Source organism: Strix aluco, chromosome 9 (assembly GCF_031877795.1).
Source record: "Strix aluco isolate bStrAlu1 chromosome 9, bStrAlu1.hap1, whole genome shotgun sequence".
Classification (NCBI taxonomy): Eukaryota; Metazoa; Chordata; class Aves; order Strigiformes; family Strigidae; genus Strix; species Strix aluco.
In genome coordinates, this window is record NC_133939.1 from 11,910,959 (window position 1) to 12,199,316 (window position 288,358).

A 288,358-nucleotide genomic window follows, 5' to 3' on the forward strand; every position below is an offset into this window, starting at 1 on the left:
AAACCCCACGTTTCTGTTACAAACTGTGGAAGAAAATACTGTGCACAAACCCAAGTGAAAGTTAAAAGGTTGTGCCAGTACCATCACAGTACATAAACACCTACCAAAAGGTTAGGGGTGACCTGATCTTGGCGTATAAAGCTCCCACGTGGGAAAGTGGTTTTTGAGAGTACTGCCATCTAAATCAAGTAGGAAAAGAAAGCTTGACAAAATGGTTGGAAAGTGAAGCAAGATTAAAAACAATGCAACAGTGAAGGTAATTATTCCTTAAAATTATTTACCTACAGATGTGACAGATCCTTCATTATTCAACCTGTCAAATGAAGCTCGGTAACTTCCTAAATACCGAGTCAGAGTCCAAACAGGGCAAGTTTTGTCAGGACTAGCTAATACCACTTTCTTCAAAAACAGAAGCTCTGGATTTACTGAGGCACTCACTTCAGTAGTAATTCCATCAAAAGCTCTCGGCACCATATAGAGATGGGGTGGGTAATATAGCTATTCGGCAGATTCACCCACTGCTTTGCTGTGCACACACAATACTGGTGGAGAATGTGTGCTCTGAGATGGTTGACAAATTTTTATTCTTATGAGATCTAGTTTCTTAGTACAAATTCAGTTTCCTTGAGACCAGAGGAAGTTGCTTTGAAAGTTGAGGGGGAAACACGTTTCACAGTTTTCACAGTTACCTCACCAGAGATTACTTTATTTGTGCTGTTACTGACTTTCACGCCTCAGCTATTTTGACGTTTCCTGTTAGCTAAGTGACACAGAACTGGTCGCCTAGCATGCTTAAAATGCCTGTACATTTGTGGCCTTTTCACATTCAGGTAAAAACTCTAGGTTTCCCACATGGGAATTTCCTCCTTTTAAAATATATGCATTGTTTTAAAAGTTACTTTTGCACAGAAGTCTCTAGTCAGCTGTAGTTTGCATACTTTCCAGGTCCTTTACACTGCCATAGAAAGGCTTGGGCAGCAAAGTGACTAATCTTCAGTCTCAGGTCAGGTATTTACTGGAGAAGCAGCTGTGCCAGTTTAAGATGTGACCTGACGTCCAGGTGTTTGTCATCACGGCGCAGCAGCTGTAAAGTCAGCCCTATTGCATAGCGTAAAAGACTGTATAAAAAAAATGGTGTTTAAATTCCAGCAGAAAGTCAGGTGGGTAAACTTACATCACTCCTACCAGCATTTACTAACCTGCTGCCTTTGCACTGAAACACGAGGAGTGCCCAGATGATTTATTCTGACATCTGAGCTGTACCAGGAAGAGGGTAATTTCCAGTTTACTGGTGGGAATGGATGTCTTCAAGTGCCACAAAGCCATTTCTACAATGACTGTGTGACTGTAGCCTCAGAAAACAGTCATTATTTTAGAGGCTGACGGTAAACATCCTCTTCCAGACCTGGCTGTGCAAGCTAAAGATCCCAGGCATCTGGAATGGGCATTCCCAGAAATCAGGGCTCTTCCTGTAGCTCCATAAAGTGGAATTGTGCTGCTGTTTTCCTAATCTGCCCAAGACAAAGCATGCTGGTTAGTGCAAGCCTGCCTTTGTCAGCTGTTTGAACTAACCCAGCAGAACTTGCCTGAAGCAGAGTATCATACATTTGTTCCCCTGCATACACCTTTTTGGCAGAGTTATATCGGTGGTTACTCCTGGATATGGTGAAAATGCAAAACTTGAGGTACAGGGAGCAAGATTTTCAGCAGTGAAAGGTGTTTGCAAAATAGTAATGACACATGACCACCAAGTAGTTAACCACGTTGCTTATTACAACTGTCCATTTTCTTAGTTCTGCCTAATAACTGTGAAACATCCATGCAAAACACAACTGTCCTTCAGGTGTTAAACAGCTCTCAACTCACAAGGTTGAGTTCAAAGCAAAAAGTGATCTTTTAACAGATTTTATACCATCACAATAAATTCAGACAAGATGCCTCTTTAAACCATAAGATTATTGCTACTATCTCTACTATGCTGTTATCTAAGGGCCAACAAACAGTCCTCATATCCGGCACTAGACAAGCACAAGAAAAATAGTCTTCTACAAAAAAGCTTGCAAATGATATAGATAAGGCAGGTTATGAGGAAGGTGTGGCAGGAAGGAAAGTGTGTTTTCAGGAATGGGATTATGGTTCTTGGACTTTCAGTCTGAAAGGAGGCCTAAAGAAAATGCAAAAAAACCCCCCTCACATACTAGATATCTTGAACCTGCTGTGAACATGCATGATGCCTGGTAGCCAGGCCTCTGACCTGAGCATTTTTGAGCATGTCCAGACCCAGATCCAGGCACCAAGTTCTTTCCAGGTATACACAGGTACTGAGCAGGGTTTCCTTTTTTTTTTCTCCTTTCATTTTCTAGAACATAATCTTTGGTCTAGGCACCCAGAGTTGCCCCCAAAAGGCCAGTGTCCTTTTGTGACCTTGCCATCAATCCAACTGCCTTTAAGAAGGCTCTTAATTAACTTGCAAGGGTTTGGGTTCACCTTAGATAAAGACCTTCAAAAATTCTCTTCTTCAAATATTTCCAGTTTTATTTTATTTTAAATCAAGTAGGCATCATAGCAGAACAAGAATTTAACAAATATGTGCATTAACAAAAAACACGTGGGACAAATGTTAACTGCAAACCTTGTCTCTAGTACTGGATTGTTCAGGAAAATAAACGCAAGTAAATTCTAGGATGGTCCTGAAGTGTTTTAGAAATAACAGGAGCAACACTTGCGCTACTTTAGCCATTTCATTGTTGAAATGCTATCACAGTTTAGCAACTCCTAGACATCAGGAAACAGTTCAGCAAGCCTCACTTTGCAGATTTCTTAAAACCAAGAATGCCAAAGACTTTTTCTCTGCCAAATTAGGTGAAGTCAGCCAAATGCAAAGGTGTAAATCCTGTCCTCTTGTGTACTCAGTGCCTCTAGCCGTTCTCAGGACCTGGCAGAGATTGAAGTTGCCTGCTATTAGCAACTAGAAGAAGCACGAGGCAGAATGCCAGCTTCTAAATTAATCAAACAAAAATCCTTTTCTAGTTAAGTTTTAAAGACGTATATTTCTTTCACACCTAGCGCTCAATACATAGGCAAGTTTAAGTGAGCGGTTGGAAAAGTACCAAAGACTTATATATACTTACATTGCTAAAAGAAAGACTGCATTTTTGAACTCATCCCAAAGATCTATGAAGATGTCCCTCGCTCCATCTCTGGGCCAGCTGGACTATTAGCAGTTGGGAAGATTTTTTGATCAGAGTAGAAAGTCCTAGAGATCATTTCACAAGCCCCATCAATCAGCCTAATGCTGGCCCAGTTGCTGTAGGAGAAACATGTCCAAAGAATTTTGCAATTAGTTAAAAGGGTGATTCATTTCATTGTAGATTTTCACTCAGGGAGAGTGGCATGGGGTTTTGTTTGTTTGTTTGTTTGTTTTATTTAATGCTGCTTTCACATTTCAGAACTGCCCTGACTCCAAGGACTTATCCCAATGAACAGTCAGATATCCAAAAAAGCCCTTATTCAAATACATCCATTACCTTAATGAAACATTCCAAACGCTCCTTCACCATGGGTAAGAAAACAACACATATATAAACACATTTCTGAAAGGGAGAGAAATGCTTAAAAGTGACTTGTTTATTGAAGTTTTGTGTAATGTATAGCCAGTACACCATACACAGGAACTGTGGTGTTACTTACCACATACACTAAGGTCCCAGTAAATACGCTACTGGACTGTTTAAAGAGTGACATATGGTGCTTACTAACAAGAAAACATGTATAGATGCCTATGAGAAGAAATGCTATGATATTCCAGAGTTGCTTTTTAGTATTTGTAGGAAAGCATCCAGAAAGAAGAGAGGAGCATCAACGTCCAGCTCTGCATACCTTCTGCCAAACTCCTAAAAAACTTGCTAGGAAACCAGTATGTTCTGAAGAGGGCTAAATAGGTGAAAAAAACGTGATGAAACATATGCAATTCTTTCCATAGGGAAAATTAATTTTCTAGTCATATCTGCCCAGAGCCCAAACCATTCACTCTCTCTTCACGTCCTCTTCCGCTTCTCCTCTTCCCTAGATACTCACCACCAAAAAAAAAAAAATAATCCAAGCCAGCCTTCCCTGCATAGAAATCTACACCAACTAATCCTTTACATAACTCTGCCAAGCTCTTTCCATGCATGTCAGCATTAGCTTATGACATTATTTTTAAGATTTTCCCTTCTGATCGAAACTCTTTGCACCAATGCTCGTTACTTCCTCCTCCTGTGCGCAGCTGCCCCAGCCAGCAAGGTCTTTGAAACCGCCAGTGCTGAACACAAACCGGAGCAAGGCAGGATGCTGTCATTGCTGCAAAGGCATTACTTGTGCCAGATGTCTTGCTTTAAAAATATACTATTATATATATATGCACACACATACATACACGTGTTTATATATTTTTTTATTCTCAGAAGATAGTTCTAGTTTGCATACCAACAATATGTAGCTTAAGACTTACCTTCTCATTCATAGTAACATACGTATTACTGACAGATATCTTAAGGAGGCCTTCTAAATGTGAAATGTAAACATTTATTTAAAAATTAATATGCCTTTCAGGCCTACTTGCACATGAAATCCATTGGAGCCCAGCTGCTGCATGTGGCAAGGCAGTTCCAAGCCGGCTGTTGGATGCACACAGTGCTTGATCAGACTCATTGCTGACAGGAGCTTCATCCAAGGTCTCATTTCTGCAGCCATAAGGAAAAAAGACATCTACTTTAGGTTAGCAGGAATTTAACCACTAGAGCAGGATTTTTAGTCACAGTGTTTTCTCCTTGGTATTATGCGATGGGTAGAATGCAGAGGATTTTGCTCTGTGTTTTAATGAAGACCTGTGGCAATGGCAGAAATTGTCATTCAAGGATTTCCCAGGCCTGTGAGAATGACTTGGCTTGAAGGATTGTGCGTCCAAACACACAGATTACCCAATAAAATCTATTACTTTCCTGGTGCTCATCAGTCCTAGTCCTATGAATCAAGAGCTCTGTTGGGTAATCCTGCATTTTAATTATATTTTGGTGACATGCATGGATTTGAAATGTTCTTCAGGATTACTTTGACCACAAAGCGCTCTGATGCTGGATGGCTGTTCAAACAGCTCTGCTTCATTTTCCCTTTGCTCAAGCATTGTGCAAGGAAATATTTGCAATGCACAAGAAGATGCAGAGGTCATAGAAATAATCCTGAACGTGGGACAGATTTTCAGACAGTGATGCCATAAGCAGTACTTGTCAGAAGAGCCCAAAGCCCAGGCAGCCTGCATGACAGCAGCAACCTTGCTGCTCAGGGCCAGGTGCTGTTTTGGCATCAGAATGTTCTATTGCTATTCCCATCTCTTATCCCCAAAGCATGGGAACCGAGGCATATAGCTGAGGATGTTAGCCTATATTAGCAAAACAGCCTCAAAAGGTAGTCTAATATTTCTTACTCAATTAACAATTCTCTTACTTTAGGTGTGGAAGCAGGCAATAATATCATCTCTTTAATACCCATACTTACAGGTGAGGTAAGAGAAGATGTGTTGCCCTAGAAGCCCCAGCAAGTTCCATACATAACTTGTATTACAGTTTCCAACTGCATTACAATTTTTGGTAGCTGGATGTTGCCACAGGGCAAAATGAGGAATGAAGCTGTTGGCCTAGGGGCAGCAGACAGAAGTCTGGTAAGCAGTGGAAGCCAATGTAACTTAAAGTCTGCCATCTCAATGGCCAATCCTTTGAAAGGCTTGTTGCTATAGACCTGGGCTGGCTTTACCTGTGATATTCCTTCCTGCATCTCCGCTTTCAGCTGTAGTTAAGATTATAGTAACTAGCCTATACACGTTACTGGACAGCAGGATTACTGTTGTTTTTAATGTATTACACCATCAGGCAAGCTGTTGGGACAGAACAGCTGGACAAGTTGGAGCTAGCCTTCTCCCAATTAGCTGCTTGGTGGTTATGCTTCTCAGTTAGAAACTCACATGTCTCCAGTTTTACATTAGTACTTGCTTATTTCAGCTAACAGAAGAAGGTCCAGAGGACAGATCTGATGGCCAGCAGGTCTGGAGTTATATGCTGGATCATCTGCCCTATACCCCATTGCACATTCTGTTTTCCCTTAGGAAAATGTGGATGCCACCATTCACCTGCATTACAAGTATCACTTGTATGAGGCTTTGAAGAGGTGGTACAGCATACTCTGGTAACTGATGTTTACTTTTATACAGCGTACAGGCCCATCAAGCAAAACTAAGTTAACATTTTAAAAGTAATTCACAGGTTAGTTTTAATCTATTTCTCACAAACACTGCTACTGGCAAAGGACTGTGAGGATGCCTGGTCCTTCAGGCTCCTCAGCAGCCTGGGAGTCTTTTCCAGCAGCTTGCACATACTGCACGCTGTGATGGCTATGCTGTGTGGCACAGATTTTCCCAGTCAAGGTTCATTGGGAGCTGGTTTGTTTGCATTGCAGTGCTTCAGAAATATTCAGCTTTCCCTTTCCCAGAAGGCTATTCTGTCAGAGTAGGAAAAAGAAGGGAGAAAAGAAAGGGGGAAACTAGCCAAGCAGCAACAAAGGAGGCGAGCAAAGCCACAGCATGCTCCTTGAGGGGCTGCAGGCACTGCTGTGCATGTAGCAGAGAGAACAAATTACTCCGACAGCAGTGTGATCCTGAACACTTTGAAACAGTTATGTGCACACAAACAAATTACAGCATGCTTGCTGGTCACACAAAATACAGTGTGTTTGCTATCTCCATATTATTCCATGGAGCCAAAGTTAGCATCGCACCTCTGAGCTGTCAGTCATATTACAGTACAGCTCCTGTTTTACATGTGCATATACACATCATCCCCTCTTCACTAATTCTAAGCCATGTCCCCCAGTCCATAAAAGACCAGGACTTGGATTTCCCTTGCTTTCAGCAGTGAGTGCAGCAGTCCTGGTCAGGAAAAAAAGGAGCAAAGCTGGCACACACACAGAAGTAAGTGGTTAGCTGCAGTTGCAAACAATTTTTTAAAAGGCTGATGACATGTCCAGATTTGGGCAGCTTTCTGCTACGTCCATCACGAGGACAGTGCCAGTTTCCAAGTGCATGACAAATCTACACTGGAGCATGCAACACATGCATGCTAACTGGCCAGTTCTGATCTTACTGGTGGCCTAAAGCTGAGCTCAAGCTGTTTGTCCCACTTCTTCAACAACTTTTATAGTCTTTGTCATGTTCTTTGTAGCTACAACTAAACTGCTTCATCCAGCTGGAGCAGAACTAGTTCAAGCAAACTAGAGACAGGCACAGATACACGTTCTTATTCTAAACAAAATAATTAATCTTAAAATAAGAGAGACATGTTTATTCCCTAGCATCACTCAAAGACACACTATATAGAACCATTTCTGATGAAACCAAGATGGTCCAAGTCAAGAATGGAAAACACTGGTTTTCGCAAAACAAATTAGCAGAGGAAAAATCAGTCTCAAGGGGACTTGCTGAAGATCTCAAATATATGTAATTCCACATTTAATATTAAAAACCTTAAATCTCGGTTGTATTATATCTAATATTCGTATCTGCACAAAACCAAGCACAAATCCAAAACCAGAACAAAGACTGCTATTGTCCCCAAATTAACCTGTAAGAGCTATTGGATAGCCACAGTACATTATAAACAGACCAAAAAGATGCAGTGCATTTTCAGTAGCTAGCCTGAGCTAGTAAGACTTTTTTTTTTTTTTTTTACTATTGCTAGTTTCCAGAAAGGTACTTTCTGTTCCTGAGGATTAGTGTATCAGCCACAGCAGAAGTCAGACCAACAATTTAAACTTTGGAGTGAATCTTTTTAAACATCTAATGCTAGCTGTTTTGGCTATATTGTTCTGATTTGTGGGGGAAGGACCTTCCTGCATTACAATATAAATTAATTGTACAGAGATACACAGGGAAGGCAGAATACACAATAAACATTAGAAAGTTCATCAGAGGGATCATTCCTCAGGTTTTCTTGGTAGTGCAGAGTTTAGCTCTTCTCCACTCTGCACATCATCTCAACAGACTGTGCCTTTCAAGTTTGTTCATCATTGATTGGATGAAGGGGGTGGTTTAAGGCTGAAAGGAAAATTATGGAGATTTTTGGATAATCCTTCAAAGGGATTTGCCAGGGTGACAGCCACTCCCCCATCACACGATGAGCTGCCCTCGTCCCTACCCAGCCCTCCAAGGACAAATGGCTGGCAAGTCAGGTGCTGGTTAGATCATCACCAACACCTACAGTTTCGAAAGGAGAGATCAAAAAGGAGATTACAGTTGTAGGTGGAGATGCAGAAAACACAAGGCTGCCTTCATCTACCTCTTACTATCAGCTAGTCTGTATCTGAGTTTCTGATCCCACCAACTCACCCTACCACAGGCAGCTGGGTCACTTTAATTTTCCAGTTAAGCCCTTTCCCCTTGTAGAGCCCATTAAAAAAAATAAAGCTGCTCTAACAACCAACCAGCACCCATCACCTTCCTCACTCCTGATCACCGCATTTCTCCCTGTGCAGGAGGAATAGGTGCCTTCATCCCACTGTGCCTTTAAAGACCCATGGACACACTGGGCACAAGGCATACACTTCATTCTTTCAGTCTTCCTCTTCCTTCCACTTCACTAGAATCTAAATTTCTTCCTTAAAACTTACATTTTTTTAACTTGTTAGCCATCCCTGCTTGAACATTTAAAAACTCAGGCTTAATAGCCCTTCTACTTGACAAATCTACAGAGTTTCCCTAGAGCTCCTTAGCCACCCCTCTCAGCCTTTTGGACCTCTCTTGTATCACCATCACAGATTTCTACCTGGATTTTCTAGGAGAGTTTACTACTCCCTATTTATCACTCCCTAATTACTTACAAACTTTGCTTCTCTTGCTTAAGCAAGGGAAATTTTTTGTATACCTCCTCCTTTTCCCAAACTGCATCGCTGTCAAAGCTCAGGTCCAATTCTTCTCGGGGTTTATGGGGATTATGGGAGCTGTAGTCCTCTGAAAATTGAGACAGTGCTGGGCTTGTGCCCCTCATAAAACTGTAGAGCAGTTTGTCCCTATCGAGAAAAGAAGGATGTTAAGCTTCACCTTTGCACAGAATGGATCCAGGTATTTTTCAGTCAAAGATACCACATGGGATATAGCTCCTAGATTCAGTTCAAACAAGGAAAGCTAGAGTAAACATGTATTTGTTAATAATGTTACGAGAAATCTAAGCACACTGTATAATTAACACTATTGCAAAATCTTACTTGGAGGTGTAGAAGCAGCAAGGAAGCTGAATGTTACATCTAAAGCACCAAGAGAGCATCTGTGGTAGGTGGTTTTGTGGGAAAGGGTAGCCAAAGAGAAAGCTCACTAGAAGAAAGAGCTGTTTGATTTGAACAAGGCTGGATGTGATGGAGTCTGGCGCAGAACTCAGACAAGAAGAAAGTTAAACCATTAGCATATTCAATAAAATCCACAATTTAACAGTTACGGGTCTGATTGAGACCTGTAGCCACAGGAAACCTGAGTCCACCTCTTAAGAACAAACCCCAGTTGTTTAATATGCCACAATAGATGATAGATAGATTATCATTTCCAAAAGTAAAGCAGCAATTTCTCACAATATTAAAGACGAATAAAGCTAGTGCCAGCATTTACCAGTTATTGGTTTGACGTTATTGGGGATGTGCTGCTAAATTTCTTTGGATTCTTGAACTGGGCCCTTGGAGTTTTCTGAGTTATGTAGCAGATGATAGGTGACATGAATAGCACCTGAAAGACCCTCTTTTGAACGCACAGGGAAGGGATGCTGGTGGGATGGAAGAGAAATATGCCACAGACCCCTCAGATGCAACCTTGTTTAACAGCACAGCCTGCACAGGCTGATATTACACTGCTTCTTCGTTTGACACAAGCACCTTAAAGTTTGTAGTTAATTTTCCAAAGGAACAAGAGCCCAGAAAGCGACCAAACAGCTCCATATGCTAATATGTTTGAGCTACATGGCTCGGAATACAATACAGATGTAATAGCACAGAACCAAAGATTGATGAGCCTTGGCTTTTACTCATTTTTGCATTATTCTCGACTGCATTCTTCTAGTCTCCTGGATAACTGCACCGTCTGTGAGCTCCTGCAGAAGCAAGCCTGACCCAGGCAGTTGAGACAAATGATTCTTTGTAGCTCGTTGCAGTGATGTTAAAGCTGGAACAAATTTCATTAACTAGCAATCAGAGGCAAAAATCCAAGTAATGAGCTCTTTTCTATTTAGAAAAAAAAGATATTGGATGCTAGCTCTTGAATGTAAGTAGTGATACAAGAGGCAAGCTAAAGAGACTACCCAGAGGAACACGCACAAGGACTTTAAGCAGAAAGTTTTATGCGCAAATGTACCCAGAGGGCCTGTTTCTCCTTTACATGACACATATTTTCACGGATGCAGCCCTGGCTTCCCCAGCTCAGAGGAGATGAGTGCCTGGGAAGGGCTGGGATGGGTCATGCACCGCAAGAGAGCAGCCCCACGGCAGCACACGTGTGAAGCCGGGGGAGAGGGAACGATGCCAAAGTCCATCCAGCTCTTGGAGCAAATCATTCATTTCTTCAATTCCCTCCTCGTCAGTGTGGTAAAGGGCACCTGTGAATAGGTTTTGGACCTGAGCCGGTAACTTTTCCCAACAAAGCTGATTTAAATACTATTGACCCAGTCTCCCATCTCCAGCTCAGCTTAACAGATAACCAGAGAAGTCGGGGTTTTGAAAGCTTTCTTGAGGGTAAAGCCTACACTAGTACAGTTTCACTGCTGTTGAGTTAGTCTACATTAACGACATTTAAATTTTGCCCAGGGTCTTTAATAAGAATTCAAATATAACTGCTGGGGTTTTTAAATATATGTTTCAAAAATTGGAGCCATCCAAACTATGCAGGGCAGCACATCTTCTGTGTTTATTTTTATTCCTAATCTAGACTTTACATCAGCTGTCCTCATGGTTTGGTACCGTGAAGTACTGGAAGCCTACCAATACGTATATAAAACTTCCTTTTCGGTTCCTGTTGGTAGAAGGGCAGATTCTTTTTCTCTTCGAGTCACTAAAAAGTCACTGCACAGGCTAATTCAAGACAAATGTGAACACATGAGATCTGAACAATGGATGTGAGGCTGCGTTTGCAGGAAGTATGCTGAAAAGGACTGCGTCCTAGGGGTCTTCAGTAGGAGAGAGTGCTGGCAACCACTTGGAGAAAGGATTCTGTTACTGCTGTGGTATTTTGGGCTCCAGACTGCAATGTTTAGAATGTGCTCTGCTCAGACGGTTATGGGAGCAGCCCCTCCACCATGGCAACTAACATATGGCTTTGCATTGTTGCTAATAATCACACAACGGAAAGAAAAAGAAGTAAAAAGGAGGACATCCTTGCATACACAGACTATGAAAGTCTATGACTGCATTCTCCAAGGCTGTAACCAGAAGTTATAAATTGCTATACTGCATATTTTCACTTCTCATCTAATTGAAAAAACAGCGTATACAGTTTTTGCAGATAGCCCATTTATTTTGCTGAACTACCTAGAGCTCAAGGATGCCGTTTAGTACTAGCTGGGTATAAGCACAACAAAAGGCCAGGGGAAATTGGCTTGATATAATTATTTTAGTCAGGTATGGATGAGTAAGTATATTTTTTGCAAGGCCACAGCACCCCCTTTCCAAATTAATGGATCTTTTGCCACAAAGGCAGAAGAAATATAAGACACACTTGCTCACAAACTGCCAGGAAGGTTGCAGCGTTTTACAGGGTTAGCAGCACAGTCCTTAGGCTGCTCTTTGGCTTTCAGACACATCACTTTTAGCAATTTGTAAGGGATCGATGCACTTGATCAGTAGTTGACCCCCGTCTCAGCACTGGACACAAAGCTGCTTATGGGAGGAAGCATAGGCTGTGCACAGGTGAAGCCCATGGAGGACTTTGCAGACATACTTCATCTGAAGGTATCCTGTGCCCTCGCAATGAGGCTCGGGATAGAGACCCAGAGAATACCAGTGCACAGCTCTGTCTGAACTTACCACCATCCACCCTATGTGTTCTGGGAAGCAAGAAGCCCTCTAAAACTAAAGACATCCTGCTCCTTTACAACCCAAATACACCTGCTCTGCTGCTCCTGCAGCAGAGTGGCAATTCGTGTCAATGCCAGACCACCACAATGGGGTCCAGTATAGACTGAGAGACCTAATCACCGACACCCGAGCACAGCGACAGATTGGGAAGGGGAGTATTATTGTCTTCATTTTACACAGAGTGGGCTGAGATACAGAAACATGCAGGGTGTTCTGTCTTTGGTTAAAGACTGGTGGTTATACATGGAAATAGATGCTGATCTCGAAATTCTAGAAAGCACTGATTACATTGTGCCAAAGGGAATAAGAAATTTTAAAAAGAGTCACACTAAAAATGTGTTATACATTTTTCTCTCTTGCTTTCTTTTATCTTACCTGGGAGGCTTCTGTTATCCAGCTAGAGATGACAGAGGTGGCCAAGGGCACATCATGGGCCATGGACAGTGAAGGGTGAGCAGCCCAATGACCTGCATGCAGACAATCCTGGCTTGAAGATTCTTTATCCGATTCTCTCATAACAACAAACAAACCTGAAAAAATAGTAGGATCAATTCACTAACCAAAGAGGAGCTAAAGTAATAATGATAAATTCAATTCCAGCATGAATTACCTCGTGCAATATAGATTTAGTATGCAGGTGTTAATGTGAATTTTGGATAGCCTATTTGAATTGCATCACCAAATCTTTTTGGTAGTTGCTAATCTTTGTTACTAAAAATCATTGGATTGCTTATTTAAGTGTCACGCATACAATAAGAGAAGATACTAAAGTACTAGAAGAGAATATACTAAAGTACTTTATTTGCAAATCCCTCCAGTGATTCAGGTTTTGTAAACCTGAAAATTAGTTTTATTTGTGTATAACAGAAATTAATTTATAAATTGAAGGCAATAAGCAAACCCATACAATTCTTAGGTGATGCGGGAGTTTATTCCTCTCCCATTTCCCTTAGCTTTACCTTCCTGATTTGTCATTTCTAGTGTCAAATTATTTGCATTCATATCAACAGCAGATTTACGCGGGTAAAATTTGCACACAAAAAATCAGTCACCTCACAGTGAGTTACATTTGTACTGATGGCACTGACAGTCACGAACTCTACATCCGATTATTTTTAGTGACTTTGCAGGCTGCGATAAAGCAGCGAGCCCGGCTGCGCAACCGGCACGCTATTTTTAAGGTGACTAAAATAAGGGTGTCTTCACCCTTTTGGGGGCAGCCGTTCATCTCCACGGAAAGCGGCTCTGCCGGTAACGGCGGGGCGAGAGCGGGGCGGCCGCGGCGGGGCCCCGGCTCCGGCGGGGAGAGGCCCCCCCCTAGGGGCCGCCGGGGGGGCTGCAGCACTGGGGCGGCGGGGCTGGGGGGGCTGCAGGGTGGCAGGGCTGGGGGCTGAGGGGCTGCGGGGTGGCAGGGCTGGGGGCTGCGGGGCTGGGGCTTGCTCGGCAGCGGGCACGGGTGCTCCTCACAACCGCACTATGGACGGCAACCGAGCGGCAGCTCCTCTGTTGCGCTGGGTAACGCTAGCGCCGGCAGATCATGCTGAAATAAATACTTGCTGCTGTCCAGGAGGTCCGGAGGGGTTTGGCATACGTGTCTATGCTAAGCTGGCCCTCTACCGCAGCCGCGGCAGCGCAGCCGGTGCTCGGCCTTTCGTCAGTTCTCTTCTCCTGAGCCTGGCTCTGACCAGCGCTTGGCTGAGAAGCCAGCTTTTGGGAAGAAACCTGGTTTATTGATCAGTGAGGTCACGGGAGAGTCACCGATGTCTGCGGGATAGAAAGGGTGAGGGGAGTACAGAGGAGGCTGTGGAGGGACAGGGACAGCACAGGGCTGGCGGGAGGGCTGTGATCGTTCGAAAAGCAGCACCTGTACCCAGTGTTAGGGTGGGGCTGCCACCCAGGTTTCAGTGTGCCCGGCGAACACATACGGCACCTGTGAAGAGGATTGAGCGATCAGAGACGGGGCAACGAGCACAGCGTCTGGGAATCGCCACAGCACGAGCAAAACCCCCGCTGCCAGAGAGGCACAGAGCGCTGGCTCAGCACGGGGTCCCCTGCGGTGTCCCACGGCCCCTGCACCAAACAGCGGCACCGAGGAGGGTGAGACGGGGCTTCCACCACGCCAGGGCTGCCTGTGCGGGTTTGGCCGACAGACGATAGAAACTCATCTTTATCGGGGGAGAGCGCTTTTCCCCAGTTTCCCATCATGTCCTCTCAGGATGCACTCTCAAAAGCGACCTACAAATAATTCTTCCAAAAATAAACCTAGGCAATGAGATAACTCTGCCACGCACTAACCCCCATGAATTCATTGCGTCTAAAGCCGATCGCTGTACTCCTGCGAACATCCCTACCGCTGTCCCTTCCCCTCAGACGGCCTGCACGATGCAGGGCGCAAGCGGCTTCATCTCCCGCTTCTCGTCAGGCCCGGGGCCGCGCCGCCCGGCTCCGCCGCGGCCACCCGCCGGCCGAGAGAAGCGGCTTCTCCCGCCAAACCTCGGGCGAGTGCGCGCACTGACCCCGCCGCTACTGCTCCTGCTCCGGCCAAGAGCAGTTGTAGGAAAGCCTCGGCAAGAGACGCCCTCCCCTCCGGTCGCCCCCCGGGCTGCTCGCCCCAGCGGGGCTGCGGGAGGTCGGACCCGGCGAGCCCAACCGCCGCACGTCCCGCCTAGCTCCAGCGGCGGGGAACCGGCATCGGGAAACTGCCGGGCCCGGCGGTGGTGCCGGTGATGCCGTTTCACCGAGAGGCTCTTCGGCATCGCTCGGAACTCCTGCGGCACCGGCAGCTGCAGAAAACGCGCGTTTTCTGCCGGAGCCCAGCGAGGCCGGGCGGGCCGGCGAGGGAAGCCCGGCCCCGCGCCGTGCGGGGCAGCTCCCGGGGCTCCGGCAGCGCGTCTCTGCCGGCGGCCACCGGCTGCGCGGCGCTGGCAGCCGCGGGCGAGCGCCGCGGGGCCGGGCCCGGCCGGGCCACCGCCCCCGGGCCGGCAGCGGGGGGGCGCGGCGGGAGCCGGCGGCAGCGGCGGCGGCAGGATGGTGAGCGGCCGCGGGGCTCGGGGGGGCTCGGGGGGCTCCCCGAGGCCGGGCGGCGGGGACTCGGGGGATCAGGCGGGCAGTTTGGACCCTCCTCCGGCCCCGGGCGAGGCAGCGGGGGGTGAGTCGGGACAGACGGCTCCTGTCGGGGCCAGGCAGCCGGTCGGACAGCTCCTGCCGGGCAGCGCTGGCCCGGGGGAGCCGCCGGCCGAGAGCCCCCGCCTGCCGCGTCAGGGGCACGGCGCGAACCCGCCTTGCTTTGGGGGGCTCGGGCCACACCGTCCTTAGGCTGTTGCTGCTGTGACAGTGCTACTTCTTGTTATTTTTTTGACTCCCCCCCCCCCATCTCCAGTGTACGGTTTGTCAGTACTAACGCCAAAAATAACAGTGACGGCAAAGCCAGGCTTACCTCGCGGTGCTGCAGCCGTGCGGGGCTGCGGTCCCAGGCTGCGGGCATGGCCCAGCCGATCCCGACCTGCCGTCTCTGGGCCCTCAGCTGCAAAACAGGGTTGGATATGTTTGCTCTGTTTTGCTGAATGCTGAGGTAAAGGCTTTGCTGTTTACGGAACGACATAATGGCTGTCCAACATCATTACTTTCTCTTTTGCAATGCAAAATTGGCAGTGGGATCTTAAATACGAAAAAGGTGTCATGTTTGGGCTGCATTTTGAAAATCAGTATGCCTTTTCCATGTTCATATATTTGCTTTTGCAGTATGGATTTATAAATACATGCCTGAAGTCTTTGGTGGTTGAAAAGTATGGTGAAGAAACATGGGAAAAATTAAGGTAATGTGTACCCAAGAAATGCAGTGTATTGAAAGAAAATGCTCAGGAATTTTGCAGCAGAGGATTCTAATTTCTCACTGGCAGCTGATGTGCATCTCAAGTAATTATTCAAAGTAACTAGCAGAGCAAAACCAAGAGTTTCTTACCTTGTAACACTTCATACTCTGATGCTAATTTGTCCCAATTAATCTGTTATGTCAGATAATTAAGGATGACATTTAGCCATATAGACAGTTGTGAAATAGACTTGCTGGCTCACTGTGACAATATCGAGAAGTAATTACACTGAAAAGATGTCATCCTTGATACGAAGCCAGTTTAATTCCAGTACTTTCAGAAAAGCAGCTAAATATATCACTTCTCTGGTTTTATCTTTACTTTATGAGCTATAGGGTATTTTCCAAGGTATAAAGATACATAAGTGATACTTAGATGTATACATATAATAGCCATTGAAGTCGATATAAAACATCTGCAAGTTTTTGGTCAAGTCTGTGGAGTCCTGAGAGCTTGATGTTGTGGCCACGTTAAACGACAAGCCAGTAGACCAGAAGACAAACCAGCTCCCCCCGGTATGATGCCCTAATCCTTGGAAGAGCTTACCATAATACCGTAACGTGAAATAGCAGAAGTGGAGAGATGGACACCACCATTCAGCCATGTTAAAGCAACACTTAAAACCATTAGGGGAAGTAGCGTGTTCCAGTATAATGCTTGAAGGAGGTTAAGGAGTGGGTTAACAGCAAACAGTGCTTACCGAATGCCAGTTGGGTCACTCAACCATGTTTTACCTGCAGCGCTGCTGAGACAAGAATATTGTCTTCTCTGTTGCAGACTACAGGCCGGTGTCCAGGATTCTTTCCTCACTTTTGAGGTTTACAAAGATGAGATCACAATGCAGCTCATCGACAAAGCCTGCAAAATATTAGGTATGTGTCACTGTGCCTCAGAAATGAACCATCCCAGATCAAGCCTGAGACTGCACCCAGGTTTTAGTCTCCTGTACTCTTTGGAATGCCCTCCCTATGTTGCAAATTTTTGCATTCACTCTTAATCCGCCTGATGGCATTTCAAGAACTTCTCAAGCTTTTCTTATTCATTGAGGTATCTTTATTTTGCCAGGTGTTCCTGCTGACATGGTTCTGAGAGAGTTTGGAGGGTATTTCTTTGAATTCTGTAAACGCTCAGGCTATGACCACATGCTGAGGACACTGGGTGGAAATCTCTATGAGTTCATAGAGAACCTGGATGCATTGCACAGCTACTTGTCCCTTTCTTACCAGGCAAGTTTGAGTAGTAATTACTGAGCAGGTATGGGTGGACTTTGCCAGAGTTCACAACACAAGCAGCAGCATCTCATAGGTGTGAGTGAATAATGGAAAAAGATGCTAGAACGTCCTCTCTTACGTTATGAAACTGATTACTCCAAAATGTTAGGACAATTTTTTAAAATAATTTGTTCCGAGTAGTCTGCAACATTGGATATTATTTAGTGCATTGACTCTAATGCATAGTAGATTTTCCTTCACAGGTGAGCATATTTAATTTTCTGTTCTTCAGCTTATTCACATTATTTCTTATTTTATTAAGACATGGGATGCTTTTGTACAAGTGGAATTCACCAGTATTCTTTATCAGAAAAAGATACTGAGGCTTTGTTTTTGTTTGTTTCTCCTCAGGAGATGAATGCACCATCTTTTAGAGTAGAAAAGAATGAAGATGGGTCAATGCATTTACATTACTATTCAGACAGAAGAGGTCTGTGCCATATTGTGCCAGGTAATCAGATAGAATGCAGAGTACAGATCTGCTGGTAATGCAATATATACACAGAGTAATCATATATTTGCAGTTATACTTTGCTCAGATTTCAGAATCTTTCTGATTGATGACTGGCCATGGAATTGAAGTCTGGTAGGGTTTAGTCACCAGACATCTGACCTCAGTATTTCCGTACTGCCCGATCACTCCTAGCTCCCAGTAGCTTCCATCAAGATTTACGATATGACAACCCTGACCATAAGTGTTCATTCCTGCTATAGAACTCCTATAGAATTCCCTTCCTGGCAGAAAAAAAAAAGTTCATGGTGTGTATTGTGTCTAACTGTTGATTAGTTCTCAGTGACTCACGCTCCTTAAATTACAGTGAAGTAGAAATTATAGTTGATTTGAAGACATCCATCCATCCATCCATCCATCCATCCATCCATCCATCCATCCATCCATCCAGTGATAAATACTCCTGCAGTACATGCAATCTGTAAAACTACTACTGAATCCTGCTCAAAACTGAATCTTTTACTGGCATTTATAGGAATCTCCACAGTGGTACTTGTGCAAAGGTTAAACAGTTGTAAGTCTGTAAGAGATGATCATATTCCTTTCTTTCATAGATGCTGCTGAATTTAGAAGTTTATCAAAACTTCCCCCTTTGTCAAAACTCATTTCATATTCCTATTGAAGCACAAAACTATTTGGAATTTCAGAGCTTTTCATGTCATTGTCCAGTATTTCGTCTAATAGCTAAGCAGAAATTGTGCATTTTCATGAAAGATATTTCCTTCCTTTCAAAAGAAAATATCCTGCAATGACTGAAATAGCTTGTTACAGCAGAATCTCTTCAGACCCCCTGCATTTTTTGTGTTAATGGGAATTCATATTATTGCTATGTATGACTGTTTGGACACTCCTCAGATAACCTGCTGAGCTGCTTCTAGTGAAAATAAGCATTTGTCATCAGACAAGACAAAAAATCCAGTAACTTTAAAGCTTATCTCCTACGTGCATATTCTTATCATGGCAATGGTAGTAGGAATGACACAGGTTGCTTTCTTCTTCCAGAGTCCTTTGGAAAAGTGATTTCTGAAACAGTGAAATTCCACTGTGGGCCCTCTAAGAGGGAAGGTGGAAAGGGTTTTTTCTTGGCAATACTTTGTCTTTTGTTTCCCCTTCAGGAATCATCGGTGCAGCAGCTCTGGATTTTTTTAACATTGAGATTTCAATGGAAATAATCAATCAAACAGAAGAAGAAGAAAGAACTGGGAAAAAAGAACATATTGTTTTTCTTGTCACTCAAAACCCTGTATTTTCATACAAGGAAAGAAATAAATTTTCTTCCTCACAGGATCTTTCTGACTCTGAAAAACAAATTGAGAACCAACTGAATAAAGAGGTATTTTAATATTCATTATCACTATATTATTAAAATATGATTAAAATAAAAACACCCTTGATTTTCCCTTTGGATTTATTTCAACAGGACTTTGAAAAAGCCAAGAATACAGTTAGAGACAAAGGAAGTTCTGTTTGTCCTGTCAAAAAAAGTCACTGGAAAACAATAAGAGGAATAATTACATTAGGAAAAGGTGAGAGATCATTCAGAGGGAACTTGTCATCATTTCTGAGTCTCTTCAGTAAGAAAGTCAGTAAGCCTCCCTATCTCCACCCACCCATCCATTTTGAAGTTACCATTCATATTTCCTCTGTGTCTTTTCAAAATGTTTCTGGTTAAGTTTCTTTTGGTTAGACATTTGTAATCAAAGAAAAATTGCAGATAATAAGCATGCTTAGTAATGACAGATACTTAAATGAAATACAACCTGTCACTTCTTCTGGAAAGTATTCTTCTATAAAATGTCATTGTGTGGTACGTTTATTTGATACTTCCTTCTCATGTCACCTGGTCTAAGATGATGAATTTAAAAGGGTGTTTAACTTGGTAGCTGCTACTCCTTTCCAAAGGTATCAACAGTAGCAAGTTCTGAAAGCCAAATTACACTCTCTGCTACCAAAAATCTACTGCTAATCTAGTAATCTCTGTTTATACCTTCATATATTACATGTTTATATATGTTTATAAAATGGAAGGATTTTTTCAGTTAGGATCTTTTGATTTCCCAAGAGGAATGAGAATCCAGCTCAGTATCGCCAAGCTGTCTGGATTCTGTCAGGAATGAAAAATTGAAACTGATATCATCAGGTGCAATGACACATGCATAACAAGAGCAGATACATTGAGTAAGAAATTAGTATATATTCAAAATAAATTTTTAGAGTAGCATTATTACTTAAAAAGAATAAAGTAATTTAACAATAAATGCAAGAATTATCAAGAGGCAGACTTTGAAATTGAAAAACCCACACTGACTTCCCCTGAAGCAGTAAGAGGTCTAAAAATTGGGTCCTAAATTTGTAATTTTTTTCACCAGTTTTCTAAGTGACTTGAGAATTTGTTAGCAAGCAGAATTTACTAGAGTAACTGTCATAGCCATATTCTGGAGGAAAGAGATCACTTGAAATAATCAAGTGGATTACCGGAGAATCCAAGTTTATACTGTAAAGATCAAAGGCTTTGGGTGCTTCAGTCAGATGAGCCCTTTTGACTATTTTACCCATTTTATTCATTTTACAAAAATATCTATTTGCTAGCAAGAACAACCTGCTCTGTAGATTTGTAACCATTTTGAAAAAAACTCAGGGTAAGTAAAATAGAAACCAACAGTAATTTGGTCTTTGTGCTATGGACTAGCGTTCGTTGTAGAGGAGACTGAAACCCAGATCATGATGGGTTTTTTCTCTGTAAGTGTTCCTTACTAGCTAGCAAAATATATTAAATTAACTTCTGTGTACATTTTTGTGTGTTATATTGCTATGACATCTGCGAATTCATAGAGCAGCAACATCTATGGCTGTTCATCTATTCTTATTGTTTCCACATAATTTCATGCATCTAATGCTCTGTGCTTTTTGTGTGGTTAAGTTTTAAACTCTCAGCCAACTCAGATTAGTTGCTAATCAGCTGTGTATTTAACTGCAGAGCATTTAGCACAGATGGATGCACAGTTCTGGACCCACACACTGTTTACTTTGTCTTCACTCATCATGATGCAGGGTCCTGTCTCACTGAGTTCTAAAAAGTAATGCTGACTGGGTTTATGAGGTGCAGCCTGTTTAAAAACTACACATTTATCTTGCCACAGGTAAACTCCTGAGAGGATTTGATCCTGTTTATCCCAAGAGCCTCTGGATTGACACAAAAACATTTTGCAATGGACTCCCTTTTCATTTGGTTTTTGACAAAGAGGTAGGACAAGCATGTGGTAAGGGCCTTTAGTTTGCGTAAACCATATAGTAATTTTCTTCTGCTTTGACTGTCCTACAGTTCTGCATGTGCTCTGTATACAGCGCACACCCATTTGTAGGATTTGCAGAAGTGCTCTGTACAGAGACATGCAATAAAAATCACTCATAACAACTGAATCTGGGTCATTTCAGATAGGAATCTCCTGTGAATTTATTGAGATTACCGTGTCTGAAAGAGCTGCAGCTATGCCGACAAAGTTTATTGCAGCAGTCTATCTGTTACCAAACACGGAACAGGATTTTCTGAAGTTTCTGGCCACTTTCCTGTCCTCGGATGTGCCAGAGACATGACCCATCCTTTAAACTGGCTTTATACTTACAGCTAGTCACCCTCTCCTCCCAGTTGCTAATCTATCCAAAGACTTTTCTAAGGCTTTGCTGGCAGCTGAGGCTTTACATGCTTCCTGAGTCTACTCCTGCATGCTTCTGCTGGGAAAACCCAGCTACCTACTAAATCAGGCAGCATGCAACTCTATCTAGTAGGAACTGGACCCCAAAATCTCTTTATCTTCTGGGGGAGGACTGAGTCTCCTCCCTTGTGCACACATAGTCTGCAGTGATGGAAATGCCCTTCCCTTGGCAAGGACTGCCCCGTGGCTGGTTTCCAACTAGCCTGGGTTCCCACCAAGCTACAGTTCCTCTTGCTCCCAACTCTGTACAGAGAATATTAGCTTAAGACAGGAGCAAATAAAGGAGAAGATGAGAACAGGACAGCAGAAGAAAGCTGAATACAGCCACTCAGAGAACATATTTTGGCATCACGATGGTAGAGACTCCAGAGCACACAGTCTGCTATATGCCACTGTCCACGTTAGCTGAAGTTCAGAGTTTTAAACCCTTCAAGACATCCAGTCTGCATAATTTGATAAAATTACTATTGTGGAAAAAGGGCAAGTTCTTCACCCATTATTGGTGCTAGGTCAGAGCTTCAATAACTGATGGCAAGCAGGGAAGGCAGGGTGGACATTTTTGCGGGAGTTAAGAGCTCATGAATGGTCAGCAGGCTAAAAGAGAATGACTAAATACATCATTACTGTGTAGTGCTTTACACAGCAATGGATAAGAGAAGGTAGCCCATGGTGTCCATTAGAAAATTAATATTTGCCAAGATGTTTTATGCCATAGTTATTTTCTTTTTGGAATGCAGGACATGCTCTGGTATCTCTAATGTTCTCTTGCAGCTACCTGTAAGGCTATTTGTTAGGCCTACACAAATGCAAGTGAGGATAATAGCAGATAGTTCTGTTTTGTTTTGTTTTTAACAATTGATAGGGAAGAACATTTGGGTAATAACATTCGTTTCTGGGGGCTTCGTCTTGCTATGAAGGACACTCATTCAGAGCTTTGTGGTAATACACTAATAAAGTAGAAACTTTGCTCAGAAATAAGCCATGTAGTATAGCCAGGCTAAGTGTGTGTACATGTATAAACAGTGATAGCTATAGCTTGGCCTGAACCCAAACAGGATATGAATGATAACACATTGTCCATATTTTCTTTTTAAGCTCAGAGTGAAGCAAGCTGGGGTGAGCATTCAGAAGATTGTACCTGGCCTTCAGACCATGGGCATCTGCTTGGATCACTATTTCAGTATTGTTCACCCAGAAGTACCCTTCAGCATCTCTAGCATTCAGAAATTCATCAACAGCCAATTTGTTTTCCAGACTAGAAGAGAGATGATGCCAGAGTCATGGAAGCAACGGCCAATGCTAGAACTGAGAGGTACTTCACTGTTTTCGATAGCATAAGCGTTCATATTAAATCAGGAATTATGCTAGAGTTGAACTAATGGCTTCACATAAGTCCTATGAATGGCCTTGTCTTTGTGCAGTGAGGAGAGGATTAGATGGTTCTGTTTTGAGAAACAGTACTTTAAGATGCTTGTAGACAAATTCTGCTATTACCTCACCAATTTTGAAGGCTTTCAGTCAGAAATAACAACTGTGCTCCCATTGGAAAGGCTTAGAAAGACAGTGTTTTTCTAATGCTGCAAAACCCCACATCTTTGCAGATTTCCTGAGTAACAGGGGCAAGGCCAAGGGAGGATTAGATTGTTTTCTGAACCACCTCTAGTCTCAGTTATTCACAGGGTCACAGAATTGACTCAACTCCAGTTGAGTTTGGAAGGGAGGTCTGGAGATTGTCTAGTCCATCCCTGCTCAAAGCAGGGTCAACTACAGCATGTTACTCAGGACCATGTCTAGCTGCCCTCCCTGGGCAACCCATTCCAGTGTTTAACCACCCTTACAGCTTTTTTCTTATGTTTAAATGGAATTCATGCATTTCAGTTAGTGTCCATTGTCTCTTGTCCTTTCATTGGATACAACTGAGAAAAGTATTTTTTATTACCTCCTATCAGGTATTTATACATATTGATAAGCTCCCTGTGAGGCTTGTCTTCTCTAGGCTGAACAACCCCAACTCTCTCAGCTTCTCCTTACATGACAGCTGTTCCAAGCCTTTCCAGTCCCTCCATCCTTGAAAATAGGAGTGATATTTACTTTCTTCCAGTCCTCAGAAACCTCCCCCAGTCACCATGACTTTCAAAACTAATTGAGAGTGGCCTTGCAATGATGCTGGCCAGCTCCCTCACCACTCCTCAGTGCATCACATCAGGTCTCATGGACTTCTGTATATCCAATTTGTTTAAATGTTTACTAACCTGAACCTCCTGTGCCGATGGTAGGTCTTCATCGCTCCAGACTTTCCCACTGGTCTCAGGGCCCTGAGATTCCTGAAGGGTGTTTCTTATCAGCAAAGACCAAAGCAAAGAAGGCACTGGGTACCTTGGACTTTTCCATATCCTTTCTCAGCAGATCCCTTGCCCCATTCAGCAGCAGGCCCACATTTTCACTAGTCTTCCTTTTGCTGCTCATATACCTGTAGAAGCCCATCTTGTTCCTCAACAGATGCAACTCCAAACGAGTTTTGGCTTTTTCACCACTGTCTCTTCTTCTGGGGTGACCTAACCCAGCTTCCACCTCTTGTATTCTTTCTTTTTTCATGTTTGAGTTTAGTCAGGAGCAACTTGTTCATCCATGCAGGCCCCTGATATGTTTGCTTGACTTACTGCACATTGGGATAGACCATTCCTGAACTTGGAAGAGGAGATCCTTGAAAATCAACCAGCTCTTCTGGACTCTTCTTTCCAAGACTGTATCCCATGGGATTATTCCAAGCAGGTCCCTGAATGGGACAAAGTCCAGTCTCCCAAAGTCCAGGATTGCAATCTTGCTCACTCTTGTTCACTCCTCTCAGGTTCCTGCACTCCACCATCACACAGTCATGGCACCCAGGCCTGCACCCAGCTTTCACATCCATAGTTCTTCACTGTTTGTAAATACCAGGTCTAGCAGGGCACCTCCCTTCATCAGATTATTGGTCACGTGTCAGAAAGCTCACCAGTGTCAGTGCCTCACTGCACTCCAGAAACCTCCTGAATTGCTTGTGCCTTGCTGTGTGGTCTGTCCAGCAGATATCAAAGTAGATAAAGTCCACTACGAGACTTCCTCCACTTGTTTAAAGAAGGTCTCATCTACTTTTTCTTTCTGAGCAGTGCATCTGTAGCAGATACCCATCACAACATCACCCACACTGATCTGCCCTCTAATCCTTATTTAGAAGCTCTCAGCTGGCTCATCACCCAGCCCTAGGCAGAGCTCCATGCATTTCCCTTGCTCTCACGTAAAAGGCAGCTCCCCCTCCTTGCCTGCCTGTCCTTTCTAAAGACTCTGTGTTCATCCTTTGCAGTACTCCAGGTCTGTGAGCTACCCACCAAGCCTTTATGATCCCAGTGACGTGGTAGCCCTGGAACGGAACACAGAGCTCTCGTTCCTCCTATTTTTTCCCCATGCTGGGCACATTTGTGTACAGACACCTCAGAGAGCTGCCCAGCCATACCCCTTTCCCAGAAGATGTATGATAATGCTGCCCTGTGTGTTTTTCTTTGCAGAGATTAGAACCAAATATATAATATAAGGCATTACAGGGGTGATCCCTGCAACATGGTTGTATTGTCACTCTTGGTTTTGGTTGGGATTCAATGCCAGGTGCCCTGTGAATCTCCCCAACCCTCAGCTATGGCATTCTACTTCACTGGGGACCTGTGCCAGCCCTCAGAGCCAGCTTCTGCTCACAGAGCCACCAGGCTCAGCATAGAGATACACTGAGCTGTGTAAAATTAACTGTCCAGGTCTCACCTCCCCATAGCTCTACACATCAGCCTATGCACCCAACACAGAATCGTTTTGCACTGCTAAGAATTTTCTTTGCTAAAGAAATGACTACTTTGTACATGGAACAACATTTTAAGCCCAGCCACCCAGCACAGGCTATGCCAGTTCACAGATCTTGGATTGCATCTTTGGCGCGTACAGACAATAATGAAAGGCAGGGTGAGCATTCCCACAGCAATACACTGCAAGCATCTCTCCTGCCAGCGTCTGGCTGCTGTCTGCTGGGTGAGGGTTGGGAAGGGGCAGGGGAGAAGGGAAGTGCTTAGAGACAGAGTCCTGATAGCACTGCTACAGCTGGAAGAAAGAAATGGCTTCCCCTGCGCCTCCATGCATTTTGATTCCTAAAATGTGAATACATGATTCATTCTTAATTTATGCCTTTGAGGGGAGTTATTTGCTACTGGCTGGGTTTCAAATGTGGATAAAAATAGATTAGTTAGCTGTGCTTTTATTTTTTGTAGCCACATTTTCAGATTCTGAGTTCTGTCTTCACCCCCCAAATGTTGCATAAGAACTTAGCAGTTAAAATTATTTTAGAAAAAAAGATATCTTATTTGCTTTATTTTTACTGAGAGGAATAAGTATGGAATGATTCTCTGCTTTGTGTAATTAACTATAATGACATTTAGTTTAAGTGTTCTGTGACCTCAATTTTGCTTCTCTGAACTATATAATATGACCTAATTTTACCTTCTCTCCTTTCACCTTTACATAATGAGTGTCAAATCTGGTATTCCTGAGACTCAGAAAAAATTAAGAGCTTAGGGAGACCTTGAAAAAAGTGATATTACCGAAACAAGGAACTTCTAACTAGTCACAGGTGCAATTTTACTTCCTCTTATGCTGTCACATGGTATCTCTGATGTTCCAATCCTGTTAGTTTTCAAGCTGTTCATCCAGTTGCTCTGGGGTTGGGGTGAGAGAGAGAAAGAAGAGGAATTCCTAGTTTGCTGTTCAGAAACCAAGTACCTGCTTATTTAGATGATCATAGTGACTGAAAGCTCCAGCTTCCAGAAAGGAAGGCTCTGTTGACTTTGCTGGGGGCACATATTGCCCACTATGAAATCAAACTTTAAATGTTTCACTTAATCATTGTGAGTCTCAGTTGCCCTGTGCATGACGCTGACTGACTGGCTTCAGGAAAAGCTCGAGAACTAGCAGGAGAGGAGAGATATTGCAAGCACTGGGGTTCCTCATGAAGAGGAGGGACCTGAAGCGTGGTTGGGCTCTGCTTAGCAGTTGCAATGAGTGAGCGAGTGACTGCTTTCTGGGTCCTGACATTTTTTTATTTGCATAGTGTACCTCCTCCAAACAAGTCCACCTCTAATTCCAGGAAACAGTGATTCCTGTCATGACCCAGACCCTATAAAGAACCACTGTCCTTGGAACTCATCCCCTAAAATTAACATGAGTAATACTGAGCATCATGTGAAAGTCCAAGCTGCTGAAAATTCTTACTGACACTTGTTTCAAACAGGCCAGATGATCTGGATGGAGTCCCTGCAGTGCATGCTCTATCTCTGCTCACCTTTGCTTCGCACTTTGCATGAACTGGAGGAGCGACAGATGCATATTGCAGACATTGCACCTCATGACGTGACCAGGGATTTGATTCTTCTCAATCAGCAGCGACTGGCAGAGATGGAGCTCTCTAACCAGCTGGAGAGGAAGAAGGAAGAACTGCGGATACTGTCGAAGCACCTGGAGGAAGAGAAGAAAAAGACTGAAGCTTTGCTCTATGCCATGCTTCCTCAGCACGTGGCCAACCAGCTGAAAGAGGGGAAGCGAGTTGAGGCAGGTGAATGAACAGGATGCATTCGTGATTCCTGCACCAGGTGATAGTGATAGAGAGAATGGGGTGCTGGCACAGCCTCATTGCCACTATTGGGGAGTACATTCTGTACTTGGTGACATTCATGGGTAGGAGGAGGACCACAGACCCTTAATCTCACTGATGATAAAGATTTGACTATTCTTTCAAACAAAGCTTTGGAAGCTATTTGCCAAAATTGTTCCTTAGGAGGTGAAAGGTGGTAGCAGCTGCCCATTCAGGGAACAAAATTCCATGTTTCGACAGTAAACTGAGCTTTTGTTTTTAACCTGAGTATACAGGGAAATGAGAGCTCAAAAATTAAAGGAATAAAGAAATTAGTCTTTCCTAGAAAATTCTCTTAGTTCCTCTATGCTATCTGTAAACCTAGAATCATCATTATTCCTGTTGTTGCTAAGGATAGTAAGTTAGAATATGCTTAAATTCGCTTTAGTAAGCACATATATGAAGTTAGGGGTAGGGAGCTAAGTATATCCTGAATATGGATGGACAAAGGGATATATGCAGATATCTGGATGGTTTGAGATGTGCAATGATTCTTATATTCAATATACTCTTATACTGATATCGCTCTTTCATATCAGCACCCATATATGAGTGTTACAACTGATAGGTCATATGTCCTAAAAGAACGATGAGAAAGTAATCTTTGCAAACAGGTCTTGAACAGATGTCATGATTGTCCAGCCATTACAAGTACTTATTACTGGTCTTTCTGCTCACAGGAGAGTTCAAGGAGTGCACTATATTGTTCAGCGATGTTGTGACCTTTACCAACATTTGTGCCCAGTGTGAGCCTATTCAGATAGTTCTCATGTTAAATTCAATGTACCTGCTATTTGACAGACTGACCACGGTGCATGATGTGTACAAGGTATGTACTGATCGATAAAGGCTGTAGAAATAGTCTGGAAAAAAATTTTGTTCTTGTTTTGTTTTTTTTTTGTTTTTAAATGCATTTAAATCCTCTTCCCCCCAGCATGATTTTTGATAAACCGTAAATTATTGTATATTTGTAGTGGCCACACAGAGAAACTAAAAACCGCGCAGAGGTGTAATTAAATATGTTTAAAATTTTTGAAGAGGAATGTAATATCTATCATGGGCTACAGTCTCTTTCCACAACACTAACACCAGAACGGCTGTTCCGTCATACATCTCTGTCTCTCTCCTCTCTCAAATGCCTACCCAACATGACAGGATATCCGAGTTTATGGACCAATTTGAACTATTTTCCTAGTTCTTTTATTCCAACCTGTTGTAGGTAGGTCACGATGTCATTAAGTGTCTCCTTTGGTGGGAAATAACATTATAAACAACACCCAGATAATACCTAGACTTTGTTTTGCTTCATGGAGATCTTAGGCAATGGTATAGATCTTCTGCTGACCCCAAAGAACATTGATTAGAACTATGTATGTGTTGTCTCCAAACCGTGCTGAAAGGATCAGAGCCCTGGTTGACATATAATAATAGTGTTATTAACATCTCCAGAGCTACCCAGATTTGACAAGCTGAAGAGCAAGTCCTAAGTTTCTGTCTGTCCCCAGCACATTAAATATTTAGGAAGGCAGAAATAGTAAAGGGTGAAATCTAAATCTCATTCATTCCTTGCTCAAGCAAGGCATGCAGTTCATCCCGCAATAAATTGTACTGGGAAATCAGAAGCATTTCTGCCTTGGCAAGGAAACTGTATTCAATAATTGAAGCATCCAGGATATGGCCCACAGATTATAGAATAAATTAGCATCATATTCTATTTAAATCATCCATCATGAGTAAATGATCTGTCACTGTAATAATCTCCTTTTGATGCCTGTATATAACTCCTATTAATATTGAAGGTTACTAGGTGGGCTACAGAGAGGGAGAATGAGATTACAATTTCAGGGAATTGAGAAAGAAATGAAATATTGAAATTGATCAAAGAAACTCAGCCCAAGCTTATAAACATCTGAAGTTATGAATAAATCTTGCTAAATTAAATCTCCTACCACGGCTGAAAAATAATTAAGGTATCTATTTGCATTAGTAGCTTTTTACAGTTGTTTTTAATTTGTTACAGAGAATTACTGTCATTACTATGGGGTAGGCTATCTGATAGAAGGCATGTACAGGAACACAGTTTTCAAGACTAATGTGCTGAACAGTTTTAAGTCATTATGTTAATGAACAAACCCAAAGATGAAACTATGTTCCTTTTTAAGAAATCCAGTTAATCTAATTTAAACTGATCTCTTATTTACTGATGGTAAATGTAACAATGAAGTCTCATAAGAGTAGTTTAGAAAATTTCTTTACCGTGTAACGGTCTTTTACAGTGAATTTTAAACATTTGAGAATTCTGTTTCAAACAAGCCTATTTCATTCCCAGTGAAATCTCTGGTACAGGGACAAACCCCAGAGTATTTCTCAGGTGCCTTGTCTTGCACTTCAAGGAGACTGGATGCTTGAAGGAGGATGAACCCTTCAGCATTTCTCTCACAGGCTGCAACATACTGTGGGAAAACAGCTGGTTGTAAGGAAGGATGCTCCCAAACTGCTTAGTTCACACTTTGCATTCTCTGACATCCTGAAGATTGGAGGTTTCTTAATTTCATGTGAACCCCTTAATAATAATAATCACCAGTGAATAGACTCCCTTGCTTTATTGTGACTTTTAAAAAAGAAATCTCTTTTAAAAAAGGAATACACTTTTAACACCAATTGTGAATTAGATCTAATTAATAGCATTCAGCTCTCAGATAATCTCCTGGCTCAGGAGTCTGTGCCTGGGGATAGCTCTGCATATCGGTCTGACCTGGGTAAGAGGAAGGTGAGAAGTCTGACACTTACAGAGCATCCCTTATGCCTTAGGGCCTCTCACACTGATATCTAAAATGGGTCAAGTAAGCAGGGACAGAATACGTTGAAATTTTTAGTGTGGAGTCAAGGAAAGCATCCGCATCTCAAGGAAGCTCACATGTGCTAGCTTTTTTAGTGATTGGAATCATCTTTTAGAAGAAGGGGGGAGTTGGTGCAGGTAAGAAGAGCCCCAAACAGCAAAGCACTAACCTGAGCAAGATATATATGGCATGCTGATATGCTTGTCCCTCTCAATTAAAGGTGGAGACAATTGGAGATGCCTATATGGTAGTAGGTGGGGTCCCTGTGCCTGTACCCACTCATGCTGAGCGAGTTGCTAACTTTGCCTTGGGGATGATAATAGCAGCTAAAGGAGTACAGAACCCAGTTTCTGGAAATCCTATCCAAGTAAGTTGTTAACACAAAGATGCATGTGTGTCTGTCTGCTGCTTGGGTTGGGCTTCTGGTTAATGTATTGCAGTAGGACATCAAATAAATTCCTCTGACTCCTCTGTGACTTTGGGCAAGGCCCACGTGGGTACATTTTTCATGAAGAGCCTCTCCCTGTGGATATTTGATATTTTACTAGTGTCCAGTGTTGTGTTAGGATGAACTTTTAGGTGGCTGGATAGCATTAAGAAAGATGTTAAATAACAAGTGACATTTCTGGGGGGTGTTTTATGTCTTTGTAAAGATTAGAGTTGGGATCCATACAGGTCCTGTCTTGGCTGGAGTTGTTGGAGAAAAGATGCCTCGTTATTGCTTGTTTGGAGACACAGTGAATATAGCTTCCCGGATGGAGAGTCATGGTGTCCCGAGTAAAATTCATCTAAGTTCCAGTGCCTATCAGTGAGTAACTATGATGGAAACTTTACCCGTTAAAAGCTGTACAAAAAACTACTGCCTTGACAGCTGCACCTTTCAATATAGATGGTGCTGTCTTTAGTCACTTATTTATGCAGCTTACTTATAAAGAAAAATCACTGCTTGCAAAGAGTTTTATGGGTTCTGATTATTTCAAATGCACTTGTATATGGAGACAGAGGTTTGAGAGTCTCGATCCTAGAGAGAAAAATATGGGAAAAAAACTGATTGTGATAGCTTATTTGGAAGTACCAACAGAGTGATGCGGATGCCAGAAAGACGGTCAGAACATTTAATTTGACATCCTGCATTACAAAAGCTTTAAAATCTCTGAATGAGCACAATCTGTGGCATAACAGTTTTATTTGCACTTACTAAGGATAAACCACTATCCTATTAATGCAGTAATTTACTTTCCTAAAACTCGTGTCACTAAAAATTAAATACTACATTTTCAAGAATTTTATGTACACATAAAATACATACATGAGAGGTGAAAGTGAAGACAACCTACAAAGGAGGAATACAAAACCATTGTCTGGGTACATAGGAATGAGATTAGGAAAGCCAGAGCTCATCTAGCATTGAAATGGGTAAGGAAGGTTCAAAGGCAGTAAGAGGAGATTCTGCTATGTTAGCAGAAAAGTATAAATGGAAATGTGGACCTGCTGTGGCAGATGATTTAGTGATAGTGCCCTGAATAAAGGCTGAGTTACTCAAGGCCTCTCTTGCCTCAGTTTTCACTGATGAGGTCTTTGAGGTCCCTGAACCTAGAGTCAGGGTTCAAAGAGTAGGTAAATTACCAGCATTGGAAGAGGATCAGATCAGGGGTCTTTTGAGGAATTTCAATCTATAGCAGTGTATGGGAGCAGATGGGATGTCTCTAAAGGTAATGAGAGAGCTGGGTGATGGCATTACAGTGTTGCTGACTGTCATCTTTGGAAGGTCATGAAGATCAGCACTGTAGCAACTGAAGAAAGCCAGATGTTACACCTATATTGAAAAATGGCAGGGAGGATAGGCTGGGGAACCATAGGCTGGTCAGCCTCATGTCAGTGTCAGTGAAAATCAAGTCCTCTTGGAAGCCATTTTTTGACACATGAAGAAGGCAATTGGGAATAGCCAGTCTGGATTTACCAGGAGTAAATCATGCTTGACAAACCTGATTGCTGCCTTTGATGAAATGACTGGAGATAGTTCTGTCTAACTGATATTGGCTGCCTCAGTTATTAAATTTCTATTTACTGGTCGATAAGAACCCTCCACCATGCTGAAGTATTTGACTATGTGATCCATTGATTTTTGATCAGACTGTATGTGTAAAACTATAAAAGCACAGCAGGCTTGAATAAACACTTGAAATAAACCCTCAGCTGCTCACAGATCAATACTGTTTTTCCTGGACTGTTGTGATTTGATTACTTAGATTACAATAGCTCTTCTAAAACATCAGTGTAATTCTTGCTAATCTTGAATTTTCATGTGTCATTTTGCTTCTGATATTTTAGATGCCTAAAATACAAGAATTTTGAGATGACTGAAAGAGGAGAAATAGAAGTAAAAGGCAAAGGGAAAATGCACACATACTTCCTCATTAGAAATAAAACTGCAAGTGAGAATGAGATTATGGGAAGGCCAATGAAAGACTCAGATTCTGGCCATGAATCTGTTCAGTCCTTTCAAGAAGGCAGGACTGAAACAATACCAAGTTGTCATCAGCCAGGTAGCGTCAACTCGACATATCTTTCCCTCCTTGAACAAATGAATGTTAACACAACTCAATTAAATATCCTTTTCTGTTCTTTCAGTTACTCAGATTCAGCCAGAGAAGGACCAGACCCCAGCCATTGCAATGAAGTATATTGATGGTCCTACAGATGCACAAAACAGCCTCAGAAGAAATCAAGCAAAAATTGCAGATTTAACAGGTAGTCATTTAGTTGCCATCTAGCAAAGACAACAGAACTAGGAAACAACTGAGGCTTAATCTTGCAGCTTTGTTATATTCCTCTTCTGAATAACCATTGTTTTACTCAAGCCAGAAATTCATTCCAACATATCCATGTTGGTGAAACTAACCATTCTGCACGCTGTTTAGGACCAAAAAATTCACCTTCAGAGCAATCCCGTGTTAACTGTGCGTTAGGGAGAAAGAAGCTGAGATAGATGTCAAACCTCAGAGTCTTTCTGGCAGTCCAAACAGAACAGATAAATGTTAGACAGCTCTTCACATGGACAGACCCAATTATTCATGTACACATCTTTTCTAGGAAAAGCTGTTATTATTTGTAGTTATGGGGAAGCCCTTATCGACTCAAGCCTGAGAAAGAGAAACCTCACTGGCTATGCAGCCTGGCAGTCCTCAAGCCAATCTCCTGCAGGAGCCAGAAGGTTTTATTGCCATGCTCATGTTCTGCGACCAAAGTTCATTCTCCTTTGAAGTAGCTGATACTGAAAGAGAGATAATGGATTTGATGCCATAACAGTCTAATCTAATGCAGCAAGTCTTGTAATTCTATTTATATGTTTTATAAATATGTTGTCACTGATTACTAGAAAATAATTTACTCCCTTCCCTCCCACCTGCTTAGACATGGTAGTTAATCTGGTATATGGCGTGCTGACAAACAGAAACCTCTACAGTCATTAAAAACTCACACTGAAGGAGTGTTTCCTTTCAGGCAAAACTTATGACTCCAAAAGCGATAGGAGTCTCCATGGCAACCGGCATGCAGATGATGGTGCTCGTCCTCTAAACCAGGAAAGAGTCAAACCTGCTACTGAAGAGCCACAGATTAGAAACATTCGCTCTAATTTTTGCACTTTACTCTAAGTTTTTTACTTTTTACATTAAACAGAGCAATTTTATCGTGATTTATTGCATTTTGCTGTTGTGAGACTGATTTTGTATATCAAGTATGGCATGAGTTTGTAAAAAAAAAAAACCTAAGGAAAAAAAGACATTTCATCAGTTTTCAGCAAAAAGAAAACAGTGGAGGATATTTTTTTTAATCAATCTACATGTGCCATATAATAGTCCCACTGGAGAAGGAAACCACTGCAAGATGCTTTGAAGATGTATTTTTCAGCCTCTGCCATGTCTTTGAATATCCCTATGTAAAAATCACTTTAGTATCTCATGCAGCAACTGAGAAAGAGGTGACTCATCCAGCTAGAAATATTCCTACTCAAATGAGCACTTGCCATAAAAGAAACATTCCCTGAAGTGACCATATGTCTTGACTTCAGCACAGCCAACAACTTCCCCATGTAAGGTTAGCAGAGTTTGATCTACATTTAACTGTGATGACAGTTTAATCTCTTAACAAGTCTTTTGTTGGGTAAAGGCATTATGCAGTAGAAGTGCAGAACAGATCTAATACAACCTGTATTTTTCCATCCTGAAGAGAAAATATTGTGTACTTTATAGCACCCAACAGTAAAAAAAATCATCTGTGACCTCTGAACCAGCTGTCCGTGCTGTACTTAGATGATTGTAGGACATGCATATAGTGCAGTTACGTAGCACTGAATTCATCACAACACTGAAGGACTGTTCAAGGCCTACGAACTCTCTGAGACCTTCAAACAAGTTGCAAGTTTATTTCTCATTTTCTCGCCCCAGCTAAACAAAAATAAAGTTTCAGGGCTACAGAGGGAGCCTGTCAAGGCTGAATTAATGTTGTTAATGTCATTGAAAATAACAGTGTTAAAGATCAGCATCACTTACCTGTTGTCAGAGGCATCTCAGCTGAATTACTTCCATGCTGATATATTCTTAGATTACGCCTGATCAGAAACGTCAGAGAAAAATTGAAGTTCATCTGTCAGGGATTTAAGATGTAGGAGCAAAAATACAATGGATATAAAGGTTGTGAACAACTCGGCACGTCATAAATTGTGCTCTCCTACAAACGGAGCTTGGAGTAGGTGGAATGTGCTTGTACTGGGTGACTTTGACAGGAGGTGCACCCCGCACACCGATTTATTACCTTTGGGCGTGGATTCATTGTCTAAGGATGCAACCATTTGAACTTTGAGGAAGACCTCACTGGAGAAGATGGTAATGTTACTCCTCTGTTATAGTCTGGAGCATCACATTTCCACCTCAGTGTCTGCAGTGAGAGTGAGGCTCTTTAAACACCAGACAGAGAGGTAAGACTGATGAAAGGCATCTCCTCCTCTCTATAGTATAACAATATGAAGTTTCACCTGGTTAGATTTTATTTTTAAATCTCTGAGACAATAGCTCCCATGCCTGGGTGCTCCACAGCTCTGTCTACGTAGCAAGTAGTGCAGACCAGCAGAGGAGGACACGTAGAGCAAAACCACCAATGCTGTTCACACTACAGGTATTTCAGAGGGCTTGCTAGTGTGGTCCCATGCACTGAATACCTGCTAGCTTTTGGAGCACCTTATAAGCACATCCCCTGACTTAGTTTCATCCAGAAGAGATCCATTCCTGTGCTTTGAAACCACTCTACAATGTGAAACAAAGTAAGGTAAGTGGCTTTGACCAGGAAATTAACTCAGGAGGGTACTCCTGACTCTGTCTGAAACGTTGATGTAGACACACCCTTTAGCATTAGCACTTTCCAGGGTACAGCTGAGCAGCACCATTCTGGGAGAGTGCAGTTTTATGAACAGCAGGCTTTATCTATTTATTTATTTATTTATTTTGCTATCTAGGCATTTTTCAATATTTTGGCGAGGGTGAGATCTACTGTAGGTGAAGATGCATCTAAGGATTATTATTGTTAAGTTGGGTATCAAGATTTTAAATATTTGACTGTGTGCTACCCTCAGACACACAACGTCTAAATTTCACCTTCACTCTTAGTAACTCCTCCCCACTGGTCCAGTGCTGATGGCGTTGCATTTCTGTATTATGACCATAGCTTTAAAAAGACTTTCATAAAGAAAGGTAATACTCAATTTCTCTCTCACTTACAGCAATGTAAATGTGAAGTAACAGTTAAATTGGCACTGTTCCACTGATGTAGGTTGAGAATCAACTCTGACAAGACTTTTTTGTCTCCAGCCTAGAGCTACATTTCCCTACTCTTGGCTAGTTGTGATGGTGGAACGGAGAACCTGTCATTTAACAAATGGCAGTGGTGGACTGTCTTTATCGGCATTTTCTGTGGAGATATAAAGCCACTTAGCCCCAAGCACAAGTGTGACGCAGGAGTGCATGTCTCTCAGTGATCAGTGCCAATGCAGGAGGGAACCTCTTGCTGTCTCAGCTGCTCTTGAAGTCCTGTACCTGTGCGGCTGAAGACCACTGACCACCTCTCTGAAAGGAAGAATTTCCTGTTGGAAATTGTCCAACAAACCTGGCCATCAGTGAATAGAGTTTAGTATATATTCCAGGGTTTACTATAGATATATTCCAGAGAGTTTTTAGGTAGAAGTCCAAAGCTCCTCTGAACTTGTATGGATCCTCTTGGGAAGAAGAAAGGAAAGGACCATGGCTTAATTGCTGCCTGCAGCTCACTGTCCAGATTTTAACACTCGCTTTGCTTATACCTGCCCTTTTTGCACTGAACAATCTATGAATGTTTAATATTGGAATGTTTTAATTGGCAGTAAGTGCTCGATGGTAAGTCACTTCATGCTGTACTATGGTAAAACAGTGCTTAGTGGTTTCTCTGTGACCTCTGCTACAATCTGGTTCTCTTGGGGATGCAGAGCTAGGTCAAATCTGCAACAACTGCTTTTAAATATTAATGTGCCTGTGCATCATCATGTGTTCTTAAATCTGTGGGCACTGCTAAAGACTGCAAAAATATAATTAAAAAATAAATATTTCCATTAACATACTGACTTCTATTTGTCAATGACTACTTTGTTTCCTTTCCCTCTTTTTGCTTCCACCTTTTCTGTTCTTTTTCCCTGTAAGTATACTAAAAGGTTTAAGACCATTATATCTCTAATAAATGTCTGGTGAGTCTAATTTCTTGACCATACAAAAAGGTATATGTATTTGTGTGACATCAAAATGATCAGTCCACTACAATTGACACTGGCATATGCTTACTAATAACACAGTCTTACTGTCAGCGACATATCTACATTGAATTGACACAAAAAAGGTGGGAGAAGAGAATTCCTACTGCTGCTTCATGGAAGCTGAGGCTTAGAAAACTTAAAAGTTGAGACTTCTGATATCTATCTAAGGCACATGGATTCCCAAATCCCATTAAATCTGGTGTTCAAACATGCATTGCCAAAAGCTTGGGCACCTTAAAGGTCTAAGGGCCAGATTTTCAAAGAAAGATGTTTGTCGTTACTTTGCTAAATGAAATCAACTGGATTTAGGTACTTAACTGAACACATATGCAGTGTCTAGTTTTTGACAATGAAGCTTTCTATAAAACATTTAAAAAGCACTTCCCTTTCTAAAATGGGCTGTTCAGTAAACTTTCCAAACTGTAACCTCATTTGCTGGAGGTCATTGATTCATTACTTCTGACATTACAATGCAACTCTGTATGGACCCAGGCTGAACATAAATATCCATATATAAAATAGCAGTGAAATTAAAATTACTTCATTGGTAAGAATATATTAAAAATATTCTTGAATATACAAACCATGGTGAATTCCAAAATGAAAAAAGGAGCACAGATTTTTATACAACATCACAGAAAATCCAGAAGGGATTTTTTTTTTCACCAGATTTCTGCTTTTGCAAGTTCAAGAGTTTAAGAGTAGACAATGAGATTAAAATCTTCCATAAAGTTATTAGTACAAACATCTACTGTTCATGCATTCTCTGTACAATATTCAATCAGTGCTGCCTGTACATAAAGAAATAGCAATGTGCAGTATTCTGGTTCCATAAATATTTGCAATCAAAATAAACATGTGGGACACTATATTTACTCATAAGACTAGAACTAACAAGCACTTCTCATTTTTTACAAGCTGTCTGTAGTTCTCTCTCATTGATTTTGCACCTGTTTGCTGAATTTCTGCTAATGATTTTTGATCTGATCCATGCTGAGAAGCCATTCCTGAAAAATTCTGATATTCACAGTTTTAACTTGGTGTACAGTCTTTAGTCTCTGGCTGGATGAACACACCAAGTCAGAAACAGGTTTGTAGTCACATTTTCATACTGATTAGTACTTAGTCTCCCCTGAGCTCCCTTAGAGGTGAACCCCGAATGGACATAAACAGTCATTGCCAAGCTTTGCAGAAATTCAGGGTAATGTTAACTGACTCTATAATGCCTTCTTAATTTTGCTGTATCAGTATCATAAAGTTTTATATACAGAGAAACTTCACAGGCTCTTTAATAGCTCGTTTTGTCTTTTGCATCAAATACCTTTCTGGCAAGGGAATCAGCAAACACAAGCGGTGACATAGTTTCCGCTTTTTGTGACAAATATATCGAAACCAGCTTCAACACCCTGTTTACAGCAGTCCTAAGGTAAGAGATCCTTGAGACATGTTGCGCAGAAGCTACTTTGTGGAGGTACCTTTGTTATCGTGTGTCTTCATCACGGTGTACGGGCTTCCAGCCGGCTTTGTTGGGGCTTCCATTTCCATGCTAAACATCGGGGCAGTGACCCGAAACACAGGCTGGGTGATTCTCTGTGCAGGCATCCTGCCAAAGTGTTTTGCAGGAAAGGAACCTGACACACAGCTATCATTTAAGGCCAATTTATCTCAAGAATCAATGGGCCTTTAAAAATTCACCAGCTCACATATCCTTTTCAGCGATGGTGGTTAACTGTTTTGTGCTCTGATTTTGTGGGCTTGTGAGGGAACCTTGCTTTTCAGTATATGATGGCATATTCATTGGTAAGAGGAAACTAACGGCCTTTACTTTACCCCTGGAGAAAAATGAGAAAGCATTATGAGGATTACAAATGCATAAAACGTGGAAAGAAAGTAAAAAAACCCAACAACCAGCGAGCAAAAGGTAAATGCTTTCAGCACTTGCATGCCACGTGGAGGCAGGATTTCATGCCCCGCTGGGATGGGGTTCACACAGTCTTCCCAAGGGAGGAAGCACAGTGTTGTCTGCCTGTCTGTCCATCTGCTGGAAGCATCTGCCTTTTGCCATGGAGCCTCACATCTCTTGATTGGCGCCCTATGCATATGTACAAAACTACGCACGTACAGAACCCTTAGGGTGCACGTGCACCCACATGGACCCTGGGGGTCCTTCCGTGGCTTCGTGTTTATATGCATCAGTACCCAGCTACTGCAAGTGGGTGTGAGAGCAGTGGTTTCCAAGCAGTGAGTGTGCGTGTGGTAAATTACACCGGCTGTGAAAGCAGAGGGAGAAGCATGCTCCTTTATTTGTCCCAAAACTGGTTGGTTTGGCAAGTAAATGGTTTGGGTTTTGCAGAGCTTTGGTTTTCGTTCTGACTGCCCTCTGTGATTGCTGTCAGCTCACTCAGGCCCTTGAGGAGTACAAGACAGGAAAATCACAAAACTATGCAAGTATTTATTGATGCTTACTGCGGGGGGTGTCCTGCAGGGCAGAGGACCTCTGCGATTTCCTTGTCCCTTCTCACCTGCTAATTAGACCTGTCCCATGGGAAGGTGAAACCATCAAGCCTGAACCCCCCAATGGTGACATTTGTACCAAACAGGCCTTGTACCTTTTGTAATTTTACTATAATAGCCCTGAAGACAGTTCCCAGCCTCTCTTATCCTCCCTAACATATTCAAATATTTAGTCTTTTTTTTTATTTACTAAAAAAAGTGGAAATCACATGGTGTAAATAATGCTTTAGCATGTATGAATGAAAATGTTGTAGACATGCAAATTAGTGATGATTTATTAGCAGTGCTGTTATTTTATTACTTGGATGCAACTGCACTCTAGATAAATCCAAGGTGATACTTCTACAGAGTTAATTTTAAAGCAAAAATATTCAGCATCACATATAGGATTATAGCTTTGGAGCAAAATGTGACAAATCTACAATAAACAAAGAATAGGAAAAGCTGTCATGGACCAGCATGCTGGGAAGAAAAAAAATGTCATCACTGTAAAAAATTAAGCTCAATTAGCTTGCTGAATTCATTGCCACAAATTACCCTACTAGTTAAAAGCTTTCTAAGCTTGTTGTATGTGTTAGACCTTTGTGTATATAATGGAAACATTCACCATTATGACCAGAAAATATATTAAACTTTTTTTTGGTATAAGAAACACAAAGCTTCATGCTTCAGGATATCACCGAGTGATACCCAACCCCTGCTGAGGAGGGTTAGGTAAAAAGCTCTTTTCCATAGCCATTTCTTCTCCTAAAGCAGCCAACAGTGAGTGGACATGAGTCATGGTGCCACACTTGCTGTTGTTCACAGCTGACACGACAGCTCTAAAGATAGCGATAAAATAATCAGCACTGTTCCTTTGGCCACTGGGTAACCGGTGCTTTTAAACCTGTAGGTCCCAAGGCATTAGTTGTAATAGATCTACGCTGCTATTTTGATTGCTTTGAAATCTCTCTTTCCCCTTATGAGAAAGCAGCAGCATTTGCCATTGCTGTTCCTGCTCCTGCGTTCTGACCCTGTGTTCCCTAACACACGCTTTCCACGCGAGCTGGCTGCAGGGCAAACCTCTCAGAAGTGTTTATGTGCACTGAGAGTCTTAAGTTTCCCCGAACCCAGTGGAGCGTATGCTGAAATCCAGAGCTACAGGTCACGATATGAGTTCCCTGCCAGCGACTAAATTTAAGTACTTAAATGCTGTAAAACATCTGACCCTCAAATGTCCTTACAAGAGAACCCAGGTGCCTATGAAAACTTGACCTTGTTGTCCCCTCCAGCCTCCCAGTGAGGAGCTGGGCTCCTAACTGGGTTTGCATGGGGAGCGTGAGGTGCCATGCACTGGTCTGCTCTGAGGATGCGCTGCTGTGTGAGGGTGGCACATTATTCGGATAAAAGCTGACACGATGTACCACATGTGTGGGTACGTCAATGCAGGCGACACAACCCGCTACAGCTGTGCAGCCCCCAAGCTGAGGCTGCTGGAGCCCTCCCTGGGACATGTGTGGGCTGGCAGGCCCACAGAATTCTCCCTGTTCGAACGCATACGCTTTGAGGCCTTTTGGACTCTTTTTCTTTCGAGCATGGCATGATCAGCGCTAAAACCATCAATCTACCTGGATTCCCAGGGTGTATAGATCAGCACTACAAGGCGAGCGGGGCTACTGTGTATCACAGCCTCATTACTGGTGCTTCTACCATTGATTGTTGCCCTATGTTGGAAAGCTGCTCATCAGTGAGCAGAGACACTCAGGGCTTGTCCAGCAGCCATTTCACTTAATTTAGAAGCTGTCCTGAGAGCATTTTTCTCAAGGCTGAAAGCATTAACTTGTAATGCTTCGATTACAAGGAAAATATGATACAGTACATCTAAATCCACGAGCCACGTTAATCACGCTTTCAAAAGCATAGTTCAGAGTTCCTTGATATCTCCATGCTTTTCGTTCAAAGTTTAAAAATTCCTTTCAAGCTTAGCTTGTCAGAACAACACATCAATCTGCAAAATTCTGCCTGACTTTAAAGGAGAGATTTCAACCCCATTCCCTCTCCCCTCAGCCTCTGCTTTCTATAGTAAATTTAAACCGCTAACACCAGCAATCTTCATGCATCGCAAGGAGGAGCAGGACAACTTACTCAAAAGAGGTCCCCTGTCTGCTCAAAGCCCATATACATTCGAACAAAAATTTTGCTGGTAGCTACCTAAAACCCAAAGCAATGTCCAGATATGCTATTAAGTGAAACCTGCAACCAGCCCAGGCAGGCAATGCTGTGAAGGAAAACTGAACCTACCTACACTTATAGACATGCTCCTGAAACAGCTTCGTTTTGCTGGAATGACTGTAGGAGAGACAGTTTTCTGGGGTTTTTTCAAGCCCTTTCTCCTCTCCACTGGTGAGCTGTGCTGTGACAGGAGGGGCTGCTGGCTGGGCAGTGCCCGGCGTGCCCGGGAGCCCATTGCTCAGAGGCCTCTTGGCAGCCCGATGAGACCTCGTGCTGGAAGGAGAAGGCGCTGGCACAGCGGTGGAGTAGCGCCGCACGGTCATGGTGGTATCTGAGTAGCAGAGACAAAAGCAGAGCTAGGAGCAATAATAATATTGAGAATTCAGATATTCTTAATGTATTTTTAATCATTTTCTTTTGGCTCAAAAATGTTTTGTACATAGGGAGGCAGAAAGGCAGAGGAGGCCAAACAGCCCCTTTGGATCTCACCCTTTCCCCTAGAAGGCAGCTGGAGAGGAAAAGCCACAAGGTTGGAAAGTGCTTTGCACATCTTTCACACTCACTGAAAGACCAGTCAGCTATTCCCAAGTTGACAACATCCATAGCCACCAGCAGCCCCAGTTTAAGAGGCCCTCAGGTTAGCAACCTGACCACTGGGCTCAGTGGGCTTGGTGGTAGGCATTACTCAATTGCAGCACTCATCTAGCTTCACATAAATCCACTAGTACTCTTCAGCATCTCATCTCATTCATTTTCATAGACTTGCCTCTGTCAAAACTTGTGGGGGCATTTCTCCACAGCCCGGCCCTTTCCAGAAGTCTGGTTGAGATGTCAGCCACCAGACCTATGGAGCACGTGGACTGTAACGGCAGCTGCAACTCATAACACACACCATACTAATGCCAAAAAGTTGTGTTAGTGAAGCAGTTTTCCAGTGGACTGGATGTGACAGACACCAGACAAGGAGGCGACAGGCCTCAAGCATGTACAATGCCTAACAGCCTGACCCTGCCAATAACTGCATCCAATTCTAGATAACTACTTCTCACCAAACAACATTTTGCTCTAATTCCTGCTTTGTTAAATCCTCCAGAAGTCCCAAACAGACTTCTATAACTGAGGAAAATTTCCATTTTTCCCCTCTGATAAAACTGTGAAGAGTATATTCCTATATATCGGCTCCTCTCTCCCTCAGCCAAAACTAACTGCATTATCTGCAAAGAGAAACTGCACATCTGGTGTGATGTACGCAACCCATCACTATTTGTTACTTTCTGTAGAGTTTTTCTCATCTTTTACCAAGGCAAGAGAGTTTACAGCACTATTACAACCGTTGGTCCTTTTCTGTCTGGAAAAGACAGGGGACAGGCATGGGCAAGATAGTCCATGCCCACAAAAAGTCAAAGCACTAAATCAAATTCTGCTTAAAAAAGACAAACTGAACTCTTTGAGGTGATCTCTGCTTGAGTAGCAGCAAAATCCTCCACTGAGCTCAGCTTGGGGGATGCAGGTTCCCCCCCTAGATAGCTCACAGAGTGAGACACGGCTTAGGGTGGGTTTGGGTGTGGGCACCGAAGGAGGCCAGAGCACTTCCATCAAGTTAACTAGACAGACAGCTAGTGCCTCATCTCCCATTCCATGCAGACATGTAACAGCTGGGCTGGGAGATCCTGCATGGGCAGCACACATGGGAGCCATGGACAGCCCGGGCTCTTCGGTACCTGTCTGCTCCTTTGGTGCTGGAGCAGGACCAGCCACGATGCTTCTGTGCAGGAATGCTGGAGAGCCAGCTGGTCCTTCCCCATCACTGGTGAGGCTCCTCACGCCACCGTTCACACCTCCTCTTGCTGCCTCTCTCTCTGGTGGCACAGCTCTCTGCCCGCAGACCTGCAGCTCTCCTCTCAGGACCCTGTTTTCCCTCTCCAGCTGGTTGATTTGGGAACGCATCTTGCGGATGACCTGGAGGAGGTGCGTGTTTCCCTCCATGGTCCCACGCTGCTCAGCAAGGCTCCCCGCTCCACCACCAAAGCACTTGCCCAGCAGAGAAGCTCCTAAGCCGGCGGCGGGCTGACCCTGCCCTTAAAAATCCTCTGGACAATAGGAGTCCCTCCCCGCATGCAGAGCTCGGGCCAGCTCCCACCACCCAGAGGGCTGGGCTGAGTTGTCAAGTTACTAAGAGAGGGCCCATGATTTATTCATTCAGGGGCTCGTTTTTCAGAGCAGAGCTGGCCTCTTACACACTGCACAAATCACTGTCAACACCATATCGCTGTATCATTGGAAAACCCTCCTGCCCCCTCGCTTGCCTCGAGCCTTGTTTTTCTCCAAAAGGACCAAGGACGACAGAACCCATTTCCTTTGGCTTACCCAAAAAGGCTAGCAATTGCCTCCGTGGCACAGAGGGAGGGGTCGTCCTTTGCTGGACAGCAGTTCATCTCTCCCTTAACGCTGGGTGAATTACTCATTTTCGTTCTGTGCATCTGGAAAAGAATTAGCAATTTCTCAAAGGAAAATTAAATTTCCAAATGAAAGCTGATATGGTGTGACCCCCGCTATTAACGAAGTATGCCAACAGCTGTGATGGATGAGCAGGTAAAATAAAGCTCTCCTGAAAGGCCACAGCAGAGCCCGCTGCCCCTTGCCGGGCACCTGGGGAGGCTTGCTGGAGTGGACCGCCTGCACCAGCACCCCGGGAGCGTAAGGAGAGACAGATCAGGCATGAATCTTGTATTAGGAAGGGAAACATAATCCTCCATGCTGCTCTCATCACCTAGTCCCTAAAGCGATCTTTCTGCTGGCAGTAAAATGCAAAAACCTGCAGGAACATCCTTCCACCCCCCCCTCAACTTACTTTAAAATACAAAACTCGGAATGCCAGAAAACCAGCAGGAAAATAATTTAACACACCTTTTGCTTTGAGACCATTCACTTTCCAGTAGCTCAACAGTGACTCAGGGATATCTGAGAAAAAAGACCTTTTGGCTGTGTGCACTTCACTGCTTTGCTGCTGGAGGCTGGGGGAAGAAAGGAAAGCTGGCGTGAAATGCTCAAAACAAGAGATGACTTGGTTTTATTTTTTCCAGGAGGTGTCAGAGGAGGGCTATTGTCACAAAGCCATCAGGTCTGCAGGGAGGTGCTGCTGCCCAGCAGCTACTGGGCAGTTGGGCAGAAACTGCTGGAATGAAGAGAAAAACAGGGATAAAGGCAAGGACCGTGCCTAGCAAGGGCAGGTACGACTTGCTGTCAAACCTGCAGGAATGCACAGCTATGCTGATTGTTCCAGTGACACAGGCACAAGGCTGGGGACAGGGGCCGTGGGAGTCACAGAATCACAGAATCGTCTAGGTTGGAAAAGACCTCGAAGATCATCCAGTCCAACCATTACAGGCAACCCTGCTGTTACCTCCCAGGAACCTCTCCAGAAGCCTCTACACAATTCAGGCTGTGTGCAGAGAAGTGAAATGAATCTGAGTTTTCAGGCTGCAAACAAAGCCCATGGCATCCATCATCTCTCCTGAAATCACAGTGCATGGGGAAGAGCACGTCAGGCCCTGCTGTGTTTCCCCTGCCTGCTGCGGGGCTGGTGGCAGTCTGGGCTTGATACATTGGCATTAATCTTGGAAAATCTCCTGGCAGGTCGTGGCTGTCCTCTCTCCAGCCCACCCAGATTGCATCAAGAGCAAGCATCAGCTTATGCTGAGTTTTTTCCTCCCCTCCAGAAAGGAGCCTGTTGCTGAAAGCATAATAACATGCAAATGAGAAGGAGTGGGCAAAGCTGGGCTCAGAAATGGACTTGGACCAAGGTTTAAATAACAGTGCAGGTGCCCCTGTGCTGGGGACGCTGTGTGGTAAACAAAACTGCTGGAACAGAAATACAAATCCTCTCCATTTTGGAGTCATCCAAGGACTTAAAACATAGCAGCAATCCTTCAGTGTTGGTTTCAAATTTATGTTTATGTTTCTCCAGCAAGTGGATCAGGTACTGGAGCAAGCGACAGCACTCATGTGTAATTATACTATCGCTGCTGATCCTGCAGCTGGCAGGTTCGAATGGGCAGGGGATGCTTGCCAGCTCCACAATTAGCTTACCCCGGCTGCAACTGAAGACATCTGCTCCGCTGATCCCATGCCTGCTGCTCCACTGGAACCAGACCGGAGCAGGCACAGACCTTTTGTTGTACCAGAGACTTCTGAGGAAACGATGTTTGTCTTGTAGCCTTGTAGTGCTGCTCCTGCTTCAATTCCTGCCCAGGGATTGATAGGCAGGGTGGCAGACGAGTCAGGAGTTTTGGATGATGAAAACCTGGCAAAGCTAGATTTGCCACCAGGCTGGTCAGTGTGTTCCCCATAAGCAGATGGAGCTCCATGCATACAACCTTGCATTTGTAAATTCTGTGGGGTCCAAGATGTGCGTCTGTGCTGCCGGACCTGTGGGGCCACCAGCCCGTGGCAGGGCAGGGGAGCTCCAGGGTGCTGCTTCTCCACCTACCACGGGTTAGAAACGGGTGCCACTTCACCGTGGCGCACTCATAGGCTGCAGCTTTTGACTGGCTGTATATTGAGTGTACCTCCCTGCACCTACTACAGTCACCTATAGCTGTTTGGTTTTTGCTGTGAAACACTTCAACTTAAAGTAGTTTAATAGGACAGTCTCTCACACATTAGTGCTTTGCAAGTTGTGCTTGGTAGGACATAGACCTGGGTGAAATTTTATTTACCTTCAGTCATATCCAAACCTCTCTACTAGGAAGAATAGCCAAACACAGAGGTGGAGCTCCTGGCAGCTGCTGGGCTCAAGCAGCCCCACAGCAATATGCGTGTGTGACTGCTGGAGCACGTTCTGTGTTTCAGTGGACTGTATGAACTGCATACCAAGTAGTGTTGCAACAGAAAACCTGTGAACAAAATGCAGAAGCCTTGCGGAGTAGCTTCATCCAAAACCAGGAGGAGCTTAGCTCTTTATTCTGCCACTACTTGATATTCTGCAGCTCCCTGCCTGGCACGGTGACATGAGATACTGTGCGTGTACGCGGCTGCTGCAGGGGGTCCCTGGGGAAGGGGCTATGCTGCCAGAAGAAAAGGTGTGTTGTGAAACCTGCCATCAGCAGAATAAGGCACCTGCACAGCTACTGCTGTTGCTGAACAGTTTTTCTAGCCATCTTTCTTGCCAAATATGCTCTCTTGCTCCCCTGAAGGTTAGAGAGATAAAACCAAAAAGGACTCATTGATACTGCACTAAAAGGAAATATATTTTTTTGTAAATCACAACATTTTGCCCTTGAAAATCCATCAGCAGTAAGCACGTGGATATCTTCTGTGACACGCTGCAGCTGGAGGCATCAAGCCTCCCAGTGGCACAGGACCCCCTGTGCAAAAAGATAGAGTCTCCCCTCTCTGGGGGTAACCCAACCAGCAAAGCACAAGTACCAGGCTTCAGCTTGCCATAAACATCCGCAAAAGCAGCACTGCAACATCCACACCCTGCACTAGCACGGCAGGGACTGCTGCCCCAAGCTAAGGCTTCCCCTTCCCACCACCCATGTTGGTCAGAGCACAGCTGGGCTGCCACAGGTTTTGGTTTTTAGGAGGAGGGGATTGAGGCAGAGGACCAAGACTGAAAGCGGCTGGAGGGAAAGTCTCTTTCTATTACTACTCAGCAATAAACAAACATCCTTTCTTTTTGCCTGGTACCATATTCCTCCTAACCCATAGACTTCCATCCTTATGACACTCATCTCCCCCTCTGATGCATCTGCTAGCTGCCGCACCTTCACCCCTGCCTGCCACGAGGCATCCCATTGCACCTGGGCTGAGGACCAGCAACACTGCATCGCCTCTCCAGCCTCGCTGGGACAGGCTGGAGAAGCAGCGCAGCAGCCTGCCCGCCCCGATATGCAACTCACAGGAAAACCTGGGGAAGAACGCAGCTCACAGCTCCATCATCCCTACACCGAGCCTGAAGCCCAGATCTCCACCAGAGCAGGAGTCTCCAGGGGAGGTTTGCTGTTAGCAGCCACGAACGTCAACAACGCTGGATTTATTCATCCTGTAAAAAATGACCAAGCAAAAGAGTAACGGCAGCACTACTCAGGGTCAATGCCAAATTCTTTCTATCGCCACTGTGCAAGAACATTGCTGTTCCCCAAGTCCTTGCTTGTTTTCTGACTTTGAGTTATGTTTTGTGCTTCATTATAGTGCAAAAGAGACTAATTCTCTTCTGAATGTGTCTGTACAATGTAAGGAGGTAGAAAAAGAATATTTCAGTGGATTTAAAAATTAATAAAAAGTATGTATTTTAGTGTGTTGATTCTGTTTTGCTGACACACAATTTTGAGCATTTGCTCCTGTACATCTGAAGTGACTGAATACGTTTAATGTCAAAATTTGATCCCATATTGACCTTTTCCTTGTTTAATTCTCAGCTGCCCCATTTTAATCGAGGTAAATTTATATTTTTCCCTGATTTTTGATATTATTTCTCCACTTCCACTCTTCTCAAAGTTTAGACATTTATACCTTTAGACATCTAAATTATCCCTATGATTTACTTGGCCGGTCCTATTGCTTGAGGCTCAGCAGAAGGTTTGAGATTGATGCTCTACTTGAATGCATTTTCTTCCAAGCACTTGAATAACAGCTTGGACGTGGTGGGACATGCAACATGACCTACAGGGCCCTTGCTTACCTGAGCCTGGTGTGCCAGCAGCCACCGTGGCTGGCATCAGTGTCCCCATAGGTGCTGCTCTGCCAGGCCAGAGTGCATCTTGCTTTGAATGAATTTCATCTGGCTCAGCCATGCAAAGAAATGCATCCTTCTTGTAATGGAAGGATTCAACAGAGAAGATTTTGCATCTCAAATTTAAAATGTTCTAATAATTGGATGAAACAGCGCAGCCTCTAAAGTTTGCTGATCGTGTCTATGTTTAATACAATCTCCTAACGTGCCCTGGCCATGCACTCCCCGAGGAGAGCACCGCTCTTGGCTCATCTTCCCAGCCTGTGTACCCCCACCGAGAGGTATGTCCCCGTAGGGCCACTGCTCCTTCCTCGGGCCAGCCTGGGCTCCTCGCCAGAGCTGAGCTGCCACAGTGAAGGCAGGTACAGGAGCTCATACCAATTTCTACAGCAGTGCCTCAGGCCTTCACCGCAGCAATCAGCTAATTATTCACTGTCTAAATTCATTGCAGGGTTGTTTGCAGTGCCCCCAGTTTTAGCCATGGGAATACCTCCCCCTCCTCCGAGCTGGCATCGCTCTGCAGCTGAACAGAGGAACCCAGAGGCCCATTTTGGTACATTGCCACAACTGCAAATGTTGAAAAATGTCCATACTTAGTCTGAAAAGCATGAATTTTGGCTCCAAGCTATTGCAGTTACAATCTGCTATTCCTAAGCCCCTTCTGAAGGGCAAAGGAAGGTATGCTGGTGCTGGGAAGGTATGCTGAGCGGGGTGCCAGTGCTAGCATGCCAGCAAGGCAGGTGGCTGCCCTCCCTGGTTCGGGATGTCCCCCAGAACTGGAGCCCGCCCAGGCTGTGAAGGAAACCTCTTTTTCACCTGTGCAAGAGGGCCAAGACAGTGTCCTTGGACGCACAGCTCTGCGGGGGCACAGCAGCAGCCCCCACAAAGCTGCTCCAGCCAAGGGCAAGGTGCTCCTGCACCTACAGGCACATGTGCTGCCTGGGCTGCAGCCAGCCCCACCACCCCGCACCCGAGCCGCCGTCTCGGCCACCTGCACCTCACCAGACCATGAACAGCAGCTGACACGTGTCACTTCTGTACAGAGTTGTTTTTCTGAGTGTGCTTGGGCAGCCATTTCCCAGCAGAATGAAAATTACCCAGTGGATTGGCAGGACGAGCCTGAGAAGGTGATTGCAAGTCTGCATCAGTGCTCTCCCCTTGACATCGAAGTGGAGAGAAGTGCGGCAGCGAACCAAGTGGGAGGGGGACACGGGGACACAGGCTGCCTTTGGGGCACAGGCTCGACCAGCAGTGCTTGGAGAAGAAGCAGGGAGCAGCAAGGGCAGAGCCCGTGGAAGCGTTCACCAGTCTCACGTGTAGCCAGGCGTGAGAGAGTATAAAGCTGGCTGCTTTTTATGCCTGAACGAAATCTTGCCTTATGCTCATGACTAATTAAATGCTCCTTTTTAACCATGTCTGAGCAGTGACTTTTGCTCATGCTGGGTGCAGTGAGGCAGTTGTGGGGAGCAAGCTGCACAACCTCCCAGAAAGAAAACAAGACAGCAAAAATCAATTAATGTTTAAAGCATTCTCAGGTTTCATCATCTAGTTAGATAACAATGGCAAAAATAAAGTTGATTAGTCTATTTAACAGGTAATTGTTTAACTTGTTAATGTCCATTAAGCACCCTTTTTCTTTTGCACAGACCATTTGCCTGAATGTGCCTTAACCCCCACATCTATGCAGAAAATTGCACACAAGCCTTATTAAAAGAAACGCCCACAAGCACCGCGCTCGCTTCATGGCTGCAGGGAGCCAAGTACCTGTGCAACATGCTGAACCTCTATCTTGGTGTACACAGCCCAATAATCTTTTCAGTGTTGCTTTGATTTTGAGTATTTGAGGTTTCTGAAAGGGGTCTGATTTCCAGCAGGGGATGCTCAATACTTTCGAAAAACCAGGCTTAACCTGAACATGGGAAATAGTGGGAAATAGAAATCCGAGATACATGAGTCACGTCCGAAAACCTTGGCTGCGGTTTTGGACTGGCAGTGAAGCAATGCTATAGAAACGTTTCAAATTTTTCAGAGAGCACTTCAGGCCTCCATGTTGCATTTCCAAGCTTCTGGGTATCTCTCCCTTTAAATGGATCCCCAAGTTAGTCTGGAATAATCAGAATTAATCTGTTTCACGCCAGCTCCCTGCAAGCACAGCATATGCTACAGAGTACAAAACCATGCCTCATGCAAGAAAATCTATATGCTCAGCTGGAGATTTCTGTAACTAGGAGCATGCAACTGGGCCCATAGTCACCCGCACAGAGCTTGCAATAGCTTTCAAATTAAAACAAGCCATCACTCATGGGAGATAGTCTTATGATTATGGAGCAGCTCCAAGCAGAAAATTCATCACAAAAGTCAAAATAATAATTATTTCTTACTCAGTTTTCTTTTCTCAAACAAAACAGACCATCTAAAATGTATGTGAGGATATTTGTATCTATGTAGCTATAAGATATCACACCATATGCAATCTGTGCAAATACATCTAAAACGTGACTCAGAACTACAGGGAACACTACGTAGCCTTTGTAGGTCACAAAAACATATCACGGGGCAAGTAACACCCTCACAGCCTTTCTCTGACAAAAATGAATGATTATAACTAACTGAAACAGCATATGGGAGCACAGCTTAAAAAGCACAGAGAAGATGCATCTTCTATAAAGCTGGAAGTAATTAGTTGGAAGAAATGGAAACATGCATTTCTTTACTACTGTTTGGGGGAGATGTTCATACTAAGAAATTCAAGATACTTGCTTTAGTGAGTAGTTAAGAACCACATGAAGAACCTCATCAACCTGGACAGGAAAGTCAGTGATTATGGTTGCAGTTTTGCATTACTGAGAATTTTCCAAAAATACCTGTACATTGTCAACTTAATGAAGCTTTACAAGCAACATACATGTATCCCATGCAGACTGTGACTCCTGGCCTGAAGGACACTTGTTACTCTTGCTCCTACCTCACTGGGCCTCAGGGATGCTCCCGAGGGAATGGGATATGGGTGGCTGCCCAGGATTGATCCCAAACCTGTCAGGCACAATTTACCCGTAAGCAGCAGCACCTCCTCCTGCAGTGTTATAAGCCAGAACTGCTGGGGTGCCAATGTTTTTGAATCCTGAGGCTATACGTGTAAAAGAGACATATGGCCTACTAACTAGGAGGCTTTCCCAAATGAGCTTTTTATCATTCTGCCTTAAAACCACTCATATCCTTTTGGCCTGATAATCTAGACACTGCAAAAACCTTCCCCTAACCCTGCTGATTTCACTGTACTTTTTACTTTTTCCCATTGCCAAATACTCCAACACGTGCCTGGGAGGTAGGAAAGTTACTTGATATTTTCCATAGCTAATATTTCACCAAGGAACCGTGCTGGACCTCTCTTGAAAAGAATAATAATGTTCTCATTTCCTCCCTGAGCTGCCCTGCAAGCTGATGGCTGCCCAGAGCCGCTCTCTGCAGCCTGAAAACAAAGAAAGGGTGGAAGGTCGCTGTGTGGGGGAGAGTTGTGGGCACCTGAGCTGGGGTCTGTGTGCTCTGCCGCCCGCTGCAAGCCCACCCTGCCACGGCGGCTGCCTGGATCACACCCCCGTCACAGCCCCAGCTCCAATAATGGTTTCAAGTGTCTGTTTTCCTTCTGGTGTACACACTGCTGCATGCACAGGGAACAGGAGGGTTGGGCTGGCAGCACTCCTCGCTGGGGTGAGCATCGCTATCAGGCAGGTGCTGGCGTGCCCAGGCCCATGGCCAGAAGGACCAGCTTCATTCAGAGCAAACTCCAGCACGTCCCTGATTTCAGTCATTTTGAAAGCATTGATTTGGTCTTTCTCAAAGTTTGCCCCACTTTTCCCAACTGAAATTATTTATTCTGTTCTGTTTGAATTAGCAAATAATTTCAGTTGTGCTTTCCAGGGAGAAGGATTATACATTTGAAGTAGGGGAGACATTTGACCCAGCCCCGAAGGAGGCAGTGGGAGCAGAGTGGTGTGAACTGCCACTACAGGGGGTTCGTAAGGAGGCAGGAGCTAATGACCTCATGGCCTTGCAATCTGACTGTCCTGGCCTGGGCAGGTGCTGAGCTTGGAAACTGGACTGCTCCAGCGCATCAGACCTCTGGGGAGCGCTAACCCACTGTCCTTAACTTTGGGCATCTTTGCATTTAAGCTTTGATCCCTCTCCTGACCCATGTTCTGTCCTGTGCAGGCAGACCTGCTTGCTGTTCCCACCAGAGAACTCACCTGGGAGCAGAAGCCAGGCGGGTGCTCTGCAGAGGAGTTGACCCACAGCAATCTTAGAGTCTGAAAGACTCGCAAGCAGGTTTTCTCTCTGCAGTTGCACAGCATGTGCTCACCAGAGCTGGAGCCATGCCCTTTCTTGTCAGGATGCATGGACTTGGGGCCACCACAAAAGGAAAAATAACCCAAACTAACAAAACCAAAATAACAGCCAAGAACATCAGATTTCCAATTACTCTGTTTTGCCTCAGTTGGCTCTTCGGTGTGGATATAGCTTGCTGGCTCTTGCTGTCCTTTTCAATCTCACAGCAGTGATGTTTCATCAGCAAAGCTCCGGGATTTTATTGTAGGTTCAGCTGGGAGATTTTTTTTCAGTGGCTCCAGCTACTGCCCTCTCAGCTCTGCAGGCAGCCCTGAGAGCCCTGAGCTTCAATAGCTTCTGGTGCTTTCATGCCTTCTGTTTGCTCCTTAGTTTCTGCTGCAATGATGAGCGCTTTGTTTCATTATTATTGTCAGCAGCATTGCCAGCTCCCACCTCAAAATGGGTTTGAGGAAATAATGCGTAGAAACAGACAACTCACCCAGACTGCTAATCCTTACAACTGCAGGTAGTGCTCTGCAGCCCAGCAGCCCTCTGTGCTTCCACAGTGATGCCCTGAGTGTGACTGACGCCCAGTAAGAACAGCCCCCCAGTTAACTGCCCACTGCACACCCTGCCTGTGCGGAAACCGCCCCAGGAGAGCCAGCAGCTCATCTGCCTTCTGGTATGTCCCAGCTGTGGCCGCGTCGGGTCCTTTGGCAGTCCCTTACTGGAAGGAGAGGAGCTGGAGGAGAAACTGCTGGCTCTGCGCTGCAGCCTCCAGAAAGCAAAGCAAGGACAAGTGGAGCAGGAAACCTCAACGGGTCTGTGCCAAGCGGTTCTTGCTCGAGCAGCTTGTGCCAAAGCAGAGGGGATACAGCGATGGTGAAGCCGAAGGTCCTTCCTGGTCATGATCGTAGTTCTCTACGGACTTGGCTATTCTTTGTCTTGTGGATTAATTTTATTTATCTCAGTGCAGTTGTCTTAAATGACAAACACATCCTAGGTTTTTTGGTTTGTTTTTGTCCGTCCGTTCCCCCCCACCTTTCTTTTTCTACAGCTTTGGATGCTTTTCTCAAAATCCCATTTTTCTGTTCTCATTCAATAGTTGATTTTAACATCCTTTGATTTTAACTGCCTGGGTTCAAAATTCACTTCATGGCTTTAATTTGCTTGTTGTGAATGCATAACACTGATTATTTTTGCAGTAATCTAAACATTATGAGAAAAATCTTTTGGATGCATACCAAACTTGTTAAAAATCGGTAAATACGTTCAAATCCATAGTAGATACTTTTAAGATATCCTTGATAGATCATCTGTCTTGAAGACTCATCCTCCCATATTACTTACAGCTGAAATACTGAGTAGTCAGTTACCAGTTTTAAAAATGTTCCAAACTGAAGTGAAAGGTACCCGTAGTCTGATGCTTCTCAGCACAAGTGGGACAACTTTTTTCACACTGAGATCCAAAAATCCATGCTCAAAGCTACACACTAATGTAATTTCACTTTTTACCAGATCCAGGCCTGTGGCTGGGCAGCACAGGGGCGGCGAGTCTGGAGCACGAACAGTACAGATCATCCTCCTGTTTCTCATTTGGATATTATCCAAAAAAAAAAAAAAAAATCATCCCTGTTCAGCTCAATGTTACGTTGCCAACGTAACATTTCTCTAGTGAATGTTAAGATATAATTACCCTGTAAGGAATGATTCCTATTAAACATTTAATACATCTCCCTCTAATTGAAATTTAAGCCTTTGGTTGTGGTTGGGTGTCACTAAAGATGTGATTAAACATAAAATATGTATAACACTTAACTCCTTTTGGGGTGTTGGGATAGCTTCCACTAAGTAAAAACCATGAATAATTTCTTTTGCACTCTAAAAAGTTTTTAAAGTAGCTTGATTTGAGGCTGGTGCAGGAAGATCTCCTTCCTCAGATGAAAGGGAATCTCTCACCAGCTTCGCCTACAGCAGCAGGGGGATGAGAGCCTCCTTGAGTTCAGCTTCACCCACTGCCTTTCTGCCTCTTGTATCCTGCTCCCTCGCAGGGCTGTGCGCTGCCCCAAACCAACCCCCCCGCCACCTGTCTCTCCCCTGGCTCCGGCTGCCTCACAGTGTTCCTCAGCCTGTGCTTAAGTGTCTTCTTACGCAGAATTATTTGCTATGAAGGTATAACAGAGAAAAATGTAGATTTTCCTCTTACGCAAGTAATCTGAATGTGCGAGCACTGAACATACTGAGCATCAGCAAAGATACTAACAACAGTCCTAAATCAAACACTTGCACATACGCATTATTTTTTTGCCTGTTATTAATAATCTTGCTTATAGCCTAAAAATCAGTCCTTGTCCGTTCCATCTGTAAACACCTGTGTAATTCCACATTTATCAAGAACTTAGGGAAAGACTTGAAGAAGTACCAGCAGCTGCTTTCCCTGTCTTTATTTCCTTTCTTCAAGCAGCACAATTAACAATATTTTGACTGCAGCATTTCTCACTGCCACCTTTGCCTGGTCCCCTGGGATATCTGTGCTCGGGCCACTGAGACCCTGCCCATCCTGCAGTAAAAATAAAACCTATGCATGTCAAGCAGTGGGAAAGTGCATCTGCTCTTGTACTTGTCTCCCTCCCTGAACTGCTCTTCTCTGTATGTTTTACCTGCCTTGAGCTGATTATTTGTGCGTAAAAGAAAACAAGTGAGGGAAGTTTGCTGTGTGGTTATTTTATAATTGTCCCAATATTTGAAATAAAACAAGTCAGTTTCAAAAGTGACTGAAAAATAAACCCAGCTGTAAGAATACACTGTGGAATAATTTAGTGGAGAAAACTTCAGCTCTGAGAACAGCCGACGACCATGTTCTTGTGGTTGCCTTAGACAAAAGGAGTCTCAGAGTGAAGCTTCTGGCAGAAAAATACTGGTGTAGATATCATGTAATCCTGAGTTTGAAAAGCAGCGGTTGTATGAGAAGAGCCCTTTCTTACAGCACCTGCTCTGTGGCCTGCAATGCCCATCAGGCATGAGTATTTATAACACTGCTTAGTTCTGTGAGGGTTTCATAGCCCACAGATGGGGGTGGATGTAGGATTCGGTGTGGACCCATCTAACTTCTGCAGTTTTGCTCACTGAATTTTATGGCAGTGAAGGGCGAAACCCCATCTTTTTAATAATCCTACAGCCTCACATGCCTTCTGCATCTCTCTAATTTGCTTCCCTCAAACACTGGGACAATCCATGGTTTAATGCTTTGTCTTCTCTCACTGTTGTGGCCCTGGTTCAAAAGCTAATGTTTGCTAATTGCCTTCACTCGACTAAGTTGAAAGTGCCTGAACACGGCAGGAGAGGAAGAGCCATCTACAGCAAGGACCCAGCTACACTCAAGCCTGAGCATCTCTAACACTGGCAATAAGGTAACAGGCAGAATATGGGTTGGATTTTCAAACCCCCAGAGAAGGCTGCAGAGCTGGTAGCTTAAAACAAGCCAAATCCCACAACCCTTAGACTTACACACGAAACACATTTTGTGTGCAAGCTATCAAGAGAACAATCCAGAGATCTCCTTACCTCTGGTTTACAGACCACAGCTTGGCTTCAGACCAGCTTGGTGTCAGCTCGCAACATTCCCTCAGTGCAAACCATGCTTTTGCAATCTAGTTATTCCCAAAGATGACCAACAGATTTAGTTGCTCAATTCTTGTGAACATTAATTAGAAACAGTCTGCCTCCAGATCACCTTGAAGTGCCCACCCATAAACACCAATCACAGTAAACACAAAATGAGTCCAGTGAGACCAACAAACCAAGGGGCAAGAGGGCTTGATGCTCAGACTTACCTCCTCTGTACTGCAGATTCCTGCTGCCTCCACTGATGACTGGTTCCTCCCATATATATGAATGAGCAAGTAACTTCGTCTACTACTACATACACAGTATAAAGCAGCTTAAAATTTGGGCCAGAAATCATTCGTTACAGCAGACTACTGGTTTTGAAGAGCAGAGCTGGGCTTTTCAAGGCGAGGATGAGGAAGGCGCCTGGCTCTCCATCCAGCCGCGCGGTCGACGCTGATGTGCAGCGCACAGGTGAGAGCTCGGGCTGTGACCAAGTCACAGGTGTGGGCTTACACTGCTGCTGCACTAACGCTGGAGCGGGGCCCAGCCCAACCGCTCCCCTCCTTCCCCCACCAGGAAAGGGCACCGTGTGGGCTTCAACCGTTAGTGATTTCTTCTGAAAAAATCCCAGACCTGCCGATAGTGAGACACAGCAGCAAGCGCTGGCAGCACATGCAACACTGGCAGGGAGGCAGAGACTGGATGATGGCACTTTTCCTTTGCACGTATAGTTGGGGTGAATTTAGAGGCCACCTGTAGCTCTTGCCGGCAGGGCCAGGCTACAGCTTGAGTTGCGATTCACCAGTCGTGAACGGGGGGTGTCTTGGGAAGAGATAGGAGACAGTAGGGCAGAAAGGGGCAGCACGCTGCAAAAACCCTCCTGGTATCCCCATGGAGCAAGACATAGCGCTGGCCTCTGACCTGAACGAACACTTGAGAACCTGTGGAGGCCTCGGGAATCACCAGGGTTTCTCCAGAGAAAATGAGCCACAGCTTAACAGAATTGTGGGGACTGCATGCATAGAAGAGAGGGATCTTACCTAACATACATGCACATCGAGCAGGGACCCATGAAAGCAGGGATTTTCTGTGGGCAAAGGAATGAACGTGAAGCAGTGTGGGAGTGCAAGGCTAAAGGGAACTCACAAGAGCTGGCAGAGTCGCTCCACCTCATCCCAACATGATGCAGAAACCAAAACAAACATCTCACTAGAGGCACATGGTTTCCCAACAGGCCCCGAGAAAAATCTGGGACTACGAACTTCAAAGGAAGAGCAGAGCTTCCTTGGCCTCAAGCAGGAGGACTACACTGAGCCTGTTTCCCAGGGTGGCCTCAATCTGGGGCCACGAAGAGAATCTGAAGCCACATTCTGCAGATGGTTGTAAGTGTTTCTATCAGCAACCACAACGCAACAGACAGCTGGGATACAGGAGGCATCCTGATCTCCACCACTCTGGAAATTGCTGACATGGGAACGAACCAAGGCACAGACCTTCAAAGAGAAAATTTTATGGAGGCTTTTATACACATACACAAATATTTTAATATAATGGTAACTGAAATGTTATCCATATTCTTAGTACTGTCATAATTAACTAAAAAGATATTTTTTAAATTTTGTAAAAATGACATATTTTACACATCTTCTATTTACAATTGCAATATACTTAAATGTTATAAAACATCCACTCTGACCTTTAAAATATATGTATACTAGGACTTAGTATTAGATATATTATAATTTATAGCAAACTTAGGGTTTGCTGTGTACCTATCTGTTCAATGGGAATTTCATAATCAGCCTGTCTTAATAAAGGCTGCTCAAAATCAAAAATCGACAACAAAAATAGATAGGGAATGTGCAAATATTGGGGCCGACAAAAAAATTAAAAAAATATCAAGCTTGCAGTTTTAAAAAATAACACCATGAAGACTTCCAATAAATTAAAATCATAGCCCACAAATCCTTTTCCTGGCATTGTCCGTGATCAAATTAATTTTCAGTACTATTAATCTAAAAGGAAAAAAACCCCCGAAGACCAAACCGCCCCCCCCAGCCACGCCAGGTCTTCCCAAGGCCATGTGTTCCCCACGCCGCAGTCAAGCATCAGGGTTTGCCAGGGTGGTTGCTGCTGGCACAGACGAGCTGGCTCTATTGATGACTCGTGAATAAGTGCGCTCCATTCCTTGCTGTTTTGCCGAGTCCTCCTTGTATGCAATCTTTCCATAAAAAAGAAAAAACAAAAAGCAACAGTGAGATCCGAGTAGTTTGGTGTCTGAAGTGTTCATTATCTAACCAAGGATTTCCCGTTTTTTATTTATTACACAATGATGCTAAGGATCTGACAGAAGAAAAGGACCTTTGCCTGGAGACCCAGAAGTGACCAGAGGCTGCAGTGAGAGGGCAGACACCCTCTGAGCCAGGAGGATAAATGAGGCTGGGGTCACCAACTTCTGCCAAGTAGTGCTTCATGGGGTTCCCTGAACTACGTTTCTCTAACAACTCTCACACAAACACAACTGAGAAGTCACCTATGTTTTACAAACCCAGCAGACACCTGCACTGGCACCTACTGACTGTGGTACAGATTAGCCCCAGCTCTGCCCATGTAGCCATTTGGGGCACGCAGCATCCCCACTGAGCTTCACACACATGGCAGCTGACAAAACATGTCCATTAGCAGGGTCTGGACCAAATGCCTGCTTGAGGCTGTAGGCAGAGCTGCGCTTTTGGGGAGGAGCAGTGGCAAGAGCTTGCTCTGCCCTGTCCTACATATAGGCTTTAGCAAGAAGGAAGATTTTTTTCTGAAGAAGTTCTTTTTAGCCTTGGTAATAGCTTTTTTTCCTACTTACTTCTATAAATACAGACCTAAAACCTGCCTTCTTCCATAGGGCACTATGTTGAAGCATCCACAGCAGAGACACAGGCCATCCCCGCTGACCACCCACTCGTCAGCAGTGGAAGAGAAATCCTCCCCTCCAGGCGTAATCTTATGCCATCAAGCCCCAGTTATACCTGGTCAGGGTTGCAACCACACCATGTTTGTTACTCAGACATGACCACTCTGACTCCATGTACAGCTTTAGCGTCAGAGCTGGCAACTCGGGCAGCCCTGGGAAGGAGCTGCTCCCACGCCGCGGGCTGGAGGAAGAGCGCCAGGACGCAGCACTCCCTGGCAGTGCCCAGCAAAGCCAGGGAAGCTGTGAGGAGAGCAGGGCAGCACGGCGGAGCACAGGCAGGCTGCGGCACACACTGGCTGCCCAGACTGCTGACTTCACCCCGCCGCCATGACTCAAATCCAACGCCCTCCCCAGGGGCGTCAGAAGAAGAGCTTGGGGCGGGTGCTGCTGCACCGGGCCGTACCAGTCCTTCTGAACTGCACACATCAGGCTGGCACACGCCCCACTGCACCCCAGCGTGGCCCCAGCCTACGGCCCAGTGTACGGTGGCCACGAGCAGCGTGGTGGGCAGGGCTGTGAGAACGGGACCACACTCATGGGGCCAGGGGGCTTGGCCTAATCGGTACCTTTCTAGGCCATTTGTCCCTGGCCCTTCCACCTGGCCACTTTTGCTACTGCTGCCCCACCGACTTGCCCAAGTTCATGGCTAGGATCCTAAAGAACACGTGTCTCAATGCTGCTCATGGGCAATACATCAATACATCACACACATACTTTGTCTTTTTTTTTTTTTTTTTTAAACTCCCTGAGCAAGGGAGTCATTGGACATGAAACTAAATGAACATACCAAGTAGAGAAACCAGCAAGTGAGGAAAGTACATGACATTAAAAGAAAAAAATAGATGTAAGAAAAATGAACATACCACTTTTGGCTATAGTATTGAGGGAAATGTTAGACAGGGAAGAAGAGAAGCTGTATAAGCAAGGACCATGACAGAGCTGTCAGAAAAGAAAAACAAAACAAAACAAAAGAAAAACATATAGTGATGAAAGAGTCATTGTCAGTGGGTGAGCAAACAAAACCCTCTTGAATATAACAATGGGAACGATGGCAAATCTTACTGGTGTAAAGCACACAGCACAGCTACATGAGAGCCTCAAGCTTTCCAACTGCGAGATAAATATTTCAGCCACAGTTTACAGCATGTGATTTCTCTGAGGCAACACTCTGCTCAGAAGCAGGGAGTTCATGCATTCACTGCAAGAAGAGTAGAGTTTTCCTAAAAAGCCACACTGCCTGGAAAACTAGGCTGACACTTGTAAGGCTGCCCCACAGGGCTGCAAGTGGGAGACTGGTTTTCAGTGTGAACTTTCAGATGATTTTGGTTAAACAGATGATGATTTTGACCTTTGCTGGATGAACTCTTAACTTTACATATTAGCATTGTTACGTACAAGTAATTTTGTATTATTTCGTCTTTTCATTTACATGGAGAAAACTCAGAGCTCACTGATATAAATACAGGTGTCAGTATTTAATAGAACTCACCAAATATTTTATGACTGCTGAAACTCATGGGCTCCTCGTGCTTCATTTAAGTTGACCATACATTTTCCATTCTTGTGGGGAACAGTAGTTCACACAAGACAAATGGTACTGCCTATGCACATTGACTGCATGGCCAAAATAACTTCCACGGGAGAGGCATGAACATTCAGTAACAAATGATACCCTTAATACTTACATACTTAATATAACAAACAGTGATAAATATTAGTTATGATAAAATTACTGGAATGCTTGAGGTTCACAAACCTTTATACACCTAAACAGGAAGGGAGCACAACTGACAGCACAGCAACCACCACTGAGCTTGACCCCCACTTGGCACATACTGAGCCTTCAAAGCAATTTCACAGCTTTACACCCTGTGAAAAACTAGCTCAATTCCACAGTAAGTATAACAATGGGTCAGAAATTCTGGTAAATCCTTATTCTCCTCACATGTGAAGATGAATAATACAATATGGTCTAATGGGGTCCCAGTTAAACACTCTGTGAGATGCCATCACTGATACCAATGGTTTAACAAAGTAACTCTGTACACAAACACTGCTTCTGTGTGCTGTAGGCACCTGGAAATGCAGGGCAACTGCTGGAGAATAAGTATTTCTCAGATACAATTTCAGGTGGCTGACACACAAGCATGCAGGGAAATAATTAAGCATGATTGAATTTGCACTTTAGTATGCAGAATCACTCAATGTTTAAATTAAAACAGAAAACATAATAAAAAATATCTGCATAGACACAGCAATAGAATAGCTGCAAGTGTGCACTGATATCCAGTTCAGTATTTTGGGATGCATTTCATATAATGTAGCCATGCACGCTCCTCCTTCTGAAGCTGCTAATAACTGAAATACATGGCATGTATTTTGACAGTGTACTTAAGTATAAAAAAATAAAAAATAAATAACTCTTGCTCTGAAAGCTGAATACAAATAGAAACTATAAAGATACCTCCTCCAGTTATAAGCTAGGTCTTAAAAGCAATTTACTGTTTTAATTAAATACATCACAGCTGTAGGGTAAAGCAAGCAAAGCATAAAACACTAGTTTAACTGATTATCTGTCTACGCCTCTAGGCCTCAGTCTGCATTTAGCCTCATGAACATTCAACTTTTCAGTATGTAGCAAGACAAGTAGAAGACAAATCTTTGTTGATCAGTCAGATTCATCATATATAATACAGCTGGATTTAAAGAAAGAGGGGCAGGGGGGAAGGAGTAAACGATGTTTTCTCAGTGACTTGCACTGCCAGGTTTTACTTCTAGTATTTTGCTCTACAGCTTCGTTTGTCATGAAGACACAATTAGCCACCCTCATTCACCCCAACCAGCACCAAAATAGATGATCTAACCTGTTCATTCATAACTGCAGAGAGCTCGCTGAGCATATCCTTATAATGAGACTTCATCTCTCCCTGATATTCAAATTGGTCCTCCTTAATAAGGCGTTCGTTGACATCAAGAGCATGTCCACATGCTTCTGCAAATTGCCTACAAGCACAAAACCACAAAGAACAACATACAAATTTTGTAGTAATAAAAAAACCCTGTCTCTGTATATATACACACACATTACTGTGCCTCTTCTCCCCCTTGCAAATTACACCTGTTAGAAGTGAATTTCAGAACTCATCCTCAGATCAAGAGGAATGTAGGCTACTAGGATAGCCCAAAACTTCTGTAAATGTTTTCTTGGGAATGACTTGTAAGATAGGGTAAATCCAGATGTAAATTAGCCTGGTTCAATTCAGCCTAATTTCATGTCACACCTACTCATGTTACTCATACTGTGCACAGGGTGGAAAGTCTAAACTTAACGTTTACCTGAAGATTTCCTTCAGAAGCTTAACTTGATTATCAGGATATCTCTTAGCATTTGTCTCTTCAAGAAAAGCTCGAGCATAGGCCATTGGTCCAGCATTTACCTGGGGGAAAAATATGCAGTTTAGGTGTAGAGAACAAGCAGTTTATTGTCATTTTCTCTTGTGTTCCAAGGCTTGGGGACTGGCCTTAGGCAAGCAAGCCTGTGTGAAGAACATCACATCACTCTTGTCACCTGGATGAAACCTGAAGAGTTTTTTTACTGAAGAAAAGGGAGCTGGTCAGCCTCACACGAACTGCAGATCTCTGCTGGCCTTTGAAAGTCCTCAGCTAGTTAACTATCTTGAAAGCTGTAAGTCTGAAGACATTTTAATGAGGGCACCAGAAATACATGCACCTCTCAACAGTCCCAACTTTTCTAAATAGGAAATGACAAAACGAATCCTAACAAAACTCTCTTTAAAGTATCTGCATGCTTGGCTGTATCAGGGGCTGTATTCTCAAGAGACACGTGATGGTCGTGCTAGAAAGGTTTTAACATTTTTTTAGAGAAGATTTGACCAAAATAGTTATATTTGCACATAAATACAGCAGTCATACACATCAGTGGAAAACCTTCCACTCCCTTACATTTTTAAGGCAGGCTCCAACAGCACTGGAATACAAGATGTGACCAGAAATGTAAAATAGATAAAACATGTTTGAAATGGTGAAAGTCAGAATAAAAACTTAGGTACATGCGTTAAAAAAAAAAAAAAAAAAAAGGCAAATTGTCATTACCTTGACACTGACACTTCCTTGGAGTTTGAGCTGCAATCGGATCATGTCCACTTCTTCCATTGTACAAAGCTGATTGAGCTCTGAGACTTTTTTGGACATCTCATCAATTGCTACTTCAATAGGGTTCAGCTCTGTGCTGGTTTGGCTTATGACTTGAATACGCTTCTTCACGTAGGGAAACAAGTGACTAGCTACTCGAAAGCAAGAAATATGTCAGAGAAACTCACCCAACAAGAGAGTATTTAAGAAAGCAAAACAATTAAGTCAAAGTATTAACTTTTGACTTTGTCAATGTCTTTATCAATCCATACAAATTAAGTTTTAATCACCAAATGAGTGAAAGTGACACAGCAGGTCCAAATTGAATTTTGATGTACCTGGCGCTGGAAGAGCATTTCCTTTTGAATTCACCACTGTTTGCTACGGAGCTCTGTCACATCCAGGTGACAGGCAAAAAGTTCTCACTGCTCAGATTTCAGAATCCACAAATTTCTTCTTCCGAGTTAAAGCACTGATAAGCCCGTACTGAACTTCAAACGGCTCAAAACATGTTTCAAGTTAGAGGCAGGAGCCTCTAGTTTAGCTGAATTGGTTATCGCTCACCCACAGATGAACTACTATTAAAACATCACCCTTAAAGAAGTAAGGAGTTACTTTTAGTATTCAACCTAAATACTGCTATGGGAGCTGACAGAGGAATTATTCATCCTTAAAACCCCTTCCTTCCAGTCAAGGTCTTTTCAGGAATCTCAAGAAGTCTGGCAAAGGTACCGTTATGGCACATTAAGTCTGATCTAAGTTAACATTCTTTTCCAGATTGCTCTACACACTTTGGAAGGCCTCCTAAACTCTGTGTATGCCCTCCTGAGGTGAGCATCTGCTGCCAGTCAGCTCAGACCTAAATGAGCTCCAGCTTACAGGGTGGCTGTCTCCTGGGAGAACAGGAAACCCAGGACTTCCAGAGCTGGAAGCACGAGTCACAACCAGGCACAGGAGAGAGCCAGCGATCTGCAGACCACCACCAGACTGCGCTTGTCCTCTGCACGATGCAGGCAGCAGGCTCTGGGTATGCTGAGCAGGTATTGTGCCAGCCACCCAGAACCTCTGCACAAGCACTATAAACTTCCACTGCTCCTCCAGTCATACCGGTAAGCCTTGCTTTCTTCTCAAAATAAAAGCCTTTCTTTTTCCGTAGGAAGCAAATGAAAATATATATGACTTGATCAAAGAGGGGAGGGGGGGTGTGGGGAAGACAGATGTTTTCTTTAGAGAAAAGCACTGAGGTGAGGCAGGTGCCAGAGAGAAAAGCAGGGGAGAAGAGAAGGTCATCAAATTCCCACCTAACGCTGAAGGCAAAGCCAGGCTGAGAGTGGTGGGAGCTGATGACAGCATGTAATAACCCAGGGAAAATATTCTGCTGGAAGAACAACCCTCTCTGTTTTTGCCAGACATACCATAACAGCTGCACTTTAAAGTCAGTGAAACTACCTGCTTTAATACAGATCTCAAAACACCTACTGCTGCTCAAGCACTTATAAAAACCACATACAAGCTACTCCTTTCTTCTTACAAGCAAAGCTGTGTCATGTAACAAGATGCCCTCAGACATCAGTGCCTCTTTCCTGACTTGCCAGAACAAAACTTTTAGGTGACTACGCCTGTACTGTAAGCAGCTTTCTTCACTTTGCCCTTTGGGGGAAGCAGATGCACTGAAGCTGGTGAGGAACTGGATTTTCTGTCACTCGGGAGCCTTTGCTGGGAACATCAGCCTCCACTCACAGCTGCCTATGAGAACTACACCTCCAACTCAGACAGCTTCTCATACTCCCAGGCAAAATTCAGACAGGTCAAGTTTCAGTAGTAGTTTCACAAAGGATGCCTCTTTAGAGATTTCAATCATGATAAGGAACTAAACATTTTCTGTTTAATATGACTCAGTAAGAACAGATGTATCTAGTGCTCCTGACATTCCTGTCTTAAAACACTGATTGTGCCCAGTGAGATGAAATCTTACATTATATAGAATTTTTTTAAGTGAGAGGTATTTTACTCCCATTTTGAACAAAAATTTGTATCTGTTAAGTTTTACTCTTCTTAGCAGAATAGGCACCCTACTTTGCTTTTTCTTTGACTTGTTTGTTATTAAAAGAACAATGGTTCTGAGTGCTAAGCTGCCTCCAGCAGAACCACTCCCAAATTACATCACTGCAAGAACAGTTAAGATGTCAATAATAAGGAAAAATAAGACAGCTGATGACTCCACAAATGAAAATAACTTTCCTTAGGATGGTCAGCAGGACTGTAAGAAAGCACATACTTTGCCAATGGACACACTGAAAAGATTACTTATTCTGCACAATATGCTGTGCCACTGACTGCAGAAAACCTGGCACATGAAATGCACTGCTGGGCTTAACTGGCAAAGGTGGGATGGGAGGGGGAAGCATCCTGAGCACACGTACTAGTCAGGATTGTGCGCCTCTTGCACTGCTCTTCTACACCTCCGTGCTTTTTTCCTGAGAGTGTGAAAGGTGTTTCAAACACAAAACGGTTGATGTTATGATGCATTTCGAAGTCGGTCTTTCGATCTTCAGCTTCCTTCTCTTCAAAGAAAGGCGTGACATACGTCACCTGGATATATGCATACTTTGGATCCAGGTCTTTAGGGTTGACCTGTGTAACAGTGGCAAATGTAATAGAATTCTGTTAAGTGTGATGAGCTTCCAAGGCATCCATTATATTTCTGCTGCTTTTATCTATCATAGCAATACCAATTAAAACTGAGACTTCCAAATCTAATATTCAGACCCCAGATTAATAGAAAGATATTTAACCAAGAGGCCTCTAAGAACAGTGGGACTTCTGAATATAGCCATTGGCTAAAGCAGATGAAGGCTAAATGAGAGAGAAAATAACCTGCTTCCACATTGCAGTAAACATCTGCATGCTCTCTGCAGGCATATGCTGGAATATGCTCTCCTCCCACTGACTGTGATGCCCTGCTACAACCATACAGCACCTGCCACACTATAAGGTAAGGGTCTTTTTTTGGTTGTAAAACTAGGTCATAGTAGTTTACACATACACTCAGTTCACATTCATTCAAAACACGCTCTCAAAACATGAATCGTGTACAGTTCTCCCCCTCATGCATAAACTGCAGGTCTTTTATACCTTGTTGGAATCCTGAATGATCTTCACGTTATCTATTCCAAACTTGTCTGCATAAAGTTTCATCAGCCTTTGAGAGATCTCAGACAAGCCGGTTAATTTGGGTTCTTTATAGATATACTCTTTACCTTCCTCCTCTTCAAAAAAACCCTGTTTGGAAAGAAATGGAAGGATACAGTGAACACAACAGACAGGGCAAAGCCTAAACCAGCTTCTTTACATCAGGAATCAAGGTTGCCTGCACCCACCAGAGCATCCAGTATGCCATTTCCAGCACCCAAGTTAAAAGCTTACGTCTCTCCACTCCTAGCAGACACAGACTTAGAGGTCTGCATTTGTACTGGTCTGGTATCTCCAAAGTTACCCAGGAAATAACATACACATTATTCATGCAAGAGAGCCAGCTGTTTAAAGTGTTAAAGTGCTTTCTTGAGAACGCTGATGTATGCATGATGAAAAAACCCTAATGAATTAAAAATTGGACATTAAAAATTCTTTAAATTTTAATCATTTGGTTAAATTAACTATTTTGGAAGCACTATGCTAACAGAACATGAGCCTAACAGCTGTTTGCTGGATGCCTAGTCCAGCTAGGAGCGTACAGCATGCCACCTCCAGCACATCCTATCTGGGAGACACATGTGCAGGCAAAGGCCAGGCACTGCACAGGGCACTGCTGCCCACTGCAACGTGCAGGGCACTCCTGCCCACAGCAATGCACAGGGCCATGGCATGGGGAGCACCTGGGAACTGGTCTGCAGCTGTTCAGGGCAGCTGAAGAGGAACTCTGGTGGCATCTTGGAAGGCCATATGGAATTGCAGCATTTTCAGAGACAATTAGTAAGTTATTTACATTTGACAAGGAAAAAAAAAAAAAAGACACACAGACTGTGCTCCTTTGCAAAAAAGCTCAATCGTGTTAAGGTCATTTACTTATTACACTGGGTGGACTTGGCAGAGCTTTAATAAAAGGCTGCGCTGAAGAGGTGAAGCCTGTCAGGCTTCAGAAAAAATGCCGACCTCAGAAAGTTAACCCAGCATTGCATCACATGCAGGTGAGACACTCGACTGCTACATGATGAACATTACATCAACACTCCAGGAGAAGCTCAGCTCCCAGCTGAGCAGAAAGCAGCAGGTGCCCCATTAACAAGGACTGGATTTATCCTAATGCCATGCTAGGACTTCATATGCTGCTGATGAAATCTGGAAGTGTTAACCACTGCAGCTGCGCCCAAAGCCTCCTCCTCTCACCTTCACACAAACTGAGCCAGAGGAAAATATATGAAGCTGCAGGGATAAAGGGGAAAGGCAGACAGCATTAATGATGTCAGACCCAAGACCCTTTAAATTTAACATGATGTGGCTTGGACAGCTAATTCTACAATATGCCTAGGCAAACTGCCATCTGTTGAAAAACAGAGAAGCACAAAAGAATGAAGTCAAGAGATACCTTCAAAATCTCTTTGGATTGTACTAATGCAAAATCCAGCCTTATCATGTTGCAGTGTATTTCAACTTTGGCCACTAAAATTATTGACTGGGCAAATCTTCACAAAAATATACACAGAATTAAAATAAATTAGCTGTAAATGTCAATGTTTGTTTAGGAAACCCCCCCTAAACTTTATTTTAATAGGGATTAACAAATACATGCATCTCTGGCTTCTCCTTCAGCGAGGACAAGGGGCAATAAAATTGTCTTTTAATTTGGCAAGTGCCAAGAGTTTGTGGGCACTGTGAGGACAGGCTGAGAGAGTTGGGGTTGTTCAGCCTGGAGAAGAGAAGGCTCTGGGGAGACCTTACAGCAGCCTTCCAGTACTTAAAGGGGGCTACAGGAAAGATGGGGAGGGACTCTTTATCAGGGGGTGTAGGGATAGGATGAGGGGTAATGGTTTTAAACTGAAAGAGGGTCGATTCAGATTAGACATAAAGAAGAAATTCTTTATTGTGAGGGTGGTGAGACACTGCAGAGGTTGCCCTGTGGCTGCCCTCTCCCTGGCAGTGTTCAAGGCCAGGTTGGACGGGGCTTTGAGCAACCTGGTCTAGTGGAAGCTGTCCCTGTCCACGGCAGGGGGTTGGAACTAGAGGATCTTTAAGGTCCCTTCCAACCCAAACCATTCTAGGATTCCATGATTACTGGAAACCAAAGATTAACAGCAGCAACAGCAGCTTGTCTGATAGTATCTTAATCAGTCTCCCAGTGACCTTCTAACATTGCACAATTTTTAACAATATTATCAATAAAACTCCATAGACATATGAAGAACTTCACAAGTAATTAGAGAACAAATCTAGAGCTCAAAAGCTGACACGCTATAAACATTTACTGAGCTGGGCAGACAACTGACTTTCATTGATTTCACTGAGAAAAGATCTGCAGGATCATAACCTGATTTCTGATCCTGTTTCCACTGAAGAGCAAAACTGCTTTATGTGGGAAAACTTCATTAGTTTCATGCAACCATACTTAAATATGCTACTACTCAGCATTGCTTCTGTCAAAAACCATCTATTTTCTGTTACTATTCAGTGTTTTCAACAAAAAAACTAATGTTTTCCAAAGTAATCCCACAGCAAGCTAGAATATAGTTTATGCTCTTAAACACTGATTCTGTGTATGCTTGCATGCTGAAACACAGTGTTTATACCAAAAGTGCCAAATCTCTCTGCTGATGCTGCATGGCACACTAAGATGATATCTGTGTTAATGGTTTTGCGTAAAAAAATACCTGAAAACAAACAACGAACAGATTTAGTCTTGTCTCTAATGCAAGAGACATCATTTAAGTACATATTCCCTACAGTATTTCAGCTGACAAGTGACAAGCAGAAGTTAATTGTGAGCTATAAATAACCATTTCTGCCATATGCTGTATGTCTGGCAAAGACTATTGAAAGTAAGATTAAATACTTTTCAGGAGCCAAATATCCTCCAATTTCAGGATTTTCAAATATTAAGCTGCCAAGGTTACGTTATCAATGCATATCCCTAGGTTATTTTCATACTGTCTGGTTTTGCCCTGCAAGGACAACATAGCCTTACAGATGAAAATTATTACATGGAGCAGCTGAACATAATGGAAGGGAGATGACCTCCTGGACAGCAGTTTATTGGTTTCCACTGAGCTCTGATGTGCTGAGAGTCAAGTTGTGACCCAGGACTGTCACTGTGGGAGTGCTGAAAAAGCCTTTCCTCCTCCCTGTATGCCCTCAGACACAGCCCTCGGAGCTCACAGTAAATCAGATTCTTCTCTGCCCTTCACTGGAAGAATACACTGGAAGAATACACACTATCCCTGGAGTCAGTATGTCGAGGTAAAGCCTTCTACTTTACCTGCCAAAAATTAACATCTAATGGATCCTTCCCTGTCTGTATCGAGTGAACACCTCCTCCTATGGTAAGCGAGCATGTTGTACGCTTTGGTAAGGAAGCTACAGATGTTTTATTACATTTGGAAAAGGTGACACGTCTTCTGCTCTTCAGACATAAACCCACAGTCAGCTTACTACTATGAAAATCTTCCCTCCAACTTCTACTGCTTCTTGCACAGACAGGAGAACAAAACCTCAGCCCTAACTTAACACTGCTCTGAAAACAGGTCTTGAATGTCTTTGCTTATCAGCACAATAGGAGTTTTCAGCTAAGTCAACATTATTTAACTGCTTTTTAATTCAAGAAACAAAACATAAAAAACAAAACAAAAAAACATAAAAAACCCACCCCCAAAATCATAAGCACTGGCTAGTGTGGCCACTTGGTGGTGCAATGAGATTCTGTCACCAAAGGTCCTTAACAGAATTTGCAGCCTAAAACAACAGCTGCCATGAGATCCATCTCTCTGAGCTGACAAATAAAGCTCTTGGGCAAAAACAACCAACTACATCCTCCTAAGCACTACGTTCATTCAAACCATCCTTCCAGAGAGTCCCTGCAGCAATGTAGTAACCAAATACTGTCTCCGCCTTTGCATGAAGAACTGTTTTCAGGCGTAGCTGCAGATTTTCTTTTTCCACTAAGAAAGCCCCAAATTCTCCCTGCGAACAGTATTTGCAGTACTCTCTTTTGTCCTTTAATCTGCTTTCTCTGCAGTTTTTGTTTCAGTTAAGGAACAGCAGTGTTTCATTTTTACAAAACATATATATGTATGTATTTATTATTGATAAAATTGATTAAAATGTTTAATGAATAAATGCATATGTGTAATAATAAATTTTTTTATATTTGTGTGCTTACATATGTATCTACCCACAGGTATTTTATAGAACAGTGTATGTGCAAGACTGAAAAGGAATCCCATACCTGCATACCGAGCATCCCATACCTCATACTGAGTTTCCTTGTGTGGCATTTCCTTTGTAGTGATTCATATTGCTTTACATTGGTTTAACTGTGTAATACTAGTAAACCTGCAACCATTAGCTTTTCAAAGGAAGTGTGCAAAGTCTGCCAGAAGCACAAAAAAAGGGAATTGCATAAAGAAAGGGAATTGCTTTTAATATTTTTAAATGAATTGGGCACCGAGACTGCTTTCAGCATGGAGGCCTGCAATACTCTTGGCAACAGAAGGACCAAAAGACCCCATACCTTTTCACTTGCTCAGCCAAAATAGAAGCAAGTGGCACATGAGAAAAAGGGACTGACAGAAATACAGAAAGGAAACCTTCCAAAGTGGAAAAATGTGCAGGTACAACCACCATATGGGAACAGACTTTTCTCTCTGTCTCTCCTTCCAGGTCATGCTTCATCTGTCATTCCCACACCTGCCATGGTGCTTTGTGTACTGATAAGCCCTCCTTAATCCATTCTGCACACCCACTCCTATTTCCCTTGGTAAATGAGGCACAAGTAACAGTGACGGGAATAATCTACCTTTAATTATTTGCACTGTGCCGTATACTTGTGTCACTATGCCTCTGGAAGGAGCAATACAGAGCAGTCCCACTTTCTGCCATGTAACATCTCTCCCGCAAAAGGAAAGGAGGAAGCTGTGCCTCTTTGCATTTAGAGCTCAGTGTCTGGGAGCATCAGGGAACAGACCGAGCAATACGCAGCTATGAAAAAGTCATATGCTTTAGAGCACTAAAGCTGTTTAAATGAAGTTGCCCTTGTGGCACTGGCAGCTGAAAAGTCATTGCACTGTAACAGGGGTTTTAATCCAGTTCAGCAGAACAGCCACAGCTAAATTACCCACTTACAAGTAGGTGTCTCTGGGAGAGCCCTGGCAAGAAGTTGCAAGTAGCAGAGTCCTGTTTCCCCCTCCCCTGCCCCCATTTTGAGGAAGGTTAGGCATAAGGAAAACTCTACCCTTCCTCAAGTGCAGCTCACTTTCTCCTTGCATTTGGTAAATTCAGCTTTGCTAATCTGTATGAAGAGCCAGGACTCACAATTTCCCTTTGACTCCCAATTTGCTTGCTCCTACAAGGGACTACCAGGAACGTGGCTGCACCCTGCCTAGAGCGCTCCAGTTGCCACTGGCAAAGATCACAGAGTGACACAACAGCCTTCCTCTTCGGAGCTGCTGCACAGGCCAGGAAAACATGCATTCAAACAGCATTAATGCTACACCGAGTTTTTCAACACAGGAAGAAGGGGTCCAATCCCACTCCCAGTGAAGCTGAGAGAAAAACTTCCACTGAGATGAGATGACGCAGCATTGGGCCCCATGGTGCACACACAACATGGCAACAGATACAGTTTGGTAATTCAGGTAACTGAACAAACAAAAGTTAGTTTGCAGGATGCAACAATGAAACAACATTATTTCATCTGCCACAAACCAAAGAATCAAGAGCACAGGAAAGTTAATGTTAAGTAACAGTACAGGGAAGGATGGAGGATGTGTGAGGAGAATTAAACAAAACATGCAAAAGAACTAGACTTACCACAGCCTTGAATAAGATCAAAAGGAGAAAAGAGCAAATTTCTGCATTAAAATCTAATTAGCAAACAGAATGATTCACATCAATCTGTTGTTTATACACCTTATTTTAGAGTAAAGAAAATTGTATGCTTTCCAAAACCAGGTCTTAAAGGAACATGCTGAATTGCTACACTGGTTTGTAGTGGAAGAAAGCACAAAATAATGCTTTGAGGATGCTGAAGCACAGCAGAGGGAATAAAACTACTCTACAGTACATTGCACAGAATCAGAGGTGGCTTGAAAGCAGAAGTCAGAGTCAGCGAGAAACACAACAAAACATCTATTGCATACTGCTCTGCTTTAAGCTCTATTAGAGGAGAGTGCCATATATCAGAAATGTCTTATCTGGTTTTATTTAAGTTTTACTCTGAAAAAACCTGCCCTGCTCAGTCTCAGTTTTTCTTGAAGAAGTCAAGAACTAAAGCTGATGTACAAGTCTGTTCTTGATTACACCACTGAATCCATAGCAGCAGTTTATACAGATGCAACTGAATGCTCTCTCTTCTGAGTAAATCCTGCTTGGAATCTGATCCACGAGGCAGTTTCTACCCCATGATTCACTGACAGCATTTCCCTGTTTTAGCTTCCTCGAAATACATCGGGATTAGAAGAACATGTCTGGAATCTGTGAATCTGAGACAAAAGAACACAAGTTGACTTACCTGCCCATAAAATGCAACACGGTAATATCGCCCAAAGAGACGTTTCTCAGAGTTTACTACTTCTGCAACCTTCAGGTATGAGCGGTGGATGTCGTAGTACAAATCAGACAGCCTCTACATTAAGAAACAGGGAGAGGGAAGGGAAGTGAGAGCACGTGAGTGCTTTGGGAAATGACACTACAGCTCTGCACAAGCATGGGTTGCCTTAACTGGATTCCCAAACCTTTGCAAAGATGGCTGTACATGGTAGGGAAATAGTTTAACCTTGTCAGCAGTCACTAAAGATTCATTTCAAGGTTTCTGAGCAGTTTTGTGGCAGTGGGTGCTTTTGTGTACAGGGTCACACAGGAGGACAAGCATCCCACCACCAGACAGTGGTAGGGACCTACTAAGAGGTCAGAGAACCCAAGTGTCCTATGTGCAGGTGAGAACAGGTTGCCAACAACTCCAGTCAGCTCCCAACCCCATAACAAAGATATGCTATCCACAATGACTGCTAAAAAGCGGGTCACTTTCTCGGGATAGTGAACCAAAATTTCAACTAAGTTAAAATCTGAGGACCTGCTTCCTCATCATACAGTTTATTGCTACCTACCTCTTTGCCTTTTTTAAATTTAAAATCAGAAAAATCAGTAAACAAGGTTATCATCTGGTTATCCATTATGTATTGAAATTGCCAAGTAAATCAGAAAAGAAAAAACCCTGGAATTGTGAAGAGATCACACAATTTATTGGCAGTTACTCAACTTAAATACAATGCAAATGTGCTCTTGGTTTAAAAAGCACATGTAAAAATTCACATCCACTGGCTAACACAAGAGTTTGTTTGAAAATTTTTTGTTCATTTACTGTTGCATTGATGCTGAAAAGAAGAAGCTAAGATACCAGAGGTTTTTTTGTTTACTCACAGCACAAAGCATTAAAAGGAGAAACTACAGACAGGAAGAAAAAGACATCCCTTTTGAAGAAAGCACTTTTTTTTCCCCTAAAAACTTTATCTTTACTGTCGTCTTAGGATGAATAAAAAAAAAATAAACCAACTTACTTTAAAGTCCCTCTGCTTCTCAAAAACAGCGATGATTGGCTTGTTAACCTCAGCAATAAGCTCATATCTCTCAGACTTCCACAGGTATTCAACACACAACTCCAGCTGCTCCACAAGAATATTCTGTAATTGCACAAATACAAATAGTTCAGTGACTCAACAGCTAGTGGCATTTAATTAATAGCAATGCAGCAAAAGCACCTACGCCCTATTTAATTTTTATTCTATATCTTCTATATTAAGGTTTATTTCAATGATACAATGTTTAATCAGGTATTGATGACTGAACTCTTCTTTAGAAAAAAACCCTGAGATAACAGTAACATGAAAATACCTGAACACTTCACATCTCATTCAGAAGAATGGGTGTGCTTTGTGGGCTCCCCCCTGCCCTGACTTCCAGCTCTTGCACTGGTTAGCTAAACACGTATCCCTGCTATTTAGTACAAGAGCTATGACCTTTCATTCAAAAGCTGTGCACCTTTTAATACTGTGTGAAGTATACTCTCGCTATAATTTGTTGTAGCGTGCACAGGCATCCATTAGAAACAACACTATCTGTTAATATAGAACAAATATATAAACGTGAATGCTGCTGACCTCATTATAGGGAGTATCTTGCATCCCAGAGTCTTCCTTCATAGCACCTTCTTCTTTAATGTTGGGGGTAATGCTCAGAAAAGCAGGCCATCCCATGGAAAATAAGCCTTGAAGTGCAAGTCATAACAATGTCAATTAATGACTGAATAACCAGATAATTAAAAAAGTTATTGGATGCCATTAAAACAGAGCTGATTTTGACTGGATTAGTTACTCTTTTCACAGCCCAAGTGATGAGAAGCACAAATGGAACTGACTGAATTTATGAGACACTAACACATTTTCTCTATGATATAAATCTACTTGTCCAGGCAAAGGGCAACTATAACATTTTCCTAATGCAATCTTATTCCTCTCTTTGGCATTTTGGTTCCTTAGCTGTACAGTGCTGGCAGTCCTTGCAAAACTACACGTGCAACACTCATCTACACAGGAATTACCATCGCAGGCTGAGGTGAGACAATTTATACTTGTGAAACCAGCGCTGTGACTCCCGGACTGACCTACAGGCACTTAACACTACACGCCGGGACCTGCGCTGTCCCACCCGTCATGCTTCCTAAGCGAGAGGGGCACAGTCACCCTGGGCTCGCCGCAGCCGATGGGGAGGTGGCTGCTCCAGAGCTCACTGTGCCTGTGCCAAGCTCGAGGGACGCTGGCAGCAGCTCTCCTTATCCTGCCCAGGGTCAGCAGGGCAACTGCAGCCCTAACCGAGGAACTCTCTTGTAGAAAGCTCAGGCTGGTGGCAGGAGCTGCCGATGGGAAGGCTCACAAGGATTAAAACTGAGCTAACACCTAGTATTTGCTAAGCTGGGGCCTTAGAGCAATGGTTGCAGAAGGAACAGCTTACACAGGCATTGCACATTACAGATCAGGCAGAGTCTGACCCACAAATATTTTACTATCGCTCTTGAACGGAGAAGGTAAACCTGCCAGTGGAGGCAATGAAGTGATGCAGTTTGTGTTCAATTTAAAAGTAGGAAAATGGTACTAAGGAACAATTAAAAAGCTAACCTTCACATATTGAGAGAAAGGGGGTCCATCCCCTCTGCCAAGTTTAGAAAATCATTTAAACATAGGTTTAAAATGACCCCCAAGTTCTTCACCTACTGTGACTGTTATTCATGCGAAGTATTTTACCACTAGTGAACCACTCCAGAATATTGCTCTTGACACAAAGTTTCCTTCTAAAAGGATGTATTTTTTCATCTCACCCACAGACACTTCTAAGTGTATCGAAGAACTATGGTCTTTCCAAAACTAACAGCCTTCTCTTTCTCAAATATTTGCCCTTGCCCCCAGAAATTTCTCTTTGTGAAAATTGCTAAATAGATCATGCTGAGAATTACTTTGAAATACACATGTCATAAACTAAATAACCACTGGCATAGAAGCATTTGAAAATATAAGCCTGCACTTTATTTCTCTAATAAGCGTCACAGGTTAAAAAAAATCTTTATCTATACTAAGTTACATACAGATAACCAGATATTAATTCCACCCCCCTGCCCTCCCAGCTTTGGATAGTCAAGGAATTGTACATGGATTTGCGTGCTAAACACCAATTGACCTGAGAGGGATTTCTGTTGCCGATGAAGAGCAGACTGCTCTTTTGCTGAAAAAGCCCTTAACCAGACACATTCTGAGCAATTCATCAAACCAGCCAAAGAGCACCAGGAAAGTAATGTATAATGTTTCCAACATTACTTGCTTGCTATTACAGCCGTCAACATGCACTATAAATATTTTTGCTTTGCTAACTATTTTTCCAGATCAATTGGAGAACAGTAATTTGATTCCCTAATTATGTTATTTGACCCATGAACAGGCACGGTTAGAGCACTCACTTCCTCCATTGTGAGTTGTTAGTAACACATTACTATCAGAGACTTGACCATCTTCCAGGAGCATACGTGAGGTACAAATCTTTTCCATTTTCCAGTAACCTATGATAGTGTAAGATGGTATTAGTATACTGCTACTGGTATGTGTTAATACATGCATATTTAATAACGACAGACTAACAAGTGAAGCATTCTCTTTTAGGACTAGCTTACTAAACATTTAATTAACCCTCTTTACACAAAACACACTTTCACTGTTCCAGCGCTAAGACTAGTATTTACTATATATTTTAAAAATAAAGCATTTGGGAAGAATTCAAGCAGCTTTAAGAATACTTTATATACAAGGAAGGAAATCAGGACAGCCAAAAATTATTTTCAACAATAATGTTTATAGATACATAGTTGGTTTTGAATATGTTGGTCTTACCCTTTCTTTTCAGATACTCTGCAATAAGAGCGGCGATATGAATGTAGCACATGGCAGCCTGCAACAAGAGACCAAGATACATGTATACATATATGATTTACAGCATACATGTGATAAGGAACACATACTTTCAGCACTGTCAAGTCATGCTGCAGAAAAGGGAAGACAAAACTAATATAACCATTTCAGAAAATAAAGGATTAAATGATGAAATCCTTCTTGAGCGTTAATTTCACTAGGCGTCTTAGGCAAAAGCGTGGATTTGCTCAAGAAACCATTAAGATTACTTAGTAAATAAGATATTACTGGGTTATGCACTGGAGTTTTGCAACACCCATTAAGTTTTTGATGAAAAGGACAACGCATTATAAACAAAGCTCCTCTCCTATGCTGTAGTGTGGGAGAAGAAAATCCTTTATGTAGGTTACACACTGCTCATAACCTGTTCTACACTCCAGCTGCTGTGCCTGTTAGGGTTAAGCAGCAGAGCTGCTACTGTGATACTGACCACAGCTTTCCTGTCAGACATTTTAAAGTCTTGCTCAAGCACGTATCAGGTAGTTACGATCAGGCGAACAGGGATGATAAGCACATCACATCTCTAGGTGTTTTTCAAACCTATCTTCCTCTAATTTCAAGTATATGAGAGACATTGTATGATTCTCTTAAATCACTATTGTTGTCTTTCAGAGTCGTTTTCATCAGAACATCCCAGCCTAAAGACAAATGGATTTCTTATTCATTTACATTACCTCTGATAAATCTCCATTTCTTGCATGAATCTTGGCCATGCTTTCAAGCCACGTCCTACGTAATTCAGGTGTGCTGGCATATGAATTTGCTAGGCTGTACTGCAGATCCACAAGCATCTCAGGGTCTTTCTCATGCTCCTTCATCTGAGCTGTGGCCATCAAAACGGTTCTGATGCGTTTGGTCAGATCCTTCACCTCTGCTGGGAAATTAACGTTCTTTGGGAAAGATAAGCAATACATCACTAAAACCATCCAAAGAGGCACATGCAGCACCCCAAAAGAGCTAAAGTCCTGCTTAGGGAAGACTTTCTTCCCCTTCTATAATTCAGTGGGCTTCCAAAGCAGAGTCACAGTTCCATAGTACATACACATTGTACACAAATTCTTGACCTTTTTTTACTGAAATGTCGTAGCACCTACTAAATATCCCAGCCAGTCAGCTGTACAACTGTCTATAGGCAACAAATCCAACGAAGTCAGCAAACTGAAACATCTGCTCCCTGGGTCCAGAACTGGATTCTCTTACACTTTCAGCTGATGAACAGCACCATGTGCTATAGATAGTTCTGCTTAACTACACTTACAGCACGTTTCACCACAGCAAATAAAGCACAACAGTCTGGCTCCTGGCCTTCTCACACTGTGCAAGATCAAAACACAGTTCTTCTATTACTCATATCAGCTGTTCTCAACATAGTTAACTCAGGTCTGCAGTTTCTCTTTTTCAGATGGGCAATGAAATACATTTCTGTTTTCAGACTTATTAAATGCTCTCTCCTCTACATCACACAGAGATAAGCATGTTACAGAAACAGCGTGCTGGGAAATCAAAGTTGGACTTTGAAAATAAATACATTTGTAACTGCATCTTATTAAATAAAACACCAAATTACTTATGCTAATTATCTACCAATTTGCTTACACTAACTTTATTATTAACCTCAGTGGAGATACCCTAAAGTCACCTTCAGAGAAGGAAAACCACCTCCAAAGTATAAAATTCAAAATGCATGTTGACAAATGTTTGGACAGGAATTGTAAAAATTAAAAATGGAATCCTTTTCCAACACCTTTAGTACAGACAATGAATCTAATAACAATGGTAACTAATCTAAGAGCTAAGTGCCTTTTTCAGGGGGTTAGCAAGCTGTTACGAAACCCAACTGCTGTGCATGTTTTTGCTACACATTTACTGAACAGACTAAAGGGACAGTTTGTAGACTAAAAATTGTTTGTCAACTGAAATTATGTTTCATTAGTCACAATGCATGATATCTCTGGCATCTGGAACAAAATAAGCAGTGAATAACAAATAATACAGTTTTCAAATAAAAATCTCTCTTGTTTTAAAAATTATTTTCAATTATTAAGCTTTTGAGTCACAAACATTTTCATGAATTTCAGGCTGCCTGAAAAAGGCACAGTATGAATGCATAAATCACTGTCTAATAAAAGCCAGCAATTTTATTCACTGGAACACTTGCTCCTCTGAAATTGTTGACCTTTTGCAAGAGGTAGTGATTGACAAAAAATGTTTCTTACTTTCATCTGCTTGTCTCCATTAGCAAAATTATTTATAATTGCAAGTGAATGTTGAAAACGAGATCCGCCAATCCCTGCATCAGCTATCAGCTGGCTCACTGCTTTGATGAGCTGTATGGGGGGGAGCAAACACAGGGTACAATTACAAAGAAAATCAAAGTTTCTGAATGGTTTTTAATCCCTGTTTTAGTATGACTTGATGTACCAGGCTAGCAGAGATGCACTTTTATACCTGTCTTATGATGATAACATATACAAATATAAGGACTATGAGTAATCTTTCCTCACATTTTGCAGTGTAAGAACTATTGCTACTGGACTACATTTCTGCTACTATACTATCAGATTCTGTTTAGTTCCTTCATCAGATATGTTCTCACTGCTGTAAGCGATGCACGTGAATCAAGAATAGCCATTTATCTGGCTATTTATTGGCTACGTGGCTACATTCACAGCTGCTGTCCCTCCCTGGAACAGAGCCGAGCAGTCCAAGAACAGCAGAGAATCCAGCCCAATGTCTTCAGACTTGGCAGGAAAATCAAGCTGCCACAGAGAATTGCCTGTCTGAGGACTCCAAAAGAATTGTTTTGCTACAGTGCATTAAATAATGATAAAAACCAATGCACATCAGCTAAATACTGATGATCTCACTATTCACTTACCTGTAGATGGGATCTGACTATTGATTTCTGCTTGTTAAATTCAAAGTTCTTTCTCATGAAAAAATAAAGAAGAGCAGATGCCTCTGTCTGAGTTGAACGTGACCTATGGTTACAACACTTCAGGATTTCATAGCAGAGTGAACCGCAGAGATCTGCTTGTCCTTGGAAGAATGCTGATGGGAACTATTGGAAAAAAGTGTGAATATGTTTAGCACTACTCTCAGGCCATGGTACAGTTATTCTGAGTCAGTACATTTTTCTGTTAAGCTTTCAGTAAAAACAACTCACTCTCTTATATTTATTCACACCAGGATTTAGTGAAAAAATTAGCCACTGGCTAAACATAATCCCATGTGTAAATTAATATTAAGTAAAAACTGTACACAGGTTTTCATACAAACGCTGTATGCAATGCAACAATCCAACTGGCTTCCAGGAAGTCCAGACAGCAGCTGGCACACAGCAAGCATAAAAAGCAGAGCAGCCTATCTGCAAGGAATGCAGAATAGCTCACCAGGAAAAGCATGTGGGGGGTTCTGCACTACTGTAAAAGATATTCAGGAGAAAGAAAATACTTTGAGCAGTGAACTTCCAGTGGTCAAGGGTTTGAACAGCAGGAGACAAGAAAGAGCGAAGGATGGCTCTCCAAACCATACCTACTATTTATCAGCAGGGCGAATATAACAAGACCGACCAAGGAGAGGTGGAAGACGTACGTACTGGCTACAGATCTCAAGTACCGCCCAAGAGGTTCTGCTGCATGACTGATCCCTGTTCCCACAGAACTACGAAGAGAGAATTCAATCCCAAGAGCTACAGGATGAACAAAAAGGGCAATCCTGGATATTTATTTGTCCTCCCCATTATACAGAGTTCTTCCATTCCTGACTGTCTGGTATGTAATTTAAAGCTGTCTGTGGATGATTTATTTTATATTTCCCCCATGTCCTCAAGCTACGTTACTGGGAGAAACATGATTTCCTCCTCCTTTCCCCTGAGATAACAACCAGAAGGAGGCCACATGGTTTAAACTGATCTACACTGTTATGTTTCATAGAAACATCTGGGAGATCAGGCCAGCCTCGCTTATTCTCACTTCCCCATAGCAATTGTTATCTGTGTTAGTTTTAAGAGGATCTCATCTAAGTCTGTCACTTGGAAATTGTGCAGCCTTTGCAGTTGGCACAAAGTGTCTAATTGCCCGTGATCATTTACATATGTGCAATGCAAGCAAATAAGCAGTTTGACACATAAGCATGTTTTTGTCCAAAAACTCTTCAATGTTGAAAAGGAGGTATTTGTAAAACTGTATTAGTTTGGATAAACTTTTGGTGAAGAGGTTTCAAGCTTTCTTCCATGGGTGGTAAAAGCATGAAAGCCAATAATGTAGCCAGATACCACAGACCTGGACATTACTTATCTATTTCCTTTAAAAGCTTTGCTTTCTCAGTAAATTTTCATTTTCCAAAATTGAACTATTGTTTCGTATATTGTGAACTTGTCACTTTTAATCAACAATAAATCGGAAGATCTTTGTCAGGAATGAGCATTAGTACAGTGAAGTTCAGAATTCTTTCAAAGTACCCAACTGTCCTCAAGCTGCACTTGCTGTAACATATAGGTCAGACTAACAGAATAAAACCATAGTTACCTTGCCTACAAACAGCCGTAGGGCAGAAAAGACATGCTTGAGAGCTGCTGCTGACTGGTTGATTTGCAAAAAGAGCATGTGTGTGTCAAAGACTTTCTTCATCAATGCATTCTGGCAATCAGATTGCTGGAGCTGCCTCTGAAAAGTTCACAGACAAGACAGGATATTCTGGTTATTAAAGTGAATAAACAGAAGAAGGATCTGCTGGACTTTACATTGGAGTGTTCCTAGGGAGATGCTTTTCTCAATGCAAAATCTCTGCGATGAGGCATTCCCAGCTTGCTGCAGACTTTTTACTTGCAGTTTTTCAAGGACAGCACTTTCCTATGCCTGTACTACTTGTGGATGGTATACACTAGATCTAAGGGCTAGGGTGGCAGAAAGGAGACACTAAATCTAAAAGGAGCTGCCTGCTGTATTGTAGCCGTGAGCCCTTCAGCAAGTCATCTGGGCCAATATTTGCAGAGCAATTTTTAAAGAGGCAGAGGATCCACCTGCTGACTTGAAGAGATACAGATAATCAGCAGTTCTGAAATCTTTTGTCTAAAATCTCTGAGATCTACTGGGATAAGCATGATTCAGATAAGGTGATGTATTAGTAGATGCATGACACTTTCATACAGAGTAGGGCTGTACATAGCCCTGGATATGTAGGATGCTCTTCTCCCACATGCTTCTATTCAGTTTGGGTACTATGAATCAATTCCTTCAAATAATACCTTCATTGAGGACTGGCATAACTTATTTCCCTATCCTGCTGTCTCAGCCATTTCAATTTTTCTGCAGGCCTGCTCCCCCAGGCCTTCCTTCCACTACACATCCCACATAGCACCAGTTCAAGCAGAAAATGAAACAGCAAAACATACCTGGTGATTCAGAGTGTAAAGACACAACAGGTCAAGGATTGTGAGAGAAACTTCTGTAGCAATGTTTGCCTCTGTGTCTACATACTGTACAATGTCTGTTTCATTGGAGCTGCCTGCAACATATAAAAAGCAAGAGAACAATCTTCTGAGTGTAGTTAAAGATGATGTAATTCTGCAATCTGGTCATTAAGTCTCAGCACAGTAGAGATGGGGTCCTAAGTGTACATTTAATCAAAGGGGTATTTTGAAAAAACTGCTCACAGGAGATGAAAGGGGATGGAATTTAAGTCAACTTTTACCAGCTGCACCAGCGATGTGAGTATATTCTTTCTTTGTTTGCGTTCGTCCTCAAAGGAGGAGAGAAATCTAATTGGAAAGTGGGATAGATGACTTAGATCTCATTATTTAAAGAACATTCTGTCATGAAAAGGTCAATTTTATTGCTAGATTTAATAAATGTAATATTTCAGCCAATATACATCTGCTTGTATAGCAAGATACATAACCATAGATGCAAGAGGTGCTGGGAAGGGGGGAATAACTTGTCATTAAGGCTATTTAAATATGTCAGGTTATTGTAATTAATTTTATTTCTAAATGAACTTTAACCAAATTTAAGCTTAGATTTCTTAGTTTCCTGAAAAAGGCAAAGCCAGCAGCTCTATTTATATTTAGGCTCTTCTCTTCAGACTGTCTTTCATCGGCACACATGAAAACAGATTTAATTGTATAGAGGCTGATCCAAACCCCATAGAATTTGAGGGACGTAAGTAATTTTTTGTACTTACTTGTAGTGCTGCTGTCTATCATCTGCAAGAGTTTGGGGTTAGAAAGTGCATTTTTGCCACGGATTATTGGTAATGTTTGAGATCTGTGATGCTTGTGGCCATCATGACTAGAAGTAGAATGCATCCTGAAATTGAAAGGTACCATTAAAAAACAGAAACAAGGAATAAAGTATCATGCCTATACAGAATTTTTTCATGTTGGTTAGAATTGTCTGCAGTACTTCTCAAAGGCTAAGTTAAACAAACTGATGCAAAATTTTTCAGAGAAACAAAAGATAAAGAAGAAAGTCAGTGAGGTGGACAAAACAAACAGATGTGCCGTGATTTCTTGAGATCACAGGAGACAAAACACTCACTGAGCACGGGAAAAAAGCATCAGCTTAAATAGCTGGCTGTTTAGAAAACTGCCTTTGGGTGAAGAGAAACTGAGATGAGTTCTGTTAACTCAGAATACAAGAAAAATATATCCTGCTCATGAAAGAACTAATACAGCTTCTGTGAGGGGAAAAAATGATGATAAACTGACAGTGACAGTAAAAGTATGTGCTTGCATATCTGTGTGTTCTTTTAACCCTCTGATGCTGACAAACACATCATTAATTTATAATAAGAAGCTCAGAACTAAAATACCAATGCTTATCATAATATTTGAAATTATTTTGATTTTGTAACCACTATAGAATTCAGCAAGATTTAACATCTCTCCAAATTCAGGTCACTTATTATAATACACTTTTATTTAATTTCTTTAAAAAATGTAGCTTCCAAAATTTGCTTAATTTAAAAATATTCTAAGGCAGAATTACTTCCTGTACCTAGATAAATCCTCTTTTATGTTGGTTATTTTTACAAAAAAAATTTATAAAATTAGCATTTCAGATATAAAAAAAAGAACAGGTTCCCAACACAGGTATGGAATTGATGGCCAGACTTTTGCCAATCAATGTGATAGTCTGCCATTAATGGTCATAGTGGAAGGACTTGGGTGGACATCCTGGCAAACTAACAGATTTGGAACATGTCAAACTTTGATCTCAAGGGTATTTTTTTGTGGTGTGGGGTTTTTTGGGGGGTGGGGTGGGTGGGGTTGGGAGGGTGTAAAGTCTGGTTATGAACATGTCAGCAAACTGAAATACATAAATGTAAGTGCAAGTTAGAGCTGATCACCAGCAATACTTCAACTCCCAACTCATCAAAAAATGCCGTGTATTACAGCAGGCCAAACCAATAGCCATCTGGACAACAAATGCTGGTATGTGAGGGGCTAAAGTGTGAAGTGTGATGATTAAATCTTAGAATGCTTAGACTAGGAAGATGGAAGAAAAAAAGACTAGGAAAGAAAGATTCTCTAGCTGGAAACACAGACATAACAGTATAGGACTATGCTATACTTAGCAGCATGGAAGTAAAAAGATGGGGGTCAAGCAAACCTACTCTTAAGTTTGTGTTGCTAGATACTTCCCCCTCCACAACCCCACATTAACGGGGAGAAATGAATCCCCCAACACTGTAAGCGCATCCATAGATATTTACCCCTAAAGCAGTAAGATTCCATGAAAGCATAAGGTTGCAGACCTATGAATTCCTTCAGGTTGAGGAAAACTGTGGATTATCTTTCAGATAGGGATCTGAGCTGAAACGAACAGCTACTGTTTCTGCAATACTTAACAATATTTACAGTACCTAAGAATTCTTCTGAACGTAACATTTTATACAACAGTTTATAAGTCAGGTTGAAGTTAAAGGGACTCAATTCTTTCACTGTTGACGGCTTTGGGGGCTCTGACATATATCAACCTCTTGTCAGTCAACACTGTGACAGTGTATGAGGGCTGGAGGATGACAACAAAGATTATGGTTTTATATGAGTAAATAATACATGTCATTACCATTGTGAGAGCAGACCCGATGCCTGGCCAGAGGAGTTCGAACCTTTAAGGGTTCCATTATTCTGGGTGGCCTGAACAAACTTAAAAGCAGCAGCAATTTTCCTGTTAAGAGAAAATAACTGTTAATGTGTTATGGAACGTGACATTGATTTTGCCATGCCTCTGAAGAATAAATACAGGCCTGACAAAACCTGCCATGGAGCATGAACTGGTTCATCTGGTGACCCTTCATTTTTCCACAGTGTGACATATAGACAAGTTCACAGTGGTAACATTAAATTAAAAATGAAACATCAACTGAGACACAGTGTGCATTTCACGTTTCACAGCTGGAACACGATCTCATGCTTTTTCAGAGAGCGGGTAGAGACAGAAAATTTTTTTGTTTCATTGCTGTGGAACATTCATCTATGCCCGTTAAAACTATTCTTTGCATTATATGGATAGAAAAGAGAGTGTTCAAGTTCCTTTGTTTGGCATATGCACAGAAATATAGTTGAGAATGGCCCAGTATTTTGGGTTATAAATGCAATAGTGGTTATCATATCATCACATGCAGTTCATCTTTTACACCAGGTATGTACTCAGATGTCCAGAACATCACAATAACATTGTTTTAATAAAAGAAAAAATGAAGCATACATTGGCTTCAGTATGTCTGACTGATGCTTTCGGGAGAAAACTGATAGATATACTGTCAACCTCATTTAAGCCTAATATAATGCAGTAATGTTTAAATACTATAACATACAGTCTATAACTAGAGAATTACCTCACAATATTGCGTTTTCCTAGATATCTGAAATTTTGCAGACAAACCCTGAAAGACAAAACAGCATTTTATGTCTATTAATGGCTTCCTAATTATGAAAAAATGCTGAATCTTAATGCCTCAGAAGAGACCTGTGGCATATGTACCTCCTAGTAAGCAAACAGAATAGAACGCAGCAGTTCCCAGCCTAGGGATGCACAAGATGTGGCACCACTTTTCACACCCTTGCTCCCTTTCTCCGTGGTTAAAGATTCCTGCTTGGTGAGGAGGCAAAGGCAAAGACTTGGCTGCAAAAGCTTTGCTTCTTCACCAGCTGAAGTTAAATAACTTGCATTTCACTCATGAGACAGCGAGGAAATTCTGAAAACAGCTACCTGCTGCATTCTGCAGACATGCATAGAACGGATTAAGCAAATCACCTTGGAAACATGAAAAGATGTGAAGGTCCTACATTATATGGCTTTTCTTATTGTTTGGAAGTTTTGGGGAGCTAAATACTTTTCTCAAGGGAAGAACAGAATCTCAACTCCAAATGAAAATCTCTTTTAGGAGGAACACCCAAAGCATTATACCCCCTATTCATGGAAATGACCAACATATTGGAGGATATGGATTTTATTAGTAACATCTCATTACAACTTCAGAAGATTATGGCAAAATAATCTAAGATACAAGAGGTCCCTCAGCCTATTTCACTAGGTAGACAAACCCAAAGAGAAATTATTTGCAGCAGTCACTTTAGAACATCATCATTTGACATTAAATCAACCACCCACAAAATGAACTTACTCTAAAATGCTGAAAAAGTCTGTTATTTCTGAGAATGGTGCTCGCAACCAGTAGGAAATCAGTGCGTCTAAAGGGAGATATTAAAACATATTATGTAGCTGTTACAGGGAATTAAACTTGGCCCAAAGCTTGTAAATTACACTGATAATTATTCTAATTTAATGTTTGTTTGGATTCAGCATTCACAATATTTTACAACATACATTAAGTAGTGAGTGCACATTTTCATACCTTCTGAAATGGTTTTCATAATGTGAAGGAAACACATAAGAAGGCTTCTAGTTTCAGCTTGATCCAACTTGTCAAAACGAAGGGTTGATCCAATCAAAGACAAAGGTCTCATGATCTGTTGAATTGGCAGCAAAGGGCCTTGTTAAGTATAGTGATAGGTTTCCACCTCTAATAACTGTTTTCAACATTTGCACATGTACCTTTTCACACGTGTCAGTTCTCTCACTGTTTTTTTCATTGGTACTTGGGTTAGATTCAAGACTTGCTAAGGAAGCTCTGGAGTCAGCATGGTTTGCTGCAGAGATAGCTATTGATGAAAAGGCTGTAAATGAAAGTCATAGCAAACATGCTAAACTAAAACATTTATGGATACAAAAACTAACAAGAAAAATGGAAAACATAAAATGTCACATGCTGGATTGACACCAGTGCTTTGAATTTCCAATAGCAAAGCTATTGATGGGTATGTTTAGTACTGAAAACATGCAACAAGTTGAAATAAAATGATTCAGTTTGCTGTTATTCATGGCATTAAAATGGCTTGTTGCATTCCATAAGGCCTGACCTAAAACCACAAAAGTCAATGGAAAGATGACCATGCATATCCCTGAATTTTGAAATGGGGTTTGGAGAAAGTGAACAAAGTAAGTTGTGTTTCTAGCCTTCCATTAAGCCTGGAAAAACTAAGAATAACTAAGAATACTTTCCTCTGAGAGACTTCAGGAGTTTTCAGGAGAAACCCTGGAACTATTCTTAAGTCAGGCAGAGACTACAAGAATGAACTCAGGCACAGGGATTTGTGAGAGCCTGGATACTGGCATTGTTCCAAAGCAGGCGAGTAAGTGAAGCAGTGGAAGAAGAGCAGCTTCACAAGAGAAATAAAAATCAATTCAAAAACACCCAAAGGGAAGAGAAACATTGTATACCATGTTTCCCTGAATATTGTGTAAGATGGGTTAATGATATCCTCTCCATGAATACAAAGCAGAAAGCACGATGGATAGAGATACACAGAAATCTACCTATGTGAACGTTCAATCTGTCATATATACCTGCTATAGAGTTCAGAACATCTTTGGAAAAAGATGTGTCCACAGAGTTTGCATGTTTCATTGCTGTCTGGCTCTGAAATCCTCCGGCTGTGCTCAAGTCATCCCTAGATCCCTGTATTTTGAAAGAAACAGAACAAACTCCAGTAAATAATATCACTCATAACTTTCATAATGACAGCACACCCGACAGGCTTCTCTTGGATACAGAGCTTGAAAATCTACTTTCAGTAGGCTGTTAGCAATAAGCAGATGAAACAGCCTCGTTTACTGGAAGGACTGAAAGACACAACACCCCTGCAGAAATCTGCTTCTAGTTTTTAAAGCAGGGATATGATTATAACAAGAGATAAACAAACATGCTCCTCCACGTGCGCAGTTTATACAGACGTTTTCTGCGGTGGTGAAGCTGTTTTATGATGTTTCTGTGCCCCTTCTTCAGATACTTGTATGCACTCCCTCTGCCTCCTGGTATAGCTCATGGTCCCTCTGTCGTACGAGTGAAACTGCTTGGGAGGGGTCATGATGTAACCTGGCAAAGAATCTGTGGGCATGGGAGTTTTTCCTTATCACCAGCCACCTGCCAAGGGACCTGCCTGAGGACAGGGTCTTCAGCCGCCTGCCTGTGGCACCAGGGCAGACGTACCAGATGGACTGGATGGGGCTGCAAACCTCTAACTGAGTTTCCAGCCCCAGGACAGCCAGTGTCCTGCATCTGTTCCAGACCCACAGTCTGTATGCTGCCGGTACAGACTCCCAGGGCCCCACAGGTGCTCTGTGAATCGAGACCTTCCAAATTAAAATATTGTGGGTGCAAACAAGTCAGCATTTTCAGAACCGCATTTCATTAGCTAGTTTGTGACCAGCTTAAACTAGGACCTCTTCCCACTGGATTGACAGGGTCAGACCTCAGTTTGATTGTTTCAGTGTTCTGAAAAATCACATGAATTACCTGATTGGAAGTATTGATATTGAAAAGGAACATATCCTTCATGTAAATCCTTGGCATATTGTCCAAAAGCATTCCATAGAGTGGCATGTACAGGTTTGCTATTTGTGCCTGTTTTGCCTAAAAAATAAAAGATACAACATAATCCTGAAGAAACTAATTAATGTATACTAGTGGCTAAGGAAGCTTCATATATGTTTAGCTACTGTATGAACAAGCAAATAAAAAAGAATAAAAAGTTTCTTTACCGGCTCTGCATATCGATCATCAAACGAATGCTTTGCCATTAAGTTTTTAAGCACAGCCAAAGCTAAGTGCCTAATATCCTGGTCTTCTTGCAAGGCAAAACCAACCTCCCGCAGGAGGACTCCAATTAGAAAATGTTTACGGCAAAATTCATTGGTCAATGTGTACTCTGGAATATCTTGGAACAGAACGGACAAGAATGCTTTGAATTAATATATAGGTTGCATACTCTACCCCCCCCCCCCCTTTTTCAAATTTTCAATAACTTTTATTGATTTAATCCCTTGATTTCTTAATCCAACTGCCCCATTCTGCTCCCTCACTTTCTAGAATGAATTATTATTTCTCAAAATCATACAGTTTTTACAATTTAATAATAAAACACAATTTACATACACATTCCCATATGAGAACCGCAAATGTTTTGCACGTAATAAGACTATTCACTTCTTCGAGGCAGAGTCCAAATTGTTCCCATATTCTAGCTAGAAGAGTTCTAAAACAGAGATCCAGACTAATTCCACTTTTGAAAATGATAAATATTTTTTGCCTAAATTTGCCACAGTTCAGTGGCAGCAGTCAAAGTAGATCTTAAAAGCTCTTGATGCACAATTCTGCTTACTTATGCAGTCATTTTGTTCATACCTGATGTTCGATATTCCTGTGTTGACTCTGAGGGCGTCACAGGGTCTTCATTTTTCATAAATATAAAAGAAAAATAGGCAAAAACCATGCACATTTTTTAGTTAAGTGTAAAAAATATATTTGCTTTGTATCTTTTTTTTTTAATTTGACTTAAATTTGAATTAAACGGCTTCTACTGTTAAAGGAAGCTATGAGTGTCAGAACTGAACTCACTTTTTGGTGCGGAAAGCTAAAGCAAAAAGGAGACAAGGGCCCCTAGTTTGAGAGATGCTGCACAGAGAGCTGATTCTGCCTTTCACTGGAAGCAACTTCCACTCTCAGCAACTTAAAGGACCGCATCCCAAGAGAACTCCCCAGAGCATGGGGAAAACTGGCAGAACTGGGAACTGTGCCCAGATCTGAAATCCCCATGCCTTTGAAATGAAAAGGAAAAGCACCCAGTACTGGGTATTGGCCACAAAGTTAGGTTCAAAACAACAGATTTCAATGCATGAGATGGAATGCATGGTGGCCGCTGGCTCTGGGGCATGGGCAGGGTGAATTCACTCCTGTGGCAGAGCACAGGCAAAACCTGTTCATGCCTCTCTGCAAAACATGGGTTACACACAGTATGCCCTGCCTTGAGAAGCAGCTCAGGAGGTATTACTAAGAGATAGGGATTACTTATTACTTAGGGATATGGTGTAGTTGAGAACTGTCAGTGCTAGATTAACGGTTGGACTAGATGATCTTCAAGGTCCTTTCCAACCTAGATGAGTCTGTCATTCTGAGATTCTGAAATGGGCCTCTCTTGCCTCACTGCTCCAGGTAAAACACTGCAGTATGTGGTGACCATGTAATGCATAGGCTTGCCAGAGGCCAAGAAAGTAAATGCGCTTGGGAAAAAACTGCTATTGCATGGGACCTGCCTGCCAGTCCTAGAGATACTCTGGAGGCAAAAGTACCAACGGCCTATTATCTGAGAGATGGGTGTCTCCAAACTCCTGCTGCATGTCCTGTTCAGACCTTCCCCGCAAAGGAGGGGCTGTCACATGGACAAGCCCAACAGCAGCAGGAAAGCCTGTTCCCAAATAACAGAGTTTCACAATGCCCTTATCACTGCCTCAGCTTCTTCCCCTTCCTGCTGTACCTGTTCAACCCCTTCCCTAGCTCACCACCTCCCAAGGCTACTGCAGTTTTAGTAATTAGTCCTCGCAAATAGCCCAGTTCATTCACCTCAAAACTTCCAGCAGAAGAGTCGCCCCCCACCTCCTAACTGGGTTGTCAGGGGTTGTGTTTATTTACAGGCATACTGAAATGATGTTATTTTTATCACGCTGCTTAAACACCACACCTGAAAAGCCATTTGGGGCTTCTGTGCCTGATGTGCAGACATGATACTTCAGAGAGTTAGTTGTTATCTGCTCTTTGAGCCTCCCGATAATTCGCAGTTGTACAGAAACCCTTTCGGGGTGGTGCCTTACCAGGAATGTTTGAAGACCGTATGGGCAGGCACAGAGGGACAAAGTGCTCATGGTGACAGACTTCTTGAAGGAAGTCAAATTTGAACTGATGTAAAGTCTGAAAATCACAACAGGCAATTGCTCAGTTCACATTAAAACAGGGAAAATGGTAAGACAGAGCTGCACCACTATTGATCTCTACCTCAAAATTCAAACTCACAGCCAACAATGAAACCTTACAGCTTGTTATGCCAAGCTACACGAATAATAAGCATTTGGTTTTCGTCTCTGTTATCAAACAAACTTGTCACAGTCAAACAAGCTTTTTAGATTCCTCAGCAATGATTTTTCATTGAAGATGTGCTGATAAATAGAAGCCTGATCCAAGCTAAATATTTAAGGTACATTCAAAGCTACACTGGGTCTTTTGATGGTAGATACTATAGCATATAATCATAGCAAAGTACCATCTCCAGTTCACTAAATTTGGGATTGTCATAAGTATTACGCCTTTTTTTTTTTATTTATTTTTTTTCTTCCTTTTTTTTTGGTCAACCAAATACAAAGTTTCAGCCACACAGGCCAGATCCAAAACTTATTTATAGTGGTGAAAACTTCCTCTATTGATGCCAGTGAGTTCCAGCTCCAAGGGTGTTATATAATTTGGTATTATTTCCTTAGTATCTCCCTCTCAAGAAGCCATCCATGATCTTCTGTGGAGCCTTGCAACTACCTCAGAAATTTATCATTCCCACTATAACGATGTGCCACTGAGATATAAAGATAATACATGACATCCAGTAATAAATTTTTATTTCCATCTTCTCAGCTCACTGTTCTCAGTGGCAGAAAGCAGTCATCCAGGACTACCAATACAACACTGCATTGATCTAGGTCAAACATCCTAATGCTAGAAAGTACTTGTAAAGGTCTTTTATTTGCCCTGTGTTTAATTAAACTGTAGCATTTCTGCTGCCACCGTCAGGCTAGAATACCTGGAATATACACTTTTCAGAGCCTACTGAGGACTGGATGGTGGGGAATTTTTCCCTGAAATGTTTTATTGCACTGTAGTACCTTATCGGGAATACAGCTGGACAACTCAGGGTCTAATGGTAAATAAAGAAATGAAGGACCTGGAATGTGTTTCTCAAAAGGAACTGTGACATTTTGAGGGAATGCAACAATGAACTGAATTCTAATGAGGTATTTCAACTTCTGAATAAGTATTTCTCAAAACAACGTTTAAATGTCAAAATATGGAATACTGTGACATTTCTGTGGAACAGAAATTATGGTGCTTCATTCACAATTGCACATAAATTCAAATTGCAATGTTATAGACTGATATACTCACAAACTATTTATTCAAGCAGTAATATACACTATTAAATTTTCTGAAGAGAGAGGTCAGATTGCAGTATCATCTTTCTGATACATAAACAATCCAGTTAAAGAAGCAAAAGACACACAGAAAGAAATCCTGCAGCACATTTAAATGACCGGCTCTTGCTTAAGTGTCTGACTGAAAATGAAAACAATGCAAGGCCTCTCTCTCCTTGGGGTTAGAAATCTCTGATTTTATTTTGTGGCTATTGTTTTCAAGTGCTGCAAAGCCTGTTCCAGTGGTACATCTGTTTCAGCTCCGCAGCAATTCTGCTTCCAGGCATCCTGGCAGATGGCTCTGGAGGGATGCTGGGTGGCTGGCAGTGTGCACGCACTTACTGCCAAGGAGGTGCCAAGTTCTGCTCTGCACACTGACTAATCTCAGGCTTTTCCACTGGCCATTAATTGGCTTTTTTAATTAAACATCTGTTTCTGTGGTTGAATGTATTTAGAGAAGTTTGAAATGTGGAAACAATTTTCAGATTACATAGAATTATTTACAGAATTATAGACTTCAGGCTATGACATTAATACTGAGAGACTCCATTCTACATCTGTTCAAGAGATTAGGTGAAAGGTCCGAGTGCAGCATGAAGTTGGATTTAGTAAAAAGCAAAACAGACCTGGAGTAATCTCACTCATTACCTACGAATGCCCAGATCACCACTAAAGAATTATAAAAAGTTAATGGACAAAAGTTTTGTAAGCTTTTTTGGAAAAGATGAGTCATTCAAAGTGTATGTCTTGAATACATTCTGTTATCTATCATCTTACATGCTCTGGTATGATAGCTCAGAAACCCAGTCATGGAAGAGAAAAAGCCTGTGACTCATTCTGATGGAAGAGTAAAGGAGTCAAGCTGAATAATTGGGGACCTCTTGCAGTTTGAAATGTATTGCTCGAACTGTATCACTGACTATTATAGGTATTAAAGAAGAAATTCAGGCTGCAGAGAATTTTCCTCATAATGAGCACAAACTAATTTGGGGCAGATTGGCTTTCTTGCATCATCAATGAGGTGAGAGCATAGCATTCATTCAAAGTAACTGAGATGTTACATTCTCACTTGAGTTTACACAATGTTAACTTGTTCATATGCTCTTTAATCTCCTCAAGGAAAATTACTGCCAATTGCTGCTGATAATTATAGACCAAACCACAAGTGTACTCTCCAAAGAAGCACAAAGTAAATTCAGCCTTTTGCATGCTTTGGTCTGAGCAGTCTTTACAGAGTCTGCTCTTGCAGAGCTCAGTGAGTAGTTGTTTGGACACAGCGATTTACTCCCAGAAAAGGGGATAGATGGCTCAAAACCAAAAGGTTTTAAACACATGTTTACAGTAAATGTTTTCACTGACTTGAGTTCTGAGCATGGTGAAGCCACGGAACAGATCAGAAATAGTTTCAATACAAAAATATTCTGCTAGCAAGTCACTTTGGCAAAAACAAAAAACAAAAATCAAAACTATACCTTACTATCTCCTGTTCCAAACATACTTATATAACAGTTGACCATCCTGAACACAAATCCACGATCCATAAATGTAAAACAGCGCTAAGAAAGAGGAAAAAAAAAAATATTATTTTATAGCCAAAAAAGCAGTACATGGCCTCACTTACCTGGCTGTTTGCCTTGCGTCACCTATAAACTTGAATCATTTGTGCAGCTGAAGTCAGTCTTATAGCAGGGCAAGGAAAACCAGGGAACTGGTGAATCTGTCTCGATTTTAAAATTTATTTTCAGTAATAACAAATTGATCAAACCTTTCATTTTCTCTGTGTCTACAGTCTAAAATAATTATCACAGTGTACAGTGCAATAGGAGAAAGCTTATCCAGTGAAAGTCATTCATGTACTGTAACACTCAATCACTAGAGGTGGTATGTGACTGAAGTTGACCTGCATATCTCCTTCAGTGACAGAGCAATGACTCCTGAGGAATAAATCCAGCCACTATACTTGCTGCCTATGAGCTACATTATTCCTCTGGGAGCAAATATGCCACTACATTATGATGAGAACACTGCTCTTGCAGACTGATGGGCTAAACAGCCAGAAGGTGTAAAGGCTTTTAAGGGCCTTGGTGCTACAGTTACTGACATTTTTTTCCTTGAAGAGTTAGCCTACCAGATCAGGAATGTGATGTTGAATTTCCCCCCTTCTCTGGTGTTCCTGAACTCTGCAAAACTAGCGAAGCCCTGAGCCCTCTGCCACACAGCATTCAAACAAGGCTGCTGCAATCCCAGCCTGGAGAAAGCCGTATCATCTCTAACCTATGTAATTCTTTCTGGCAGACCAGATTAGAAAAGAAATTAAAACACATCCACATGCCATGTCATGTAACACAACATTACTGTATTCCCAGTTTAGCTGAGTAACACACAAAAATAGCATTCAAATCTGCAACACCTCCACAGGAGCAACACCACGCAATTACTGACTAAGCACCTCCATCTATGCTCCTGCCTCAAACCAGCATCATCTTCCAACTGATGTAACACTACGATAGATACAGCTTAAGATCAGCAACTAGGGCTTCCATATGGCATCAGCAGCAGAGGACAAACTCAGTGGACAGCAAGTTTATAATTTATTTCACCTATGTATGAAAGGAGGAAAATCCACCTGCAGTTTGTGGTTGTTTTCCTTATAACCTCACAGGAACATTATATTGCTGGAATACTGCTCCTCCCTAAGGCTGTGCTTCAATTTGTCATAAAATATTTGAGTCTGGGTTTCAGTGTGTACTATACACAATGTTCTGTACATCATTAATATACATCATTCCATTAATGGAAAATGTGTGCATGTGTCCAGTTTAAATCTGCACAACTTATTGAATGGCAATTTTCCCATGGTCCAGAGCTAATTCAATGCTGGGAAAATAAAAATGATTGAGAAATATTAGGACAAAAATCATAAAATTCAATCCCTTTTAGTGACGTTTCCAAAGCACGTGTGTATTTTCTTATATCTGGTAAATGAAAGGGCATTACAGAGTTAAAAAGGTAGCTTACCATATTTCACATAATACTTGCAATTTGCTTATTCTGGTTTTCAAAAGCTGCCCACTCTGGTTGTGATTAGGAAATATTAACCCACCCACAGTCATTCAGAGCTATAGTATTTAAAGAAAAAATACCAGCTCAAGTGTAACTACAGTTTTATTCCTTACCAAATTTTTACCCATTTGAATGTAATGTAAGAATTTGCAAAATCTGAAAACTTGGGCTCTTTCAGAGAACAGATATAAATGAATAAGAATTGTTTTAAAGCAGACTTAGATAAAGCTTTTGCATTCTCAAAGACTCAAGGGCATAGAAAAACTGAACTATAGGTCAACGCTAAACTTGGAAATTGAGACATCATTCACTCAGAGTTGTTTTTATTCCCCTTGACTGGACTAGAATAGTCTCAAGTTTGCATTAAGTATGGGGATATAAGTGCATATGCTGTAATGACAGAACATCTCACCTTGAGAAATTTGGCAGCACTGTAGTTTGCATTCCTGGTTTCTTCGAGAGCATCTTTGTACTTCCAAACAACATGGTCTGCTAAGACCATCACAAGTGTATCCAGCTCAGTTTGAAATGATTCTGGAAACCTCTGAGTTCGGGAAACCTAAGCAGGAAATAGATCATCACTTGAGAATGTACAATGTTGCATATTAAACCTGAAAATACATTCAGGCCAAGAATAAACTTGAAGAAAAAAAATATTCCTAGAGTTCCAAGTATCTATTCTGAGTATAAACCCCAAAAGGAAGAATCTGGTCCATAGGAAAGTGGAAGATCTTATCCTCAGATTCCAGCACAAGTATACCAAGAGCATCTTTGATAATCAGGCAGAAAAGAGGTCAAAGCACTGATCTCCAGCTATGTAAGGTTTGCTCAAAGCAAACTAGAGTTTCTAGGTCATTTATTTGCTGTCTGGCATAATCACCTGTTAGGTAACCAGCAGAAATTAGAGAATTTGCATTCCCTTCTAACCCACCCATTACAAAGCTGATGCAACTGTATTTTTGGCCCACCAGAATAGGTTTGAGCCTAGTAGGTAATATAGTGTTTTTGCAGGTAAAACCAATATTATACAAAGCATAACAGCAGTTCTTTTTTTTGAGCAGTCAAAAGAAAAGTCCAAGTATGTGTATTTCCCAGGATTCCACATTTTATATTTTCCCTAAGAGACTGATTGGCTACTTAATTGAGATCACATATACACTAACCTTTGTTTTGTTTGTATCAACCAGGTGCTGCGCCATTGATTTCAAGATAACTGCAAAGAAGAACCAGGAATGCTGTTCAAAAGAAAGAAAAATAGAGATAAGAAAAAATGATTATCTGATAAATACTTTAGGATGCATTACCATTCCTTATAGATGGATTACATTTCTCAGGAATGCACAATGATAAACTCTACGTGACAAATAAATTAAAGAGCCTAAGTGCCATGTATGTGAGTAACATTAGATAATGTTCTTAAGAGAGCTGAAGCCATCTCAGGCACTTTGTCACTGTGGCTCTGTGCAATAAGGAGCCTGCAAACACCACTCCTACAATCCTTCCATTCCTGCTGAGCACTATCTTCATTGTTTGAAGGTAACTGGCAGAAATGCATGACGCAGAGAACCTCAGAGAACCGAAAATCAGAATAAACTGCTTTGTTAGTTCCGGATTGGTAATCTGGCCCAGAATAACGGTACTTGTTTAAAAGAAAAACAGAGTGGTTCTTCAAATACCATTTGTTATAGTGAACAGGTAAGATACCTATTAATATCTGTATCCTCACATATTGCAGGAGATATGTGAAACAAATACACTCAAAAAGCTTACAAATTGCAAAAAAAAAAAATAACCCCACAACAAATCCAACCACAAGTACTTTTGCATGGCCAAGGTTTCTTGCAGGCCAGCTTTTCTGCGTTTTTCAGCCTATTTTTGCTATTTTAGTGGCTCAGCATAGGAAATCAGAACTGGTTCATTCTAAACAGTCGAATATATTTTTGCCACTGGGAACTCCCAAACTGGTCTGGCTAGCTCTTACACCATAACTGACAGGCTCAGCGACGGAGCCTGCACATGTATGAATTTCTTAGACCTGGTTTGATATGAGAAACCTCAGGAAACCTCAATCATTCTCATTTTGGTCACTGTCAATCAAAGGCAGCAGCTAAAATCAGATAGAAATGTTCTACTTACAGATGAATATTCTCCCTGCATCTTCCAAGATAAAAATGAAAACAAAGTATCCTAAATCAAGCTATCATTCACCTTTAAAACCTGTTTCACTGTTACTTGGTCATTTAATTTCAGAAGACCAGTCATATTCTTGGCCAGCTCCTCATGAACAGTCCTTTCTTCAAATGATTTGGTCCTGAACACATACTGAAGAAGAAAGAAAAAATAAAAAATAGCAAAATGTTCATTAAAACAAATATAAAAACCTCAGTAGGAGAAGATAAATTATTTATACACTACTAACAGCTGACAATCTTTGCCACCAAAATATCCTGACTGAACAACACATTTGCATAAAGTTTAATTCCTTTAGCAGTAATGGCACATTTTTAAACACAACTTCCTGTTGATTTCAGCTTAATGTGAACCAAGAGGAATTTCTGCTTAAAATCAGTGCTACGATTTATTTTTTCAGCAAGGCATAGGATCCCGACACCTCTAAACTGCCTTTCAAGCCATTCACCAGGGGAAAAAAAGAATAGGCAGGCAGAGGAAGTACGGAGGGTTTTTCACCCACCTAGTCAAGGCCACCTTTCACTTGCTCCTTTCTTCCCATGGCAACAGCTAGTCAGAGCTGGCAACAACTCTTCATCCTGAAAGGTGTAGAGCACCCACTGGAACTGACAGAAGGGGAAAACTATACCCCTTTTAGAAATCAATCCCTCAAGAAAGGAATTTATCTACCAAGTCACTCAAAATTCATAAATCTAGTGTGAGTTTTATTCCACATTTTAAACTAAGATTTGGTACTGGGATCCATTACTCCTTCCCTAAAGCAAGAGCTCTGCTAGTGCATCAGTTGGGATGAAATTTCTTTTACCTACCTGACTGAATTGAAAAGGTAAGAATATCACTTGAAAATATCTTATTAATAGTCAGCCTTATTTCCAAAGCAGATGCCATAAGCTTCTCCCTACGCAGTTTGACACTTCTGGGTCCAGTTATTCAAGTCGGCGTAATTTCCCATTATTGTTGCATCTGAGTGACTCACAATTCTCAATTTACCTATTCCCAAAACAGCATTTCTAAAGTAGGTATTAATTTCCTTACAGATGGATAAAAGAAATTAACAGTTATTGGCTTTTTGGCTGCTGCTGGAAATGGGAAAACAGGCTAAATGGACTTTTGGCATGGCCTAATCACCTGTTATTTCAAAGATATTTAGCTGCAGTAGGTGTCTATTGCAATTTTGAAAAGTTATTGAGTAGAAGAGGTGTTAATACCCATTTAATTAACTACATTTAAATGTTACATAGGTTATTTATTTTGGAACCTGAACAGTTCTGCTGGACCTCAGCAGAATTCCTCTGTGCTTAAATCAGAGTATCCGAGACTAAAATTTGACTACTAAGATGCTGAGAAGCATCACCTGTAAACAAATACTTTCATGAAGTGTGAAAGTAAATACATACTGCATTTACTTTCCATACACATGGAAATATCAATCAACAGTTGTCAACACTGAAATTAAAACAGTTTGCCCATTTAGTAGTCTAACTCCTATTATATTTTCATTGTTCTACCATGAATATGCTAAAGTTTCAGAGTTCATCAGGAATGTGTTTGTATTCACTTTATTCCTAAAGTTAGTTTTAGAAAACCACAAAAAAACCCCCAAGACCTATGTCACATACATTACTCATAATCTAGAAATGAAATGTACGTTAGGAAAACTACTTGCTGCCCAGTGAATCAGAATATCATTACAGCCAGAAGCCCATACAGATATTTGTCACTCATGGCTTCTTTCCATGACTGTGGGGGATCTCTCACTGCAACCAGAGCAGGCCAAGAGACAAAGTGATGGCAATATCTACTTCAGTTCTTCTAACAACCTGCAATTCTCCTCTATGCTACTATTTGAAATACACAAATAAGTTAATAAACATAAAACTCAAAGATATTACAATTTACTCATTACTGATTCATCTAGTAAGGCTAGAACAAAATTTTCCAGCCCTCTCCTCTGCAATTAAAAGGGAGAGAAAAAAATAAAGGCAAGTGAAGGGGGGGGGGGGGGGGGGGGGGAGGAGAAGTGTAACACCCTTAAATGAGGTTCATTTGTCTATTAATTTTTCTGTCCATGCCAGTAACAGCAGTTAATGTATTCTTCTACTTAAAAACATGTTTCTTTATAAAATTCTCAGTTTATAAAGCTGTTACCCAAATATACTATTGATGAGATACTTGCTGGACAGTAGCATTATTCACACTCATTTAATGGATATTCAATTGATACAGATAACAAGGAGATCATCTTTAAAGAGGCCACTCCTTTGGCTTTTTAAGTAATGCTACAGCTTGCCTGGAACCAAACTCCATACGCAGAACATAACCATATATATTCTATATATTCTTCTTCGAAACAATAATGGATGAAAAAAGCTGAGTAAACACAGAATGGTTACAAGAATCTAAACTTCACAGATGAGAACAGAATTTATGTACAATAGCACATGCAAAGCCACAGGATCTTGAAACTAAAATCATGGCTTAAGAAAATAATCAGAAGCCTAGTTAAAAATCTATAGCTTCCTAAGAAACATGCAGCTATCTTGCAACCATTAAGAGCACCCAGAAGTACCTCTTCCATGAAAGCTACCTGTACATGAATAATACAGATGGCCAGATATTTTAAAGTGATACATCTCAACACAGTCAAGAGGAGTGCTGCAAACTGCAAGCAAATTACATTAAATGTCTCTGGTATCTATCCAGCTGAAGTTTCTTTTTCTTTCACATACTTATCTCCCCATTCCCTCCTCTTAAACTGTGCAAGGTGGGAAATTCTGAGTTTAACACCATTTCACAAAGCCTGATGCTAAGCCCATGCTTCTAGAAGCTCAGTGGAATTCCATTTGTACTAGGGTCTTGCTTCTAAAATGTAAGCTCCAGTTCTCAACTGACTATGGGGAATTGTCTCTCCCACATCCTGGTAGCCTTTAAGAGTGCACTGCAGCTTTCTCCTCCTGTGCTTGCTCAACTTGGCATCCTATGGAAAGGAAGCTGCACCATGCAGAGGAAACATGAGCAGCCCTTCATCCTCCTCAACAGAAGAAGGTTGTGAGCCAGGATGCAGTCGAGTTTAGTGAAGAAGGACACTCCATGGAGTGTCCCTGCTCTACAGTATGCCCTCAAAGTAGAGAGGCAGCGTAATTTGTTCAAGGTGACAAGAAGCTTATGGCAGAGGAGGAGAGTTGACTCAGCCTCTTCCAAATCAAACATTACTTTCCTAACCAGAGTCACTAGTAGCAGAAAGCTATGATGCAAATGCAGACAAACAAGTTCAACTAAGAGCAAACAGGCGAAAACCCCACAAACCCAGCCCCCCTTCCCCTAAAATAGTTAACAACATAACAGCAATCATACCGTCACATAAGAATTGATGCAGTTGTCTAGTTGTTCTTCATGGCACTTAGCAACAATGTTAGTAAGAACCCTGCAAGACAAAAAAAAAGAAAATAAAAATTGAGCTGTTTTTGTCATAAGGCAGAGAAAGTCTACCTAATGCATCACATTGTTCTGTTATTGTAACTTCATTCGAAACAGTCCGTGAGGGATGTGATCCAAATGATGAATAGTGTGTGCAGAAACTGTCCCAGTGGGAAAAAACAGTAACTCCTTGGGCCCTCCACTTGCATGGATTGTTCTGTTATATATGCACTTGTCTAACAAAATGCACCTGTTTTTCATTATTATAACTGTACTGACATTACAGCAAAAGAAAACTATTAACTAACTAAAGCTTATACAGACCTTGGATGATTAGGAATAAGAAAAATTAGAGTATGTTAACGAAACAGAGAGGCAAAAGCCTCTTTCTCTGGGAATGTTATTTGTCAGGTTCGCTCAGGTCTTGGTAATTCTGTAAAGCTCTGATACTTTGCTTATGATGGCACCGTTAATCAAAGACGATCACAAGCCTAGGCTCAAGCACCTCTCCTGCACTGTTTGCCCATAACCTTGGACTCATCCCCAGCCTGAGTGCCCAAGCACTCAGGAACAAAAGGCCAAGCACAGCACTCTCTTGTTACTGTGCACGGGGGAGAGACTGGACACTTGGTGCAACTATAGATGCTCTGAGCTTCTGCAGATCAGCTTGGTGATCAGCAACATGGAAGAAAATTGGCTGGGTCATGCTGGCAACCTCTCACAACCTGAGCTTCTACTAACAGTAGAGATAGCACTGCCTGAGACCAAGTGCTTCAGCAAAATTTTCTCTTTAATTTGTATCTGGGCCATCTTTGTTCGAGATCATCCTATTTCAGAAAACACAAGTCTGAGCAAGAAGTCTTCTTCAACCTAACCATGAGATCTCCTCGGTTATTGGGATCTCATTTTTTCAGGATACTTAATACAGAAAAGACTCTACAATTTTATAATCTTATTTTTATGTTAAAAGAACGAGGAGGAAACAGTTCATGATTCTCAAATGTCAAAAATTACTGAACCGTATCTCAAATTCAGGGGTATGCATAATAACAGTATGACTAAAATGAATTATTAACATGCCTGTGACTGTGGTCCACCTACAAGTAGTCATTTTGACTAGCCTGGTGATTTGAGTGTTTACTGCCAATTCTTATTATTAGATTCAAAAGCTTTGTAATTCTTTTAAGTCAGTATTTTTCATATATCTCATTGCTTGCTGTTAGTAGAAGTAAAACTTGTAGCAAAACACAAAAGCTATGACAAAATTAGTTGTGCCCATTCTGATCCTTCAGCCTTTATTCTGATTTGAAATTGAAATGAGTTCTGACAAAGATGAGAGAAAAATGATGACATGACTGGGCCCCCAGACAAGTAAATAACCATAAGAGAATAAAAGGAATAGTGTTTTCTCCCCAGCACATAAGCCAATCTATGCTCTCATTCTGTTGTTGTTGCTTTTAATATGTTCAACACAAGCTGCTTCAAGCTATTCAGAACAAAATACAATGTGTGTATATACAGGACACATCAATGAATGGCACACACAGCAGACGTGCATATTCCGTTGACATCAACTCTACCAGCACAAAAGCTACCACACACACAGGAAAAACATTGAGAATCCTTCTTTTCTTTTTTTTGGCCAGTTGGGTGTATAGACAAAGTCTGAAGCATATAAAAATTAACACCCTTCCATTTTTCCATATAATTTTTAAAACTATTTTTTAAACAGCTGCTTCTTCTATAGCATTTCTTTTCCACTCAGTTAACTGGCACTGAAATTCTAGCCTGGGAGACAATTCTTCATTCTCTCTATCTAGCCTTAACATCAGTTGATTTGTTGGCCATAAAGGGGTCCTGAACAAAGGTCTGACTGCCTCTCTCCCTTTGAAAACAGTGTGCAGTGATGACATCACAGATGTTTACAAGGAAAGGTTCTTCTAATCCTACTGCCTAGGTGTGGTAAAACTGGACTTTGCCCTGCAAGATGCCATGATCCTTTAATAAAAGGATATTAAAACTCTAGCTTTCCAAGGTTAAGATTAGGAATTCTGCTTCCTCGATCCTTTCAGTTTTCCTAATTAATCTTTCTTCAGGAACTAATTCTGAAGAACAATCTGTGGAAAGAAAGAAAATATACTGACAGCAGATTAGTCTAACACGGTTGCTGAGGACAGTTCTCATTTTTTCCTACTAGTTGTATCGTAGTCCTCATGTATAGCTACTGGCAGAAGTACAACAAAAACAATGACCATGGCCAAAAGAAAATGCAATGCAACTCTCTGCCCTCCTGCAGAGACCAATATTAATCTCTCCAGTATTTTTTTTCCCTGCTGCCCTGATTAACAGCATCAATAAAGACAATTTCATTATGTGAGGGGTGAGAGACTCAGCAAATCATTCCAGCTGTTTGCCTGCTCACTGGAAAATGCTTCCATTGCTCTTCAGTTATTGCTGATATATTCTAATTAAAAAATGCCCCAGAACACTGTGACCTGGTTGTTTGACTCTGCATTGGATGCAGCAAAATGCTAGGCTCTTCCTATGCTGAACTCCGCATCTTCAGACCCAAATATAAACCAAAACTGACATCCAGCTTTGTTAGGAAGCACTTAGCTCCTTAAGAATGAGACCTTCACCCACAATTGCCTCAGGGTACAGAGACAGTCCACCATGGTCAGTGCCTTCCTGGTTGGTATCAAAGTCAGCCACATGATAACACACTCTTCCATGCATTATTTGCAGAGCCCTGTGTTAAGGGGGAAGCAGTCACTAAAGTCTAAAGTCTAAAGTCTAAATGTCGTAGTACTAGTCTAAATGTCAGTCAGCCTTTGTAAGAGCAGCTACATTGGACTAACATCTACACTTGCATTCTAGAGTGAATTCTTTTCCTCATACAGAAAATATTAAGATACCTGGTCACAGCTGTTGTAACTTCATCATCGCTGTTTTGCACCAAAACCCAGAAGAGTTGATTCAGGACTACAGGAAGAAAATTCATAATTACATGGATCTTCTCGATCCTCAGCAAATTCTGTAATGGATATAAGAAAGAAAATGAGAGATTTCCAATACAAGAAATGAAAGCTGATTACCTGCTTTTCTGCTTCAGCAGGCAAAATGTAGTGCAGCTGCTGGTGTAATAGCAGTAGGAAAATAAGAGAACTAAGTAGAGGACTGGTTCCCCATGGAGTTTTTTTTTAAATATGACTAGCAACACAACTGTAGGTATTGTCCACATTTCAGAATTCAAATATTTTCCTCTACCCTGACTTAAGGTACAAAAAAAAAAAAAAGAGAGAAACCAAACACAATTATCATATTTCACTATGGGTATGAATGTAAGAACAGTAAAAGAACTTTATTATTATTTTTGCAAGACATGCAGTTCCTTTTAGGAAAAGTCATTCTTTTTATGCAGAAATGTGTTAAACTGAACTTGTTGTGGCTAAAATAGTAATGTTAAAAGCACATTGGTAAAAAGTAGCATTAACACTCTAACCTGACTGCACAGACATTATATTATCTTCTCTGATCAAGGAGAATATCGAGCTTTTAATTAAAAAACCCCTCCTTTGAATTCCTCCTAGTTTTTTATTTCAGTCATTTCCAAATCATTTCAGAATTTCTTCAAAAGTATTAGTGATTTATAAATAAAAGCAAAATACTCTGGGGAAAATTACTTATTCCCTGGTTATATTGCATAGTTGCTCCTTTGTCACATATAACATTGTCTCTATTTTCTAGTAAAATTACTCAAGATATTTTAGAAGGTAAACTACAAACAGCAAATAAAGAACAGTGCAATTCTGGCAGTTTAAGTAACTGACTGACTGTCTAGAAAGTTGTGAAGCTTTTATGGATTCCTAAATTTTGTCCAGTATGCTCAATGGCTTCCCAAAAATTAATAGTTAAAGACTTCATTCAGTAGATGTATAACCTCTAAATAACAGTGATGCTTTGATTTTTGAAAACATCCCTTAATCATTTATTTAAATCAAGACAGTATTTAAAAAAAAAAGCAACCCCTTTCAGGTCTACCTACATCTATCAAAAAAGTAGTAGCCACCTTTAGGGACTTGCACAGAAAACTGCTGTGATTTATTGGAACTTATTGCTTATTAAAGCAAAAATCTCTTCCCAAGCAGCTTTACAAAATCCTATTAAGGTACACTCAAACAGCACACTCAGAACATTAACAACAAAGGAAAGGAGGACAGCACTTACAATGACAGTAACATCTGGCCCCAAAATATCTAATAGATTTTACAGACCGCTAAAAGGAAAAATAGTAAGTAAAAATAGTATGTATGATGTTTTACAGCTAGGACTGTAGAACAGTGTCTCAGCTACCCTCCAGTCTTCTTGCTTATCTTCCTGGTAGAGTTCAGTAAGCAAACTGAAAAGCAAGAACTCTGAATTTCCCCATTCACTAACAGGTAAAGAATCATGGTCCTACATTTACCTGCTGCTCTTTTAATTTGCTTGATACACTCCTCCCCTCTCACAGCTTTTGACCTCGACTGAATACAGTCACAATTATGCAGTTCTTGCTTATTTGTTCCATCTCTGCAGAAAGGGTATATTCTTTCTGATTTCAGAACTTGACAGGCAACAAGCACCCTTGATTTATCATGCAAAAAACCCTAAGCAGCCCTCTGGATAGCATCCAGGTTTTTAGAGTGAAGTACGAAGGGCCAAGTAGGAGGTAAGCATGCAATGTATCTAAGGCAAGTGAGGACTAGCAGGAATACTGCAGATCTACTGGCTACAGCTCCTTTTCCTGGATGTTCCTAGAGCAACATTACACCATCCTTTCACAGGATTTGAGCTTGGCGTAGGCTGGATTACCAAAGTTGGTGGGGCAGATGCAGCCATGTTCTAAATGAGAAGGGATGAGAGACAGTTCTGTGACCAGTAACACATCTGTCACATCAAGTAAGCCTAACTGGAGTTGTCACGGACCTGCTGCCTCCTGGTAAGTCTATGCCACGTTTAGAATTGTGCAGTGATGGAACAGTTGAGAGAAAGCCCTAAATACAATTTTATAGCACACTTCGTGCTGCAGGTTACTTTACCTTACAAGAATTGATAAAGTTTGAGGTAGGAGGCTGGGATAGATCCTTTTCCCTTTCTTGGCACTGATGGAAAAATTTATTCAGGTGTGGATCCTAAAATGTATATTATAGAAAGGATTAGAACTCAGCTCCATAAATTCAGCAATCACCTGTGATACCAAAGAACAGACTTGGTCCCTACTGCCTTAAGCATAAGACACAGAAAGACAGATCAACTTATTTAGCCCTACCCATTGGCCAGCACAGCTTGCTATATACAACTTATTTCTAGGTGCTTTAACAACTCTTTTTTTCAGTGTTGTGAGCGATTAATTTTTTCCTTACAATCTAAGGGATTTCAATGGCCAGGGTTTTTTTTTTTTTTTTCCTTCCTGGTGCTCACAGTTTATTTTCTTGCTGTTTAAACTGATATTCCACGATCTTTCTGTTGGTATAATCTTAAATAATTTGTATTTTTCCTTGAAGTGTGTATTCCACCATTGTCATCTTGCCCTTCTACATTCAAATAACCTTTAAACGTTAGAGAAACAAATTCATACAAGATTTTAAAACATCTTTCAGACACTCCTTGACATTTTTTGTTTGCAAGCAGGTAACAGAGCTAAGAGGAATTTGGCTTACCTGAGTATTTACTGTCGATACAACAAAAGTAGAGACTTTGAAAAGTGGTTTCCCACTATCTACCCATTTTACATCACAGCCGATCTGCTATTAAAACAAAACAAAATTTCCCACTTATTTCCTACTTACTCAAGTCTGCATCAAATTTTAACTGCATAGCTTTGCACATGCATGAACTGTGCTGGCTACTATGCTTTTACAACTTCAGAACAATTGCAATACAAACCCACTTTTCAACACAACCCCAAGAACGTTATAATTCAAGTGACCAGATCCCTGCCCCACCCTGTCCTCGTGACAATAGTAAAACAAACACAAGGAAGCAGAAATAATCCAAATTGGACAGGATCAGTGAGAAAATATGATATCACACCACAAAACTGGAGAATGAATCATGATCATGGATCCGTCAGCTGGAGAATGGATGTCATGGCCTCAGTGAAAAGAGTTCTTTTTGACCACTATCATTCACATTTTGGAGAAGGTAGGTATAATATTGTAGAACACACAGTTATAAAACACACTTTTTCCATATACACCTGTGACTCAGCAACATATAACTCTCAGCCCAGTGGCGCACATATTAGTTTACATACTCAGTGACATGCACGTGAATATTCTACAACAGATACCCTATTTATTGTTTACACTTCCAGGTAAGCACAAATCTCATCTCACGTAAACCGTCTGTAAATCAATGCTCTGCACTATTTGAATAATATGAAAGTATGAATTAATACCTTTCCACTAGCTGGTTCTTGAAGGCTCAAGTAATTGGGAGGCAGACTGCTTGCCACTGGCACATTGTGTTCTTGGGAAGCTAACTGGGCATCTTTCAACAAAGGAAGCCACGCATATCCCACTGTGTACAAGAACAAATCAGTATGACTCTTCAGAAAAACAAGCTTCTTAAGTTCAAAGGAAGACAATAATATCCAGCCAGAAATTCTGCAATCCTTATTTGAACGTACATCATTTATATTTATAATTGAAAATAATTCTACTACAGGTACCTGGTGTTTCCAGAGCCTCTTTCTTTTTGGCATTAGCTTTTGCATTTATGTCACAGGTGACATGATAAAATGAAAACAGAATGTGGTGTTTCTTATGGAGTTGAGTGGGAAGTTCAATTTTCACCTGAAATGTAAAATGTTACACCTCGCTTTAGTTTAATGATCGATTAAACCAGGCATCAGAGATGGTCTAAATGAGTGACGTCTCTCTCTACACAGAGGTCTAAGCACAGCCTGCCTTTACTGGCTAATGTTTGTCTGCATGGGTAATAGATGTTCTCTTAAGGATATAGTTTAGGATGGTCATCCATCACTTTTACTTAAAACAGCTTTTTTCCTCTCTGTCTTGTGGATGAATATTTGCATTTATGATGAAAGAGCGTAAGATGAAAGAAGACAGAACTAAAGAGTGATGGACCCTGCTTAGAAGTGATCACCTGCACTCTAGCAGCCATAAATAGTCATCACCATTCTCATATTTTCAGGATGACCAAACCAAAAACTAAAATGACATCTTTGCTACTGCTTCATCATCACTTCATGGCAAAGACCAAGTAATAAAGGCTGACATGAAAATAAACTTTTATTTACAATTTCTGCTCAGTCTTAAATCCCATATCATGTCATCCATGAATCCCTACAGAGGGGGTTTGAGGTATTACTAACCTATTGGAATAAAAATACAAAGTAATCAAAACATGTTACCACAGGAACTAATAAGAAAGACCCCTTGCCCTTGTGAGCTATGATAAAGTTTATCCAAGCTGATCCTATGCTTAAAGTAAGGTTTAAAATTGTTGATAAATGCTTCCAGTGTTAAATCAGCTTATGGGTAAGAATCTAATATCATAAACATAGATATGAAATGGAAATTCAGACATGGAGATTAAGACAACTTTCTTGATAACATACTACATTCTTTTAAAGACTGCACTTGCTGTCTAGAAACACTTAGGACAGGTGCACACCTCTTCCAGCCAAATCATCTACTAAGATCTGAATTCAGCTCTTTGTTCAAGTTGAAAGTAATCTGCCCAAACCAGATGGCTCACTACCATCACATGAAGGATATTTTCAGATGTGTTAAAACCCAAAACACTGGTTGCAAAGGAGTAGCGGGAGGTTCAAGATCTCTGAAGATGTAATGCTTTAAGTTCCACCTCTCTTCCTAAACATGACTCTTAAAACTGATACTTCACATGTAGTTGTACATCATCTGCTGGTCTTGCCCCCGCCATTTTAATCAAAATAAATTTAAACTGAAAAAGGAAGTTTTTTCAAGATCAAGCCAACGAGTTTAGAAAACACTGGCTATATACTAACCCTATTTGCTAGGCTTATGACTACACATAAAGCAGTAGTGGAAAATCCTGAACAGACACATGACATTCACAGGCCATCAAACACACTAGTCACTGAAAGGGTGAAATTAAGTTCACCCGCAGAAAGCCTGGGGAATCCATACTTGGTGTTGGTGAAATGTAAAGATGCATGTGCGACTAACATTTGGCAAAGGCCAACGTATGAAGTTTATTCTATAGCTGCAACCTCAAAAGCAGCAGCTAAATGAGTTGCTGCAGCCACTACGCGTCACTGTACATTCTGTTCAGACCACTGGATTAATACAAATGCTCCAGTGCAGATCTTGTATCTCAGAGAGGGATTTATTCTGACATTTGGCTCCACCCTTCAACATAATGTTTACTGTTTCCATTAAATCCAGAGACGCAGCTGGACCCTTAACGTGATCCAGACATGCATTTTAGAAAGCTAGACTGTTCTTAATTAATTCTACAGCTTCTTAACTGTACTCAGAACATCTTATAAAAGAAGGATTCAGTGAGTTGATTTAAGAAAAAACCCAAAATGTGAGACTGTATGTAAATCTACATAACACAGGTCCATCCAGATACACAAGCAATTGTAACAGAAGTATTCTTTACATGTTTTTCTGTCTCATTGGCAAATATGTGGGATTGGCAGACATTTAATGAAAGAAAAAGCAGACTGACCTCATCATAGAAATCAGGATTCTGGGAATGATGTAGCACAGCGGTGTAGGCTGCCGTTGTAAATAATGGTCCACCTGGCTTCCCATAAATACACTAATAAAAGTAACATGCTTTAATTACATTGTGAAATTCTGCTGATGATACTAGTCTTGGTACATCTAATATGCGTGAACATTGAAAAAAATATCATGGAAGACTGGCAATTACTTTGATCAAATATTAAAAGAAATATTTTAAGTGCTCAAACCTGCAATTTTTCATATACAGTTCCAGTAAAAGTCCATTGATTCTGTGAAAGCTACCCTACACTCTACTAAGCAATGCAGTCTCCTTAGACTTCTTCCTTGCTGTTAGCAATTTCAGAGTTCTCTGTAAAAAGCTTTACAAAGGCTATTTCACTTTTATGCAGTTCAATACACAACACAATGCCTTTACTGTCTTTTCAATGTTACAAAAGCTACACCAGTTAACAATCTCCTTGCTGGCAGAGTCCAGTCTGGAGGCTCTTGATTATTGAGTGATGGCAACTTTATTTATTGGTGGGGAAGCTACAGTACAACAATACTATGCAATAGCCTTTCGTCAATAGCAAAGTTAAGAACTAAGTCTAAGGTTCTTCTAATTTTGTGCCTCACTCTTTCCCATCAAGTTTCCTGAGCTCAGTGAGAAATGTAGGATACACGGTAAACTTTAGAATAAGCAAGTTGCACTGTAAGGAATGGTTAAGTTCTCCAATACTGTCCTCTTTCCTCTCCACCAGTCAGAAAGCTGGCACTGTAAAAATGGCACACTGAGCTGCAATCATGACTAGCTGGGATCAAACAGAACCACAGTGCTAATGTAGAATGATGCACGACGACATTAACTCTTTAATTGTTCTGGGTTAGTATAGTCCTGGTTCCTGGGTTTTATAAGTATTGTCCTCAGAAACATCGTTCTCTGAATATATTGTTGTTGTGCTCACCTTCAGTGGCTTTGCTCCTTCTTCATCAGAGCTTTTAAATTCAATGCACACTGTTATATTCCGTGCCTGAAAAGACAGAAACATCTTAAAGCTTAGATCAGAAATGGGGTACCCATAAAAACACAGGCAAACTATAAAAGGGCTGAAATAAGTTCTTTTCAAAATCTAGGAGAAACATGCAGATGATGTATCAACATTTAAAATGCCTTTAAGTCACAGTGATATCACTAGAAATAATATTTCCGAGAAGAACTGGCAAAATGCAAGCCAGGCCTCAAACTGACTGCGTAGAAGCAGATTATAAAGTGACCAGCACTTAATTAAGGACAAGACACAGGTAATTTTCAATCATCATGAAAACACAAGTTTCATTTAAGAACTACAAATATTATCCAGATTAATTTTATCTGCACACGTAATTTCATTAAAATAAAGCCCTTCTGAAAACTGTGAAAAAGCTATTACCACATTATCTCTCTTTGAATCACTGACACAACTTAATCTATAGATTCATTTCATTAAAATTGTACCAATGTTTTATGATGGCAAAAACTGAAAAAGATCGAAAGCCAAGTCAGTGACTTGCATCACTATTTTCCCCTCCTTTACAATCAGTACTCCTTCATTTCAATGAGAGTGCTTGCAGTACACTACTACACAATGTTGGCCTGAATTGGTCACATACTATACCTTGTTGAAGTATTTTTGGCTATCATACTTGAGGTGTTTTGGATATATGTATATTTGGTTCTTGTATACTCTGTAAGGTCGAGAATATTTTGTTGATTCCTGTATAAATTCCTCAACTTCCACTGTAGGTTGATGCTCTTTTATGTCATTAAATGGCTTGATTGGAATAAAAGATGAAGTTACACAGTCTTCAAAAGAACAGAAAAGAAAACCATCACATATTATGTTTCGTTTTACAGTCTTACTATTAAGAATAAGTAAGATCGAGATGGAACAAGTAAAATCCTGCCTTAACTTGCAAAGAATAAGTAATGCTGAGATACAACAGGTCAAATCCTGCCTTAAATTGCATCTGTGTTACTTCAGAACAATTACAATATATCATTCTTAAATGGTTTATCTCACTTGAGTTAAACAGTACAGCACTGAAAACCTCTTGATACAGTATTTGATGGCATAACACCATCATTGGTATATGGACAGTTTCAACAGAATATACTTAAGTGATGCTGTTTCTAATTAATTTTACAGCTCAGTATCTCATTTAACTTTTTCTATTATCTAATAACATAATAAACGAAATGAAGAAACAAGTAGTGTAGAACTAGATTAAATATATGATGTAATTGGGATATCTGAAATCAGATCAAGAAACAGAAGATGAAAATAAGCACTGTCACCCAGACAGGGAGAGATTAAAAATGGGTAGAATATACCTTGTCTGCCTGTGCCATTAAATCAGTGACACATTTAACTTCAGCATGGAGAACTCAAGGGCACAAAAGCAGTTGAGAAGGGTCACCAACTTAGGGATGTCCTGAGCTATTTCTGGGAAAAACAATTTGAAGGTCCTGCCTACAAATTCATTTCTCAAACCCTAGAATAACCCACAGGAAAAGTCTACCAATTTGTGGTGAGGAAGCCAAAAGAAGCTGGTGATCCCTCGCATACACTATGCCCAACTTTACTTGCTTCTAAACTAGCAAAAGAGGAAATTTCCAGTTTCATGATAGCACAGGTTCTCTGCAGCCTAAGCAGGCAATGGGCCAAGCAGCTCTACGTCAGCTAGAGCAGGGTGGTTTCTCTTTGATTTCTTTCAAATAGACACTGGAAACTTTCTTCCCATCTTGTGGCCCACAAAAACATGAATGTTTCTGATTGACTTGCACACCCCGCCAACAGACACAGCTCCTGAATTCAGCTGGAAAGATCCATATATGGATATTCATATATTTTCATATATGAAAACTTCTGTCTTTCCTAATCAAAATTAGCAGCATTAAAAGGGAACAGCTAAATTTAATCACTTGCATTTGTCAGCCAGAAGCTACCACTGCCTGCTGTGGAGCAGCCTTGAGAAGGTTTATTCTCCCCAGTGCCAGCAGTAATTCCCTGTAGATGATCACGCAAATTCCTCTGTTGGTCAGTGAAGATATTCTGGGTCACATATAAACTTCAGAAGGTTTGCTCTTCTGCTTCTAACATTCTTAGTACTTGAGAGACTCTGCTCACTACTCTTGGCCTACAAAGCTAAGACAGGCAGCTTTCTGTTTGAGCAAATCTCAGGCAACCCATCTTAAAGTATGAGGGTCCGTTATGTCTTACAATTTGGCCAGCTGCCCCTCAAACTTGATTTATAAGCATTCTGATTATGTCCATTTTTGAACATAATTAACCTTGTTTTTCATTCAAGAAATCCGGGGAGTAACCCAAGGATTAGAATGTAGTTCTTAGGCCTCTCTGCAGAAGTCTTTCCCTCCACACACTGCACTTCCAGTAGCCTGTAGAAAATCCACAGGAAAACAGAAATAGTGTTGAACTGAACACAAAAAGGGGAGTAAGTAATAAATGAAGTTTTTAAATACCAATAGCTCAGATAGGAGAGCAGCGATAGCCTGTAGGGTGCGAGCAGAAGCAGTAACAACAGCAAGAAGTCAGCTAGAAGATGAAGGCTCCTGCAGCCAGTTGTGAAGGTCTGGTCTCTCTGTGCCTCACTTCCATCGCACAGACATGCACACGGAGGCAACAGCCCAATTTGCTGCCAGTCACAGGGCTCTTGGCTACAAGCTAGTCTCCATGACTGCACTCCACAAGAATGGATCCTCACAGTTTGGTGTTTTAACGGGTATTTTCAGGGGAAGAAACAGGGGATGTAGCAGCAACAGTACCTGCTGCCCTATTGCCAGCTTTGGGGCCCTGACCTTCCAGCGCAAAGGGCAACAAGCAGGAACCATGCAGCACAGGTGGCAGCTTCAGGAAGCTTTTTCTCTCTTTCCCTTAGCTAGAGTTATGGGAGTTTGGCTTCCCCCCATGCAGCAGAAAAGGCAGATTTTTTGTTTCAGGTTAAACGCAGTCAGACAACATCCCCCGATACAGCACTAGCTCCAGCTCTTGTTGTAGCTATAGAAATAAAGTCTTATAAAAACAAAGATTTACTTCTGTTGTCTAATGCAAACTGATGTTAATGCGAAGCAGGGTAGAGCTGGTTCCTAGAGACACAACTGTACTCACAATTCTTGACAAGATCTTTGGCCAACTTCCTTTTCAGTGGCTTTTCTTGACAATAAAGCATTTTAGCACTAGCCCAGCATGACTTATTTTGGGTGGGAAGGAGGTGTTAGAACAGAACTGGTTGCTGCTATTACAAGGCTTCCTTCAGAGCTGGCTTAAGTCAAGAAAAGTTTTCATGGAGATTTTAATGAATCCTACAGCATGGAAGTTTTCTGGTACAGTTTATAAATTATTTTACAGCTTTACTCAGAGTAAGACAAATTTTTCCCATAGCAAAGAAAGCCATTACTCTAAAGAGTGAGGACATTTTCATTGACTTTCCACAGGAAGTGGGCACCTTACTAGCACATACCCTTTAAAGCCAGACTTACACTTGGCCACAGGGCACACCAAGTTAGGTAACAGTAGAAGGCCCAAGCTGCTTTGGACCATTTTGCCTACACCAAGCTATAAGTTTCTTTTAATTTCAAAAACAATATTGCTTTTGAAATGTTAGTGAAACTATTTTTTTATCTAATACCATATGAAGATGATATAAGGATGTGTGCTGATAGACTTCAGAGGAACTCAATTGTCCCGTGCTTTTTGCAACAGCGGATCAAAGAAATGTGACCCTTGAAACAGAAAATTTAAGAGATAAAAGGATCCAGTTAGAAGCATCTTTCTTAACAGTTGCCACACTGATGCCAGAGTGGCCTCTGAGTGAAGTCCTCCATCTAGTCTGCATTCTTGAAACCTGCTGCGTGTTCCATCCATGCTAATTCACGAAGGGTATGAGCATTACAGCCCATCAACAGTGCAAACCTATTGACCTCAAGCTACAGAAACCCACTCAGCTCTTTGGCCTAACCCCTTATAGATCAAAAAGTGGTCCTTGGACTTTCATCACATGTGGATTCAGAATTTTCTATTCTGTATAGTTGGGGTGTATCTCACCACGTACAGGATGAAACAAAGAATGGTGTAATTAAATGAAAACACATCAAGAACACTCCCCTGCATACATTTTTCTATACAACAACAGACAGTTGTGCCAGAACTGTCTCAAGGCAGCAATTATGGCTGGAAAGCCTATGACAATGTCCTATTTAATTATAATAATTAATTATAAAGTGGAACCATACTTGGATGTTCCAAAGGAACACAATCAACTGCAATCTCCAAACAGCCAGGTATAGTCTGTATTTTACTAATCTTCTCTGCTCTGCAATGACAGAAATGAAAACATTTTAGGAGATTAGAACAAGGGAGATGAGACCCAACAGAGGAATTACTCTAAAATAAAAAACAGACTTTGATTTAAGATATAAATATATATTAAACACATTTAACATATACCTATTGGCTATTAAATTCAAATCAAATGCAACATCAGGAAAGAAATGTGGTTTGGTTTGGGTTTTATTTGGTTTTTTTCTTTCTTGGCCTCATTCCTGCCTTCTCTTTGCAAGCAATATTATCGCATATTTTGTAGAAGTGGAAGAAACTGATGAACCAAACTTTATGAGAATTAACTTACCCATATTTCATTCTAAAATCTGAATCAAATGTTCTCTAAAAGGAATTCAATGGCCACTGAGACAAGAGGAGTTCACAGTATCATGGCTTCTACAAGTACCGTGCTAAAAAGGGACCAAGACATATTCCTCATGCCCAAGCAATTTGAGAAGTGCTAAAACTGTGATGCTAAATTCCTTTTATCTAGGAGATTCTTTAGACAGACAAACCTGGCAGTGGTAACTCGAATAAGAGTAGTGAGAATTTCAGTAAAGTTTGCTGACCAGTAAAATGGCACAAGAGATTAAGGGCCCAATCCAATCCCTGTAGTTGACAGTCAATCCTTCTATGATTTGATTTTATATAAATCAACAGGAGAAGTTAGTTAGATGAATTTGTTTCTAGACATATTTAGTGTAGAAGGGACAGGAAGAAATCCATGGTTCAATTCTTATGTCACTTATCCAGTATAAACAAAGACTCTGCTCATTTACACCTGCGTAGGAGACTATCCAGACAAACTGCTATTCACTAATTTACACACTGTCAAACATTTGGAGAAGTTTCTTCCTTCCAGTGTTCACTCTGCAGTTTGTCACGGAGACTCAAACAAAAGTAAGGAGTGGGGAAACCATCACAATGCTTTTGCATTTTTTTCTCTTTTTTTTTTTTCTTCTTTTTTTCCCCTGAGATAATGTTCTCTTGTTGGTTACTTCACCTGCATCTCCCCTGATGGAAGCCAATTTAAGGAATCACTGTCTTTAGGTTACGATAACATTTATTAATGTGCTAAATGATGTTTCAGTCTTCCTGGAAAGTCCAACCTAAAGCACTCTTTGGCAGGTAATAGTCTAATGTGAAAAACACTAATTTAATATGGCCACTTCCGCACACTGTGTTAAATGAAGAAAAAAAGCTGTAAAAGTTGTTCTGCACATCTTTATAAAGCTTTTATTTCTTCTCAAATCAAATTAAAAACTGTTCCTTACCTTCTGTATTCTGCTATTAGTTTAATCAGATCTTCCATGGAAATCTTACTACTTTCTTGCCTGAATAAAGGTGAGAATCGCGAGTCTCTGTCAACATTTCCCTGATTATCTTTAAACACCGGTCTATAAAGAAAGAAAAATTACATGTTTATAAACACTCACCCATACATATATTTGAACATTTGAAATTGTCATGTAATCTTTTAACAAGGTTATGATCTGAATTCTGACACAAATTCAAGGGCTCCCTGCAAAGCTTCACGCAAGAAAGCTCTTCTGAGCTGTACATTTACAGGAGCATAGGCAGTTTCAGTTTACTTGCATGTGCAGTCCCAGTCCTGCAAAGACTGAAGACCTTGTTTAATCTTACACGATGCAGATAGCCCCCACTGACCTCAGGTGCAGCTCACAGTTTGGAGCTGCTGGGATTTAATGCTAGAACAGATCACCATCTAGTTCAGCATCCACCATTTTTTCCTCCTCTTCTGTAGCTAAGTCTCACTAGAGAAAGCTGGAAGCGTACAGCACCTCACCAGAGCCAGCTCTCCACTCCCACCCACCCCTCCATTGCCGTGGCTGCAAGGATGCCTTCTCCAGCCTCTCGGCAAGCTCTTGGGGCAGCCCCAGAGAGACCTTCCCTGGCTGAGACCCACTACCCCTGAGCCTGATGGGACTTTACCATCTTCCTCACACATCAAGGACATGACTCCTCACTTCAACAAAGAGACTGACTCCTTATTCTAAGGAAGCTCTTTGAAAAAACTCATTACATCAATAGGTAGTTTCATCCAAGAACTTATTATCCAATGAAAATCATGATAATTTTAAATAACAGAAATCATAGCAAGATGTCAAATCCCAACCACTACATCTCATCACGTAAAGAAATGTATGCTTTTGTAGAACCAGGTTAGAGACCTCTACTGAATCTTCCTGTGCATTAATTCTGTTCTTCTAGGAGCAAGAGACCAACTCACTGGGGCTTAGCTTTCCTTCACAAAACAAGTTTGTGGAGCATCGACTAAATTTTTGGTGAAGCAGCCACAAAGTGCTACATGAAATGGAAAAAAAGGGTATCTGTCTATAACTGGGAACAATAAGTATCAGCTGTTGTGTGCACAGGAAAACATTCCCAGATATTTCCATTCCTGCCCATTGACACTTGCAGGATTTAATTAAGACATTCTAGTGCCCTTTGTATATCCCCAAGGGTCACACACGCTGGCTGGACTGGATAATGTAACAGCCATCCAAATTAATGAACCTTGGATTCAACTGTAGTATGCAAAAACATTGCTTAACAAAAGTAAAATGTTCTTGACACTAAGTGCTGTTCTGTGAATCATTTGGCCAATCTTGCTTCCTTAATTTACTTCTCTGTTCCGCTGCCAGCGAGAAGAAGAATTGATGCCAGCACAAATTGTTGCCAGATGCAAAATAATGAAGCAAACCTTTGGAAGAGGATCCCAAGGATAAGTATAAATGCACCATGTCTTAACTTAATTAACTGAGAAAGGCACCACTATTTCATTTCTTTGTAAGTGTAGAGAATAATCAACTCTCTTCTATCAGATTTTTGCCTCCAGCCGTTAGAGGGAATAAGGTCCACACCAACATGCCATGTCAAAAATCTTAAGTTATTAGGAAGAAACCAGACCTAATTTCTGGCAGCCACCACTTAGTTTACAAATCCTATTAAACTGCTGTCAGGAAAAAAAAAGAAAGACAAAATTATAAGATTTAATACTTATTACAGTATTGGTGACACTCTGCTATTTCTTGGACTCAGCACTGCTTCCTTCTCCAAACTAACAGAGAGGACTGAAACATTCTGTGAGTGATTTCCGCTGTGCCACTGGGCTCTGCAATGTGATGCTGAGCAAACCCAGGCTCTGCTGGAGCTTCTTAACTAATTCCAGTGCAGGCTCTGACTCTGAGCAAACCACTGCTCAGCACAGCAGGGTGGAGGGGCACTTCCCAAAGCAGGGCTGGGGATGTTTATAGTGTAAAAGGAAAAAGAACCAGGTCTGTGCTGGAAGCAGCTCACTCCGCGTCAGTGAGTACTGAGCGCTGCCTCCCAGGAGGCACAGGGACATGGCATCATCACCTCTCCCCCTCCAGCCACTCTGGTTTGGAGTCAGAAGGACTTTACTGAGTCCTCCTGCCTACAACCACTCCTCCCCAGTGCTCCCAAGGTATCATACACCCTACCTCTAGAACTGCTCCTCAGTTCAGCAGCATATCCCAGCCTAAATAATATACCCAGGACAAAATTCAAGGCATGAAACCAGGCATCCACAATACAAAACAGGTAAGCACTTTTACCCCTCCAACTTACACACAATAATCCATTTATGTAAAGCTCTTGTCATGAAAAGAGCAATTTAGATGTCCGTTAAAAATAAGGTAACGCTTAAAACCAGCTGTGTTTTATGCACTCAGGGAAGAGTTAGATGGCCTTCTGCTGGTCAGACTGTACTGGTGTCTCCATTCCCCTGGCTCATTAAAGCTGAAGAACTGCCAGAGCAGCAAGTATTATGTCTATTATGTCTGCAGTTCAGTAACTGCAAGAGTGCTCCTTGCCACAGTGAACACACCGAAGGCATTTAAGAATGACAACTGTCACATCAAAGAAAAGGAAATGTAATAAACACTCCTACAATCCAGGAGTCCGACAGTTGTCTAATATATTAACAATTCCTTACTGCTGGTTACTTATTTACCAGAGAGATTTTAATAAGAAAAATTTCATAGAATAAAACCCTGAAAAGATTCTAAAGGTGTTTATTTAGGGGAAAACAAATTAACAGATTTTGCTAAAGACACTGAAACATCATCTCAGTATTTAAAGTGTTTCTATGATTCTACTTTTCTGACATTGTTAGCTGATAGTCCACAATCATAAAAATTCTTTAAGCATGGAAAGCCTACACAATATTCATAATTTAACATTGAAAAAGCTACGTTTTAGGTAGTGGCTTACTATTTGTGGAAAAAATTGCCCACCTCCAGGGTTAGAGACTCAGCGCAAGATCTGCAGCTACTGCAAATCTTCAGCTACATCAACCTACACCAGCTGAGAACCAAATCGGCAGCTGCACAAGCTGTTGAAGGATTCAAACATTAGGCTCTAAAACGGGAAGTTTACAAGGGCAAAGAAGATTTGAAGGAATTGTAGAGTGTAAAAACTAATCTCTGCGAATGAAGGTTCCCCACATCTACAATATGTGGCTTAGGCACATATTTGCAAACTTTGGCAGTTCTGGCAGGAATACGAGAACGGAAGATTGATTTGACACACTGTAATTCTAACACATACTGTAATTATACCTGCGAGAGCATACAGACACCAGATCCTACCAACGCCAGCAAGAAATCAGGGAGGAACCCTGAGTCATGTTTTTGAATGACACTAACAAACTGGATGCTACATGAGCTAATTAAGAGTTTCAGTCACATGCACAATAATCAACTGTCAAGATTTTGGCTCCCTGAATGTATATATAAAAAAAATTGCACCATGGCCATCTGTAACTGCTTTAAGGGGGGAAAATTTCCATACAAAACCAAGAGTGTGGTTAATGCCAGAATGAAATAACTGGAAAACACATTTCCAAACCCAAGGTTTTGCTATTTATCACAGCCAAACCATTTTTTCCCCTGCAGTGCGATAGCCTCCTGTGGAAACTTCTATTTTCAAGCTGTGAAAACAGAAATAGATTTTATAGGGCCAAATTATACTTCGTTTTTACCAAAAAGAGTCCTGAGTAATGTTAATACATAAACAGATGTAAATAAGTGCAGAGTTTGACCCAATGAACTAAATATTGTGCAACATCACTGATACCAGCAAGATCATACATGTGGTATATTTGGTCAATGATTTTTAAACTATGTTATCTCATAATGTGATTTATAATGAAAAGGTTTAAGAGCTGATAAAAACACCCAAGTATATTTTCTGTAATTAATTCTACAGATGAGAGGAAAGGTTTTTAAATGGTATGGGCAATGAAGCACTGAATTAGGACACCATCCAAAAATACTGCCTGCTGGAACTGAGGGATGTCCACAAACCCCAACTATGTCCTCTGCCCATGTGCAGGCCACCTGTGTAATGCACACAGAACAAGACTGCAAAATATTGAACTCACTGTGCATTTGCTAACACTACAAGTATTCCCATTTATATTTAGGAAATCACAGCCAGAAGTATTGGCTAGATGAACATATCTAGGACTTATCTGATCCTGTCCTAGGGAAAGCAAAAATACAGTATAATGGGGAGGTCTTTTCGATCTTATTTTCTAAGACTGGACTGCGCATTGAAAAAAGAGCCTGTAATTTCGGAGAGAATACTCAATGAAACAAGTCATTGCCATCTCCAAAACTGAAAAAGTATGGGACAAGAGCCAAGGGTTTCCATTGACAAAAAACTCTCAAGGAAACAGACTGAGGAAGGCTCAGACTCACAGATATTCCCTTACCCACTGTACTGAGCATCACACAAGCAAGCTCCTCCCAAACAGAGCTGTACTGCTCTCATCCTACCTTATGTCCTTTGCCACATTCCAGCCTGTGCCAATTAACCATTCTGCATGGAATTCCAAAAAGAAAATCTCTGTTCATTTACCCAATACATACTGTTGTGTGCAGCAGCAGCAACTGCTGTGCTCTGCTTAGATGAGTAGCAGCTAAGTAGAGCAATCCATCTATAGAAAACGCTTCTGCTCACATGGCTGTGGTCACTGGAAGCTTCTGGTATCATATACCATGTTACTAGAAATCAGAAAACTCACATGCAGGTTTAAATCTCATGCAGCACTATTTATGAGGCAAGCTTGATCTAACCAGTTTTTTATTCCTTACTCCACATCGATGTTGCCTGTTATTACAAAATAAATTTATGCAGTTATAATACTATGTCTGAGATGACCAAGGAGTTGCCAATTGGTATTTTAATAAAATATCTGAAATAACACAGAACTGAAAGGAGAAGCGAATCTTCTGAAAAGCACCATTTTCTTAGTTCACCCTAGTTTGACGGGCATCTAAGGTGCTATCCACCTTACAGCAATAGAAGTAAAAGTTCATTCATGTCTGTCAGACTTCCCTCAGGCAGAGCAAGCACAGACCTGCAGCTACAATTCTGAGCCAAGGCACAGTACTATGTAACGCGCTTGAGCAGTACAGCCGCGGCATGTACATGGCCCAGCATCTGCGTCCCAGTACAGTATGGCACAGTGTGAACTCTGCTTCTGTCTACTCCCTCTCACCGAGGGGCAACTAGGGGTTGCACTTGGAGAATCCTATGAAAAGGAAATGCACTTCCTTCAAAATAAGAAAACCTTTCTATACTTTTTTTTTTTTTTTTTTTGGCAAGAAACATTTTGAGATAAGATTTCCTGAAGATGTGGAGGAATGTTTTAGCCTTCTCCACATGCATGAGTGACTAGCCAAACCCTGAACTAGTTACAAACATTATGCCACCTAAAGATAGCTACAGCCATGAGTGAGCTGCAGGACATATCACTGATGGTACTGCCACAGACCACAGGAAGGCAGGACGGAGTTAATAAAAAGCTTCAAGTCAGTCTAATGCCAAGCCAGCACCTCTTGCCACTGTACAGCCCATTACACACTAAAAGTAGCTCTGTCAACCCAAGAGACACCCATCAATACAATTTTGATGAATGGCCCTTTGGCTACACAGAAGTAGTAAATATTAACGATTATCCCCTTGAGCTTGCAATGACAGATCAGAACACATTATCTGCTTTTCTCTTGAGCATGCACATACTTCTCCTGTTCTTACTGGACATTGACAAAAATGTATGTCAATAAAAAAATAAATGAACCTTTTCAAATGGCTGTACCTTACTGTGTGTTTTTTTCCTTTGCCATTGTTGTGGTTTGAGCTCAGAGGGCACCTGAGCACCACACAGTTGCTCACTTCCCCCTCCACGCTGGGAAGGAGAGAGTAAAGCAAAAGGCTCAGGAATTGAGATAAGGACAGAGAGGGATGATCATCCGTTATGGTCACAGGCAAAAGACAGACTCGTTAGGGGAAGTAAAAAAGAACACAAATTTAATACAGACACTAACAGTAACACGTAACAGACAGAGTAGGACCATGAGAAGCATTACCACATCCTGAAAACACCTTCCCCCATCCCTCCCTTCTTCCCAGGCTCAGCTTTGCTCCTGATATCTCTGCTTCCACTCCCCAGTGGCACAGGGCTCGGGGAATGGGGGGTGCAGTCAGTCCTGCTGCTTCTTCCACCTTGGGGGTGGGGGAACTCCTGGCATTCCTCCCCTGTCCCAGCACGGTCCCCCTCTCACAGGAGACAGTCCTCCACAAACCAACTCCGACATGAGTCACTCCCACCGGCGTGTGGGTCACGCCCACGTGTTACAGCCCTCCCAGTGCCGAACTACAACAGCAGGGGCTTCTTCCCACAGGGTCCCGACCTTCTTCAGGCGCAGTCACCTGTCCTGGTGTGGAGACTCCCACAGGCCACAAATGGGTATCTGCTCCACCAGTGACCCCCATGGGTGGCAGGGGGGTGGCCCTGCCGTCTCACCATGGGATACAGGGGGGGGTCTCTGCTCCAGCACACCTTCACCCCTTCCTCCTTTCTTCCACTGACCTCGGTGTTCACACAGATGTTCTCCTCGCAACTTCCCCAACTCCTTCCAGGTTCCCCTTCTTAAATACAATATCACAGAGGCACAGCCACTATTGCTAATTGGCTCGGCCTTGGGGCAAAGATGGGTCCGACATGGAGCTGGGGGAGCTTTGAGAAGCTTCTCACAAGGAGTCAGCGCTGTAGTCCCCCCCTCCCCTGCTACCAAACCCCCCACCACTCAAACCCAGGACAGCCATCTAAGCACCATATTCAAAATCATAAGCTTCACACTACACGTGGCAGGGTAAACTACACTTTTGGTGCTCCATACTGCCACAGCAGAGGCACACAGCCATCCCTCGTGGTCATGACCAGTGCCACAACATGACTTTTTCACCTAGCACGCACTCCTCCTTCCACTCTACAGCTTCAGGCAGCTCTCCACCTGGCCTGCCATGGTCAGAACAGAAGCCACAAAGGAGAAGGAATGTTTTCACTTGGCAGTTGACAGCTAGGGAGTAAAAAATTTTATATTTCCTACTCTATGCATGGCAGAAAGAGGGGAGAGCTGTCACAGGGACACACAGGAGGGTCTTGGTCAGGGAGCTCTCTCATCCCAGGGCAGCACTAAGCTGAGGAAATTACAGAAGACTGAGAAGGAAAAAACAGAGAGAACAGGGCAAGGAATTACATGGAAACTTGAAGGGAGAACAAAGAAAAGAAAGCCATATCTGGTTTTGTGAGGGTATCAAGAGGCACAGGGATGCATCAGTCTCGAAGGTGATACCAGCAAGAAATTATCCACGAGGAGAGAGAAGAAAAACAAAAATCCATTACTGCCACTGCACTGACCTGTAATAAAACCCAACTGACCTGCCAAACAAGAAAATAACAGCTCTCTGTCACCTACTAACCACTAAAAAGCCAAGAGTACCTGAAGCATAATCCCTCAGTATCACCCCCAAGGCACTGTTTCAGGGGCACCATAATCTCCAAATCCTTGGTTAGATTTTTCCTAAAACCTGACAGGCACCATAACAAGAACAGAGCTTCAAACCTGTGCACTTGTATTTTAGGTGGCTATTGCAACCCTATTTCAGGCCGTAATTATCTTTGTAGGAAATTTTTGTGAGAACTGTGTCCAAAATATCTTTGGTAATTTTTAGCACCAAATCACTGGTGGGAGCTCACGATAAATTGATATTCTGTCAACCACCTTTGCTACTCTCTGTCAACTTCACTACATACCTGAAGAAAAGATTCCACCACAGTAACATTTAATCAGAAAGTAACAAATGTTCAGCTGTGTGAAAAATAGGGCAATGAAATAATAAAGCTGCAGGATCTTCTGCGATCCTTGACCATGCAGAAAGCTTTGCTTAGCTTCAGGCAGAAAAAGTGGAAGAGAATAAAAGGATACAAGTCCAAGAGCAGAATAAGGTATAAGATGCTTACAAAATTATAAAGATAATTAATACATACCTCACTGACCAAGCAAATGGCATACGGTATTTTCCCAGCTTGCTGCAGAACTGTTTATTGGATTTTAACAATTTCTGAGCACACTACAAAAAAAGAAAATATTAATTATTTCATCAATATCATTATAATATCTGAAATGCAGCACAGACTACATTCAAGTACTCCTCTGCTGAAGAGGCTATAGTGTCCCTAAAACAATTTAGCCTGATACTGCCCATAACAGAAGGTTCTGGGTGGGCAGCAAAGACATCACAGATGAATATGATGATGAATTAAACCCCTCCACCATCACTTCGGTCAGAACCATGTTACAGTTATTATTCCAGTTTTCTGTAATATACCCAATGCAGATGCACAGCCTGCTCTCAGAGAGAAACAGGTGCCTACCCCAACTCACTGAGATTTGCGAGCACAATTTGCAATGTCTTCAGCTTCCAATAGGCTGAAGCTGACAAGAAATGGATGTTTCTGTTACATTACCTTAAAAGAATCAGGATTCTTAATGTAAGGTTCAGCACTGCTGGCAATGTTTCCCGTAAGCACCTTTTCTATTTTTGCCACTAATACGATCTCAGAATGAGGATTACTTATGGAGAAAAGAGCCTAAGGATAAAAGAGACAACTGTTAAAAAGTATATTGCAATACTGGAGAAATAAAATAGTGCCCATGCTCTCTGTTGCGGGTAACAGCAACAAACCAAACTCAGCAAGGATTATTGAGGATTATCATCTCTACATATTCAATACATCCAGACGGAAAACAAAATCTTTGTGCTAGCGCTGAAGTAAGCTTGTGCACATGCAGCACCTTGCAAACAGACTGACTCATGTCGAGAAGTAGTATGACCACATTAGCATCACCTAACCTAACTGTTCCTCTTGAACAGTACTTAAGTGCTGGCCTAAATTAGTCACACCTCAGGGGAATGACAGGGAAAAGAAAAGGTAATGTATGGGGTTTTGGAGTAAGGCTTACAGGAACAGCAAGAACGTGAAAGTCCTTTGAGATTAATGCAGCATCTAGGTGTCACTTTAAGTTGCGATTTTGTTTGGCTGGTTTGGGAGAGGTCAACAAGTGAAACCAAAGAGCACAGGAAACATGGGTGGTTTCTCTAAATAACAGACACTAACTTTTTTCAAAGTTTCGATTGTAAATGGTTTTGAAGTCTATACAGGGAGCTCAAAAATCAAGCATCTGTACACAAGCACCACTGATATACAAAAAAAGAGTATTCTTGAAAACAAGAACCACTGGTAGTACAGATAAATTCTCTGATGAAAATGAATACTACTACTGAACTAAAATAAGTCACATGAGTCGCTAAGTCATGCAAGTCACACATGGAATACCTGTTTCGGGTATTTCAGCCATTCTTCTGGGAACCCCTTCACCTGTGGTTCTTCCATTTCATTTGAGTCTGTATTTTCAACAGTGCCATTTTCTAATGAAAACAAGGAACTTGAAATCATCTGTCTAACGAGTGTGTGGTTCAAATCCACATGAAAATCAGCAGAGATCTTCCTGCCATCCCTGACATCATACAGTGCCACGCTCACAAAGAAAGGCTCTACCTGGAGAAAACACCAGAAACATAATTTAGTGGTAACTGAGAGCAATGTGGTAAACTCTATATTTTAATAGGTTCCTGCAGCTAGAAAAAAAGAAAGCAAACAAATATTATTTACAAATTATGAGATTCATTAAAAACACATGCTCACACACAGCCTCGCCAAAGTTAGTTTCCAACCATGTGATTTCAGGGGCTTTTAGAGGTAGTTTGTTAACAATGCACCAGAACAGTAATTGACAGCTAACTTAGAAACTCGCAGAATAAAACACAAATGTATTTGTCACAAATAATTATTACAGTAAATGAATAGAGCCCAGAGAAACCTATTACAGGATTTTAAAAATGTAGATCATTATACAAGAAAGAAGAGTGAGGGTGGGCTTTCCGGGGATTGTCAAAAATGCAGCACAAAGATGACAAATGTAAGCAGATGAAAAATGTTTACTGGTACAAACACAAATGCATGGGTGTATTATTCTGTGGGAAACACATGTTCCATTTTGCTAGGAAACCAAGAGCATTCAAACCGCTCTGACAGTACCCATTTATTCCATTGCATAGTACCAGGGAATTAAGTCCTATGACTGTAAGTAACCTCTAAAGAGCCTCCACAGTTTTGACCAAATAAATCAATCTCAGAATAACACCTTCTGAGCTGTCCAGAAATTAGAATCTTAAACTTTGGAGATAAGGAACAAACTATGGCAGGTACAATATTCTATGCTTTTTCAGCCTCTGTAGTGAGTTAGCACATGCCCTTGGTACAGTCATCACAACTTCATTTAAACATTTATTGCAGTCTGCCAAAAAAAAAGTATTGATTACATCATGCTGAATATGCACTCATGTAGAGGTCATCTTCAAATGAAGAAGGGAAAAAAAAAAATAAAATCAATGCCTCATATGTAATGTATGAAAGCTGAGTTGCCAGGACACTAATTTCTCAAAACTTTCCTGCTTCAGAGGAGAGCTATCTAAAAACTATGGACTGACAGCTACATCTTGCTTTTCCCTGCCTTTTTTTCTTAAAGTAAGAATAAGCAAAATTTTCTGGTTTGTCCTGGTTTTAGCTGGGCTTTTCCACTAGATGAAGCATCCGGTCCTTTCTATTTTGCTTTCTCTTCTGTAATTTAATCTGCTTGGTCCCTGGTCTCTCTCTGAAAAACAAAAAAACAGTTCACCAGCAACTGATACTCAATTGCTTCCCTACATAGGTCTTGGCAGTTTAAACCTGTTCTTATAGCAATTGTTAAGAATTCTCAAGGATTTTCACATTTCTATTTCCCCACTGAACTGTAGCTAAAAGTCTGCAATCTAAATCAGCATCAAAATGTTTATAGAAAAGTTCATCAGTTTCATTATTCTGTCCAAAGGGATGGGCAGTGGAGGATGAGTGAATGCAGTATGTGTGCAGGATACAGCTTTTCTTTTACATTCTCTTTTCAAAGTAGCAAGCACACAGAAAGAGAGAAAAAAGAATTTAAAAAAAAAAATCACAGGGAATTAAGTAAAGCTTACATTGGTTGAAGGATCATTTTCATTTTCAGTAACACAGGCCTGGAGATTCAAACTGAGGGATTTGCAAGTTATCAGGATCCTCTTTGCAGGCTTTTCTTCAAATGGCTTGATCACTGAGTTTGACCCTGGAAACTCCTTTTTCTGAGGATTCAATAACTGAAATAAGTTGGGTGATTTGTTATACATGAGAAAAGCATGGCATTCCAAAACTAAGAAAGCTTTTTAAAGGTCTTGAGAATCAGTGAAGGACCCCAAAAGCTCAAAAAGTCACTGTGGATATCTTCATTTTACCACAGTAAATGAGTGTTATTCCTAATTTATAGATTAGGAAGCAAATCAAAAAGATTGCCTGAGGGCATTTACAAGGTCAGAGGCAGAATTAGGGATCTAAGTTAGGTTTCCTATAATTTTAGAACAGATTTATTTCTTCTTTACTTACTGCTTCTGAAACTTTAGCTTTTAATTTCCTCATATAGATTAAACAGCCACATATTTTCAGACTATAACACCACACTTTAGGATTAGATTTTGGACCTTTCCCCTCCCCTCACTTATACACCACATGGCTATTTCAATTCACTTAATATTTTTACTAACAGTGCTACAGTTGATTGACAACAGACTCAAGTTTGAATATATACAGATCCTGATTTTACTTAAATCATCTTTTTAACTAGTTTCCAGTTAAATCACCAGCAAATGTATATTCAGTGCAAGAAATAATGTTATTTGAATCGTGAACTCTGACACTAAATGATAAAGAAGCTGAAGATAAAAAGAAGTTTCCTACATTTCCAGCTGAACATTTTTTCACATAGATAGCCTTTTGTACCTCCAACTGTACCTTCCCACTGCTTTTTATATCCATGCATGTTTTTGTAGTCAAATTCAGTGTAATGAATAACAATACAAACACTGTTCTTGTAACATTCCCAGTCCAAGAGAAGGTTCTGTTCCTGTAATATTTTCAGCTTCAATGATTCAAAGCTTAGCTAGACTGGACTAGATAATCTCCAGAGGTTACTTCCATCCTCAACTGTTCTGTGATCAGATACAGGTAGAGTCTATACAGAAATCTCTATGGACTAGAGATAGCTCCCCTCACCCTTCAAAACTGAAGTCTTGGTTATACCCAGTTGCTTGCTGAACTCCAATCCACTCTGGTGGCTTAGCTAACCCAGTTAACTCAGACCACCTGTATTTTAAAACTTCTAAGAACTTGGGGAAAAAAAAAATTTACTTACTGCTATATCAGGATCCAAAGAGAAAAGATTTAGTCGCTCCATGTTTCGAGAGGCTTTCACTGTTTCTTCTGTTTCTGTGATGTACTGTGGTGACAGATAATAAATTAGCTTTCTACATAAGGACAGAAATCCATAGTTGTTAGACTTCTAAATGAATGATCAATGTTTCATTTGTAAGAACACTTCTCATTTCTGTAGTAGTTACCCAAAAGCACATTCAAGCACTCTTTGAAGGTGATACGCTTGTGAAGCAGAGATTTTCAGGCCATGATATACTTCTAAGGAACCCCTCATAGATCAATTAAGTAATTCAAGTTCATTTATGTTACTAAAGAATCCACTGCGTAAGAGGTCAGAATGGTGGATCACTACACTAAAATCACTAGGGATCCCCCAGTCAAGATAAAAAGAACACTACCAGTCCCACAGAAAACCACTCGTGTCAGGGGAAGGGCAGAAAGGGGAACAGGAAAGCGCAGCTCAGCCTTACAGGTAGGCAGACACAGATTGCAGTGTGTCACCTAAAGGTAAGGCTGGGAGTCCTCTCCCCATCCATCCTTCTGCCAAAGGCAGGATCAGTCCCACCCATTTTATTTCTGACAGACACATGCCTACATTAATAACAAGCTCCCTGATAAAAATCAACTCAACAACTTCCTGAAGCCACCTGGTGCTTTCCTACCCTGTTTCCTACCCCCACTATTGAAGCCCATTCATCCAACACGTGAAGTACACCCTACGCATTCCCTTCCCCTTATAGATCCTTCAGGATACCTTTGAAACCTTTTTTCTCAGTTTAAACAGGCACAATTCCTTCAGACTTTCTTTGCATTCTGCTTTTCCTTACTTTTTTTATTTTTCAATCTCTGAATTATTAATGGAGTCCACAACTCCAATACTGAGTACAAACCTTAGCTGAAAGGGTACAGGCTATGCTCTTGTTCAGGTTCCGTTCAATGTTTTGTGTTTTTCACAATAGCATGACATCGTTGACACACATTAAGTAACAAGCAGAATCCGCACAGCAAGACCAAAAGCTCTGTGTTCACTTCCTAACATGCCCCACCCATGAGCTGACTTGCAGGAGCAGGTCCTGATGTGTCCCTGGTGTACTTGTTTAGGTTAGAAATGGGATTGGGAGATATACCCATCATGGACTAGGGACAGGCTACAGATCACTGTTGCAGCCAGGCTATAAAGCAAGGGCAGGGGGAACAGCAATTAACCATATAAAGGTCAATACAAGCATCACACAACATACAGACCATTTATTTCAGTCTTGCAGGCCACCTGTGGTCTTTAAGATACCTTTGAGATATCTGCATTAGCCAATACTTAGAAAGTATCTATCCACAGATGAGACAATCAGATACTACCATTGTCCTTAACACATAAACTCAGCTACATTTCATCTAGTTGGTTGTTTTGTTTTTATTTTGGATTTGTTGTTTTTTTGTTTTGTTTTGTTTTTTAAATTCTAGGTGACCACTTCATATATATCAATACAACCTACAGTAAAATGTAGACCAAATTCTGTCCTCATTTGCATATACAGCTTTCAGTTCAAATCTGTGGGAGTAACATCCTCAAATAGCATTTGGCTGTATAGATGGTATCTATAGTAGCTCGCTGACAGAAGATTACAAACAGATCATACATTCATTTAAGGAAAAGCAGTGAAATACTTCCAATCTAGCTTTTCATCAAAAAGCTTCTTAGCACTGTCTACAATTATCTCATCCACATGAAGCAGTTTATGAGATCCAGAGGACAAAATGCCTCCCCTGATACTACATGAATCTTTCAATGAAATTACAGAAGGTGATGAGCAGTTCACAGCTTGTTTCCTTTCAAGTCACACAGGAAATCTTGGCTCTCCAAGGGCCAAACTCTTCTAAAATAAGTTAAGAAGCGTAAATATTTCACAGATAACTGCAGGGACCAGACCCTTACTGACTTCACAATCAAATCACTCTAGGAACACCTACTTTCTTTACATTCAGTGGAGCTTTTCTCATTTAAACAAAGCCATCAGCTGTTCAGAAAGAAAGTTATTCCTGTCATTTGTCATGGCTTTAACAATCACAATGGACTGTGCTATATTTTCAAACCTTTCACAATATTAATAATCCTCTATTGGCAGGCATTTTTCACCTAGCTAGCACTTTCCACTAAGTTTATAAGGATAAATATAACATGCATTACTTTTGCAAAGTCTGGGTGCAAGGTGTTCTCTGAAGAATCAGTCTCTTCTTGAGAGCAATCATAATTCACTGAAACTTCTGCAGGGTCTTGAAAAGAAGAAAAAAAACACACAAATGTTTTTACTATACTTACTATTACCATTGGGTTTAAAAAAAAAAAAACCAACAAAAAACCTATCCCCATGGTATTTCTTTTTATTCCCTTTAGTATCATCAGGCTAACAAATGGAAGAGATACTAATGTAAAGCTCTGTCCTCCTCAACCTCATCTCTCACCAGTGCTTCATGTAACTTAGTCTGTATTTAAGCTTTCAAACAAGAGGTCTGACTCAGTGAAACATCTGACATTCATCCATGACAAATATTCATGCCCCAAAAGACACACACCTTCCTTTGCTTTCTCAGTCTGTTCTGAGGCAACACCGAGGGTTTATGTCAACTGAAAGATTTTGGACTCCCAGTAAAGGGAGTCTTCAGTAAGGCAGGCAGGACCTTACCTGCTCTTTGGGAAGGGGAGGGATGCAGTCTGGATTCCATGAGCGGCAAATCTATGGATCCAGAGAACAGCACTATACAGCAAGCCCTTTGCTTTACTTAGCTCACCAGAGATTGTTCTGCTTTCACTAGGTAATTCAGCACAAAGTGAAATAAGTCATTACTACCATTTAGGGCTCTTCTGCCAAGAAAGCATCATGCCTTTTGACAAGTTAACTCCATAGCACATTCCTGTTGCTTGTTATCAGGGTTTTTACCAGTAGAGACTTCTGTTTTCTGTTAGCCTTATGTCTTTGACCTTTTAGGTACATATTTCTTCCTGTTTAACTAATATCCCTTATGGGTTGGATTTTCAAAAGTACTTATCTGATTCTGAAGCGCAAGTCTCTTCTTCCTCCAAATTATAAAAACATCTTGGGCTATATGAAGAGTATCCTGTCCCTCCAAAATCAGAATTTATTATAAACAACAGGATAAAGCCTTCAATTAGCTCTGAACTTCCCCAAGATCCAGACGCACGTGGATTCAAAGCTTTGATTCAGCTCAGAGCACAAGCAGTTCAAATCTCTATCAAGGTTTCCAGTATTCTCAGTCTTAGAATTTCAGCTGGGGTTCATCCAAACTGAACATGGATTTATTATGTGGAAGAATGAATTACTGCCTCATGAAGAGTGCAGTATAAGAGAGCATCCAATTCTTTCTTCCACAGTGAAATCATATTAATACGCAAATTCACAAAAGCAAGAAATGAAAAGTTAATATGCTTCCAGGAAAAGAGCAATATATCACAGCTGGGATTTTTTTTTTTTTTTATTATTATTAGCTCCTGATTTTTAAAGAAAACAAAATGCTGGAAAAAGAACTGATCTAACCTCTCTCCAGCACAAAACTCTTTAAAACCTTCAGACTTCCAAGACAGTAAAACACAAAGTACGAGCAAGCTCATTGACAGAGAGGACTATATTTGAAAAAGTGCTGCATATGCAAAGCAGAGCCATGTTGCTCCTGCTGACTTTGTGGGGAGCAGCTTTACCTCCCCCACAGCCTCTTGAAAATGATCTGTGAGGAGTTAGCTGACATTGTTCGGGGATTGCCAAAAGACTGGTGCTGCTTCGTCAGAAATCAATAGGTGCAGAATCCATTACAGACTCAGACAGTTAAAATGATTCAGTAGTGATATCCGAAGGTTCAATTTTTTTCATTTGATTTAAAAAAACCCAATGCAAGAGACTATTCACTCTTACCAAGTTTCAGATCAGTGAGATCTGCACTTTTCCTCTCCTGAATGGTTCCCTCTGGATTTATTTGGAGGATTTTGTTGAGAGTGAAAATCCAGTCATCCATATCCTGCTCATTTTCAGCTGCCAGCACAAAGTATGTGAGGTCATTCATTTTCAACTCAAAGGCATGTTTCCTAAGCCTGTTATTCTGTTGGAACAAAAGGAAAAGAAAAATAAACACTAGAACTAATTACAAAAAGGTACATAAAAAGACATCCATAAGATGGACATGTATATGGCCACTCCTTAAAAATAACATTAAAGCAAAATTCAGTGGCTTTAAAGAAAATCCAAGTAGTGTGATATTAATGTTAATTTATTGTTGGGTCTTTGTGCACCTAAGATCTTCTATGGCCAAATACACGTCTTCTATTTAGCCATAGAAATCTAAGACTATGGACACTAACACTTCAAACTACAGCAAGGAATACCTCTCCCAAGTGGAATAATGAAAGACCTCTGTTGGTGAAGTACACTATTAGAATCACAGAATCATTCAGGTTGAAAAAGACCCTTGGGATCATCGAGTCCAACCATCAGCCCTACTCTACAAAGTTCTGTCCTACACCATATCCCCCAGCATCTCATCTAAATGACCCTTAAACACATCCAGGGATGGTGACTCCACCACCTCCCCCCTGGGCAGCCTATTCCACTCTCTGACCACTCTTTCTGTGAAAAATTTTTTCCTGATGTCCAGTCTAAACCTCCCCTGTTGCAGTTTAAAGCCATTCCCTCTTGTTCTGTCACTAATCACCCGTGAGAAGAGACCAGCACCAACCTCTCTACAATGTCCTTTCAGGGAGCTGTAGAGAGTGATGAGGTCTCCCCTCAGCCTTCTCCTCAAACCAAACAGTCAGTCCCAGCTCCCTCAATCTCTCCTCATAGGATCTGTTCTCCAGGTCCTTCACCAGCTTCGTTGCCCTCCTCTGCAGTCGCTCCAGCACCTCAATATCTCTCTTGTATTGAGGTGCCCAAAACTGGACACAATACTCAAGGTGTGGCCTCACCAGTGCAGAGTACAGGGGGACTATCACCTCCCTACTTCTGCTGGTCACACTATTTCTAATACAAGCCAGGATGCCGTTGGCTTTCCTGGCCACCTGGGCACACTGCTGGCTCATGTTCAGCTGCTACATGAGTTGTAGTTATCTCTAGAGAACACCTCTAAGGCCCAAGTCTCTTACACCTTACCACCACACCAGACACTCAACAAGATCCTAAGTAGTGCTAAGACATATGAATATTTGCTCAATGAGAACAGGACTGAATTCACCAAATTCAAACTAGCAAGCAAGCAAAGTCAGCTTGTGGTCAGACTATTCCATCCCTGACTGCTGAGGCTGGACCTGAATAGGTCTAAGCTAATTGTGAACAATTTATAAAATCTTCTGTTTCAAGGTGTTTACAGATGCTGCTAACAAAAACAGAAAGGTAACAATTTCTTAGCATCTAATAAAGTTAGAAACATTATGGTTAGGATGAGAATATTTCTACATAATTTTATACTTTTTCAGTTTTTCTGAAAGAGCTTCCGGCTGATATGAGTCTAAACTTGGAAAGGAGATTAACCAGTAAATCTCTCCAGAAGACTGCAACAGGACAAATTCCTCCACATGAGAAGATTACAATGGGTACTTCCCACTGCCATCTTTGGGTTAGAAAGATTTTAAAAACGACTAAGGTGATTTCAACAATTCTTTGCAGGACGCAAAAGGTGAGGTATAGTACTGTTCAGTCATTGCAATGCTATCCTTTTCAAGTATAGAATAAGAACCAATGCCCAGTCTACTGGCAACACATTGAGTTCTGAGATCTGTTCTGTATCACCAGATTTCACCTGCAGTAGATGGTTAATCCATCAACTTCTGTCATAAGAATTAACAGGTGCTTAGTTACTGAAACAGCTCAATAAAATTAAACAGAGGGATGTGATCTAATATAATGTGCTTCACCCCTCAAATTTAACAAATTAGTGAAGCTTTTATCTCTTAGTCTTATGGAAACAGTTGCACCAATTTTCTTTCCTTACTTAAATCTGAAAGAACACTGACGGGTCCTACCCCCTATTACTCCAAACTTTTACAACCACTGACTACAGACATCAGTGCCAGTGGTTTGTTTTCAGTATTCCAGAAAATTGCCATCACTTTGTTGACACATCTAACCTTGGAGTGATGCAGACAAATTAAAAACAATTCATCCACCCATAACTGGCCATTTCACTCAATTTTATTTTTCTTCATTAACAGTCTCAAGTAACATGACAATGGTATCCTGTAGCTCTACATACGATAACTACTTCTCAGTACAGTCCTATATCAACAAGTTACTAAGAATAGCTTCTAAGCCAGATGGTGAGATGATAGTAATATTTTTATTTAAGAGGAACAGAGGCAAAATCTGATACTGATTAGCAGAGGAGGAGAGCGAGAACCCAAGACACTGAGAATAAAGTTCCATGAACTTTTTTTTCCAGCAGCAGAGATGATTTAGAAGATTCCTACCCAATCTGTTGTTAATCACTTGCTCCAGTCCTTATATTACATGCCATGACCCAGCACAGGAATCAGTTAAAACTGAACAACTTCTGGAGCTACTCGGGTCAACAGAGTCAGTCAAATCTTGGCTTTTCAAACTGACTTGGGATTGTGTGCTTGTATGTGTGTGCGTGCGTATTACTTTTTAGTTCTGCTACTGGAAATTCTCTTGGTAGGGAATTGTTTTCCTCTCAAGTACTTTGTTGAGGTGAATATTCTTTCAGTGATATAAATTTTAGTTCTCCCAGCACAGGGTAAGAAGAGGGTTGGGTTTTGTAGCAATTGGTTCTTGGGTGTCCAACAATTTTCTTGATCCTGAAATCAGTCTAATCCTCCAATCACTGCATACATTTAAATGAACGTAAAACAAGGACTAAAATTTCACTGAAACCTGTTTTTACTGATACAACATGAGGGCTTGACCAAGAGCTAGAAATTGAATGGAACTATGCCAAGAATCTTAGGTAGTGTCCGTTCAAAACTTTTAAAAATAGATTATTTGTGTAAGTGGATTATGTATACCAATTTATGCACAATCTATACAGAAAAATGCTACGTTTTAATTTATCTTCAGAAAGGACAAAGAGTATTAAAATGAATGCATTTCTTGTCTATATTATGTACTTCCCCTTACAGACATGGCCAAGATCTTTACATCAGATACTGTAACACTATTAGACATTATCTAATAGGGCAATACATCTTGCATACTGAATCTTAAGAACATTAGGGCAGGGAAACTTCAATATCCACTTTTCCATCTGCTCTTCAGACTTCTGGCAAGCAGATGAGATCTACAGCAAAGTCTTTGTTTCAAATCTAAAGCCAACTATTTTCTTCTTGATCAGTTAACATGAGGAAAAAAAAAAAAAAAGTACTGTTTCTCAGTTTGCTTCTCTATAAGTCCTTCCATATGGTATGTGGACCTTGAGGTTGACTCGTAATCTTCAACACTTAATTTCAAGTTTTAAATTTCTTCCAGAAGGAAATAATACAAGATTCAAAAAGAAACTATGGATGAGCTATAAATGAAACATCAGGCTAAGTCTAATGCCTGCAGGGTCATTCTTCCAAAATAACAGAATTATTTCGGAAGTATTTTGTATTTTATCTGGAGGTGATTTCTCCAGGATGTTTACTACAATGTAGATATTCAACCCCTACCAAACAGGAGCTCAAAGTCATTCACAGAGAGTTAAATGATTTATAGTGGTATTAAAACTCATAAAATCAGAACCTTCACATCACAGTTTTCCTACAAATCATTAGTTTTACTCAACTCTTTCTCCACATTCTATGGTCTCCCTGTTTATGGCAACTCTAAGCCAGGTTTTGTTTTTCAGTCCTTTGATTTTAAGTTCATCACAGACTTTGACAGCTGATGATACTTGCCCTATTACCCCCTGGGCTATGACTCTCACTTTTTGCCAGTGAAGATAGCACATAAATCCCATTCTAAATGTCAATCAAAGAACAATCACAAAAACTAGCATCTGGGGGTAGGTGAGAGGTGAACATACAGTTCAAACAGTTTGGGACAATTTGCAGGAACAATGAAGATTTAGAAGGCAGCTGTCAAAGTTCAGAAGAAGGATTTCAAAGGTTTCTTGAGCTTTTTTATCAGAGGTTAGTCAAAAAGGCCAGAAATCTTGCAGTCAAGACATTTCTGCTATCATGGAGTGTCATCAGAAAGAACACAGCAGAACAGGCACCCTCTGGGATAGCATTAAATCTATACCTAAAAATCACACTACAGGGATATTCAGGGTTTAACTAGAGCTCTGGCTGAGACCCATCTTAAAAAAAGCATACACCAGCAAGCAGGAGCAAGCAGTACTTTCTAAACAGCATTTCTGTATAAGAATCTCTATGGCTTCTGCCACACTTCCAAGCTACCTGGTCTTTCAAGCCAACAGACTGACACAGACAAACATCATTGTCCTTCTACATATTTATCTCCATCCTGTTCTACACCTGTTTGGAAAAAAACCCCACCCTTTTGAACCATACAGAGGAAACAGTCACTGTCTATAGAGCTGGGTACCTTCCCGGGTGCAGGAAGGAGGTTCTGCAGGGGGCTGTCAGCAAATATTTATTCCCAGAGTGAATTACTCACTGATTATTTTTCTTTCTCCAAAGCCCCTGTTTAGGGGTGAAGGAGACACTTCCCAACAAACAAAAGCTTGTATTTATCGGAGGATATTCCCTTGCATTACCTGAAAGGTTTCTTTCAAAGCAACCCTCAAATCAGTCTGCAGTAGCACCGTTACCAATCTTTACTGGTTAAGTAGTAGAGAATAAAATATAGCTTAAAAAAAAAGGAATTTCCTTATTTAGTGACACATGGGGGGAGATCAACCACATTATTCAAGATAACATCTTGTTTAGAATGGGAAAAAATTAAAAAAAGAAAAAATAAATACATTAATGGAATTAGAGAAAAGGTAGAGCAAGGCGGGGGGGAGGAAGCGCTAAGAACACAATCTTAGGGAGAATAAAAAAAAAAAATAATTATGGTGTCAGACATTTCTGACTATTTACGTTTCCAAGCCACAATAAACAATAAAGCTCTGTCCTACCTGCTGCCACTAAGACTCTATCACCTCCAAAAGTGATGATCTTCAAGGAGGATCAGGATACAGGATTAATTTACCCCTTGCCCAACAGCCAATGCTTTGTAACCTGAGTCTCTTTGACCCACAACAAGCAAGTACGCTCTTAGTAAGCATGAGATAAAATCTGGCAGCTAAGAAAATAATTTCAGTGAAAAGAAACATTTTATGATATTTTTTCTCATGTGTGTCATGAGCAAAGAGCACATGCATGATCTGCTACTGTAATTCAACTGCGGTTTCTGTAATCTGTCAGTCTGAGCACTTGCACCAATTTAAAGAGCAAAACTAATGGTGATTTCATTTAACGAAACTGCTAATGAGACCACTATTCCATTAATGTATGTGTTCTTCTACTTGCCTTCTTAAATTTATCTGACACCCAAACAATACAGTGAAATAAATTGAAACTTACCTGTACGACTCCTGTACAAGAATCCAAGAAAATACATCCCTTCGGCTCCTTTGATATTTTTTCATCTTTATAAAAATTCATAATATATGAGTTATCCGACAACTGTGTCAGCTGAAAGTAGCGCTTTTTGAATGACTGAAGTGAGGAAAGAAAAGAAAAAATAATGACAATTGTTGCACTGCAAATTATTTTCACTGATACTTTATTCACAGGGTTCAAATAATAGAGAACTCCTTCACTCACACTATTTTGCAGACAACTGCAACATTACTATCATTTAAAGCAACGTAATCAAACCTGAGATACCAACAGCTAAATGACAATGGCAAACAAGTGTGCCTCTGTGCGGTATATAAATCCAAATGGAATAAAGAAAGAATAATGCTCTCCCCTTACCCGAACAGTAATGCTATTGTTTACAGTGCTGTTGAAATTCCCTTTATAAAGCCATCCAGACTTGTAAACTCCTGCTGCTAATCCTCCTCCTCCTCCACCACCACCTTTTGAAGATGAGTGGGATGTTGTATCCTGTATGAAAGACATGATTAATATTGCATGGACTTGCTTTTTGAATTCTAAGATTAAAGAAAACTGTGATGTGCTTGACAACAAATAATCATCCTTTCATTCCTTTTAAAATAAGATGTTATTAATATGCCTGCTGTGCATATGATGACATAGGAGACAAAGCTATTACACTAACTTCAGGGTTATTTAAAATATGAAATATTTTATAGGAGATAACAAGCCTCCCTTATCATTCTTTTTCTGATAGTAAAGCAATAAATAACTCTTCCCCAGGGAAAAAAAAAAAAAAAAACTCATCAAAAACCAGAATACATACTTCATCCTTATCCACATCTTCATGATCGATTTCAAAGGAATGTGATGGCAGTTTCTCTGGTTTATATTCATTTCTAGGAGGGGAGGAAAAATGTCTTTAATTTTTTTTTTTTTAAAATAATCGTATACCTGCTATTTCAGGGAGGCAACCATCCTGAGCCTCCGTGATGTCTTCAGTACACCTGTCTCTGCGATCCTATTACCTCCTTTAAAATCACTATAGTTTCAAAATACAGCTTTTTTCTTAAGCCCCATATATTTTTTTTCAACATTGTGAAGTTGCAACACTTCTATACAAATGATGAAATACCACTTCTTGTTGTCTTCACTGCTCTTTCACCAAAACAGGCACCAAAAACCAGTTTCCAAAGAGAGAGCCCATTTAAGGCTGTCAAATGAACGAGAATGAACTCTTTAATAGCTTTTTCTAACCAAGAAGAACATTACAACATTCAGCTTAAAGCTTCTACATTTCTTTGATACTTCAAGATATTTTTTACTATTTAAAATGATGAGCACAGTCTTAAAAGTAATTTTTAAAAATACACAGATGTCTTTCGCACCACAGATGTGGTGCCATTTAAGATCTTTGTATTGTGGACTTAAAACCAAAACAATATGAAAAAGCAAAGCACTCAAGCACTTGCTTAATTTTAAGCACATAAATAATTGTACTTAGGCCCAGAGTACCTCATATGTTGCAGAATTAAACCTTAAATAACAGACAAATACACATGATAAAAATTCAAATATATTTTTAGATGGAGAAAAAAAATAGACTTTTCTGTGGCCTGAGAAATATCAACATCATTTTCAAATTCCTGAAGATTACAAATCTCATCCTGGAAATCTTCAGTTATCATATGAAAACCTACAAATGTTGTCATGCTAGAAGCCATCTTTTATCAGGAAGACCAACTTTTCCAGAATTTACTTTAATCTACCCTGAGAACAGGAAGACAGCAACACTACTCTCTACTGTGCAAGGAAGAAATCCAAACAGAAGTAGAGAAACCACACACTCCTAAGCTAGTTTCTTCTCTCAAGTTCGTAAACTTTAGCCCACACTAGCACATAATGTTAAATGTCACTAATGTAAAAAAAAAAAAAAAAAAAGCGGTAACTTTGACCGTTTTCATTTTCTATTCATTCACACACAAGTTACAAATTAGGAAGACTAATGAGCAATACCTATGTCCTCTTCACTTCCTGATATCAAAGTCAGTGTCCTCCTGACGTGACTAACTCACCGCAACCAGAGTCGGCATGTCAGAGCCAGGAGAACCAAGTGCACACAGAACACAGGAGGGCTTTATTCTCTGGTTTAGTTTGTTCCAGTTTGGGTGTTTATGTAAGGTAAACAACTGATCAATATTTTGATTAAAAGGAACATTTGCAATCTATTGACATATTTAATATCTGTAAAAGCATTAATATTCAGAATATTTGTAATTGAAATTCGTCACAGGTTTTCCAACGCAACCAAGGGCAGCTGTTAAAAATTCTTACACAAACACTCCCTCCCATCCAAGAAAGACCCAAAACAAAAATCTCAAGCCAAAACCCACCTTTCACAAACACATCATTCAAGCCTTCACATTTTTAGACATAAACCCTATTGGCTTATTCATTATTCAGGGCTAAAAGTGCACCGCAGTGCTCTTGGGGTGACGTGTAGGCAGAGCGTCCAATGCTGTGTGGCCACACACAGACAGATAACACCACTTTGTCTGAGGATCTGTACCAGTAGCAGGACAAGTTAGTTAGTCAGCTACTAAAAAAACACCCAAAACAAAACCCCAACCCTAATGCGCTGACGTTACTGGGGAGAGGAAGGAGTCAGAAATCTGCTGGATTAGCGTGGTGCTGACCCCTCACCCTTTGACACAGCAACTCTGCCCTGCTCTGCTGCTCCACAGTCAGAGGGAGCCTGTCCCATCAAACCACAGCCCTTCCACAAGCCTGGGTACATGGTAAGTTTCTTAGAAAGAAGATCTTTCTGTCCTCACAGCAGAGCTATAAAAGAGATAGAAAAGGACACATCACTACTGCTTCAGGTGTGAGATCTCACTGACCACCCATGAAACACTCATCCACTCGGAGCTCTGTGTCGTTCTCCATAAAAGTTTTCCCTTTCCTTGGATGGGAATCCCTTTTGGGCATGCTCCTCATCTTTCCAGGGCAGGCAGATAAAGTGTGGTAAGGATCCTGTTTGGTATACCCTCTTTTTCTCTGCCTACTGCCTCTTCAGACCCATATGAAGATGAATTCCAAGGGATCAGACCTAAAATATCTACCAAATGTTCCAGGTTTTCTATAAATGACAGCAAAAACTTTGCTAACGACTATTTCTGTTTCCAGACGCTGTCACCACAGCACACGCTAAGCGACCCCTGTTCTTCCTCCACCCTTCCACTTGCTCAAGAAGCAAGAACACAGCAGCACAAAGCATAAAAAATGGTGTAAAAAGAGGTAGTGAGAGCTCACAGAGAGGAATTTAAGGGGTAAAAAGACCTGAGAAAAACCTCAAAGGAGGAACACACTCAGAGAAAAACTAAAGCAATTGCTAAACATTTTGGTCATGTTGTTGTGCACATGTCATTGAGCTCTTCTATTGTGCTATGGCACTACTTCAGTAGAATTGCACCATGGACACGTTGAGTCCTCACTGCCTGCCTCACATGGTCAGCATCACATTGCAGCTGCTTCCCAATCAGAAAGGGTCAGTATTCAGAAAGAATAATTTTGATATCTGATAAAATCTGCTACACCATGCAGCCGTTACTTGACATGTTGTATGACTGTGTGAAACAGCACAGCATGACCTCAGATACAAAAAAGTAGGAAGTCCTTCAGCACTGCTGAAGGCTGTTGAGTCCCAATTTGTGTTTCTAAATGGGAAAACCCACAGAAAGGTTCAGCACACCCTCAGTGAACAGAAGTACTTTAGCCACAGTTAGATCTGGTGTTGTAAATCATGTTCCCTTCTCATGATGCAAAGCTAAACACTTAACATCCAATCTTCCACAATACAATGTTTTCCTATAAAGGAACGGATACAACAATATGCTCAGATTTCTGATAGTGCTACAGCAGTTTTGCACAAATGAAAACAAAAAACCGTGGAGATGGAGCACTCAGAGCTATCAACTGTGAGATACAATATTATGAACAGGATGTATCAAGCTACTTTATTTTTAATGAGAAGATTTAGTATAAAACACAGAACTTTGTAACATGCATGTGCAAATCAAGGTCCGTTGATGTTGAAGAGGCTGGAAATGGTATGAAACGAGGTGGACTCCAAACCAGCTCTCTTTAAGGTACGTTAAGCTCAAAAGCCATAGCAACTTTCAGCAAAAAAACACTCCTGCTATAACTTTGCTTCTGAAACATCAACCAGTGCTGCATCCAAACCACTCCTGAGTGCTATGTTCTGATACAAGACAAAACAAGATCTCTTGTTTTGATATAATCCTCTATGCAAGGGGGGAAAAAGTAATATGTGAGACACCATAACATTCCTGGAGCATGAACTCATGAAAGCAAATCATACTAAGCACCATATTAAAATAACCTTCACAGAAGAGGATGTATTACTTTTGTGCAGAGTAATGCAACCACGTCTGTCAAATGCATATTTCATAAGACTGAAGATGCTTAAGGTTAAAAGGAAAACTGCTGTGCTGCAAACATTTTTCCTGAGCACTAAATGCATCAATTTTCTAAAACAATGAGTACACTGGGTACTTAAGAAAAGGTATGTTTATAATCTCCGATTAGCAAAACTACTCCTAATGGTTTTTTGTACTACCATATTCATTGTTCATAAAAATACCAACATACAAGCAAGAATGCAGATCTGAGGGAAGGCTTGCAGCACAAAACCCTTTGAACACAGCATCTAAAGGGACCATAAGAATCAGTCTACTGATTTTTGCAACGCTACGTTTAGTTACTACTAGTTTCCATCCTATCCAAGCCTGGAGCACCCATTCCTGTGTTAGGTGCACATAACAATCTACTTCATCCAGTACCATGATTTCAATGCCTTGAATACCAGGAAAGCAGGTGGTAACACAGTTTGGGCATTCAGTGATTTTATTAACTACTCCCTAAAACAGTCCTCAGGGCACAGGATACAAACCTGTCAGAAACAGGAGTATGGGTAGAAACTCACGCATGAAGGAGTGAGCACCAAGTTCTTAATTTCTTTCCACTCAAGTCAAGGAACTTGTTTCTCTCCTCCCAGCATCCTTACACTTATTTTAATGTACTGCCTTACACATATTTTAATGTATTGCCTCCAAGCACAGAAGAGATGCCCACTTACTCAGACACCTGCACATTTCTGCAGCCTTGTATCAACACTGCTGCACCAGTACACTGCACCCGGTTCTTTATGGTGCAGCTATAAAGCACTAAGTGAAATCCTACTCCTCTGTTACACAGGGTAACTAAAAAAAGAATTAATCCCAGTTAAAGGTGAATGACATTTATGCATTATTGAGGAAAACTGAAAGACAACTTTCCTGTATCAACTGTGCTTTGAATACACAAATAAACTTCTAAGGATTTGAATCAGCACTAATTGAGTTTGTTGATACTAGTGAATTCTGCAAAGTCTTGAACTTTTGTTAAAGGACCTTTTCTTCCCCTTTTTAAAAATGCAAGGCACTATAAATACAGTAAAACAAGCAAAGCATGTAAGACAAAGGAAGGTGCAAATATGGACAAAGCTCAGCAAAACGATATAAACCTAATAGAAAAAACAAGAAAAAAGAAGAACTTATGCTAGATCTTACTGTGGTAAGTGTCGAAAGTCTTCTGAATACTGTTCATATTTGTAGTTCACAACGTGCCACTGGGAACTGTAGTATTTGCAAGCCTAAAGAAAAAAACCACAAACAGCAACAATAGGATTACTAAAAGAATTATTTAGACCCAAGAAGGCTAGAGAACCAAGAAAGATGTGAGGGAGCCTTTTGTGCTAGAAAACATATTCTTCTATTTTATAGCTGGGTGCACAGTTCTTAAAGGAACGTCAGTCATACGTTTCCACATTTTGAAGTATAATTTCCCTTCTAAATCAAATGCACTGAATCATACAAGATGGAGAAGGGGGCTGATAGCAATTTAATATGCTTTACTGATTCTCATCTACAAAGTAGTCTAAACTAGGAGTGTCCCCACACTCCACCTGAACATTTGCATCAGCTCATGTGAGATGGACAGGAAGAAAGAGAGGGATCAAGCCTAAAACCTCACAGTAGAGGCTGCTGCCCAAGACCATAGGGACCAAAAGGAGGCAACCCAGGAAGGAAAACGGTGGAAGGAAAATGGTGGAGATCTACAGTAGAGACAGAAGCAGCAGCACTGAAAGGAATCTGAAGTGAGAACAGGAAAGACAGTCTCACAGAAAGGCACGGGAAGGATGAGACTCCAGGAGACAAAGAGAATGGAATAAAGGATAGATCACAGATATGTAAATACCAAAAGCTATGCAGAGAAAGTGGAAGAAAAGGCAACAAAGGTACAGGCTAAATTAGTACTCCGCCAACCAGGACCATTCCCTCTCTTCCCTGCTAGCCTCTTCTCAAGCTCCTACGGGAGTGACTGCTTGCACAGCAGTCTCTGCCTCAGAAGAACAGAGAGGGGATTATTGGGCTGCTGGAGCAAAAACTGAGATGGGCTGAAAACTTACAGGTGGTGCTTTCTAAATTACTCAGCACTGTCTTAACAAATCTTTTTAAATCTTGTGTAAAACATGCAGAGTATGTAGCCACAAATTAATTTATGAAGTCATCTTGGGTGTGATCACTGTCTTCTGTGACAGCTTTATTTTAGAGTACAGAAAAGGCAGCAAGGAAGTGGAGGCACATTTATAGACACTTCTCTCCTACCCTGACATCAAACTAAGCAGTTCAGCACAAGCAAAGACGCTCTGCAGTAAACACATTCCATGTGGATCTAGCATCTACCTTCTGGTCTGACATACACCTTCATTATTGTATAGGATGCGGTATAAAGTGTGACCATTAGACAATATAAAATAATCACATATTCTCTGAGAATGAATGTAATACTATAGCATTATAACTGACTACACACCTTGAAGGGTCAGGTCCAAAGCCTACCCCTGACAACCATGTTCCTACACCACTTACAATACTGTTTGCACTTTGCCTTTGAATAGAGAGAAAAACAAACAAACAAAATCCAACCTTTCTGTTTTGTGAATCTTCATAAAACAATTTGGTTACTCTTGCATTCGTGTAATCTAAGTCTTAGTTAAAACTATTTGATAGTCACCTGGGCTATAAAGAATACTTTATAAGAGCAACATATACTCTGTTCTACATGAGCCAATGAAAAGCTCATTCCCTGAATGTTTTGAGGATGAGCACAGACCTTCACTTGCTTTCTAAATGGCAAATGTAAACCAACTGAACCTTCTACAGAAAGGACTGCTTTTTCCCTGTGGTACTTTCACTACTAAGTATTCTACTTAACAGATGCAATTAAAGCCCACAGAGAATTCTCAACACAGGCTTTTATAGCAAACATTATAGGCTGATGTGTTCAAAAGAACAGTTGTGAATAACATATAGAGCACGCCATAGTATTTTAGCTTATATCTATAAAGATTTATTGTCCTCCTCAAAGAAAAAACTAATCAAAATAAAAATCAAAGGGGACAAGCAGCACATTCATGTATCATTCAGTAAATTCAGAAAAGGCAAGCCAATTCAGTGCAACAGCTAATGCTGTTCTTGAACTAGCTTGTTGTGGCTATCCATTGTAAACTAGATCTAGTTTAAATTTAAAAAAAGTTACAGCATTTTCTTTTCAGAATATCCCAACTAAAAATCAAATACTTCAGTTGACTGCTGACTTTTAATGATTTTTTTTTTAATTGGAAATTATTATTGGAAATTGAATTTCAGCAATGAAGAAAAATATCTGCGAACCTGATTTGAGGAACAAGAAAAACCTTTCTAGAGGGAGAGATTTCATCAAGAGGCCTGAGATGGATCCTACTGTTCCTGGCAAAGAGCGAAGGGGCACCAGTGCAGGGGTTGCTGAGCTCAAGTGGACTGTGTGGGAGGAAAAATACAGATGGAGAAATGGAAGCTCTGGGACGTGGGAGGGTTGGCACATGTTTGCATGAACTTTCCTACTGCACTGTTGATCAGGCAGGCTGCACAGCCCATTCCCAAGGGCTGTATCAAATTCAGGTCATTTATTTTCTTTTTTCTTGTAGCCCAGCTGGCCTAATTTTTCCTTAGAGACAGACAATCCTGAAAGCTTTTTCCACCTGTAACTTCTTAGCTCTGGTTCTGGCGATGACAGCATAATGGCTACCACAGTGAAAGAGGTACTTAAAAAAGATTTACCCTACAATGCAAATGAACCCTTTGGAGAAAGAAAATAAAAAAAAAAAAAGAGAACGGGAAGTGAAACACAAATGAAGCAAAACACCTTGAAACATTTGAAAGCAACTCCCCTGCTTATATTTTCTCTAAGATAGTGCTAGGTATGTGGTCTTCAGAAATACAGGCGCACATATGATAAAAGTCATTCGTGGAACAACGGGGCTTCTTGCAGAAAAACTTCACACACAGAGCAATCCTGCCACCTCACTCACCCTTACAAAGCAGCTGTTTCTAAGGTGGAAAGCAGGAGATGTTGAACAAGGAAAGGCAAGCCCATGCAAGAGCTTGGACACAGAAAGCAAAGACCTTCCAGAGCTGGACATGGCTACAGTGCTTAAAGGGGAAGCTGCAGAGATGGCTCTGTGCTCTGCCCCGTGACTGGGGACATGCATGGCACTGCTCATAAAGCCTGCCCAACCGCTTCTCCCTCCTGTGACCTCTGCTACAACAACCAAAAGCAGCGTGCAAGGATTTGGGAAGGTGGAAGGCGGTGTGATCACCCTGGCTTGAAATTCAGCCCTCCACCCCAGGCCTACCCCTGTTCCCTTACACCTGCAACAAGCACGGCACCACCATGACTAGCTGCTAGCAACCGGGACCTTCATTCGGGGGCTTTCAAACCTGTTTCCAAATTAAGACAGTTTACACATATAGTAAAGTCCAGTGACAAAGCAGGGTAACAAACCAAAACATTAAAACACACTATTATTTTAAAGTATTAAATTTTAAAAAAGTATTTTAAAAAAGTGTTTACCTCTTGTGCTATCAAAAGACCCACTGTCCTTTAACAATGTATGGCATTGTCCTGACAACAGAGTTCCTTAAAGTGCTGAAAGCACTTAGATTTTGAAGCTGGGGAAATCTACACTGTAATGAGCAATAATAAAACTTTGTGACATTTATCAACAGGCATTCCCATTTTAATTTGACTTTGAAATATGTAAGAGCAATGCATATTAGCCTGTAAATAGAAAAGCCTCAGAAATCAATTGTATGGACATACAACCACTTCCAGTAGTTATACAGAAAGCTGTGTCTCTTAACATTACGATTAATAAAACTCATGTTTAATAATTACTTACAGGTCCTGTACACACAACCTGCAAAATCTCAAAGAAATCCCCCAGATGAATGGTGAGGGCTCTACAAACTTACTATAGGAGACAACTCCAACTTTTGTATCTAGAAAATCTACACATGAAAGGTAAGAGGCATCCACATGAATACTGTACTATAGCAGACAAAATTAACTACATCATCCATCAAATGAAATTTCAATATTCTTACACTGTTATTTCATTTTGATGTAGTGCTTTTCACCCTACTGCTCTAAGGATGAAGTGTGAGGACTACAATTACACCAGCAAATGAAAAGTAGCCAACACCGGGGTGCAGGAAAGCTCAGTCTCAACAGCAATCCCCAGCAAGCTTGTTTCTTCATTGTCCTCAGCCTTAAGAGTAATTTCTGTAAAACACCACAATTTGACATCAAATAGAGTCACCAGACAGGTTTAAGTAATGCTGCATGTGCAGAGTGCTGTTAGCATACTCTGTTCTGGGTTCACCTCAGACTCCCTTACTCGAGGCGCTGGCAGATTCCAGATGTTGCACGCAGGACACAATCAGGTCACACATGCCATTAATAACCGGCCTCTGCTCCCAGGCTTTTTCCAGCAGGTTGCTAAGATGACAGATGTCCGCGATTTGAAAGAAGCAACTGGCTCTACAATGACTTTTAAGGCTACAAGTGTGCGCAAACACAGCTCGATAGTGCCAGCAGATTTCTGAAGGAGACAAGCCTGACTTGAATCTATGCTAGCTGACCCTTTAATAATAGTAACAAGCCCCAAATCAGCCCCTCTGCATGTTAGTAGGCAATCTACCTCAGTGACCAGTAAGTACACAGCAGAACCATGGTAGCAATAGGATTTTAAGAATGCAATGTGAACTCCATCACCTTTGTTAGAATATGGATGAGACCACCAGTGATGGTGTTTGCAAGCTGATCCAAGGCCCAGCAAGTCACCAAAGGAGCCCTTCCCACAGCAGCCACCACCACTGGATCAGACTCCTGTAGCAAAAAGGATGGGTCAGGAGGTACCTGGTCTGCCTAGGAGGGAGGGATGAGACCCTCTCAAAGGCCCCTCTGGATTTCTTTTCCACAATTACACTGTATAACCTAGGGAAGCTTCTGCAGCATTCTGCTCCATCCTGCTCCAGCCCCTGCACAGCTCCCAGCACACCCTTCCTCACCCACAGGGTCCACCCCTCTGCAAACATGCCTCCCAAAAACATATTCAAGTAGTACCAATCATTTTTAGGGGGATCATCTGACTTAAACTCATTTAAGAAAGGACAGATGACAGCTAATATTTATTTACTTTCTAGATTTTTTTCATATATACCTAAAATCTCATTCATATAGATACACAAATAGTATGCATGTGTGTGTACATGCATGCACACTTTCTGAAAATACTGACTTGATGCAAACCAATATGGGATTAAATATGTTGCAATTAGATATCTTAAATTCCTCAAAATAAATATAACTTTGAATTGCAAATTGTACTATCCCCTTATATTTCTGAGCGAAACATGGGAAAAATCCCAAGGATTGCCATTTGATCTGCATATTCAGGAATACAGAGTTGGGAAAGGTGATATTAGGAATATTTCACTGACTAAAAGGAAGAATTTTCTTTTGTTTCTTGTGGAATGAATGTTTCTATTTGCCAAAATTACGGACCATGAGGACAATGCTGACTGGTATGAATACATACAGCAGACTGTGAGGAATGAGAAAATTCACTATTTGGGAGGAAACAGCATGGTGCAGTACAGAATTCAAGGAAGTCAGGAATACTTAGAAAAAAGAAACACTGGAGAGAATTCTACTCTGGCTTTAAAGGTTTCTGGAAACTTCTCTTTTCTTGGAACCTAATTTAGTTACTCAGGCTCCTCCTGCCTAAGAAAAGCTAAGGTGGAAAAATCCACAAGGAAAATATCCCAAGACAACTACAGGTATAGGAATGATCAATTCACAAAGTATTAGCTTTAGAATATACCTAATAATTAGCCGTAAATTAATAAAATGACTCAGATATTAATCAATCATAAAATGTAAAATATTTATTCTCTTTGCATGCTACAGAAAATATTTAGTTATCAAAGGACTATTTATTTATTCAAGTCACCTTAATTTTATTTTTTTAAATTTTCATTTTACTGTTTCAGCAGAAGGGAGAAGGTTAGACATCTTATTTAAAGTAAATTCTTCTGCCTCACCCATTACCATAACATCTGAATATCACCAACAGTGAAAGTTTTTGGTTACTGAAAGCATTATTAAGAGAACTGAATTAGACAAATAGAGGCACAAACCTTCCACTACAGGGTGGACAATATCAAATACTATCCATACTGAAAGCTTCAGCAACATCAGCCTCACTTTTCTTCATCTTGCTTGTCAGCTCTTTTGCATCCATAAACCGATATTGATATTGCACAGGCAATCAAGTCATCCTGGCGTGCCTGTAAGTACTGTTTACAATCACTTGAGCAAACGGAATCTGATCAAATCCCCAAGCTGCCATATGTATGGATTTTGGTAAAGGCTGGGGAAAAAAACCTGATCCTTGAAGGACTCTAGCAATGAAAGAGCTAGAGGTAGAAGTAAAGCCTTCCTACTGTCACCAGTAGGAAACAAATGCCCAGGAAGAGACAAACACGGGTTTCAGGCATTACCACAGACCTCTGACAACCCTTTTAAATGACCTAACAGTACCTTATAGACAAGACCATCTGAATCACCAAATGTCCAGAAGGATGAGACAGAAGACCATGGATCTGAGCTCTTGAAATAGTTTCAGTACCATGTCCTCACTCTGCCATGTGAAGAAAATGTTTTACCTTCAACAGCAGACCCTTCATTTGTAGTTAACTGAGTTGCTCCATGCCTTTGTTCAGAACTTGATAAACTACTAAGATAGTGTAACATACACTAATGGTCACAGAGAGCTGTGACCACTTATAGAGAACACAAAAATGGATTCAGCGAGATGAAACTGTACATTGACTTTGTATAGCTTCCCCAACAGTCCGATCAGGAATTAGACATTTGATCTTGGGTTGTAACAAGTCCAGCTGACCAACAGATAGTCAAGTATGCACATGACGGATGCCTTCACTGTTCATGATATCATAATATATTTGAAGAAAGAGAAGACTCCTTCACTGAGTAAAGTGTTGGCTTTTTCACAGCTCAAAAAAAGAAGTGAAGGTCACAAACTCCACTCCTGTCCATCTATCCAGAAGTGCTGAACACTAACTTGGAACACAACAGACTGCTGATGGGTCAGTACAGATTTGTGCAATTGCTGCAGTGGACTACAATCACAGATCTTCACAGCAGCCCATGCTCAGTTTTACTTAATTTTGGCCTAGAAACCAACCTCTTTCTGGAGCTTAATTTATTTTATATTTAGCTTTTGGCTTTGTGGCAAAGTGGAACATATGCATTTCTACTTTAAAAGAGGGTCTTACCCTGCTACTATTCCATGCACAGGCTCAGTTCAGTAGTACTTTTTTTTCCTCCACTGCTTTGCTCCCCTCTTCCCGTCCCCTTAGCTCACTGGTATTGCAGAGAAAGCTAATAGATGTGCTCAATATGTATTTTACCAGGTTGTCATTAGCATCTCCTTGGAGTACTCAGTTGTAATGATTCCCAGACACTGTGTTCTATGTTCCATTTTTAGACCCACCACTTTCTCTGTAAAGCCACGAGCACAGTGCTGGCCTTGCAACTTGTGGAACCTTAAAATAAAAAGCAGACCCCAAAGTGCTGAAAAGGCAGCAAGGCTTCTGGGAAGGTAGATAATGCCACAAGCTATGTTATCTCTTAACCCTACTGTCAGCTTAAGAAAGATGGCAAGGTTCAGGCAATTTGAGCTGGCAGTAAGTTGTTATTGCTCTTTCTAGACCTGCTGGAGAGAAATAGGGCCAGCCTGTAAAATGTCATGTTGCATACAACTCAACAGCTATATTTCTGCCTAATCTTGGGATTTTATTTTTTCTAATCTCTGTGTTTGTCTGCAACTGACTTTTCCTCGACAAATTAGCTTGCACTTGTAGTGCATATCAAATAGCCTATACTCGTTCAAACCAGGAAGCCAGGTCTGAAAAATCCCAATCTGTGAAAAAAACAGCAGAGAACACACACAGTATGGGCTAACTATAAGTGCTTGGAATTAAACCCCTTATAGAAGATGGCTGAAAATTTGGTTTCATAAATCTGTTTTGTTAATGCAAATGATGAGCTATACTTTACATCTAGAGTGAAAGATGGGGAAAGTTCAGGGACCCATCTAAAGTAAATTCCTTTGGAGGTGCTGGTTGCACTGTTCAATGTCCTTCAAAGTAATGAAACCAGTGACAACCTAAAATATCTCTGAGGTAATAGGAAGAGCAATCTTCTTCTACAATTTGAGATCAGGTATGGAAACAATACAACTATAGTGTTTTTTAAAGGTAGAGCAATTAATCACTGCTGGTGGGGCTCTAACTGCCATAGAAGAACTTTGCTTGACTTTCTGCTATGAAGGTAGAACAGACTCTAACTACTGACAATAAATATAAACCCCTACACATCCTTCACAGTGCAACTACTTCTCAGATAGCTATAATATACACCTCTAATAAGATACACACCTTATAACTCTAACAGTCTAAAACAGTGTCAGTTATCTTTTTTGGAAAGATACCAATATTTTCAAAGTGCAAAGCACATTCAGATCACCAGTGATTAGCACTCATGTAAAAATACCAACATCAGTATCAGTGGACTAGTAGTGACAGGGAATGCAGCTGAAAAACAGCAGAATGAGAGTCTGATTCAGTGCTTTTGCAATTTTCCTACATACAAACCTCTCAGAATAGGCACCCGCAGATATGCTGTTAACCCTCCCCTTCCTTCTGGTCTCCACAATTCAAACCCAATTCAAATCAATTAAACAATACTAAAAGAAAAAAGACGTTTATTATTATCATAGCAAGCCTCCCCCAAACCTTTGGTTTTATTTAAAATTAAAGGATACACACACTAGATATTTACCTCTTTAACAAATAAATTTTCTGCTTTTTGTTCTGCATCTTCAGGCACAGAAGGATACAGCGTCCTGATTTCCAGTGAAATTGTGTCTGTCTGACAATAAACAAAAAAAAGCAAATTAGTCAGAGTGACAGAACAGCAGTTTTGTCTCACGAAGAGGTTAAGAATCGTATTATTATGGCTTGCATTTTTCAATTTGTCATACAGCCAATACAAATGCATACCGACAACTACAACCCAGCTCCTGCCCACACATGCTATTCAATACTATCAGCTAAAGCATTAATTACAAGCAAGAGCAGTGTTCAAACAGATTTCTCTGAACAAAGTTGTTCCAGGCAAACTTGCTTCAGTTTCTGAGGTTTCTGATTAAAAAGTCAAGTCTTCCTTACATCCTCTCCCAGAAATATACACCAAAGCCAACAGCGTTACTCGCTTCCTCCACTTCCCTTTTGCACTTCATGCCTTTTCAGCAAGGAATGTGAAAACAGAACTAAAAGCTTTGACTCTTTTGGAAGAAGAGAGGAGCAGAGAGTCCTCCCAATAAGTTGCAAAAGGACTGCCACAAGACAGCTCGATGGTCGGAAAGCAAGTGGAACCAGGCAACAGCTTCTCAGTGGAGCTTTTCCATCCATGGGTGCAGACAGTAAAGCAGGATTGACATGAGACTCCTGACACTTCCTACAACCTCCTTTCAAGACTCAACAGATACTACACAAATTAAGCAATTTTTCTGAAAGCAGCTCCTGACTGAGCTTGCTTGTCAGGCCCCACAGCAGGAAACCTCACAGAGAAGTGGATCTCCAGAAGGTCTCCACAAGGACCCAAGCTTCCCTTAGTTCCCACCAGGCCAGCGAGAGGCCAAGGCCACCAGCAGTGCTCCTCTGTGTGACCCAGTGCCTTCATGCTGAGGTCAGGCAAGGCAGCCACTTTGTAAAAGTCACATGAGAGGAAGTTTTGGGGTATTTTGAATTAATCCATAGATCTGGCCCACTCATTTTCTCTGCCATAAGAGGGGAAAACAAACAAAACCAAACCCCATCAGACCAGATTATGCTCTCAGTTACAATGGAGTAACTCCACCACTCAAGGCAACAAAGGACTGAAACCAAGATGAATCTTATCTTCCAAGCTTATTTTCTCCATACGAAAGGCACATCATTTCCAGAGGTAGGCCTATGGCATATGACTGGTTTAGTATGAAGAACCACTACTTACTAATACCATGAAGCAGCCTGCACTATCTACGGCATCCCTGGAGGATCTCCTCCCAACCCTCAGCTCAGACTAAAAAGTGATGTTTTTTCTCTACAAATAGAAGCACCCAGACTCTATGCAACAATTGCCTGGATATTATCAACATGATTTTTCCTTATAGCTTACACAGACCACACTGATTCCCCCATCACTTTCCATATGAGTAATTATGAAAGAAAAGGCACCTATCACTCAGGCAGATGCCAAGGTCATGGGATTCCCTAAACTTTTTCTGTTTCATCTGGATAGCTCAAGATACAATGTAACTAAAACACTTTGGCTCCCACAAATGACAATGGCGCCTTGCTGACACCACAAAGTGGAAAAAACCCTGTTGTTCCGACAAACTAAGCACAGTTTCCTAAATGTGGGTTCCTGGGCTCCACAGAGCTGTATTACCAAAGCCTGCATGCAGTGGAGATTTACACACGTCATTTAGTCTACGAGTAAAAGAGACAGCAGATAGAGAAGTATGAATTTTCAGGCCACGTTTACCAATAGTGAAGATGTCTGAATCCTGGTTGCTTAGGGACCCCCCAGCAGTACCCACAGTCTCTGGAAGGCACTTCATTACTTTTACTTCATACATACGTGACATTCCAAGTCCCCTTTTTTGAGTGGTCCCGAGACGCAATCTCTGAGCACAGCTGAAAACCCATGGCTGCCCTGAGGTCCATCATTCTTCCCAGGGCTGGGGCCCTGCTGCCAGCAGCAGCAGCCACAAAGCATGCATGCCGTCCTTCCACGTTATCACCACTGCTGAAGATCAGCTGCAGTTTCCAGACTATGGCAGAGTGGGAGGCCACAGGAGAAGAGACGTGTGATGCACTCTGTACCTCTCACTGACCTTGTTGGGATGGTGACTGAGCTGCAGAGAGCCCAACAACCTCTTCTGCTTGCCCATAACAAAACTTATCTGCCCCATGTATTACACAGAAGATAGTCTTCAGTATTTTTGTTTAATTAAGACAGAGTAAGTAAAATTTTTTACCTAACAGAATGCTTCTTGTCAAATGATATCAACACACTGACCAAGACAGCTAGCATTTGCCTTAATAGGGTCATTGTGCTTCCCCTTCCTTACACAGCTTGTAAAAAAGCCTGTAGCTGAACAAGACATAACTCAAGCCCACTGTTTCACCTGCTTTCCTTCTCAAGACTGCACTTGAAAGAATGAAACACAGCCGTGCAAAACAGAGAAATCGGATAACATTGGGCTTGTCGCGTTTTCAGACTTTGACAAAGAATATCACAGGTTTATTGACATAGAATTGGGACATGGAAAATCTTGTGTATTGTTATATTTAAACTTGTTTTAAAAATCTACAAAGCACTTCCCTTCTGAGAATTAGTTATGTCAACCACTTCGCTGCAAAAGCCTTGCCACAAAAACACTTCCTGTTCATAGCTGATTACTTCCAAAGTTAAGTGCTCTTAAAGGCTGATCAGGCATAGCATGTATTCACCAAAACCTTTTTATTTCAGAAAACAACTAAAATTCAACAACAGACTAAGCACTTCGGAAAGGGTCATCAAAAAGATAAAGGATTTTATTTACAGAATTCAGCATCTATAAATGTGCTTTGAATGCAGCCTAATTTTCTAATGTTTAGGCAATCATAGCAATTGTCTGTTCAAATCAGAGACCAACTATCTTCTCATTTGTGCATGCAAACTGTGATAATCAAATAATGCAGGTATCAGCCTAAAACATTAAATTTCATAATTCTTCTGAATTATTTTTTAATCTATTTTATATAAATACCCTATATCCAACAATTTCTGGCATTTATCCAGACTGTCTCATTTGCAGAAACTGTTGGCCCCAGGTGTTTGCTAAGTTATAAGGTGCAATTTAATTTAGCACCCTCTCTCGCTACATCCACTTTCTACAGTGAAAGCCACAAGTTAATATTGCTCCTTATAAACAACTGATTAGGAATCATGTTTTCAGACAGTGTCTACTTCCCACTGACATGGTGAGTTTAGTATTTGAAAATGGAGTTCAAACTCCATTAACCATTTCAAACATTTTCACTCTAAATCTATTTTAATAGCTTTTAGTCTGAAAGCATGTTACCAGTGGTTAAATCTTCAGACAGATGCATCAAAAATAATTATATTTACTTCCTGAAACGGCAGCCCTTCTAAGAGAGCTAACCACACATGGGCAGAAATGTTCCTGTATGTTAATGCTTAGATTCAATCTCTCTAAAGAAAAGCTGCTCAGCCCCACTTCTCATCCAAGTAAACAGATTTATTTAACATTACCAAAAACTGTAATGAGTTAGTCCATCAAATTAAAAAGCACAGTAAGATGCATTTTTGCTGTACAAATACCACCGTGTAAATGCTGTCGCTATACAGGGCTCCTGACAGGCTGCTGTCTGCTGTCCCAGCACAGACCTCACTGAGGAGGTACGTGCACGGGGGCAAAGCAAAAGGAAAGCAACAACAGAGCACATTTAAAGGACAGATTTTGCCCCATCATACACTGAATCACATTCAGTGTGAGAGGCTAGGTTTTGCCCACACAGCGTTTACTTTGCTGACTGCATTAGCTCTCTCTATTTAAGTAGTTGGAGTACATCCCTTGAAGTCTAGATACCTCCTGCTTTCCTGCTCCTCCCAGCCATGAATTTGCACGTCAAGGATACCGTATCCCATTAGTCATGAGAATAATGGACTCAATTTCTGGTCCTCTAAGGATGAGCAGATGCCTATCACATGGGAAAGTGGGAGATAAGTCCTGTGCTATTGAAAATAACCCATGATCTCACCATTGTAACTCTTCTTATCTTAGAAATAACAGTCAGGTTTACAGGTTTACTTCCAAGGAGGCTCTTAAGATCTGTGCTTAGAGCTGCCCTTGTGACACATGCGCTCTGTTTCATGTGAAGAGGTAATGTCATTGCCTACTCTTGCCCTCTCCCCTTAAATATTCATCTGGTTCTGTTGTGAACTTCTGTATCCAAACGAACAACTTTCGTCCCTGCACAATATCTAGCTAGCAGAGGTTTCACAATCTGAAAGATAGGGAGATTTTGGCTCTTCCCTGTTCAGAGCAAAACGAGAAGCCTGGAGACAGTCACACCTGCAGTGATGGAGAGTATTGGCACTGCATGACTCAGCCCCTCTTCTAAGGCCTCCCTGATACTTGGAGGGCACTTGGGTGGGCTTTCAAAAGCCCAGAAGAGCACGGAGCACATCAGGCTGCACTTCAATAGGTTTTGCATTACACAGTTAAGCTTTGCCATCTTATACCTGTCCTAAACTTAGGCAATGAATTATTATTTCTATTGCAGGTTCAAATCAGACATTCAGCTACATTTATACAATTCTGACTTCCACTCATCAAACAGATTTAAAAAATAGTACGTGGGGAGAGAAAGAGGAACAAATTTTCACGACCCAGAGTTTAACATACTTTTATACCATATCAAATTGAAGTACCTATTAAATACTTTCAGCTACCTTTTTATGACAATTAACTCATATTTATCAACATATTGTTAACATATATTTAGTTACTAAACCTCTACACAAGCAAAGGCATTAGCAAAGGAGTGCTGAGCCTGTTGCCACTAAGGGAGAGCACCAATGATTCTATGCAAGACTTCTGATCCTGGAGAGATTTGAAAAGAGACTGCTAGGGGTTCAGTGAATTTCCTAATGATGGTGACATGAAGAAAGGATAAAAAAATACTTCTGAAAGGATACAGCAACCATTTTGCTTGACTACATAAAGACACTTAGGAGCAGAAGTACATATGTATGACAACAAATTCATGCAAGACTAAGATATGAAAGGTTAAAGGTGAGAGGGAGAGCAATCTGAAGGAAGTTGCCACGCTTCTTTCATGGCCTCCTGTCTGGTAAACACGTAGGAGAAAAGTGAGAAATAGGAATGCCAGACCGCAGTGGTTCCAGTTTTCAAGGAAGAGTGTGGCCAGGTCTGGGGAACAGAAGGTGAATGGAACCCAACGGTGAGGATGCAAACCTACCAGCATCACCACCAAGCACGCATTTTTATGAACACAACAGGAAGCCCATCAACTCCCACTTACTGCCATCAAGAAGTACAGTGCAAGCTCGTACTCATGTGACAAGGAGCTCCTGTGAAGCTCTGCAGATCCTTCCTCCACACAGTTGCTGTATTGCTGCAGAATTTTCCACTGGCCATTATTTCACAGCACAGCAACAGAAGGGCAATTTGTTCATGGGATCCAGGAGCAAGTGAAAAATGAAGCTGAGCTAACATGCTTTTTCTCAAGGGAAACTGGACTTTAAGCAGGAAGGAGGAGAGTTAGCGAGCAATGCATTGCTAGGAAAACAAGAAGTGGAACTGATGTGAACCATTTTTTTGTTGTTGTTTTAAAGGATTATTAAGCACAGTTACAAAAACTAAAGCATCTTTTCCCCAGCTGGAGTAAAACCAGAGAAAGCATCTTTGCAACGCATACCTCTTGTATTCTTCTGTTGAAATGCAGGGAAATGGAGGAATAAATACTATCAGGTTCAGACTGATACCAAGAATTCTTTGCTGTTCCACAGACTTCTCATAAGATGTTGGAAATGACCAACAAAAGCCTTGTGAGAATAACTGCATTCTCTTTGAATTGCATTTCAAAGAGAGAAAGCAATTCTGAGAAGAAACAGAAGACCAGACAGTAGAGCAGCTAAGATGATAATTGACCCATATCTGATGCATGTGGTGAATACTACAGATCTAGAAATGGGAAATCATTATTAAAAGCAGAATTTTCTCTTATGCTCACTACGTCAGCTAATGCTTTTAGTGGGGTTTCACTCTGAAGAGACTTCTGCCCATAGGATGTGCTAACACACAGGCCCAAACTGGGGCTGCATCAACACTGAGCCACAAAGTCTGAAGCAATTGTAATCATTAGGAGTTAAACAGTAACATCCATCATTTCCTGGGGCATTATCACATTAAATAACACTCAGAGACAGCCTAAGCACCTCCTAAATTCAGTCAGTCCTGGATCTCTTTCTACACAAATGGCTGACCCAGACTTTTGTGCACAGGTGATATTTCAGCAGGAATGAGCAGGGCTATAAATAGACACTCTGCAGCTGAAAAACCTGCCTGCTGTGAAAGCTCTGCAGTCCTGTTTGGTGGCATAGGCTCTTGCTACTGCAGCTGACTTCAACAGAACATAGCAAGGAAAAGAGACAGGTTTATTGCAAGGATACGGACCCCACCTACCACTGCCTCTGCTCTTCTCTGAGTACAGGCCACCGTACCTCTCTCATCTGTCTTAATCTTTTTTTCTTCTTTTTTTATTTAAATGGATTATGCAGAATAGTTGCAAAGCATAACACAGAGGAAACAAAATAGAAATAGCTACTAAAAGCCAGGCAGCAACTGCTCAAAATTAAGTGAAAATAAGGATATGAAAATATGGTTTGACAGGCAGAGGTCTTGAGCACCAGGACATGATTCTTCTTTCACTGAGAGGATTTGCTCCACTGACTTGAGCTCAGTTACTCTAAATCAAGGGGCTCAAGGGCCTTCTGACAGCACACAGTATGTCTAGTCAGCTTCATAATGCTAAATTTCAATTTCATAAATTCACAAATGTGCAAAATGGATAAAGGAATTAACGATGATGAAAAAAATCTATTCTGTTTCATTTTCTTTCAATCCCATGAGCACTGTTAACTCAGTTAATGCCACCAAGGAAACAGAGCCATTTAGTAAAACAAAGCAGTCGATTAGATTAAGCCAGTCCCACAGGACAGTAGCAGTGCCATGAGCTGATGGGAAGGGCCCTTGCACAGCAGTTAAAACTGGTCACAAATTGAAATGTATTTCCATTAGAGAATGCCTCTTCATCAAAATCTAAATCCTTTACAGAGATGGGTTGATTTTGAAGAAGTTGGTATAAGATGCAGGCAATCTGCCTGCTTATTTGCCTGGCAGCATGCCTCCCCACTGCCCGGCAGGCAGCCCCTGCCCTCCCGAGCTGCCCCATTGCTGCCTTGGTGAGGGCTGCCCTGGACTTGCAGGTTCTCAATTTCTTTGCAGCTTGCCAGGACAAGCAATGGGGAACATGGAATGAGGTCAGGCAGACCATGGCTGTGGGCTCCGGTATCTACTGCCTGTCAGCATTCCACCATGGGAGCCTGACTCAGCACTGGGGACTCTGCACCCCCATCACTCAGGATGCCAGATCTCAAACCCCACTGGAGAAGAATTTAAGACAACCCCCAAACCAAACAAAAATCAAGTCCATTTGGATTTATCTTTGTCCTGCAATCTAATGTCAGCAACAGCACAAACTAGGAAATATGTCACAGCCACCACCTAAAAAGTCTGACTTTGAGCAGAAGGCTGGGAATCATGGGCTGTCTGATTCTAGTGGCCGAATACATTAAACAGAATAGGATCAGAAAGACTGGATATAAATTGTGGAACTGAGATTAAATTAGATTATAATAGTAGGGAGAGATTCCAGCACTAGCTAAACTACCACTGTGCTGAGCAAACAGACAAGTATATGTTATGGAATAACATGTTTTCTGAGTTCCTGAAATATATTTAGGAACAATCAGGGCTTCGAGCTTTATCTAATCCTGAACAGTAAATTCACTCATATACAAATGTCAGAGAAAAAAAGAATTAATTTGGTGGGAGAGAAGTAAGGCTTTACACACATGAATTAAGAAAATCTTGGAGAACCTTTGAGCAACTTCTGGCTCTCCCTCTAGCAATGAAGATAAAATAAGTAAATGAACAGACAAACCTAAGAGAAAGAATAACACATATCTGCCTTGTACTTACTGAAAAGTCATCATCAGGGAATAATATCAGATCTTTAAACTGGTTATCCCCAATATTTTTTTCAATCTCTGTGATAACAGCTTCATAATCCAAAGGCTCCAAGAGTTTGGGTTTTTCCTGCTGTGGAAAAAGAGAAAAAAGTCAGGTAATCTCTCTACACCCAAATTTACCTTCCTCCACCTTCATAAACTGAGATCTGCTGCATTTTTCCTTTTTTATACCAAAGTATAAATAACTTCTTCCAACCCGCTCCCCCCCTTCTTCCCAACTTGTTGCAGCTGATCTCATGCAAGAACAGTGGAGGTGAGGAAACTGAGACAGTTGTAACAGTCACTCTGAGAGCAATCTGTCAGCTCATTAGAGATCAAAACCACCACATTAATTTACCTGTCATTCTCAGGAACAGTCTCTTTCTATGTAAATATGTGTAGGCAAACAGACAGATAGACACAATTTGAACTGAACATAGATATGACTTTGAGCTAATATGTTTTAGAATAAATAACTTACTAATTTCTTCACTGTCTTACACAGTCCCACCTCTTGAACTGCTGTTAGCTTGTGAGTGCCACCACATAGTTTATTTCGGGAGAATAACCTTGGATTATTACCAGGTAAAACAACCTGGCACCCATCCCCATGATTTCTCTTGTCAGAAATAGGATTACCATCATCATAATAGTACTATTATTGCCCAAAACAGTGGTAAAGTAAGAAACCATCTTAGGAACAGCAAAACAAAAGTAAAGTCACACTGTCTTGAAATACAACCCAAAAATAGAAAAAGAGAAGCCCATCTGATGTGTTAGAATACATTAAACAAATGAAGAATTGTATATTAAAGTGTCAACATTTGCTTAATTCAAAGACTTAAGCATCAGAAAGAGTAAATGAGAAAGGGCAAGAGAACTGCTAGAAGGGGTAGAAAAGCAGGTGATGAGAAAGAAAGAGGGCACTAGTGGAAAGCAAATGCAGAAACACTTCTGCAAAACACTTTTTCAGTCTGATGCAATGGTGGACATTAAGTTGTGTTTTACCCACTGTTCTTGCTCTGTGCTATTGAGAATAATATAAAGTTTCCCTCCTTCCCTCTTCCTGAAACCAAAACCATGGTGTATTGGAAAAGAAAGCTTTCACATCTCCATGAAGCAAACTTCTCCAACGGACAATCTCATGATTCTCCATTATATTTTTTATATATATATACACACACCACTCACATATGGTCCATTATACATATAATGGTCCAAATATACAAGTGTCTCCTTCTTTTGACTTTATTCTGGAGAGTTCCTGTTTTTTCAGTAATTACAGTCATCTCAAGATTTCTCCCCAGCCCTTGTGAACACTGTTTCCCTTCTATATTAAGTTCAAGACTCCCTTTGGTATCAAATGCATCTCTGAAAAGTTTAATTTAATTAAGTATCAGTAACACAGCCACATGAGATGGATTAAAATACTAGGATACACATGTTCCTAGAAAGTTATTCAATTGCTAAACAGCTTATGATAGAATCACAGAATAACTCAGGACCTCTACAGGTCTCAAAGCAGGGCAAGTTGGGTCAGGCTGCTTGGGAACTTGTCCAGATGAGTCTTGAAAACCTCCAAGGATGCAGATGTAATTTAAAAAGTTGGAGCTGTTCCTTCAACAGTTCAGTCTTATTAACTCTCTTCTCAGTCTATTAAGTCTCTTAGTCCCGATTGCCAGCTTAAGAGTTAATAAACTTCTAAAAATCATTAGTATTGAGCATTCACAGGCCAAAAGCACTATCTGCTGATGCTGAGACAGTAAAGACTTGTAAAAGATAGACAAGATCAACACATAATGTTAAGAAATAGAACTTTTTTGAAAGCTCTTTCCCAAGGAAATTGGTTCATGAATGTTGCTGTGGGATGCGAGGGAGAGGGAGGAAAGAGAAGCAATACTTGACCTACCTAAATACAGCGTATTTTTAACTACCAACTCCCAGGAAACCACTAAAAGATCTGTCTGTCTGAGTAAAATAAAAAGGGATTCTGACACACAGATACTGTTCTAGATTCCTTCCTAGATGAATCTAGAAATTTACAAGGACAGCTGTCTCTCTTGCCTTAGAGTTATGAAAGAGAGATAGAATTAGAAATAAAACTTGGGATTGTTTAACAGAAAAAATAAACTTATCTAGAGGAAGGCATCTGTAAAACACACAAGGCCCAAATAGGAAGAAACAGCTTTAAAGTTTAATTTAGATTCTGTGACAGGACTGTATACCTGTGTGTGATGTTCAGGGAAGACAAGGCGTCCTACTAGGACACATGAGACTTCATATTAACCCAGCCATGTTACCTTAGACTGTCATTTGGCTCTGGCCAGTACCAGTTCACACAGTCCTGCTCAAGAAATGCTCAGGTTGAGTAGTAGCCGTATTCTTTAGTGAGTTTCAGTCTGCCATTTACTGACAGCACTTCCCCACAGAAACATAATGGGCTCATCCAACCATCTCACCATGCGCCGCTTCAAGTTATATTGAGTCACTGCAGTATCCTTTAGGCATAAGTTTTAGCCTCTTCTTCATTAAATTGACCATTGTATCTATTTATTAAATATTTCTATATAGATATAAGTTTCAAGGAGTTAAAACATGAAGAGAAAACACCAGTGAACACTGAACGTACCATCTCTGCTGTACCACTCATTTTGGGAATGATGGCCAGGTCTGAACAAACAAAAGGTCTGCTCAGTCCAAGTTTAGCAGAAAGCAAACTTGTGGTAGTGTAACCATTACCTTCAGTAGGAAGTCTTATAGCAACCATTTACAAGAAAACTCAAAGTGAAAAAATACATGCACTGACATTTATGAGGTACAAGTGTATCATGCAGGCATTTTTCCTGTGTAGTGGTTTCACTAAAACATGTACATTTTCTGCAGAAAGTTTGTGACATTGACTACACTGAGAACCCTCCCTTCCTAGAGCAGATACTGTTAGGTTAATGGTTTTGCAACAATCTCAACTTTTAATAAGTCAGACATGGCATTGAAACCATAAATGTCCACTCTTCACAACCAGAGATGCGCCAACACAATATTAATCTAGGTCAGATGTTCCCTAGAAATATCATGAATGTTAGCTTTCAGCATCTCTTAAAAAAACATAAAATGAGCAAATGACATAAGTAGCCACCTTCCTATTGAAGTTACAGACTAAGAGCTGGGGAATCCCACAAATCTTGGGACTTCTCTTGAAATATGGGGGAATCCCATAAAAATGTGCGGCATTTCCAGGTTCTCTATGCCGATGGAAACTACCCTTTTTGCTGGGGCTGGCAGAATGAAGAGGTACTCCTCCTTCCCCCTGGAAATCCCTGTGAGGTGTAGCACAGCTACACCTCCTTCAAAATTAACATCACACAGATGTCCAGATGCAGGTGGAAGCAGGGTAAGCTATGTCACACTCGCCTCTCTTTCCTCTTCAGAAACTGGAAGCACTCAGAAAGCCACTCCTGATAGCTGCCTAAAACACTCCAGGGGAAAACTTCTCCTTGACAGCTGCAAGGTCACTTATGTGAGACAAGAATGCAACTTGAGAAAACCCTGAAGCAGAGAAACACAGCAAGTGTATGAAAATCACTGTTCCCACAGCACTAATTCTCTTGCTGTCAGTGCTGCAAAGTGCGTGATCTGATGGAAACATTTTACCAGATGTTAACAGAGAAGTCTTATGAGAAAGTTTACACATCCAAAATGTAACTACATGTAAGTAGATGTGACATTATCAAAATTACTGCAAAACTTTTCAGTGAAGCAATTCCATATTTATGGTGATGTTTGTCTATTGATGCAATGACAAATGCCGTTCTTCCTTCTATGGCATTACAGCAAAATCCTGTATAAAAGGCAACACTGTATTATGCCAACTTCCATAAATCAGAGATGCAAGTAATAGACCATCCTTGTCAATACACCGACTGCAGAGATAATCTAGTCCATCCCCTGCCAACATCAAGCATGACACTATAATAAACATGATGCCTCTCTCTATCAATTCTGCATGTTCTTACAAACCTTAAGACTATGCAGTGTGGACACTGACTCCATCCTTTGTAGAGCCTGTACTTTGGATTTGGCAAAACTGAGCACTGCAATGCTTAGTATTGCATTTGAGATAGGAAGTGGCAGCTGGTTTAGTTAGCAGTTTATCTCTAGAAGGCGTGGAATGACTGCTCAGCTTTCTCATCACAGGCAGACAGAAGCAGCAATGTGGGGATTAGTGAATTTCTCCCTGTGAGTGATAGCAGAGATTTGTAAATGAGTAGGGTTGATTTAAAGCTAATTTAATAACCATAGTGCTGCTTCTTCTCAATTTAACTTGTCTGCTCTTTTTGGAAACAGACCAACCCAGCAATCTGTGCCAAGATCGAATTATGCTGGCTTGGATTTTTATAATGCTTTTTATAGGCTCTATCTCAAGTGAGTAATGAATTACATTTAGTTGTACTGAAATGGTTGTGAATACATGTAGTAAAAAGGCTCTCTCTGACTCCTCACCTGTTACAACAATCACAGCAGCACCATTTACTTCACACCCTGACAGTGTTGTGGAGCATACTTCTGTATGTTGTTGAGCCAACTTTTCCAAACTCTTTTTGAATAGTGAAGAGATCTTTAATGAGCACCAGAGCCAACACCACAGACGAATAATCACTACTTAATTTTACATGGGTGAAACAGCCCAGATTCCACCAGTGACGTACAGCTTGATCGCCATCATCTTCTGGTCTATGTACAAAAACATTATTTTTCCCAGTAATAATGACCAAAAATATCCGCATAAATGATTTTACAGAAACAGATATGGTACCTGGCTTGCCTCCAGCTGCACAGACATTGTGCATTGATACTAGTACCTATCCTCTCTTCATAATTATAGGACAAAATGACTTATATAACATCCTCCTGAAGCCGTATTTCTGTGAACACTCACTAAAGGAGGAAATGATGTAACAGACCAATAGTCTCTGGATAGTCATCCCAAGCACTTCCCCGTTCTAAAAATAAACTAGACCAAATGCTGATTTTCTATGCTTTAATGATGTATTATTCCCAGACACCAAATACTGAGTATCTAAAATTATTGAATTTAATGCAGATGTTTAAATGAATTTCTTCTCTTCCCCATAACAGGAAGAAGAAAATTAAAGAAAGAGATACACAGAAAGAATTTAAGCTGACGGACTTCAGTTACATGGACTAAAATATCTTCATGACAGAAAGATCCACTCCATGTTCATAAAAAGTGTAATGGCCAGGTTGGTCAAGACCAATCAGGACTCTGATTTTATATTTCATCCAGGCTATAGCTTGTCTAGAATTACAATTCATTCATACATTTGAAGTATGGAAATAGGCAGACTTACAAGCGAAAGGGCTACTTACTGAAATAACAGCATCGCATTCCTTCATTTTTTATAGACTTCTCAATGATATTATTAACCAAGCCCAATCCAATTAAAACTCACAACAGCAAATTAAATTACTTGCTGGGATGACATTAATGTGAAGCGCTTCTCACACTTCTTGTTCTTCCTTTCCTTTCCCCAGTTAAATACTGTCTCTGGCATAATACATGACTTTAGATTTTTTTTATATATAGTTAATATATGTAGCTAATTTTATTCCACCAGGGTGGGCCAATTTTAAATTAAATTTCTTTGCCAAGCCCGTCCAAACTGAAGCTAAAGAACAGTCCGGACTCCAGGACTTTTGGAGGAGGTGTAGCATAAAGGCTGAATTTAACCCTGGCTTCAGACATGCTGGTGATATAGACTGCCCAGCAGCTCTGAGGAGTGCTAGCCACAGCTGCCTGAATATTCAAGGAGCTGAAGCTGAGACTAGAAAACCATTCACTTTTTACAGAGTCACCAAATTTTTTACTTTTTTGTAGGACCAACATATGTCTTTATTCACCATTAGGCAGTACAGCAGTTTGATGCCTGGGGTGGTTTCCATGGGAAAGGGTATCTGCACTGGATGCAGCTTCTTCCCCCACCAGCTGAGATCACAGGTGAGCAGCCAGATGACCCAACGTGCTCCTGGCAGTGAGTCCCATGGCAGCACTTACACCCAGTGAGCAGAGACAGAACAGCCACGCAAGGATTATGGTGTCCCCCACACCTGCAAGTAGCTGAGCTAGGACTAACAGATCTCACCAACTCCAGATGCTCTCACCCCACAGGTCTGCCCTCTCTCTGCTCACAACACACTCCACATCGTCTTATGGATGTTCTTTAAGGAAAATAAGTTTTTCATTTCAAGCACAGGGGAAGAAATACAGGGTCTGCAAAAGATATTTAAGGAAAGGACAGGGAAGCACAGCCAGAACCAGCAGGCAGAGGGTCTCTCCTTTTATTTTATATCTCGTCATTTTCACAATTGCTTGGCCTGGTATGCATCTATTTACAGTCAACAAACTCTCTGGCCACGTTACAAAGACTACATTGGGCTCAGAATGTGATCCACAGTCAACAAATTTATTAAAATTAGTGGTACAAAGAAAATTTTCTGTGACACTCCCTCCATTCCACCCACGTGAAAACACATTCATTTGTCAGGTCCAAAATGTTTAATTTGTCACGTCTTTCACTAAACCTTGGAGAACTGCACTTGGAAAGAATCCAGCCAGTCTTTCAGGGCTGCACAGCACAACTGCTACACTCTTTAGTGTCAGCGGTGAAGCCGACATGCCAATAAATTTCATTAAGGGGATTGCCAGTTCCCACAAGATTCTGGTACAGAGAAAATTGCAAAGAATTACAAAAAGATTCAAACCTCCAAATTCTTAGTGATTCAGAAATAGGTTTCCAAAACACTATAGTACCTATCAGCTTAAGCAGTGAAAAAGCAGGGAAACCTATGGAAGATCCTGCTAGGAATAAAGTGAAAAATCATCTTCTTTCATTAAAGCTTCTTTGTTTAATGAAAATTCTGATTGTCACCAATAAGGTATTTGCTTGACCAAGTGAGACTTACTCTGTACAAATACAGCTGGGATGCGATGAATCCTAATTCCTTACATTGGAAGTTACCATTGTTTTCTGGATCTAAATCTATAAAGGTGCACTTTGCGTATTTTCCAGCTTTAATGGTTACTGTAAGAGAATTCAGTGTATTAAATATTTGAAAAATGGAAACACCTCTCATCTGGATGAGCTAACTCAGATCATTTTCATTTTAACTGGTAAGCCAGCTGCAGCCATCAGAGACTTCAGTGGCACACAGACACGTAACTTCTCCAGCAAGCTGACCGATGAGCGACCAAGGTTAAAAATACTCAAACCACAACGGCCTGTTCTCAGGCAACTGGGAGTGACCTATTCTTTCTATTACCTTTTATTTCTCAAGTTAGAATTTATTGTTGCTTTCGTTATGAATTTTTAAAGCACTAGGCCTCATAAAACTATCACACTCATGGTTAAAATGTGCAAGCCACACAGGGCTGATGCTTCAGCAAAGCATCCATCCATGCTGGTGGGAGAGAGGGGTTGTTTCATGCTACACTTGACTTAGTCATAAGCATTTCCTGAATTCTGTTTCCTGATCGTGATTATACATCTGGCATTGTAGCCTCACTGCGGTGCTTTCTGAGTCTGGAAGGTATGGGCATGTACACATGTGCACCTCCAATGACTAGCACTTGCCATTTTACACATTAGATAAAACTACCAATATGGTCTGCAAAATATTCACGGTAACAAGAAAACAACTTACTTGTCCTCTTTATGCAGTAGCTGGAAACCCTTTTTAGGAAAGAGATAAATTTAATTTAATCAGGAAATTACTAAAATCAGCATTATCATGCCACCGACAACAAGACCTCTAAAGAAACTTCTAAGTTTTAAAATTAAATTTCATGTATTGGCATTTCAAAATGTCAAAAATGACAGCTTCTAAGTAGTGAGTACTTCTGAAGCCTAGACTAAATATTTACCCATAGGTCACTTCAGGGGAAAAACAAGAAAGTCTTGTAGTATCCTAAGGGTTTTTTCTTTTTTTTAATTTACACAGAGCTCTAACATGGCAACACTCAGCCACTTCACTCCCCTTACCTGACCTTAGCCAGAAAAAAACAGTTCAGTTATAGCAACAAAAGGCTTTCTTTAAATGTACCATGCTGAATCTATTCTTGAAGCAAGTAAGCAAAAGCCAAAGATGTAAATCACTTATCTTGAACTGCATCTGAACAGGCAGGTAGGATGCACTGGAAGGGGACTGGGAAGGAGGGGTGGGAGCTGTGGGTGAATGGAAAGGACCTGCTGATGCAGAGCTGGAGCACTCCATCCAGCCACCGGCCTCACTAGCGATTATTTCACCCCAGGGAAGGAGAAGTGAATTGTCCTGCCCTGAGCACCACAAAGAGGATGCTGGAGTGAGTCTAGTTCAACCGTCCTGTAAACACTCTTTGCTTTATGTTCACTTTTTCTAGCATGGTCTCAGGCGGGCAGATGCACGGTCACAAACAGGAATGTTACCAAAACCATCCTGCAACCTGCGCACAGTGGATTTGACCAAAGCTTTTAAGCCTCCAGTACAAAGTTTATGTAAACAGCACTTCTGACTCTGTGTATACACACACACACACACAACTTCACATATATAGAGTTATTGAAGTCTAAGGAAAATCTACATAAAACAAAAGATACTCCCAATTTTTGCCTTTAAGTGGCACTCAGATGACCCTCATAGCAAAGGTAGAAACTCAGCTCTGACACCTACAGCATTTATACAGCAATAATAGAACTGGTTATAGCAACAAGATCAGGCCAAACCAGTCCCCTTCCGTGTAAACTGGATGAATAAGGGAGATGGAGTGATCTACCCACAGTCACCTGTGTATAGGTTCAGGGGAAGGACATGCCAGGTGTTCCTAGCTCAGTCGCTCCTCCACCAGGCTCACCGAGCACAAACCTGCCGCTAAAACAGGGGTGTATTTTACATAACACTGTGCACAGCCCATAATTGTCTTTAAAAACATTTTTATTTACTTTGAAAATAAAGTTTCTTTTTAGTAGACTTTGGTTTTAGAGTACATAGGAAACACTTCTTAAGGACCAAAGGGAAACGTCTAATGTCTGTTCATTAGATCACACTCTGATGCTAAAGACTTTGATCACTATTTTAAGTCTGATGAAGTTGCAACACAGCACATCAGGAAACTACACTGCCCACTTTCACTTAAATATTAAAATTTAGATGTATGAAGTCCTAGACTGTAGACTGAGCAAACAGGTTTTTTTGAAAGGGTCAAGACCAATTCAGAAGCCTCTGAAGCAAAACCAACTGTTTGCATTAGCTCTAAATAAACTTTTAAAAAATACCGTTTGACTTCTAGAGAGTACTTAGTAATAAGTCACTGTCCCTTAGGGCAAATCTCATACATGCTGTTCTGCTTCATTTTACTCAGTGAATATCTCTCTTTTTCTACCTACATTATGGTTACTAATCTCTTAACGAGTTTTAGATATTTTTCATGCTACATATCTGAGTAAATAATTGTAAGTATTTCCACACTTTATCTGTAAAAATTAGTACTATCTATACATGACCATTATAAATTCAGCTGTCACAATGACGTCAAAATTATAATTGTTTCCTTGACATCAACTACCCTCCCAATCAGTTATCTAGCTATCAAGTCATTTACACCCACAGGATGTAAATGAGAGCAACATCTGGTCAACCGCACTGAGCTCAATCAACAACCTACAATCAATTAAAACTAATCAGATCATAATTAGTCTTACAAAAAAAAAGGAGTTTCCAGCAAATAATACAAGTCTATCTAAAGAAAATACAGGTATAAATGTGGTATATTAAGAAATGCACTCTTTGAATAAGGTCCCCATATACAAAAGACTTTAAAGCTGCAGTGGGAGCTAATACTGCATTGAAATCTGCAGCATGAGAGGTGCAGAGGACTGATGCATGAAGGAGAGATTGGCTTCTGGTTGATAGCAAAAAGTGCCCATAGGCCAAAGATTTAACATGCGCCAATTATGAAACATTGGGTAGAAAGACACAGGTCACGAGCCAAAAAAGTAAAGTCAAGTGTGTCTGCATTTCCTAAGGGCTAAACAAACTATTAAGAAATACACTTGCAGAATAACATGACACAGTGACCCCATCTTAGGCTATATGATGTCTGAAAAGAACGAAAACCAGAACAGATTCTGCTGAAAACCCGAGTTATGTGTGACATTACAGCAGCCAGCCACTTCACGGGAAATGCAGTGTGAACCACAACCCTCTGATGAAAAAGGCGCTTTACCTATTTCCAATTAAAGGCGACAGGCACACGGTTACAAGTGCTCTAAGTTTTAGGTCAGAGTATGATACATTTTATTGATGCTTGGAAGTCACAATTTAAAGGTTCTTTGGCACCACTAAATTGAGCATACTCTCACCTTCTGTTATCTGTGGATACAGGCAAAAATGAACAAATACATTCCTCTTTATCTGCAGGCAGGCTACTGATTTATTGTTACTGTTAAGGTTTTGTTTTATTTCCAGCCATACTTTCCTGTAAGGCTTCAACCATTTCTGATGAGCACTACTCACATATAGTCTGGATTTGTACAACAATGACAAAATACCCTCTTAAATCCTGGTTAGGAGGGAAGTCAAGCAGCAGTGCCTACCTCCTACCAAAGTCTTGTGAACTGCCAGGGTGAGAAGCTTTCAGCAGCCCCACCAGCATTCATTCTTGGGACCCAAGATCATGAAGCTTAAACTTGGTATCCTTGACTGTATGCCAACAGCTCAGGGCAGTGGAAACCACACTGTAAAGTAACCTTGTCAAAAAGATCCATTTCCATATAAAATATCTATTCAAAATGGCAGCTAGTCACAAGCAAAACCCAAACACACTACTAGATTAACAACAGACTATTTTAATCAATTTGTGACCAAGTGTTACAACTGCAAAGTTGTTTTCCTTCCTATTTAAAAAAGTTAATGAGAATAATCTTATTCAGTGTATTACCACTGGTTCTTTATTACACTGGATATGCAGAATAGTCTCAAAAGAGCCTCCAGCATACACATGCAAACACAGCTTGTAATTGGATAAGTAAAACTACAGAATAAAACCAAGCACCTCTTGCCATGAAGAAAAGGATCATTGTCTCCAAATCATTCTTGGGGAAGCCATTAAACGTTTGACATCTAAAGTAATCTCTCACATTATCAGAATACACTGAACCAGTGCTTGCCTAAGGCTTCTCAACAGAAGGCTGTAAGCATTTTACCTAAAGTTGTCTGCAACGTCAGAAAAACTTAGGCACAACGCAGTTAACGTGAATTGCCCCCTGTCACACACCAGAGTTTCAGGATGCATAGTCCTGGCCCAAAGCCATCACTGGCAAAGCTGCCATCTACCTCGCGGGGCAGAACCTCACTCCAGGTTTCCACCAAGGGCTCTGGAGCTTTCTCCATTTGCTCCCTGCACTGCAGAAAGACAGGGGCTTTCTCTTCCTCCCGGCCTCAAGAGGCAGAAATCACCCATAGCAGATCGTGAGATCTGAAATAGCACAGAGTAACTTTCTACTCCCAAAGCAGCATTATGGATTTTCATGGAACTACCAAGCACGTGTTACCAGGCACCAGAGAGGCTATCACACAGTGCTGCTATCAGTACACGTCTGATCGACAATGGGATGCTATACAACAGTCTCCCTAGTGCACTTGTGTTCTGTCCAGAACTCCCTGTGCTTCAGTCTCAGACTTCGGTAATCATTCTTCAATGTTCAGTATGTCATCACACAGATTGATGAGACTCGGTCAATCCTACATACACACCAAGGAATAAATCCTACTCTCTCCTAGGTGTAGCCTGAAGAGTGTCAACTCTAATTTCTTAGCAATTTGGTAGAAGAGATGGAAGAAGGCGTGCATACTCACACAGCTTAATCTGTGAATTTCTCCTTGATTCACTCGCCTAATGGTCCTTCTCTTCCTCCGCAGTTCACTGGGCTCCCTTCTGAATCTCCCGCGAAAGCTCATTGTATCCGTAGGCATTCAAGCAGCAAACAAATCTCTCTTTAAAAACTGTGCTCCTTTAGCCTCTTTCCTTCAGCAGCTTCAGCATAACAACTGGAAGCCGTGTATACAGTTCAAGGGGGAAGTTATGTCTAAAACTTACATGCTGTATCCACAGTAACTGAACAGAAAGAAGAAGAAAACCAGCAATAACTCATTTCTTCCTGTGAATAATATTCTGCTATTAAGGCAAGAATGTCTCATTAAACCATAAATACACCCAGACCCCGCCTCTAATGCAAATCAAAATAGGAAGCTGTAGAAAAAACTGCTTGCAACTATCTTTGTCTCAAAACCCGTTACATCCTTTCTCCTTACCACCCTCCACGATTCAAAAGCCAAAACAGCTGCACTCTTACTTCATGTGCACGTATGTCTGCAAGCTAAAAAACCAGGCATTCACAGAACAACCACCTTCTACTGAGCCCCTAAGTAGCAGATGTCAGTCACAGAGCACACAGCAACAGGTTCATGCTGCCGGAGCCCAGAATCGTCTCTGCTTTTGGACCAAGGTAACAGTTCCCCTTTCAAAGTGACATGAAACATCAGTAAGAGGAAGCACCCTGCAAATTCCTAAATCTGCAGACAGTTATAAAAAGGGAAAAATAGAGAAATTTACATGCTAATATTAAAAATACATTTTTGGCTTGTAAAAACCTGGTTTTAGAAGTGCTTGTCACCTGCCAGCTAAGAAAAATCACTGCTTGCTTCAACCCTGCTCCCACCTCAGGTGAGAGTAAAGCTGCCAGAGCCTGTTTCCAGATGCCCCATGCAGGGGCAATCAGAGCAGCTCCCCCACTCCGCTACCCCACATGGGGGCAATCACAGCAGCACCCCAACAGGTTAGAAGCCCCTCACTCAGTGCCTCAGAAGCACAGAGGCAACGGGAGCAGTAACATGGGCAATCAAATTGTTCTTAATTAAGGTAGGAGTCTTGCCCAGTGCTCAGCTGTCTGAAGGCTGGCAGGGCACAAAGGTCTTTTAAAACTGAACAAACCCCCTCAGTGCCCACACATGTGCATGCACACAGACCCTTTTCTTCTCCTTTGTTCCAGCTGAGGATGCATCCTGCTGTAGCAGCAAAGCTGCATTCCCCTTGCATTCCCCTATGCACACAGTCGTTATGTGCCATGCATTATTTTTTTTATTTTTACTTAATATCACTGTGCATAACTAAGACAAATTGATAGTTTTTCTGCTTTTTCATTCTGGATTTTTCGCAAATTGGATGATAAGCATCTTTTTCACAACTTGTTTCAACTCAGTACTCTGAGATCTGCAACTTTAACCTAAGTGCCATTTTTTTTCTTTTTCTTTCCAGCAAATAATTCTAAGTTCTATGAAATCTTTCACGCATTTTTCAGAATTAGTAACATTTGATCCAAAGTAACAAGCCTCTGCAGAATTTCCACGACTGTTCCACATGCTAGATTTCCATGCCAGGAGAGCAGACAGAGTCCAGCATGTCTGACCTGAGCACTACAAAACAATGCATGGGTCTGATTAGTTTGCTCTCTCTTCCACATGGTGCAACTTCAGGAATTAGAAAACCATCTCATCATTATCCTCATCATTTGGCTTTGCCTTCAAGGAGATCACCTCCTTTAAACTGAGTGTTACCAGCCTGCTGTGCAACTGCTTAAGACAGATTTCACTGTACTCCTACTTAGCGGTGAAAAGGATCTGTGTCTGGCACTAGAAAACAGAAAAGACAACAGAAACCCTTTGCCAAGGTATGCAGACATTTCAAGTGGCTACCAATATAGCACCGCAACATTAACCAAGTTGGAATTACCCTTGTTTTCTCTCAAACCACCACGCTATCTATACTGAGTCCCAAGTGCCTCTCACATAACATAGTGAGCACAGCTGCCAAGACTCTTGGTCCTTGCCAGAAGTTAAATTTAACGCTGGATCCATCAGCTCTGCTGGCTTAACTTTCAGCAGATATCAATTTCTCTCAGAGGCTCCTTTGCCTATCGACTCCTTTCTGTAACTCACACAGAATGAGCTGAGCTCCATCTTTCCTTTCCTGGGGAAGGCTCTAGCCCAGCTTCCTGCCTTCAGCAGCACCAAGGAGCCCTTCCAGGGCGTCCTTTCCACCGAGATAAGGGTCACCACCACTTCCTGAAACTTTGATGAACTTGTGTTACTCCCAAATAAGACAAAAGATTAATTTAGGTTCAAGTTTCCAGCTGGACCTTATCAAATTTACTCCACTACCTTCTGTCCAAAGAAATTTCATTCCTAATACTATTAAACCTCATTTATTCTGTATCTTTGACAGTCAGTTTTTCAGATTTGATGCTAAATGCACTGAGTACTGTATTTTCTCAACACCAAGGCATTAAAAGGTTAAAGCAATAAAATAACAAATAAGCTACATCATCCACACAGAGATATAAACAGAACTAATAGTAAACAACTGCAAATAAAGATTACACTTTCTTAGACCTGTTTTGAATGCAAATCCCTTTACACTTGTATAGGGAACAACCTCAGCAGTCAAATGTCTAATAGTGCTTTGTCCTGTAGCTGAAGTACAAAGCAAGTTTCATTAGCATTAGTGTGACTGTAAAAGATTCCCTAATTTTTCCTCAAAGACTTCTCTATCTCTTTGATTAAAGATATCAGGTACTTTAAGATGATCATAGAATTGGTTATGTTAATATGAATAAAGCTCCTGTGCTACCTTTTAAATTCAGAACTATTATGTATAAGGTGAGAAGTATTATCCGTACCTCAAGTTATCCCAAGAAAAGAGATATTTGGTCTCAGGAAATCCACAAGCCTTGGTTTATGTTTGTGCACTGCTGTATCAGATTCATATAGTCAAAATAAGGATGTTCAAACACTTCAAAAAAATGATAAAATATGTAAGGTAGTCAATTCAGTGTTTAATTGCCCTCTGCTCTGCTGTCTTTGCTGAACATTTTCATCTGTTCCCAGCATTTTGAACAAACTTACTAATATCTAGATAGGAAAAATAATAACATTTGATATCTCCACTCCTGTTAAGGAATAGCTATGCATTCCCTTTGCTTCAGAGCCACTAGCATTCAGTTTTCTGATAGGGGTCACAAGTTATTAAATAACTTTTTTATTCTCTTTTCCTACATTTCTTCTTGAGCTTCTGTCCAACTTTATTTCCCTCTTAAATCTATTCACTGTCAAGCTTCATTAATTTCAGTTTGAATCTGCAATATACAGCAATATGTAAAAATATACTGCTGGACAAAACTAATCCACTGCTATAGTATGCCATGCAATCATTGGAAAATGTATTTCACTAGTGCTTTGCTAGCAGTGATATAAAGATAGAAAAATTCAGTCCCTAAATGTGTATCTTCAATATAAAAGACACTCTAAAATAGGCTAAATATTTGAGCTGCTGTGTAGCAAGTACTGAATTCACCATACTGTCCTTCTAAAATAATATAATCTACCACCTCTAATCAAGAAGGATCAAGAAACGAAGCTTCAGTTAGCCACACTGGCTTCCTTTTTTTTTTTTTAAATGGGGGAGGGGTGCCAGGGGAGGGGCACGGAAATCATATGCAAAGACTGAATTCGTAGCAAGTTTCAGGGAATGAATGCTCCCCTTCAGCTCAGGACTTGTGTCTGGGAGCCGTGCTGACATTTACAAACAGAGTACAAGTCAAAAACACAGACTTGACTTATGCCCGTGTATATATAAATAATTGGACATCCATAGTCATTACACACCTAATCCTGACTCAGGCCTTTTGTTTAACAGATTTGAGAAAGGTGGTTTAATTAACAAGTAAGAAAACGCCTTCTGCTGGAATCAACTGTGTATTATGCCTATTCTGAAATGAAACACAAACCTCTCATAACAAAACTTGCTTCATTTAAGGCCACCATGATGACAGTGACATTACCGTTCAGGCAGTCTCTCCAGCGTAGAGCAGTACTGAGAAATTTGGCTGACAAACTTAACGCTTCACCACTTGGCAGAGCGCAGATAAGATACTTACCTACCTCCCTTGAACAGTTTGTGGCATTTCCAGCATGTCAGAGTTCCTGGTAGAACCACAGCAATAAAGTTGTTGAAAAAAACCCAAAGGATGACAGCCATGCCAAACACCCAGCCCTTGGAGTAGAAGCAGAAACAATTCTGTACTTCGCAACCATGACTTTAGCCCATGGCCAGCAGGCAGCTATCAGCTCAGGTACCGGTGAGAAGAAGAAAAAAATATGGTAACCTGAGTGGGTCAAAAAAGGGCTTTTTTTTTTTTTTTTTTTAAATTTTTAAAAATTACTCCACATAGGCTTCCAGCCTTCTCTATCCCATATTATGGATGTAGGATGCACAAGTCATAAAATTTGGAGACCTTGTTGGTGTACTCAGCACAGTTAACATCCCACAACATGCAGGCAGGGCCAGTAAATAAGCTATATTAATACATACTGATGCTGCTTTTCATATATTCCTCATGTGGTCTTCGATTTCAGTCCCCCAGCAAGGCCACCATCACTGTCTGTCACACCCTGAACGGTGCGGCAGGGCAACGCTGCTAAAAGTCAGTTATGCATCTGGACGAAGCAAGCTGTATCAGATTTAATTTGACACCCTTTCTGTGACCAGAGTGCTTGCTACGAAATTGATCATAGTGAGTGGCAACACACTACATGTATTTTCAGCCATGATTGCCAAAAATCTACTAATAGGACTGTGAGAGTAAAACTGAGATATCAATTACGGTACACCACATATTTGTCTTACCTGCCTCTTCCAAGCATCAGGAATAGCGTGTTCTGTAGTGGTTTGTGAATGCATGTGAAAACTGCACTTCCTGAAAGCTTCATGCTGGACAGGTAAAGCAGATCACTAGATGGGGCCCAGAAACAGAGCAGCTACCAGGTAATGCAGGAAGCCCTAGTTACCTCCCTCCCAATCCCTTTGTGATCAAAGACTGGGGGAGGAGGGGGGAGTAGAGGGAGATATCAAGAAGAGATGGTGTTTTGGAATTAAATGTTCAGTATTGGCCTATGCTTTTAAAATGTTTGGGGTTTTGTTTTTTTTAAATAGGGTGAAAATATAAAACCAAAACAATTTAAACAGAAGGTTAAACAATTTAGTTAGGAAAAACTACATATGAAGCAACCTTTTGCAAAGTCACTCTGGTATTGAATCAACTGGAAGCAAATGACATTGTTTTTTGAGAAATGTGACTCCACTCTTATGGTCTAACAACTTAAGCTCAGACATCAACGTTTGCATACAAACCCTGTGTGAAGTCATTAGAATAGCTGATGCTTGCATTTTGCCTACAAATTCACACAGCCAGCTCTGACCAGGCGAAGGGCTGGGAATCCATCATGGCAAGAACATCATCAGCACACAAGGTGAGTTCTCCAAGGCAGGGCAACAATGTCCCTGCATAAATATCCATGAAAAGAAGCCCCTTGTATTTGTCAGAACTCTGCTAACAAATTGCTCCAGGCAACAGTCCCTGAAGTCAGAGACTCCATCTATGTCAATCCATTTCTTTTCTTCCCAGCCTGACAGTGTGCTGATCACAGCTCCTCTGTGCCTTTACCTTCACTTCATGCCCCAGATATTAGTGCACTCACGCAGAACAAATCTGTGAGAGACTGCTGTATTTCCCTGACCTGCCTGAAAGGCTAAAACACACCCTCTAGTTGAGCTGGTGGTGTCAGGAGCCTTCCACGGGCTGCACTTACCTGTGCCTTGCCAGAGCTGATAAGGTTCATCTGTGACTGAGAGTGTCCCCTTGGGGGGTGTGAGAAGGCCTTGGGGAGAGCAGTTTGGCAGCTCCCAGCCTGATCTCATACACAACCCAACAAGGGCCCTTACAGCACAGGTATTTCATCGCCTCAAAACAGCCTTGTAAGCACTCACAAGAGTTTGCTGATAATGTCCATGCTCCAAAAGCTGCTTACTACCCATCTGCCGATTTTACAGCTCCTAGAAAATGTCTTGCTGTTCTCCCATTTGGGAAGCAGGCTCAGCTGAGCCAGCAGTGGTCCCTGCCTCTCCCACAGCCTGGGAATGGAGCACCACGTGCACACACCTTGCCACAGTAATGTTTCCACCAGCTAACCCTGCAAGAACACAGATGTAACAGCAGCATCATTCGAGCAGCCTTCCAAGCTAAAAACCTACCCACACCTGGCATGAATATAATACATTCCCTTGCCACTAGACAGAGAAAGGGCATGGGAGAATCTGTTGATGCAACCCCAAAGGCCTCCAGCTATGGCCACACAGATCACTTAGAGAAACCCACTATCACTGGTCTCATACTTGCAGCTGTTCCTCATCTGCCCTATCAGCCCTCTGGAGACAGTAGCTCTGGGGAGCAAGAAGAGAGGGAGTACCAGCACCATGCCGTGGTGCTACCAGCTGGTCTCTTTGCAAGTGCGAGGGTCCCTGTTGCACAGCGGAGCTGCAGACTCACATATAGCACAACCGAGCACAGTCATCTTGGGCTTTTGTTCTGAGTATCTTTGCACAGGTTGGATAGAAATAGGGCTATACTTACGCTCTTTAGCAAAGAAAATGCTGCTTCTTATATCAGCAATCAGGCTGGAAGAATAAACCTTCCATTAGCAATGTTGTCCTGCTGATGTGTACAAAAGCAAAATATGCAATTACTTTAATTTCTTCTTTAGTTTGATCCATTGGGAGATTTCAAACAAACATTACCCTTTTGTTTTCATCTACTTGGAATGGAATCAGCCCTTGATAACAAAACACATAGTGATGGCCATAAAAGGCGATTAAATAATTTAATCATCTAAATTTACTATCTCCAGACATGTCGATGCTGCTGTGATTTTGGCTTCTGCTGCATGCTTTTCCGATTGTAATTCTAATACTTGCTATTCATGACCATACTACGTTGCAGAAATGATTTTTCTTTACCAGGAAAAGCTCAGATCAGACAACATCTGGTTTATAAAGAGAATCCACATTTTCACCCAATTTTCCAGCTGGAATAACTGAAGCAAAAGGAGGTCAGGCAACTCACTCATTTGCTCAAGGTCACAATCAACATCTACAATGCCGTAATATTGATATACAATACCCTGGGATCCTCTTCACTGTTTTTTTTAAGTACTAAAATACACTCCTCTCCATATATGTGCAAGCTGACTGTACGACCATTATTGTGTTTGAATATATGTTAAAAGTATGTGATATCAATGTTACAAATTCCTGTGTACTCTCTTCTAGCACCTGTGGGTATCTTAAGCAATTAAGAAAGCAACTCCATATAATAATTCATCATCTGGATCTTAAAATAGAAAGCTAAATAATGGTATTTTGGAAGAGAGAAAAAGCACACATTTCAAAAACAGGTAAGCAAGACTATTTTCTTATTTTAGCAAAAAAATAGTGAAACATAAAACTCTACAAGTCAAATTTACATTAGTTAAGTTTGGTATGTGGAAAAGACAATAACTTGCATCCTTTTGACATTTCCCTTCACTTACCAATCTCTTGGAACACAGAAATCAAACCAGCGTAGTGTGATAGATAGTGCCAACACCTGATACGGTATTTTTCACTCTGACATAACTTTCTGTACACTCAGAGAATTGTTTCACCCTTCCAGGCTTTGTTTTTAATTTCTTAATTAAAAACTGCTAATCCTAATTGAGATTTATAACAAATGTGTAATCTTCAGTATTACCAAATTAAGAAGGTAAAAAAACCCTAGAAAAATATCAGTGTCAGTGGTTAGGATCCCAGAGTGAGCGCTACAGTTTGTGAAAGCCTGTGTAAAGTTATTAAAGCTAAATATAACCCCAACCTTGGCAAAAAGGAAATATAATCCATCAAATTCTACTCCTTCAGTTATCCCAACCTCACAGCAAGGAAAATCCAGTGGATTGCTGCAGGTCCTAATGCACACAGACAAGTTGCCGCACACCAGCCAACTCGCAATACAGGCCCATGCACAGGGACTGTAACCTGCAACAAATGCAAAACAATTCATGGGAGCAGAGTCAATCAAGCTGACATGCTTGTATGTGTAAGAGGCAAGACAATGCCAAGTACAGTACTATTTCAGTAGCAAACTCAGTACTGAATGTTCACCTGAATGCCATGCTAAATTCCAGTTTATGTAAGCATGGTCATACTGGGTAGGATGAAAGTTCATTTAACCCAGATTTCTGCATCTGTGAGAATCTACAGCTGCTTAGGTAAAAGTAGAGAAACCAGTCAGTACAACAGTATTTTTCCTGAATACTCTTCCAATTTCCACTCATGCAGGTTCCCAGCCTGAGATGGCATCTGCATAGTTACTAGTTCTCAAAGACTTCTGTCATTAATTTTTCCAGTCATTCTTCAAACCTACAAGGACACTATAGATGCTAAATGTTTTGTGGCAAGGAAATAGTCCTAATATTCATTCCATGAAATATTTTTTCCTCCAAACTTGTCCCCCATTAGTTTTATTTGATGATCCCTACTTCTCTTGTGGAGAGAAGAAACGGCAAGCAAAGTCTACACGTCTCTGACCACTGTTGATTTTTATGACCTCCATCATATCCCCTCATAGTTATTTTTCAGGCCAGTCCAGGTCCAGTTTTACCTACACATGTAGTCATGGTCTAACTGCTGATCCTCCTCACACTTCTCTGCGATTTGCTAATTCCAGTAAGTCTATTTTTAATTGTACAAGGTATTAAAGACCTCCAAATAAGCTGCTGTGGAACTCTGCTATCCAAGGACAGATCAAAAAGCAAAATTTATTTATGATTTCTTAGTGAGCTGGAAAGTAGGACCAAAACTATGTCATTCTTAACACAGTAAAGCTGCTCTAAGCTTCCAGGTCCCAGCCTCTGCAAGGCAGAAAGCTGAATCATAGTAATTCCTTTTCCTTTGCCTTCTCTGGGTGATTTTCTCTGATGGGATGAGTGTAAGACAGTATTCCTGTCCTTGTATTTCTCCCCACTCCAATTTCTTGCTCTTTGTATCCAACATGCAAAGATAAGCCCATGTACCTTCACTGTTGCCTTATCAAAGCCTAAACTGGTCATTGACAACTTGACTCTGTACCAAGAGATTTTTTTTTTTTTTAATTTGGAAGTTCATTTGGGTTGTTTTTGTTTTTTTTTTTTTCATTTGGAAATTCTGGAAAGTCCAGAAAATTCCCTCTTACTGTAGAAATAGCTGGAAGATCCTGACTCATTTCTATTAACCACCACTTGAGCTGGATGCAAAAGAAATGGCCAGGAAACCAGAAGCTAAGAGGTTAACTTCTGATTTCCTACAAATACACACTACAGCTACACGTAAACAAGTGCCAGGAAAGGATGTGGATAGCAAATAAAGCAGAGTTTACTGCAGTTCCTCCTCACTCATCTCCTTGTTCTGCCTGAAACGCTGCAGACACGGTCTGACTCAAGGAATCCTTTTGTGAAAATATTTCCAAGAAATACAGTTGTCTTTCGCATGCATTTTACAAAAAGCAATGTTTAGCCACCAATTCAGATTCTTTTTGCAGGCTCACGTAACTTAAAATTGCCTGTGATTTTGTTTAAAAAAGGAAAATTGGCAAGCACTTAGTATGTCCAAAAGCTTTTGGCAGCTTAAAAATACTGTGTAAAGAAACTTCTCAGTGGGAGCTAGTACAAACTTTTATATCAACTCATCTCTCAAACATTTCATCTGGGCAGGTCCTTTTTGGTGTGTTCTTCACAAACTGACTTTTTTATATGGTGAAAACATTTTAGAATGACATTTTATTAACCAGAATTTACAGTTTCAGTTAGATTTGGACAAGTAAGGCAAAAACATATTGGTACAATTCCAGGCTGGATTCACTTTTATCTTTTGTATAAAAAACAGAATTAAGCACATGTTAGTGAACATTTCTATTATTCCCAAATAGTTCTTCAGTTCAAACTGTGTTCATGAGTATTCTCCATACTTCCATACATTCTGCTAAAATATTTTGTATTTACACAAGTGTTTAAGGAATGAGCATGCGATCTGTCAGAGCTGCTTGGTCAGAGGGTTTCTGAACAAAAGCAGGTGATGGATGCACAAACATTTTCAAATCACAAGTCCTTCCCCAACTGATGTCTTTGCTACATTGTCACCAGGAACAAAATCAGGTGCCACAAGGGGCAAATGGTCATCACAAAGAATCAGATGCATCATGTACAACAAAATATATTGTGTATCTTAAATACTGGAAAATGTATTCATTAAAAGTCTACAAAGAAACAATAAATGTTTCCTATTGGATGTACCAGATCCAAGGTTAGGATTACTTTCCCTGTACCTCCACACATGTCCTGCTCACATTCATCTGAAGGATGTGTTATGGAGCACATGTCTAACACCTGGGAGCAGACAGCCAACGAGGGACTTGGCTTCTTTCATAACAGGCCAGTTAAAAGATAAAAGGAGACTCAACTGCAGGGTTGTAAGGCCAAAGAAACCGGACATTCCTGGCAACAAACAAGCTTTTAGATAACTGCTTAGATCACTGTACCTCCTAAAGGGCTGTGTCCTTGCTTAAAACCAAAGAGCTAACAGTGGTCAATAGCTGGAGGAACTCAAGCACTGCAAAAGCCAAAACAGAGTCACAGCCTGAATAAGCAAATACAGGCACAAGCGCCAGCTGGCAGGTGCAGAGACCAAACAGGCAGCTGGATGCTCTGTGCCTGGTTGCCTTTTCTAGGGAGCTCTAGGGAGATGTGAAAAGGTTCCTCAAGCATGTGGGAGAATGGGTTAAAGACGGGGAAAGAGCTAAAGCACTGCAAAGAAAGAAGTGTAGATCAGCTGTGTGAACACTTTTTATTCTTTACCTTCAAAGCCACAAGTATCCAAAAGTGAGAATTAAATAGGCCCAATTCCAAGCTCTGTTTCTCCCAAGAACATGTCCTCCTCTGTAATCCCATCAAGATCAGATCTCCTATAGAGATAGCTGCAATCCATGTTTGCACATAATCTACTACTAAAAGAAACATCTCAAAAAGGACTGTGGAGCATCTGGTTCCAGGAATCTACATTTCAATAATTAATCTCTTTACTGTTAAGGCTTACCCTCTGAAAGAGCTTATTTTAGCCTGTAAGTCACAACCTGTGGAAAACATCAAGGTAACACCAAACCCTTACTGAAACACCAAAAGAAAGTTATGAGTGATTGGTGATGTGATGTTCAACTCCCGACATCCTAGTTTCATAGCTAACGACTGATTGATCCAGCAAGGCCACACATTTTCCACTCTAACTTCATGATTTCTTTTTTTTTTTTTTTCCTGGAGAGAAACATGCAAGCAGCACATAATTACGCTTCTGATCCATTCTGCTGCATTAAGTCAAAACCTTATTGAGCTGGATTTGCACACATATAGTTAAGAACTGATTCTGTCCGTCTCATCTTCAAGCAAGTATCGATACTAATGAAAATAAGCACAGCAGTTGACAGATGAGAAGTGAGGAAAAACGAACACCAAAGGCATAAAGCGTTCAATTCAATTGGTTCCATCCACTGTATTCAGAGTGATCCTGAGGCAGAAAGAAGTCTGACAAACATTACAATGGCTATTTTTCATCAAAAACCACACACACAGAAACTATTATGTTTTAAGCTAACCACAAATTTGCAATAATTATTAACAGACTGTAATTGTAGAAGATATTGCACACACATTCTTTGTGTTTAGACAGAACATAACATTTTGTTCTGAAGAGGCACCAAATTAACAGAATGAAAAAAGTACATTTTTTTATAATATGTATTTATTTACAGAGCTCCCTGAGTTTAAAATAAGAGTCACAGCAGAACTGAAATAATTGAACCCCAAAACAATGGAGGAATCAGTTTATTTCTGACTGGAAATGTGTGCACATATGTACAGCTACCACACCTCAGCATAGGAGATCATGGTTCATAGTCTGAGCCAGCTTCAGCTGGACTAGACTTGGAACAGCGCCCCAAGATGATGTCAGACCCTTGCCACCCAAAACATCCTGAAGTATTCATGCGACATGCTTTTTGGTGCTGAATCCTAAACCTTTCTCCACCATGGCATTCATCACTCCAATCACTAATTCAGGCTGGAAGGCTGCTTTATTCTAGGAAGGGATTCAAAAGCTAAAAGACCAGGAACTGTTCATGTATCTCCTAGACACTCTATCTTCTTCCATCTTCCTTAGCTTCAAACACTCTGAAGACACTGTGCCTGTTTCTGTATTCCTGAAACAGTATTGCAGTGAACAAGAGTTCAGTTACTTGAGTGTTCTCTCTGGCAGAAAATTCACTTCTTGTTTCACTCAGAAAAGTAGAGCTGCCAGTTAGTACTAGCTGACAGGCTCAAATATGCTGAAACGCTGCTTAGCCTTTGAAATGAAATCCTATGTTTTGCCTTTACTAACCTTTCTTTGGTTAAGGGAACATAACCATTTGCCTGTGTTTGTCCAGTTCCTCTTAAACTACAGGAGGTATCACAGCCTGGAACTAGTCTGTATTCACCCACACCTTTGTTGTAGTCATCTAATAGTCTTGAAGTCATGAGGCCTTTCATCAAAAGCTTGCATGATTCAGGAAATGTAATCTAGAAGTTTTTAGAAATCAGGTGGCAACCCCCCAGGGATGCACAGAAAAAGCTAAGATCACCAATGCTAGCCATGCTACGTTTTGCAGCACACAGTAAGCACACTTCAGTTTCCACTGTAGATATATTCACAGTATCTACTCCTCAATTTATCTTTCTGCTTCAGTGGATGGTGGAATGGTTCAGCAGCTGTTATTAAGTAAAATGACTCCTCTTGCACCGTGCCATGTTACCCCAAGTCTGCTGACCAGAGGTTGCTGGAGAGGATATGGAGCAACAAAAATTTTCCACATGCACGAAAACCAAATTATTCTAATAGATGGAAGAGTATGAAGCATGGTGATAACAGCTCAGAGATATATCTCTGTCTCTCATGAGCAATGAAATTGCGTAAGGCTTTTGTCTGAAATATGCTGAACTGGAATTCTGATTTATTTAAACTGGGTTTAGACCAAGTATATTAAGATTATTGTTGTAAAGAAGAAACTTCATGAAAGTGAGAAATACCATGAACAGTTTTGTCACACTCCATTCAGATTTCCAATCCACCCAGAAAAGGAATGGATTGCATTTATCCTGAAGTCAAAGCAGAAGATGGTTTTCCACTTTGGGAAAGAAGGGGTGGAAGAAGGGCAGGGGAAAAGGGATTAATATCAGTAGGAAGAGTATACTTATACCAAAGCTTTTGAAAAGAACAGGGAGGGAGGAAAAAGAAGCATCTGAATATCCTGATGTGTCAACATAGAGCAGTGGTGGCTTGCCCTCAAAAATCAAATCTTAATTAAAAGTTTAACAGCAGTGTGTGTAATTAGTTTCAGATGAGAAGAAATGGCATTTTCCCCTTGGCTTCTCTCTCATCACTGAACTCTTCCTCTCTTACTCTCTGACTTTTCTTCAACAGATCTCCCTCCCCGCCTTTGCCTCTCCTAGCAGCTTTTACTTTGGCAGTACTTTTCAGCTGGCTGGTGTTCTCTGAGGGCCCCAGTTTCTTTATGGCTCCCCTCCCCACTCAGTATACCTCTTACAGGGCATTGTTGTTTCCAAGCTAAATCAATATCCCTATGTTTGTAGCCAAAGGCCTGAAATGGACTCTGGACTCAGCTATATGCATTTAAATCCAGATCCGCTCTACTAGGAGGATTCTGTGCCTACAACAGCACAAAAAATAAAGCTCAGCCTGGCTATCAGCGTGCAGCCAGCAGTGAGTTAATGCCAGTGAGAGGCAAGGGTTGAGGACTGGCACTGATGCCGTTTTCTGAAAGCATGAGTTTAATTTACTATTCCTTTGCACACTTCTTGAACCAGCTGCAGCTCACCATGCTCGGTAGAAGAGAACCAGTCTTCCAGAGCCTGGGCCAAGGACAGCGAAACACGTTAAGATGACAAGCGCTGCTGCCAGCAGGCTGCTGCTCACCCTCCCAGGTGGAAGCTCTCCGGCTGTCCTGCGTGGCGCAGGCTGGGGCACTGGCTGCGGATGCCTGCAGGCCCACACTCGCTGGTAACGCAGTGCAAACACCTGAGCTGTGCTGGGGCTGTGCACAAAGCTTCACAGGTGGATTTCTGCATCCTTCTAGCTCATACGTACTGCCTGTGCTGCCCCAACCCATCTCCTGTGAGCTATGGATGGCGACGCCGCTAATGGAGACGTGCTCCTGCAACGGAACTTGAGCAGCATGGGACAGCACCGCTTCTCAGCCAAGCTACAGCAGCAGGCACTGGCACTGCTTCCAGTCATCGCTGTAGGTACTGTCAGCCTAACCCACCCATACAGCCTGGGAAGTACAGGGCCAGGAGCAGTTATGCATCCCATTACCAAAACTTCATTGTGGGAGGCAAAAGACCAGATTATTTGAACTGAGTTATGAATCTGGAACTACTTGCACAGCCCAGGATACAGATGAAAAACAGAGAATGTCTCTGAAAACAGACCTAGAGGCTGTTGATCACAAATACATACACACACACATATATATATAAAAAAGTTTCATATTTCTGTCCAACACTGACAGCCTGAAACAAAATACCTCTACTAAATTCTACATTTCCAAACAAGAAATACATTTCAAAGCATTTTCTTGAAGTCCCCAGAACTTCAAAGATATTATTGTGGTTATTTTAGACGGTTCATCCTGTGCCTAGCACTTGGCATTTAAATCTATGTTAATCTCTTTATTATTACCCAGAGTTTATCTTTTCCTTATAATTTATTCAAGTATTTTCCTTATAATTTAATCAAGTATCCTGTGATAAACACAGGAAAGCAGACAAACATAAATGGAAGATCTGCATTCATGGCTGATTTGGTGTATGAGGACACCACAGCATGTAAATAGCTTAAGGTTCCTACAACCATAGCTCACCCAATTACAAAATCCCAGACCAGTCAGATCACTGAGATTTTTTTTTTTCTTAACTCTCCTACCTTCCTCTGTAGGATTGTAATGCTTGGACAAAAAAAAAAAAAAAAAAGAGCAAAACTATCAGGGGAAACATGAAAATCTGGCATTTGCCACAGCCCATCAAAGCTAGAGCTAAGCAGAACTGCAGACAGAGCATCGCAGACAAAACTGCGACACATCAAGCATGTGCATGCATAGATTTGTTTATAAATGTGCTTATTACACAGAGCAGTGTGGCTGCAGATGGCCAAAGCCTGAAAAACCTGAAGTGGGTTGTTTTGGGTTCTTTCTGGTGTTTGTTTCTCTCTTTGCCTTCTTGGCTTTAATCAAGTTACTTTGCCTTTCTATAGGTCAATTTTCTTTTCTCCCAAGAAGAATTTTGAACATGCGTCTTAAATTGTAATTTTTGTCAAATGCATAAAACCACAAAGCCTTCCCAAAGCACTCCCAAGGACTGCTACTTACAGAGACTTTTCTGTGCCCCTTTAATTTATACCCTACTCTTTCAGGTATGATTGCTCATTAATAAATAGCTTGTTTTTCTTTTTAAAAAATATAATAAATTCCTCTTATGTAGGAGGATGTTTTCATCACTTTATTGTTTTGAGTCCACACTCTTCATAAGCTGTCATAGGAATTTGGTTAACAGATTTGTAATAGTTTCATTCCACATACTGTCATACTACACACATTGCTACAAGACTAATAAGAAGTGAAAGCAATATAAAATGTTGTTGCTCAGAATACTAAAGTCAGATGGAGAAGATTTGCTCAGTGGAAAAAGGCTGGTTTTAACACCATCTCTTTTTCAACCATATGCATACTTTAAATGTTACTGCAATACTCTGAAGTATGAAAACAGATCCACATCTTGGGCTTGTTCTCCTCTGTACTTAAGAAACTATACCCAAAGCTATAGCTGCTGCCTAAACTGGTAAAAGCCAAACCTCAAACAAATGTCTTTCAGCACAGAAGAACAAACACTGCTCTGGAGAAACAGACACCATCCCTCCTGCGCTGCTCTGCTGATGACGGTGCCGAGCCCTGCTGTCCCCCCTGGAGCACAGCCACCAAAGGGAAGAGGCTGGCAATCACTCTGCAGTTACCAGCAGGCCATTGAGCATTAGGCACAAGAAAGAAGTCACAAACTTAAACAAAAACAGTTATAAAAATGGCTCTGAAGTAGAAATGCATTTTGTGCATCACTTACTATTTTTCCTTGTTACACTCTAATGTTACTCATTTATTCAAACATAGGCCTGTTTCTGTTCCTACTGAGGTCAAGTGCCAAAGTGGAAGTTGATCAAGGTCACATAAAGCTACATATGTTTATTGTTGCTTAAAAGTGTTTTACACATTGAAGCTTCTAACTTAGGCTAAAAGATATGAATATTTTGAATATTTCTTCTGAACTTCAGAGCCCTGGATAGTCTGGCTTTCCAAAGACAACCCCTTGTCCAGGACATTGGAGGAAGAGAACACCCTTCTCTTTCCAGAGCTGAGCCTCATGCTGACCTCTAAAAACCCTCTGCAAGTCCTCCCCATTTGGGCATACACACACACATTCTTAGCTTCAAAACCAGTAAGTCATGAGTCAGAGATCTTGAAATTCTTAAGAGTTGCCATCTATTGATGGCACTTAGTATGCACATGGTGCAAATTTTCAGTAGGTAAATGCATACAAATGAGGAAATGAGCGCTCTGAATTATTTAAACTAGAAGCAAAACACAGATCATGCAACAAAACTTAAGAAACACTATTCTGGTGGTAAACTTAGTATTAGATGAGGAAAAATTCTCAAAGACATGCTTTTGTTGTTTCTACTGCTTTTAGAAGACTAAAATTCTGTTTACAAACTAAGAAGCAGCGCCCCAGCCCCACCTGTACGCCAGAGAAGAGCAGCCATCCTGCACCCATACAACCAGGGAGGTTCTCTTACTTCTGTAACTGGAAAGAGTAGATAAAATATCTGCAAGCTGTCTCTTTTCGGAGATTAAAAACTGAATAAAGAGAGTGGTGTTGTCACCTTGCTGTTGCTGTGTTCAAGTTAACACGTCAGTTCAAGTTATGGCATTTTTGTGTAGCTGGCTACCAAGGGGAGGAGGGGCTATGGACAGGAGGATGATATCTTCAAATACCATGCTTTGCTCTTATCTTCCACACAAATCTCAGCTGCCACAGTTCATAATAAATCACATGAAACAACAAAGGATGACCTATTAGATAAATGTTTTTTCAAGTCACAAGTTCCAAATGCAAAGCATCATCCTAAATGCCCCCTCTTCAGACACCAAACAGTTCCACATAACCCCATGTACCAAATTTTCTTCCTTCTGGCTTCTTCCTCTTCTCCATTTTCTTGAAGAAACAGCACGTACAGTATTTGCATTCACTCTATGTAGGTTTTTAGTATATCTCAAACCTTACCATGTCATGGACTTATTTTGAAAACCAGCTCTTACAGACATATTCTTAAAGGTACAAAACCCAGTAAGATGGTCTATTAAATGCAGAGTCACTGAACACCTTGATTCAACTTGTACATCTAGTTAGAAGTTGTTTGGATACTTATTTTGTATATCTCTGGCAACTCCCAGCATTGTGCCCAAGAGAAAATGCCACACAATAGTCACTGACAAAGAATTTCCAGTTTTGTCTTTCTGACATCTCTCCCTGCTCTATGGATCCAGCCAAGATCTTAAACTTATTATTAATCTGTCTTGCTCAAAGATAAAACCAGATTTCTCAACTAAGAAACTGAAGAGGAAGAAGATTTATGTGAATAAAGACATCAGTCTTCACTTTCTGCAAGGACTAGAATGCTAGAAATACCTGCTGTGATGCCTAAAGGTTTCATACAGTGATTAGTAGGTGGCATTAAGCAATAGCTGGCGGCTGTACCTGGGCCTTCTCCCTTTTTTTTTCTTGTGGAGTGCACCCACAGCATCTCCTGCTTGGGGCGCCACTGGCAAAGACACAATTCCTAGAAGAATATCATACAAGGATGTTTCTCTTCAGGGATTAACAAAGGAAAATGGGGCACATCTATAGAGCTGTATACTTACTTGAAGTATTTTAGGGTAGACTGCTGTTCTCTCTGCCTCAGAACTGCTTTCCTTATCAAGGCAACATTGAGATTTTATTTTTGCTTCAAATGGGACAGGCAAACTTGCAAGAGACTTAAAAAAGCCATTCAAAAAGAAGGCATAGTTTATCTCTTGAAATCAGTACCCAATACTAACACTCTCAGTAGGGAGCATATAGCCAGTGGCACACAGGCTACAAAGAGGAGGACCATTTCATCTGAAGGCATGAAAAGATAAAATGCCAGATCATCAGCTGACAGAAGCCCATAGCCTCTAGCAATCACACCCAGGCACATCAGTGTATTTCGGGTATTCTGCATTTTGAGATTTCCTGGCCTCTCTTCTCTGGGCACCCCTATCACTCACTGCCCTCAGACATGAAAACTCAGTAATCTTGCTGGAATCAGTTTCGCTCCTGGCATCCGCACAATGTGCATAATGACATTGTGAACTAAACACTCTTTTGCTTGTCTACATAGTTGTCTCCACTGTATTATCCAGACATAAACTTCAATGATCCACAACAGACCAAAGGCAAAAAACAATCTGTTAGGACCATACCACATGTTTTACGAAGGTTCAGTAGCCTCCAGCCCTCTTTACCATGCTGCTATTTCAAATAACATGAATTCTGGTGGAAACAGGACCATCCATGTCTCCTGCAGAAGTCTCTGAAGCAGCGCTTTCTTCTCAACTCGCCAGGTCTCCACATCATTACTAAGCCTAACTGCAAAGCTCAATGGCACATTATTTTAGATAGTTACGTAATTAACTGCTTCTAAACGAAAAGTCACAGTAATAATACACACCCAGAAGAGAGAGATGTGCGAGGGAAGACCATTTTCCTGAGTCATCCCCTGCCCAACAGCTTTCCTCAGAAGCATCTGCCTGCACCTACACCAGCCTCATGATAGGGCTGAACCACTCATCCTCCTCTTCTCAAAGGGACCAGGGGGAGAAAATGATCCCACAAATCTCCTGTGGAAGGGCAGCCTTTTGACAGGAAAAACACCAGTGTATTAACAGTTACTGTAGAAAACAAAGGCCCCATCACTATGATGGGTGAATGTGTTAGAGACCAGGAGGGGAACCCCAAAAGCCCACATCTGTGCCTCTCCTTTGAGTATCCCCAGCTCAGCAGGGTGGTGGACAGCTTCCACAGTTCCCTCCATGCTGCGGTAAAGCCTCACTTCTCTGAAAGCCCAGGGACCTTTGCTGTAGCTCTCAGTGCCCCACTCTCCCAGGATTTACCTCACAAAGAACTGCAACTCAACCTGCTGATAACTGCATCTGGGTATGTGGAGGTTGGTACATTGTTTGCTGCCACGACACCCAAGACTACCCTTTTCTTCCAGGGACTGAAGCACGTTGCATAGATGATCCATGCTCGGACACGCTGCAATTTCTTCTAGACCCTTCTCACTTCATTATGCTTGAAATTACTACCAGGAAGGAGACACTTATTTGTTTAAATGCTGTTAAGGTAATTTATTTAACCATTAAGCAGAAAAAAGGGGGGGAAAAAAAAGTTTGTTTCACAGACAATGGGTTTTAAAGCAAAAGAAGTTTAAACATCAGCTTCAGGATGATGAAATTCATCCCCTTCCTCCTTACCACCATTAGCTTCCCCCATGCACTGGATAATGCCCTCAGCTGATACATAAAGTACCACTTGGTTTGGGTCCTAGCTACTATAGTTGCCATGACTGCACCACACACCTCTCTATGGGCAGCAATGCTCTATTCAAACCACTGCTAGGATCTCATGACAGCTATTAAATTCTCTAATGTTGCCATTACCCACTTACAACTAAGTTACTGCCCTTGTGATACAGTGGGGTATCAGGGGATGCACTTTGGACCTTACCATAACATACTTTATATAAAAAAACCCAATCTCTACCACTCAAATGATATACGAGTGCCCTGACAAACAGGCAAAAATACTATTTGCAGTGTCTTGGTAATATTTTTATCAAGTGAGAGCCACACAGGACTAAATCATTGCCACCTCAGACCCAAACTACTCCAGGGTTCTGGAATTACTCACCATACATGTATTTGGCAAGGAAGGGCAGTAACTAAGCAGTAAGGGTATTTCTCATTCTGAAACAGTGATTTATAATGAGAAACAATGCTGTCACTTACTCCTAATAAACCCATAGTGCTTATTATATTCCCATGACAAAATGAAAATAATCCAATTCAATTCAGAAAGAAAGTGACCCTCAAAGACCGAGAGCCTTTCAAGCCCCCCTTGATTAAAAAACGGAGGCAACTCACTAAACCGGAAAGCGGTGATCCAGCAAAGATTTTACTGCTGCAAACAGTTTGCAGCAAAGATATATGGGAGTTTATTTGCATATAACTCAATATAAGTTCAGACTGCATCCTGGGTGAAAGTAAAGGGTCTTTGTTTTGTTTTGTTTGGCTTTTGGGTTTGTTTTTGTTTTTATGATGAACAGGCTTAGTAAACATTTCCTAAGCTGTCTGCTGTTTGGAATTCCAAGTCTGAAATAAAACATAACCACACTACTGGCTCCAGTGCTGCCTCTCTTGCAAATCGCAACAAAACCCACCCACAATTAAATAACAGAACATTTACTTTATATAGAGCTTATGTGTAGCTCACTGCTTCACCTATAAAGTAACATTTCAGCTCTGTGTGACAGAGACAGCAAATCTACCAGCAAACTAACCTACAGGGACAAATAGCCTGTCAATGCTCTTTCTCTACAAATACAAAGTTAAAGGAAAAAAATAATCACTTAACATCTGTAATAATAATTCTGTTGCCTCTCTCTGCTGATTAAAGTATACTGTACCATTATGATGAGAGTCCTGGGTCTGCTTATTTCATCATCGCTATCCAGCGGCAGAATTTCATGTGACAACTCCTCTCGTCGTCGTCGCCTGCAGATATGTGGACAGTTCCTCTGTACCACAGAACGAAAGGCTTGGAGCAGAACAATGCTGGCAGCACAACCCATATCTGCATCCTGAAGCCTACAAAATAACTTCTATGTTTATGCTATGTTTGAAAAACAGTGGCTCCTTGTGCCTGAAAACAGCCTACAGTGCAGCTGCAGCCAGCTCGCTCTCCAATCGCTTCCTTGAGCTCTGATCATCTGATCACAACCAAATAGCTTGGATGCAGATAGAGGAAAGATTTGATCCGCTGAAACTGAAACACACGCAATATTACGATGCTTTTTTCTCTCTCCCTCCCTCTCTGCTTCTGAATTCACATGAGAAAATGTGCTCCCCCTCTTGTACAATCAGCCGCCTCCTCTGCTTCCAGTTTCATGGAACTGAAAGTATTAAAATTCCTAGTTCAAAAGAGCCAGCTGTTCATTAAACACAAACACACACAGAGGCATCCACAACAACTGGCAGGATTAGTTTAAATACCTTTTTAAAACAATAATATGTAGCAAAACAACAAACATCTGGAAAGTTATTAGCTCTCATTATCAGCACTGCTGTTTTTAAAATACTTTGCCTCAGGGTGTTTTGCCACAAAAAAAAAAAAAAAAAAGACATTTAAGCTCACTGAGGGATTTGGGCTGTAATCTTTTCACTTCTTGCAATTTGCTGAAGCACAGCAAGCTCATTTGAGTTGTAAATGTAACAAGTGGTAAAAAAAAAAATGCAGAAATCTGGACTGCTTCATCCAGCTCATGCTAAAATAGCCGTGGCTCAATGAGAAACAGCAGTGTGCAGCTCTGAATCGCCTTTCAATAGTGTAGTTGTGTGTTCCCACACATGCGTGCCTTCTGAAGAGTAATACATTTTTACATCTACATAGGAGGCTTGTGTTGGGAAGGGTCTGGGCGGACAGGGTCTGAACCAAACATCGATGACCTTCCAAGAAGGGCAAGAGGAAGGTGTTTTAGTGTTTTATCCATCGGGATGCAGGCAGGGAGAAGCAGCTGCCGGCAGTCAGCAGTAACAACTCGCCTTTCTGGCTGCTGCATGACCAGTCATTGAGAAAGCAGGCAGGGATGCTTAGCAATCACGTGACTGACCTGGAAACACAGCAAGTGCTAATGGTAGAAAGTGTAAGGTAATAGCACTTGGGAGGAAGTTACCACTAAAAATACCTACAGAAAATGGATTTCTCTTACACATTAGGAAAACTAATAATTTCCAATATGGTTTCCAGAGAAGCTGCTTTTAAGCTAATATGTATAACTTTATTATATGTGCACCCAAAACCATATTTACCTTGCATCAAAAGGCTTTGATTTCTAACGAAGGCCATGAGTTCTGTCATCAATTCCCATGGGGGCATAAGCAACATTCTAATGTCTGTTAATGAGATCTTTGTAAATAATACTCCTCCTCACAATCTCAATCAGGAATTGCACTGAAAACATTCCGCGGAAATACTTTCTTCTGGGCTTGATTAGGGTTTAATTGCTTAGCGATCTGGAAAAAGACATCATCATTTTAATTAAAGCGTTTGCCAGAAAAGCTAAATCCTTTAAATTTGTCCTTTAAAAGCAACAAACTCATTGCCATTATTTCTTGACTTTCGTTTCTTTAGAATAAGTTGCTCTGAGTGCAGATGGAAAGCAGCAGCACTGCAGGCACTGCACAAGCTCACCCACAGCTCTGCCAATGCACCTACCCGGCTCTTCTCCCTTGGATGTCACTGGGCACAGACTTCACACGCTTATGTGATGTGCCTGCCTATCCACCAGCATACCCTGCAGAGGGGGCCTCATATCATGCTTATTAGTTTGACTTTTCTAATGCGATTACAAGAGCACAGTGGCACAGCTGAGTAATCTTTGCACCAAATCAGCAACCCTGACGGCTGTTGCTGCTATTGTTTACATTTTCATCAGTTCCCTGCCTAGTCCAGAACTGCGACTGACGCCTTGGCCGCACAAAAGATGCACTTGGCAGCTGTGAGACCTACATTCTCACTCTAATTCCAGCAGCAGCACTACAGGCCTGTGTAATGTCTGCTGTTGGCTGTTATGGCAACTGCTCTGCTACCTTGGGGGCTGCTAACGCATCCTCTATCTGGCTGGCATCTTCTTTTACTCACCAGTGTTCAGCTGGGAGAGCTGGTAGGGATTTTTATGAAATTTGGTTTCCATAGCACAGCCCAACACTGTCGCACACATGCGTGTGTGCATGCATACATGGAATAGCACCCTAGGGCTTGACCCAAAGCTGCGCTTCACTCTCAGTGAAGAATCCCATTCATTTCAGTGGTCTCTGGATCAAACTATTCTCTGCCAGTGGCTCAAGTGACTTCATTACAATTATTTGTGGATTAAGCTATTATTAGATACAAGTAGGAATGACATAATCTTGGCATTTCATCTCTTAGGAGAGAAAAATGACAAAAACAAGTTCACAAGTCCAAAGACTAACAAGCCAAAGCCAGCTAAAAGTAGTCTCTCCAGGTCTTGATCAAAATTCAAGAACTGAAAAAACTGCTAATGCACAGGGGAAAAGAAAGCACTGAAGAGCTAAAAAACCCCTTCTGTTTTAAGGAAACCTCACAGAAGCATGAACTATCATTGGAAAGGAAACCTCTCAGTCCATTAAAAATGCCTGGACACACACACAGTATCACAGCTTTGTTTTTCAAATGTAGGGATCTCATTAGCATACATTATGCTTATACACCAATTACCAACAGTGTTAGTTACTCTTACAGTGAAGCATAAAGCACTGTTTTGTGTTAACTGGCACTTTAATCCAGAAGCTGAATCCAGTGAAACCCCCTGAGAAGCAAAATACTCCTTTGTGCAAGCAACTCCTTAATGCCCCATCACAAAGACTTGGGCAACAACACTGGGCTAAGGAATATGAACAATCTGCTGCCCACTCTCAATCCATTTATCCACCACTCGTTTCAGCTATGCTAAGTAGCCATGTAACACCAGCATGACGGTTTACAAGAACAGGCCGGGAAGCAGACCATAAAAGGTACCCTCAATGAAAAAAAAAAATAGAAAATTTGGAGAGGCAAGACAGTTGTTTTAACCCAGATGACTTCAGTGACCCAGTCCTTGGCAACTTCAAGGGCTGGGTCTGTGCAGCAAAGCTGTGCAAGAACAGAAGTGGGTCACGCTTGCCATGTCTTATAAAATCTGCGATAAGAAAGCAGAGTTCAAAGGCATCTGGATCCTTGAGCTAACAGCTATCCATCATCCAGCCTCAGCTTTCACATGAAAGAGATGCCAGCTCTGCAAATGCTCAACCAGGGCCTGAAGAGGTAAACTGTCTCTGGCAGGAGGTCTGCCGCAGAGAGTGAACTGTTCATCTTCCAAGCACTTGGTTATTTCTCTTCCACAATATTCCTGCATTTCTGTTTCTGCAGGCTGCAAGACTTTCTAAAGATGCTACCAAACATTTTCTAACACTCCTATTTCATACTTCTTTAGCACACCACATTAAAAGTTGGTTTCCTTCCCACAGCTTGCTTTCTTTATTCCATTAATTTTTCTTTCTCTTTGTGTCATTTGAATTCATGTCATCTGAATAAACAGGATATAGCCTATTGGTATGCTGGTCTTCAGCTGAGGGCTTTAAACAGGAAGATAGAAAAGCAGCTCTTGGAGGAGATCCTTTAGTGAGACAATGACTTTCCAAATGAAATGCTGACCCTTCCTTCCAACCCCAGAGGAGGCTGCATTCTCCTCAGGCAAGGAGGACAGCTGCAGGTTAGAAGAACCCTTTGCCCACACCTGCTCAGCTGTCAAGATGGCATGCACCATTCTGTTTGTTTGGGGTTTTTTTTTATTCTCCAGGAAACAAGCCCTCCTCTCCAATGTGTGTTTGCATGACATGGACCGAGACATTACGCAGAAGCTCTTGAAGTGTGACGATCCTAAAGCAGCAGATGACAGGTGTCTGCAGGAGCCATCCACAAAAACAGGAACACCCCTGGAACTGCTTACAACAGTCTGTTCAGTCTGGCCCACAAAAGCCCCAAGCCATTAACAGGAACTAAAGACAGCAAAACAGTACAAATAATAAGAACAGAATTGTTACAGATGATAAGGCTGATGCCACCATTACAACTTACCAAAGGATGCCTGAGTATCCAGCTGAGCAAGATACTTGCTTGTATAAAATGGGTTTATACAAAGCTACTGTCACAGAAAGCAACTTGTTAGCACTCTGAAGCAGACTCACAGGATCATCTACCTAAACTCAAAGTGGCTGGTTAATGAGCTGGCAAAACAATCTCCATTCACTGAAAATCCCCCATCAGAGAAAGCACAAAAAATTGCCAGATGAGCTATTTACCTCACATAGGTCAGTCAGAGATAGCTTGGGATGGTTCTAGTCCAGGTGATGTTCTGGTACACACAGACATGCACAGCACTCTTAGCACTTCTGGAATCAGACCCTCCTGCAAGCCTGACTATTTTAAAGCATGAATTGTTCTCTCAGGAAGAGTAGAGCAAGTCTTTCAGTTTTTAAAGGCTATCCTACTGAGTTACTCTTCCACATACATCATGCTGGTACAGATGATGAGCAGCTCCCAACAACACATAAGCAACATGGCCAGTGGCTGTCACTTGCAGCTCCACACAAAGACCCACAATTACAGTAAAACTTCTGTTAAGGTCTAGCCCTATACAAGTAGCAGGCAAGCATTTGAAGCAAGATACAACAAAAAAATTACAGTTTCTACCTTGATGCAGATGAGGATCACTCACATTCTGATGAGCTACTGTGTCTCAGCACCTTATAATTTATCACCCACATCACCCTTCTAAAACAAGAGCTGACAGACATCTTAGCAAAGGGAATTTTCCTCAGAGACATCAAAGGTCCTTGTCAACAGTATTTGTTTTCATAAAGGCTTGGAGGCATTTGCAAGAAAAGCAGAAGGAAAAAAAAAGAAAGTACCCAAGTTTGAAAGTCTCTCTTCATGCTCTGCTACTTCGAAACAGTGGAACCCTAACCAGCCCCTGAAGAACCATCATCGAGGCCTGGATCAGACAGGTGAAGTACTCCAAGAGGTAGTCTTCATGGCAGTCTGCTTGATAACAGAAACCCCTCAGTATTGTGCCTCCTTTCCTTGCATGTTTTATACCTGAGGAATAGTATAAGCTCAGATCTTTCAGTGCACTTTTCGTAATCACTGTGTCCTTGTAACATAATAATGGTGGATAACATGTTACAGTGGCATCTCTCACTGCCACAGAGGCAGCATTTCCAATACCACTTCCTGTTCTCTGCTGCCAGGTTGCCAGCGGAGGTCTGGGGGACTATCAGAATCCACCTTCAGGAGCTGCCCTGTCTTCTCTTCCAACACAGTTATGTCCCAAAGCTTTCACATCCAGCCCAGTGGCTTACATGAGGCTGTGCAGTGCTAGGCTCAACCACTGCCATCATACGTTTTGAGAAATAAAAAGGCTTTAAAATATATGTGGTGATCATGCACTTATTTCAAAGAAAGCTTATGCACTCACAGTTGCTAAAAGCCATAAATAGCATCCATGCCTTCCACTCGTAACATACCCTCTTAGTAATTTAAAAACATTCATGCACTGTATTTCAAAACATTGCTTTAAAACAGTTAAAGAGCAGAAACACTGAGGTCTCAAACAGCAGAGTAGGTCCAACAGTCTTGCCAAAGGTGACTAAAACAGTCAAAAGTATACAGGCTTTGTATTTCTTTAGTTTCCACCAGCTGCTCCTTAGTGATTTGGGAAAGCAGGTATTTACGGCAGTAACCGGTCAGTATAGCTCCTGAATGACACACAGACTTTTCATCTTGAAACGGTATTTCCTTCTCATGAAGTTATCCTTGACCATATTACCTTGACCATTCTTAACTATACTGTTATACCCAGTGCAAACTCTGCAATTAGTAGCATATGATTTTAACTATATGAGAGGGGCTTAAATCTTTCAAGCACCTCATTTCTCTTCATTGTACCTTGCAGCAGCAAGCAACGCTTACTCTATTGCAACGTTCAGGAGATACCTTCCCAGCACTGCCACAAAGCCCTTGCAACGTCACCTGGCTACAGAGCAAACAGGACTGCAGAAAGTAAGTGTATGGCACCCTCTAGGGAGTAGCACATGAAAGACAAATTCACCACCAGACACGGCTCTCCTCGCTGGGTATGCCAAGTAACATAGATTAAATGACTGTGTTTATAAAATCTCTTTGCATTACAAAAAAAAAAAAGTAACTGCACTATCCAAAACTTTTAAAAACGAGTCAGGTGTTGTCCACCATAGCTAGGGAGACAGCCCAAAGGAAGGGCTGCAGGATTAGGATTGCTGTTTCTATCTAACCTTTTGTAATATCACATGGTTTAAACTGAATGACCAGTTATGCACAGACTTACCTTTAAAAACAAAGATGTGACCACCTGAAGGCTGCCTATGCAGCACAGTGCTACATGTGGCACAGAAAGACAGAGCAGCCTATGAGCACTTGTGTCTGCTCCAAGAGCACCCTTGTGCAAACCGTGGCAGCGTGGTACCCGCACCACAGGCTGCTCAAAGGCGGATGCGTACCCCGAATGGGGAGCCCAGCACAGGCTGCGCAACAGCAGACACAGGGCTGCTGGACAACCGGGAAGCTCATGGGAGCTCATACAGCAAGACATTCTTACAACTCTGATGTTTCTTAACTTTACCTGCTGAAACTACTATGTATGGACATGGGGGGGAGAAGTCTGGTAACCACAGAAACCAGCTCGCCATGACTGCACATGCTAATGCTGCCTTTCTCTTCTCAGTATTGCTTTTCCCTTTCAGGTTGATGTCTGGTGAAAAGTATTATACAGAAGTTGTGTGGAGTACTCTTAATTACTACCACGCTGTACATGGCCAAAATACAGAGGTTTCCCCCCTTGGATCCCACAGCAGTTTACTTATGGCATCAACATATTGCAACCATTTAAAAAATAAGGAAATGGAGACAAAATGATAAAAAGGACTGAAGTAAGGATTTCCAACAGGCTAATGACAGAAGCTGGGCTAGAACCCACATCTCTGGAGCTTCAACCCCTAAAAGGGTTTCTCAGAATATTATCTTTTTACAAAATGTGAAATAAATTTAACTTTAACTTGCATGCAAAGAGTCACCACTTTCTTATTTCCAACTCGGGTGAAGCACTCTGCTGATTTTCAAGTAATTTCTCACTTTGACAGGTAGCTTTGTACAATTACAGCCTCTGTGAGATCAATGGGATTATTCTTGGGCCTTAGATTAAATGGGAGAATTGTAGTCTATAAGCAGTGATGAAAACCTCTTTATTTCAATGCACTTCAGTGGCTTCTGCATCAAGCACTAAATATTCTAAAGAGCAGCTAAGAACATTGTTGTGGTTTCCTTAAACATGTAACAGGAAAAATAAATATTTAACTTCATACCAGGAAAAATAACTACTTAACTTACAAAGCAAATGTTTGTTTGTTTGGTTTTCTAAAAAGAAATTTTATTATCCCATAAAACTGGAGGAGAATTAGCTGGAGCTACCAAAATTCATCCTTTCTCTGGCACAGCATTAAATAAAAACATGTATTAAGATAAACTCTGGGAAGAATTTTCACCAGAAGTTACAACTAAGGCTGGGTTCAACTTTTGAAGCAAAGATTTTACAAATAAGGCACAGCAGAAAAAACAGGCACTACCCTATTGGTTCCCAAAAAGAACTGGCAGCAAATTATTACCCTCTTTCAGAAAGATTCACGTTCAACTTGCACACAACCCCTCAAGCAGCTGGCCCTGCTTCCAGAAGACTACCGTTTCACAAACCCAATGGGAGAGTGTCTGAAAACAAAAGCTGTCATAGAGTAAAATAAAAAAAACACCAAACCACACTCATCTATTTTCACTCTAACATATATTTTCTGTGACTTACAGCTGTAACAGAGTACAACTGGTCTGTTACCTTGTCAGGGTCCAAGATTTCCATGCCATGCAAAAACTCCAAAGACTTTTGTCTCAATGTCTCACAAGTCAGTTTTAAAGAATGAAATACACACAGCTACACAGAAGGCCACCGCTCCCACACAAGAGCAAATGCATTCTCCATTTGCTGCCCTGGCACCAGCTCTGCTGCTTACGGAAATACTGGGAAGATAAATGAGCAACTCTGAAGACCAGGGGGGAACATCCCTTAGCCCCTGCTCCCAATGACACACTGCATGGCTCTAAGAGAAGTCATTGGCCGCTAATGAGGTTTTAAGAATACTGTGGGTTCGGATGAGGTGCCATTTGTACAGCAATGTTCTCTATGTTCAACAGCCTGAATATGGGTTGAACAGCACAGTGGTTTAACAAACTACCCCTTCTCCTTTAAAATATGATCAAAAGCCTGTCAAAACACTGCAAAAACTCTCACTGATATCAACAAACTTTGGACAAGAGCCATAAAAACCTGTATTGCTGACATGTGATCTTCAGGATGTGCAACCTAGTCTCTATTTCTGTAACAGCCACAGCTTGCTGCAATTCAAAATGAGTACTTCTGTTCAAATACAGGCTAGAAATACAAAGCAAGAACAAATACAGAGAGACCAGAGTTACTTTCAGAAAGATGCCACCCAAATCTGGAATAAAACAGAATTTTAGGACAGCGATATCTTGTTAGAAAATGCGTTTCTTATTCCAATTTGCCTCCAGTCCAAGACAATGACATCTTTCTACTTACAAACCACCTAAAAACATAACAAAAAATAGAACTGCTCCATAACCAGAACACTTTCAGCCTCTAACTCTTTGAAAAGATGTTATCTCTTTTTCAGCTCACAAGAGAGCTCGCAAGGAAAGGTATCTCTTGGTCTCCTCCTATCTACTCATATGCTTCTTTTCAAACAACTCACTTCAGTAGGAAAAAAACACACATGCCTTAAAATTTGAGGTAGGAATTTAAATGAGAAAGGAATTCTTTCTTTTAATGTTTCTCATATTGTTTAACAAAGAAAAACATTAACTGTTTACCATCAAGAAAGAGTGGAATCAGATACTAAATAAATGGATCAGGCTTCATATACAAATTCTAACTGCTTATACAAGACACATACAAACACAGCCTTACCAGAGAAGCAGGACTGCATTGCTTGCAAATGAACACAGGGTAAAAATATTTGGAGAACTGGACTGTGGCACTCAGTGACTGCCTGCATGGCACATGTCCAGGAACGGCCACATGCGAGATAAGAAAGGACACAAGACTCTGCTCTTCTCTATTTCCTTCACTGGGATCCTGAAGTCCACACACACAGAGAATTTCACCAGCTCTGCAGACCTGCAGTGTCAGTCTCTACCAGGGATTGCAATAACTTTTTTGCCCAGCACATCACCGCATCTTATGCGGAGACAGTTAACTTTGACAGCATCTCCACCTAGGTCACAGCTTACTGGCACAGCCACCTATTCTGTAGTATGTCAGCATTTAGAATAAGCACCTGGATGCCAAGAACATTTTTTATTTGTACGCATTAAAAAATGAAAAAAAACCCCACTTTTTCCTGCATATGAAGTCAGGCCAGAGAGGTTAAACTGGCTCATCTCCTGCCTCCCAGTTTTGGTATTCTTCCTCTCTCTCTCTCCTTTCTCTCTCAGAAGCCAGATTGACAGGACAAAAGTAGTATCCAACACCTTCTGCATCTGAGTCAGACTATGCATGTGATAGAGATCAGCAGCAATTCCCACCTGGCTCTGCATGTGCTGTTCACAGGAGGCTTTTGGATTTTCAAGCCAAGAAACCCTTCTTCCAAACTCCCTCACAAGAATGGTGGAATGTCCCAGGGAGCCAGGAGTTTAGCTGCCTAAAGCATACCAGGTTAATTTAATAAATTTTTAACTCAAAACATCAAATGCCTTGAAGATAAGAATTTCTACTGCAAGCTGGGAGTTCAGCAGCCAAAAATAAAGATGGAAGAGCTGGAAGCAGCCAAAATTATAATCAACTAACAATATGACACCAGCATGAGCAGAGTTTAATGTAGTCCTGGATATAATGCAAGGTATCTCTAGTGAAGGAAGTACTTATACTACTATATTTAATAGCAATTACACGAATACCCTGGTGAGACATCACTGAGAATACATGAACAGGTCTGGCCACCTTGAAGAACGCAGTCAGCAGAAAAGACCTGCTAACATGATCAGGGAATGAATGTATTGAAGAGAGTATCTGGGTTGATGTGTACAGTTCCAGATACCCAGTACAAGTCCACTGACACACTGGATCGAGTCCTGTGCAAGGTCACCAAGATAAACTGAGGCTGGAGGACACAACATATATGGAAATGCTGAGAAAAATGTTTGTCAACCCTTAAGAAATGAAGGCCAATGGAAAATCTCGCCAGTCTATACCCTATCTAGCAGCAGGGTATAAAAAAAGACAGACTCTTCTTGGAGATATGCTGGCAGGAGATAAGGCACAATGAACAGAACTTGCGACAAGGGAAATTCCAATTAAATACAATAAAATAAGTTTTTCACCATGAGAGTGGTCAAACACTGGAACGGCATCATAGAGACTGTGGGATCTCCATCCTTGGAGAACCTCAACACTTGACAGGACAAGGGCCTGAGCAACCTTATTTAGTTGGACTTGCTTTGAGCAGGGAACTGGACATGACAGCCTCCAGAATTTCCTTCCAAACTTATTCCACAACTGTGTAAGAACACAGCTTATTCAGCCTAGCAAACCAGAGCCTGAGCTTGTGCCCTGTCTGGGAGAGCCCTAAACACAACCAAAGCCGAAGAGCTACTTAAGCCAAAGGCTAACACAAAGACAAGAACAAGGGGCTATAAACGGGCCATTTAGGGCATACAATTTCACTTTGCACAAGGCTCTGTTTCCAGCCTAACAGAAATGAGCAAAAGAGGCTCCCAATCAGGCTTCTTTTGACTCTAAGTCAGCTGTATAATCCCTGCTTATTATTTCAAGGGAATTTCACTTTGAGGAAGGCTCCATATGCAAAGAGTTCAGCCAGGAGCAAGGAACAATCTCATTCAATTTCCGAGCATAAGCTTCTACAGCTGCAAAAGAGAAAATGAAGCACAAAATGTGGATAAAGTAAGAAAGGAAATGCAAAATAAAATTTGTACATACAGGGGCCAGCAAAAACTGTGTTGTCTCAGGTGCTGATGTCCCATCACCCCGCTCCCTGAAACAGAGTGGCTGCAGATGTATCCTTTTATCTGACAGGAAAGATCCCACAAGAAGAATATGGATTACTTCCACTAGCAGTATAATAATGTGGCTTCAGATCCTTTTTTTCTTATCAGTGCCAAGAATCCAATGACAGTTTTTCCCAAAATAAAGCAGCTAAGAATCGGGACTCTGAAAGTTTTTCAGGCTATAAATTTTAAGGAAGGGTCTTGGGTTCTTTGTAAATAAAATATTGCTCAAAAACAACCCCCATATTGATAGGTCCAGGAGGAGCAAACCAAGCAGCCTTTTGCCGTTTGTTTGATCATGTGTGTCCTAACCATGACATTTCTGGGGCTAAAGCACACAGGGCAAATGATGAATTTCTATACAGAAATCCACCTGCACAGAATCCTACTGGCATAAACATGAGCCTCCACAAGTCATTTCACAGAAATGGGATCTGTGGCTATGTAGTGTCAGCTACTATCATACAACAAAAGTTATCCTCTTGATTACAATGGTGGGGTTAATTAGCCCCAGACCCTTTCCTTTCTTAGATCTAGAACCTCACGGAGGCTCATATCCTCCCTCCTTTTACACTAGCCAGAAAGCCCAAGCTGCATAATGGAGCAGTGAGACCACCCATATTGCACGCAAAAAAACCACAAGGTCCCTCAGACCAACAGTCCTCAGTGGGATGTTGCAGCCCTGTCAGAAAGGATATGCCTGGAGCAGCTTCTCTGCTACCTCTTACGCTCTACCTAAGGAAGTGCCTGAAAACCACAGTTTTGCCTTTATCACCATGGAAAGGAAAAAGCACCCCAAAAGGCAAAACAAAACAAAAGTATCATTTTAGAAATGATCTTGCTTTGCTTTTTTCGCAGAACAATAATGTGCTTACTGTATCAAACTGAGTAACAGCTATTTTACCATCTAATGAGCAACATTGTGGTGCTCTGTCCCCTGGACAGCTTTTCTGTGCAACATGTGTTTTTCATTTCATGTCTCTTGTCAGGGTTTCACTCCCTTTCTTTTACTTGAACTCCAGAAGAGAATAAAATCATACAAAACCCAAAACTAATGAACCTGCATTGCTGGTATCAATTAACATTCACATCCACAAGACTCTTTATTCAACTAAATACAAAATTAGCAAAACCAGCCCAACTATAAGTTGTTTGGTCTGTATTAGTTAAGCTGTAACACAGTCTCTAAAAACATATGTCTTCTGGTTGGTATTTCAGGCAAAAATCTTTAGAAGAATAATATTTTGATTAGTAACATGTGTGTTTTGAAAGATTAATACTGAACTCCAAAGGAGATTAAAATATGAATAGAAACTATGAGCTAAATACACATATGTACAAAGAGTTTTCATTCTCACTGACTGAAATGTCTAGTTGCAAGTAATTTGTTTTTATTATTAAAGTGTTAATCGTATCTGCTGTTGACTTTTATTAACTGATATTTGTAAAAAAAATCCTGTTCTTGTAGGACCATTTGAGAGCATTACTAAAAAGTAAATTTCTAGTGATTTAGTGAGGCAATTTAGAAAATTGATCTAGTATACAACAGAAGTGATCTCATTGTCTATTTTATGATGACACATCTCAAATGCACTTGCAAGTGATCCTACTAATTTTAGGTGGTATCCAAACACTGACCTCTTCTCTATTTAGTCTTCCAGGACTTCTCAACCCCAGTAGGAAAAAAAGAACAACCAGCCAGATAGTGGTTTTCAAGAAATTGTAATTATTTACACTTACAAATATATTGATTTATCTCGGCGAAGCAATCAGTTCTCTAACTGTGATGAACATGAAATTAGATTTTTAAATAGATGACCAACTTCCTGGACCACCCCCTTGTTCTTCTGCTGCCAGCTGGGCATTCAGCAGTCATGGTCTTTAACTCCAGCTGAAAAAGTGCAAATGCATAAGCAACTAATGGAAATGTTACTGACTACACACTGTAACTTTAACCCTAAAGATTGCTTTATTGTTGTTTTTTAATGAAGTAAACACTCTGGTTGTCTACACTGCCAAAGCTTCCGTTAGAGCATGCAATATCCAAGTGAATACATGATGATACATACAGATTCTCTTTAAACATACCCCTTTTTCACACTAAGGAAGAATATTCTCAACTTTCTCTTAAAATTTTGATAGAAATTAAGATACAGAGATAGCAACTGTTCATTTCTGCTGAAATTTACCCCAACATATAATTAGCGTTCTAATTAGATTCAAGTCAGAAGTTAACGATCATTTATCACTTTTATGTGTAATGTTACAATGATTTCATGGTAACAGAGCTGCAGCCAACAGAAGAGCTCTCACCCTGCTGTCATTTATGCTTTTGTCAAGCAGCTGAGCAAATTAGGAACAGTTACATCTAAATAAAGACATACACACATAACTAAACACACACTGTTAGGCATAAGGGTGGACTTGGTTACGATTACTCACTGACAGTATCAGTGTCTTACTTGATGTAGGAATGCTAAATTCAACATGACTACTGTTGACAAAAAAGATCATATTGGCAATTTACTGAGGAGAGTGCTGGGGCAGATTGTTGGTAGCATACATAAGCACCAGGAAATGGAAGCCACAGCATTTCAAGTGAGACACCGAGAGAAGGTGTCCTCCACCCAGCACAAGCTTATCAGCAGATCTCACCACTCTGTGAAGCAGCACCTTCTGGTTTTCAAGTCTCATGTATCAGCATCTGATTTGAAAAAAACACATCTTGAATGTCAGCCATAAAAGCCTGCTGCACTGTGGTAGGAGATACTACCCTAAGACAAGACATTCTGCTGAACCAGTGTTCACATGACTGTCAGCCAAGAGAAACAGGCATGGTGAAAGGTTAAGGGAGGTTCACCTCTATCTCAGTATTGCTGCTACTCTTGGACTGTGGATAGCACTTCCTTGGGGTTTCAGGAGACAAGGGCACTATTCATCTCAAGAAAGTAATGGAGAAGATGGATTCATCATCCTACTCCACATGTAGATTTATCTGGTGATCTGGGAAGCACATCAAATGGCACTACAATTATTATTTGACTTAGGAATGCTGAGGAACCCAGCATCTGTCCATGACACACAACTTCTAGAAGCTGTAACCCGATCCAGAAGAGCAAACCACAGCAGTATGAGCCCATACTTTAAAGGTAAATCTAATCTCGCTTTCCAACTCAACCATGCAGATAGAAATCTGAAGGCGTTACACTGCGACTGAAAGAATTAATGGGAAATTCTGTATTTTTTAACCAGAATCTGCTCAATCTATTTAAAGTGACAAAGATATTTAAATTTGGCTCTTACTGACATTGTCTATCTCACTGTAGCAACAAATGTTGAAGCCCCAGATGGGTTAATATTTATGAGAAAGTCAACAGAACATCAAACAGAACAGGAAATAGTGTTTCCTGCCAAACTGTCTAAAAGCAGTCGTACCGTTAGGACTTACACTTCACTAGTTTTTACTACTGTTATCTTACAGACAGACACAGAAAAACTAAAAAAAAAAAAAATATCTCCTAAGCTGAGCCCATGGTAATAGCAACAAGAAAGTATTATTCCTTAGTCATGGTTCACTTTTCATTTATTTTTATACCCTTAAGACAGAGAAAAATATTTTTAAAATGTCATTCTTAGCTAAGGATAGCAGGATCTGTTTGGCATACTGGTTACGGGGAACATCTAGAGCTCTGACACAGGCAAAAAGAATCAGACCACTGTCATTCTGCCGTATTTTTTGCCCTATATATGTTAACAGCAATTAATAGAATAAAATCACAAGCTGCCTATTACTTCCATGTATTTTTCTGCAAGAAAGGAAAAAATATTCTTAAACAAGAATTAGAGGAGAATGGTGTGCTAATGTGCTAGGCTTTTGGTACTGAAGGCACCCATCTCAATGTGGTTTCCCTTGAGGCACAGTTGTGTCAGTACATGAAGGTGTGAAATCAAAATATAGCATTTAACTGAACATAAAAAGACACACACACACTCAAAACATAACACACACACCCAGCGTCAGCACAGCACAAGAAACACAAATAGGCAGATTTCCAGGCAGCTCCAAACATCAGTGATCCAAAGGCTCACCCTTAACAGCCATAATTGAAAGGCAAGGAAAAAGATGATCATGTCCCAAGCATTCCCATTTAGTACTATCTACCTAAGTACTGTAGCATTACATGAAAACATACCTAGTTCCACTGATTTAAGCCTCCAAACAGATAAAGAGGGAGGAAGGAGGGGGAGAAAAAAGAAGAAATAAAAGGGGAAGGAAACACGTGAGAGGGAAGATTCAGATTTCTTTTCATTTCTTTAGTTTTAATTCCTGTAATTCTTGTACTTTAAACTATTAATACCCACACATATAGGGACTTCTTGTTTTTAAAAGTTTCAACCTTTTAACTGCCAACAGCCAGTTGATACATGTCCTTTTGTAAAACTGCAGCTGTTTTTTCAAGGCAAAATGGCAAGGTCCACTTTGCTGCTGTTCCTTGACAGCGACCTTCCTCTTATCACCACTCTTAAAGCATATCCGCCTTCACCTCCACACCGGTAACACAACCAAGGCTTGCCAGATGCAATGCAAACTACGCAAGATGGATTCAAGAGGTGTTGCTGGGGTGATGTTAGACCAGTTACATTGGTTGGAGCCACGGGTGAGCCACCAGATATAAAAGCAACCCCTTATTGCTGCAACATACAGGTTTTATACCTCAGCTTTTCAAACTCCAATTATAAGTTACTTGCTGACTCCCATTCTTTAACATACAAACGCATCCTCCAAATAAAGAAACTCATATTTGCAAATCTGAATCCCTGCCAGATCCCTTAGGATTAGGAGTCAGGCTCTTTTAAAAAAAAAAAAAACACACTAGGAAACAGTGGTAGGAAACAGAAACCCAGAAGTGTCAGGGCACAAAGACCAAGTATAGTGGCCATTATAGCTTGTTCTAGCACATCTCGGTATCTACCAGCATGGAATTTAAATGCCAAATATCTCTGCTTAAATCCCCAGAAAACATGAATGCCACATTATTCCAAAGAAATAAATGTTAGCCCTGGCAGTCACCTATTTACTTAAGTCTATTTCTAAATATGTGTAAATCTATTGATACATTCACACATCAAGACGTTGCATTGTCTTCTACACCATAGTGAACAGGGAACCACTGATACAGAAATTCTTTAAGGAAACAGACACAGCTGAGAGGTTCTACTTTCAAGAGAAGTCACTACCTACTATTTGAATTATATTTTGTCCAATGAACAGTCATTCAAATAGCAATTATCTATACAAAATAATTTTTTAAATGTAAAGCTTTACAGTAAACCTAGGAGAGAGGCATATTACCAAACCCAAAGACTTTGATAGTATGGGAGTGAGAGGCATGGCTAGACAGAACAACACAGGACAGCTCTTCAGTGAAGAGAAGGAGCAGAGAGATTATCAGTTTGAAGAACTGGCAAAGAGAATTCCTGGAAGAAGTGGGGTTTAAGATGCTGTGGATGGCAAGCAAAGATAGGGTGCCTGACAGACAACTGACATACTGTTCCCTGCTTAGAAGGGCATTAACGGCAGCTCAGAGACAAGTGGGAGAAAGACACCAAGAGCAAGAGGGACTGAAGACTGGAAGGGGTGAGGGCAGCAAAGCAGAGAGTGGGTAGATATAAGAATGCAGAAATGAGAGTAAGATAATGCTTAAGTGCAACATACAGGCCACGCTTAGTCAATTTGAAGGGTTCTCCTTGCAAGAACAACTTTAAAAAAAAAAAAGAGCTAAACCTCATACCAAGGCACATCAGTTATTGTGTCCTGCTGTACTACTGCTCATCCTACTACATGCGATGCAAGTAACTTGTAACTTCCATCTGAAACCGGTCTGCAAACAGTTATCCCCTTGCTCTTTCTGGAGAGAAAATATATAGAAGGCAGAAAGTATTTTATTGCCAACATCCGCAGCAAACTGGAGCTATCATTCCTACATTAAAAAAAAAAATCATTCCCTCCGCTTTCATTTCCAAAATGAGCAGACTTAAACCGCTTTGATTTTCGTGTTTCATGATTTCCAATTCTTTTCCAAAGTCTACAGAAACACATGAACACTTAGGTATGTATTTGAAATGTAAAAAGAAGGGGCAGGAGGTTTCGGAAAGACACCTGAAAAAAAGTTATCATCTACCTAGACTGCAACTTTTTTGTGTGTGTGTATATGAGGGATTTCCTAATGTTGCTGTTATACCACAGGTTATTATTTGACCAGGAAAGAAGATAAGCTAAAGTTCTGCTCATCTATCTCCTGAATTTCTGTTTGGTAAGTTCTCCTAACTAACCTCCAAAAGAGTTCTCAATGATTCTGGGGAAGCTATGAGGATAAATTCATGCAGCACTGAAGACACCAGTATCATTCAATTCTACTTAATGTTCTATGACTTAGTTTCCACCAGTGTTTGCAATTTTAGCTGTTTAATGAAATGGTGTCAGCAGAACAGAAGCACCATACAATCAATCACAGCTCAGAGAGAAAAACAACTGTTACTCATGTAAAAGGCAACTGATGCTTAAAGTGAGATGTGAGCTTTGGAACAGGCAGATGTTTTTTAGTGACTTGCTTTCAGATGAGGGCTGTGTATGATATTTCACTTCTCCATTGTTACTGTAATTGCTCTTTATCCGCTGCTGGAAGTCCACCTGCTACACATGAATGGAAGGCAAAAAAGTGTGCCTATATACTGACAATGGAGACATGATAGCTCGGCACATATTTTAGTATGCATTGCAAATACGTGAATACAAAAGATACAGACCACATGATATTCTGGAATAAATATCAAAGTCTGCTCATTACTGTTTTTAATACTTACTCATCACTCCCTTTCTCTCTGCATGCAGAATCAGAGGTGTAACCCAGGACTTGTTTTCCCAAGGTCTCTCCCTGTCAATGCACAGTTGTTCTGTACCATACACTTTCCTGTATTTTGTTCAGCATAGCTTAAAAGTTCAAAACCATGAAACAGTTCCATCCCAAGGACGGCCCCTGAACCACTTCTGAGTCTTGAGACCACTTTTGAGGCTCTTCTAATTAAAAAAAAAAAAAAAAAAAGGCCAGGAAAAGGCTGTACACTTCTATCTTTAAAGAGAGACCGATATTGCTACAAATACCCCAAGTTAAATTATGGCCTGTGAAATGCAAGAGAGGCATTCCTAACAAAGGACATCAAGCTTGGCATGTGCCATGGTACTTGCGCAGCAATGGAGAAAGCTCTTTTACAGGACATACTCCAAAGATGATTTATTATCTAAACCAGCACAATCCAACCAATAGCCCCCAGGATGACTTCAGCCCATCACTTTCACTCTAAAAGACTCAACAAGCTCTGAATACTTTCTCCTGCGCCTACTCATAGCATGGAAAGGATTGCTGTATTTGCTTCCAAAGGGAGAGAAGGGGGATATGGAGGACTGGCATCTTTCCCTCCCACAAACTGCATATACATTTTAGGCAACATGTGGGCATAAGTGGCCTTTGATGAAGACACTTGCTCCTGCTCAGACACCCCGCAAGGGAGTAAGAGTCCCAAACTTCTTCCCCCATCCCAGTCCCCAGCACAAGTATCAAAGCAGTATAAACACTATGAACACATTTAATACCACACAATGTTGTCATAGATCCCAATGGTGAAACAAGTCCGTTATCCCCCACAGTCACTAACTTTAATGCCCCTAGAACAGACATGTATCATGCCTGTATCAAAGCTGAGAGGAAGTAAGGGAGGTTGCATTTAAAATAGAGACATGAAACTTTTTTTTTTTAGAGTTTCCAACCATCCACATAGTGGAAAGGATTTGTCTAAAAATCTAACACGAATTAGACATAAGAGAGAACATCTAGAGTAAAAAGGTAACATCAGGGAAACAGCTGATGGGCAGGAGGGAGGGGGACCAGGATAAGAAAGAGGAGGTGCAAGAAAAGCAGGTCTTCTGCCTAGCATCACAGGCACACAGGGACAGTGGCCCACGTTAATCCCAACTATGCTGTACTTCAGAGCTTTCAAGTGATAAGCTTTGCACTGGTCCTATATTGCATTAATTCTAGCCACAGCACAAATGTAGAACATGGATCAGGAGAGAGAAAGGCAAGAGAAATTAATTCTAATATCAAGAAGAAATACAAAGAAATTGGTAAAGGTGTCACAGGAAAAATGCCAGTAACTACCCACAGCTCTTAAAGGATTCCTCTGACTCATGCAAAATACAAAACTCTGGTTTGAATTTTAATGAATAATTTTTTGGACATCAGAGGAATTTGAGTGGGGAGAGCAGGATCCAAAACCCAGAAAGGTTTACAAACCCCTCAGAATTTCCCCAGAGCCTGGCAAAAACTCAAATCACAAGAGAAGCTTCTCACACTTTAGAAGTATGCTTTCTTCAAACCATGCCAACCTCTGTCCCCTAAACCAAGAAAAAAAACCCTGATCTAGAACAAAGATCACTGAGGAACTTGCATCAAAACACAGACAAATTGAACCCACAGTTAAAGTGTTCCAGACACCTTTTGGATAAAAGGTGTTTCTAGGTTTTGTCTCTGCAGAGCTATCGTGCTCCCCACATAGTGAGCCTTTAACTTAGTCCTAGGAGAAGCAGAGGCACGTGTTATGAGATACTTGAGAGACCAGAACTTCATTCTTGCCTATAAATTAGAAGTACACTCCTTGCAATCAGCTGACACATGTCAGTCTACTCACAGTTGCAAGAGCAGGTACATCTAGCAGAAAACATACATGGGCAAACAATACATTTAAATGATGACAGTTTAAAAGATAAAATCCACTATAGTTAACCAAAACCAAAGGTAATAAACAAAGATTGTTTTCCTTTTTGCTATGTGAAATGTATCTACTATTCCAGTTTCAGAGGGAACATTTCTGTACTATTCTTGCTGACAAACAGTAATACTTAAAAAAAAAAGGAAGCTTTTTTTTTCCCCTCTCTATTATATCCAACTCCATGATATTCATTAAATTTCATTATATCTACATCATTTAATTTAGGACAACATGACAAAGTAACCTAGAATCATGTTTGCTTTAAATTCAGCCAACATTACTCTCAAAGCTGAAAAGCCCATTTCATACTTGATGATAGAATCACCTTGTACTTCCTCCACACAACATGAACTCAGAAGTGGAGAACTACACTTGGAATTAAGAAAATCCCTACAATGTTGACAGTTTACTAAATTTCTGGACAATGCATGTAATACCAACTGGACAACAGCAATAGTGGGAAGAAAATCTAGTAGTAAGCTAATTGTTAATTAATTATGAATTAATTAGTAATTTAAAATGTAATACAGTGTATTTTTTCAGTTTCTGAGTTGTTGGGGGTTTTTTGTTTGGTTGTTTTTTTGGGGTTTTTTTGAGTCTGCAGAAATAAAGCCTTGTTTCACAGAGGCAGCAGAAGACTCCTGCTGGAGGGAGGCATCCATCTCCATTTTCCTGTATTTACCTGGTATCCTAATAATGGTAGCTATAGTTCACACTGCTGTCTGCACAGTATGAACTCATGTGTATCACAAATGTATCCAGATTTCCTCATCTGATGTATTTTTATACAAGCTTAATGCACATCTACAGTAGGTCATCTCAAAACATTACATTGTGTTCCAAAACATGTAGTATTTGGGTTCCAGCTGAAAAGTAGCATTACAGTACCCAAGCAAAGAGGCTGGATATTAACTCCCAGAGTACAAGTTGGGGAAGAGAGGCTGGGCAGCACCATCCCCAGTGCTCCAAAGGAACTCTCCCCCTGTATTTGTAAAGCACTGTGTAAAATTTAAGAACAGAAAAGCAACACCAAGCTCTTGCCTGTGTGTATCATGAGGGGAAAAAAATGGTACCAGAGATGACAAGTAATCTACTAAAAACATATTTAAGCAATGCGTATAGGTTGCAATTATGTATCACTGATATGGAGGAGAAAGAATAATAGATTACTGCATTGTGAGCCCAGTCTAGAAAACAAAGGAGAGGGGTGGGAAGTAAAGAGAAAAAAAAACCTCCTGAGTTTCTCCGGTTAGAGAACGGCTCCAGAAGGCTTCACTGATACATACTATAATGCAGCTTGGTGCTCTCTTGTTACACTGCTATTTGTGTTCTGCCCAGAAAGGGACAACAGAAGCAGAAGTCATTTACACTAAGCAAGCACACAAAGGGCAGGCAGCTCTCACTTTTCTTACATTTTACAGAAGTGAGAAAAATTTGCCCACATCAGCAATGATAACAGTGCAGACTATTAAACAGTCGTAAGAGCCAGGCAAGTGATTCAGCCATATGGAGTAGGACAGCCCATGATGGGGATGAACTAGGAGACAATCATTATAAGGCTCTTACTATAGATTTGTCACATGATCTTGAGCAGTTAGCTCTTGGTGTTTTGTTTTTCCTATCAACAAAAACAGGGATAAAGTTGGCATTTGCTAATGTAAGAATACACAGTTGGTATAAAACAAACCAATATAATCTAGCTTCAGAAAATTATTCTTGAGTTCTGCGAAATGCAGGCAATCCTAAACTGGAAACATTACATGCACTGTAAGTAAGTCTTTGTTATTTGTGTAATAATCACATCTGTGTCACTATTTCATAGCCTTTTGACCTTGTGCTAGAAAAGTTACAAACATGTTTTGACTTCTGGAAGTGACAAAAGCACTGCAGAGCTGCCTGTTACAAACCACAACACTAAACCTTCTCTCTGCACAACTGTCCTCCTTCAAAGCCAGCACAAGGCTTAGTTTTCCAGATTCTACTCGTCTTCTCTACTGCTGTTCATCCTCTCCCTCCACAGCCCCTTATTTAACCTTGTAAGCAAGGGAAAAAAGTTAATGTGGCTTCTATAAACTGAGAGCATTTCGAGTTACTCAAGCTGACTCACTTCCCATGAATTTAAAACAAAGCGTTAGTCAAGTGAGAGATTTAAGACAACAGTAAAAGCTCTGCATTTAAATCCAAGTGCCTAGGTCTCCCTACCTACTAAATGACTGCCTGGGGTTGCATATTAAGAACTTATGTGCACGAGTTATTCACCAACCTGATGAATCTTTCTTGCAGCTCTCTTCATTTCTTTCCTTCGTTTTATCGACTTCTTCAGCCTCTCTTTCCCCACAAAGTCTTTTCTCTTTTCCCCCATTTTCTCCAATGCTTTTAACTTCTTTCTAAACCATTTTCTTCCCTCTCTGTCTCCACCCTCTCTGAGGCTTTCTTCCCTTATCTCCTTTTCCTCATTTCTGCATCAATTTAAGCCCCAGTGCCAGTCTCAGATGAAGTTCCTAGAATTGCTCAGGAGAATTTGGCCCTTTTGTCTGCCTGCAGAGGAGGGAGCCTAGCAGCTGGAGAATGTGCAAGCAGTGCATTCTTGCCTCTGCCCTTTGCTTGGTTTGCCCTTACATCTGGGCTTCAGCAGCCAGCTGAAAATGATCAGATCCTTGTCAGGGCCACACCACTGCAAGTGTCCTTGGCATACTCCAACTGAAGAACAGCTACAGATTTACTCATCAGACACTCCAAAACAAAAAAAAATTGCTGAGAAAGGAGACTACTTGCAAATAACGTGAGTCTTGCCTTTCAACAGGTAAGGAACGTTGTACAGGGTATTAATTAAAGATAAGTTTTGGAATACAGATTCATGAACAATGTTCACAGATAAAATACAAATATAAACAAGTTATTTAATACTTTGATATTGCACTGCATTCACAGAAGGTTGGTAACATCCTAAATATGCCTGACAAGTTGTCTGCCCTGAGCAAACCATAACCTACCTCAAATGCAAAGGCTCGCAAATGCAGAACTGCCAGCTCTAGACTGCAGATGAATATTCCCTTATGCCTGTGCCATGAATAAACTCTCTCTCTCCTCAACCACCAAAATGGGATGAGGCTTTCACTATATGCACGTGCTTTTAAGATTACTTCAGCAGGCTATCACCTTGGCCTTAACCAAAGAAAACACAAAAATAAGAGACAATACATTAAGAAGTCTGCAGGGAAATAGACAAAAATCTAGTAGCTAGCCTATGAAGGCTGTGCTCATACACATATGTACAACCACACAGAGTCTATTTTGTATACAGCACCATGGTATATTCACTGTCTGTATAAATGACTTACTTTGGTTCACCCTGGACAAACAGTAGACATCAGACTATCTTCAGAAGAAAGGAGCCTTTCACAGTATATTTTCTGTCTTTGGAGTAGCTCAATTAACACTGTACCTTCTCCACAGATGAAGTTTTCAGTATCATTGCATTCATTATCCTCATTCTCAACACATAAGTCCAATTCAAGCATGACCACGTAGGGAGAAGAGGCCATACAACATGATCCTACAGTATCAGCACAGACAAAGCTCTGTTGTTATTATCCAGGGTACCAATGCAGCAGGTACTCTCTGTGAAGCTGTAAACAATATACATTACTCTTCTTGAGAGACTACAACATATGCTCAGAGTCACAAAAAACCCCCACCAACAGTTCATTACCTACCCCAAATCAGAAATATACAACTACAAAATAAATAGAGGCTTTATTATTTGTAAAGAACATACCACATAAAATACACATTGGAAACAAATGGAAACTATTCTTTCAGGGAGGACTTACAGCCGCCCCAGGTAAAATAACAAGGAGAGAAACACATTTTGTGGGGAAGAGAAAGCCATGTAATCCAGCCTTCCACTCGAGAGAGACAGCCAGTACAAGGTCATTGGACACCACAACTCTCTGTGCTTGGCTGAAGCATGATGGAAAGAAACCTCTGCCAAAAAAAAGACATGTGGAGCAACAAGTCCAATTCCAGACTGCTATTAACTTGTTTAAGTATAGAAGAGAGATGAGGAGCAAGACCCCCCACAGCTCTTTTAAAAACAGTGTCACAATACTTTATGTAAAGGATGAGTACTGCAGCCAGCAGTACTTAGCCAAATTAATTGAGATCTGGAAATAACAGCATAATGTGAAGTTTAATATTAGCTAAGCAGCTAGCAAGCTGCTCTCTAGGCACACTGACTGACCCATCCCTATTTTAAAAACTTCCAGCACTTCCAGCAAAATACTGCTGCAGCTACAGACACAAACAAAACAACAGACATATTAATGTCCCCTTCTTGTGCACAACTATTCAGCTTTCCTTTTTTGCTAGCATTAGCAACAAGTGTTCATAAAGCAACTTTCAGACAAGCCTTTTCTATTAGAAGAGACAAAGAATTTCACAACAAAGTTTCAAAATACAATAAATTATTTACCTTCTAGATGATGCTGATCTATTTCACTGACTAGTTTGGTGAATTGCCTTTTCTACATGAAAGCTTAATTAGGCACTTATGGAAACAACCTGAAGTACCGCCACACACCATGAACACCTGATAGTACCACTCCCTCCACCTGCTGAAGAGTTGGGTAATAAATGTAGAATGTGTTTCTTATGCTGAAACACTGCGGTTTCTACCCCCTACAAACAAGATATATGCATATATTCCACCCTCAAACTCTGTTTCCACTTTTCTAGCTTTCAGGGCACTACAGAAGTTCCTCTCTTATACAATACAACACCAAACAATAAACATCCTTACTTCTGCCATCCCCTTTCCCCTGATTACACTGTCACTTTTTTCTTTCTACAAACAGATTTTTGTGCTGAATACTAGCAACTGTTTTTCCCCTTAAATGAATAAATAGAAGCAAAAGGAAAGGTAAAGTACACAAAAGAAAAAGCAATGTATTTGAAGACAGTAAAGAATTAAAAGACACAACGCTCCACTTTTCCATAAGACGGTTAATGTCAAACAGGCATTTGATCCCTAGGCTCTTACCAAATTGCTAAGACAGGAAGAACCCCTACTGCAGGTGCTGTTACAAATGTGCTGACAAAGACCCAGCTGCAATTCAATACAGGACGCACACAAAAGCAGTACCAGAAGCCTTAATTCTTTACACTTTACACCTTTATGCTTTCCCTACTTTGTAGCAGTCAGTTAGTTGCAGACTTTTGACAGCAGCTGTACTAACTTACAGGACACTCCAACACAAGGCAGATTTAGTATAACTAGAATATAAGGTGCTGATACATCCAGAGCAAGGTGCAATGAGAATCAATGCACCTCACCGAATACACCAGATTCTTCTCTTCTGCAAGAGAAGAACAGTATGCTTCTGGTACAAAAAAGTCAGTACAAGTTCAGCCAGAAATTTCAGGTCCTGCAGGACTTTTCTACAACAGCAACACAACAGCCTTACTGCAACGGCTATGCCACCCCAGGGTCACCCATGTGCAAGGCCAGAGGAGCTTCCCTGGAAAACACACCTCAACAGACCTGCTGGCCCTGGCGCTCTGCATTACGGAGCCAGAGGCAACGATCGCTGCCAAGCACAGAACATCACAGCTCCATGCGGCAGGTCCAAACCTGGCTACAGACAACCAGCAACCCTAGTTACGGCTGCCAAGGGATCTTCTGCCTGTTAGCCGAGATGCAATGGTTAATTCTGCTCATTCTTAGTTGATGTAGCTAGAAAAAATTTAATGTTGAAGAAAACAGCTTTGTACCCTGGTGTGAGTCCTCAGCACAAGGTATTTTATAAAAACTTGCTTTTCACAGACAATATTACTGGCAACCCCAAAAAGTATGGTAAAAAGATGGTAACTTCATTAAGTTTCCCAGAGTCATACATATTCAACACAGCAAGCAATCCAGACTTCAGAACCATTGTGCCTGCTGGTGAATAAAACCTAACATCTGGAAGTCCCTAAGCGCTCCCACCGAGCACTATAACTGAAACCATAATTTGGCCTGGCGTCTTCAAATCTTAACTTCAGTATCTTTGAAAGACCATCTCTGCAGATCTGACTGCATTTGCCTCAGATAACTGAATCAAAAGCCCTGATGAAATCCAGCACAAGTACATTTCATCAGTCAACAGGAAGTCAGACTCACAGAAGTGGTAGATGATTTTTGCCGTTCCACAACTGAAGTCTTGATGTTTTAAAGATAGATTAAATAAAATGTAACTCAAAAGCACAAGCAGTAATTATGCACTATGTTCTTAAGTTAGCAGTATAAGATCTATTAGCAACACCTTAAAAACCTACTCTTCTCAAGGGAACCGGACCATCAAATTCAGACTTGCTTCATTAATCTCATTCTCTGGTTTGTTTTTTGTTTTGTTTTGGGTTTTTTTGTTTGTTTTGTTTTGTTTTTTGTTTTTGAATTGTTGCAGCAGAGTAAAATAGACTTCAAATAGAACTCAATCTATAATACTTTAAGATGCAGTTAGGCAATACAATAGCTTAGCTGGTATACGGACTTAAATACACTCTCTTAGGGGGCAATTACTCCACACAGTGTCTGGGCAGAGCCCAAACCAACCATGATGATTCCTAGAATGTTTCCACCAAGACTTCATTAGCATAGTATATCCTGTTTGACAATGGGCTAAATTCTGATCTCTATGTGCCCAGAATGCAGGACCATGCAAATCTGCCGGCGGTACAGTTGTAGAGACACTTGAGGATTTGACAAGGGCTGATAGTGCGTACAACCTTTGTGGGAAGTCAGGAGGGACAAGTAAGTTTCTACCAAGCTTTCACATGTCAGAAGCCTGGAAATGCTTTATGAAGACCTTCAAAGCTGACTGCAAAAGCACTGCAAATCTAGTGAGGTAAAAGAAACAATTCGCATTTGGTGTACAGATAGCCAGGAAGCATGACCTGGCAGCTCCCTCCAAGCAGAGCAGCCAGTTTAGCGCTGCTCTCCATTTCCAGTGGGCAAGGCCCCTCAGAAGACAGAAACGGCCCACTAACTTTATGGGAACATAGTTGCAGAATTATTTCCCGTTTTATGCACAGAGTGCATGGCATTTAGGCACTGGTGTGGGGTAAACTTTGATGAGTGATGACATTTCCCTTACAACTTTCAGCTTTTTAGTCTACTTAATGAACTGTGTTGCCTGCAAAACTAAAAAAGGAAAATATTCATCTGATTTACATGATTCACAGAAATGATATGCTTAATCATCTAAGCAGGAGTCATTTATCTCTCATAACACATAGCTTTAAGTGCAAAAGGACCCTGATCTAAAAATGGCTAATAAGTGACTCATAAATGGCTAGTGATTTGAAAAGGCTAGCGGACATTTCTCTGTGAACTCTAACAATTTGCCGCCCGTGCCTGTCAGCTAAGGTCTTATATACAACCATGTAAAGGGAGGAGAAAATACTGTTAAAGTAGCGTGGTAACAGTGGTAACAGTTTACAGCCCTTCTGCGCCACTGCACTGATGGAGAGCCCTGGGGCTGGAGCCTCGCAGTGCCCCTCAGAAGCGAACGCTACAGGAGGACCAGGGGCTGTGTTTCTGCGGCACTCCCGGCCCCCTCCCGTGGGGTTTCCAGTGGAAATCACCAAGAGCGCACAGGCATCTCGGTAGTTACGGTTCCCTACGACCATACGGCCTGTGAAGTACCTAAAAATCACGTGCCTGACAGCTACTGGAGAGCGGGAGTGCTGGGGTCCCGTCCCCCAGAGCACCCGCCCCAGGCGTACTGGGGCACCCACAGCGCGGTCCGCGTGGTTCCCTGCATCTGCCCGCGCAGAGCTCATTCAAAGGAAAGGAAAACCGGCGAGAGGCGGGCGAGGAGAGCGAGGGACACCGGCAGCCGTCTGTAGCACTGGGACGGGGAGGCGCGGCGGGACCGGCGGCGAACGGCCAGCCGCCCGGCGCTCGCCCGCGGGCAGCTCAGCTCAGCTCGGCTCAGCTCGGCTCAGCTCGGGGCGGTGCGGGGCGGGCGGAGGGCCCCGGCGCCCTCCCCTCTCCTCCCCTCCGCTGCGCTCCGCTCCCCGCGGGGCTGCCGCCGCTCCGCTCCGCGGCTCCCGAGCGCGCTTCGCACCTGGGCCGGCGCCCGCGGCTCGGCCGGGCCCGGCGCTGCCCCGCACTCACCCGCTGCTGCTGCAGCCGCCCGCCGGCGGCGGCCGTAGCCGCGCTGTGCCGCAGCTCGGCCGCCTGCCCCGGCCGCAGCAGGCTCCGCGTGAAGCGCCGCGTCCGCTCGCCGGCCATGGGCGCCGGCAGCCCCGCGCTCCGGCCGCCGCTCCCCGCCCGGGCCGAGGCGCCGTCAGGAAGCGGAACCGGGGGTTTCCCTCCCGCTCCCCCCGCGCGGGGGGGGAGTGCGGGGCGGGGGCCGCCCGCCGCCGCCGCCGAGCTCGCAGCCCCTCCCCGGGGGAGCGTCGCGCCCCCGCCGCCTTCGCTGGCCATGTGCACCGCGGGCGGGCGCCGGCCCCGGGACGGCGCCGCGGGAACGGCCCCGCTCCCGGCCCGGCACCTCCGAGGCGGCTGCGCGCCGAGGGGGCGAGGGAGGCCGCGGAGGGGGGCGGGCGCCCGGGGGGCAGGAGGGCGCCCGAGCCGGGCCGGCGCAGGCACCCCTCTTTGCGGGCATGCGGTCGCCGGCGGATGCTCGCCCGGGAAGGCTGCTGGGCTGGTTGGGTTCGACAAAGGAAGAGCCGCTCTTGGTGCCACCGCTCGCCAGGCTGGGGCCGTCGGCTCACCGGCCGAGCCTGCAGCCGGTCCGCCAGATTTCACGAGACATCAGCGCTCTGGGCAGCCCCGCCGTCCTCGGGGCGGGTGGCAAGCACTTGCCAAGCAGCAAGGGCTGCTGCGGCCCTGCCCCGAGGGAGGCTGGGTGCCTTCTAGTCCTGCTGCCAGCTGGCGTGGCATCCCCGGCTCTGCACCACGGAAAACTCCGCCGATGCACAATTAAGTTTGGCCATTTAAGCCCGCAGAAGTTACACAACAGTCGCAGCTCTCCCCCCCAGCAGAACGATCGTATCTTCTGTAGTAGGAAGGCGGCTTTGTGCCTTGACACCAAGCTGTAGTGTGGAGCATATAGGATTGCTGTGAGAGCCGTGTCTGAATTCTTTGCACAAAAATTCCTACAGTTTACACCGTGACGCAGAATTTTCATAATTCAGTCACCCTGGTAGGCGTGGGAAGGGAGGCAACCACGAGTGATCGCCCATTTGAGTGCATGGCAATCCCTGAACGACAACACTGAAATAAACCCGAGGAACTTCAGGTGTAATCCCTGACAGGGCAATGACGCTGCACAAGGGTGAGGGCAACATCTGAAGCGGCAAAAGCACTGGGGCACAAAACCCAACGTCAGTTAACATTGAGTTAGACTGTTGCATTACGGAATTAAATGTTGCAAGAACATCCTCACCGAGGAGCCGGTCTGTTCGGAGGTGGTTGGCTGTAAGGCACAGTAGGTACTGGTGTGCTCTGAACTCACTGTGGCCTCTGCATAGCTCCCAGTTCTCTCCTCCAAACTTACTGAAGATACCAAAGGCAGCAATGATAACAGGACATCATAGCCCAGAGTTAAAGTATTCCTCTGCAAGGGAAACATTTCCCAGTAAAGTGAATTATCTGAAGTGTGTTAAGTGCCCCAGAACTGGTTTAAAACAATTAAAGATAGTAGTCTAGATATCTCTACTGTTCAACAGGTGTTACCTTGTAATAACTTGGAGATGATACTTGCTTGAAGCTAAAGCTCAGTAAGAAAGTGCTACTGGATTGGGAAAGTTTTCTTGCTCTTGAGACATTTGACATAAAAAGCCACTGAGAGATGGAAAAAGGAGACTCCATCCACTCTGCAAACAATCTAGACAAGGCTCATTATAGGAAACTGCAGCCTGATGTTGCAAAGAAACAAAGAGAAAAAAAAGCAGTCTCAGTGACTCTAAGGAAGCATTCTGCCTCAACAAAAAGATGTAATTTATGATAAATTCGACTGCAATTTGTTGCAGACAGCAAAGAAAACACACATTGCATCTGTGAGAAAAAATAATGAAAACTAATGGTTTCTTCCATTCAGTATGTGCATGTACATTCTGGAAAATGATTTTAAGAAAATAATCACCATAATCCAGGTCAGGAACCTGCAGCCATCCCTGGCTTGGGACACAGTACTGTTGCTCCTGCTCAGATGTGGTCAGCTCTGTGGTCAGGCAATGACAGCCTGTGTTTCACATTACTTCTTTCTTCACAGCTATACATGGGCAAGCTGGGGCTGAGTGAATATTCAGATACTTGTCAGTGAGCAGCTGGCTGCTTAAATTTATTAGTAGGCATCAAGAAATAGAAGAGCGAGCTGTTTCTGCACCACAAACATTTTCAAGCCTGCAGGAAAGCAAGACATACCCACAACTACTGAAATAACAAGCAAAAAAGGCAGTTGGATTAAATATAACACATTTTTTATTATCATTCTCTTAAGTAAACATTCAGCGATAGTCTGGGCAAGGAGCTTTGTCAAAGATGAGCCGACTCTGCTGCCTCTAAAATTGTCATGCACAGTGCAAAGAACAAGTGTTCAGGATTTTACATGCAAAAGCTTGTTTACCAAACAATTATTACGCAAAAGTAATTATTTTGGTTTGTCTCAGGGTTCCTTTGTATTTCAGAAGTTTTTTAGTTTTCAGATTTCAGTCAGTTGTTACACAAGGCCACTGTACTTTGTAAGAGTCTTTCCATTTTGGCTTTTGACATTTGATTTTGACTATCCCATAGTGTAGTTCTGGCATGACTGCTAAAGATATATATATATAGAGAGAGTATATCCTGTTAATTCTCCACCCTTGAAAAAACATTGGCTTGATAAACATGCAATTAGCATTAGTAAAATAGCAGTAACAGCAGAGTTGCAACTTTGGATATTCAGTAAGACTTAGGCTAGAGATGTGGAGTTGTAGAAACTTGTCATTCTTATAACATTAGTTTGAAGTCTATTCCTACAACTACTTAAGGCTGACCTTAAGAGTTGGGTGATTGTAGCATCACTGATGGAGAGCAGTTTTAGCACTGCATATAACGGTTGGCAGTAAGTGTTTGGGCTGGGTTTCCAACTTAAAACGAGCATTGGATCTGGAACACTTTTTCTCAAAGTTTAGGAATGTTTGGACCAATTTTGTTTCAATGCCACTGCTAATCAGAAGCAAAATCTTCCATTTGCAGTTGCATCAAGCAGCAAGGCCATATGAGTTTTGTCTCTTTTTAGCAAGAGCATGAAAACTGTTTTCATTCACAGCTGTGTGTGAGATCAAATAGACAATAGTTCCACTTTCTCACAAATGCAACAAAGAATCGCCCCCCACCCCCAGTCATTTCCCACAGGCATATAGTAAAACAAAACATACAACAAAACTCAGTTTAGGTTTGCTTCTTTAACAGGTTTGGTAACCTAACATTTCTAGTACTGGCTTTTGAAGCAGATTACAGGAATCTGTCACTTTATATACCTGTACTTGCAAGCTTACCCAGTATATTGTCTTAGTTTTCTGATGTGAAGATCTAGCTTCGTTATCTGGGGATTCCAGATCATGCCAAATGGTTACTCAGGAGTGTGAGTGTTTAAATATTTTATATAAGTTTTCTTTGTCCATGAAATGGTCACTAATTTGCCTAGTGAAAAAAAAAAAAAAGTCATTGGTTTTCTTATACCTCTAAGGTGACGCACACAAATTTCAATGCATTTTTTTCATTGCCATAACACCTTCCCCCAGCCCCCTGCCTCTTCTGTCACTGTTCACAACCTCAGTTCTGTACAATTATCAGCACACACTAACTGGAAACTAAAACGAAGTGCTGTGTTTATTATCTGAGCTGCAACAAAAGTAAACATACTGTATAATGTAGCTTCATTTTCTCTTTGGCGTTGAATTTCTATCTGTGTGCCATGAAATGAATTCTCCTGTCCACGTGGCCTTCCACAGCTTCTAGTACAATTTTAAGTTGTCACTAACTGCTGATGCAGTCATTTTCAAAATGCGGAATCTAGCAATCTCTGTGACTATTGACAGCACAAGATAGTTAAGTCTTTTAACATGATTTTAAATGCAAGTGCCTTTTAGATTGGTCCAGTAATTCAGAAACTTGTAAGACCTCACTATTCACTTCCCAACTAGTTCCCACTCTACCTGATTTATTACAAATGACAGCACTGCACAATTGTTAATCATTATGCTACCTACAGAACACAGCATACAAACAGCCTGCAGGCATGCACCTACCCTTTACAGGATGATTTTGATTGTTCTTGAACACAATCCAGTGTACCGAGGCAGAATGCATCCTTGTGGGTTGAGGAGTAGCTGCTACCTGCACTGTGTCTCAGTTACTTCTCTAAGACTTGACTTCCCATGGCATTTTCATTGGACAGTGGGTGAACTTACCAAATTCAAGGTGATATACTTATTTGAAGCTTTAATGCAGAGCCAATCATGTCACAACACAAAGTAATAATAGAAGGAAATGAAAACATGCAAACACAAAATATTTCCTCCAACACTCAAAAACTACAAAAGCAATACTCTTGCAAATGCCTCCAATATCTACATTTATAGGTTCACTTTACTGCAAAGGTTATACTCTCTAAAAACAGGCTTTTAGCTTAAAGGATATTAAGAGAAATAAGTTTCCAGCCCTTCAGCTAACCTTTCTCTAAGGGACCAGGTGGAGTGTAGCTGCTTGAGTAGAAGCATCATTGGCATCAGTAGGGCTACTTTAGCAAGGCAGGTAAAAGGGTCACAGGGTGGCTCTAAATGTTTCAAGATTCCCACTATGGCCTACGCTATCTATGGTTTCTATATAAATTTAACTATTTTTGCTAGATTTGCAAGGCTATGGGCTGATCCTTGAAGAGCTACAACTGACTGATCTGAGTGGAATTATTCTTATTAATCCATTAACATATGTATGTCTTTAATGAATCAGGATCAAGTAGATAATTACGTGTAAACCTCAAACACCAGGCAAACATGTATTCTTTTTGTAAAGACTTATTACTATAAATCACACTGCTTGTAGAAGACAGGCTTTCTACTTGTACAGGCTCACTGAGGTCAGAGTATTTTCCTTAATTACGGAATACCAGATCTGACCTCATATTTAGTTACATTGCTGGGTCAAAATTCCTGTCCTTTTAGAGTGCTAAATGTAAGAGGTTGAGAAGAAAAGAACACTGCAGGAAAAAATCTGCTATACTGAAAGGACATCATAGTATTCAAGTACACAATTTCAATGAGAACAAAGACATATACATATTTAATGGTATCTCTGACCATGGCATGTAATCACATAAGTGGCCAGAAGAATGAGTATGTCACGTGGATCTGACCTCAGCTATACTTTTGAACTCTAGAGATACAGTCCTCCCCCACCCCATCCCCCAAATTTTATACTACAAGAAATATTTATTAATCCAAACCAGTTGCTCTTGGGTAACTTGGCTTTGCCTTGTGAATAGAATGAGGCATAAATTGTGCACTGAAGTCAGGAGAAAAATCCTTCTCCCTCTGTTGGATCAAGAGCAGGTATCCCCCTGGGAAATAAAAGGAATTATTCTATCAAGGATCATATATTCTTGCAAGCAAAGTCACCTGTTACTTGAAGCAACAGATGCAACACAAGTGACCTGTCTATCTACAAGTGCCTCATGGACAGGTGGAACTGCTATTTTAAAAGATAAAACTTATTACTGTAGGGGACAAACAAGGAATTTAAGGGAATATTATTTTTATTCACAATTATACTTGGTGTAAGAGATGTAAAATGCGAGGTTGCCTTGCAGGTATTTAATGACAGAGGGCACATTCAGCTGTATGACCTCCAACTTCCCCCTACAGAAACTATAATGTTAGAGCTGCATCTATTGAAGATTTAATATTTACAGACAGTTTTTATGCGGCAGCATTTGCATAGTTTTACACTTGTATAATTTTAAATGTAAAGGGGGCACTACCTAATGGTTAAGGCAATAGTCTGGACACCTGGGTTGATTCCTATTCTGCAGACTTTATCTTACTTTGACTTTCCTCCAAAAGATGAGAAAAATAGCACTTTGCTACTTCACTGTGGATGTAGTTTAAAGGTGTTCAAATGTTTAGTTCACAAGGTCCAAATGAGTAACAAGGCCAAATATGTCTGTAAGTAAATATTTTCAAGAACAAAAGGAATCAATATGAATTTAATGTTAATTATATTTAACTGTCTATCAGTCTCATTCAGATCTGGAGTTTCACTAAAAATTTTCATCTAAATACTGTATTCCATTTTCTGGCCAGCTGTATAATTCCCATTAATCATTCTTCCCAGTAAAAAGGTTTCAATACTTTCCCTTTTGATATGGCATGAGTGCAAGATCAATATTGTTTATGAGACATTCAGACACTACATTAAGAACAGCATTATAAATACCTAGCTAGAACATAAAAAAAAAGTGCTTTCCACTTCAGCTGTGCAAAAGTAAACCTTGAATTTGCAAGCTGTATTAGCTTCTTAGGAGAAGATTCACACATTATGCATCTTTATGGAGCAGAAGCATTACTCAGTGATTCACAATACACTCATCTTATCCTGTAAGTGCTCTGGCACCCACAGGACTATAGGCGTCTTTAAATACAGAGTGCCTTTCTTAAGTATGCAGAAGGTAACAAGTTCGGTGTTTATGTATTTCACTCTGCAAAGCTGTTACAAATTCTCAGGCATGGCAGCACTGAGCAGTGCAGCCCTTCTAAGACTCATTCTTCATGTCCTATCTCTGCCATGTCATTCATTTTAGAAATTATCATAAAATTCTATCTTGGAAACTGCAAGGAAAATCACGTCAAATTAATTTCAAGTTTATCTTAAACACTGGATGACTGATGTGTTCTCAATTTCAAAATGCTTCTCCATTTCCAATTACAATTAAATATACATTGCTGAGAGACTCCATTTGGCATGACTGATATAACTTCGTTCATGATTTAATGGAGACACCAAGCCACCTGTAAATAGACTGAGATCGGCTGTCATGATGCGCATGTCCACGTCATATTTTGCATCGGTAAAATTACATATACTCACACAAATAAAACTACAGATCAAGCAGGATTTACCTTTTAAAGTAGAAAGTCTATCTGTTCCACATAGCACTTGACAAGTGTCCATCATTATAGCTATCTCTCCAGAAAAGTTAAATATAAAATAACAGAAGCTTAAGGTCATTTAATGTGATCACAGTCTTCATTTAGGAATATTCAAAGCACCTTGAAACTTCTAGTAAGAGATTCACCTGCACATTTTTCACTGTACTTATAGATGATACGAAAGGCAAGAATAATTGTCTTCATGCTATTAATTTTCACTTTCATGTCCTGTACCTCCATGGCACATATTCTTCCACAGTAAGCATATTTTACCATTTGTGGAAGTCAACCAGGTCAAGATCCCGACCTTTCCATTTTTAAATACTGTTTTTCCATGGTACTCAATACAAAGTGTACTTGGCATTGACGATTGCATTCCAGGAGACTTCTTTTTCTTTTCTAAACACATAGTCTGTTTGCTTTTTCTACTGCCTGAATTTCAGTAGAGTACAGGTCCAGTTCAAAGCAGTAGGAAGTAAAGCCCGAGCCTACCATTGCCTACTTCATCTGGCGGTTTGTTGGGGTGCAGAAAGATGCCTATAGTGATGTACTGCTGCCAGGGCCAGGAGCAGCGGTGGGCAATGGCTACCCTGGAGGCAGAACATGAGTGAAAAGGATGAATCAATGGGACATAATTCAGCACCTTCTTTTGGGGAAGAAATATTTTTTTTTTCTTTTTTGCTGCATTTGAGCAAAAAAATGGAAGAGTAGATGCAAATCTGCCTGCTGGAGTTTCCAGTCAGATCACTCCACTTGTTGAAGAGGTTGACCAGGGAATGCAGCCCACCAGCTTGTGCATTCCTAACTACAGCCAGGAACTGCAGCGGGTGGCCTCTCCTCTTATCTTTGCCTTCCTCCCACCATCTCCCATTGGTAAATTCTGCCTTCACGGGTGGAGGAATTGTCCTCAAATGTTGCAGGAAAAGCAGAGGCCTTTCCTCTGCTCCCTCTGAGGCTGTCATTCTACTGCCAGGCTAGAAAAGTGACGAGGACCTACTGCACCAGCCCAAGGCCTCCCGACTGTCGGACTGTGCCACAGTGGGAATCTCCACCTCCAGTGCACATCCTAGTCCCCACCACAAACACACACATGCTGGCTCTCAAAGCCCGCTCCTCAAAGTGGAAACATGGCCCCATCATGTGGTTTTGGGATAAGTTTTGTTCTCTATTTCTCCTCCTGCCTCTTAAACAAAGTGTATGAAATCGCTTTTAGTTTTGCTATATGCACAAACACCAGTTGTACGACTAAGTCTCCCCACTCACTTTGCCACCAAAATACAGAAAGTTTTAAGGTGCCTCCCACAGCCTCTCTGGAATCTCATCTGGACACTGCAAAACCACCGTTGCCAGGGATGACTTATTTGTGGAAAGCACTCAGAATAGTTTTGAAGAGCAAATTGATCTAATCTGTTACTCTGTAAAACATCCAGAGACCTGCATTTTCCAAGCTAGAAGATTCTTGGGCCTGCCCCCACTTCTGAGTCAGATGAATTGAACAAAGTGCTACACCATAAACGTGTCACAAAAAAAATGTAAACAAGCATTCTGAAATTTACTTCCTAGAGGTTTATTTTGCCAAAGGCTGCTGCTTTGTTCTTCCCTTACAGGGAAGCCTGCGGAATAAAAAGGGAAATAATCAAATTATCTTCCCTGTCTCCCTCATATCCAGTCACAAACAGGGCAAAAATTTTAAAAAAATCTAAACAACTCTCAAGGATGCACTGGCAGGAGGAAGAGGGGACAAGGTCCTCACTGAAGTATAAACTCTTTGCCTAGCAGCTGATTATAACCAATTTATATAAGTGAAAATCTGGAGTTTAATCTACTTTCTGTGAGTTTAGAAGCTGCCTCTGTGACCGATTTGCTTGCATCATATAAATATTTAAGGTTTGTATGCCTTTGAGCAATCACTTGCTATTTACAAACAGCAACACTAGAATGGCAGTTGGCTTACTTTTAATTTAAATTTAGATACATAATAAATTAAAATGACTGATGGTATTTCAAACAAAAATCCTTTTCAACTATCCAGCAACATGGTCAATTTGAGGTCAAGTTCAGATTGTAGCTCATGTGATGTAAATGAAAACAGCAGGCAGTGTGAACATATTACACACTGGAGAATCAAATGCCTTCTTTCTGTTGGATTTCTTGAATCTTTCTGGGTATATGATAACATCTATAAATACAAGTATTAATACAGTAACAGAGTACAAAATTACTAATAATATCAGGAAGTGATCTGTTATAAAATGAAAGCACAGATGGGCCTGATAGCTGCATAACTTCTTATGGAGACAGCTACCCAAGGAGACCAACTGAAAATCTGAATGTGAACTTTTGCCAACATCAGTAAATGTAGAATAACCCTGTCTGCTGACTGTAACAGTGGCAGGTGCCAACATCTCTCTCCTTTTTCTGTACTCATAAATAAATACATTCAACAAGATGGAATAAATAGTACACTGCTTAGGGTAACTCTATATACTAAATGTAACAAGAGAAGAGTGTTAAAAAACTGTCTTGCAACTGTACTCTGAAGCTGTTATCAGATTCTTGATTTTAGTTGATAGTAACGATACATCACATTGAGACTGATCAAATCTCATTAAAGTTAATGGCACTAAATCTACTAATCTCATTGGGCTTTGGCATTCTCGCCAGCATAAGCAAAAAGATTCCAACTTACCACTGAAATACATTTTTATATGAGGGACAAACTCTCTCCTGAAATGCACATGTATTCTCATTCAAGTTAAATTAATGTGGCGGGGGGAAGATGTGGCTATACCATTTAAGAAAAGATTTTGACAATAATTACCACCTCCTTTTATCTATATGCTACCTTTGACTTTACTAGCTGTGCAGCGAAACACAGAGCCCCTCATTTCCCCAAGTGCAGAAAACAAAGGAAGTTTAAAAGTTGGCCTTCACTTTTACCTCCTACAGTGAAAAGTCATGTAGAATGTTTTTGGTCCAGCTTTTGCCTTCAGCACCCATGATAATAAGCTACCTGTTTTTTCACATTTACTTACTGCAACATTTGTTATCAACTGTGACAGATATTCCCAGCAGGCGAAATCACTGTAGCATTCAGGTCCAAATGAGGTTACACTACAGCCCCACTGTCTCTCAGCAGTTTATAAGGCAACAATCAACTGGGAATGACTCATGGGTGGATCAGAGACAAGGGAATAGAAATGAGATGCTTCCCTCCTACCCACATCTGGACAGCTGATGGGAGTAGGAAACTGAAGACGCTTTGGCACTGTAAACAGCAGGTGGAGTTCACAGAAGTGTAAAAAGCAGACCTAGGTGCTGGGAAGGTACCATTTCCATAAACAATTGTTCTTAAAAGACAACTACATTTGGGAAGCTGAATAAAGATGCAACTTTAAACATGTAACAAAGAGCACTAAAAATATCAGAAAAAACAAACATTACAGGCTGTATTAGCATACTACCTGGGATTTGATACTGCACATGCACAGAGGTGTATACTGTGTATGTACTTCACCTAGATCAGTGGGCTGAGTAGCCAGATATCAAACTCTAAAGAAATACCTCTAGAATCAGCATCTGCCTACATGGTAAGCTGCCCAGGTGGCTTTGGCTTTGCCTCTGGGCACATCGCAATTAGACTGCTGCTTTGTTTTTTGAGCTGCTTGGTCTTCCTTAAGGCCATTTCTTCAACTTTTCTTTGGAATAAGACATTTTCTCCTTACTCAGACATAAGATGACATGGATCTGTGACACTTAATAGCTCCTTTGAGAAATAACAGCAAAAACATCAGGGGCTAACATCAAGATTACTTTTATGACTAGAATGTAATTATTTGTCAGTAATAGCACATCAATAATTACAGTTCTCTGAATTCCCAGTTTAACATGCAGGGAGTCCCTGACTTTGTCCTTAAATGTTTTTACGTGGACCCCAACAGCTTAAAACTTCTATGCCTATTTTCTCATCACACTACACTTACACAGAAGTGGAATGATGCATGCAAATCAGCCATAACACATGCCATAAACAAAAGTGTGGATATTACCAGTCTCTCCCTTCTCTGTAGGCTCACACTGTAAAGTCCCTCTTTAAAGCTCTATCCCTACCCAGATTTCACTTGGGGTGGTGACACTTGAGTTTTTGCCAGCTGATTAGTCAGAGGTAGGAGATAAGCTCTGCCCCTGTAAATGGTTTCCCACCTATAGTGCTAAGTTACAATTAGATGATTAAACCAGAAAGAATATTAATAATCCATTAATACTAAAAACCCAATTCACTTGTCATTATTTATTCCATTTTACATTCTCTCTCTTTTCCTCAACTTGCCTCAGGTTAGGTAGGGAAGTCTTTATGTAGAAAAGATGTGTATGGTCATAGGGGTCACAAGAGTTCATCTACTTTACCTTCCTTTTTGGAGGCAGGGTCAAGGATAGCTCCAAGGCTTGGTATTATGTCCCTTCCCTCCACATACCCTCTGCCTTCTTTTCTTCCTGGACTAAACTCTCTAGTTTTTTTCATCAGTAAGAGATTTGCCTTTACAGTAACATCACCATCTTGGTGTTCCTATCTAGGTGCCAGACACTTCTGCATCTTTCTGCTGCTTGGTTAGTTACTGTCCCATTTCATATTTGTGTATCTGATTTGTCCAAAATGCAATGCTTTGGACCTGGCCTGAATGTGAAATGGTGAATTTCAAATCATTTCTTAGATTTCTGAATATTGTTATCTTCTGCATCAAAGCACTTGCAACCCTTCTCTTCACAGCACCATCTACAAATGTTAATAGATAATCTTTGTTCTACACTTATGTCACTAGTGAAAATATTACAGTTAGGCTGAGGACAGCTCTCTCTTGAAATTCCCTCCTGTTTTAGCAAACCAACTGATACTTAACCTTTTGACAGTTTTCAATCAGTTGTGTACTCAGCTAATGACAAATTCATCTAGACCATGCTGCCTTAGTCTGTTTCTGAGAATGTCATGGGGGAACGTGTTATGAGTATGACTTCTATCAGATATAGCACAACCCTGCTTTGGAAGGCCAGTTGGTCTGTCAAAGAAGAAAATTTCACTGTCTGAATGCAAATGTTTTGACAAATCTATTTCTTAGGCAATCTGGGCTATGCAGTGCAGAGAGAAGAAACAATATGCAAAAAACCCCACAGATTTATATGCCTTGCCTCTTCTGGACAATTGCCAGTACCTCTAGTTTTTCATACCCTCTCTGTCTCAATCCTTATTTGATTGCTGCACACATCAAAAAGGCAATAGTTTTCCACCTTTCCATTGCAGCAGCGAAATACAGAAACTTGAGGTCGTATGCTCCCACCTTTCCCATGTCCTGTGACCAACCTTACTGCCCATCCCCAAGCACAGCTCCAGAGCTCCTCTGCTTTTAACTGACAGACACACAGTCACTAAGGAACTGAAGAATTCTCAGGAAAAGTGGAAAGGTGCCACAGACTGTCTGCGATGATTTGTTGTGCTGCAGACACTCCAGTCTGTAGGCTGGGTACCTCAACCCCATAGCCAGAGATTAAGGGCGTTATTCTAGGAGAAAGGGATTCAGATGAACTCACCTAAACAGTAAGCTGATCTGACAATTCCAGCATTTCAGATGGGTGCCCTAACCACTGAGCTGCTGGATAAGGCATGCATGTTATTTCCTTTCACTGTTGAGGGATGTCCTTCACAACAACCCTGCCCCAATCTGTCAGGCAGACTTGGAAAGTATCAGACTGTGCTCTAGAGGTGCGTAAGTCAGAAGGATGAAGACTGTGAATCCTGAAAGGGTTTAAGCATCACTTTTGTGCATTGGTACTTAATATTGCCTAGAATGAGATACACTGGGCCATCTCAAGCAGCCAAAATGATGACTGAGGGCACTGGTAGAGAGCCGTAGGAGACTAGAAGAGTCAAAGTCTTCTGAATTTTCATTTTGCAGGGAAGTAGCAGCCAGGTACTTCAACTTTAAATGGTGCTAAATCCCACAGTTGGTCAGTGAGATTTTTATGTTGTGCCTTCTCTGTCTCGTTTGGTGGGGGCACACAGCAGCTTTTGGTAGACACTTCAATAAATCAGCATTTTGCAACAGAGTGAGGAATTTCAAGTAACAATAAAAGCCAGTCAGATCCATATTCTTCTCAACACAATGCAGGGTAAAGTTGAAGCAGAGGCCTGGAGGGGGAAAGAGAGTTAGGCACAGGTTCAAAGTAGTAAAATGAGCAGAAACATCTAAGCAGCAATGCACGTATCAAAAGTAGCTAATGAAGGAGATACAGCAACAGACAAAACAATTCCTGTAGAACTGGTTTAAGGAATAGCATCAAGGAACAAACAATGCAAGTTTGTTATGTTCTTGTTAAGGTCAAAGTCTATTTTACAGTGAAAATTGAGCATGTCTCCTATCGAGACCATTGCATACTCTTTTTTTCCAGACAGTTTGTAGCTAGCACTGGATTTGCCCAAGAGTAGGAATAGAACAGAAGGGCTGAAAGGAGTCTAGTACAGCTCAGCTACTCAAGAGCTAAAGCATTGATTGCAACAATACTTCAAGTTAACAGGTGTCAAGTTCCCAGAGACACTATATTTTTGTGTCTGGAAAACAGTGGGATTTAATATGCTGGTTGAGAATTTCTATAATAAAAAGAGGGTTCTGTTGAGAGATGGGGGCAATAGGACAACAAAAGAAAGGCCCAGAGTGAGCCAACTTCTATTAACAGTTGAGAATTCAGAATTATGATGGAAAGATATCAAATTCAGAACTCTTCCATGCTTAAACGCAGGGGTGAGATCCTGTACTGCACCACCAAGACAATGTGGTCTGTTTCCCAAAGATTTTTCACCATATGATTTATATACCTTGCACAGTTACCCTGCCAGAGAACTACAGCCAGTTTGTAGAGGCACGGTAGAGATCAGTGTTTCTACACGTGTTACAGGACTGTAACATTTAGCTAGTATGTTCCAGGACTGTAACAGTTAGCTATTCCTGTACATGAGCTTTGGAAGATCAAGGATTTTAAGTCAGAATCTAAAAAACATACCCCACACCCACACACATTGTCTTCACGTATATATAGGACAGTAACATTGAAGAGTTGTCCTGCAGGCAACACAAACATTGGAGAGGAAAGTAATATACAATATGCTGGAAAGAAATAAAAGTTTAAGAACTCTTTCCAGTGAAAGCTTTTCAAATAGAAATATCATGCACTTTAAAATTTCACACTGTCATTTAATATCAGAGGGAAAAAGTCAGACTGGTTATAATTTGGAATGTTCTCTGACTCTTTATTTCACATTAAACTCTGCGTATCATTGGGTAAATTAGCTCTGTTGATATCATTTTGCTAGTGAGAACGTGACATGTTTCATGTCTAGTTTTATACTAGATACCACATATTAATCACGGTAACCCACTTCCTCCCAGTCGTTGCTTACTTACAATTTTAATTAGCCACTTTTAGTCTATATTTAAGCCTCCATATTGTTTATTATAGTATTTAAATTGGTTGTCCACCCTATGGATACAACAAATTGCCTTCTCAGCTTTTCATCTGATGTTTTCAAACTTTCTCTAAAGTTCTGAAGCTACATACACATAAGCACAAATGCCACATGCATACACATGCAACAGAAACATCAGCATCTAAATCAGAAAATAATATTAACAAAGTGAAAAACAAGTGCATCTTGTTCTTCAGTGGGGCATCTCCTCTTAACATGAATTTATACGAAGAAATAAGCAGAAAATTACTTTCCAAAATGGTCAATATCAGAATACAGTACATTCAGATATGAAGGGAAGACTTGAAGGCAGGAAATTTGGTTTGGGGTTCCAGCCTTGGCATGGATTTTTATTGCAAATTCTAGTGAATGACTTTGGATCAGATCAAAAATCCAGTTCAAAGCATAGCTGTACTACTTGACATAGAATACTTCAGCATTCTTGCAGAATGGCAAAATACAAGGATATGTTCACCCTTTTTCTTGTGTGTTCTCTTTCTGTATTTCCATGGAGATCTGAATTATTTTTGTACAGTGGTAGGGCTTGACCGAGAGACAGAAGAGTTCCTGATGCTTATGTTATAGCCAAAGGAACAGGAAACATGGGTTTGTAATCTCTCAAGAAGGGGAAAAACTATTCCAATCTACTATTTTCTACACAATCAGTTCAAATGCAAAATACCAAAAGGCAAAGTCGTTTAAAAAGGACAGTTTTGATTAAGAAATGTGTCATGAAACAAACAACTGAGCCTGCTCCTATCAATATGCACTATGTGTGCTCTAAGAAACATACTATCAGACACTCAGGGCATTATGAAATTGAGCAGGGCTGTCTGTGTTGCTCAGATGTTTAGGCAGCAGTTTGGCAGGGTTTCCAGGATCACAAGTTTGCACCTAAATCACCTGAGCTCCACCTGGTTGCATGCTGGGTGGCAAATCCCTTTTTGGGAATTAGCTTTAAATTCCCCTCTGTGTTCAAACACATGATGGTTAGTGCCCCTCCAGGAAAGAGCCCACCGGCTTGGATTTTAACAGGCAAAGTGGTGCCACCTCCCGTTAACTCTTAGTAGCCCCCAAACAGAGATTTTAAACTACTTGGCACACAGTTTTCAAGAGAAAAGATGGAAAAGAAACAACGGTCTGTAGTATCACATCCGCTTTTTCAGAATGGCAAACGTTAGAATGTTTATCTAGAGTCAGTGACCTAGAAAAAAGCATACATCATCTTCTGTGGCACGTTTGCTGCATATTGTTAAGGAAGGTGTAAGCCATTACCAAACAGTCTACCCATACATTTTGCATTTATAGGACACTTTTGCTTCCTATGCACCATTTGCTGGTATTCTTTTCCTTCACAGACTTTAATTTCTACCTATTTCCAAACTTAAATTCTATCCCTATCTCAGCTCTTTGACTCAGAAGTCAAAGCAATATGTAGTTTTGCTAGCAAAATACGCAGATCACATTGACTGGGAAAGGTGGGCTGGGTGCAGGGCTGCCACAGTGTGGGAAAGAAAAGTCCCACTGCCTTCAGAAGTAGGAAGGGAATGATACTCGGCACCGCTGCAACTGTGGGCTGGCACTACTCTGTGTCTGGTTGTGATCTGCGGGTTTGCATAAGAACAGCTATTTTATAAGGAAGTGAAGAAAGGAAGAAAAAAAGCATAAAACATAAATTTTAAGGTATCTCTTTAGCTTCAAAACTTCCATGCTTTACAGAGTATATTTCTTACTTCAGATTCCACAAATTTGATCCAGTGATTTTCCCCCTTCCCAGTCTTAAAAATGCTTTCCATATGTTTTACATTCTTCTAATACATTTTTCCGTCTATATAATACATTGTCTATCCTATTTCTATTCAGCCATTTTGTCTAATCAGCAGGACACTCTCTCTGATCCAATAATTAATTTGCCAGCATAAGGCTCAAAGTCCTCCGTTATCTAGGAGTACTCCTGTTACTAAGAGTAATTTGCTAATATACTAAAGGTAGCACTGCAGATGCTGGTATCCTTGCTTTTGCAATATTAATTAGTAAGAATCATATTCCACAATGCTCTAGGTTACAGCTGCCCCAAAACATATGCTTATAATTTCCTCCTGGGTTGAAACTTCTCCAGCATAAATTATTTTCTTGTGATCCCAATCTGTGTAAGTGTTCTGGTGCCCAGGACAGTCTGAAGTATATTGGATTGCATTTGTTTCAATTTAGCAGTCCTTGTTGATTAATAGCCCTTAACTCATCTCCTCACACAATTTCCTCCAAGTATTCAGATAATCCATCTTCCACTGCCAATGTTAAATAAAAGCCTCATCTTCCCTTTAGAGAATATCATGGAGACGTCCCCACTCCCCAGAACTAATACAGTATTTCAGACCTCTGTCTCCTACCTGTCCTTACCCAAGCCTAATGAACTTCTCCCAGATCATTCCCCTTTGGGAGCTTTTCATCCTCTAGACCATTGTGTGCAGAACAGACACTTAGAGGTCCTAACAGGGAAATAACTGGTTTACTCTGGTTTGGTTACTGGTTCCAAAACTAACAGAACATCTCAGGCTCAGACACAGAAGCAGGTGGCAGGGCATGGAAGTACTGTGAGAAGAACAGGACATTTCAAACATGTCCTGCCACCCCCTGGCTGCCTTCCAGACCCACAGCGATTCTGCAACTACAGTCACATGAGGTCTCGCTTGGAGCACATGGTCCATGAACCACTTCCTTTATGTTACCTTGCAACTTACTGCCTTCCACACTTAACACAATGCCAGACAGACAACTTCTTAATATAACCTCTCAGACAGGTACAGGCTGCTGGCTTCAGTTACTTGAAGGCAGTCTTCAGAAAATGAATAAGGTTATATGATGTATCTTGACTGGGGTCAGTCTCTGGGCTGAGCCAATTAATAGTAAACCTGTCACATGGGGCTCTCACTGCCACACTGGCAGTGAGGTCTGATTGGTGTGAGGTGACTGGTAAGTCACAGGGTGTGAGCACTAGGTCTTGAGATGATGAGCTGGGCCTGTATGAAATGCTGAACATGCTCATCTCTGACAGACCCGATGATCAGGGAAAAGTAGTGCAGGTAAGGAGCAGTGGAGGAAAGTGCCCTCTCTGGTATGGAAGCAGACTGCTGAATTCTTTCAGGCTAAACTTCAAAATGCTTCTTCCCTGTTTCTTTCCTGATGTCTAAGAAATACAAAAGCATGTTCTCATTCTCTGACTAATGCTGAGTGTGTAGGAAGATAAATCAGCTCCAGACATGGCTCTGATATTCCAAAGGTTTTCACACAAAGGCAGGCATTACTTAATAGCACTGTGGTGGATTTAACATGTAAAAATTAGACACAGGACAAAGACCTATAGTCCAGATTAGTGATCTGTGTCCCCTAAAATGAGAACTTTTTTTAGTTCAGATGCAAAGGACATAATAAGCAAGCCAGCAGAGCACTTATGAGCTCCCTCTTGAGGTCTGAGGCTTGAACTTGGAGGTGGTTCAGTAGGCTGGTGAAGTCAGAACACCAATGCGAGAGCAATGCTTACATTTCCATTTTTTTTACACCAGTTTTTTTCTTCAGTTCCTCCTCAAGTACACTCAGCTAGAAAGTATGGCACCCTCTGGAATCAATTTTGTAGTCTGTCATTTTGGGAACTGTTTAAATGCTAAAAATCCCGAAGAAGTACAGTAGGACAGCTTCTGTGAGACTGTGAGCCTCCCCAGATCCATTGACTAACACTGATCTCATTTCAAACAGTAACTGAAGTTCTAGGCTGATCCTGGGAACATGTGATTACCCTCCACTAGCAATGAGGATCAAGACCAACTTGGTGACTTGCAGACTGGCATCTAACAAGACTTGCAGAAACACTGACCAAGAGTCACTACTTCCCGCCAGGCCCTGCCTCTCCCACCGGGCCGTGTGAGCATGGTCCCAAGGACTTTCCAAGTGTGGCCATAACCCACAGCCCATGACCAATTAACAACAACCTTCCAGAGTCTGCCCTCTCATCAACTGCTTCTCTCCCTCCTAGGGAGAGCCTTCATTCAGGGATGGACTCCAGTCAGGTGCCATGTGCAGACACTATGTAAAGAAAGATGCACAGGACTGCCAGTCTAGTCATTCAAAAGCACACCATAGAGTACAATTATCTAGGGGGCCAGATCCAACGTGCCAAGTCCATAGTTCCCCTTTCCACTTACTCAGTCATCCTTCTACACATTTTCCTTATAATCATACACTCAAGCTCCCATCATCACCTGGACCTATCAGCTTATATAGTATAATTTTGAAAGCTGAATTTGGGTATTTCCCCATCTACCTATCATCTTTGTACAGGTGTCTGTGGTAGATCTTTGCTAGACATCCTGCTTGTTAGTCTTATCCTAACATTTACCAGTCATATTCTTAAGCACCCATCATCTCAGCTGTACAGCTATAACAGTTATCTTCTTGTCTCTCAGGCCAGCTCAGCATTGGGTTCCCCATTTCTAACAAGACTTAGCAGTTATGTGTCTTTGAGAATTCCAGTTTATCTTTGCACAGCCTTTTGAAGACAAACTGCTAACAGGCACACATAGCAATTGCCATGCTAAAACAAGTAAAAATCCCAGCACCATGGTATTAAGGCATCTTATTAGAGAAAAACTCTGCTACCTTCTATGCATATTATCATTCGCAGTAGCTTAATAGAGCAAGTTGCTCCTGAACAGTGAGTGCTTACTAATCATTATCAAAGCTGATTTTATTAATCATTCTGCATAAATTCAGACAACTTACTGAAGCTCTGGAAAGAATGTAACAGTGAAGGAAACAATTCGTCATGTTAGTGACTTTACAATCTGTTCACCCTGCTGTGCTCATCAAACTTGACAGCCATTTTCAGAACCTGTAACTCATTTTAAGTTTGCATTATAGGAATCTTCAAATATAGAAATGCCAAAACAGAAGAGCATTCCTCTCCAAACAATGATGCCACAGGAGCTGAAAATGGAGTGTTTAAATTATTTTAAACCTTATGCTTGGGTGGGGTTGAGGAGCGAAGGTTAGTATGAAGGATTGCCTAATATGTAGTTCCTCAGAGCATCAGTAGGTTGCAGCAGAGTGTTAAATACAACCTGAAATGAGGGTGTTAAAGAACAGAAGCACCACAGGATACGGTTGTGACAAAATGTGCATGAAGTCAACATGGCGATATAGAGGTATCTAGGAGAATTTTGCTGAACAGACATGAACAATAAGAAGGTGGGCTTAAAATAACCATAACCCAGAGCTTGCTTTTTCTTAGGATGCCAATGTTAGTCTTTGAGCCTCTTCGCCAGCCAGTGACATGATGGAATGACATCACTGATTTGGGAAAGTGATGTTTCCTTTCATTTCTGTGGTACCAGCTCTGCAGTTTGGTTTTGATTAAGGAAGGGGGATGCTGAGTTTGGATTCTTTTCTCCTTAGAGTAACACAGTGGAATCCAGCAATTTATGAGAAAAAGAAAATAAGAAAAATAAAAGCAATAGATTAATTTGAGACAGTCGTTGTATAAAATGATGAACAACATAGATAAAAAGTAAATTTTGGCAATGAATAAACATAATCTAGTACTCCAATAACAAAGCCACCATACAGAACTGTTTCTCTCTTGATGATACATTTGGCTATAAGAAAAAAACAGTATTTCAATAAAAGCTCCCAGCAGTTATAGTGTGGTCTCTGTTCCCTTCAATTGTTCTTTTTCTCTAATTTGATTGTAAATAATAACTCCACAGCTGTGTCTTCTGTAACCAAATGCATCTCTATAGGTTCCTATATTTAGATTGCATACAAGCATGCGCAAAAAGTAACAAAGACATAAAGAATACTGCTTAGCCTTTAGCAAAATCATACAAAAGAGCTAATGAAGCTCACTCTAATAAGCTTTACTGAATGACCAGCTGTAAACCTTCATTTGTATTCCACAACAGGAATAATCAGTGCCGAGGAGAATGTTACCCTTTCTCTAAAGGTATCATGTTACTCCCTTTCCAAAGTATCATGCTTCAATGGGCAGCACAGATTTCTTGCAAACTGAAAGCAATGCCATTGCGAGAAGTGATCCTGTGCAACTGGTCAAAGACAGATACTTCTTCATACAAAGGTATTTCAGGTGATAAAAGTTTTACTGGTCTTTGTAGTTGAAGCCAACCACCAGGCTACCTGAAAAAAATCAACATAACCATGCTGGTACTGATAAAAGCATCTTCCTTTTCACAATTTCTTCTCTGCCTGCATCATATTCTCCTCTAAAGTCACCATTTCTGTGCTGCTGTGCTAGCAATAAAGCCAGTGGGCAGAAGAAATTCCAGTCACAAGGGAAAAGATCAAGACTTCATGGCTCATGCTTCTCTACTATCAAAATATGGAGCCTCTGGCCAACAACATTTTATAGGAAACTTGGCACATCCCCATCCCAATATACAAATGGTATCCAGAGCAGCCCTGCACTGTGCTGTTCAAGAGTTTACACAGCTGTGTTACAGCACTGACACCTACCTGAAAGTAAGACAAACACAGAAAGATACAAGCTCCTCTAAGGAGAGGGTGAATTATACCTGTTCACTACCAATACTGCCTATTCCTGACAGAGCATGGGACCAGAGCACACTAAAGGACTGAAGGCAGAGCTCATGGCTGCCCTTCTTCCAACCACTCGAGAAAGCAGCTGCCAGATATAGACATCTGTTACTAATGACTATATGACAGTGTTAGGGCACATGTATATTGTAGCACAGAGGGTAGACATACCACAGTTAGCTAGACTTGTTATCTGCAGCTGCCTGGTTGTTTATGGTGCCGTCACAGCAGATTAAATACACTGGTAGAGTGAAATGAGTTCTGCGGAGGGCCACCAAAATGGTCAGGGGGCTGGTGCACTTTTTCCTGTACGTTCTGGGGCTGAATGTGGACTGTCTTGTGGAACAACAGGAGGGACGTAATTGTATGATATTTGCACAGACTAAGCTCAGTTGCTCAGGCTGGATTCTTGAGTAAAAGTCCTAAGATAATACACTTCTGTTTGCTAGTTAGTAATGCATTTTGCAGAGGACAATGCTAGCCAGGAGCCTACCAAGACACTTTGTGCCTATTAAATGCTGAAGCAACATGGGGAACATAAGGATCAAACCCCTTAAATAAGGCAGCTACATTTAGATGGTAGGAGTTGTATTAATTGTCCTCCACTTGGAATTATTCCAAAAGAGTTGGAAAAGAGCCTGGACAAACAGAGTAGAGAATACAAAATCCAAAAAATAACATACTTCTCTGAAAGTTTCATCAGTTTCTCTAGCAAAAAGGTGAATACTCATGTCCAAAGAGGCTTGGATCAGTGGTTGGCTGGAAAGCACCAGTAAGGAAAAGCTTCCACCCACGTAGGTAACTTACCAAGCAAACATATCCTGAGGGAAATATCTAACCACTCTCTTTTAAATCCAGAAAATAATTTTAGTAGGCCTTCTATGTTAACTGCTAAGAGAACTGATATGGAATTTCTGTTTCTGATGGAACTTCTTTCCTCTGGAAAATGCAAGCTCTCCAAAATGAGGATTTTGCCCTTAAATAATAGCCTGGTGGAGAGGAACGTGGGAAAGGAATGTTCAGATCCCCTTCTGTTTGGGTCAGTGTCCTGAACATGAATTCACACAATTTCCCTTACCGTGCAGACTCTTACTTGTATCTGTGACATGGCATTAAGCACCATAATGTCATTAAGTTCAAGGGCAGGTTAAATGGTCCATTTCCATATAGAAAAAGGACTAAAACTACTCTCCTCTGCAAAAGCATTTTAGCTGGTGAAAGCTAGCAGGGGACAGAAAATGGGTAACAGGCATTAAAGAGGGAAATATCAGACCTTTGTGAGTCATGGTCAAGCACATTTTGATACCAGAATTGTAAGTTCAATGTATTTTTCTAAAAGGAAGCTATAATATTAACAGTAGACTTTACAGAGTCTGTCTCTCCTGCTGGAACTGTTTCATTTTTGGTAGATAATTAAATATTCACTGAGCCAAAGAGGGCTATGAAGAAGGAGAGAGTGGTGAAAAGGAAACCAAGGCAGGAAAAATCTTTCCAGAAAAACATGTTAAAGGAGTCAGTTTCACTCCCATGCAAAATTATGACAATTTCTTTTTGGTTTTTGTTTGGTTTTGGTTTTTTTTTTAACCAAAGGGCTAGACTGGCCGTGAGGCCCTCAGCTGAAATCTTTACATTCTTGAAATCCAACAGGCACAAGCAAGGTAAAGAAACAAGAGGGGCAGTATAAACTCAGCCTTGGTAGAATCCTCAGTTCTCATTGCCATAGCAGCATCTGTGTTGTTTTTCTGGATTTAAAATAGACGGAGAAGGGTCAGCTAGCCTCCCTTTTATTTTATATAGATCTTTAATAAAGCTATACTTATGATATCATTGTGAATGTTCCCTGTACCGCATTTCAAACTAAGACTAAAATTGTCCCCAATCTACAGGTAAATTGAATACAATGTAAAGCTAAAAACCCACTTCCTTTCATTACAAAGGGGAAAAAAATAACAATATTCATATAATGACTACAAGAGAAGAAAGAGAGCTTTATCCAAAAAATAAATTTAAAAAATAAATGATTTATTCAAGATGTGCATATTTTCAAGTTACATGCTTTCCCTTGTTGAATATTCCAGTATGTTTCTCAAAGTCCTGGTTTAGTGAGTATGACAAGATGTTCACACACTTTTTACGGTAAGGAAGAATGCCAAGAATATAGCTGAAGAGGCCAGATCTGTAATTTGGTAGGAACAGTCTGGGAATTCCTAATTTCTGTCTTATTTATTGGCAGCCAATACCAGATTTCCAGGAGAAAAGACCTTCCATCCAGAATTAAAACAACTCTCCCGTAGCTTCATACTGAGAACATATTTGTGGCCAATAGAGGCAATGGTAATTCTTCAAAAACTCATCGGTACCCACACAGACCCTTGAGAAACTTGAGCTCATTGATGTTTAATAACTACATTAAACTAATCTTACAAGGAAGATGGCCACTAAAGTTTGGGGACCTACGCGGGGCACATGCCTCTCAGGAGAGACACACAGCTGTAGCTCAGGAAGAAAGACTGCACACTAGCAGAGTGGAGAATGAAACAGAAGAGTTGGATACAGAACAGTGCAGGTCAGAAGGGAGGCTCCAGAAACATAAATCACACATTTGCCATTAAAATACCAGATAGAAAAAAGGGAGTGAAAACCAATGAACCACATTTTACTCTTAGTTCCAGTAATCATTTGGAATGATAGCCGTTCATTCCATTTACGCTGGCAGCTTGCTCCCAGTAATAGCAACACCTAGTTTAGGATACCTACTCTTGAAATGTGCCAAGTGCTTTACAGTACACAGTAATATCACTGTAGTTACTTTCAAAACTGGGAAAGTACAGCCTGGGATATAGAAATGATTTGCCTTACATATTGGGCAAGTTATTACAGCTGGAATTCAAGTTTCCCCAGCCAAACCTAGGGCTCTCCTCTCTTTGCCTATATTCTCTGTGAGTGGAATTGCTTTGCATGTACAGAAAGAAGAAAAATTCTGGCAACGAGTTAAGCTTCACTCCCTGCATCTATATCCACCTTTGTGTGCAATCACAGAACACTGAACTAGAATACACTGTAAGACACTGTCTCCAGGTTCAAAAACAGTAGACAGGTGCCTTTGTCTGGCACCTAATCCGCTTCCTGACCCATGCAGGATCAGTGTAATCTAAACCACTGTGTGCTGAGCTCCCCTGGGGTAAGGTGTTCTCCCTCAAGAACCAGACAGTTCAGAGATTCCACAGACTAGTCCTTGGATGGCCAAAGGATATCTTGGATTCCCTGTTGGTTTTTTTTCCACTTGTGAGCCTAAGGCAGCCATATAAATACATACTTTAAACCAAGCTCGAAGAGAAGTAGAACAAGGATTTAAATATTACATTACACTCTTTGGACTGTGGAACACTGAAATAAATCACAAATGCCTCTAAGCAAAACAAACCTAAAAAAGACACTACAGTCTTTTAGGCATAGATAGCTTTTACTCATATTCTGGTACAGAGTTTCTCTCAATGACGTCCTCACTACAATGACTACTTTCAGAGAGATGCAAAATAAAAAATACGTAACATTTAACAGGTCAGATACTGTTCTATGCACAGTAAAAGACATCGGTCAAAAATAATAGTTTTATGGAGAAATGTATTTCTCCAGAAAACAGCAGGAAAATTACTAAACATTTTGGTACTGTATAAGAGAGAAGGTGTCATATTTGCTCTTACTGATTGTTGTATGTTCCAGATAAGGCAATATCTGCAATCCAAAATTTTAAGTCTAGACAATTAGACATGCAGCAGCTGAAAGCCACAGATCTTGTTCTAGGTTACATGCATATTAGCTATATCCTGGAAGCTGACATACAAATCTTGCTCAAATAATTGATAAAATACATCACACTTTAAACATATTGCGCCAAATTCACTCTGAGTTTAACTCCATTTGAATACCTCATTCAAAACAGTAGGGAGGTAAGCTAGAGAGCTGTTATACTGTGTGCTGTAGGGATATGTGTAGGCAAGCTGATTGATAAAGAAAGGGATCTGAAAATATGAAACTTGCAGGAGCAGGAAAGGGAAAGGAAAAAACCATACTGAAAAATGCAGCAGTGAAATGTATCACATCCATAAGCATTACTTTCTTATTTAGAGCGCCATATGCACTACTTTTATCACAGGTGTTGGTCCTGCAATCCAGAGTGCTAATGGTAAAGAGGTGAAGTAGAACAGAATAAAGAAAATGGGTGAATCAGCAGCAAAATTAAAAGAACTTCAAAACTCTGCAGGAAATAAACCAACCCCAAGTACATGTTACGATCATAGGTTCCTCTTCTTGGGACCATCTTTATAGGTGCTCCTAGGTAAAACAGAACTTACCTAATTTGGTCCTCAAAAATGCAGTTGTGAGAGATTTCTATGCCCAGTGGGTTATTTTTAGCTTCACTTTTTCATCCTCACAATAGACTGCATGAAATAAGAAGTGTGTGTTGGACACTAAGGTCTCCAGACTAAGATGCTGGAAGAACTTGTCTGCTTTGTTTATGGTAACCTCTTCTGACAGTTTGTTGATATTATTCAGATTACACTGAGTTAAATATGACAATCATCCAGGGGTAGTTCCCATGTCAAGTACTTGGGACACTTCTCATTTCAGTCACTGCAGAGAGAGGATATGAGTATTCCCAAAGTTTCTTTACAAAAAGCTTTTGAAAGGGCTGCTTTGTTTTCAGTTTTCTGGAAATATCCTAGAACTATGCACAATGGCAGAGAGGAAATTATTAACTTCTCAAGTTACTCCTTCATTATAATTTGAGTTGTTGAGCTTTCTGTCTGCTCCTCAGGTTCCCACTGAATTTAGCAAGAGCTGCAGGTTCTCGACTGGCTGGGAGACAGGCCCTTGGTGCAAAGATCAAGAGCAGAGCATGGGAGAGGAGCAAAAGAAAAGCATTAGGATTCTGATTTGGTTCAAAAGGGAATGGATGCTATGGACGCTAAATGTCTGTGTGGTTCTAAAGAAAGCTAGGACAAGTTCAGAGCAGAAAAATCCACTGAGGGTTAACTAAAGACAGAGAAACCACTTTTGCCTCAGGAAGCTCCTGAGCTGCAGTCTGGGCTAGGTGGAACTTTGGTTTGGCTCCGTGTATCTGTTCTCAGGCTCATTTTTAGTAAACACTGGCAAGATCATGTATTTTGTTTCAGCCAAGTCTTTTCCTGACTTAAAGATCTGCCTGCTACTTTCCAGCTTTTGTTCTTAACTACCCATTTGACGTCTTATATTTTTTCCTTCTCTCCCTCTCCCATTCTCAGAAATTTTAAAAAAAAGCAAATACTTTACCTTTGAGAGCAGTAGAGCAAGGGACTATGCTGGGTTCGTTTCAGAAAGGTGACCAACTGTGTAAGAAGACAAAATGAGTCATATGGGTAAAAGATGCTGAAGGAAAACTAGGGGAAAGTTAATGCAGAAGCAGCAGAAGGAACAAAAACTGGAAAATGGCATCAGCAGTAGAAAGAGTAGCTCGCTGAGCACACCAAGAGCTACACTGCACATATTTCCACATATCAGTGACCCTGTGCCCCAAGACAGAATTAATTTTCTTTCCAAACTACCTTCCTATTCTTCCCCCTCTAGAGACTAACCAAATTCTAAGATTCATGTCTTCCAGAAAATGTCTATTAGAAAAACTGTGACTAATGATCACCTTGTCCCAAATACTGCCTTTTGCACATCATCTTCATTTATTTTGGCAAGTTTCAGTCAAGTATCTTTGGAAACCTCTTGCATCATGCTAGTTTGTTTTCTTTTTATTATGTATTTTGAATTATGGATCCCTGTCAGGATATTTTCAAGAAAGCCAATGTTTGGTGTAACTGACAGAGCAGATCTCATGATGATGAACATTTGCTCCGCAAAACGGGGCTGCAGCAAGCACAAAGGTCGAATTGTAACATGAAAAATGAGGAAGGGAAATGTATTTTTCCTTCTGCCTCTTTTTCACTCTGCCTTCCCAACAGCAAAGCGTCTGCAGTTATCACATCTACCTGCTCTCTGAGAGAGGAAGATTTTTTGGTTTGATAGCTGAAAGAAAAAAAACTCAGAATGAAATTTGATTCAATGTTAAACATTTTAGATGCTCTCAATAAAAGGAAGACAGTTAAAACAGTTAATTTGACTCAAAATTAGATATTTTCCTTATAAATTTAGAGCCTCATTAACCTGATACTACTTAAATCACATATTCAAATGACATCTCAAATGTTAAAATCAAATGTTTTCTCAGCTCCAGAATGAAACATGAAGTCTAACATTGTAGAATTGCCACCTCCTTTTCTTTTTCAAAGAAAATATTTGCCAAACTTGACAAATGTACTTTTGGCTTTCCAGAATTTTTCTGCTTTTTTGAGAATGAGTATTTATTTAAAACTTACACCTGTTATGACAACACAAATAACTTTTTATCCAGCAACATCATGCCATGTGGATGCAAATAACTGCAATCAGGCCAAACAAAAAAGAGGGGAAAAAAATGAGTTAAAATTTACTGCTGATCTATCTCAATCTTTGAGTTTTCCTCTTGTCTACAGATCAGCAAAATATAAAGAGCAGCAGCACATGCACCTGAAGACGGTAAACCTGGTGCAGAGTTTGCAGACATGTTCTATGACACTTTAGAAAACATGAGCTGAATTTTAAACTGGTAATGAAACTTAAGAGGGATGATGGTGTCAGAGCATATGTAGTCTGTAAACCACAGTGAATATTTTTCTAAACATGGCCTTGGTTTCAGGATGATAAGAAAAAATCAGAAACAAGGTAAATTTCAGGTGAATTTTAAGTTGACATGAAAAAGATGTTTTTCTCCTAGCTCTAAGGTTTTTGTTCATGACAATTCAGATACTCTGTCTATAAATTTGTCTATTAAATAATTAAAGTAACATAATATTGCCCAGAACAGAACAAAACATAATATCCAGTGAAGCCCCATCTGTTCAAGAGGAGAATGCTAATGAAGACTGAAAAAGGCAATTGCACTTTTATTTTGGTTTTAGTTGCTCTTTTCATCTATTCATAAATTGCAAATGAGAGAACTAGAATAAACTGCCAGCATATTACACTCATGCCCAAGACCTCCACAGCCAAGTATACCACTTCTCCCTATGGTCCTTCCAGCTTTTAGGAGAACCCTCTTATTATCATTCCCACACTAACACACTAATACTTTGCAATTTGGCTTCTGGCTCCCATCCCCGTCTCTCAAATGTCTTTGCCTGCTCACCCACCTCAAAGCACATTTTATAACACTAATTAGGGTTGGACTGCGGCAACACAAAAATTGCATCTCCTCTTGGAACTCTTCTATACCCTAATAAGCATTGGTTCATTTTTAAACACGTAGATTTTGACTGCACAGCAGGAACACATGGCCTTTGTTGGGGTTGGGGCTCTGCACTGAGACACCGTGAGGCAACACTCCTGGAAAGCCCTGCTGGAGACAATTTTAAGCTGTATCTCTAGAGCATCTCTCACTAAGGGATATTTCTCTCCTTTTCTCTTATGCTCATCTAATGGAAATAAGGTTTCTACTCTTCATTAGAAGCACCACTTGCATCCAATTCACCTCCAGATTTTTATGTCCCATTGCACCAAAAACAAGGGAAATGTCAGTAGAATCAGGTGAGTATTTCAGTGGCATAAGGACATAGAATAAAAGGAAGATGACAAAGCAAAATTTTACACTAACAGATGCTCACTCTCAAGCTTCTCAGATTAGTAGCAACGACAAACATTTGAGTTAAACAAAATATAGGCAGAGAAAAAATGAATGGCTATAAAACTGTTAATTTATAATTAAGAGGACAAGTTCACAACTGCTGTGGAGTTGGTGGGGCATACCATGGCTACTTATCATACCTGATCATCCAAAGGTCTGTTGTGACCAGCAGCAGGTCTGGGAGCAGCATCTGCCTATTCTCCTTAATATTCTTTATTTGTATTGTCTATTTAAACCACAAACTGCACCTGTCAGGAGCTCTCTATTTCAAGGAGCTCTTAGGCCCAGCACACTGGATTCCTGTCTTGGGTAAAATTCGCTAGAGCTTGCTATAATTCAGACTACAATAATAATATGCTACATTCACAAGATTTTATGCTAATGTAATGGAAAAAAACTAGGTGCCTATCTTGAATTTAGCCCATGGCTTTGCGTCAAGCTAAAACACATGCTAAGTGAGCTTGAACTAATAATGTCATCTCTGTGATTGCTAATGATTTAATTAAATGACTATAGTTACATTCAAATAAATATCTGAATCTCATTTTGTGAAGTACAAAAAATTGTTTTAATTAAACCTGATTACAGAATTCATCTAAGGAAGCATTCTCTTCAGTACTTCTGCAGTGAAATGGAATCCATTAATCACTTTGATCTTCACATCTGAAATACTACAAAAATAAGTGCTTGTAAAAGGAATTGTCACATTCTATAGAAATACAGTGGTACAAAACCCTATGTTAATGGGAAATTATAGATGAGAAATGAAAGACTATTGAAGCTCAAAATTCAATAGTGGTGTTCCTTCAAAAATATATAGCTCTCCCTATGCATGTGAAATCGCTCACATTTTTTACAGACAATGGTAGATTTTCAGTTTTAGAAGAAAATATAATAATACTGTTGTGTGTTCTATGGTGGAACTACAGTTGCTGTGGGAACCACCACACTGAATTTCCATACAGCTGTGTTTATATCCTCAACCAAACAGTGGAATTAAAATAGTTTACAGCATTCATATTTTTGTTTTTTAAATAAAAAATTTCCATGACAGTAGAACCTCAGATTCAAATAAACACACTACATGACTCTGACAATTTGAAGTTTCTCACTGTTAATAGGTCTTCACCAAAAATAATTGCAACCTAAAATAATTTAATTTCTTTGACACATTGACCTAAATAGGCTTATTTCAGAAAGCTGAGTTTTCTACCTGGACTGGCATGCCTCAGTGTATTAAAGTTACTAGAAAAACATAGGGCATGTGTGCTGAAACAGTCCAATTCTGCAGGGACCGCTAGATTCCTTTTATTGCCATTAGAAGAGTCTGTGGAAAATGAGGTTTGTAAGAATTTAATACTAAACCCTTCCAAATTGGAACAGTGTAAAGCTTTAGCTTCTGCACAATCTCCTTCCTCCAGGATAATTATTGAAGACAAAGGCCTAGAAAGTTGGGTACAATAATTGCTATTTGATGAAAGTATGTTTTATTCAATCATGTGTAGGGGGTAATTCCTGAGCAATTTGCCCAAAGATATTCTAATCTGAAGTGATGCAGCTGTGATCTGGCTGTGTATTGAGCATAGCTTGCTTTATGATCACATAACCCCATAGTTTCTATTACTCTCTCATGTCCTACTGGCCTGAATTGAGTGCTTTTCCCGTGCAGTACATGTTACAGTTTCCAACCTGGAAGATTCACAAAACTAAAACATATATGCTCTTTTTTCTTGAATTCTGCTGAAGTTTTCCACAATTATCTCCACAGCTACAGACCATGGCTGGATGCTATATAATCACACTGCATGCTAAATGTGTACCTCTAAAGGTACAGTCAATGGTAAGCTCTTTTCTTTTAAAAAGTAGTAAGAGCAGCTGATGACCTCAGACAAGCTTAATTGTCTGCAGACACAACCAGTAGCACCTTCTTTCAGACAAAAAAAAATAAAAAATGAAGGCTTTCTGACATACTATAAAAGTAAATATTAATTTTCAAATTTGTGGGACAAGATCTCAGCTGGTATAAATCCCTTTTGCTCACACTAGTGTAGACAATTCAATTTAGGCTGCCTAAGAATACAGCCCAAGGTTTCCTTCTCTGATTAATAGCTACCAGATGAGGTCCTGCAGAAGGACTGATAGGTTCCTACTGTTGTCCCCTTGTTTTTTATATCTGTCATTTACAATCCACATTGACATATTCCCTCCAACAATAAGATTCTACTTTAATCTCCTATACACTGCCTGATTCACCTGGATTATACGCAATCGTAGTTATGGAGTCTAAAAACCTGATAATTAGAGAGACTGGTAACTTAACAGTTGGACTAGATGATCTTCAAGGTCCTTTCCAACCTAGGTGATTCTTTGATTCTGAGACTTGTGATGATTACACCTTGAATACTTGTTTTGTACCTTTTATTCTGTAACTGGGTCCCACTGTTAACACTCCTAGCAAACATTTAAGACCTTTCCAAGTATCTAGCTAATATTTATACTACACAACACATTCTAATCAGACCATTAAAATCCAAAAAAGGAGAAGGCTTACTGACAAACAGAACTAAACCCCTCCAGACACGCATCTCATTCTATGGCTCCTCTATTGACATCATCAAGTGAAGCTGACAGACATGATTGCACAGTAAAATTACATAATTTATAATCTTATTTTAGGAATGTCACGAGGCCTGGTGGCTGCTCTTTGTTGAAATAAGAAATGATGTAAAATAACCCAAACCATGAAACCTTCATATGGACAGTGTCTTACTGACAAGGTATTTTAACTTCCTGCGTTTCACTACTATGCTGTTGCCAACTGTCTGAAGACATTGCAGAAGATGTATCTAGACATTCCAGGGTCCTTCTTTTGAGCTTTCCATTAGCCTGAATCTCATCTTGACAAGAGCTTATTACCCACCTTCCCCCCTCACCCCACTAACTTCTGACATTGGTGTGATTCTGAAATTTTTTCCTCTGTCCATACTCTGCCTTTACAATGAATCTCATTAATTAAACCATCCTTCTGATATCAGAGCAGTACTTTATCTGAAAAATTGCAGCTTTGGCCCTTCCCACCACAGACTGAAAAGCCATATGATGTTTATTAGCATGCAGCATGTGTTACTTTGAGTTGGCTGGGAGGTTGATGGAGTTAACTTGAATGCCATACTGGTATTCACACTGGCAGATCTCCAGTTCCTCTTTGCCACCTGCAAACCACATCCTCCCTCAAGCAGGATGCTCATTTCACCATTCCCTGAGGGAACACCAGCTTCTGAACGTATTTCTGTTTTCCCCTTATTTTACAGGTAAGCAAGGTGTTCATACACAGAAGCAAGGGCTTTATAGAGCTTTCCAGCTGAATAACTTTGAACTGTTGAATAGCTTACCCAAGTTTACCCCTCACTTAACTTGGTGTAGCCTCTTAAGTCTTTTTTGAACTAGCCCTTTTTGAACTTACTCTTACCTATCAGATCAGTACAAGTATGGCTGTAGGTTTTCATTCAGCTCACAACAGAAAAATTAATGCTTCATCTTGCATTTTGAGTTGAGGAAGTTCTTTAAGAAAATGATGAATTTGATGAAATAGATTCAGGTCAGACAAAGTGATTGGAAATTTAAATTTGTTGAGCTATTTTGAAAAAAAATGTGGGGAATGAGGACTAAGTAAATCTAGGAAATTAAATGGGCAGAGTTTTTATTTCAAAAGGAAACAACTTGATACATAAAATGGAAATAAACTTTCCAAAACAAATTCATTCAACTAGGTGTTCAGGGGTTTTTGTTTTATTTTGTTTTTTTTTTTTGGTTTTTTTGTTTTTTTTTAATTTAATTCATATTTTTTCCCCAGTTTAATCAGCAAACTGAAAGCTCATCTCTTAGGACAGTTCTGCACAGCCTTCTTTACTGTTGTTTAACTAAAATGTAGGAAGTACTTTGTTCTGAAATTTCCAAGCTTAATATTAGTTTGCATTCCTCCCTGGCATTACATTTTCCTCTCTTTTTTTATCCATTGTAACAATGTTGTCATTGAACTTCTTCCTTTGTCCTTATTATCTGAACCCACTCCCATTGGGGTAATCCACATCCAGGCAACTGGATGACAGTATAGTCTGAAAAACTTTCACAGAGAGAATAGGGAGCATTCCTAAACAATTCTAAGCCTCATATTTTAAGGGTTTTCTGTTATTTATCACATGATTTCAGCCCTTAGATTTAGTGGCATTTGTTACAAATTAGTAAAACAACAGCTGAGCTAGAGCTGTTGCTGCTTTACTGTTTAGCAGGATCTTGTGTGAATGGTAAAGCAAGAATGCTATCTCTTAAAGGACAGTGGAATAACCTCTATGATTCAATTAGCCTTAACAAAAGAGGTGCCTAGAATTAGAAAGAGCTACCTGAATCTCAAGTTTAAACAGCTCTTTATAGGCTAGTACTGCACTATTGGGTTAGTTTAACAAGTAATTATAATTGTTGGGAGAGCAACTTCTCTATTAAAGGTCAGGGAGGAATCTACAGCTCCAGCTATGAATATAATTGGACATGTAATGAAATGTGTCTACCCAGTGCTCTCTTCCCTTTTTAACAAATTCATTTTAGAGTTAGAATGCAACACAGCAGTGCACTCAGAGATATTTCAGGGAGAAAGATTACTATTTTATGCTAAATTCATTTTTTTTTTAATTTGGTGGTAAATTAACAACCTCTATGAGTACAAAGATTAAAAAATAGTATTATGACAAATTATGTACAACACAAGTTAAGTTTTCAAAACCTGGTGACTAAGTTGATTATTCATTCTGTATTTGAACACTCAGATAATTTGAGCAGGTGGAAATCTCCCAGTATCAGTAATTTATGTATCTCACTAATATCTACTGTCGCTAATCTGAGACTCACAAGTTTAGAAGTGTTGTATACTTCCGTAAATTAGGTGTAAACATTCTCAAATCTTCAGAAGGAGAATTCTAACACCAGGATTCCAGAGCTCTAGCAAAACCCTGATATCTGAATAAGCAAGATTCTTAATTAGTATTTACATTAGGGTTCTTAAGATTTCTGCCTGTATTTGGGCCTTTAACCAAATCTAAAGGAAACAAGTATCAACTCTCTGCACAAAATGAATGATTTACTGTATCTTAAATGATGTGAGAGAAAAGTCCATCCATCCCTGGAATACAGTGATAAATCTTGGTGAAACTTGCCACTTTCAAATGAACAGGCAGAAACAAAAAACATTGAAGAATACTAGAGACAGAGTGCTGGAATCATTAGTTATCCTAAATCAATGCAAAATAAAATTTATATGTGGTCCATATCTAAGCTAGGCCTACCTCCCTCTAAATGGAGAGGAAGGGCTTATATATTAAAGTGCAGTTTGCTGTATCCTGCATTCAAGGTAGGTTTTTTTAACAAAGCATGTCCTGTAGTAAGGCCTGGTTCCTCATTTTCACTGTGATCCCATTGCTAATGTATCCTGTTAGAAAGGATGAAGAATTGTATCAGTTTCTTACTTGGTGGAAAGAATTATTTTCAGCTTTTACAAGAAAAATATTTATAGCTTGTTTGATCATGGTTTTCTTGGTGAAGCAGCTATAGCAGATGGTCTGCTACTATCCTTTACACATAGATATTCTTAAAATCAGCTCTGAATTCACTAGAAGTTACAGGACACGACATCTAAAAGTTAGCAGTCACAGAGATCATGGCACCCACATGCTCTACCTGGAGACAGCCAGGCAAGAGAAATTAGGCAGCAACAACCTCAACAGTTCAGGTCCAGCACCAAGGGTAAATGAGCTTGCTGGGGCACCATCAGACATCCCCCAGGCTGCTGATCTGACCCTAGCACACCACAACAGGGTGCTGATCTGAAGCAAGGTTTCTGCTCTGACACCAGCCCAATTGGGAACACATGGTCTGGTTGTAGATTTTCAGTTTTCTGCAAACATGCACATATATGGAGAAGAGAAGGAAAATGCCAACTACAGAAATGGTAACAAAAGAAATTACTTTTGTATAGAAGTTTCAAATTACATCTGCAAATGTTTTTAATCTGAATGATCTTCTTACTACATACACTCTTGGCAGGATGCTTTTAAAATAATCTAATAGTGTAAAATAATACAGCTTTCCTGAACAAGACTGATCTCAAACCTGCCAAATACACCACTCAATACGCACTCTTTGGAGCTTATAAATGTGGGGGTTTTTTTTAAAAAAAAGCTCTTACTTTGAGCCAGCAGTGTGAACTTCAGGCTGGATTCAAGAGCAAATAAAAGAATTGAATCAAATTCTTCTTTCAGCTATCTTCATATTCTTAGTGAAGACAGAATAAATTGTCATTCAGTCTAACTTCAGTAAGTATGTAATGAGACAAAAAACCCCACCCTGTAGTAGATCTGTGCAGATCTGGAGCTCTGCACTTCATGCAGAAGTGGATTAGTAAGTGCTCACATATTCTGATCTGCTGGATTGAATATTCAGCACTATATAAGTAGAAATAATATCTTGAAATGCTGGAGCTGTTTACTAGGTTAATGTGTATCTACAGCTTAATTCTGTCCCTAATTAATTTAAGCCTAACCAAAGTGAAATTCATTTAAACCAAATAAAGTGTACTACCAACTTGTGGCATAAATTTATGACAAATGCCACCTGGTATTTAAAACCACCCTAAATGGAAAAGTCTTCAGTATAACCATTCCAAATTTAAATCATTGTTAATAATTGAGAACTGATCCTAACATAATCTTTCTACATCTGTGGGCAGAACTTTCCCACAATCAAGTTAATTTTCTACAGATACATTTCTTTGGGGTGGACCAACACTAAAGAATGAATTGGTGCTTTAACAATAAATCAGATTGCAAATATTAAGTTTGAAGTATGAGGATGAAATATCTAGTTATGCTAGACAGAGAAGAAGAGTCTCTAGCAGAATTGAAAAGGACAGGGCAGAAGCAGAGGACTGCAAACTGACATGGCACAAACCAGATGGAAGGAAAACACTCCAGCATGTCCTCTAGGATGGGGCTGGGGTGAGAAGTGGAATGCAATTCAATTCAGTCCAGCAATGTTTTCCTCCTTTGATCAAAATATTGAAAAGAACGAACCACAAAGTTTAACAAATCCTGTTCTCCATGACTCAGTTACAACATGCTCCTTTTCTCCTGTGTCCTTCTCTTCTCCTCAGCACTTTAAGTGACCAACTAACTCAGGTTCTTGAGATCCACTGGGAAGGCTGGATAAAGTAGTATCTCAGAGCACAGCAACTTTACTCCACTTTTGTTTTTACAAAAGGACACATAATATAAGCTGTCTTCACATTTGAAACCATAGGATACCAAAATGCTACACAGATGAACAAGGAGGTCCTTTCATTTGTAAATAAAATGAATCAAAAATTACTAAACAACACAGAATCCAAATTGCTTTTCTTGCTGGGAGTGACTGACTCTTGTTTGATGGATTTGTTTCTGCCTTAACTAAGGCAAAATTATGTCTGTGATGCATTGAATATTTTGCATATTGCTATGACAAAACAAAGCCTTAAGGGATAGCATTACATGGTGTTATCTAAGGATTTTCTTTTTGTTTCCTGTATGGGAAAAGAACTAGGATGTCATCCAGTTATCTATCAACAGGATTCCTTGCAGATTTAACTTCTGGTGTATAAAATAATCACAATTTTGTACATATTTTGGAAAGAGATTTTGTTTAGGATCATCTTCTGTTTGCAGACGTACAGTTGTTCCACATGTACACCAAGAAACCTACCTTACCTAATCTGTGTTTCTAAATTACTGTTATTAAAGTCTATGACAAAACTATTGTCCTTTGCCTTCCAATGGAATACAAGCACAGTGAACAAAATTTGCATCTGCTGTAGCTCTAAGTTAGAAGAGTCAAACAAAAGAAGAATGTATTAATATTCATTTGTATTTATTTAGCACAGAAAAGGAGACTGACATTGTTAAAGAAGGAGACACTGGGCTAATGAAATCTATAAAAGGATTTGATGACGTGTGGGAGGAAACCAGCTGGAGCAGTAAGTGAGGAAAAAGAATTTGGTGGTTGCATTTTTCACAGATGAGAAAATTCCATTTGGTGTTGGGAAATTGGTCTGTATTCTTGCTTTTTTCATTCAGTTCTTTTTTCTTTGTAAGAAAATGCATATGTTTATAATGACAAGAGATAAACCTTGTCTGCTTTTGCAAAAGTTGTAGCAGTGTTCTGTTATTTCTGGACATTAAATCATCTTGCATTACCAATGTTATTTGCTTGTTTACCTGATAATGACAGCCATGGTGTAAATGCTAGCTTTCTGAAAGCTCATAGTAGGTACTCATTGGTTTCCATATGCCCAACATGGCCTTTGGCTGTCTTATGACATCTGGGGATTTGAGTTTTTTGGTTTCACTTTTCTGGCTCTTACTGCAGTGTCATTCACATCCAAGATCTCTAGAACCACAAAGGCAGAAAATGTTATGATATCTAGATTTTCTTCTTGGTCTAGACTTCATAGAAGTTTTCTCAGTGCTCTATGATTATATGCATGACATCTGGCCTTTAATGCCTTTATATTTCTAGGAGTTAGATGTCAGGCAGTTTGAATGATTATTTCCTGGTCTCTTGCAGCACCCAATTAAGTTTCATCCTTGACAACCTTTGAAAAGTTCCTCTGTTCTGCCTGAACGGAAAGCTCACAATCTCAGGCTCCATTAGAATTCTCTTGTTGAGAGACTCAGTGGTGTCCTACACAGTCCTCACTTCAGCTGTATTAAAGAAACCTGGAAAGCATCCAGTTCACTTGAAAACCACATTTCACGATTTCCGTTTCTTTATATTCACTGACTGCAGGAGAATTAGCTTCCACCACCAAAGCAAAAGACTGCAGTGCTTTATTTCTAGGAAGACAGTAATGGTGATACTAAATTCTTTAATCATGAAAAATAACTTTAACTGAGGCAAGATAAATACCATGTAAATTTTGAGATTTATGATGGGTTTTTATCTAGTCAGACACCAATTCACTCATATCTCAGTTTTCCTTTTCTCATCCTTCCCCTTCTTTTCAGGTATCAGTGTTTTCAGCAATGGTAAAATAAGGTCTTTCCTTCCAATGATCAAAAAATAATTAATATTTAAAATAACTGAAAAATCCACTATCTTTTCTTCAGTCATTTAGAAGGAATTGATTCAGTCACCTTCCACTCAGCATAGTTTTAGTACCAAAACCTTTCCAAAATAATACACACAGGCTTTTAAAGACAGTCCTGAATTTCCTCTGCTTATTCTCCAACTTTGCTGGATTAGAGGCAGATCTGAAGCGTGACTTCTGGATCAAAATTTGTGCCCCTACCAGTTCAGTGCATAAATCCAGTAAGCTTGACACTGGAAAGTTTTCAGAAATAGTCTAAGGCTTCAGACTGCACTGTCTGAGGTTTTTGTGACTTTCAGCAGACAGACAATACTTTGATTATGCTAATGAGAGCAGTCTCAGATAAAACACTTGGCTTACCAAAAAATTCCAAGATTCATTCACAGGACAATTAGTCTGGGGGAAAGTCTTTTACCCAGGTTGGCTCAATTATTGAAATCATTAATTAACACTTTTAAAAGTGGATCTGGAGGAGACACAACAAAATTTGACAAAAATAAACCAAAGCTGGTGTTTCTGCCAGTTCTGACTCAATTCAGTTACTAACCAACCAGGGAACTAGTAGTGGATGCATGTTCTGACTGTATAGGCAGAGTGCTCCCAGAAGACCAGCCAGTATTCACACCAATATACCTCACACAAATGGATCAGGAACGAACTCAATTGAAAGAAGCACTAGAAATGACTTGGACCTGCAAACATGACAGTGAATATTTAACTTGGCTTTTACTCAAGATACAGAGCACAAGATCCTAGTGGCATTATGGAGTCACAGGTAAAAAGTAACCTTCCATTTATAATTCAAATATTTTGACTACTGCTGATACGATTTTCTTCTGCCTTTGGACACATACAAGGAAAAAATCACTTGCAAGAGCAAATGCTCTATCTAAAATTTCAATAGAGAGCTACAGGGATGTAACAAGGGAGAAGAAACCCAAGCCTTTAGAAAATTATTTTCCACAAAGGTACCTTATAGTCCTTGGCTGCATACATCTGTTTTTCTGGAAAGGACACATACACTATTGTAGCTGATTACTTTTCCAGATATATTGACTTGTCTCTACTTACAAAATTATCATCAGCTCGCTAATGTCCATAACTGGAAGACAGTTTCTAAATTTCTCATGTCAGGCAAAAGGCCTTGATTTTCCTTTAAAACATTCCAAGTGTTTTCCAGTATTTAAGTTTTCAGCACTGTTTTTTTTATGTCATAATCAGAGCAACAGCAAAGTAGAGACAGTAGTGACAGTATTAAAAGGACTTCTAAAACAAAAAAATCACTAGTCCCATTGCTATCTTCCTTGCCTACCAGTCAACCATCCCCACAGTGCAGAAAAGAAGGCTACATCTCCCTGTAAAACCAGGGAGCCCAAACATAAATGACCTGAATGGAAGGAATGTAAAGAACAAGAATTGCTCGGAAACATCACTGAATCATGGAGCTGGCATCAGGGAACAGACTGAGGAAGGAGTACCCAGGCATTTGGAAACATTCAGAATTTGGCATAAACTTCCATTTCCTATATAGCAGGATCTTTTAAAGCATTGCTCTGGAAGAATGAGTTTTACCTTCACTATTTCCTAACAAGAAACAGAGAGGGTAAGAGGCTTTGAATCTCTCTTAGGAAATGAACCTCCCACTTTATGCAGCTCCACACAAACATTTACCAGAAACAGAAGCATGGACTGTCTGTCTGTTTTTATCACAGGTTGTGCTCAGAACTGGAGAGCAAATGTTTGCAAGCCCACCTCTCCCTGTGATGGTATTACTGAGCCATCAACATACTGAACAGAACATGAGATAGTTAAAGAACATCAGCTGAAGTTACAGGAATATAGAGAAATCTGTAACAGCAGACTTGTAACCCTGCACCATGGAGAAACTACTGGGTCAAAATGCCGGACCACAATTAAATACACAGTCTGTATTTAACACAAGGTAGTCTGATGCCTCTTAGCGGCACAAAGCATCTCTTGTACCATCACAAATTCTAATTAGTTGAATTCTGCCAGTTGCCTCTAATTTATGACCTCATTTGTTCTTACACAGAAACTTGTAATATACCACTTTATAGAGTCTCCTAGTCCTGACACTACAGATTACATTATACATAATGTTCAGTAACCACACTTCCCATCTGAACCTTAAAATATCAACATGCCTTAAGAAATCTTTTTTCTTCTGAATGAAAAGCAAAATTATCTACTTTGTCTTCCCTAGTTGTAACCCTCACCCTCCCAAACTTCCATGTTTCATATAATACCACAGTAACCACTACATCCTCCATGTGACACAACATGGCTAAGTCTCCTTCCCCCCAACTCCTTGCTGTTCACAGCTGATGGAAGAGTGAGCCAAGAAATCATTTTAAGGAATGCCTACACTAAAGAAATAGAATGTACTTTAGAAAATCCAGAGCTAAGTCCTGAGATCAGAGCCAGCATGTCTATGCAGTCCAGCATCAAATGGATTTATTTACTTTTGTCCAGAATCTCTTGGAATGGCTTATTAGATCTATGCAAATATGATGAATGATAATGCAAATGCAACCTGACTTGTATCCAGCCCCTTTACATATCTTTGCCTCATGTTTTCTTCTGTTTGTTTTTTTGAGATCAACATGAGCACAGCCAACATGGTCACTCTTACCCAACCCGATAACCATACAAATCAAGCACTACCCTGGAACAATGTAATGCATTCTTTAGCTCCATTTAATTGCTCTGTTGTTGTTGTGCTTTATACCTCTTTACTTGTCTCTTTATCCTGACTTACCCTTTATTTCCATTTAAACATGCATTTGTACTTGAGAGGTATTAATGAAAAATATTAAGGATAGAGTTCATCATTATTACAACTAACACAGTCTATCTCCTGACCTTTATGTGTCTCCTGTTCTGGAATGTACGAATCAATCTGAGAAGACATTTTTGATAGTTCTCAGATCAAGCAGCTTGGCAAAAATGCAGAATAATTGTGACGCTTCTCACAGAAACACTATTACTATATTTAAGAAAACAGTTTCAAAGGCTCAAAGTGTCGGTGGCCAAAAAATATTTTACACTCACTGCTATTATTGTTTCTTATTATTTTGTATTTTTAAATTGCAGTCCATGTGACTTCCTCATTTTTTCCTCAATATGTCAAGATTTGTAATCACTGTCTCTCATCCTGAAACAGTACTCAGAGTTTGTGAAAATGCATAACGCCTGCAGCCATACTACCTCCAGCTGTGATCTTCTCAGAACTCATAAGTGGGCCTGTACTGAGTGGTAGGCCTCTAAGAGAAGTACAAGTGAAAGTTATACTGGAAAAGCAATGAGTGACTCTTTTTTGAGGGATGCACTATGCTCTGTTGCAGACCTCCTGTAGATCAATTGCATTGAGTAGGTTAAATTTGGTCACGCAGGTCAGGAGACAGGGTGTGCCCTCAAAAAACAACCAGTCATATGAAGCTGACCAAAATCTAGCAGAGGGCCAAGACTAAGCTCATACCCGAGTACCATGTGTACGTTACTGTAGCTGGAAAGCAGTGCTTCCATAGGATTGGTAGCTAACACTATTGGATGGTTTGTAGCCATTAAACCTCCAGAGTATTATTATTACTGTTAACATGCTACAAAAATATGGTAGTCCAAAGATGCTAAATTCTAATGTGGGCAAGTCTTCTCCCTAAAGTCTATTACTTTCAGATGACCTTGTTACTATATGCTTGAATACATTAACTGCCACACTTAATTTGCTGCTTTTTTTGCCTGCAATTTGTTACAGAGTGACTTCTGTGCATATCACAGAGTTTGTATAAATCATAAGGTTAAAACCACAGTGAATTTTAGAATATCTGTTGATAAATGATGCTGAAGAACACAAGATACTTGTTATTGTTAATATTCACTGGCTGGGCTAATCCATATTCATAAACAACTACTTAAATATGTGAAGCATTAACATATATAGTTTAGATTTGTAATTAGCTCTACAGATACAGACAAAAACAACATCTCCTTTGCTCTAATAGTGCACTAACCCAAGGACAAAAAAGAGAAGGAGACAGGCTGCTGTCCCTGTGCTGTGTTCAGTTGGTAGGCAGCTGAAGAGCTGCTCATCACATAGGCCACAAAAGCCCGTGCAGACACTGTTGCGACAGATCCTGTCAGTCCCTGAGCTGGGGGTCCTCACTGCGGCCTTCCATGACAAGCATACATTGTTGACATTATGCTTAGAATAAAGTATGTGCTAAGAAAGAATTATTTCATTAGGAATAAGGTTTTCTTTTTGGTGAGTGGTTTTTTTTTTTGGTTTTAAACTTGCAAGTCTATGATCCAGTGCTTTGGACTTGCGAACAATTTTCTGCACTCCAGATATTGTTTCCAAGTTTCTGTTCCTGTTACAAAGCATGAAATGAAACCTGGAGAAGATGGAAAGAAAGAAGAAAAAAGGTAAATGAAGAACAATTTTAATCTGCTTTTGCACACTGACAGGTTTTAAGCCACTTCTCAGCAGTCGAGTGGCTACACTGAGTGGCTGACACTGGCTTGTGGCAGCAAGTATCTACTGAAAGGCAATGTCAGCAACACAAACACTGATCCCAGACACAGTATTAAAGCTATGAAGTTAGTGTGCAAGCTTCCTTCATGTGCCTGCCATCTGAAGACTCTTGAGCAGCTAAAATCATTTTCCCATTACTGTTAGCTTCACAACATCACAAACACCAAGCAGTTACCTTTACACCACAAAGTGGGCTCAGAATATTTTGGTCCCATGTTTTGTGACAGAAATGCATGTAATGTGTCCTGAAAATATAATAATGCACCATGAAGTAAACCTGTTAGTAATGCAAATGCATCTGACATTTTAAATACCCAGTGGCATTGATCCATATTAGTGACAAAAAAAAGCTTCTTTAATTTTTTTTTTATTTAAATTATATGACAGTTCTGAAATTTAAAAAAAAAAAGCCAGGTTAATTGAATAAATGCAACCCCTAGCTGAGTCCTTATGCCAAGCTTCAGTCTGGAACATTTTACAGCCAAATGATAAATCCATGAAAACAAAATTTAAAACCAAAACTGTGATATCTCTTAAAGTAAGAATATAAATGGTTGTTTTGTAACAACTACTGAACTATTCTTTTTTGAGCCAATAGTAATGTATCAAAGACAGTCTATAATAAATATTTTACATGAGATCTAATAGATAGCAGTGAAATGTGCATTTAGTATTTTAGAGATTCAAAGTCTTTGGGTCAAATTCATTCCAGGTGAAACAGACTTCTCCAAAATCATTACTGACAACCGTACAAATTTCTGTTTGTGAGGGACTCACTGAGATCTTCCCTTACTTTAGTAATGCTGTAAAACTTGCTGTGAATTTACCTAATTCAAAAAAACACATATCACACAGTATAGAAAGAAAATAGAGCATGGCACAAATGGAAAAGAGCATAGGTGTCAAAGCAGACTGGCTAAGGAACTAGGGTATAGAAATGACCAGGAGTTGTATGGAAATTAAAAAATGAACATACTGCATTGAGAAAATGAAACAGGAGAATTGAGTTATTTCCAGCCCCAAATTCTGAGTGGACTGGACAAGAAATGACAGGCCATATCAGATTAGCTTCTTTGATATGTTTCATCTATGTTTCTTTGATAAGATAACTGATTTTCAAACTCAAAGAAAGATCTAGACTATCTGGAGTTCAGTAGAGCACCACATGGGAGTTTATTAGCTGAGACGAAAAAGGGGAGAGCTGAAAAACTAATTGTAAGAGAGCAAGGAAAATGGATAAATAGGAGATGACAATGAGCTATGCTGAAATTTTATTTAATATTTTAAATGACCTACCACAAAAAGCATACTAATGAAATTTGCCAGTGACACAAATTTAGGCTGTATCAGCAACAGAAGAAGATTGGAAGGTTAGACAGAAAGGATTAGAGTAACAGAAACAGAGTGAAATTCAGTATCATAAAACATTAGGTCATAAATGGCCTAATAAAAATACCTTCAGGATATAAAACAGGAGCTCATCAGGGTAGAAGTGACTGAGAAGAATATGGGAATACAATCTGAATATAAGAGGACAACAAGCTGCCACAGTGACACTGTGAAAGTAACAAAGAGACATCATAGTCTACTTCACTACAAGCATGCAGGTAATGCTTGGGGGAAGAATACACAACGCTGAACAGTTTTGACTACAATACTGCCTATAATTTTGCTCAAATGAAGGGGACTGGTGAAGCCTGACTTGCTTCTGCTAACAAATTAAAGCTAAGAATGGATAGAAGCCCATTAGTGTCTATAAATACATCACAGGGATAAATGCCAGGAAGGGGAAGGATCTCTTTGTGTGAAAATAGAAGATGCTGGCACAAGAATAAAGCAGTGTGAGCTTTCCCTGAATAAACTGAAAATTGGATGTCAACAGAAGGTTTTTAACCAGAGGAATGACATTCTGCAAGGAACAGCCTCACTATGGGCACAGCGGACCCAAACTCCTCAGTATTAAAAGCGTGCCGAGTTCCTAGAAAGCAGTTATGAGCCTGCAATGACTGGGAGTTGAACTTCATCACCTTCAGGATCCTCCCCAGTTTTCTTATTACTTCAGTGCAGACCTGGTGAAACCCTTGGTACTCAAACCAATTGGTTATTTAAACTCAAGACATCCTGCATGCTATGCTGGCAATGTCCCACACTTCTGCTAGCATGGGGAAGAGGTTCTGCCTTCTGTCTTCCCCTATGCCTACTGCATGACTTTGGTTTGTTTCTCAGGGTATGCATTTGTTGAGCAGAGGCTGATAATCAGATCACAGACTCTGCTGCTGTAGGATGCTGGCTTGGTGTGCCATTTTGGTTTTTGACCACAGCTAAGTCAAAGCATGCTCTTTGATCTCACTCCGTCTCTCTGGATTTCTAAAGAGCTGATCACCACAGTATAGGAGTTGCAGATGCTGAAGGCCCACAGCATATATTTGTCAGAAATGAGAAGTTACCATATTTTTCTATCTGCTCACAGTAACTACTAATCCACCTTAGGAAATGTCTATAAATATAGAACATGTATTCAATAAGCAACATAGTGCTGTCTAGTGCAAAGACAATTCTAGGGATACACTCCAGGTGTCAACTTGGAGTTGACCTAATAAGCTAAGACATAATAAGAACCTGCAGACACCTTAGAAGCTGAATGTGTGGTCTCAGAGATTTAGTTTTCTCATTGTACAAATATTAGCATTAATCTGGCTCGCACATGAAAACAGTTTTGTAAGACTGATAGGAGATGCATTTGCAGGATCTCTGACTCCCTCAGACCTAACAAATGACAGCATCGCACGACACAGCATCACAACCCAAATTCTTCCTAATGCTCCTGTCTCAATGCTAAAAACTAACAGGATCTAGAGCTGGGGCATTTCATGGAGGTTTGCTGACACTGACACAAGGCAGAAAGACAAGAAATACTTTATAGATCTAAAAATAAATGCAAACAGACATAACTCAGTGAGCTTTTTCCACAGACCTCTTTGCTTTCAGTGCCATTTCTTTTTCGAGTGGTCTTTTTTTAAAAAAACTCGTAAGTGAATGGAAATTTGATAAACGGGAGGAGGAATACTCCAAGTCCCACTAAAGGACACACTGAGGTCAGGCACTCCCATTCACCTTGCATTTCTGCTTTTGGCTAAATTGCTGACTGAACACTGCACAATTTCATCTGTTTTATTGGAAAAGAAGGTAAGTGGATCTTAATTTTTCAGACAGAGATGTATGATAGCAGTGTAGCTGGCTCAGTTTGAGGAGTGGCTCCTTCAAATCTGCCTTCCTAATCAGAGGAGTGACTTGTTTACCTCCCTGTGAGCACCCTGTGAGGGACTCCAGTCCCCATGGCAACGGCGGCTCCTACCCCCGCCTGCTCCCACCCCACAACACCCACCACTGTCCTCTCCCATTTGACTCAGCTCCACCTTTGGTTTGACCCACATCCCAGAAAATACTGCCAGCGCTGGAAAATGGTTCATAGCACTCATTTTCGAGAAGCAAAAAAACCCTAGTGGCTGCATTTTTAAGTTTAAGGAGCTGTGATTTAAAAACAAAGCACAAAGCCCAGCAATTCTTGTCAATAATTATGCGTAATAATTACAATTATATGATGTTCTTTACAGAGAAAGCTTCAATACAAACAATATTTATAAAAACGAGGTATGAATTTCATATGTGATATGGGAAATTATATGTATCACAGTTTTTCAGTTGGAATATTTGCAGCACGTAATCTTAAAAATGATATATGAAGAGAATATTAAAAGCTATTTTTGTTCTAAAAGAAACCTGGGCCTTTGTTATAAAGCCAACATACTACAAACCCCAATTTATGTTTCCCCAGATAAGCAGGACCCTGCACACAGGCCCCCCCAGCCCCTGCCGCTGTGAGCAGGCCCCCATGCGCGGGCTCTGCTGCTCCCCACGTCCAGCTGGATTGACAAATCCCTTTGATCAGCCATGTCACACCCCAGTTCCACTGCCAGGGCACCCTCCGCCATTCACCCTGCCTGCTAACCCCTTCTTGGGTTGTCCTTCACAAATTTTCACATGGCAGACAGGCTGCAGGCAGCACATGCTGGGCTTCATCCTCTGAATTAGTGGGAAAACTGCCACCGATGTTCACCCACTCTGTGTATTGCCTGTCGGTTCTTCAGGGCACAATGGGGCAGGCAGCAACAGCAGTGGGAAAACTCATTTTCCTGTGTGCACTGCACCTTCCCATTCCTAGATAAACTTTATTTCTGGAGGCGAGCAAATTGCAGTGCAGACTATTAGAAGAAAAGCACACCAGGGCATTCTTTCAAGGGGACTTTTTTGTTTGGTTTGTTGTTCTGTTTATCAAATAAACCTGTTTCTCATAGAACGTATCTGTTTGCAATTTGTATCTGGAAAAACATAAGAATTACAATATTAACAGTTCCAAATGGCAACAAATGAATTTCAAATAGATGGCAATGAAAATGCTTGATGAACACATGCTGGCTGAAATTCACTTCTCTCTCACACCTACTACACCTGAACCCCCTGTTAACCATATGCTTCTACAGATTAATTCTGTGTGTAGTTTATAATCTCTTTTGTTACAATGCAGCTGTAATTACGTAAAGTTCCTGAAAATTTAATGTAAAGTAAAAAAGAAAGCTAACTATGAGATTTGCAAAATCATGCAAGAGACAAAGCATTTGTCCTGTATCACAAAACATTCCCGATACTTCAAGTAAGTATTTGGTAGTGGCAGTAATTTCCTGATCATCATATTTTTTATTGCTGGCATCAATTTAATTTATAATTTTGTATTTTTAAGTGTATAAATTCTGTGGTTAACATAGAAAATTAAATGTACACATTGCAGATGTTCACTCTATGGACATAAATGAAAGGTTGGTAAAAATTCACATTAAATTTGAACCTTACCATGTGTTGAAAATTATGTGTATGTACCATATGTAGAAAGTTGCCTCATGAAAACTCTGGCTCTTTTTTGCTTGGGTGGAACTAGCCTGCTGTGATCCAGGAGTTGGGCCAGATGATGGTCACAGGTTCTTTCTGTTTCTATCAACTTGTCAACAGCAACAGTAACTTGCTGAGTTTAGTTAGAGCCCTGTGCATTACATTGTAAGGGTTATAACTGTACCTATTAAATCACCAGGTCTCTTAACCAGTCAATTCATTAAAGAAAACTGTTTCCATGTAATTAAATAGCTTTTAAAAATCCTTAGCCTCAAATGTAATGCCCAAATTTGAATTCAGTAAATAAATCTGTGACCACTACCAGGATTGTAATTGGTAGAGTTTGCACCCTAAACCCCCTCCTACTAGGACTACGAACAGGGCAGTCTCCTTCAGGCTGCCGGTGGGTGCTGGCAGAGCCCGGCCACCAGCGCAGTGTGCTGCAGAGCCTGCCCGGAGCCTCCCGGCAGCACGGGGCTCTTTGGTACTGGGGGCTGGACACTCACAGAAGAAAAGAAGCCTCTACTCCAGAGAGCTTTCCATTTAAACCCAGAAATAAGCAGCCAACATGTAAGAGACAAATCACATCTGTAGAATACACCATACTGACAACATTCACTGCTCCCTTTTTAAATAATTTTCTTAATCCAATTCCCCATGACTCAGTCCCTGCTCACACAATGAGAACATCTTTCTGGCCTGTTGCTTTTGAAGGTAGAAGGAAAAAAGTAAATCTCTTCTCCCTCCTCCCCACAAACACTTGTGAATTTTTTGGTAGAACAGTCGTCTTCTGAAAAATGAAGATTTGTCAAAACAGAAAAGTTTTGAGGACCAGAGTCGGTTTTGTTGACTCTTCAAACCTTGACTTCTTGCCAGTTCAGCTTCTCACAGGCTGAAAAGTGCCAGGGCCTTAGAAGCTGTGGCTGAATCAGTCTCATCAAAATCCTTTGAACTCTGAGCTTCTTATTAGCCCACCAGGCAAACAGCTAAAGCTCAGAGCTGCAAATTGTTTTTAGACACTTCTATTCTACTCCCCTTAGATGAGAACTTTTGTTTCCAGGAAATTGAGTAAATTTCACTTCAGTCCAGAAAGATTCTGTTTTGGTTTTCTCTTTGTACATGGAAATTTGAACACTTTAAGATCTTTCACCATACAGATAAGCACGTAAAGGCATGAAAAGGTGATCTTCTGGCTATCTACTCAGCAAGAAAGTAGGCAATAGCAGACCATTTGTTTGAGAAGTCTGTAAGTACATACAGTCTGTGCTCTCCAAGCACCCTTCCCTTCTATCAGGATAAAAGATTCAAAGCATCTATGAGGTCTGCAGGATCTATCTGCCTTACCTTTAAACAGAGGCCGCTGCTGGCATATTAGTCTTTCAGTAGAATATTTTTCCACTCATGCTTTTTTCTCAAACGTGCAGTATCCCTTTTTCCACCCTTTAATTTACACAACCTTTTCTATGTAAAATAACAAATAATTCACCTAGGAGGGCATTCTCGATACAGCAATACTCTTGGCATCATCAGGACAGATTTGTAAAGTCCTTGCAATGTAACTTTATTCTGAATTCCAAATGCAACTGTACCACACAAATAGCAGCCTTACTCTGTGTTTGTGGAGGCCACAAGAAAATCCCATCGCACACTGATTAACACCACTAGGTAAAACCTAGATAAATTCATTTTGTCCCCTCTGTACCAGAAGCTGGACAAACTGATTTGCAGAGCTAGCTTACCCGCACCTTTAAAAAGGGACCTGGGCTGAGGAAAGATTCCCTGCTGAGCTCCTGTTTGGTTCCCTGCCAGCACAGCTATTATTTCTCACATTACTTCTGTTACAATAACATGTAAGAGGTCCAGCCCTTGATGGGGACTCCACTGTTACCCAGTGTACAAACATGCAACAAAAAGACTGGTCCTTGTAGCGATGAAGCCTTACAACTGAGCTTGAAGCAAACCAACAGATAAACACAGGTTTTCCCTCTTATATTGGTGGCAGCTCTCTGCTGACAAACATGGAATCCTGGGAATTTGAAGTCAGATTCTGTAGCTGTTTTTACTAAGAAAAGGAGAAAACCAACTGTGTAGTAAGGTCAAAGACAGAAAGAAAGCAAGGAAAAAGAAGTAAGATGATGGCTTTCCTGCTTATGAGTTGTAAGGGATCTCTGAGCACTTCCATAAGAATCAGAATAGTGCTGAATACTCACAGGAAACAAATACTGTGACCTGGCTGCTTTGTTCATGAATCACTGTGAACTGCAGTCAGTCAGCTCTACCAAATGCAATGCCATGCACATCCCTCGTGTGGGGTTCTTATTCACTTCTTGAATCTGAAGCTTACTATTTGCAATATTATAAAGCAAGACACCTAGAAGGCCTTCTGATGTGATTAGAAAATGAGATGCAGATAGAGCTGAGCCTGAAAGAATGACCAAACCCCATGCTATTTATTTAGTATTGTTACTTTAAAAAATTGCTTGGACATGCTGTCAAAGCTGATCCAGGAAAAAACTGTCTCAAGCACTCCTGAAATTAGCTAAGTGGCAAGATCAACTGACAGCAAGGAAAAAGCTTTCAAATGACTGGAAGTATTCAGGAATAAAATAAATGAACTGTCTTCAGGACTGTTTTATATAGTAATACTTGTATCTAGACTGGTACAGATACCTCTACTATAGACAGAGTCTTTCACTGGGAGATCTGTTTTTGTTTAAATAGGATTGTCAATTATCTTTGATGTTCCATTGCTGTGTATTACCCAAGGCCTTTGCTGCAACCAGAGATAGTCAGTATTTCTACCTGATTACAGCATATGAAAGTTGCCTGAAAGAAGAGGTTCTGTGGCAACAATCTCTGTGAAAATGAAGTATAGAATCTGCAGCAAACATCTGAGTTTATTAAAAAATACAAACCGTAAGGTTGTGGGCAATACAAGGGAATACTGTGTTGGTAGTGGTTCAACCCAGCCAGTACTGAATTGGTTTTAAACCATTAAAGGAAATCAGCATCTTCCTAAATTAGAGGAACTGGTGTCGTCAGTATGGAGCAGAGCATTAAAACAGGAATGACTAAGAATCTCAAGGAAAACTGGTACTGCCTCACCCAGCCTGTCATTCAGTGGACAATACCAGGCGATATGACAGCCCATGGCATTTCATCTTTATTTTGTCAGTTTGAATTTACCTCAGACCAGCAATGGCCAGGAATAGTGCTGCTTTAGTGTCAGTCCAGACTTCCCTCTCTACTCAGTACCAAAATGCTGATCCTGCTGAACACCACTAACTGCTGAAGGGTTTTCCAAGTAAAGAGTGTTGGCAAAAAAAACCCCGCAAACCAAAAGAAGTGCTTCTATTTTCCTTCTCAGAAAATACAGTTCTGTTGAAAGTTCTACTCTTCACATTCTAACTTTATTAATTTGAAGCATTCAACCTTACAGAGATACATTTCAAGTTATTTAAAAATATAGTATTTCATTGATCCAAAATAATCTTTTTGTGAAAGGAATATTCTTACTGTTTTCATAGGAAAAAAAAAAAAAAAAAGCCTTTTGTTTCAAATCAAAAACAAGTTCAAGTTTAAAACTTTCAGAATATCTCAGAGATGTTCTATCAGTTCCAAAAATACACGCAGAAATTTCAGTCTATTGCAGGGAGGGCAGGTTGTCTGTAATATGACATCACTGCCAGATGCACTTAGCATCCTGCATGGCGGTCTCATCTAAGTATGAACTGAAAACATTACAGTCTTTGGTATTCCTTCGTCTCTGCAGGGCAAGACTGAGACCTGTGCTGCCATTTCACCTGCTTTGTGACTGAAAAGAGGATTTTATTCTCTAAGACTATCAGCTGGGCACCTTTACAGGCAACAAAGAAAAAAAGTAAAACAGTACAGCCTAACCTTCTTACCAAGGGCACTGATGAAGTGGAACAAAACTCTAGCAGCTCTGCAATGGTTAGTTTTGGACCAGGCACAGGTAATTTAGACCTTGATTTATGGGGATCCTGATGCAAAATATGAACTTTTATGAATAAATTATGAACTTTTACAGTCCAGCAGTACCTGAAGGCAGTGTGGCTAGGGAGGGGAACCTGCTCTGCTCTAGCCCTATCCAGAGACCATGCAGTGCAGTCTTCTTAACCACACAGCATTTGAATTCCTTGCACAGACACAGGCAATCAGACTTGATGTGGATTTTGTGTGGCAACACTTGTTTCTTGCACTTGCTGAACTACACAGAAGTTCATAAGACTAACAAACAAGGCTAACCCATGTCTGTACTGCAGTTGAGCAGGATGACTGCAGGGGGTGTAGACATGCAAGCAGTAGTTAGCTCCATTACCAGCAGCAACACAGCGGCAGCAATGTGCGTTTCAGCTCGGGCACACGAGATAATCTGGTATCCTGGGTACAACGCACAGGTCTACAAGGGGCAGAAGAGAACCCTGCTCAGCACAGTTTACTGCCTGAACCCCTCCCGGAATCAGATCTATAGTGTCACTGGTACCTAACGCCACTGAATTGAACTAGATTGAGCATGACTGCACAGGAGTCATCGCAGGGTATATGTATTAAGTGATAATCTGTTTCACTTTAGTATTGAAGACCGAGAACAATGCTAGGGGCTGCACTCTCTATTCTCCAAGAACATAATCTAAAAAAGATCTCATTCATAAAATGTAAGGTCTCATCATAATTTTTTCAAATAGATAGAGAAGCTATTATAGCAATTTTGACACTTGCAAATTTTATTCTAAAGCTCTTCTTCTAAGAGTGGTAACTTTTCTTAATGTTATTGCATATTTTCTTTCAAAAGTATTCTGCATTTGTTGCTGAGAGAGGAATACTAGTTGATAGTACAGTGGAATTGTTGCCTCAAGACAAATTGGCATTCGTCATTCAAGCAGAAAAATAAATTAAGTGCAACATTTAGGCACTCTGCCTTAGGTTGTTAAAAAATATCAACAAAGAGAAAACAAATGTTATGTCAACTATTGACTGTAGAAACTGAATAAATAAGTATTTCACCAGTACTTACACAGTCATGTAATTCACTATGTACTTAAAAGTATGAAGGCTTTTACTAGTTTTTGTTGGAACCAGCAATCAAATTTACGTGTTTTGGATAGAAATATGTGGCCTTGGTAAATCCTAAAAACGATGTCCACCTTTTTAATAACAATTTGGTATTTAAAAACAGTGATAGCAATGTTGTTACTATGGAAAATTATTAGACATTATGATTTTGCTACAGTCAGGTAGACTATATTACTGCTTTACCTTGCCTTTCAAGAATATCTTTCATCCTAAAGGATTCAAGAGTGCTTATACATTTCACTAGTGAACACAGTGGACTAAGACAGCTCATTTCACACACCAGTAGAATGGAGCCATCTCTGCAGTGGAGAGAGTCGATTTTACTTTCTCCAATATTGTAGGACAGGAAAGGGGATGGGAAAATTCGAACATAATGAAGCTCACTACTGGGATATCTGTCACTTGGCAGAAGGCTTATCAACATTTACTACAGAGCACATATTCCTTGTCACTTGTATCCCATGAACAATGGGTATTGCTGTTGTTGGATGTTTTGCAGCATAGAAAGGTGTTTCGGTAAACTTCTACCATGAAATAGTGTGCAATTTGCCAATAATACACATAGTTTTGTGCCCTGCCAGGGCCATCAGCATTCTTTAAAAGTCCCTCAATCCCTACCCTCAATTACATTAATTTTGCATCATTAGAAAATTTTGTCACCTTTCCACTCACCTTCTTTACCTGATTACCAATAAAAACATTAAGTGTCACTCCAGACACAAAATTATAGGTCACCCCTGCAGCTAATTCCTGCTCTTGAAAATTGACCAGCTATTCCTCATCAGAGACAAGGACCTCCTCCTCTAGCCTTCTTCATCATTTGACTCCTATCCAGAGCTCTGGTCCACAAGTGAGCAGCAGCCAAGCTGACTTCCTCCAACACAGCTGGGGCTGGTACTGCTCAGACATGGCCTAAATGTTTGCATGAGTGGACATTTTCACTTTCAAAATTAATCTTTTCTTTTTTTGTCATCTTACCACTACTCAAAGGTTTAGCAGAATAGTTTGGGATTGAATTAGAAGTGTGATATTTGCAGCATGCCTAGTACATACTTATTTTATTCAAGGCACATAGACATGATGTAAAATCCTTCTATAACAAAACTGACTCCAGCAATCAGCATGCGAGGAGTGTGTTGCTTTCTACTTTCAAGCCTTTTTGACAACACAGGATGAGGCATATAATCCTCAATGCTCTGAACGTCTTAGACCCAACAGAAATATCTCAGCTGCAGGTGAACCAAGTGTGTTAGCATGATATATCATAATGAAAAATTTTGAGGGGAATATATTTCAGGACAATCAGAGGCCATTACAGGGCTGATTCCATGTGCTGAGAGCTACTAGCTTACTTACAACTCTGATGTTCTCATTGTTAAGGGCTGAGGAAAGGTTAACCCTCAGAAGTCATTCAAAATAGAACAGTCACAACAGTGTGACAGAAACTCTCATTCTCCTCCGTCCCCCAGACAGCTCTGACTTTCATCCAGTGCAGCTGCCACTCTGCCTCCTGCTCTCTGGGGCTCTATCTCCACTCCAGGAGGTTCATGCGTACCTCTCCTGCTGCCTTCCAGGTCATCTCAGCCTCTCTTTCTTCACAGGAAAGAAAAAACATATATGGCTTCTCCCCAACTTTAATTTCTGCCTGACACCAAAGGAGAAATGAAAATGACAATTGCGTGATTAGCTTGTAATCCTTCTCTACATTCTTCCTTAGTTCTGTCCCTTGTAGTTTTTCCCCTAATATGTATGACATGGTCTTCTCAGGTGACTACTCCTTTATGCTTCTCAACACATCACTGCAACCTTGTATGTGCTCCATATCTCTTTAGAGTCATATCTGTGCTTCCCATAGGGCATATTAATTCACCACAACAATCTGGGTTAAGCAACAGCCACATATTCCAGGGTGCTTTGCCAAGCCCTGAAAGGGTCAAAAAACTATGATACACTGGTAATATACAGTCTCACTGACCACCAAAAAACCCATGAGTTAGTTTGTGCAACTATTTTCACTTCATGCATTTAGCAAGCTGAAAACGTCCCTGTTATTGCCCATAGGATAAATCAGAGAAGAGTAGGGTTTTAAAAATATATCTTCTTCTTAATAATAATAGCAACAACAACAATAATAATTCAATCTCTGAAAGCTCAGGTTAAAACTCTTTTCTGCCTAGGACTCATGGCAATAAGCACCTTTTTTTCCCCATCAGGAAGTAATAATTTTAAGAACAGAGTATTTAAATTGAAGTAGCTCCATGCATTCTCTCTACATGTCATCAGGTCCTGCATCAAGAAGACAAAGCTTAACAAAGATCATGGTGATGAGGTGAGCTACAGGAGAGGGGAAGAGAGAAATTAAGGGGGCAGTGGATGAGCCTATGTCTCTGCAAAAAGAGAAAGGGGCCAGAATGACAATCACAAGAGAAAAGATAGTCTCATCTATCAAGACCACATCTCTTTTCCAATTCATTGTGTGGTCCTGAATGATAAAATTTTAAAAAACCCCAGAGAATCTGTGCCAGAAGAGGTCTTAAAAACATTAAAAAAAAATAACTCTGAAAGTGTATGGATGTGATTTGTCCTCTCCATCTGCTTCCTAAGATCTATTACAGTGGGGATGTACTTGTGAAGTCCAGTCACATTTTACCAGGTCAGTACTCCTCATTAAGCATTCAATATTCTTCTAAAGGGAGCCAACAGGTGGGAAAGCTGCACCTACCAGAATGTATCAATAGCATGCAAGGAATTTGGATGGATGCCACTTTTTGGCATGAAATAACTGCAAGAGACTTGCTGAGCTACTAAACCATGCTGATGCAAGGACAGTGTTGTGTGAAAAGGTTGTCCTTCTGCCACTTTTCTGGTTTTCTTTTTCACCTTTTTCAACCTTATGTCACTATTCTTCTTGTACTACCTTTTGCTGATAGCCTACCCTGGGCAATTTCTCCACCACCTGTCTGATATATGCAGTGCTGTGGCTTTCCTCCATGTTTTCTTCTCCCTGCACATAGATATATACTCATACTTTGCAGAGAGATTCAGGAGTCAAACAAACAAAGTTCAGTTGTTAACTCTTTCCTCTTTTGGTCTCAGGCAACTTGACACAGACCATAGACAACCTCCCTGTATCAGGGGAGAGATTATTTTGAACCAGAAGAGGTGGAACAAGTGTTAAGCTCACACTGAAGCTGTACAGGAAATTTTCTATGCTGTTTAAATGAGCAGGGTCCTATAATTTCCCTGCTTCAGGGTGATTATCTTAAAGTAATGTACAATGAATGACAAATATTTGGTTGATTAGTAATTTGAGTATTTTACTTTGTGTGTAAATTTGACCTTTATAATGAACACTACTGTACTAAAAAGGTTCAGCATAACCAAAACACTGTACAGCCGACATCTGTTATTCAAAAGACCTGAGGGGTTGGAAAAAAAAAAAAAAAAAAAAAATCACAGTAAATCATTTGACCTAAATATGTTTTGTTCAATGATATAAAGTATACTTTTACTGTCTGACTTGCCAAATTCTTCTTGCCTTAGTGTGACACTGTTTAACAGAAGTATGCAATTTATGTAACCTTTATGTTTAATGTTGTAACTAATTGTTATTCTTTAATAGTCTATACGTCATTTGTCACATAGTGAACTGTAGATGCTGAAGACAGATGGACCACCAGATGGACCCTGGGAAGGATTGGTTAAAATGTCAGTGATAAGCTAACAAAATGAAATGCAGTAAACTGAAGAGACTATTCAGCTGAAAAGCCTGTCTACAGAAATAGGGTTTGTATTATTCACATTCATTAAAGTGCACTTCAACCATGCTGTTTTGACATTTTCTGTTTTGAGACTTTTCAAAGCAGCCATAGCTTTTTTTTTTTCTTCCTCAAATGCTTGTTTGATGATGTAGATTGGCAAAAGTGACCCTAGATTTTAGAGGTGATCACCTTCACCATCCAAGAACTTAACTAGTTATATTCAGCCATCAGACTCACAAGTGCACCAATTTAGAGCTTGAACAAGAAGTCGATGCATTCATGAATTGCATTGACCGTAAGTGAAGAATGATTGCTTGCTTCTGGTAAACTACCATGACTTAGATTCCCTGATTCTGGCTGTGCATATACTTTGTAATACTAATTACAATAGCTTCTTTGGATCTACCCATGAAAATTTCATTAAATAAATGGAAAAATCTTCAGTGGGATCAGGATCTTGGAAACAATGCATATACTTTCTAGTAAATCAGCAGTAGGGAGCAAGCTAAGATTGGTTAGGAAAGACTCTAGACAGAAGATCTGCTGCAAAGCAGGAACACACAAGATACAGAGATTTGCCTATTTCCTTATTTCATATGGTTCCTCATCCGTTGTTTGAAGAAAGTAGCTTTTTCTGTGGAACATAGGGAAAAAAGCAACATTCTCTCGCAAGCCTGGCTGTGATTCTTTACCAGTGCCATATGTCTGATCTATCTATGACTTCATAAGAGACATTTTTAGGGTCCCAAGCACAAATCAGTTGTCATCAGAGAAACATGAAAAACTCATTTTTACTGAGTTACTACATATCTAACAGCTACCATGAATATTGCCATATAAGTGAATCAGGAAATGAAAACAAATTATGGGAAATTTGGGCACAGAGAGTAATTTTCCATTTTGCTGTAATTTGAAACAATCCCCAGGGTTAAACAAACACTTGTTGATGAAGAGTTTTTGACTTTTAATTTTTTCTTGCTTTACATCTGGAAATGTTTGAAATCAGAATTGGTTTTACTAAAAATGTTTTAAAACTGGAAAAAAACCCAAAACTCTGCTATGTTTGTCATCTGACCTAACAAAGTTAAGGCCAAAAAAAGAGAAGCTATTTCAAAGCATGACAGTGAAGCAGGCTAACCTTACGGGTATCGTACCCAGGGATGCGCTGTTACTTTCCATCACCTGAGATCTTTAAGTATTTCTAAAAGGCATGCTGCACCTACAAAAACAATAACAAGCTAGATAATGGAGCAAAATATGTTATGCAGCAGTTCAAAGAAGATAGTCATAATAGCTATAATATTCATTTCTGTTAAAAAGCACCATAAATCAATTTGACATTTTCTACAAGCAAACAATAAAGTACAGAACGAAATTACATGCACACATGTTCATATTTCATCAAAGTGATGGAGTGTTGCAAAAATACTAATGGAAGACTATGCAAAATCCAGCAACATAAAATATGTATCACTCTATGTCCAAATATATTGAAGCCCAAAAGGATGGAGGTGGTTTCCTTATGATCTAAACCAATTATGGCTCTCATAATACTAGCATTTTCATTTTCCACATGTTGCATTTACACAGTGTCCACACTGTTCCTTGGGTTTTGTGTCCTTAAGTTGTCATCATAAATTTATGACATTGTACATATCGAGTTTACATAATGTACAGTCACTTCATATGGTAGCAATTTTTATTACCATCCAGTAACTAAATCAACTGAGATCAAATCCATTGACATCAGTAATGCTTTCTTGTGCAAAACTGCATTTTGCTCAGAAGCACAAAAATGGATCCAGGGACAAGGGTTCAGACTCCAAAGTCTGTCAAATCAGACTCTCAAACAAAACACAACAAAAGCATTTCCCATTGCTTTGAAGGTAGCCATGAAAGTTAACCCTGGGTTTACAGCACCAGCTTCAAATCGTTTGGTGACCATCAGAATACCATGTGGTTATGATCCCAAAGTCATCTTTATTCAGTTCAAAAGCCACTTTGTGAAGTTCCCTGCTTCTGCTTGCTTATTCCCACTCACAAGCCTGCAACAAACAAACTAGGCAAACATTTCTGAAGGTGTTCCTTGTTTTGTTTTGCTTTGATTCTGTGACCCACCTTAAAGTCCTGACCCCTAACAGGACAGGTGAAGTGTCAGTAAAATGGAGCATGGGGCAAGAACTTCTTTAATAGTCATATAGCATTATCACTCTAGAGGATACCTCAGAATAAAGAAGTTTTATTATGGTGACAGAAGAGTAGAAGGACATTATGGTTTTCCACACAGAAAAAGAAATATTAATCTGTCCAGAAGAGATGTTCTATAATATCTCCATTTTATCTGTTCGTTATTACCAAAGTCGCTTCAACCAAATCCTTATCACCTCAAAAGGATTTCTACAAAATGTTCTAATTGTTAATATTCAAAATTATCTAAGCAGACTCCCGCCATTTCATTTGCCATAGCTGGGATGAATTTAGAACTCAGATCTACAGGATTTTACAGCAGGGTAGACTATATCTTCCATTGAATGTAGCTTGAAGTTATTGGCTTCTTCACAATAAAAATTTTTGGTATCTCATACTGTTCTCAATTAAATGGAGAATGCAAGAAACAGTGTGATTTTCAATCTGTAAATCAGAGTCATATTAGGGGAACTAATAAGATTTGTACATGACTCATGAGTTGCAGTTTGAAGTTCTTGATCGCTACTTTGAAGTGTTAGATTTTTTTTGAGGCAGAAAAGGAATTAAGAACTTAAAAGGCTTCTGATAACAGCATCTTCTGAAGGAATATCCAGGGAAAGTTTAGTATGGTGTGAAGATTACATTATTATCTCTTAAAATACACAATGTAAACACTTGGAAAAAAGTTCACAAAAAGATTTATAATAAAAACATAGTTAATGTAGATTTATAGCAATAAACAGTAATATTACAGATTGATACTGCAGATTTATGGCAATAATAATTTCACTTTGCTTTCATGTGTTAAAAAATACTTCATGCTGACAAACACCACTGTTTCCATCTGTGTGTATACATACACACACAAGCATGCATGCAAACTAACAGAATATATATGTGTATATTCATGCATGCATACAAAATTGTCCACTGTGCATCCAATTTACTGTAGTGGCAATGACAGTGGGCAGCAGCTATGCATAGTCACTGATAACATGACATAGTATTAGGGTATATAATACCACGCATCACAAAAATTATTTCCTAGTCTTACGGAGCTGGAAAAGGCTAACACTTTTAGAGATACATAGCCATATATACCTTAATGGTATATGTAACAGCTCTTCAAAGGAGATTCTGTATCAGCTGAACATTTTGAAAATATAAACTTGTTGTGGTTTAAGCCCAGAGGGCAACTGAGCACCATGCAGCCACTCAGGAACAGGAAGCAGGAAATAAAGCAAAAGGCTCAGGAATTGAGATAGAGAGGGATGACTCACCCATTATGGTCATGGGTAAAAGACAGACTCCTTAGGGGAAGAAAAAGAACATCAATTTAATTCAGACACTAACAACAACACCTAACAGACAGAGTAAGGCCATAAGAAGCATTACCACACCTTAAAAACACCTTCTCCCATCCCCCCCTTCTTCCCAGGCTCAGCTTTGCTCCCAGTTTCTATACCTCCTGACCTCCAGTGGTGCAAGGGGCAGGGAATGGGGTTATGGTCAGTCCTGCCACTCCTTCCTCCAGCAGGGGAGGATTCCTCACATTCTTTCACTGCTCCAGCGTGGTGTCCCTCTCACGGGAGACAGTCTTCCACAAACTTTCTCCAACATGAGTCCTTCCCACAGGCTGCAGCGTTTCCCAAGCTGCTCAAGAGTGGGTCCCTCCTGCGTGTTACAGTCCTCCCAACGCCGAACTGCAACAGCGGGGGCTTCTCCCCACAGAGTCCTGGCCTTCTTCGGGCACAGCCACCTGCTCCTGCATTGGGTCCTTCAGGCTGCAGGTCAGCATCTGCTCCTCCAGTGACCCCCATGGGTGGCAGGGGGGCAGCCCTGCCATCTCATCACAGGCTGTGGGGGGGTCTCTGCTTCCTCCTTTCTTTCACTGACCTTGGGGTTTGCATACGCGTCCTCCTCGCAATTCCAACTCTTCCTCCCTGATTCTGCTTCATAAATACATTATCGCAGAGGCGCAGCCACTATCACTAATTGGCCTGACCTTGGCCAGAAATAGGTCTGACTTGGAGCTGGGGGAGCTTCAAGAAGCTTCTCACAGGGGGCCACCACTGCAGCCCCCTCCCCTGCTACCAAAAACCACTGCCACACACAAAAATCCAGCACAAAAATTTTCTGGTTAGTTTGTCACATTTCATTAGTCAAAATAATTATAGATTCAGCTTTCAGACAAGAAAGTCACTGTATTTGAAGATGCTGAGATCAAAAATATTAAAGTAAGCAACACTTCAATATTCCTCATTGTTTTCAATTGCAACCTAACAGTAACAACTACACTCTCATTTTTTCTAATCCTTAATGCCCCATCATAACGAATCTATACACAGAAGAGGCAACAAAACCAATTCTGTCCTGGAGAAAGTTAGTGCTCATACCCATTTCTGTTCACGAAGATACCATGCTATGCAAGCCACATCTTGGTCTTGGCTTGCATAGCATTGGTAAAAACTTTGTTTCGGTGCTTTAAAGGGGAACAATGCACACTGCTCCTGTTCAAATTAAGCCCTTAAATGCATATGTCAGTTTTGAGAATATGATCTAGATTTTTATGGAAATGGTATTCTAGATCTGACTTCCTGTTTCAGAATAGAAATGGATCTCAGTAAGAGCAGGGTTTATAAAAGACTTAGCTTTAGATCTGAATGCTGATCTAAATTCAGAGCCTTCAGAAAGTCAACTCTTTATGCAACTCCCTTCTTCCCCCAGAGTGTGCACCTCCTTTATAATCATGAACTCTTCCAAAGTAGCTGTCTACCATCTGCAAATGTCCAGTTTACCTCCAAGGTTCTTAATATCAACCCTATAAGAGTAGTTTGTCAGGAATAGTACAAAAATAAGACACCAGATGATATGACACCAGATAGGACTTTTTACATAAGCTCAGATAGTATAATTGCCAAGACTGAAATGTAGCCAAGAATATAGGATTAACAGGATACTTTTAACACTGGGCAATAAGAACTTTAATTACCATAAGCACTAAGTATTAGCAAAATGCAAACTTTTCTATTGCAAATGAGGATGTGTATGAAGCATTTATGGATGTATGAATGCCTGGGAATAACTGAGATCCAAAATACAAATAACATGCAATATATAACTCCTTGGAACGCCTTATTTCCCCCAGTAGACCTTTCTTTCCAGGCTCTACTCTACTGACTCTACCAAAGGCCAAGTGGAAAAGCCAGCTGCCTTTCAATCCAGCAGCAGCAGCAACACTGTAATACAAGAATGTGTGTCCTATGCAAGATCTAGGCTCAAAGTCTTCAACAAGGTTTTGTTGCTGTTTCCATCCACATCTCTCTCTGACCTCCTTTTTGAACACTTACCTTGGTGTTCAAAACACTTGTCACTTATCTAAATTATAAATCTGCTTTTTACACTCAGAATAAAAATCTCATTTCTTCTTCCTATTACCCCACTCTAATCCAGACAAGCATCTGGGCATTGTCCTATCATAAAATAATACTTGGGTAATTTCTTAAGTTGCCTAGAGCTTTTTGCACCTTAAATGTATAAATCGGGGATCAGTACTAGTCAGGAGACCGAAATAGTCATGCTGATTGCAGGCTGACTCCCTCAGAGCACAGTCAAGGTGCAGTAAAGACATTGTTTCTAAAGAAAATCACTGTACTTACAGAACCACTGCACTTACAGAACCAAAGCAGAGAGCATAAAAATGTACTTCTTTCTAATCCTTGGAAAATGCTACAAATTCTGCCACTCCTAGGAAACAGCAGATTAGAAACCAGTTTAAAATGAAAATTTGTAGCCTCAGATTAAAACTTCAAGGTTGTGCAGATTCAAGGTTTCATTTGCATATTCAGCTGGGTTCAGTTTGAACAACAATAAACCCCTCAAACCTTTAAGTTTCAGGATTTTAAAAGCCAGAACTATTGCTGGCCCACGAAAGACCAATTAAGTACTAAAATTAGTTACAAAAAAATCTCCCTCAATGCACCATGGTTCCTTCCCTAATCTGTGATCCACCACAGTGCATCACTGGAGTCTAAATTCACCCGCATTCACTTGTAGGACACATCATTGCTGTGTTCCCCAAAAATGAGCAAGAGGAGGAGGAGAGAAATCCATGGCTACTGTGCTCTGCTACAGATCAGGGACATGTATAACTCTAAACTATGCCACAAAATCAGGGTCAGGAAAGATGGTGATCCTGTACTGTACACCTACACACAACCATCTTAATAAATGGTCAACAGCAACAGCGAGCAGTGGGGTTTGCTTATGGCTCCAGCTTATGATATAAACACCTCAGCTAAGCATTTTCCATCAGTGCAGAAGGCATAATGAGAAGTCTCCCACTGTTTATGAAGTAGCAAAGATAATATAGAGAGACAGAAATCCCTGAAACCATCCTCAAAATCAACAGTCGGGGCACACAGGAGAAAAATTAAATGGCTGCTGAATCCAGATAATTTGAGCAGTCGTCAGAATTAGTCCCACAAATATATTGGGAAATGAGCGTACCCACTAGTGTCACTTGTAAATTCCTCTGATGTTTGACAACATCTCTAAAAATTTATAGAATTTTAGGCTATGTTCCTAAAAATAGCATCAATGGCACTGCTATCTTTTGCATTAGTTTATAGGATTAAATATATTATAATTCCATGGAGAGTTCTACATTTGCATTTAGTCTAATTCTTGGAATGGAAATTTAGTAAAGCTTTCACAAAGCCCAGTAGAAAAAAGATTCTAAAGTCAGTGTATCATAGTTCAGCTGCTGCCTGGGCTGGGCAATAAAAAAAATGGACAGTAAGAAGAGACACTGGCTGTTCCTTTAAAAAAATCTTAATTTTTGTTATTTATTACATATTTGTAGTAGTGCATGCAGGCTGCAGCCATGGTAAGGTCCATTGTACAAACACGTAGAGCAAAAGACACTCTGTCCTAAAGAGCCTCCTCTCTAAGTGCATACACAGGTGTTATTTTTCAGATGGATGTTAGTGAACACACGTCACACTTCAAACTGGTCATTATACCAAACCCAAGCTAATGGACTGCATTGAAGGTTAAGAAAATCCTTCTTAATGCAAGCTTGTGTCTTCTAGACAGGGAATTGACAAATCTTGCTCACCCTAAATAGTCAAAGCATGAAAAGCATGCCAAAATAATGGAAGTGCCAAGCAGAGTTACTCAAATTCATTCAGCAAGTCAGTAGCAGTCACAAACAGAGCCAGTCTTTGTTGTCTTCCCACAGTGCCCAAGCTGCCACTGCTATATAGTGAGGCTAAATCAACATTAAGGAGGACTTCACAGTAGTCTAACAATTCTGGTTCCTGCACGTGTGAACCGGCTGCATCTTGGACTGTGAAGAAGGTACCCGTGTCCTCTGAGTAACCTATTTGGAAATGAATAGGGTACCACCACAAATTCTCTGCCCATGTACCCAGGTTTTCTGCAGAAGAAAATCTAGGCACACAGAAGAACACAGCACCACTTGCTCTGCTCCCATCACAAAGTTGAGACACAGCCTGCCCTCAGTGACAGGATGAGGTGCAACCACTGAAACACCTTTTCCCCTTTCTATAGACTCCACACCCACTCATGGGAATGCTGTATCCTCACACACATCACACAGGCAAACAGACTACCATTCTTAAACACAGACTGAAAAATTTACTGTCATATTCAGGTCCCCAGGATACTGTAAACAAGTGCTTACAGATTATAAAACCAAAGGTCCTTCAAATTCAACATCCTACTTCCAACACCTGCCAGCTCTGGAGACTTCAAAAAGAATGTAAGAGCCAGGGCAATTGAAGCGTGATCCTTCCCTTGCTAGGGAGGCTTTGCCACCCACTGTAAGAAGATTTCTGCACTGCACCATGATGACTGAAGGCTACCAATTGCTAATTTTAACTTTTTTTTTTAACTCATATCTTGTCTCTACTATGGCGACGATCTCCAAGATTTAATTACCTGGTGTGCATAAAAAGTACTTTCTTTTAGTGGTTAAATCTGATACCTGATCATATCATTGTTCATTTCTTTGTCCTCAGTATTGTGAGAAATAGTAAATAATCACCCTCTCCTATTCACCTCTTATTCTTCTATTCACTTTCTCTGAATGCAGTACCAGATCATTCACTCAGATATCCATTACTTTAAAGTTAAACTGTCGTTACTGCTCAGGGTGAAAGCATTTTTTTTTTAAAGTTTTCTCATGCCAGAAACATTCACAAGGATTTTTAATATCCTTTGCGAGATTGTCTCTGCATATATTTGTAATTCACACATTTTGACTTTTAATAAAAATGGCTAAGCCATCCCATCTGCATAACACAGATACAGCCTAGTTTCAGCTCTCATTCATTATTAACAGATAAAACTTGGCTATTTATGAGAAGTTTCTTATTCACTTCTGCACATGACTCTTCAGCTTCACAAACTCTATATCTTTGTAAAACAATTTCAAGAACAATAGTTTTAGATTTGTGTTCAAGAATTTTAATACTCTTTCAAAAAGTTACTTTCGATAACTGCAAATATATAAAGATGTTTGTGGTCTCAGTTTTGTTTTTCTTCTGCTTTAGATGTTAATCTATTCCCCAAGATTAGGAAAAGATTAGATAAGATTAGACTTCTGCTAGTACTCATACCCTGATCAGTTATAAGAATTGTCATTTCAACATTTCAACAAGTGTTAGCAATTCATCTCAGTCTTGCACGCTGTGTAATTCATTAGAGGACAGAACAAGCTGCTACCTGCCATAAAGTGAATTTTTTAGCCATGCCCTTTTATAACCTGGGACATTTTGGCTTTACAGGGTCTTTAAAGATGCTCAAAAGATAGGTGAAATATTGAAATGAAGATGGCTGATTTTAGGTCCTCTCCAGCATGTGCACTGAGGAACTGAGAAATGCATGGTTAGATAATCCTGCTCATGCTACAAAGGGGAGTCTGCAATATCTAGGTCTCCATAAATGTGATGAGTTTCTTTTTTCAGCATCTCAGTAAATGTCCATCCCACAGCTGACCTCCCTGACTTTGTTCCTAAGAACTGATTATGTGGGCACCCGCAGACTGTAAGAATGTAAGACTGCCCGTATCAGACCACCTAGGTCCAAGGTCCTGTCTAGCAGTGGCCAAAAGTGAACATGATGCAAACACCAAATATATATGGAATGTTTACCATAAGTGTTCTCCCAACTTTCAATCATTTTGAGACTCAGCAGGCTTCCTGAGCTCAGACATAGCCCTCAGCTTTGTGGTCAATGCAGCTATTCAGTCTGCACACATTTATACCAGCATAATGAAGGTTTTTTTACTGATACAGATAAGAGAAGAGAATGGGATTCACACT

The 288,358-nt window shown here is 40.8% G+C and overlaps 3 protein-coding genes and 1 long non-coding RNA gene across 13 annotated transcripts; 1 reads left to right on the forward strand and 3 right to left on the reverse strand.

The window, feature by feature from the left end:
• Window positions 1-4,420: 4,420 nt before the first annotated feature.
• On the reverse strand, window positions 4,421-15,702 carry LOC141927359 (uncharacterized). The gene is made up of 3 exons (XR_012624368.1): window positions 15,569-15,702; window positions 12,508-12,662; window positions 4,421-4,724 (listed from the first exon to the last, which is right to left on the reverse strand). It is a non-coding gene; the product is annotated as an uncharacterized LOC141927359 (long non-coding RNA).
• LOC141927358 (guanylate cyclase soluble subunit beta-2-like) lies at window positions 15,152-36,689 on the forward strand. Its single transcript, XM_074834536.1, has 17 exons — window positions 15,152-15,162; window positions 15,874-15,947; window positions 16,782-16,876; window positions 17,070-17,230; window positions 17,627-17,726; window positions 18,902-19,119; window positions 19,207-19,312; window positions 20,927-21,030; window positions 22,595-22,811; window positions 26,802-27,122; window positions 27,881-28,029; window positions 30,261-30,407; window positions 30,694-30,848; window positions 32,372-32,586; window positions 32,672-32,791; window positions 33,545-35,365; window positions 35,817-36,689. The coding sequence occupies exons 1-16, from the start codon at window positions 15,160-15,162 to the stop codon at window positions 33,694-33,696; spliced, it is 2,337 nt and encodes a 778-aa protein (XP_074690637.1). The 5' UTR covers window positions 15,152-15,159; the 3' UTR covers window positions 33,697-35,365; window positions 35,817-36,689.
• Window positions 36,690-38,574: 1,885 nt separating this feature from the next.
• On the reverse strand, window positions 38,575-43,586 carry CCDC195 (coiled-coil domain containing 195). The gene is made up of 3 exons (XM_074834486.1): window positions 43,322-43,586; window positions 41,670-41,931; window positions 38,575-38,707 (listed from the first exon to the last, which is right to left on the reverse strand). Exons 1-3 carry the CDS (start codon window positions 43,584-43,586, stop codon window positions 38,575-38,577), a joined length of 660 nt encoding a protein of 219 aa, XP_074690587.1.
• Window positions 43,587-57,760: 14,174 nt separating this feature from the next.
• On the reverse strand, window positions 57,761-222,557 carry DOCK10 (dedicator of cytokinesis 10). 10 transcript variants are annotated; one of them, XM_074833709.1, is made up of 57 exons: window positions 222,418-222,557; window positions 161,164-161,283; window positions 153,102-153,191; window positions 144,359-144,441; window positions 139,555-139,627; window positions 139,107-139,238; window positions 138,711-138,845; window positions 133,108-133,291; window positions 131,370-131,455; window positions 129,165-129,248; window positions 127,921-128,076; window positions 126,182-126,403; window positions 125,312-125,434; window positions 124,832-124,914; window positions 116,721-116,843; window positions 115,359-115,438; window positions 111,724-111,911; window positions 111,034-111,099; window positions 110,070-110,162; window positions 108,058-108,181; window positions 107,785-107,906; window positions 107,045-107,131; window positions 106,424-106,516; window positions 104,261-104,379; window positions 101,283-101,352; window positions 97,947-98,060; window positions 96,902-96,973; window positions 96,151-96,297; window positions 94,148-94,231; window positions 91,314-91,410; window positions 89,851-89,895; window positions 89,208-89,383; window positions 88,963-89,079; window positions 88,014-88,125; window positions 87,162-87,283; window positions 86,962-87,076; window positions 86,731-86,797; window positions 85,942-85,989; window positions 85,170-85,271; window positions 83,281-83,405; window positions 82,493-82,605; window positions 81,627-81,764; window positions 79,976-80,158; window positions 79,314-79,424; window positions 77,772-77,987; window positions 77,020-77,077; window positions 76,593-76,691; window positions 74,746-74,852; window positions 74,146-74,268; window positions 73,101-73,214; window positions 66,518-66,664; window positions 65,806-66,016; window positions 63,344-63,534; window positions 62,567-62,667; window positions 62,095-62,233; window positions 60,094-60,169; window positions 57,761-58,489 (listed from the first exon to the last, which is right to left on the reverse strand). In XM_074833709.1, the coding sequence occupies exons 1-57, from the start codon at window positions 222,532-222,534 to the stop codon at window positions 58,422-58,424; spliced, it is 6,591 nt and encodes a 2,196-aa protein (XP_074689810.1). In that variant the 5' UTR covers window positions 222,535-222,557; the 3' UTR covers window positions 57,761-58,421. The 10 variants fall into 10 exon arrangements, with proteins under 10 accessions (XP_074689810.1, XP_074689807.1, XP_074689809.1 ...); XM_074833706.1 differs by lacking the exon at window positions 222,418-222,557 and adding an exon at window positions 194,119-194,301 and having other exon boundaries at window positions 127,921-128,061; XM_074833708.1 differs by lacking the exon at window positions 222,418-222,557 and adding an exon at window positions 194,119-194,301 and having other exon boundaries at window positions 87,162-87,256.
• Between the last annotated feature and the right edge of the window lie 65,801 nt (window positions 222,558-288,358).

Coding starts and splice junctions, on each gene's coding strand:
- LOC141927358 (XM_074834536.1), top strand. Junction 30,849..32,371: donor CTAAGTTCCAGTGCCTATCA/GTGAGTAACTAT, acceptor CTGATATTTTAG/ATGCCTAAAATACAAGAATT. Junction 32,587..32,671: donor ACCAAGTTGTCATCAGCCAG/GTAGCGTCAACT, acceptor CTGTTCTTTCAG/TTACTCAGATTCAGCCAGAG.
- CCDC195 (XM_074834486.1), bottom strand. CDS start 43,586: ATGGAGGGAAACACGCACCTCCTCCAGGTCATCCGCAAGATGCGTTCC. Junction 41,932..43,321: donor AGCACCAAAGGAGCAGACAG/GTACCGAAGAGC, acceptor TCTGCTACTCAG/ATACCACCATGACCGTGCGG. Junction 38,708..41,669: donor GAGCATGTCTATAAGTGTAG/GTAGGTTCAGTT, acceptor ATTTTTCTCCAG/GGGTAAAGTAAAGGCCGTTA.
- DOCK10 (XM_074833704.1), bottom strand. CDS start 194,283: ATGGGTTGTGCTGCCAGCATTGTTCTGCTCCAAGCCTTTCGTTCTGTG. Junction 91,411..94,147: donor TTGGAACAGGAGATAGTAAG/GTATAGTTTTGA, acceptor TGTGATTTTCAG/ACTTTACATCAGTTCAAATT. Junction 74,853..76,592: donor AACAACTCACAATGGAGGAA/GTGAGTGCTCTA, acceptor TTGCACTTCAAG/GCTTATTTTCCATGGGATGG.